The sequence below is a fragment of the Homarus americanus genome, unplaced genomic scaffold (assembly GCF_018991925.1).
Source record: "Homarus americanus isolate GMGI-L3 unplaced genomic scaffold, GMGI_Hamer_2.0 scaffold49310, whole genome shotgun sequence".
Lineage (NCBI taxonomy): Eukaryota > Metazoa > Arthropoda > Malacostraca > Decapoda > Nephropidae > Homarus > Homarus americanus.
The window spans coordinates 560697-782750 of NW_024735038.1; the positions used below are offsets into that span (position 1 = coordinate 560697).

General features: G+C 39.4%; 5 protein-coding genes across 7 annotated transcripts; 3 read left to right on the forward strand and 2 right to left on the reverse strand.

The window, feature by feature from the left end:
- Positions 1 to 8386: 8386 nt before the first annotated feature.
- On the reverse strand, positions 8387 to 13336 carry LOC121870765 (cytochrome c oxidase subunit 6A, mitochondrial-like). The gene is made up of 3 exons (XM_042372712.1): positions 13188 to 13336; positions 10350 to 10489; positions 8387 to 8635 (listed from the first exon to the last, which is right to left on the reverse strand). The coding sequence occupies exons 1-3, from the start codon at positions 13279 to 13281 to the stop codon at positions 8546 to 8548; spliced, it is 324 nt and encodes a 107-aa protein (XP_042228646.1). The 5' UTR covers positions 13282 to 13336; the 3' UTR covers positions 8387 to 8545.
- Positions 13337 to 16721: 3385 nt separating this feature from the next.
- On the forward strand, positions 16722 to 28457 carry LOC121870766 (ADP-ribosylation factor-like protein 8B-A). Its single transcript, XM_042372713.1, has 4 exons — positions 16722 to 16943; positions 25508 to 25662; positions 26692 to 26853; positions 27124 to 28457. Exons 1-4 carry the CDS (start codon positions 16821 to 16823, stop codon positions 27242 to 27244), a joined length of 561 nt encoding a protein of 186 aa, XP_042228647.1. The 5' UTR covers positions 16722 to 16820; the 3' UTR covers positions 27245 to 28457.
- Positions 28458 to 38389: 9932 nt separating this feature from the next.
- On the reverse strand, positions 38390 to 56273 carry LOC121870767 (Bardet-Biedl syndrome 1 protein-like). 2 transcript variants are annotated; one of them, XM_042372714.1, is made up of 12 exons: positions 56109 to 56273; positions 54383 to 54530; positions 53989 to 54088; positions 53458 to 53573; positions 52807 to 52980; positions 51673 to 51804; positions 50927 to 51154; positions 49793 to 50021; positions 48669 to 48824; positions 47864 to 47997; positions 46162 to 46296; positions 38390 to 45314 (listed from the first exon to the last, which is right to left on the reverse strand). In XM_042372714.1, exons 1-12 carry the CDS (start codon positions 56117 to 56119, stop codon positions 45141 to 45143), a joined length of 1737 nt encoding a protein of 578 aa, XP_042228648.1. In that variant the 5' UTR covers positions 56120 to 56273; the 3' UTR covers positions 38390 to 45140. The 2 variants fall into 2 exon arrangements, with proteins under 2 accessions (XP_042228648.1, XP_042228649.1); XM_042372715.1 differs by lacking the exon at positions 56109 to 56273 and having other exon boundaries at positions 53989 to 54102; positions 54383 to 54497.
- Positions 56274 to 57676: 1403 nt separating this feature from the next.
- LOC121870768 (nucleoplasmin-like protein ANO39) lies at positions 57677 to 68194 on the forward strand. Its single transcript, XM_042372716.1, has 5 exons — positions 57677 to 57830; positions 61232 to 61335; positions 63402 to 63533; positions 63885 to 64058; positions 68052 to 68194. Exons 1-5 carry the CDS (start codon positions 57797 to 57799, stop codon positions 68073 to 68075), a joined length of 468 nt encoding a protein of 155 aa, XP_042228650.1. The 5' UTR covers positions 57677 to 57796; the 3' UTR covers positions 68076 to 68194.
- Positions 68195 to 73651: 5457 nt separating this feature from the next.
- LOC121870770 (rhophilin-2-like) lies at positions 73652 to 203028 on the forward strand. 2 transcript variants are annotated; one of them, XM_042372717.1, is made up of 13 exons: positions 73652 to 73926; positions 158272 to 158387; positions 182987 to 183115; positions 183734 to 183809; positions 184520 to 184597; positions 186021 to 186145; positions 190252 to 190510; positions 191806 to 191919; positions 193467 to 193734; positions 196800 to 196994; positions 198915 to 199141; positions 199706 to 199867; positions 201957 to 203028. In XM_042372717.1, exons 1-13 carry the CDS (start codon positions 73768 to 73770, stop codon positions 202185 to 202187), a joined length of 2139 nt encoding a protein of 712 aa, XP_042228651.1. In that variant the 5' UTR covers positions 73652 to 73767; the 3' UTR covers positions 202188 to 203028. The 2 variants fall into 2 exon arrangements, with proteins under 2 accessions (XP_042228651.1, XP_042228652.1); XM_042372718.1 differs by lacking the exon at positions 73652 to 73926 and adding an exon at positions 126587 to 127852.
- The last annotated feature ends 19026 nt before the right edge of the window (positions 203029 to 222054 follow it).

Genomic DNA, 222054 nt, shown 5'->3' on the forward strand with positions numbered 1-222054 from the left:
ACTCCCCTTCCCTCCAGGCGGTGTAGGAGACTTGTTGTCTGCAGGGTTGCATAGCACATGTGAGGCAGAACGGGCGGTGCATGCCTCATGTGAGACAACGGCGATGGAGTGGATGAGCCGGTCGCTGGAGACAACTGTCTAGATACACAATACCTGTGGGAGTAGAGAGGGAGAAAAAGGGTGTGTGGAGGCGATGAATGTTGTGCTTCCCTCACGGCAGGTACAGAGTCGTCAGATGCGCCTGCTGGGGTGTGTGGGCCTGGGTCAGGAGCAGGGGCTGTGTCAGCAGAAGTGGATGAGGGCTCGTGACAGCAGCTGGGTCCACGACAGCAGCAGGGTGCAGGACAGCAGCAGGGTGCAGGACATTAGCAGGGAGTACCTGAGGGAGAAAAGAGGGGTGTGTGGGTCCGCACTCAGGAACAGGGGCCGCGGCAGGGGGTACTGCTGGGCCGGGGTCGGCGTCTGAAGCAGGACGGGTGTGTTGGTCCGCGGCAGGAGCGGCAGGGGTTACTGCTGGGCCGGGGGCGGCATCTGAGGCAGGACGGGTGTGCTGGGGTCGGTAGGGCGTGGTGCTTGGGGCAGGAAGAGGAACTGGTGTCTGCTTAGAGAAGCAGTGCTGCTCAAGGGTGTCTAACCTGCAGTGTAGAGACAGTAGTTGTAGAGCCGATGAGAGCTGCTTCTGTGTGGATAAGCCAGTCTTCCATTTTGCTTGAAGACTGGGAGCGTGATCAGTTTTTCCTCCATCCTGTGTGAGTGCGAATCTCCGGGAGTCACCATTTGTGGGGTATGGGATGTTTGGTTCACACTCAGGATGGGATGGAGAAAGGAAACTCACAATGTGCTCTCTATAAACATGTTGTATTGGATGTACAATGCAGCTTGGTGCTGGGAAGGCAGCATGGTTACAAGCGTGATGTAGAGAGAGCTGGTAGGTGAGGATGCTCAGAGGAGGACCAGCTTGTGGGTCGCCATGCTCGCCGGCGGGAGCGAGGACCGCCAGGCAGGCGGAGGAGGAGGAGGTGTTGCTGGCTGGTTGGTGGAGGTAGAAAGAGACAGGTCACCACGAGGTCAGGTCTTAAATAGCGGGGGGTAGGCGTGGCTTAGTAGTTGACCCCCGCTCCGTGATGTATGGCGGCGCTGGTTGACCTAGACCACGAGGCACACACTGTGGAATTCGTGGGGTCGGCTATGCAGCGACAAACAGCATTTGTAGGGGAGAAATTCACTACAGTCCAATTAATAATCTCGAAACATTTTAAAATCTCAATACAGTATAGAAACAGTGCTCCTTAACATGTCGAGTGATCTAAGGTTTAATAACTTAAATTTGGCTAATTACTGATACTGTACTTTAGGAAAAAGTTAATTCATTTCACTACCATAATTACTCACCTCCTGTGATATTCTGTCACCAATTTTTGGTGATCTTCAATTTTTCTAGATGTACAGTACTAAGGTACCGGTAGTTTGTTGTCATTATTTAACGATCATTTTCCACTCATGGATTAGCTGTGATTACCTAGTGGCAGGTATCATAACCTCTCTCATGAATTTTGTTCAGTACTTAGGTCATTTCTTACCTCTCCCCACATCATTCTTGGCCTACCTCTGGCTCTCCTCCCCTCCACATTCATACACCTCTTAACCCAACTGGTCTCCTCCATTCTCACTACAAAAGGATTAAATTCCAATTTAAAGGGTGTTTTCACCATAATAATGAAAAATTTTATTTTTTCAGAATGTGATTACTGTATTGTATTGTACACATACAGGTATAGGCACACCTCAAAATCTTAATTAAGGATCTGGGATCAAAAAGTTGGTTTTGGCAATTAATTGTCCTAATGATCTTAACTACTCACCTGATTTTTGTTATACAGTATTTATTTTTTTATCATAGATGTATTGAAGTAGTTAAACACATTAATTTCCAATTCAATGACATTTTTTTTATTATTAAAAAATTCACCATTGTGACCAAAAAAATTACAATTATTACAGTACAGTACTCCCAAAATCACTTCCACACCCTAAGTAAGGATTTGCAGCCAAAAAGTTGTGATATTCAGTTATTTGTCCTCATGATATGGAGACAATTCTTCTTTTTGCAACCCTTATTGCTAGCATCCTCTTTTTTTAAACTTTAGCCACATTGACAAAGGATTACCCCTAAAAGTGGAAATTAATAATTATGGTGAACCACTGCAGTATATCCAGAATAAGTGAAAAACACAAAATTCATTATAAAACATATAGGAAGCAAGTAATTAGGGTTGCAAATAAAAATTTCCAAGTACTGTATGTAATTAGGACAAGTATTTACCAAAAATACAATCCTTCAACCCCAGATCAGCCCATATACTGTACTATCCTACCCTCTTTTCCTTCTCATTCCTCCTATAACAGCCAATGTCAGTTATGTAACCACAATGAATCCGGTTCGTCAAAGGTAACCTTTTAAATTATCCTAAACTCCCTTGCCACTTGTAGACACTGTCTGCTCTTTTGTACAAATTCTTACCTGATATGGCAATCAACAAGGTTGGGCATACTCAATGCTAAGACCTGACTATTGTACTCAGGTTAGGCATACTGTACTTGCACAGTATTCTAGTTTTATGAATATAGTTAGCACACTACAGGTATACCTTGCTATACATTGGACATTCATTCTTGAAAAGTGCAACATTCAGTAAAACAAATATACAGTACTGTAGTACAGTATATACAAGTTTACCATAGACCTAATGGAATGAATAGGGGTCAAGTTCCTGGGGGACAATTCTTGTAAAAAATTTCTCACCCAAATATTAGTTAAATACTTAAATCAGACTACAGGTATTACAGAATAAATTAAAATAAATACCGATACAGTATTGATATAAAATAGATCAATAAGAACAGTAACGAAGTTCATAAAAAAAAACGCATATAGTAGCCAATTAGGGTGAGAAGTGTATGGTAGGCATTATTGGTACAGTATTGAGACTGAGCTGCTGGTTTGTCTGCCTCTTCATCTAAGGATGGATTTTTAAAATGTTGGTCCAAAGACAGGTGTACAGCTCCATGTAGCAGTTAATGTCATTGATTAACTGTAGACCTGTCAACAGCTCATTTGCCAGCTTCAAAATGCCTTATTACATCAAATTTAGCCTCTACATCAAGGAGTAGGGAAACTTTTGAGGTCAGGGGAGCCATATCAATAACAGAAAGGTTCTTTTGGGCCACCTGTTATTTCAATAATCTTTGCAAAGTTAATGGGTATGAGCACTACCCTGGAACATCCTCCTAATGCAATTCCACAACTACTGAATTAAAACTTTAATGGGAGTTAATAGTATAATAGTACAGTAATCCTTCCGTATAGCATAATAAAGCATGCAAGCAGATTCCAAAAAAGGGAGGAGGAGGAGGATTCTGCTAAATCTAATATTGTTATACCTCTGGACATGCAGTGGACATATGTACAGTCGACCCTCGTTAATTCGGACTAATAGGGGGGGGAGGGTGTCCGTTTTAGCCGATTGTCCGAATTAACCGATTTAGGGGTTAATATCGCATTATATTTCAAAGTCATTGTTTTCGTCACGATTTTATCCCACTTTCCACTGTCATACGTAAGTAATTAAAGCAAAAATATTACATGTCCGTGAATGTATTATATCAAGCACAGATGAATAGAATATCATTGTAATATAACAGTATTTTAACCGAAAACTAGTAAAAAAACGAATAACATCTCAAGAACATCGAAAGCTTAGGTAAAATCTTTTGTTTTCGTCATGTATTTTATCCTATTTTACATTAAAATACATCACGTTTCAGCAGAACTACTATTTATTTCCGAGAATATATTCATTCAGGCGCAGTTTAGGTAAAATATACAAGTGATGTAACAGTTTTTTAACTGAAAACAATTCGAAAAACACGTACCCTCTAGCCCTGTTCAAGGAGAGGACTGGGAGAAGCTGTTTGGTGCTGCAGACGATGACAAGGAAAATGATTTGGATGAATTTTAATAAAAATATTCAGAAATATGGTATTGTAGTATTTATTCAAGTCAATTAGGATAGAATATTATTGTAATACAATGGTTTTTTTAACTGAAAACCAATCGAAAAGCGATTACGGTAACATCTTTTGAACGAACGAAAGCGAAAGTCATTGTTTTCGTCACGATTTTATCCCACTTTCCACTGTAATACGTATGTAATTTCAGCAAAAATATTACATTCCGTGAATGCATTATATCAAGCGCAGTATGAATAGAATACCATTGTAATACAACAGTATTTTAACCAAAAACTATTAAAAAAATGTGTAACTTCTCTTGAACATCGGAAAGTTAGGTAAAATCTTTTGTTTTCGTCATGTATTTTATCCTATTTTACATTAAAATACATCACGTTTCAGCAAAACTACTATTTATTTCCGAGAATATATTCATTCAGGCGCAGTTTAGGTAAAATATACGTGTGATGTAACAGTTTTTAACTGAAAACGATTCGAAAAACACGTGTACCGTCTAGCTGATTGATACTTCAACAGCTGGTGGTGCGTCATGCGTCGTTGTAAACAATAGGAGGTTGAAGTAGATTACCAGGTATTATATTACGTGTGAAATATCGAAAAGGTTTTTATTACCGGTATTTTTGTAGATCAATGAGAACTGTGATACCGTATATGATATGATAAGTTAGCCTATGCTAAGAACTTCAACATAGACTACTGAAAACACGTTGTAAGGTAATTTAGCTTATTGTAAGTTGGTGAGCTTCATTTGCTGAAGGAACTGCACAACTTTTCATTACTAATTGGTACATATTTTACGTTTCCATTGTTTACTGGCAGTAAATGGTAAATATTTTTCATGTCTGAAGCTAAAAGTTGCATCCCCCCCACACTAGTGGTGGAGTTGTTACATTTAACCAAAAAGATGCTGGTGTTTTATCCCACCAGTGGGTGGACCAGCATTTTAGCTTAAGGTCCGCGTAGGTAATATTCCTAAAAAAAAAAAAAAAAAAAAAATTCGTTCAGATTTTGTCCGAATTATCCGAAATCCGGATTAAAGGGGTCCGAATTAACGAGGGTCGACTGTATTATGAAATTCACTTTGTCCTCGGTAACTTCGTTTTTATTGGTAGATATAATGGGAATAGATTTCAGTCCTTTGTTATTCTGTATTTTGTATATGCCGAAAATGAAGAAAAGCTCCTATAATAAACAATAAAAATGAGATATGGCATATCATAAAATACAATAGCACATACAATTTTGTATACAAAAAATATCTCTGGGTGATGCTAACTAGCTGACTCAGTCATGTGTGGCTGATATGCTGCGCTGTGTGTATGCCGTGACGTCACATCACGCTCCAGGGGAGGGAGCGCGGTATCAACTGGGCTGGCGACGTAGTTACAAGAGCTCCATGCTGCTATGCAAATGTTCACTTCCCTCACATGGTTTTATATTATACTATACAGTATTTTCTTTATTTCTAAGTCACATTACAGTACTGAAATGATTTTAACAAAATTTTTATAGTTTCAATACATGTAACAATGGCAACGTGCATAGCCATCTCACAGTTGACTGAAGATGTGTAATGGGGAGGTCTATTATTACCCATAATGGTTATTTTTCATGGTTAGAAAGTAAGTAGACTGTCACAAACCACTCATAAAAATAATGAGAATAAGAGTGGGTTGCCAGTTACCTAAGCTGACATCCGTCAGACTTGGCAAAAATGCCCGACGAGGTCACAAATCCAACATTAACATTTTCAATCATCCAAGTGTACACACCTTATAATTTTGCACATACATAACTGTATGTACAGGATATCACCAAAATAACTAATAACAATTTCTAGTTTTCTAGTTTCTATAAAACTGAGACACACACTCAAACCCTTCTCTTCACTAAATTTAGTACTCACTTTAGGCATCGTGACAAAGATATACATGCACACCCACACACACATTAGGAGAATACATAAAACCGGGACCACAACTATTTGTGAAAAGGCACAGAGGGAAACTAGCAAAAGGCGTCACTATTATAGAGAAGCAAAATCTGGCACAAATTTGTTCTGCTAAATCAAACTTCCACTAATAGGAATTTGATATAATGAATGTTTACTGTATGTATATCCTGTAAATTATAGCAAAATCTTTTATGTTTTGTATCCCGAGTCTCCCCTTGAAAGAGAAAAAAAGCATGTTATTGAAATGTAGTCATGGGCCAACCAAGACAATCAGAAGACCTAAAATAGGCCAAGGGCCACAGTTTCCCCATCCCTCCTCTAGACTGATACTTTTTTTCATGCCTCTTACCAGAGGCACAAATATCACTTGCTGGGCATTTACCCCAAATTTTACAGGGTTTTTATAAGATTTTACTCACTGTAAAATGATGAAATCAAGTACCTGTGGCAGCAATACATATGCTGATCCTGGGGAAGGTTATTCACTGTTTTAAGGCTACCCAAAGTAATACAAGTAACACACCATTGTTATATATATATTTCAATTTTCATAATGTTTGGTATTTCGGATTATGGGACATTTACGACTACTGTATATGACGCACATTTCGAGCGACATCTCGTTTCAGTGTAAACAAGTACTATACGAGTGTCGGTCAGTTCAAGTTAACCTGTCGTGGAGTGCACATCTAGTCTACTGTGCAAACTTTTTCCACCATTACCGAATTTTTTGATCCAATATGTCTGATAACCCTAAATTTTTGTACTGTACAGGTATTTAGAAATGTTTAAATTGTGATTGGGGCAGATAAAGAAAAAGTGCTGTACTGTTGTTTGGTTTGGTTTTTTCCCTCAGGAGGTGTCCCTCATATTCCGTAAAACCTCATAATTCACAAGGGTTGGAGCCCCCTATTAATTTGAATTATGGGATTTTTACTGTATGTAGATTGACCCTATACTTTTTGCATAAAAATTTGATCATAAATACTCAGTGTACTCAAATATATGCGGTATCCTGAACACATCCACATCATTCACTTTATCTGACACTGCACAAGGGCACTTGTACTTTCTAGAAACTTGCCTATATTATTGACACTAAGTAAATAACAACTGAATTTCTTGAAAGAATATCATAAGTATGAATTTTTTATTTGATCTACTAATTTATTATGAACTTAAATAAGCTAATCTTTGTTAGTGTAATATGCTGGCTGTTGTTTTGAACAGTTGTGCCTCACTGCTGAAATGGACTTCTGAATAACGGATTCCATGCGAGTACGTATTGACATTGCTGCGGCTTAATTAGTCCATTATTCGAGGCCTTTACTGTATATAGGTATTCCTCGACTTACGACAACCCGAACATACGACCGCCGTAGTCGTATAAAATATTTTTAAAATTACGTATTTTCTAGTACCGAAACGTTTCCGTCCCGTACAGCAGCGTGGGCTGGGCCGCCTCGTGGTGTACAGCATCCACGCCGCAGCCCGCTCAGTTGGTGTTTGGCCGTCGTTATTGTTAGTGATCACGCTGTGTACCAACAAAATTGTTTCTAATTCCCTTTAAAATGGCTGGCAAGCGTAAAAGTGAGAGTTCTCATGGTGCTGATAAGAAAAGGAGACAGTCAATTACTTTTGAGATGAAAATGAAAATAATAATGCAATATGAAAACGGAAAAACGGTAGCAACCATTTCACACGACCTTGGCTTCTCTCACTCGACGGTATCAACAATTTTGAAGGACAAGGCAGAGGCATTTGCTTCTATTAATAAGGGGATGCAAATGTTTGAAGAAATGGATCAAAATGTTGAGCATTTTGCAAAAGTTGACAAACTGATCCAAGATGCACTTGCTTGCTACAGGGAGATTTACAATGAAAAGAAAAGGCATATATTTTACGAAGTCCCCCACTGCTGTCTCCTCATGCCCCACCACTGCTACCTCTTCACTGCCTAAAGATGATCCAATACTTTCAACAAGCAAGTATGTTAGCCTGTCTGAAGAAAGCAAAATTGATGACCCACCCAGCCCTGTCTCCTCTGCTTCATCCAATTAATGTACTCTCCATTTTTAATTAAAAAATTATTGAGGCCCCATGTGCATTCAGCTGACTACATTAAAGGTGTAACACTTTACAAGTAACACTTTATTCATTTTTCATTATTGATTACTTTTCCTGTACCATATTTCATTTTAGAATTTCTATGTATTATTTTCGCGTTTTTGACTTACGACCAATTACATTAGACTTACGACCTGGTTGTCGGGACAGAACCCCATCGTAAGTCGAGGGGAGGCTATAAATAATTACCTACATGTTAATACAGTAGTTACAAACTTTCTTATTCTTAAAATAAGGTATACCATGTAGATTTAAGTTTAAGAAAAAAAAAGATCAATATATTACATTTTATTTCATGTCATCATAAAAAAAATCAAAGGCCCACATATTACGAATTCGTAAATGTATTTCATGTTATGTACAAGAGTGTTGTCATTACACAGACATGAGATAATTTAAATTACTTCTATGGAATACTTTACTGGGAAGTTCTTAATGTTCCTCATCTTCATAGCCTTCAGGGAGAGCATTGGAATGGGTATTGTGGAAAAGTGACTTCTTGCCATCACCCCAAGGGAAGCGCTGGAAAAAAATAATAAAATACAAAATATGCAGTATATTATTATATGAAAGGGATGCGTTCTGTAGAAGTGGTGTGTAATGCAAAAATTTATTGTGAAAATTAATTTCTCCTAGAAATACTGTAGTGTTAAAAATGGAGGATGTGTTCCTAGGGGCTAATTTTCAGACACTAACAGAAACAAACCAAATTAAATACACAGGACATGACACAACTCCTAAATCAATACAAATATAATAAATACCCATCATAAATTCATTATAACAGAGCAAAGAACCCTGGCACAGAAGCCAGCTGCATTTCCTCTCTCTGAAAAGATGAAGGGTTGAATATTGGTGTATATTCCATGTGAACTTCCTTTATAAACTATGCATACCCAGACCACCAACTGACTGACATAGGGACCTCCTAGATACCTGTTATCACATACCACAGGATAAATATTACCAACAAAAGTCACTCAATATGAAGGAAGAGTTGCTGACCTGACATTCTAGGTTGGCAAAAGGAAGAAATTATCTGTGCAAAGAACCCGTCAGTGGAGTGGTGTGGTCTAAAGTAACTCTGGCATGACTTTTGAAATTTTGCCTGATAGAAAAAATGTGTTTAAGCGAATATATGAAACACAGTTAAAAGTGGTAACTAGTGTACTTACCTACATAGGTTAAGAACAGGCTATGAAGATTAGCAGTGCCCGGACTAAGAGCTGGGCAAGTGAATTTTCATGTTTATGTGCCCATAACTTGCCGAGTGGACAAAAAAAATCACTAAACGTGAAATTGGCAGGTGCTACACAACCCCACCTCACCATACATGTGTAACCAGGATACGTAACCTATGTCAGATGTAGGTAATTTACCTCTACAGTACATTAAGCTGCCAACTTGCCTCTTGTCAGTCTGTCAACTTGTCAAAGGAACCACCAAATTGAGAGGCTGTAGATGTGAGGTGACAGGAGTTATGACCCTACATGACAATTGTTACTGCCACTAACACCACATTAAAGGGGGGGTAGTTAGGGTAGGTGATCACAGATGCTGCCTCCACTCCCCACACACCCTGCAGGTGTGAAGTGAGGTAACATAAATTTTTTTATCACATGACAAGGTTTACCGCCACTGTTTATATGACTTTAACCATAAAAAATTCAGGAGCAAATTTCCTCAAAAAAACTGCCAGAGCAAGTAAATATCACAAGTCACTTGCTTGGGACAAGTAAATCTTCCATAATCTGCACTGCCTGTTTAAGAACTGACTACAGCAACACATGGAAATAGAATGTACAATACTTTTATTGTACAATAATTCCAAACTTGTTCTTCTGCTGCCTGATCCTTCTCCTATACAGCACCCAGATTGTACAATCGGTTGCCTGCATCCATGAAGCAGCTGACTTTTGTGGAGGTCGTTAAGAAACAACTTAAGACCTCTCTTTTTTGAAAGTTTAAGATCCTGAACAAGGCATGGTGATGGAGAATTAGAGGGTTTAGGAAGTATTAAAACTCACTTTTGATGATCTCTTATTGTAGTACAGCATTTCATTTTATTCTCAAGTCTTCGACTTTGCAGTGTTTTGAGCATTAGTGAATTCTTTAGAAGAACTGGCTCTTTTGAGAAACAAAAGACCAGCTGTTATTATTATTATATATCTGAACAAAATATCCAAGTATAAATATAATGAGACATGGCTTGATTGATTCTCAACATATTCCTTACCTTATTGCGGAGGCGTAGGTGTTCATATGCAACAAAATCTGGCCTGTGTTCATGTTCTGAAAGGATAGCATTTGCCATGCACAGTGCAATTGCAGGCATTGCAACTAGAATGGAAACCATCTTCCACTGCTTATATCCACCTGTAAAATAAAATAAGTTTAAGGCGAATATTTTATTTTGTCATTCTCATTTTTGATATAATACTGTTCTACATGTTGGAGAACTGATGGAAAATAGTATCCATCTACTGTAATTTTACTACCCAACACATTAATAAAATACTCGTATAAAGATGATAATATGCAACTGAAACCATCAAGGTAAAGCTAAATGAAAGTTTAACACAACCGCCAATTGCATAAGATGTAGCCACATGGCTTCAAAGCTCGCCATAGCAACTCCACCCCACTGGGGCGCTGCCCCCACTCCCTCCTTCCAGCTCAGCACGCTCACACACACACAAAGATTTATTCCCTTTATGTTTTTGACTGTAGGATAGTTATTTCTTTTACTTTTTTTTTGCATGTTATATATGAAGGATTGTGTATACATATAAATCAGTAACAAAAATAGTGAAAAAATCTTAGTTTACCTTCTCGAAATTACGAGTTGAAAAATAACCATAATATAGCTCTCCCGTTCAACCTGCTCATGCTTGCTGGCACACAAGGAAATGTTTAGTCTTCCGAACTCAATTTGTTTGCCTGGGGTCCCCTCAAAAGTCCTCCTCAATTATAAGCACAAACTCCTTCTCACACTTGATAATTCCCCAAATTTCACCCTGCAATACATCACTCAGTAGTAAGTTCCTAATACAATCAGACATACTTCACCAATGTGTTTGGTCAATTCATCAGAGTAACTTGCCATTTTCTAAGTACAATACTACTGTATTGTATACAGTATCCCAAGCTGTTTTCCTTCCTCATTCCCCCACTGGAATCAGATTTTATGAATTAAAACAAAAAGTTTGTCTACAGATAAAATTAAAAAAGTGCACAAGGAATGCATTTTTGCGTAATACCACATTTTAAGTCCAAAATCGATGGAGGAAGACAGCAAATAATGACCTTGCCATGTTTCGACTGAAGGAATGATTCTTTAAGCAAAAGGGAAGTTCAGGTTCTTAAGAATAAAATATAAAATAACTGTAGTATTTAGGCTACCTATGTTAGATTAGGTTTGGTAGGTTAGTTTTCATTTTATGAATGATAAATTATACAATGTAGCAATATTTATTAAAAAAAAAATTAAGTTTAGAATATACTGTACAGTATACCAAATAACTGCAGTAGTTTAGAATAGGTTAGGTTTTGTAGGTTAGTTTTTATGTACAATTAATAATAATATGTAGCTGTATCGAAAAAAATCTAGGAAATGAACCAACACTCGATCACAGAAAGTAAACATGGTGAAAAGAGGCAGCTCCTCCTTAGACGAAAAATAAAAAAAAAATATGAGAAATTTCTCGCATATTCCTTGTGCATTTTGGGTAATTTTCTAGGGCTAATATGGAGGACTTCACAGCCGACAAGTTAATTGTTCTGATGTTTATATTCTTACAATATTTTCATCATTGAGTTCTGATATAATAGTCATTGTTATGGAAATTGCTTTGTTTGGTAATTAGGTGACTAGGCGTGCACTACTCTGTCTTTCTCAGCATGATGTGGCGGTATATAGCCAATCATCTCCGATCGATGCTAGTTGCCAGTGTATGTTCATAAACCAGGGGTGATCGGATCGTTGCTCTCACATCCACAAAAAAGTCAAATTACACCATATAATAGTAAGTTCTTTGTTTAATATGACGGGGGGTCCGGGATTAGGAAGTTAGTTAAGGTTAGGTAAGTTTGTTTGGTTAGGTTAGTGTGGTCTTCTAGTAATGCTTCTGCCACTTGTTTTTCTTATCAGCTAAGGTTATGTTAGGTTTAATCTAGAAATAACCATATTTTAACACATTTGCCATAACTATGACAGTGTCCACTATAAAACAGTGATATTGGGACGGCTTTGAACTCGCTTTCTATGAAAAATCAACGGCTGTGAAGTGGTAAATAATTACATTTTCCATAAGTAATAAACCTTTTTTTTTTCTTTGGAGATATGTTCTCAATTTCGTGCTTAAGCCAGATCGCTCGTCAAGTATTACCCTCCCCACTAACAGGCTGGATTAAATAAAATTACTAAATAATGGCTGTTGTACTAGTATATTAATGCAACAACTGCTGCACTTGTCTATAGAAATTGACAAATTATCACTTTAAAGTAATGCACGAATATAAAAAAAATTATCGTTTCAGTCATACACCTACAGCATTTGGAAGGTCAGAATCGTTCAAAACACATCAAAAACCTTCAGAAAAATAGTTTCCACCTAACCTAACCTAACCTAAGCCAACCCAACTGAACCTATACTTAGTTATAAAATTCGCTGCAATGACCGAAATGATAATACCCCAAACTATCAAGTGGTAAAAAAGTCTTAATCCCAATGATAAAGATAAACTACAGTAATTTCAAAACAAAAACAGTCCTCAAACCTAAAGTTAAATCAATGTATAGTATCCATTACCTCCTGTAAATATAACCTTGATCCGGCTTATTTACCTTCATCACCACCTATGAGTAACTAACTGATTTCTAAATATAAATAATACAGTAATATAAGGAATTGGCTTTATTAAAAGTTCATTAAAAAACATCATCCACGGGTGAGAGGTAAATATTCACTCCCAGGTAATGACTCAACCACCTCCACCGGTCGACAACTTTAACCATGTCTTACACTCCTCCACGTGTTTATTATCTTCCACTATATCAACCTGTTATAGTTACCATCGTGAGCGTGGGCCCCTCCCCCACTTGAAGAAGCATTTCGTACGGCTGTGGTAATAGTCCTGCGAACGAGAGAAGAGAGCGAGGCGGCCATCGTTGATCAGCTGTGCAGGGGTGCTGTGACTCCGGGGGCAATTGAGAGCTTTTTGTATTTTAGCATGAAATAATAATTAAACTCAAAATTAATTAGAGTCTTATATATTATACTTTTTTATACCAATAATCAAGGAAATGTTATTCTATTTTATATTAGTATTAATTCATTTTGATGTTTAAGTTTTAATTGATATCGTCCCCAAGCAGTAATCAATGATACTTTTATATAGACACTATATCAATTTAATTGATCCGTACGAAATAAAAACATTGTTATTTTAATACTAGAAACATCATAATCACATTCATTTGGTCGCTTAATTAAGACATTGCTCAAGAGCAGTGGTGCTCATGCATCATGGTTTGATTTATTCTTCTTCCCAGTATACTTGTATTTTGCGCTTATTTTGGACAAAGGCGTCAGGACTGCATCTAAATCATCAAACAATTGTGTAACAACAATTGGTACTAAATGGAGTGAGCTAAGTGGCGATAAAACATCTTTATTCCTTTACATTTAGATATGACCATTGCTTTCTAGTCGTCTAAGCCTAAGATCAAAATGTAAAAACCTGACCACCTGGTTAGGTAAGCTGTTACTTGTGTCCACCTTACACAACGAGAAGTAGTTTTATCTCAACTTGGTGTGTGCCTGTGTGTCTTAAACTGCTGTATAACTGTATAACCCAAAGAGGCCGCCCCCCTATAAGTTCATTTCAGTCCTCAAACTTCTTAGATACCATCAAGGTATGAAGCTGTAGAACGATATTTCCCCTTGAACCCGACGAGACCACACTCCATTCCCATAAATCATTTCTTAAATCATGTCCGTTGCCCCCGTATTGAAAAGTTAGTTACAACATCCCCTACTGATGAGTATGCCAACTATTTTACCATTATATCATACAGTAAGTGATCGTTTTTGTACTAGTCTGTCAATTAAAGATGAGTCTCGTGATTTTTTTACTCCTGATTGGTGAAGAATTATTTCGCATATGAAAATGTCTTAGCTCTCAAATATGTACAGTATTCGGTAAACATCAAGTACTTGCTGTGAAATGTATTGTTCACTTTATATATGTAGCATTCTGGCTAAATAAACTGTTTCAATTCTTTATCTCTTCACTAAATACCTACATATTCTGCAGTACACCATCAACTGTATCTTCTCGGGCAATCTTCATAACTCTTTTATGTGGGTACCAATTTTGTTACCACTTCGAACACTTGAAATAGCGTAGACGTCTCATCTTGTGGGGATGCCATAACTGCATTAGTGATCTCTAAATATGAGCCGACTAATTTTCTATATGTACGAGTCAATGATTGTCAGTTAAGCCCATCATTGTTTACCTAATTGACTTTGTCTCTTATATTATCCTGAAAGGTTAATTTGTTATCAACCACCATACTCGGTTTCTTTTTTCTTTGATTTCTTCCCTTGATATTATATATATATATATATATATATATATATATATATATATATATATATATATATATATATATATATATATATATATATATATGATAAGGTTCTCACAAGACTAGTCTGTGTAAAAGCTAAGTTACCACATCTAATAGGAGCTGTCTAGATCCGCCTAAAGATGAGATTCGTCTTCCCATCGTCAAAAAGAGGTGCAGGTTAGATGACATAATCCCAAAAGTAGTAATATATTTTAAGAGTAGAATAAAACCTAAATGACAATGCATATAGACTTACGTCAACTAGCAGGTACAGATAGTGTGGTAAAAATATAATGCAAAACGTTATGAGAATTCAGGGAACTAATATAGTTAAGAATCGTGATGGAAGAATAATTAATGTAAGGGGTCCAAACGTCTCTGGAGTCGAATGGACGAAAGTAGCCAATGGTGATACTGACATATGGAGTGCGTGGCGGAACTAATAAATAGTGCTAACAATATAGCTAAAGGCAAGAGTGTGAGAGGAAGAAGTGATAGGCTATAAGGATGAATTAGTGAGGTTTAGAACTGTCAAGTTAGATAATGCTAGTAAAATATAAGTGTGAATCACGTACAGTGCCAAATCGACCCTCTCACCTGGGAGACCATCACCTTAACCAAGACGTTCGGAGAAGTACTACACGTCAGGTTGTAAAAAAAAAAAAAAAATCGAGGCTGATCGACTACACGCCAAGGCACGCAAACTCCAGCGTCGGAAAGACGCTCCCTTCACCCCTCCCGCGCTGGATGTAGCCCTCCACACTTATAACCTCTGCAGACGACCTTACCAATCCCACGTCGGTCTGTCGAGCCATCTTGACTTCACCAATGAAAATAATACCATTAAAAATTCCATTATTTTGTTACCCCTGGGTGATCGTCATACTAACTCCGAATACCAGTTTTGTACGTCTAAAATCCAGCCAGTCAACGCTTGGGCGATAATGACGTCAAAGACTGGATCAATCCAAGACAGCTGACGTTCTGTCCGCAACTGAAAGTTATCGAATTCACTCTATGGAAAATTACCGGCTACAGGGCTTTTAGCCGACCACTCCCCAATAGAACCGCTTATAAGTTTGACAGATTAGTTAATAACATAGTGACAAAATGGCAAATCGGAAGATGAGATTGGCAAATGAGTGGCAAATCGGGAGATGAGATTGGCAAATGAGTGGCAAATTGGGAGATGAGATTGGCAAATGAGTAGATGTTATAGGAAGTCAGTCAGAGATACGCAAACAAATTTATCATCACGCAACATGAGTCATTCACACAAGGTCGGTGAATCACATGATCCCGTATATTCGCGAGTACAAATACTGCGGATGCTTGTGTAGAATAATTAAATATTGTAATACCTTGAGTACTGGGAAATTTTTAGTATTCTAACTGTAATTTGTATAGTTTTCCATTTGTATGTCAATTTAACTTAATCGATAGTTATGAAGTCCGCAAAGTCAAAATATTAACTGTCAGCTATATTGATTAGCCTACATAATGGAACATGGTGACCATTGTATAGACACGTGCATATATATTGATGCTTTTCATTAAATTCTTCTTATAACATTTGTTTTCTAACTAAAAAAATAAATATATATACATATATTATGTAAGTGCGTTTTCCATTTTCAGGCAATATAAAATAAAAGAAATAGACTAATTTGTCAATCAATAAGAGGTGACTACACGTCTACCAATTTATATTGAACGATACAAATCAAAAGTTACCGTTATAAATATTTGTTCTATAATAAAAATAAACTTTATTATGATATATTCTGTCAAGAGGCCCATTTTCACATCTATCTGTTGGACACAAAGTGTTATCAAATAATTTATTGGAAGAAAGATAAAAGATTCAAAAACGTTATAAATCAGATGACCAATAATTCACCGACTACAAATGCCTTGGTGTGCGATGCTCATTTTACAAGAAGGTTCGTGATCCTATAAACCAGAGACAGTGTTCATTCCATCTATAGGTGTTTGGGTGCTGCTGTTTAGTCATAGACTGACAGAAATCGGGAGATTTTCGTTATAAGTGGTTGTTGAGGGTAAAACAAAATGCTGGCGCTGATCAACAGAATATTAGACTGGTTCAAGAGTCTCTTCTGGAAGGAGGAAATGGAGCTGACGTTGGTTGGGCTCCAGTACTCTGGCAAAACGACCTTCGTCAATGTTATTGCTGTAAGTTAAAGGCGTTGCCATTGAGTAGTATTTCTTGTCTCATTCATTGCTTTAAGTATAAGTGATATAGATTATGAGCCTCACCCCTCATTAAATGTATCATAGCAATCCGAGGAAAAAATATTTGTTTTTATATATATGTATATAATGAAGTTTATCGAAGGAATCAGTCATGGGAAACAGTAAGTCTATTGTGTTTGACTAAAGGCCAAAATTAGGCCTAAGACAAGGGTATGGCATACGGCTTAGTAACAACAGCAGAGAGATCTGTGTAGAGACTCCCTGTCTGGAACATGCTGTATACCTTATTACTAGTGTGAAATATGTTCTCGCGGGTACCAAAAAACACTAATATGAGGATACCGTGTTAATAATTTTGCTTGCTTGAATTGATGATCTCTGTTTATTTGTTTCAAACCATGTTAGGTTATTATGTCAGCTTCATCATTTTCTTTCACTTAATATTGTTTTCGTTTTTTTATTATTTTATGGTGAGTGATGTATTGTTTGTCATTTTAAAATATTTCTTTGTCTGTTAATTTCATTCTCCGTATGATAAACAGTGGAAGAGCATATATATGGGAAGGAAATTGACTATGACTCCAAGAAAAACAAAATGGTTGACTTGAGAAGGGAAAATAGAGGTATGGTATACTGTATTATGAGTTAGGTAAGTGGATGAGATTCTGTACTGCTACATAGTTTATAATTTTTTAATTTGAAAAATAGCATGTGAACTTTCAGAACGAGTTTCAGAAGATACTTACATAACAGGTAACAAAGAAGAGTTGACTATGAACAGGAACAAAGTCAGAGCAATTGAGTACAAAATAGGGTAAAGGTGTAGAAGAGGGTGACCACCAGAAGGAATTGTCCGAATTGGTTGAAATTTTTTCTACACACTAATATGATATTAAACACAAAAATGGAAACAACAATGCATAGAACCTAATAGACCCTGACCTAACATACCCATAGGTTGGGTATGTTAGGTCAGGTTTTATAAGGTTCTATGCATTATTTTGTATTAATTTTTTTAAATAATGTTAGTAACATGATTTTAAACACGGAAACGGGAATGACAATGCAGAGAATCTTTTAATTTATTCTATCCCACTTCACAATTCTCCTCCCAGCGCCATTTTTGTTGTTTACCCCGCGGAATCCCTGTTCAAGAGACGTTTCCTAAATAATGGTGAATGCTTCCACGTATTCCTCCTTGCCATTGCTGATATACAGTATATCAACCTCAATATTAAGGTAAGTTGTTTAACACATAAATTAACACTATAATGCATAGAACCTGACCTAACAAACCCATAGGTTAGGTATGTTAGGTCAGGTTCTATTAGGTTCTATGCATTGTCGTTTCCATTTTTGTGTTTAATATCATATTAGTGTGTATAAAAAATTTCAACCAATTTGGACAATTCCTTGTGGTGGTCACCCTCTTCTACACCTTTACCCAAAATAGCTTTTCTTAAAAGAGGGGCAACTAGCTTTATCAGGTACTGTACTTATAAGTTAGGTTGTAGAGTGGCTACAAGTGAGACAAATTTTGGGTAAAGATTACATTTAGGGATGCTACTATATTATTCAAGATTATTTTTAAAGGAATCACCATTGGATTCTTAATTTATTGTCCACTGTTGAAGGTTGATGTCCTTTTTCCAAGCAAGCGTCATAAATGGCAGTAAACTGTCCAAAGTGGTTATTTGACCTGGATTTCCAAGTCGAATAACCATCGGCTATTTGACTGGGATCTGCGGTGATTGTATATGATTTTACAATGATCTTAAATTGATTCTGGTTAGGATGGCAGTAGATATTACACTAGACATTACATTATTAAGTTCCTTGGAGTTGTTACTTGGTCTGAATTTTGTTTCATGAGAATGTACAGTTATATTCTTGTGACCCTCTCTGAATGTTGTGGGTTATATCTAACTGTGTTAGGTTAGGATAGTACAATACAGTATTCCAGTTTTATTTTAAAGCCCTTCAAAATATATATATATATATATATATATATATATATATATATATATATATATATATATATATATATATATATAAAATCAACGACCTCACCAGCAAGGAATCGAACCCTCGATCTACTGGGTGTGACTAGGGAACGCATACCGGCTAGGCCACAAGGACACTAGAAGCAGTTCTAGACTCTGTTATATTTCACACAAAGCCTGTTCATCGAGCTGCTTTTAGTGTCCTTGTGGCCTAGCCGGTAAGCGTTCCCTAGTCACACCCAGTAGGTCGAGGGTTCGATTCCTTGCTGGTGAGGTCGTTGATTATCTGTTCAAAGTCCGCGTGTTATATGGACTAAAAATGAAGTATATATATGTACCTCGCGTTTCATACCAGCTGGATTCGGTAAAATGCTACTGACACCACATAAGAGGCACGGGCAGTTTCCCATTGAGGTTCACGGCACCATCAGCTCGATGAACAGGCTTTGTGTGAAATATAACAGAGTCTAGAACTGCTTTTAGTGTCCTTGTGGCCTAGCCGGTAAGCGTTCCCTAGTCACACCCAGTAGGTCGAGGGTTCGATTCCTTGCTGGTGAGGTCGTTGATTATATATATATATATATATATATATATATATATATATATATATATATATATATATATATATATATATATATATATATATATATATATATATATATATATATATATATATATATATATATATATATATATATATATATACAGTATTACCCCGCTTAACGCGCTTTCACTTAACGCGTTTTCGCATATACGCGGTGCCTTGCCAAAGCTGAACTTTCACTTAACGCGGATTTTTCCACAGCAACGCGGTGAGTGTCCGGCTCGAGAGCTATTTTTAGATTCGCACCACCCCCCACCCGCCACCCTGCCTGACTGCCTGTTTTAGCTCATAAAATTCATACAAATTACCCAGCCAGAATATAGTTTACATTGCTGGAATTCTTATAATTTGGTGATCATTTTGAATATAAACAACATATTTTTTGCATTAAACATACAATTTTTAGATAAAATGTTTAATCTGAGTAAGTATGTTATCTTTTGTCCAAAATATATGACATTTATATTCAAAATATTCCTGGTCTTACAAGGAATCCAGCAATGTCAATTATATTATCCTAACTTTAGTTTGAGGTATTATTTATTAAAATTTAGTGGTTATCCCACACATCTCCTTGGGACGGTTGGTGGGGGGTGGGGGGGAGGGAGGGACCAACCGACCGACCATCTGTTACCCAGTGAAGAATTATTTTTTTTTAACTGAAGATATTTGTTTTAGCTCATAAAATTCATACAAATTACCCGGTCAGAATATAATTTACATTGCTGGAATTCTTATAATTTGGTGATCATTTTGAATATAAACAACATATTTTTTGCATTAAACATACAATTTTTAGATAAAATGTTTAATCTGAGTAAGTATGTTATCTTTTGTCCAAAATATATGACATTTATATTCAAAATATTCCTGGTCTTACAAGGAATCCAGCAATGTCAATTATATTTTCCTAACTTTAGTTTGAGGTTATCCCACACATCTCCTTGGGACGGTTGGTGGGGGGTGGGGGGGGGGAGGGAGGGACCGACCGACCATCTGTTAGCTGGCTGTGTACTGTAGTGTGAGAGGGGGAGGGAGTTGAGTCCATTATTTGAATGGACATTAACTTGGCGACTGTATTTCTCTTAAGTATTAATTGTGTGCATGTACCATCATAAAATTAAGATGTTATTTTTACTACAACATAGTTATTTGTCGTCAAAAAGTGGAGTTTGGGGGTCGGGCTGGGTTCTATTGGAATTAATCCCATATGTTCTGTTATTCACTTAACGCGGTTTTCACTTAACGCGGGACCCTCTGGGTTCAATTGACCGTTAAGTGGGGTACCATATATATATATATATATATATATATATATATATATATATATATATATATATATATATATAAGATGTAGGTTATTAAAAGTTATATTGGTAATAATAATAAGTAAATTCAGACATACCTGTATTTACATGGTAAATTCATACACAAATATACAGTGGAGTCTGGATTTATGCGGTTTTGGTTAACGCATTTGGTAATTTACGCGGTGCCTTGCCAGAATCGAAATGCTTTAATTACACAGTAAATTTGGTCATTTACGCGGCGAGTCGCTGGAGGATCCACATGCGCCGCGGCATTTTGGATTCATGCGGCCCGCCATCCCATCAAGCGGCGCGAGTAAGGTTGCGCAGTATGTCGCTGTTGCTTTATCGGTGACGTCATATGAAATATCGGACTGTGATTGGGCCACGCATCCTTACCTCCCACCCCCGCTAGCTGTGATTGGTTTAATGTAATATGACGTGCCCTGCCACTGGAGGGAAGAAGTCGCTAACCTAGCAGGGCTTGTCTCATTGTTCTCAGTCCGCATATACAGTTTTCTCTTGTGCCCGCTATTCTCCTCACAATGGCTTCCTTGGGACCCCCACCACCAGAGAAAAACATTGAATTACCTGGACCAAACAATGATTGTGTGAAGGAAATCATCAAGTTGGGGGAGAAAATTAAGCTCATCCTTAACAACGACCCAGACAAGCATCAGTATGAAGCGTCTAGTAACCATCTGACGAAATTTATGGAGCCGTATATCCAGATCTATCTCGACAACATCAATGCTAGTCGTCAACGTAGTATTGAGGACTTCCTCGCCCGCAACCCACCACAACTACAGCCAGCCCAAGTCAGTGATAGTGACGATGTGGACTTTGAAGGGTTTGTCTGGGAGGCCCTGCAAACCTCTGCGAGTAGTGAAAGTGATTCACCGGAGGGCAACTAATCTGCCCTCTGCCTCGGAACCAGCCGCCATCCACGTGTGCCGACCCATCTTTTCTACTAACGTAAGTGTTAAAAAACCTAATATTATTGATATTTCTCTTAATTATTAATTATGTGTGCATACCATCATAAAATTAAGATGTTATTTTTACTACAATGTACGTATTGTGTCGGAAAAAGTGGAGTTTGGGGGTCGGCCCAGTCTCTATTTCAATTAATCCCATATGTTCTGTTATTTCATTTACGCGTTTCTCGTTTTACGCTGGCCTCCACGGGTTCAATTGACCGCGTAAATGCAGACCTCACTGTAGTAAAATATTAATTATTATAGTCAAATAACCAGTGGTTATGCTTTACAGGTATCACTCTTTTTTTTTAATGGTTTTCTGATGCTCCAAGATGTTTCACTTCTCTCATGGACATAGGTTAGGTTAAGTTACAAATGTAGTAAAATAATAATTTTTCTCAGGCTATAAAAATGCATATACTTTATAGTATGTACAGTCTCGTTCCAAGATTTTTCGAACACTGCTGGAGACAGCTGGCAACTCGAGGCCTTTTGTTTACTACAGTACGTAGTATAATATAATACGAAACAACAAAGCCCAACCATTAATTAAGCAACAGGGAACTAAGTAACCAATCACCGATTACCTTTTACATTCATTCATAATTTTTACTACGTACTATAGTAAACAAATGGCCTTGAGTTATAGGTGTCTCCAGCAGTTTTCGAAGAATCTTGAACGAGACTGTACAATAATGTACACATTAAAATTATACATAATCCATGGTCAAATAACCAGTGGTTATTCGGCTGGATACCTATAAAATAATCCTTGCCTGAAAGTCAAGTTATAGTAGGCTGGTAAGATTAAGGATGTTATATGGTCTCAGTGAAGTCAAGAAATGAAAGATTGTTTGAACTTGATCAACGTAGGGCTATGTACAGAATCTCAAAAAAAAAATGTCTGTCCACACAGTGTGAAATATTATGAGACCATGGATGATAGATATTGGGACATGCATTTACTTTGGTATACAGTTTAACATAAGAATGCAGTGTGTATTAATTTCAGCGTAATTAATATGGTGTCGCCAAATGTAGTAGGATCAGTATGCCATAGAGCCATGCATACCAACCCTCCTTGGACATCACGAGTTGCATGTAGCGTTTCGGAAGTCATCGGACCCATCCTGGCTGATACTTTTTTGAGATAGTACTACAGTACTGTATACATTAATTAATGAATCCCCCTTGTGTATGAGGATGGCTGGCCCAAGTGCGACCTAGACGTGAATTTGTTTAAGGTGTAGAAGCTGTCACCAACACAACAACCACACTGTAAGTTAACAAATTACATGACCCATTGTCACAAAAAAATTGGACAACTCGCCAACTGCACTGGCTAACCATTACCCCGGAACACGATCCACAAATTGATTAATATCCAGGTTCGCAATTACTGCTGGGTAGACAGAGGCAAATGGCGTAAATTTGGCCATAGTTTCACCCTACCCAGGAATCAAACCCGGGACCACTTGCTTGCGAGGCGAGCTTGCTGACCATTACACATACAGCACACATTACAGCATGGCTTACCACTCAATTTTCCCAATGTTTACTCTCGTTAACTTTTTTTTTCATACATGACTGAATGGAGTGGTCTCTCCCACTCCACAGAAGTCCAGTACGACTTTATTCTCATCAGGCCTGACGTGGCCAAGCATTAGTTTATGTTATCTTGATTAGGTCAGTTTTTAAATTTTGCTAAAAATCAGACAAAGTTAGTCAATGCTTCTGTCACTTTGCCAAATGCACAGAAGACAGGGCTTGCTTGCTTTTTCCTTAGTGACGTCTTGCTTGCGAGTCCTTAGTAAATTTTAAGTTTTTAGAATTTGTGCATCAACGAAACAAAGGAAAATTTTTAAGGGTAATAAACCATTATTAAGGACGTGGAGTCATTTTATGGATATACAGTACTGTACTGTACAGTATTATTAGATATATTTCTTGAAGGTTACACTCTTGCTCAAAAAATAAAGCTTTACCAAGTCTGTCCTCTTGCTCCCCCCGGCTATGACCCTGTTTATTCCCAGTTTTTAAAAGCCTCATCAATTAGTTGGGGCTCTAAAACCAGAGTGTAGACAAGAAATGGACAGAGCAAATCAATACCCCTTATCATGTAATATAGTAGAATACAGTATGAATACTGTACCGTACAAATTTAAATACTGTAAAGCAATTATTTTAGCTCAAGTGTTTCAGTAATAGAATGGTGTTCTCTAGGGTCAGTTTAAGGCAAAAAATGGAAATTAAAAGTTATTGTATGATATGTGAGGCTGTGCACGGCAGAGATGTATAAGCACCACCGCAGTTTAGAATAAGTTGTTGCCATCACACACTTGTTCCAGCTCTCCTCTAGGCATCCCAATTAGAGATAACTCCTTATGCAGCAAAAGGGTCTAAAATCCTAAGACTTAACCCCCCAAAATAGCTGTAACATGCGCTTGGCTGAAGGCATCCCTGCAGAAAAAGCTATGTCCAACGTTCACTTGCTGGTGCTGCAGCCAATCAGTGACAGCATAATGTGCTGCCATGGCAAAATTACCCGACAGAAGTCTTGCGGTCCAATCTGCACCCAGTACTGTATTTCCATCCTGCCCAGTTCCACATGTTACTCTATAGCAGGTGCCAAAATTAACTTTACTTACACACTTAACTAGATTACCGTTATAGTGGTTATGTTTATATTACTATAATCTCTTAAACACTATACAGTATTATTGTTTATTAATATTAAACTTATTTTTGGTAATCATTAGTGGTAAGTATTGGATTATAATCCCATTAGGATCTCTGTTCACATTCCCAAAAATATTCCAGGACAAACCCATAATTTCCACTACACTGTACTGTACCTCCATTTTCCAGAGTTTGAAAGCTAAGTGGAAAAAATTAATGACAACATTATCTTTATTCGTTCAAGAGTTATGGTAATATGAACTGCATTTTCTGACAATTGTTGGTTTGAGTGTTTATTCACTTCTGCCATGCATGGTCTGATTTTGATGAGAGTATGATACACAGCAGGACATTAAACTTGCTGGGATTGATTATAATGTTCAGGCTCAAAGAAAAGCTGATTATAATTTTTCTTTTCACTTGGTGAGTCTTCAGGCAGAAACCATTAATAATGGCACATTTCACAGACCAGTCAAACCTAACTGAGCTCTACTCAAAATGTTATCATACAATTAGATTAGGTTGGTTTATATTGTTTTAATCATTAATAGTTTAAATAAAGTTTTGCTTGGCAGTTGAACAAACTACTGTACAGTAGTTCCTCACCTGCCGTGTTATTCATTTGCTCATAAAAATGTTAGTCACCTGTAACCATAAACTACAGTGATATGGTTGGTGTAATAATAGGAATCGATCTGACTTAAAGCTAGGCTCAGGTATTAAACGTACGGTACAAGAAAAGTTGCTGCAAAGATCATCTTTTGACATTCTTTGGCAGACTTCCTCAGCTACTCGAAAGGTAATTGCTATTTTTTTATTTAAATTTGCCATTCCATAACTTTGGGCCATTCATAGTTTTGATTAATAATTATTTGTAAATTTAAGAATTATTTCAGTTTGTTTATGCAGTATATATGCTGTAACTGTGTATTTGCAAGCTGGTTGTAATATATTTCTTTTGGTCTAACAGTCAGGGCAGTTTAGTGAAGACATGATCCCTACAGTGGGCTTTAACATGCGAAAGATCACAAAGGGTAACGTCACCATCAAGGTCTGGGACATTGGAGGACAACCACGATTCAGGTCTATGTGGGAGCGATACTGTCGAGGTGTAAATGCCATAGTGTGAGTATCATATATACTGTAGTTTATTTTAATTGATCTTTTGTGTAATTTATTAAGGTTTTTTTTTAGTGTTTGTGCCTGTTAATCATTAAGAGAATTAACAGTATGCTAGATATTATGTGCACAATTCTGTAGTTATTCACATTTTCATCTGTTGGCTTCTGGCATACCTTTTCTAACTTTACAGGTGCAGCACTGTACTGTACTACAGAATATTCACTGAACTGAACTATACTTTGCACCTCCATAGATGTATTTGTTAACTCCGTAGCAGTTGCTCACATGGACTACCTTTTTTTTTAATAAATTTCTTATCCCAACCTTCATGCTTGCACAACATGCTCCTTGTGCTAGTTTCATCTGTGTAGACTATATAGTCAACTTCCATTATATGGAAAGAAAAAAAAATTGTGTGGTGCCACTTCTCAGAGTTCTTCTCTCACAACCAGGGCATACATCTTAATGCACTACTGTACAATTTTTTTCAATAGTTCTTTGTTTTGGATTGATTTCTACATACAGCAATTGAAACTTGCACCAATTGTCTTTACAGTAATGTACACTGTAAAATGAATACTGTACTTTGTACGAATTCATCCCATTGACTTCTTCCAAAACATTTATTCACATAAAGTTACATTACTATAATTGATTCATTGTGTAATAAGAATCATCATTTTGTCACACAATTATTTTTCAATGTTAAACAAAGGGTCTTAATAACAGTTACTTTATGGTAGATGAATTTAAAATCTCAGGTTATGGATAAAGGCAGTTCGTGTAACAACTAAACATAGGGAATTCGTTGCAATATTCTTATTAAAAAAAAAAGGAAATATCCCATGATAATGCCAAAACAAACCATACAAATGCGTGAATGGCAATCTTTAAGGTAAGAATTTTTATACAGTACTTTGAATGATGATTTGTTTGAAAAATATTTGCAATATTTCAGCAGTAGGTGTAATCTTTACACAAGAATTCCAAAGGGTCAAACCTTTCTGATTGATAAGTAAAAATTTTTTACAGATATATGGTAGATGCTGCCGACCCAGAAAAGATAGAGGCATCACGAAATGAGTTGCACAACCTTCTAGACAAGCCCCAGTTAGCAGGTATCCCAGTCCTGGTGCTAGGGAATAAAAGGGACCTACCAAATGCTCTTGACGAAAAAGGCCTTATTGAGAGAATGTAAGTTCTACACACTTTAAATATGACTGCAGCATTATACAGAAAGTGGAATATTTCCCTGATGTAGTAATTAGTACTTTCACGGTGCAAGCATTCTTGGGTTTGATAATTAGGTAGAGTTGAATTTTAAGCAAGGTTCAATACTCTGATATCTTTATATATTTCTGAGTAAGATGCATCTAAGGCCATGTGATATCCAGTGAAATAGTGACTTATCATGGTCCAACTTGAGACTAAAGTTGACTCCATCTGCCTTTATATATATTACAGGAACCTATCAGCCATCCAGGACAGGGAAATCTGCTGTTACTCCATATCTTGCAAAGAGAAAGACAACATTGACATCACACTTCAGTGGCTCATCTCCCACTCCAAGTCTGGTGGGCGCTAAGCCATGGCCCTCATACCGTCTGTGGTCATCCCTTTCCAACAATGGTGGAGTAAGTGAAGCGTCCAGAGATTCTAAGGAGTTGTTGGAGAAAGTATTTGCTACTACTGTACTGTATAAGAATGGGTGGGGGGGGCAGAAATTTTAATGGACTAGTGAACTGTAGAAGGGAGTGTAGACTGGGGGAAATTTGTTTAACTTGAGAGATTTAATTGTAGAAATTGTTAATTGATGATGAATATGGGTTTTAATTATGCATATAACAAATAAAAGAGTGGGAATAAAAGTGTAGTCATGACAAACTATTGAGCTTCATTTTGTGATGCATAATTTTGTTCATATGATTTGTATGGCTATCTGAATTAATTTGAGTAAATTTGAAATGTTAAAATAATTTTCATCACTGGAAACAAAAATATCCATTGGTGGAATTGAAGTCTAGGTGAAGCATAAGTTTCAAAAATATAATTTTACTGTATGAACAAGTTTCTGCTTATATATATATATATATATATATATATATATATATATATATATATATATATATATATATATATATATATATATATATATATATATATATATATATATATATATATATATATATATATATAAGGCATATGCTCATGTAATTTTGTATAGATGATATACAATATAGATATTGATTCCCCATACCTTACATGAGCTAAAGGTTAAGACCGAGAGTTATAATGGTGGCAATCTTTTCTCATTTACGCTTAATGTTCCATGAAGTGAAGCCAAAATGTTTTTCCTTGTGATTGTAAATGTAACTCTAAAATCCTTCTTACTGGATTTTCTGACCAGAATGATAGTAAGAAGGATAATTGTAGATACTTGCTAGTTTGATTTGCATTGTGAATGTTTATCCCAGATTTGTAAAATTGTTTCTGTTGAATTAGGTGTTTGTCTTCCTGGGTTTTTATATTCCTACGGTATATATTTTAGGTTAATCTATATTTTTTTTTTACCCGAATTTGTCATTGTAGTGGGAAATTACAAACTCTGTCGTATTAACCAATTTTTATATGCAGTATCCTGTAATTGTGTTGTGGTTCAAAACAATTATAAAAACTGAATTGGGTTTGGGATATTATCAGCTTAATGCTATTTCTTGTAGATCTTTCTGTTAAGTAAATATTAATAAATACCGTAAAAAGTATTTGAATTACTTTTTTACCAATTACAGTAGTTGGTATTTCTCTAAATGTCGGACCAATCCCCCATCAGTTTAATACACGAAGGCCCTCGTGGGTACATTAGTACTGATTGCCGTCATTTGTGTGGTGCGTGTGTGTATGTTAAGTCACTTGTGGGTGTAATTGACATGTATGTGTGTACCCAGTGGTAGGACTGTGACTGGTATAGTCTGTCATGGTGTTACATACATAGAGGAGCAGATCACACACTTTTTAGGCATTACCCATCTTAAGAGCACTAAAAGGCAAAATTTGCCATCATGCAATATACTAATGTCTGGTAACTGATTCAATGTTTTGCACACTGGCTTTTAATGCAAACTAGAAAAGATGGGAATGAAGGGGTGGGGTGGCTTTCTGGTTATTAGCTTAGGTAGTGGCTTTGCACTTTTTGAAATGGTTGGAATTTTTACATCCAGTTTTCACTTCATATTTTATATCATTGAAAGTATATTGATCTTAATTTTGACCATTTCACAAAGTAATTGTTAAAAACAAACTGGCTAATGTAGTGTCAATCGGAACCCCACTCATAAGATTATCAATATTTCTTAGTATCTTTGGTCAGTCATATCTTGAGTTTCTGTGTGGTGCATTTTTTCATGGCTAATATTGTCCACGTCTCTGCTCCAGTATTTTTTGTTATGAAATATAATAAGCTATAGCAAAACCTTCAACCACACATATCTCAAAAACCCATGGATCTTGTAGAACCATTGTTTGTACACTTGCAACATAAATATTTCCTGTTTAGGAAGCTCTAACCATTATACAAATTAACTTATATTTTTAAGAAACCAACTCTATTATAGTTCTTCAACAAACTGTGGAAGTATGGAGATTACTGTAAGTAGATCTGATGAAGTGTGTGTGCGTGTGTGTGTGTGTGGGGGGGTATGTGCTATAAGTCTGTATGTGCACATTTGTGTCTGTGAGTGTGTGTATTGTGTATGTATGTATGTATGTATGTATGTATGTATGTATGTATATATATGTATGTATATATATATGTATATATATATATGTATATATATATGTATATATATATATATATATATATATATATATATATATATATATATATATATATATATATATATATATATATATATATATATATATATATATATATATATATATATATATATATATATATATCAACAGACACTTAAATCATTCACCCACTCACACACACAAACATATGTATGTACACACACAAGTACCGTAGCTGGACCTAGAATCGATGCCTTTACTACCAGCTAACTTTGAATCAGGAAGGTTATACTTGTACTGTATAGTTTAAGAAGGCAGAGAACTCTTTACTTGTTTACAATAGTACATTTTATTGGATGATCTGTTCTTGTTGAAGTTTCCTGTCAGAAATAAGAATATTATTAATGGTTGGTTGTGAAATTAAGGCCATGGACTATTTTCAACAGAACTTATTTTTTACTAACAACTTCATTCACACGTTCAAACACTTGATGCTTTGTTTGTTAAAGTCAAATGGTTTTATATTACTGGTCAAGTTGCTCCGCATATTACATAATGATATGCTGTGTGATCTCAAAATGTGCAAAAACAAAATAGAATTCTGGAACATGTCAATGCAAGCTAGCAAAGCATGGTCAATTCCTAGTTAAGGGAAATGGTAGAAACCTTATTTGTTTCTCTTTATTTTTGTGAATGGCCTTGTAACAACATTTCCAACAAACTTTATTTGCAGCTGTATGATTTGCTTTTTTTTTTATTCAGAATTTATATTTTGTAGATACATATTATTAAACTGATTTAAATACATTTTCTGTGATGATTTATTGTAACATTAATTTCTAAGCATATTTTTTCTCAGTACATGTACTGTACTGTATATTTATTATGTGAACTTGGTAGTTGATGTAAGTTGCACAGTAAACTGAAGGTGCATTTTTGTACATAGCACTTACATTGACAGAAAGAAAACCCTATTTGCTCTGCAAAGTGTAATTAGTTAATATTAATGAACACACATGAGATTAGAGTGAACAGTAAAATCATAATATTGAAAGACACGTTTAGTCAGAATCTCTGGAGTGGTGTTTTGCCGACTTCTGTATTTTGTTAATCATGTATTAAAAATTGGACAGTGCACAGTAAATATTTGTTCATGCTTGGTTTATGACCACATGTTGAATAGCAGAACAGGATCTTTACCCTAAGATAAGAAACTTTACAGATGTTCTTCACACTCCCAGAATATGAACATCATAGCTGCAAATTCCTTTGTGAATGAAGTCAGACATTGGGTTTTGTGGCTATAATGTGTGCCCTGTGTTGCTTAACAGTTTTGTTGCCCAGATAAATTCATTGTAATATTTGATGCTTTGTACACAGTTAGGGTCAGGATGAGTGAATCAATAAATTCATGATGTATACTACAGGACTTTTTTTTATTATTTATAGGTCATATTGCAAAGTTGTGATTATGGTTTGGATTCATACCACAGTGATTTCTTCTTGAGTGGAAAATTAAAACATTCTTGTTAGTGTGGGGCCTGAGTTGGTACCTTTCCTTCTGTAAAAGTATGCAGTAGGTAAAGTGTTTGGGAGGATATTCTGCTAAACCCATTCTCCTTTAACAGTGACAATGGCTTCTTAGATATACTTCACACACCTCTTGATATCATTAGGACAAAGGTAAATGGCCTCTTGATGTAGACCTGCTGAATGGCTTTCATTCACGACTTTGTAATGTGGCAAATAAATAATTTATATACCATTATTTTGTGTTATTTTTTATATAATTAATTGATGATCAGATATGAAGTCCCATAAAGCACATCCAGATATAGATACTAGTACTGCTATATAGACATAGAATGAGCTGAGGATCAATTTGTATATGTGTTCAGAGTCTTTCATACAGGGAACTTTAAGAGTAACCATTAAGGATGAGGATCTGATACAGATTAAATTTTTGAGTCGATTGATATACCATGTAACCATAACTTGTTTGATTTGATGGTAACATGTGAGAATAATTTTAAACCTTAATAAAAGCTTATTTACTGGTCAGATTAATGGCTTAGGGGTTTTAAGGATAGACATTAATATATATGGGATTCTTGAATAGATAATTCATGGGTGTGTGGTTGTAACAATTTCCTGTAGTGACCTTTGATATCAATTGGAAATTATTATATACTATACAGTAGATCCTCGCCAACCGCATTTTCCGGATGTCCATGGTTTTTACTTTATACGTTTCACCAACTGCAGCATTGGATTTCGAGAATCTGCGTATTAGTGTGGCATCTTTATCCCTCAGCGGTCTAATGTATTACTCCATAAATGAGGAAAAAATATTACTAATAAATAAAATAAGGAAAACTGCATTGCCATATGACAATCTTTTCACACTGACACGGGAGAGCACTTCCTTTCCTTCCCCCCACCTCATGATCGTGGGCTAAATCCTGCGAACGTAAGAAATGTTTATTCTCTAAAAAAATTCCTTGTGATAATTTTTTCTAACATTATGTTTGAACGACTGTGCATGCATTTAAATTTTTTTTTCTATATAGTTAGGTATATCTACCTGAAAATAGAAGTTGAAAAATAACAATAATGCAGCTCACAGCTTGGCTTGGTAGTGGGAGGCTGAGATCCCTGACTCTGCCCCGCCTTCCCTTTGCACTAACTCCTGCAGACTTAAGATATGTTTATTCTCTTTCTTGTTCTTGACCTAATGAAAATCATTTTTTTTTTCACATTCTGTATGAATGATTGTGTGCATGTAACGAGTAAAAAAAATAATTAAAATTACGTACTGTATATCTAACCAAAAATACATGCGAGTTAAGAAATTGCAAAAATACTGTACAGCTTGGCCTGTTGGTAAGTGAAGAGCTAGGGAGATGTAGCTACAGGGACAGTCTAACTTGGCTGGCTGCCAAGTCCACACACACACACACACACCCATGCTCTTCATTTTTCTTATTTTATAGTAACATGTTATCTCTGTGGAGATGTACTGTAAGATTTATACTACTGTACTTTACTATTTACGTACTTTGTATTAAGCAGTTTTATATGTATTTGACTAAAATTTAATTAATGTACATTACAGGTATTACAGTATTTAGTAAAGGAACAGGCAACTTAGTTAGGCTTTGACGGGTTAAAGCAGCCATGGAACCTAACTCCCTATTTCCCATAAGCCACAGGGTTTTTCAGGAACCTAATTCCCACAGTTGGCGAGGGACTACTTTATTTAGAATATCTTAGATTTCTCTTGGTATTTCTTTCACCAAAATTTTCAAAAAGTATTTAATTACCCACCAATAGTACTAACATAAAAGATCCTTGCAAAGTAGAGTGTTCTGTGCCTTCCAGCTAGTGCAGGTAAAAGTTTGAAATAATTGGTTGAAATGTATTTGTAAATGTCAGTCACAAAATTCATCTACACTAAAGTATTTACTTAACTGAAATTATCTATTTCTGATACAGTACTACAGTATGTAATATATACTTCCACTATCCAGCAATATCCCTTGTTGCTAAAAATAAGAGTTTAGTTTGCTTATTTACAAGGTCTTTTACTGCAGAGCCCAGGATATCTGTACTTCATGAAATGCATTTCAAAATGGTTAAGCAGCGATAACATATACCTGTACTTGTTGCTTATTTTTTTTAAATTAATCTGCAATTATACTGTCCTTAACATTAGATAGCACTTTGTCAACAAGAAGTAAACATACTTCTGTGGCTCTCTATGTATATAATGATATACAGTACCGTATATGAATAATTAATCATGATGTTTTTTAACCACCCTGTGCAAAGTTGTTGCACTGAGTGTTATTTTAATTATTGCATGAGGATTATATGCAGTACTGTTAGATTGCTTATTATGGCTCTGTACCTAAGGCAAGTGATACATAGATTTAATTCACTGCCGTATTTATTGCATAAGAGCTAATTTAATAATCATTGAACTAATGTTAACACTTTAAAGTAAAACCTCTGGCCACTCAAGAGTTATTCTTTTAAAAGATGGATGTAAATTTGTATGACATTACTGTTACTATAACTAGTGTAAATTTTGTAGTGCTAAATATTTTGTGTAGCTACAGCATACTGTATGCACAAAGCCTACAGGTGTGTAGTTCTGTCAGAGGAACTTCCCACACTTTTAGTGATCCTTGAGCCATAGACCTCCAATGGGATTCCTCATTAAATCAAGTGCTACAATGAGGAGCCTACCTGGAATTCTTCTTGGGGTTCTGATTTATTATTCTGTAACATTTGTAGATGCTCCTTTCATGCTGCAGAATGTATATGAGTAATATTAATAAATTCTCAATGGTATATACCTCTGTTAATGGAAATGTGAAAATTGTTGGTGTATTAGGGATTGAATGTGTCAGTCTTAGCTAAGGTAACCCAGGTTTAGTGAATAGGGTGTATTAAGAACACCTCAAAGGGTTTAGCACTTTTTTTTTTAAGCTACCCTATAAACATCACTAAAAGTGATTGTTTCTTTAACCATCAAAATACACGGTAATAACTAGACATGTAAATTACAAGTTTTTATTTATTTTTTTATCAGCAAGGAGTTACACACCAAAACTCATAGCAGTGGTGCTGACACTAACCCAATATTAACTGGATCTTGCTTTAAACCATGTAAAGAGAGGAATATCTCTTAATGATGTTCCTGTACACAATACATTTGAAAAGTATGTAGCAAGGGATAGGCATAAAAGGCAAGAGATTCAGAGTCTCAAGTGAAACTATGTGGAAGGATGATTATGGTTTGTCTGAGGATTGACTCCTCATCCATCATAGCTGATCCAAATAGAATAGCAAGGTGAAGCTGAAGCGACATCACATGCTCATTCAAGACTCCTCCCTCCAAGTAAATTGCGAGAGAAAACCTTTGCTTTTATTCTCCCTTTCAGGGCAACAGACCCAAAATTAGGACGAGTGCTGGTATGCCCAAAAACATATGATGTATTTCACTAGTTTCAATTAAATCTGCACTCACAATGCTACGATCTGCCACTTGAATCATGTTTATATCTTCACTAGTTTCAAAGTTATGGTAATTTGAAGGTTTGCAAACTTTATCTACATTTTCATTCGTTTTCATTTACTGTGCTTGTCCTACTTCAGTTCGGTGTGCCTCATATGGTCTCCCGTGTCAAGATCAAAGGCTTAATATTGTGCTTGTTAGAAAGTTTGGGGTGCATGGAACTAATTTGAAAAGTGGGGAATGCATACTGTAATTCAAAAAGAAATTCATGAGCCAGGATAATAAAGATGTGGTTTGTTAGACTGATTTTAGTTAGAAGAATGAAATACTGTACAGAAAGGGTAAACTGATGTGAAGCCAATATAAGGCTTATGGTAGAAAAAAAAAGAGTACAGTAATAGCAAATGGAAGGTTTAGGATAAAAGCAGATCCTAAATAGTGAGAGGAGGGATGTAAATCCAGAAAACAACCGTAAACCCTCGCAATATTGGATTTCTCAATACTGGGTAATCCATATAAGGAATATCCCTTGTCTATATTGAAGTCCTCCAATTAGCAGACCAAGCCAGCAAAATCCTTTAGTCCCACATGGTCAGTTGGTGTGTCACAGCTTGCCAGATGCAGTGCAGCTGTGCTTCCCAGCTGTTCATATCTTCAGGAGGGTAGCTGCTGCATGTTATTAGTGGACTGAAAGATATGCTGTCATTGGTCAAGGGCCACACATTGGTTTCTGTTTAGCTTTTCAGTCTTCTCCCAAGTCTCGTGCTGTTATGTACTTACCGTATGTACTGAATACCCGTTTGTGAGGCATCATTGTGGAGTGCTGTTCCTGTGTTTTATGCATGATAATGCTGAAACTAGGTGACCATGCTAAAGTTATTTCACAGTGGGAAAGAAGCTTTCAAATTGTTGAAAAGTTACCTCTGTGTCTGCCGTTACAGCAGAGTACTGTACTGTACCAGTATGCAGTATGCTATCAACAGGATTCAGGACTACGATATTAGTGCTGGAAAGAAAGATTTGGGAATACAGCCTAAAAACTGAGATATGTGTACTGTAACAAGAAATGAAAACAATATTGCCCTTTCAAAAGGAACTAAGTCAGTCAAAAAGGCATCAGCATGGAGGATGTGAAGGCGCTGTCACTTATTGACCACCTACATCTGTCCCCAGCCCACTTCTCTGGACTTGTTATCCTCCAGCGATGGGAGGATAAAGTGCAAGTTCCTGCCCCTCAAATATGACCTAATTTTTCCAGCCTATGGACCATCTCATCTTCTTGGCCTGTAAAAAAAAAAACTATACTGTATATGTCTCATGCTTGATGATTGCCTTATTGTTGAGCTGGCACCTGAAACAGTAGAGGACACTCATGGCAGGAGTGTGAAGACCTTCAGAAATTTCATCTCTAATGTCCTGCTCAACCTGAAGCATACAGTTAGTTGGGAAACCATTAGTACCAGGACTCGTTGATGACTGGGATATTATTCATTGACCAGTAGAAACAACACGAGCTGGAGAATGTGACTCAAGAGAAAGATATCAAGGACTGGCTGTATGTGGATGCAGGGTTTCCATTATACCAAATTGAAATAGACAAAATGATTGGTGCCAATGTTTTATATACATCAAGCTGTGCCCTGGACACCATACTGGAAGAGGAGGATAAAAATGTGCTTGCAGTTCCGGCACTAAAGCTGTCTGACGTCAGGGACACTAGACTTTGCTGAACTACCTCATCTTCATCAAGTCTGAAGAGCTGTAGCCCTTCTATGGCCACCTGAGGGAGATGAGGACCAGAGTTGTTAAAAATCAGTAGGAAATGTGTCCCTTCCAGAAGAAGATTGGGGACTATGTAATTCAAAGCTGTGGCCCTTCCTCCTCATACAGGATTAGAGAGTGAATCTTCATTTGATGTTGTTCTTCCATCCACTTCATCCTCAGTAGCCGTTTCTAGTTGCTGTTCCACACCCTCACCTACACCATCCTTCTGCTCAACCCCAGAAATACCTAATGTACTTCTTGAGGATTACAGCAGTGACTAATTCACTGTCTCTGTATACCTGGTACAGGATGGGGGGGGGGCATCACTTGTGCCAAGCCAGCATAAGAAAGTACAGGTACTATAGCTCCCTATTTAAGGTAAGTTAAACTTTTATATACATTACAGTATTCATTACAATGTAAGATTTGCACTTTGAGAGCTGGGAATGATGAGTGAAATTTTTATTGTTTCTGTATTATTTTGTAGTCACTAAAGAAAAAAGAAGAGAAGAAGGAAACCCTCTCATTATCGGACAGGGCAAGCACAAATTAATCGGATATTGGGATGGTTTATTGTTTCTCTCTCCAGAGATGTTGGTTGTCAGTTAAACCGAAAGCTAAGAGTCCTTGCCCAATGCACTCATATACTGTATATGCACTCCACCACCCATAGCCATTGGCTAAAAACTGGGCAACAGAAATAATCACTCATTTCCAACTCGGATTCAGGTAGGGACTTGAGTCACTTAACGTAATCTATTGTGGATTCTAAAATGGAATTTCAGGATTTTTATTTAATTTTTTAATTTTTAGTTTTTTAGCTTACTAGCTAGTTGCATAGTCTGTTTGTTCTCTGTTATGAATTTTATTGTCCAGTGTTAATACTGTACAGGAGGAAACCATAGTACCCAGAGAAAACTTTGTTTGGTAGGGTCACACTGGATAACACCCTTATCACATCTGACCTGGGCATCAAATTTGAGATGCAGTACTGTAGTGAGAGACAAACGTGCTACCACTGTACCACTAACACTCCTCACTGGTAACATATGCAATGGATCAGGCAAATTGTGAAGTACAGATTCTCTCTGTCAGCTGAAATCTTTGATCCCTGGAATTCTGTTACAGTACCCAGAAAAAAATTTTGAGCACCCGGAGAAAATCGTGGGAAAATCTCCCCATTCCAGGTGTTCGAACAAATTTCCGAGACACTGCATCAGCGCATTTCCAGAAAATTATTTCTGAGAAAGTGTCTCCGTTCCATGCATTCAAAAAAATATCCAAGAGACTGCATCATGTTTCCGTCGCTGGAAGGTATGGGTGAGTAGGCTCAGAGTGCTTGTGAGCTACAGCTGATTGGCTGATGTATCTCACAGCCTATTTCTTAAAATTCTAGCATCATGACACTCTTAGTTCATTGTCTGCTGCCATTGAACAAGCTTACTCATTTGTTCACTGCTGTTTTCACATACAATCTGTGTTGTGCAGTACTGTATTGTATCGGCATGTAATTAGCCAAGAATAATGTTAAAGCATTGTTAAGATGTAAAAAGTGATTACATTTACATATATTGTATACTGTATTGTACATTCAGTAAGTGTGAAAGTACCAATATGTACAGTATAGTACTGTACATAGAGTGGACAGTGTATACTGTACCTACTGTAGAGGATGTATGTACAACATACTGTACAATCCATGTACAATTCCTCCTTCATGGAGGGAGAAGAGAGTGACAGCAACACCTGCTACAGGAGATGGTGGCAGGCCATCCTGTATCATCATATTAACATTTGGCCTGCCGTATCACAAGCTCAAAACGACATCATCTGCTGTGAGTACAGTATAATATAGTGTATACTGTGCTATACAGTACAGTAGTGTTTGCATAAATAAATACAGCTCTGAGTATGTCTGACTACAGTCTGACATGGAAACATTCACCAGTGCCAGGAAAAATTTCGGGGATGAGAAAATTTCTCTCTCAAACCCGTAACATCTCTACACTAATTATTCCGGATAACGGGGAGATTACTGTATTTAAATCCAATTACAGGTTGAACCTCGCTAATCTGGGAAGTTTGGGACCAGACCTGTTCCGGACTGCGAAAATTCCGAACCATCGAAGCCGAGGTTAATAAAAGGCAAAATAATGCATAAAATGTACTATTACTCGTACCAATACAACTTACATTATCATAAATCTAGCCCAGGCTTACTGGACCTCTTTATGACAAAGTGTTAGTGCTATGGCACACGTTTACTGTCCACTGGACCCTCGCTTTATGCCATTCACTATATGGGAATTCACATACAGCATATGTATAGAACTAAACAAAGAATTTTTTTTAAATACTCTGTAACATTCAATGCCATAATATCCTGACCACTGGGGTTAGCTACACATAATTTTCCCAGTGTAAAAGCCACAATTTTGAACAACATATTACTGTACTGTACTCACTTTGTACTTAAATGTACTAAGCTAGAGAACTACAATTTTAATCTCTTTTGCAAACTATGAGATGTTTATACTAAAGTAATCACTATCTTACAAGGATTCCAGCAATGCAAGTTATATTCTGCTAAGTCAAGTCAGTGCCATTTTATAAGAGAAAAAACTTTAAACCTAAAACCACCTTCACCCTCTAAGATCCTTATTGTCTTCTGGCTGAGGGCAAGAGGGAGGGGGATGGTGAGGTGTTGACAGCCAGGAGGGGGAGATTACCGGGTGAGAAGTTTTCAGTGGGGGGAGGGGTCAGGGACTCAGGATTGTACAATACCCTGTAGAGGGATTTTAATTTTTTCGCTTATAAAAATGTCAAGCATGTGTTTTTTTTTTTTTTGAGAGAACAAACCGTATCTCCAATTCTATAGACTGGGAATCATTGTATTACAACAGTAGTAACATAGATGTTAACTTAAGAATTTCAAACTGTTCACTCAGGATTATACATTATTCATTGCTGGAATTCTTGCAAGAGGGCAATTAATTTGAGTATAAACATCCTATAGTTTGCACTAGACAAAAATTTTAGTAATTACCTGAGTACATTTGAGTACAGGTTGTGATACCTGTAATTGTAATGATTTTTCCACAACTTTTATAGCATTACTGTTGTCTTTTAGTAGTTGTGGAACATATCCTAATTTTCCCCTTAAGATTAATTAAGTATTCACTCTATGCGTCCCGAACCATCAAAGCTGCTGGACTATCGGGTCCCGGATTAGCGGGGTCCAACCTGTGGTACAGAGGCAGTAATCTCAACAAAATAGCACAATTCATACCCTTAACCCGGGAACCAAGTTAAAAGAATAACTAACCTTTCCAGCTCCTAAATACTGCAGTCTAGCAGTGCAGTAGTCCTGTCGTAATATCTGGATAAAGGGAATGATGAAACCCACCATCTTGCTTCCAAGCTTGGAAATGAATCTCTCTCCTCAAACGTGGTTTTCCATTATAAACTTCAGACTCCGAGGCTGACTTATGAAAGAATTAAACTTTTCATTTTTCAATGTATGAAGCTCTGACACTACTGAAACAGATGCTAAAACCAGGGAGAACATTGCCTTCATGGCAGCCAATTCCAATTCCTCTACAAAGGTCCCCTACCCTGTCCAAAAATGTTAAGGCTGATTCAAGAGAAACAAGGATGCTTAAGAAAATCAGGAAGAAATGGGTCCTTAATAACTAAATAAAAAAAAATTTTCTTGGCAGAAAAGCAATTTAAAAACAGCACAACACAGGGCATTAAACCACAGTCCTGAAGTCCTATTTCTCATCTACAACCTATTTCAATTACAGTACAGTACTTATGAGTATTCTGGGTGAAGGCTTCTAACCCACACTTCCAAGTTTTCATCTACTGTACTGTACAGTACAGGTACTTGAGAAAATAATCAGTACTGAATCTGATAGGCTAATGATGCCAGCATGTATGTTCAGGGTTCTACAACTGTACATGACATCTTGATCTGTCCAGTGCTTGTCAAGTCATCTCTTAAAAGTCAAAACATTTGGAGATACATCCACCTGTTTTGGTAAACTTTCATACACTTACAATATGCAATATCCTGAAAAGTTGTGTTGCCTTTTCTAGGTCTGCAAATCTTGTACAATTGAAACTTGTAAACTCTGGTAATTCTGTTGTGGTCACAATCTTTGGGGTTTCTGGATGATACAATCTTTGTGTAACTTAATACTTGAACTGTATTTTTGGTCTTCTCACACATATGTCCTTCCAATGCCCCTCCCACTTATCTCTGTTCCCTCCTTACACATACTGATGCTTTATGAAAAGATACTTTTTTCAACTGCATCAACAGCTCTATGAATACAAATCCTTACTGATTTACTGAAAAATATTTTGATCAACTTCTACTGGTGTACATTTTGACAAAGTCTTGGTCACTTTTCTTTTTGATAATTATCCTTTCCATTTCCCCAATTTCACACAACCTTCACACATCAAATTGAATTGGTAAGATTCCCAACCTTTTATCTTATATCTCCATTTTACAAGCAAATAATAAAGTAAAATTCAACTGCTCTTGTCATGCAGATATTGTAGCAAAAGGGTGTTGCAGCTAAAGCTGGCATCAATCTCCCTCTTACTCCATCACCTAGAAAGCTTTTGTAATGGTTACTGAGCAACACAATCACTTCAGTAACTGGCAATTCTGTTGAATGTCTCTTTTGCAGAACCATAACAAAATTCATATTGTAAGGTCCTCAAGTCATAATTAAGCCATTTCATATATAATTAAATACCTGTATATCTGAGTTTGGCTAACATTCAATTTGGTCATACCTGTATTTGCTTCAAATAAATATCCAATTAATGTGGAACCTGTATATTCATTTGAATGTACTAATCATACTCAACTTAGCTATCAACCAATTTTCTTTAATTAGAGACCCAGAAATAGTCCACATATGGCAAATTTTCAAAGCAAATCCAAAAAAATTTAAGTCAAGAATGTGAAATTTCTCAGAGATTTAACTCCTGAACTAAATTTGAGTTATCTTGCATACTCCTGTATCAAACACATTTAATTTATTTACACATTTTACAGTGAAAATCACCCCGTGTAGTATACTTGTGGCACAACCTGATGCAAAATATAAGATACTGGTATGCCACAAACCTTATAGAAAATATAGCAAATAAATTTAGTTACTTCTTTAATATACTCTTATCAATTTTAAAACATAATTACTATCTGTTCTCCAAATTAATCTTTGCATCTACTGTTATATTATTCCAATTTTACGTTCCAATTCCTTTTTTTTTAAACATGTGAAACATTACATTTTTATTGAATGCCCTTACAAATATTTTAAAGTTTTGTGCAATGTTTGTGTTGATACAGATCTTAGTTTCCATATAAAAAAAAAATCCTATATCACCAACAATCTCTAACATCTAACGTAACAGATTTATTTCCTGTAGTATCTGTAAAATTTCTTTCACTGTAGTAGTGTACAGCACATTATACTGTACCTTTTCTTTAATGAAATGCTACACTTTTTATCCTTGTAGTAATTCATCAAGAGCTAGAATTTCCTGCACATCTCTTGACTTGTTCTTCACAGCAATATATTCAGCAACATGCACAGTGTACAGTACAGTACTATGTATAAATGTGACTGTACAGGTAGTTTATTATGCTCTGAGCAAATGTGGAATACTTGCCAAATGCCTTTTATTGAACATTTGTGGGGATATATGTATACTGTACTGCATATATACAGACATTCCCCAATTTATGAATGGGTTCCATTCCTGGAAAATCTTTTGCAAATTGATTTTTCATAAATTGGACCACATTTTCCCATTGACTCTCATAATAAAAGCTAAGCTATGTTCCTAAAAAAAATCCCTTAAGTCTCATCACTCTTGGGGTTTTCATATGCAAAATTGTATAAGATATAAATTATCACTTTTGGGTTTTCATAAGCAAATTTGCATGTGTAGACTGCCCTCCAAGGTTAGGTTACTACACCAGTCTCCCTTTGTGTTTCAATAACACATGACATAACCTTGACTTACATTTCCCACTCATTTTCTCGTGGCTTGTGCTAATTTCATTTATTCATAACAGTGTTGAGAGAGTTTTGAACCATGCCTCATGTTGCTGGTGAGGGTGGAGGGGTAGGAAAACTTCAAAATGCAAGGAGATTGCACCATGTGGTGATAGTGCGGTGCCTCCTGATGCCTTCTACTTGCACTTATGTATAGAAATAATTATTTTATCGTGATTACTTATATAAAACTGATTGTAGATAATTTATTTACAATGCACATGCAACAAATCCCACTTTTTTTATCTCAAATAGCAAGCTTGCTATAACTCGTTATGTATAATTATCTCTCGTGTGGTGCAATCAAGTGCGGCGAGGTGAGTAACGGGGCAAACCCCGAGCGTCTTACGGGAAAGTGCCTACCTTAACCCAAGAGTATTAAAATAACACAAAAAAAATTTTTAATGAAAAGTTTTGGTGTACTGTACACAAAAATATATATAAATGAAATACATGCAATACAATGCTGTACTGTTGTAATAATCTTATACAGGGATATCTTGCCATACGAACATTCGAGATACTGTACAAAAATTTGCTTGTATGAATTAACTAAATTAACAACTCTTTTTGTGTTAACAAAGCTTCCCCTGTTCATATGACTTTGGGTCCCAGCAAAATTTTAAAACGTGCATCCCAGGAGTCAGCTGGGGAGGCCATCATGGGAGAGATGCGCAAAGACGTATTCTCGCTCACTGATCATAACAAACCTCCCTCCCTCTCGCATCTCCCACAAGCCGGTGTCTTTTCTTCAACCATTCGTTATGTGTGTGATGTATCTCTCTTTATCTATGTGTATTCAAGACAATCTTTCGCTATTGCTTTGTAATGGCAGTGATGAGGTGGACAGCCCTCCTCATCATGTTGAACAAAGCCCTTACTCAACCCACACCTCATCCCCTTGTGGTGAGCCCTGACAACCCTCCCATAAGGTAATGTACTAAAGTTATACTGTATAGTATTTTATTAATATCTTTAATGTGTTAGGTAGTAAATTACAGTAGTTGTATAATATTTATCATTAGTTAGGTAGGATTTTTGTTGTTGTGAACTGATTTTCTGTTTTGGGGTTTGATATTGGGGTTTTCTTGTCATTGGGGAACTAAACCCAATTTTTCCCTTATTTTGTATTCAATATATGAAAATTCATTTAACGAATGGGTTTTCAGGAACCAAACCCATTTGTATAGCGAGGGATTCTTGTATACCTGTACTTAAGATAAACTGTGTGAGATTTAAAACAAAGTTAACAGTTTGAAACTCTTAAGCTAACATCTATGTTACTGTTGTAATACATTGATTCCCATTCTATAATTAGAGATACTTTATGTTCTCTCTCTAAATAAAAAACCATGCTTGACCCCTAAAGAGTTATTGAATCGTCCTAAATACCCACTGCTTTGATTACATGGCGCAAAAGTTGCTGCCAGTCATCTGACACTACACTCACACTCAATCATGCGTTGCCAGCAATATTCACATCTCCAAACTTTAGTTCATTTCCAAATTCCACACTTTCTCTTCTAACTATGATTTTATTGTACATATGACACAATTAGAATATGAAATTTAAGAAGAGAATAATTTTTTGTAGAGTATTTAATATGTAAGAATAAATGAGAAGAAATTGTACAGGTATCCCCTGATCTACAATATTCCTCTTTAACGATGGTAATGTATTAAGACCTTCCCCATTTATGATGTAAACAATTCACATGATCGATGGTCATTGTCCGGCCAATGCGGACGCATCTCTTGGTTCACTTGTCAGCCGCGGTCTACCCAAGTGCCGCCATGCAGCCACCTGGTGCACTATGATACCAAGCTTTGTTCCATGGTGATTGCACATGGCTGTGTTCGTGATGCTTTGACTCTGCTGTTGTGAACATGATGTGAGCAGTGTCAGCCACAATAATGTTATCAACCTTCACTCTGTTTCTGTGACAAGTGCTTTCGCTCTGTTTTTGTGACTGTGAAGTAAGCTGAATAGCTTTGAAAATGTCTGAGAAGGCCAAGGCACCCAGGAAAACCATGTTTCTGAAGTGAAGCTTGACATTGTGAAGCAGCATGAGATTCCCCAGAGGCTGTGTGAGAATCACAGTGATGTCTCCACTCCACCTTCAAGAGTTCCCTTAGCCTCGAAGGGGACATGTAATGATGACCAGGGTTGTTTGCAATGATGTCGTGAGTGTTGTTTAACTGTGTTGCAGATTTTTTTTTTCGTTGATACATGTGGGTGGCCGAGTGGCTGGGAACGTCCTGTATACCATTAAACCCCATGTTATAATGATCCCAATTTCCAATAATTGAACCTGCAATGGGTTTTTCGTGACCTAACCCAATCATAAATAGGGGGATACCTGTACAATCAAGCTGAGTGACTGTGCTGGTGGAGACGAGTCTGTGTGTCTCGAGTGAGTTTTGAGGGTAAGTTATATGGTGACTATAGAAAAATAATGACACATTGAAAGCTTATTTGCAGACTTATTAACGTTGTAAGTGTTAGAGAATAACGAAATAAGTAAGCAAACTGGTAATAAAAATATGCATTATTTTCAGCATATTTTCAAACGTGCTCAGGAATAAAAAAAAAATGCATGAAAAACAATTTGTTTTAACTCCTTGTGTTTTGTTCGTAAATCAAATCATGGGACAAATTTTTTTCTTCATAATTCTGAATTTTTGTAAACTGAACCTTCATAAATTGGGGACTGCCTGTACAGTATATCTTAAAATAGTTAACTTATTCGGTCTCTGCTTACTAGATATTTTTGTTCACATTTGCAGATAATATCCTAAATAGTTTAGTACAGTACTTAGGAACCCATGAAAACTTCTGCAACTGGCATGTTTATGACAGCAGTGAGCAAAGGTCGGGAGGCTTTTCCTTTCACCACAAACACACGTACAGTATCTGATATCCCAAGCTCTGATATGCATGTAATAAGTGTTTCTGCCACATGGATAATGCCTGGTATAAGCATTGGAATCTGAAAAGATAATAGCAATATAGATATCATGCCTTCATTAGATATTTTTATTTATAGTTCATATATTAAAGTGCTAAATGATATCTATAATACAGTACAATAAAATATATGCAACTTTTAAATGATTTAATGCTGTTTTGAAAATTTGTATCAACATAACTGAAAACAAGGTAAACTGTTGCAATCAAATTATTAGTACTACAGTTCAGTATTTCCCTGCTACAAATATAGCCCTTAAAGAGATGTAGCAAGGAGATATTTAATTTTTGCTCATTACAGCTGAAAAATAATTGGAGAGATGCTTGGGAATTCTAGAATGGGTGACAAAGCTGATAGGCAAAGTGTACACACTCTTGCATGATATCAGACTTGTAATGCCTCCAACCAAAAGCAGGGACTGTTGCTCTTGATAACCTTGTTTTAAGTGCTATGGTTGAATTGGGAAGTTATTCCTGATCTTTTGATTAGTCCCAGCTACTGTCAGTTATTATGTACTGGCAGTAAAGATGATGAGCACTGTTTCAGTTTGCAGTATATGATATTCACTTACTGGATACACATGAGGGAGCCGAGATCATGACCAAAATATGTACGGACTACAGGTAGCCTTAACAAAAATCCATGATACAGCAAGTATTTTTGGGGTCTTACAAGCCTGTCACAGCCCATGATAATTTAAGAATCCTGCCACAATGCAAAATTGCATTCCTTAATTAGTTAGCGGCAAACCAGCTTACGTACTGTGGTACTCACGATAATTATATAGTGAGGGTTTACTGCATTTAGATAAACTGCCTGTGGATGTGAGCTTAATAAACAAAGTAATCATTAAAAGAAAGGTTATTACCTGAATATATGATTTATTGACATTGTAGATATGGTCATCACAATGAAATATAACCGCCAGCTGTAAGGATGGTGATGCTGAGGAGGTATTCTGTAACTCGACTCTAAGCTTAAATGTTGGTCCCAGTCCCAAAACCTGGAAGTAAAAACACTAATTTCAGCATCGTTATATTCCATTCACCCATTTGACTTAATATAGCACTCAGAATTTATTTTCTTTTTTTAGCTACAAGCTCCTTAAATACAGTGACTAAAATCTCTACAACTTAATAATTATGTGTATCCTTCCCCACCTCATATTTATGTCTCTTTTTAAACCAGCAAATAATTACTGGAGATGCCACTTCCCAGAAAACAAAGCAGGACTCCATGTTGAGGTTGCATTTAAGTTTCACAGATTAATCAAAGGCATTAACAAAATTTGGGGTATGCACTATGACAACTCTTCAAGAAAAGCCTCAGTGTTCAAGGTCACAAGTACCTTGGACAGAGTTGTGAACTCTTGGAATAACCTGCCGGAGAATATTGTGATGGCACTGAGTGTGAGCTTATGTAAGTCAAAACTTAACCACCGCTGACACATGTTCAGGTACATTCAAAAGCCTTTACATGCCCAGTACATGCCAACAATGCATAACAGAGATATTACCAACCTTTCGACAGGCTAGCAAGCAAAACAGTGGCAAAAAGTCTAAAGTAAAATAAAGTAATGCTTAAGATCATTTTGTAGTGAGGATAAATTTTTCAAGAAAGGAAATCTCACACATGTCAAACAGCAAAGTAGGAAGAGATTTTGCAACAGAGGAAAGGGAAGACAAAGAAATCAATCAAGAAGACAAAAAAATTCATGTCAGTGACGGAAGGAGGATATATGATACAACAGAGAAGAAAGGGCAAATGTTAAAGATGAAAAGTGAAATGTCATACACAAATAATGAAAAGGAGGAGTACATAATACAATCTAGAAACAAGAGTACTGCCTGACTAAGAGCACCATACATAAATAAACTCCATCAGAAAAATATATGAAGATACAAGGAAGTACATAAAACAGTATTGACAAATGAGCCGAGTATGACTAAAGGAAAAGAAGGGAAAGTTGTAAAAATTAACAAAGGAGAGGTAAGACATACAACAAAGAAGAGAGAAAATGAAGAAACCAAAGAGAGGAAAGTGGTACAAATCTTTATACAACATGAATACCATTACAGTAATACCGTACAGTACAGTACTGTATATGAGTGAGACAGCAAAATAAAAGAGAGAGCTACATAAGATAGGAGAAGAAAAGGGAATTTGCACAAGCAATAGCAGAGTAAGTTGGAAAACTATCCAGTGAACAAAACCTGACAGAGAGAATAAAGAAAACAGATGGTGTTAAATATAGCAGAGGAGCTAAAACTTACACAAGACAGTAGATGAGACAAATGTTGACCAAGAAAATATATAGGTCAAAAGATATTATGACAGTAGAAAAAACAGAAGCAAGGAAAATTAGCAGATTTAATGAAAAAGTACGAGACAAATATTAACTATGACAGCAACAAAAACTTTCTCAAGACAACAAAAGATGAAGAGACAAAACACTTGAATTATAAAATATCACAGGTAACATAGACGAGACAAAACTGTTACATACGACAGATAGCATAAGAAACAATAGCAGTAGGAGGCTGGGGTGGGGAGAGAAGATCCTAACTCACCTGTGCAGATAATTTTAGAGGTTCTGTCTCGGAGAGAGAGACAGGATTGCTACTGGTCTCCAGAGCCTGGACATAAGCACGAGCTGTGTTAAGTCGTAGACGGTACAAGTCATGTTGGAACACTCGGTGCATCACTGAATGGATACAAGATAAAACTATTAAAGGACAAAATGAAAGAGCATGTTGACAGGAGATTATATTGAAGAATTGTGATATGCAGATATAAAACCATCCCACAATGTTTAAAACATTATAAAACTACTGTACCTGTATAAACAATAATGTAAGATATTTTTGGGTATATCTACTTATACAGTGCATTAAATATGGAGTTTATGTTCCGCAAGAAACAGACACAAACCAGAATGGCTGAAGTTGAACTTTCGCAAATTATATTTCTATATTTCTGATCATACAGTATACAGTAGGTATGATGATTGGACATCAATTATGTTTGCTAAGGTTCACAACATTCATAAAAAAATCAACACTAAATTATACACAGTGCAGCATATCATTTGATGAAAGAGTTGCTATCTTGTTCTTCACCTGAGGCTATGTAAAATAACCACTACTGTATTTATATCACAAATTACCTGTAACTCTCAGTGTTATTATATTTTCACAAGAATCCACTTTTCAATACAGTACAGTCTGTACAAAAAATAGCCAACTTGATGTAAACAGGATAGACAAAAGTTTAAAGGACTTACTGGTAATTAAATTTTTGCAGTACAGTACAATCAAGAAGATAAAAAAAATCAGTGAATCACAAACAACAGAGAATTATATCAATGTAACTTACACACACAGTTTTCTCTCTCACGCATCGTTTGATCAACAAACAGTTTTGTTTTCTTGGGTATGTTGAGTTTGACAGCATGTGCATGGCCAGGTCCCTGAGTTTCTTCAATTTCAAAGCGTGCAGTTCGCTTCAAAATCTTTACAACAAGACCCCCACCTAGAACGTAGAAGCAGATATTATACTGTTTTATCATAAAATAAATATGAAAATTAATGACTATTATGTCACTAAAATTTTTTGCATCAATTGATACAATAATTTGGTGAAGAGTGCAGGACAGGAGAGAATAAAATAGGAAGGTCTTTAATAGTACATTATACCATGGGTTTAGGATAGGATAGAAAAGATTGGATGTGTAAATTAAGAATTTGGATAACAGGTACAGCAGGCCCTGACAATTCACGGATTTTTAATTCGCGGTCCCCGCTTATTCGCAGATGACACCCAGGATGTATTCAAGAATGTCTGCGGGTAGTTTTAAAGTTGCCGGCATTTTCACGGCCAGGACAGGGAGCCATTCGTTCTAGAGACAGCAATTTTTTATGAGGAAAAAATTGCCGTATGGCAACCCAACCAACTCGACTTTAATAACAAAGCACGGAGTTGACTTGAGGGTAGACTCACACACTTTTTCTACGTTTCGATACATTTTGTTGTCTTGTTTTTTACTATTTTTGAGAGGATTTTCCCATTATTATTTATTTGTACGTGTTTGTGTGTCTACACACATATACACTGTACTGTACAATACAGGTAAAAAAAATATTTGTCTTAAGGGCAAACACATAAAAAGGAATATACATTTCTTTGCAGATGAGTAAAAATGTAACCCCCCCCCCCCCCGGACAGCAAATTATATTCGCAGATTTGGCTATTCGCGGCCATTTTGAGACCCAAACCACCGTGAATTTTAAGGGCATGCTGTACAGTACAGTACTTTGACACAATTCAATGACTCTTACAAATTTCACAAACTCTTATCCACTCAAAATATTCTGAATTAATATCCTAACTTCTTGTGTACGGGGTTGCTTCTGGCATTAGCCGAATAAAATATCAAACGTGGTGCCCCCGTACTGATGGGGTTAACTTTCTATATCATATTCAAGAAGCAGTCTCCTCACCTTTCATGACCAGGACCAAAGTATTATCTTCTCGCCCAAAACGACCAAACTTCATGGCTGATATCTGGTCCTCAGTGTATATGGTGTCCACTAAGTGTTTATCACGATAAATCATAACACGGTGGTCGGCCATTCCAAGAGCTGTCAGTGTGAGGCCCAGGGTGCGGATCTCGAGAGTTTCCATACATATTATGGCAGCAGGGAGCTTAAGTGACCACAACCGTTTTCCCTTGAATGGCAAATGAAATCAGTTATGATGTTAGTTATTTGACACTTGAATATGTACAGTACTTGTTACCCTTCATGCCCAATACTGTACAGGTACAGTATATTAAAAGAAGAATAATGAGCAAATAAATACTGTCCAGTACTGTAAAAGGAAAACAACAATAAGTGCTTCTGACAGGATAAATAAATGAAGAAATGAAGATGAAGGAAAAGAGAGAATGGAAGAGGCAGGGAAAAGTGAGAGATGCATAAAGAAAATAATTACTGTACTGTACTTGGTAATAGTATCGATTTTTTAGGTTACCCTATGTAAAGGATCATCAATTACAAGAGAAACACTTGTGTAGTCAAAGAAAAGAGCCACTTGTGTTAAGAGGAGTTCACTCATGGTAATGCATCATGTTCAGTCTCAATTACCTTTGGTCTAGGACTCTAAGGAGACAAAAGCAGTCTACCACCAACTCATTAATTCTAGCCTTTAGTTGGCCACATTCTAAACAATTCAGTGTATGTACAGATATTTTATCACATATTAAAAATAATCTGTACAGTACTGTACTGTATCTTGGATTAGTTGTTTTTGGCTGTACAGTACCATTCATTTTCATCCCCCATCCTTCTTCTTTCAAATAAGAAATTATCAGTTGCGTAAAAATTATGGATAATGTTAAAATACTGTAATCTTTTCATATCACCCAGTTTTTATATTATGTACAGCACTACATTAAAATTAAATACAAATACAATTCAGACATTTCACATTTCATCTCTTCTACCTGATAATGAAATATGGTTATACCACACCTAAATCTGTACTGTACTTGTACAGTAGAGTAGAGTACTATGCTGCTATTTCTGACAAGATTTTCTGAACCTGAATCTCAATTTCTAGATAATGAGGCTCACCTTGTTGTTAAAGGAATGAAGGTTTTGATCCATGGTGGCAACAATGATGCTCTTATCTCGTCTTAGTAAACCCACCGGTTGAGACGTCAGCTCTACGGTAGGGCGACCAATTTTTGTTCCGCGCTTCAACGTGTAAATCTGACCATTGCGACAGGCCACGATAATGCGATACTCGACATCGTATAAGCCAGATACTGACAGGAACACTGGTACACTCGACAAGCTCATCTACAATATTAAAAGAAGTTTTAGGGTATTTAGTATAGATTTAATTTTGGGAGCATCTGCAACAGTCTACAAAACTTAACATGAACAGATTTTGGAAATTTAAAATAGGATGGGATGTGCATACACATAAAAGATCATTCACTACAGCAATGTAGACCTGAAAGAGTACCTCAGTATATGTGCACATCAAGTTAGCAACACCAATGTTATAAGTTTCCACTGCCCAGCAAAAAACAGTATGAACAATATTTGTCCTTCTTTTTTAATGATTTAGGTGAATATTGTCAACACAGTGTTGGTAGACACTGAAGATATATACAGTAATAACTATACAGTCTAAGGTGTGGTTGAGCCCTGTTCTCCCTGTATAAGAGGCCAATGTGAAAGCCACTATGTTATGCTCAACCCTAAAATGGAATAGTTCAAGCACCAAAATAAGTTACCCTGTATTTATTTAACAGACACACAAGAACAAAAAAAAATAAATCATTCTCATCTCAAGTCTTGATCATACTTACACTGTTCAGAATTGTAAAAGCTTCTGGGTCCAAGATAAATATATTTGCACTCTCTGTACCCAAAACCAGACAGGATATGGCATCATCCTCAGCATGACTCTTCTTGAGAGTAGCAAAACATGTCACTACTGTCTGCAAGAAATACATCACTAAAAATAAAGTCCAGTACCATTTGATTTTTTATACACATAAACAAGTATATATATATATATATATATATATATATATATATATATATATATATATATATATATATATATATATATATATATATATATATATATATATATATATATATATATATATATATAGTGTGTGTGATGAGAAGGAAAATTTGTATTTGATACAAATATAGTAACACATAATTTTATAATGATACTTAATTGTAAAACATGAGCAAACTGTTTCTCATCAAGCAATGTTACTACGTATGTTTATCTTATCATTAGTTTTGAGATCATTGTTTCTCATTGTTGTATACTGTACAAGCATGCAGACTCTACTCATATATGCAGTCCCTTGTATATCCTGTTTTCTCTCCAATACACTAGTTAGAGTTATGCCACCACCATGTCTATTATCCCTTCAATCCCCTACTTCTAGCCAAGGCACTTTGCCCTTACAACTACCACTGCATGCACCCATAGCTACTTACACACTGTTGCCGAGTCAGTACTGTGCTCCACACTCACCAAATAATGTTATCCTATTCAAGAAGAGCCTATCTTGCCATCAGTCAATCAAAACCATTTCATGATAAGACCAGTTGTGAACATTTTGCCACTCATACAAAATCCTTAGTTTGCAGATCGATGTTCTGGAAATCAAGTATGGATGCATACTGTACAATGCAGCAACATCCTGCAGCATTTGTACTCTGGCTGCAAACATTGGGCTTCCTGTAATACATCTACCTAAAGACACTTTTAAGCAAACTAATTACATTTGTGGTCATCTCCCTTAATCTTTTACAGTCAATGTTGTTCGTTTTACAATCAACATCAATTTTCTGGAAACTGGGCCATTACCTAATTAGGAACTGAGCCATATGTCAACAGGGTGAAATGGTACCTCAAGAATATCTTATCACAATTACTTCATAAATTAAGACAAAAGGAAGAATTTCTCCCTTACTTGACGTTTGAGAATAAATCCTTTGTGCTGGTTGAGGAAACTTGCTTGACTGTTATGGTCAGGACACATTAGGAACCGCTGAGATCGTGTTGTGAGGCCACACTCTCCCACTTCTTGTCTCAGTGAGTCAAGGATTTCATATAGCATGCCCACATCTAGGAGCTCATCTCGAGCCTGAAAATAATCGTTAATATTAATGCTTTCTAAAAACTAGCTATGCAATGATAAAAAACTTTTCAACTATCATAGAGTACAGTACAGTACTTTATTGCCTAATATCATATGCTAACCGATGTTAAACAAAAATTACAGAAAATGCAAGTCATACAGAGAACTCAAGGGGTTTTCAATTTAACAAGTGCAGTACCTGTATACTTTCATCGACCTGTTTAACAATCATAAAACTGGCACTCTTTATGTCCCAGGTCGGTAGAGGATCACAGTGAGTCTATTCTATAGCTTCAGAATGATAAAAATCAACCAGGTATATGTTTATACCATACAGTATTAGGTATTCACTTGAACTCAGGCCCACCTCCTCATGTAGTAAAGACAGCAAGTATCCTAAGACTGAAGAATAATCCGTCACAAATTAAAATACATTACAGTTCTAAATTAACTTCATTACAAATGCATAGCTACAATATTTACCTGACTCCAAGCATCAAATTCAGTTGAATTAACTTCCAGAGTGGGCAATGTAAACTTGAAATATGGGCGAAGATTTTTATAGATGTAGATATAACTTCCAGATGCAACAGCAACAGCTAAGTCAGAAAAAATAACATCAATGCAGTATACAATTACAGTACAGTACATGGTAGGGTAATTTAAATTTTATTATGGCCACAAATCATTCACAAAGCTACCGGAATATTATAACAAAGTCCATGAGTTGGAAACCTAAGTACAGTACCTGTACGTACTTCCTTTAATATTAGTGGTTAGGACTTATTCAGTTAAGAATGATACAGTACTTCAAAACAAAAGTCACTGTTTATGGTAGAAAGCAATGAGTCATATCACTCTATGACAGGTACAGTTTTCCACGAATATTATCACAATTTTCATTCACTTAATCTGAAGTGTAATATCAGCTCAGAAAAGAAACATAAGTAATAGGCTTTCCCTGAATAGTTTTCTGAGAAAACCACCAAGTCATGCCAACTGTACTGCACTCACCTGGCACTCGAGGTTCTGTAGTGTCCATGTGGAAGGTTATAACCCCAGTTGGGAGGTCAATCAGTGTGTTTTCTGACATCAGGCTGGTGCCTCGGTAGACCTAGAAGACAGTGCCTGTTGTACAATATGTTTATCAATATTTTTTATTAGGTTAAAATTATAGCTAAGATCCTTTACATCAAGTTTGTTGGACAGCAACACTGTCTTCTGGACAGTGTAAAGCAAATGCTCCAGATACTAAAATGTACAGATTTAGTAGAATCACTGTGTTACTAGTCCTGTGAACCTCTCCTTGCAACCAAAAAACAAAACAAGGTAATAATAATAATCGTAACTAAATATCTAAGGGCAAATTAAACCAACTGGTCTGTAATCTACAACAATGAAATATTACCTTTAGCTTCATGTTATATGCTCCAGTGCCCAGGTCAGCAATAATGAGTTTTGATTCTCCATCCCCATGAAGGTCAGCCAAAGCCATACATGAACTGAAGGTGTACAGGGATGCCAGTGGGTCGTGATGTGCTGTAAGCCATCGCTCACTGAAATATAAATGGGAAATTATTCCTTAGGTATTCTTTTGCAGCTCCAGTTTGATAAATGTGACTGGTGATAAATTACAACTACTGTACAGTACTGCAGTCTAAAAAAAAACAAATAAATTATTAATAAGATTGTTATAGCACTGTATATTTGGTTGGCTGGATTCAGTTACATTTTAACTCAAAATACTTACCCTACCCTAATCTATTTTAATTAAATTACCTGTACGGTACTCGGTAAATCTTATTTTAGGATTGGTTATCCATTTCTGTTTTTTCTGACAATTTATGAAATATTACTTTGTGGAAAAGACAAAATCTAATGGAGGAATCTTTATGGAAAACATTTACAGGACAGTACATGTATAATAAAAACTTACCTTTGGCCACACAACCAGTAAGCCACTGCCTACACATGCTTAAATGGATTAAAGCATACCATTATTGAAGTACAGTACAGTATGTCTCATCTTAACAAGATAAAATAAAATTTTGGCATTCCTCTATGATCTATTTCCGTTGAAATCAGTCAAAGTTCACAGTTGGTTTACTTGAATTTTCCAGAGCAAGTTTGCCTATACCCTGTACCTGTACTCTTACTTTTTACTTTTACTGTATTCTCTTCACTACTGATCAGCTCGTTAACCGCTCGGGCAATCAGTCACGTCTCTTACACACTTTTGGTAAGTAGTACTGTACTGTACTGGGTATGTACTGGCTCCAGAATTTATCTGTACCTGCACCAGTGAAAGAGATGGCAAAGAAAGATAAAGATGCTATTATTATCTAGCAAAATGGCAGGGTAAATATTTTGAGCATTCAGTGATCAATCTATCAGAGGTTTGACAACCACAGTCCTCCACTCTAATCGTTCCCAGGCTGTTTTTACCAATCATTCAAGGTTTTGCATCTCTCTGGGGACTCAGTTTTAATTGCATTCCTTCGTCCCAGTCTCTGCCTCCCCCCGACCCTCCTACCCTCAACTTTGCCCATTAATATTTCTGTTGATATCTCCACATCCCTAATTATATGACCAAAGTATCTAATTTTTATTTTTCGCTAAATTTAAAGTATTTTTACTTAAGTTTTTGCTGTCAGTGTATAAGATACAGTACGGTAAATCTAAAACTAGTTTTCGCGAGCCAAGTTAGGTATTAAAATTATTATTTTTTTTTTATGACAAATTTATATATTCTCTCTTCAAATTACTGGTCAGGTTTATTCAAGGATTTCCTGCAAAACAAATTAAAGCAGGTATTGACCACACTCTAAATAGTTAAACACAATTATAGAACAAAATGCTCATAAGGAAACTGTTGCTTCTCTGATACAGTTTACACCCTAACTCTTTGCTGATAGTATAAATTCACCTGCAAGAAGGAGAATAAATAACTGTGATGAGGTTTACCTACACATACCTATACAGTATGTAAAATTCTTGTAGTTGGAATGCTATGTTAGATGACAATAGCAGTATATTATTTTTAAACAATTTAACTTAAGTATAAATTTGAATATACGTATGATAAATTAAGATATTTCGTTTGTTTTATCAGATAACGTTAATGCCGCACTTACTTTTCCCCCATTTTAATGCACAGTCAGTCCTGCAGACAACGGCTCAGAGACAGTTTATAGCTACCATAGAAGGCTAGGTACACCATCCCTTTAATGTATCATAACCAAATTTGACCTAGTCTAATGTCACCTTATTGTAAATATAATACTAAAATACAGTTTACGTAGCGTATTTCAAGTTAATATGGTTTAAATGTGTAAATAAAATGAACAGTGTACTGTACGTATCCTCATAAGAAACTAGACGTCTATTTCGTTACCTAGCAACGACTCCTTACACTACAACAAAGTTCGCGCCATAAATAATAATACAATTAATTTTCTGTGTACATTTATACATTTTTAAAAGTATTTGGTAATTTAAAATAATTAAGTATTTCTTATTTTTACTTAGATATCGACTAGTCGCCCAAGCGGCTTAAAGATCTGTGGCGAAGAAGATAAAGGTAAAAGTAACACCCGGGAGTCTGGTTATGTTGGGAAAGGTTAGGTAAGATTTTCGAAATTATGATGTATAACTCAAGAGATATTGATAATCTGTAGGAATCAATTCACAGAGGCTAACCTAATCTAACTTAACCTAACCGAACTTAACCTATTTTGTTACTTTATTGGTTGTTAATGGTGTTTATATAAAATGACTTTTTTCCTATCCCAAATTGACATTTTCTGTGACTTCTTTCCTGTGACATTATTTCTGTTCACCGTTACGAATGGGGTCTTTTATTTGAAGTTGCTGATCCAATATGAATTATAGGAGCCTTCAGCCAGCCTTTAGCCCAATTGTATTACTTTAGTCTGTTGTGTGTATGAAATTGTGTGATGGTTTTTAACTGAGTATCATCCATCCATCTGTTAATACTGTTACCGCATGGACCAGTCAGTTGCCCTTGCCAAAGGCCCAGTTCCCGGGACCCACAAGGCTGGCACCACTTCCTTACCACGTTTTACCAACGGCTAATTTTTCAAATAAGGAATTCAGAATTTTATAAATTCAATGATATTTTCATAAATTTTTGTGTCAGCTTTGCTTCAGTGGTTTACCTTATAATAAACATATTTTTTTGTTAATAAAGACCAATTTTAATTAAATTTTTCTCCGATATTTTATTAGTATGCAAACCGTCCTAATTTAATAAAAAAATCCTATATACGTTCAACATACTCAAATAATATATATATAATTTTGTTATATAATTTGACATACATACATGCGTATACTATAATAGCGTTTTAAATCATGCCAGGTGTTCGACAATTATATACAACATACGGTTTAACATACAGTATTTTAATGTGTGTCAAGACTGGCTATTTAACATGCGTTCTATAAAATTTTCTTAGTTCCTTTAGTTTGAATACTCAATTGACTATTTTTTTTTATATAACTAAGCAAAAAGATTTTACATTGTCTACCTCTAATATGAATAATAAACTAATATTATTTCCTGTAACAAAATAGGCCACAGCTATTATATCTTACATTTAGATATATATTTTGATTAAATCAAATGTGTTTACATTAATTTAGATTTTCTAGGCGGTTTCGTTAAAAATATCTCCTTGTGAATTTTAGTACAACAATAATTTTAAACGAATGCGTATGGCGCGTTGTTGATAGTCTTCACCGAGTGGCTGCACGTGTTGTCCAGCCACCACACTCCTTCACTAACAACGTGGGCCAGACGATGCGAGGAGGGATGGAAAAGTCGTATTTTTGGGGTAAGATGATAACTTTTGTTTTGTATTATAATCGAAGAATGGAGCCAAAGCTTTGTTGTGTGTGATTAGGGGTTAAAAGCAGTAGAATGTTAGCCGGCATGAGAGTCTTGGGAGAAGCGTGACGCCGTCGGTTAGTCTTAAATTTGAAAATAATGGCTGTAACTGTCTTAACTTTATCCTGATTTATGTTTATTTGTTATTATTTAGCCCAAAGTGCAGCACAACGCCGTACTGTAGGGTGAATATCACAAGGATTGGAGCAGTAGTGTTTTAATGATGGCTTCACTGGAAATAAGATCATAAGAATGGAGGAAACTGCAGCAGGCCTATTGGCTCATACTGGGCAGTCCCATTTACACCCAACCCCTATCGCTCATATATCCATCCAACCTATGTTTGAAGCTATCCAGCGTATTCGAGTTAATGATGAGGTTTGGTAACTTGTTCCACTCATCCACTACTCTATTTCCAAACCAATGTTTGCCCATCTCACTCCTAACTCTATATTTGTCCGAGTTAAAACTATTGTTACAAGCTCGCTCCTGGTTGGATACTTTTGAGTACCTTTGTTATCTCACCTTTGGTTTACTCTGACTTCCATTTATACACCTCGATCATATTGCCCTTCACTCTATGTCTCTCGAGGGAGTGCAGATTACGGGGTTAGGGTCATCTCGTACCCAAGGTAACTCGTAACCAACTCTCGAGATAAGTCGTACCCAAGATTACTTACACCCAATTCAAGAGATAATCCATACCTATTAGTATATATACCATGCATCTTTGCTTTATCTATGATTACAAAAAAAGATTGTCTAAATCTTGTAGGAAAGTGTAGTGAAATAGGGAAATCTAATGCAGGCTTTAAAATGATTGCATCTCATTACATAAGTATGTTACTCCGTCACACAAACATTGCTCTACAAGGACATATTTCACACCACGTATGTGGTTTAGAGTAACTTTATTGCAATTTGCAGATTTCAGGCTAATAGACTTGGCAGTTTCAATTTATAAACTTGGCGATGCAAATGTTTAAAATGGTTATAAGTCAACAAAATATAGATATGCATAAAACAGATTAATTTTCCAGCTCCAGCCTTTTGTAAACATCAGTTAGTATTCAGTATATAATTCGGGGCTCCTCCCTGGTACTTCCTCCGGTATAACAAACTTGTTCTACGGAGTGGCTGCCATTGTCAGGAATTTCTTCTTCTGACATGTCGACGTCAAGAATGAAATACAGTAGTAATAGGGATATAAAAGAACGAAGAATGGGAATATTGGCCAACACATATACAATTAGTTATTTTATTGTATGTTAATGATACTCTGGTTAGATTTGTTTAAAAGGTCACCACCACACGGAAATGAGACCAGTATGAGTAACGTAAAGACATGATTATGTGTCGCCCAATATTCATGCTCTTCCTATTTAGAGAGAGAGCAGACGTATTTACTCTTAATTTGTTAAAGTTAAGGTCAAATAAACACTTTTTTTAAAATACACATTGCTATTCATATATTAAAATCAACCTTGTCCATGTTTCTATTGTGGATCTACATGATATATATATATGCTGTATATCCTAAATAAGGATAACGGGGATATTTGGAGATGGCATGTAATTGTGTATCCGACTCAACACCCAGTAGAATTCAGAGCAGGTGAGGCCGAGTTGTGGGTCAATTTATAGTACAGGGCATAATTGGATATTTTTTTTTCTTCACACACAAAAACAAGACTGTTTTCTTCTATATCTATATTGCAAGTTGAAAATCAGAAAACTACTAGAAAAATTCTAAGTGGTGGCAGGAAATAGCAAGATTTTGTTACGATAATTTCAGGGAAACATGGGTCAAATTTCTACTGTGACACTTTTCTCGTGAGGTGAAAATCAGGGGGGGGGGAATGTATTATTGCATTTGTTGCCACCAACTGAATCTCGGGAATTTTATCTTTGCAATGAATGACATACAATTCAAAGGAAGTTAAGTAAGGTAAGGGTAACTTAAATAGTATATGTGATTGATAATACAATAATTAGTATTTTACCATTACTTGTACAGTACTTCTATCATATACATAAACATTTGACCAACAAAATTACCCAAAATCCTGTCAGGCTATTTTGCTGTGAGCTGTAATTTAGGCACTGCCTTTACTTAAATCTTTCAAGGATTATTGAATGTAACCATAATCAAGTGACAGACATGAAAGTTGAACTGAGAGAGTTACCTGGAATCAGTAAATATATATGTGAATAAGACCTTTGGATCATTCACTAAACTCGCTGGTGTGAAACTGGCATCAAATCATTTTTAGAAGATATTTTGTTCATGTCATCATTTGTAAATTATTTAATGCCATCGTTTCAAATAGGTAAATAGTGACAATCAGACGCTCTTATTCTCTGGCATTTTTAACATGATTTCAAGTACAGTACGGGTAACTTATAAGAAAAGAATATCTTCACCTGATCATGAGTAAAAACATGAAAATGAATATACTGTAGTAAAAACCCCGTAACTTGGCACATGTGGGGCTGTGGCTATACCGAGTGCAGTAATTTAATTAATCAACATCGGTTATGAGCATAGACAGTATACTGTACAGCATAACAAGGGCCCCTGTACTGTAAGTTGTTCTGACGAACTTAACACTTTTTATGTAACGAGAACATTTCACAGGAACTTAACCACTGTTCATTAGAGGCGCATGTAAACTTATGCTCACGGGCTGCCAAGCAGAGGGCAACTGCTGAGTTCTCGCACATGACTTGGCTACCCCGGAAAATTTCATGTCAAAATATACAGGTATATAATAAAAATAGCAAGCTCCCATTCTTTTGCATTCACCACATAGAATTCAAACTGGTTTAGGGGGAGAGGAAAATATTACTTTGAAATTAATTAAGAGGCAGGAAGTATGCTTGATGTCATGACCTTGGCACCTTTGGTGCTTCTTTAAACTGTCAAAAATAATTATTGATCCTACAAGAATCATAGTTCATTGGTGGATTTAGTATTTATGAAGGTAAGCTTCACAATCTGTGTTCATCAAAATGTCTTTTAAAACATGTAAAGCAAATCTTCTGAAGATTGTTTGGTAGTTAGAATATGTATGTTTGGTTTTTATTACTGTTTTAAAAAATTATTTTGAAAATTCAAAGTTGTTGCTATACAGTACCAATATTTTTAGTAGACTGCACTCATCTGTGGATAAGTACCTTACTGTTCAGGACATGGAGCTATTCTCTGCATGTATGTATTATGGTCAGATGTTTAGTTTACAGTATACTGTACATGTATTTGTACACCTTTCTGGGATGAAATAACTCCTTATCAAAATGTGGAAAGTCTATTTTTTCAGGTTTAATAACTGTCTCCCTCCTACCCAGGTATCACACTTGATGCTGCTCATAGGGAACAAAAATGGGAGGGCACAGCTACTGAGAACACTGTTGACTGCACTGTCACAACCCACACGTTATCAGTAAGACAGGTATGGTGTCCAAATTCTGTCCTGGAGACATTCATTTCTATAGTATAATACAGTATATTATTTCAATGCTGGAAAAGTCCTGGAAAATCTGAAGAACTTTATCATGAAAAACTGAGAAATTCAATATCAGCTTCAGTCTTCCACATACAGTGGTCCCTCGGTTAACAAACACAATTTGTTCCAGAGGGTCGTTCGTTAACTGAATCCATTGTTTCAATGGGATATTGGGTAATTGGTTCCAGCTCACCGAAAAGTACATACAAGTAAAAAAAAATGCAATGAAGTATACTTACTTTGAAGTGTGTATGTAGAAGGTTCCTGGTTGATAATGGTGATGGGAATTAGAAGTAGGGTTGGAGAAGGGAGAAGAGAAGGAAGTGGGGATGAAGGAGAAATCACCTTTCAGGGGACCCATGCTTGATGCAGTCATTTCATCAATAAAATTATAAGGTCATTTGGTGTAATTCAAGATTATTGTATTTAAATTAACACTGCACTGTGCTATACTATATATTATCAATATGTTAACTAACTTTCAGAATGACCAATAATTTCAATGTAAAAATGCAAAAATATTCAACACACCAACAAAATAGATGTTCACTCCAGGGCTGTCGGAATTTCCGAATCTTGTTTACCGAACACGCTGATTGGTTCAACTGCTCGCGTTGTGATTGGTTGCGAGTCCATGACGTAATTACTATTTTATATAATATAATGTCTGGTGAGGGGTAACGAAGATCCCAGATAAAGTAACTATATTAGAGTAGTCCTCATACTCGGTGAATTTCATTGTTCCTGTCATTAGTCTTATAAATTTCTGAATAATAAACACTGCATTATACACCATTCAGAGTGTAATATGAGATCACATTGGAACAGACCGTTGGCTTCCTTGTCTCGACTCTCGATATCGCTTCGTGTGTGACTCAGCAGAATATAATTCTGCTAGAATATCGCTCGTAAAATGTAGGTAAGGTAATTAAATACTTCTAAAATTTATTTGTGTATTCTATATGGTATTTTAGCCATGAAAAAGCATATTTCCTAAAGTCGGTAATTTACCGACTGTCGGAGCAGTGACGTCACGGCTTACCGACTACGTCATCAATTTACCGATTAGCAGACGAAGTAACAGATACGAACCAATCAGCGTGTTCGATAAACAAGAGTCGGAAATTCCGACAGCCCTGGTTCACTCCACTGTCAACAAAGCCCAACTGACACCTGGTGGCTGAGTCAAGCGTCAGATGGGTGCACAAAAAAACTAGTTCCCTGTACTGCATATATTATCAATATGTTAAATTAATGTTCAAATGACTAATAATTTTAATATAACAAATGCAAAAATATTAAAGAGCACAACTTTCTTGATATTTACTCCACTGTAATTTGTGGATAGAGGTCAGTGGTATTATGGCTATGACAGTTTTCAATGTTCTTTATTGAATGCAGTATAGAGTTTTGGGTGTAAAATCATTTCTTTAGAGCTAGTACAGTTATTTGCTTGTATTCCCCCTCCAAGGCTCAATACTTTCATGTTATGTGTATGAGAACCAAGGAGGACATTAGCTGTTTAGGAACTTTAGGTGATGAAATTTGATAACAAAGTTCAGTACATGAGGAACAGATGAAGCGCTCCGGGTGAAAACAAGACAAGTGGCTTAAAATGCATTTATTATATCTATTATATCTACTTCAAAGTTGCTTAACTTTAACTACTGCACAGTGTTTACTATTGTTGCTTGTCAACTCACCAGCTGTGCCTCATATGTACAATAATCTTCCCGTTAGCCGGAACTCTTTGATGGCTGTATTACCGTATAAACCAGGTTGGAAAATTTCTGGGAAAACTCTGTTGTGGGCCTGTGAACAAGTTTCTGTGGATGACAATTAGGTACATTTCCCAGAAAAATTCTGAGAAATCTCTTCAAACCTCTCCATTCTGAGCCAGGGAATATATATTCTGGGAGTTCTAAGAGATTGCATCCTGCTCCAACATGTACCCAACTTTAACAGGATAATTAGATGTGTACAATGACACTAACTTAGATTTTGGATTATAGGTTGTGTTGGGCCCTGATGCTGACAATGTCCCTAATGTGGTAGAACTCGAGGTACTTGGTCATAATGACAAGAAACTCAAGATCCCAATCTGTGTTTCAAAGGCTGGCAGCTCCTATGTAACAAATGTTGAAGTGAGTATTGATGTGCTGTGTCGATTTTTTTCTTTTCTAATCTGAGTTACAAATTGGATCCCAAGAAGAAGCAGCAGCAAGTTAAGTGCCAAAGATGATTTGTATGAGATTAAAATGTTGGCTGAACAGGAACAGAGTGAGAAATGCAGATCTGTAAGTGAAAATGGTCAGACAAAGTGATTTGGGTTTTTAAGTTGGTAAGATATGAATATAATTGTAGAAGGGAAATAATGAAGGAAACAGTGGTGTGAGTATGATGGGAGAGCGAAAAGTTGAGTGGTTTTTAGAGAAGAAATATATCTGTAGGTGAGCTTCATTGTTTTCAGGCAACTCATTATCAGATTGTTACAGGTACTCATAGAAGACCAGGTAGCCACTTTTCACCTGACCAAAGGCTCAGGCCCAGTGTATATCAGTGGTACGCACCAAACAGAAACCAGTGTGATTGGGGAGGATGACATGGATGATTTGGCCGAGGAAGAAGGCGAAGATGATGAGGAGGAGGATGAAGTAGAGGACTCCCCAGTAAGTTCAGAACTTTTTCATATTTATTTTTAAATATTTAAATTTCCCATCGGCAATGTATTTACTTAAGTAGCAATAAGGATTGTATTCTTATCTTGCCAAAAATAAAGAACTTGGGGTCCCTATGGGTCTGTTTTGTACAATTGAATAGATTGAAAAATCAGAAGTTATATGAAACCATAATAAAGTACTAAAAGTGAGAGGGTTGAATATTCATGAATGAATGGAGAGCACAGTATAATAATTTTTGAGGAACTTGCTGCTAATGGGTGAATATGATCAGTGCTCTTTTTCTGGAAGAGGTTTATATTATGGAATAAAATACGTTCAGGCTAAACATCAGAGTGATCTCGTGCAATATGTTCAGAGTAATTTCCTATGATTTCTTGCTATATCAGCCTTCCTTATGAATGCCAGTTCTATTTTACCAAAGAAGTTACTGTTATGGGGCAGGGCATTGCATATGACCTTTGTGGATGCGTTATTGTTGGGTAATTACTACTTTTGATACATTTTACTCGTTTTCATTAAAGGGTAATCTCTTTAACACTTTGGCGGGCCAATGACAAATAAGTCGTCATTGGCATTCTGATAACGAGAATACATCATTGCTGGCAAAAACTCGCATAAAATCGATATATTGCCTGATTTTCATGGTTCATTTCTCCAAAATGCACGTGCCATTGTTTTCCCGTTCTCATCGCACAACTGTGTTGGACATGAGGTATCAGGATAACCGTCCTCGGGTATTATCCACTTGCAGGCAAGGATATCATACATGTCACTATTTATTGCCTGGTTCTCTGCAAATACATATAAAGCAGTGTGGTACTTAATATTTTTCATGGTATACATATATATTTTATTTATATGAATGTATTCCCACTAAACACACACACATATATATATATATATATATATATATATATATATATATATATATATATATATATATATATATATATATATATATATATATATATATATATATATATATATATATATATATATATATATATCCACTCTCACCCACAATTACACACCCACCATGCACTGAGTCAGGCTCATATAAAAGAGCAAGCTCAGCACCCTCTTCAGGAGACAGGAAAGGTCGCCTACATGACATGTTGCATGCTTGCGTCAGATGGTAATTGAAGCACAATCCTGTGATGTGTGGCAGCATTGCTGGGTTGGTAGTTTTGTCAAAACAGTTCTAGAGCTGCTTGAAGCTCTTCTTAAAAATCAAGCTACTTATACAGTATGTACAGTAAAGCTTCAAATAACGACGGTAGTGTGTCTTCCAATATTGCAGTATAAGGTAATCATTGTATCATGAATCACCATTAAATTAAAGCATTCCCAAGTGTGACCTTTTCGAATCTTTTGTGTGGCTTTTTACCCACTATTCCCCAAAAACAATACTGTACAGGGTAAAAGTATTGAAAAATGCAAACTACATTCATTAATTGATGTTTATAAATGCACCTTATTCAATATAAATGAATAATAATATGGTCACACAAGAGGAGATGGGACGCCATTGTTGTTGTCAGTGTTTACAGCCGGGAGTCCGGGACAATGGTTTTACATAAGAAAATAAGACCCTGGTTGTAGCTGTAGTAAAATTAATGAAAAAAAAATACTATTTGTTTTAAGTAATGTTAATAAATGGAACAATAGAAGTAGCTAACCACTAATGACAAAGAAAAAAAAGTGAGATGGGTTGGGAACGCCAAAATATACGTGCGCATTTAAGGAAACGGCTCATTTATCTTATTAAGAATATGTACAAAAGATTCATTATTGTTTATTGCTGTTTATTACATATTTGATTGAATTACACTTTATACAGTGTATATGCGAATTGAACAATACAATTCATTAATAATGCGAATAATATTAAAACACACAAGAGGATAAGAGATGGCATTATTGTCAGTGTTTACACCTGAAACTGAAGAAAATTTGACCCCTGGTTGTTGCTGTAGTAAAATTAATGTAAAAAATTTGTATGTTTCAATTAATATTAATTAATTTACAGTAGAAGTAACCACTGATTTTAAAGAAAAAAGTGAGACTGATAGTGGAACGCTAATGTATACGTGCACACTCAAGGAAACATAGTCATTTATCTTAAGAATATGTACTAAAGATTCATTATTGTTTATTATTGAATTAATGTTTATATAGGGAAATGAACAGTGCAATTAATTAATAATACAGTACATAGAATATTAAAACACAAGAGGAGACAAGACGGCATTGTTTTCGTGAGTGACGATGGTTCTACAAAAGAAACTGAAGAAAATAGACCTTGGTTGTAGCTGTAGTGAACTTAATGTAAAAAACAATTAATACCTGTATGTATGTTTTAAGTAATGTTGTTTAATGTTAATGAATGGAACAATAGAAGTGGCTAACCACTAATAGTAAAGAAATAAAGTGAGACGATTGGGAACGCCAGCGTGTGTACCCGGTAAGTGCGTACATATGAAAACATAGTCATTTTTCTACATATAAGAATATGAAAGCAACACTTATTTACTGTTCATATATGTTTTAAATGATACTTACGAATGTAAAAAAAAATTTATTCTCCAATGGTGGTAAAGTCTAAAACATAAGGACAGCCAATATTGTGTGAGTTTTTACTCAGAACAGGTTCAACTCTGGCTGAAGCTGTAGAATTCCATAAAACTGTAGCTGAAACTGTTACTGAACCTGAAGTTGTTGTTGAAGCTGCTTATGATGCTGAATTTGGTGGTGTAGCTGAGGTTGGTGGTTTAGGCCTTCGAATAATAAAGCTGTCAAAAGAACCTTGCACAGCTGCTTTCTTTTCTCATTGTACATCTTTATGTAGAGGTCATTTGAGTTATTCATGTCCCTGTTAATTTTAATGCACTGTTTATGTGCTTTTGAACCAGTACTACCACCACTTACTCTCTTGCTCATATTGAATAGGGATGCAAAATTGCCATAAGAAACCTGAGAAAGTTTTTCTCCTTTTCCTGTTCAGTTGCGTGAAAACAAAGGGCCCGCCAGCTGCGACTGTTTATACTTGTGATGCTGGCGTCACCACTAACAAGCCTGGTAGTCTCCGTGTGCAAGGCGTGCTTTTTATATATATATATATATATATATATATATATATATATATATATATATATATATATGTGTGTGTGTGTGTGTGTATATATATATATATATATATATATATATATATATATATATATATATATATATATATATATATATATATATATATATATATATAATACCTGTTGGGGTTTAGTTATTATTTATATGAATTTTTTTTCCTTATTTTGTCGTAAATACGAAGAAAATAATGGCATAAATTGACCAGGGTCTTAAATATGAATCGTCGTTAGTAGAAACATCATTATCGGAGGATTTACTGTACTGGTAACATTTCATTGGCACCATCCGACACCTACTGTACTGGTTATCATGGATATATCTTCTTTTTGGGGGGGGGGGATTAGCCCACCCGGACACAGGTCACTGACCCACAATGGGACCTGGGGAGCGAAAATGTAATAATAATTAGTTCAAAGTAAATATAATTTATAATAAATACAAAATTAAAAATAAATAGTAATAATAATAACACTGATAATAATAATATAATAATAATTATACTGTAATAATAATAATAATAAAGAACCATAAAGAAATACAAAATGAAAAAAAGATAGTGAGGAATGATTTATGTATTTTGTGTTGTAAATGGTAAGAGAAACAATTGAGACACTGCAATTGTGTGTAAATGAGGCAGAAAGTCAGATCAACATTTGATTCTTGCATGTACCTGTACAGTGCTGTAGTACTGTGGAAGACCATAAAAGGCAAAGAATTTGTGCTAATGTAGAGGCCACCTTTGATTTTGATAATCAGGAACCTAAATGCATTGTTTATTTATTTTTAGTGTCAAAGTATTTCCCCGGTTAAATATATATATTTTTATCTTTACAGCCAAAGAAGAAGACAAAGAAGTAAAGGAGTATTGAACCATCACAGCTTCACAACATTGCCATGTTTTCTATTACAATATAACTAAAATATAATGAGTCAAGATGTGTGTGTGTGCATGATTGATTAAATAAAAAAAAAGTAAATTGCTTTCCTTATCCCTTCATTACTGATATTAACTATAAAGTGTTAGTTAATGGAAATTTCATGTAATTAATTTAATCTTCATAGTTGTTAACCACAAGTAAGTGCAGTAGTTGTATTCTGTCAAATGGATCTACAAGTTGGGAGAATGGAAGATGGTTGAGTGCAGTGCCTCCTTGTGTACTGAGAGTACTGTACAATGTGTTAGATCCACACTATAATGGATTATCCTAAGTAGTACTGTACAGTATGGATGTGTGGGTGTCTGACGGGTCATCACACTGACTGCACAACCTATAAATGATGTGGTCAGTTGAACTAAGATTAACAAACTATAATCAGGGTGTATGAACAAGTACTCTAATATAATTTTATGCAAGTTAAGTAATTTGTCGGTGCAAGTGTAATGTTCATAGTGGACTTTGCACTTCAATAGGTATGTGGATTTTGCAAGATTGGTATTGTTGGTTGTACTTAGATTTGGCAGAATCAAGAACATTTTGAAAAAGTTCTGGAAGAACATTCCTATTACAAAATGCAGCCATTCTCCCATAATGCTCTCAAAAGTTAGTTTTAGTGGGATTATTGTCATTAAATAAGTAAATACAGTATGAATAAATTGCAGGTCCAAAAATTTTCATTTGTCCTGCAGCAAGGAGTGCTGATGAAATAATAAGACATTATGAAGTGGCTATAAGATAGAAATATGATCAAGGGCCTTCAAGTAAGAACTGTGTCTCAAACTCACTGTGGGATGTGTGCAGTACTCTGTAGCTTCATCACTCCACACAGCTCATCAACACTACAGACAGCTCTAATTATGCTACAGTACAACGAAAGTTGAATATACAGTCAGTTCTGCTATAACGCGATAGTTGTGTTTTGTAAAACATCGTGTTATAGAAATTTGCTTAATAGAAATAACGGCTTATGGAGAAAATAGGGTTAGGTGCGGATTACTACTCGAAATCGAAAAAATTTTAGTAGTTAGCCTAACACAAAGGATAGCACAGTCTAAATAAATGTTACATTCATATCTAATAATGAAATCATACAGTAAATGTAACACTTTACCTTGAAAAAATATGAATATAACTTGATGGGGGAGAAGGGTGATTTTGAGGTTGATAACATCGAGCTTCTCTTCAAGGGTTATAGCCTTTCTTTTACGATCACCAGAACGCTTCTTGGAGATATTCTTCTTTACCATATTCACAGTTAATACCACAAAATTGGAGAAATAGTAAGCAAATATCGCGTTACAGCAAACAAGCGTTCGCGTTATACAAATATCGTTCCTCTATTCATAAATCGCATTAGAGCCAATTCGCGTTGTCAAAACACACGTTATAGCAGAACTCACTGTAAGTACTGTACATTCTTCTGGTATTTTTCTTATATTGATTAACCCATTTATAAGGTGACAATGGATTTAAAAATTTTTTTTTTTTAAATATGCTCATGGGGGGTTCGGTGGGTCTTGTGACGCCCAGGGTCTAAGGGTTAAGGAATATTGTTAAAAAGCCAGTGTCAATGTCTCTCCAAAACAATTCTTGATGACCCCTAACAGTGCCAACATCAGCTTTTATATCATCATAAATCTACAACTGACCCCTAGCCTGTACTCACATCAACAATACCTGTACGTATAGAAAAAAAATCAATCGTAAGTACATGTAAATGCAACGCAGGCATTGAGTTGACAATTACAAAAAACCCTCCTATGTGATCTAACCCAGATCTGGTAACAACACTCGTCATCCCCAAGCCCCTCTTCAAATTTGGTCACCTCCATAGACAATACAGTTTTAATGTCAACACATACACTGTTAGAAAAGTCCCTGTGCATTTGTAATAGTAATAAACAAGTTAGTTACAAGTTGCATTAGTTGTTCCTTGTTATATACCTTATTCTACTTGCAGTAAATATTGGGAATGGTGTCCACTTCCAACATTTACTGTGATCATTTCAAATATTTACTAAGAAGAAGGTAAATATTTTTTATTATTATAGCAGGTGCATAGGGACTTTTAACACCCTGTTCATTTACAATGACCATCACACCAACTAAGTGACGACAAAGAGAGAACCTCATGGTGGTTACTCAACCATAATCAAGACCATTAGTGGCATCATTGAGACCTGCAACCCTTTGGCCCCCAAAGCGTGTGTGCACACACCATGGCAGCACGTCAGTGAAGTTGTCAAATCCTCCAGTTTCCTTCTCCACCTCCTCTGCCGACTCAAATCCCTTGAAGTTCCTGCACCTGAGCTCCTCAGTGTTTACTCAACATTCATACTTCCCAAGCTCACCTATGCCTCCCCTACCTGGTCTTCCTCCCTAAATGCCACACAACGTAAACACCTAGAAAAAGTGCAAAAGAGGGCTTGCAAGATTATTCTCCCCTTCCTACTCCACATATCAAGAAGCGCTCAACACACTGACTATCACCACGACCTCATCTGCAAATTTGGTAAGAAGCTTTTGCACCATCTTCGACACCGGCTCCTACTACCACCTGAGATCCCTAGCCCAAGAATTGCTGTTCGACACCACAACCGCATCCAGCCCATACGTGCACGAACTGATCGCTATAAGAACAGTCCAGTCCCAACTGTTGTAAAAATTATCAATAACTTGTAATAAACCAGTGTATTCACTCCCAGTAAATCCTACTTCTTGCACTGTCACTATGTTGAAATGCCCTGTAGTTTGAGCTTTTCCCCATCTAGTTACTATACAAGTATATCTTATTTGTATCACTTATGTTACTTGTATATTATTTGTAAATCGAAACCCATTCCCCAATTATGTAACTGTATATTTTCAGCCTTCTGGCTGCTATGCTCCTTCAATAAACCGTTAATTCTAATTATTATATATGTGTATGGATGACCACCACCTGCCATCCACTCCTCAACGGGGATAAAAATGTTAGATAAGACCTTTGACACAGTGGATCATGAAATACTGTGAAAAACTACATGTTCTTACCACTAGATTGATGATGGTGCCCATTTAGTGCCAGGTCAAAGATCCAAATGATAGAGCTAACAAGTTATGTAAATAATGGTTCCCCAACAACAAATTATCCCTTCAATTTGAAGCAATATTACAGTGTATGGACTAATGTGAAATTCAAGAGTGAATTTATTGTATTGTTTGATAATGATTCCATCTTAATTGCAACCTTCGTGAAATACCTTAGTTTAACTTTATTGTAGATCATTTAGTACAGTACTGTAATGCTATATTTTTTATTAAAGTGCAGTTTAAACCTAAAATGAAAAAGTACAGTGCATACTCAAGGAAACCACAGTGAGTGATTTTTCTGTATGTATATATATATATATATATATATATATATATATATATATATATATATATGCAAAACCACCTGTAAACTTGTAGTGATATCAATTAATAAATATATACCTAGTTGCTCATTTAAGTACCTACAAGTGATATACATACAGTACTGTATTTATATTTACTCTACATATACAGACACCGAGCGAATTAGTCAGGCATTTAAACTTTGAGGACCAGAATATAAATACATCTGAATGTGTTATCTATCTTTGTGACACTATTATAATATATACTGCAGATTGAACTTTTACTTGTACAGTAAAGTATTTGTAATTCATACCCATAATTTATTTTTATTGTATATATGATGAATTCCTAATAAAAATAAATAAATTATATGAAATGTTGTCTCTCTAACTTGTAATATACTTCCAGAACCGTGAGGCAATGTTCGTGGCTCCGTTCAAATTCGGCGGGCTAGAGAGCATGGCCGTGTTACCTCGGAAATGAAGCGACCAAATCCTGTCTTGCCATTGGATAATCGAGTTCATCAGCATGAGTAGGTAGCCAATCAAAATCAAGTATGTATGTAATAAAATAACCAGCGACCGCTGTTTCGCGCCGATAGGGAAGAGTTATGGTAGGTGATAATTTCGTTGTCTTTATAGATTTTTATGCGGAATAACTATAATTTCTCTATATCCACAGGGAAGTGAATGATTCAGGTAAAAGATAAAGTACATACATATAGCTGACAGTATTGTTTTGTGGGATAAAAGTATACTGATAAATTACGTCTGTGTCTCACCCATATTCTATAGCCCAAGGACTATATTTAAACTTCTTGTTTATTTGCCACAAATTAAACAAAACTATAACTATATTTCACACAAAGATTACAACTAAATTTAATAGAAAATATATTTACAGTTCACAATAAAACCTTCTTAAACTCTACGAAACGATTCAAGAAACTATTGCATATTTTATAATAAAAATTATTATGAAAAGTATAAATAATAGCAATTGGGTGCTAGTCGATACAGGCTAGCTATAACCCTTTCGTTCTCCACCCTAAAAAAGGTGTCTAATTCCTTACACAGCTTCAAAATTTCACATTGAGGAAATAATTATGTAGAACCTCTGCAACTGTACATCGATCAACTCCATCTTGCCTGCTAAAACATAAACAAACACCGACTGATTAGATTTTATCTTTTAATATTTTTCATTGAAATATCATATGAAACTTATTTCCTGGACTATTCTCTGATAAAACAGCTGTAATGAGGATTATCATAGCTTGGAAGGAATACTGTATGCTGTTTATGGAATCAAGAAATATATTCGCTTTGTCGGGGTTTATTCTATTACAGGCCCTCCGACACAAGATGAAGGGTTATTGTTTTTGAGTATCACTACAGACAGGACTTACAACCTCTATGAACGATTTACAGAGTTAACTGGGAGATATAATATAACAAATACTTCTGAGTATCCTGCCCTGGATAACGACGCAAATTGCCATTATAATTGCCAACGACTTGCCTATAATAATTACCAGATACTTAACGGAAAAAAAGATAAAGGATACCCGTACAAATGAGAAAAAAAATAATATAATATAACCTCCAGCTTGCAGTCTAGCGATGCTAAAGTCTTGCATTTATTGATCAACAGTTATTTATAAACACTTTCTTAGGAGTGACGCGCAAGATGTCTTCGTACTTTAGCCTGGTTGAATTATGCTCTACCTAAGCATACTAATGCGGTACTCATAAGTGGTTATGTATTGATGCAAAGAGCTGCAACTGAAAAAAAAAATAACAACGGTTGCAGTTAATATTTGGTGGTGTGTTGTCAACTCCTCGTCATGATCGTTGCAGGTGTACCTGGGATTACCTGAAGGTGCGGTGGTGCCACATCTACAACCGGTACCCATAGTTATTCGTTTTCCAACAGTGTACACTTATATCTGTTTTGTAAACGAATATCAGCATTCAATTTGGTAATGCATAGATCTTTTATATAGGCATAACATAAATATTTGCTGAGTTATAACGATTAATTATGTACAACCGTGACAAGGGTTTATAAAGGTTCCTGCGAGCAACGCGAACCAACACCCGCCAGTTTGGGTTAGTCTCTGGAAGTGGTAGGGTGTCGATCTTTTCTCCGCCGTGTTTCTTCAGTGAAACTACATACTTATTTGAACATAACCAAAATTATATTACTTTTTCCGACTTTGAGTGTTATTCAAAATGTCTTCCACAGTGAGTGATTTACAAGATAAGATCAAATCGAATTTGTTTGTGAGTATAAGGAGAAAGAAAGAGAAGTTGGAGACATGTAGCCTGGAAAGAAAGACGGAGAAGAAAAAGGCAGACGAGAACTACTTCACCTTGAGGCGACAGCGATGGGTAAGTTATTGTTTCTTGTTTTTGTGAAAACAATTTTGAGCTGTCACGTGAGTGTAAAGTATGGGCACAATGCAAGTTATATAACGTGTATGTCTCTTAATAAATTTAATTGAGTTCTATTATTTTACATGTTTGCTAAGGAGTTCTATTATTTCATGCTTTATTGTAAGTTAATAATATATGTAATGCTCAGTTTCCTGCATTTTTATTAGAATAAATATGAGTCGGAATCACGAAGGTTCATAGAAGTTATGCATATTCCTCGCTACGAAATGTAAGATTGGTGCAAAAAAATCAAAATGACGTCCAAAATTAGCAGCAGTGTAACATTTAGACTCTACAGCCATATACAATCACTAAGTAGCTATTGAAAGGTTGAATTTAAGTCAAGAATAATTTGTAAAGGTTTCTACACTGAATTCTACCTTATAAATAAATAGTTTGGATGGATACTTCACTTCTTCATTTATGGCGTGGGAACCTTTGTGTATCGGTTAATGGGCTCCAGGTTTATTAGGATTAGCATGTTTATATTCGCACTATAATCAAAATAACGCATTTCCACTTCATTTTATTGGTACTTCTTAACTTAGCCAAAAAAAAAATGCGTTGGACCACCTTAGGAATACCACCCCCTTCCCCCCTCCGTGTTCTCCGAAGATTCCCCACCCAATCCGCTCAGGTCAGGTCATCTAATTGCTGTGTCAGGTCAGGTTAAGGTCACACAGCACACGCCCACTTGTCCTGACCTCCCCTGAAGATTCTCCACCTCTGCCCGCTCCACCTGAAGAAGCTTTCCCAGACAGCTAGGGAGGGGGAATCAGGTGATCAAACACCTTTATTGACTCACGATTAGGAATTAAAGTACGAACCTTTCAAACTCTAGATACGTGAAGTGGGGTGAGAACATTTCCAGACTTGGAGCCTCGTGCACTGAACTTTCCGCGTAACGAGTTGTGGGAAAGCATTTATTTTGGTACATCCTAATCTGAAGCGCAGTTTTTATTTTACCAGATTTGCTGGAAAGACACTTTTTTCGAGCTAAATTTCTTCATCTGTATTACTGTATAGGCATGGAAACCTAAATTGCCCCCGGAAGACCTAACATCCGAGAAAAGGTGCATATTTAGTCTGGAGAATAGTGTCCTTCGAGCATATTCAGTTAGTGTTCATTATATTCAGTCAACAGTATGTCTTTCGTGTCTATTCAGGTAGATAATTGTCCTTCGGGTAACTCCTTCAGGCATACGGCAGTTGGGGAATTGCGGTTTTCGGGCATAATCAGTTAACAGGTGCAAAAACTTAACTGAGACTACTGGGCAAACTTCCTCAACTTTACAGAATATTGAAACGAAAAGAAACTTCAGTTGGTGGGATTTTGCTCTCTTTTATTGTTTTGGTTGTTGGACTGTGGGAAGTTTTTTGGTAGGATTATGTCACTGGCTCACCCAAACCACCAAAATCTATTTTGCATACTGGGAAAATAATACAAAGAATATTATTTACTGTTCAGTGTCTTACGTGTCCCTGGTGGTAGCAGCTTTACAACATGTGTATATTCAGAAGTGATCGAGAATGACACCTTCGCCTTCCCGGTACTTGTCCAATCTTTTCTCAATTGTTAAAATTTTTGCAGACGTCACCACCTGCTTAGGAAAGTTGTTCGGTGTGTCCACAGTGCGGTATGATAAATTGTTTTGTATGGTTTACTGTTGCCTGAATGGTGATTATTGGATAATAGTGTTGATGATTGCTTAAGTGTGTGGTGTTTTTTTCTAGTGAGAATAGACGTTTACTTGGGTGGGTGGGTAGTAGTGGAGTTTGGTTGTGTGTGAGTAGTGGTTTCTGGATGGCTGGTACTAATTTTTGGTTGAGTGGATGGTGGTATATGCTTGAGTTGGGTAGTAGTGATCTGATGGGCTGTAATGCATGGATGAGACTAGAGAGAGGAAGAGGTATGTAGATAATCCTCTTATCAGGGTTTGTAGGTATTCTCCAGAAGACTAAATGCCAAAGGCCCAATTTCTTGTTTATCTTCGAGTACCTTATAAGTTTACGAGCAGTGAGTAGTGATAACGCCAGCCAGCCTTCCACCTTATCAGATGATTGCCTCCTCTGGTATGCAATCAGCTCCTTAGATTACCTTCTTACCATCGATAATATAAGTTGTTATTTGTGTGTGTGCGTGTGGTTAATAGGCTGTTAGTAACGTGTAATTGTCGAAATCTAGTTATTATGTATACTGATATAGTAGGCCTATAATTGTGTTTGTAATCACTAGGCTGTTGGTTACATGTACAGTATACGTCGAAATCTAGTTATTAGATATAGGCCTACAAGTGGCCTTGGTGACTAGGCTCTTAAGTGTATCGTCTCTGTTGTCTTGGTCATTAAGTAGGTTTACTTGTTAATCTGATAGTTTGGCTTGTGGGTACTTAAATTTTTCTCATTATCTAAGTTATTAATGAGCTACTAGAGTATTAGTTTCTTGTAGTTTCTTGATAATTACGTTATTAAGTTCCTGGCTTCTTATTACGTTCAGGTTAAATAATAAAATCTCACACTGCAGAACCTTACATAACCACAAGGTGTTCGGATGTGGAGAATCTCGAGGTGGTGGGATTTCTTTTGTTTTATGACTCAAGCCAACAGGGTCGCGTGTATTGGTCGGTCACAGCTGCCTATAAGTGTAGTCGGCAACATTATACGAGAACGGAAAAAGGGTCTATTGTACTTTTGATTTTTGTCGCATATATTTACAGTGACCATCCCTAGAGCTGCTTTATTTTGGTGGTTGAGAGGGGTCAGGGTCACAACTTTGGAAAATGTATACCACCGCGCTCTGTAAGTTGGTGCCTCGCTGAAGTGCATTCTAGTTATGGTTGGATTTTTTTCCGTGAGAAATTGTCGAGTGGAATTATGTCTGTGGACCAGGTTAGTGCGCACTTGTCTTTTGGGTGAGTGCTATTTATCATGACACCAATACCTTATCATGTTGGCTACTTCCAGTTCAGATGACTAGGCGAGTGTTTATATTTTATTTTAGATTTTTAGAAGTTTTCAAGTGTTAACTGTGTCAGTCCGTAATGCCTAGATACCAGATAATAGGTATTTGTGACTCTATTACTCTAGGTAAACTTGTATTAGGCTCGTATTTTCGTTATATTTTTTCAGGATACTGTACTAGGCAGTTAGGTATTTGTAAATATGTTGCACTCATAGTGGAAGTACAGTCACCCACTAAAGTCCTGTCTCCACTCTTCCTGAACCACGATCCCCGAGATTTAGACTCGTGAACCCGAAGCAGTAGACACATGCATTATTCTGTCCGTAAATGCTTCGGTTTCACGAGTCTGAATCTCGGGGTTCGTGGTTCAGGAGGAGAAGCAACAGGACTTTTGTGGGTGACTGTACATGGCTACTGAGAAACCCCACTCGGATTGCTTGGTATAAATAAATCATTGTTGGTAAGGAGACTCTGCCGTAAAGGTTATCAGATTTTGACTCTAAATTGGTAATGTTTAAGATTTTTTCAGTGAGTATCATGTTGATATAAGACTCGTGCACGCGCTCACGCCTAACGGGTAACAACAGCAGCTGGCACTGAGGGATGCGCGGAAAACGGGGCCTCTCGCCATACTTCACACTCTACCGTTACCTCATAGCCAATACCTCCGTCACATCTTTGTCTGGGCCACCGCTGGGCATATCAAGTGTCATTTTCATTTCCTCGTACGTTTTAAGATTCTGGCCATGAATTTAAAAGATCCACAAGTCACTGTTTTCATCATAGCTGTAGATGAGAGAACACACATAACTACGGTAGAATTTCGGTGTGATTCCTCTTGAGACTTTTGTAATTAATCTAGAGGGGTTCTTTTATTTCCTCTTTCGAGGAAATATAAGGTCGAAATATGCATTGCTAATACTCTTAATTACTCTTCACACACACCCCTAAATGGCTCGGCTACAGTTTTCGTAGACGATTCATTTTAGCTGTAAAACTTTCTGGGTGACATGGGCCAGGATTCGTAGATGTAAACAAATAGTTTTTATTGTAACTGGGGTTAATAGAACTCGCCAAGATACGGTAGTGTGTCTGGATTTCCAACGCTATATTATCAACCATAAATCATAGCTAGAGTGAGCCAGGTATGAATACGTTCTCACATGATCTCGAGAGGTGCAAAAATAACTCACGAATCTCAGGAATTTCTATTCGTCATCATCTACCATCGTTGAGTTATTTACATGTTATGTTTTCGTTAATTATACTACTTTCCACGTGGAGTGAGAGTTGGTTCCTGTTACGCCAGACTAAGTCCTCCGTGCGGGGAGTTATCACGCGGTCTTACTTGGGTGGGCGAGATCTTGCTCCTACTGTGACGTTCTTTATACCTGGTGATGGACGCCAGGTGTATAACGAGATGGTGTGTGATTTCTTTGTGTGTGGGTGTTTTGATTTGTGTTGTTGTGTGTATTTTGATTGTAATGTTCGTGTTTGTTTTGACAATGTTTGTATTTGTTTTTATTATATTTGTGCGCCTTTCCGAATGTGTATGTGTTGGGGAGGAGCCACAACGTCAAGTGGCAACTTAACCTAACAGTCGAGAAAAATACCCAGTGAGTGTTATTAGCTTATGAATGTCAGAAGAGAATGGGTGGTGAAATGGCGTCAGGTGAGTGTAGACGTGAGAGGTCAATGAATGTCAGCTCCTCTGACTCGGATGAGGATGAGTGAGTGTAACTGGTGAAAAAGTGTCAGATGCGTGAATGTACGTCCAGGAGAAATTAGTGTCTCGGTGAGAGTGCTTGAGGGGTAAGTGTAAGACGGTAGCAGAAAACGGAGATGTGAACTACGGCGTGGGTTAAGTAATGAGAGTAAACACGAAAACCCTAATTTTGGTGGAGCGGACTGCCAAAGGAATCTCTTTGTAATTAAAACACAAATTGGGCACACAGACACTTTTTGGGGGTCTATCGATTGTTATAAGTTTGTTCTCGGAAATTCCACTGATGGCGTAGCTGCTCTAATGGCGGCTTTGCGCGACGTACTGTGCCTTCATAAGAGCTTCTGTCATGACTTGTTGGGTATAGTGCAGGTTCAGATGTAACAGTGTTTAATGGAATGTACAGAAAAATTAGATACTTCGGTCTTATAATTAGGGATGCAGGGATAATAACACACATTAATGAGCAAGGTTAGGGGTAGAAGTTACAAGGGAAGGCAGAAATTGGGATGGATGAATGAAATAAAAAATTGGGTCCCCATAGAATTATAAAACCTTGGAGGTTTGGTAAAAACAGCCTGAGAACGTTTAGGGTGGAGGACTGTGGTCGCCAACCCTCAGAATGAATGAAATATATTATAAATATACTGTATGGGACCCAGTAAATGACATACTTAATGGACAACAATATAAAAAACAACTCCAAATTTATTTAAATGTTTAGTAACTAAGTCAAAACTTACTGAGAGGATTTCAAGGACCTGTTCAGTTTAGTAAGTTTGGTTTAGGTCTTATGACTATGGTAAGAAAAGTAGGTGCGATTTTTAACTAAACTAAGTATGTTAATTCGTTTCTAGGCTGTAATTGTTTTGGTGTTAATATATCCTAGTCAGTCACCCACCCAGGATGTAACCCAGATACTGATGTACCAGTCAGTTACTCGATTACTAGGCCACTCATGTCTTGATGTCTTAGCAGTCCATAGGAGTAATTCCTGGTGAAGTAATTTTTCCTTTTTCCTGAATGATCATTGTACTGTAATTTAGGATTTTTTACTTTGAACCTTGGTGAGTTGTTTTGTAAATGAAAACCTGCGAATATACTGATAATTGTTGTAGTAAGATATTATACACTGTTGTAAGTAGGTTGATGATGATGACGACTTGAAGACAAAAGTCTGGAAGGACATCTGAGGTAAGCGTTGTGTTGTTTAAAGAGAAGCTGCCGCCAACACAATAACCACACCCATGGTTAACGAGCTGTATAATGCGTTGCCAAAGTAGAGCCCAGGAAGACCGAACACTTCACTAACCGCACTGGCCAACGATTTCTCCCGATCCACCGCTCGATTAACATCCAGGCGCCTAATTACTAACGCTGACGGACTCGCGTGAGTAGAGTGGTTAATGCCGGCTGTATATAGGCAGCACTATGCACGCACCAAGACAGACACAGCTCTGCCTCTTGTCCGCGAAAAAATTGTGATTTATATACTGTACATTTGTCAGTGTCCTAAGAATAGTGCGGCGAACCATCACTAGCAGGGCGACCTACCAGTCTGAAACAATGTCTTGGTAAACCTTTGGTTACCATCGCATAGTGACTGAGCTGGTCCAGTATGATACCAATGCCTGGCACATCATTGTGTACTGCTAACAGACGCCTTAACAAGATTCACTGTCTACAGGGTTGTAATAGACGCTGCTAGAGCATGAAGGCCGTCTTACGATGCACCGCATAATGAAAATGCATTTTACAGGAAGTGACATTACTAAGCTGGATAGACCCAAAACTTTCACGGCTATCACCTTACAGGTAACCAATACACTACATATATAATTATCCAATTGGTTAATAGATTTTCAACCGCAATATGTGAAAGAACGAGGGTCGCCAGTGAGGAGTTTCACACCGGTAGATGCTACTAGCTTCTGGGCACTGCTTCAGTGTCGCTATGTACAAGATTGTTAAACAGACAATAGTTTCTGTTAGGTTTTATGCTTTATCATCTTAAATAGTCGTGTGAAAAAGCTGCTTTAGTGCTATAGTGTATTTACATACAGATACCGAGAACAAGCAGTACAGTTTAACAACAATACAGGTATCAGGATATACTCGTAAAACGCCAAAATAACTTGGTGTTTCACGTAAAGATATTGACTTTACCTAACCTCAAGGTTGAATGTGCAGGGTCCTGCCTCTTAAAGCTTCGTACGTAGTGATCTTCACCCAACTGAGAATAAAACACGACATGGGCCTACTGTAGGCTCTCGGGGTAATTTCAGTGCAATTTTGTCCTGCAGATTTGTATTGTTACTTAAGTGTGCAATTCAGATAAATTTGTAAATGTCCAGTTAAGGGAGAAAAGGTTCATATTTATTTTAAAGAATCCGCGTCCTGTACTTCCGAGCAATAACATCCGGCTGGCGCATGCTCAGTGTATACAATGTATTCAGGACTTGGCGGGTGTAAACTTTGGCTGGGAAGAGGGCCGCTTTAGGTACATTTTCAACCGTGTTTGGGTCAATTAAGGCGTCACTTTTGGGATAGTGCCGCCATGTTGGAATTACCGTACCTACATTTTATTTATTAATTTACACTTGTACTGATACTTTTAGATTAGTTTATTGAATGTTAACCCGTTAGCTCGCACCAGCCCAGATGGTGAATGTGACGTCACGACTGCTGCCACCGCCTGCCAGTCGCGAGCGGGAAAGCGGCTCACAGCTCCACTTAATGGCCAATTACTGACGGAAGTTTGTGGTGATTATGACACTCAGATTCACTGACTTATGGTGCTTTACTAGTAGGGATCATCTGAAGATCTGCTCCAGCTTATTTTACCTGATGATTAAACACCTTAACGTTACCTACGGCTGTTAGGTTAGGTTAGTTTAGTGGATTGTTACTCTTAAGGTGAAATAAACTGGTGACTATTCATCAGGTGATCCACATAACCCAGCCGAGTGTGCATGTCCTCTCTCTCTAGATAGACTTTGAGATTAGTAGAGACAACAAAGGTGAATAATATATTTGTTTACCACTGACGGGAGAAGGAAGCCCCGGGTTGTTCGCGTAGATAATGGTTCATTGTAGTTACACAGGAAGAAACCGGAGTACTCATGAGAAAACTTGCCATGTTCGGTAGGTCACTCGAGACAACTCCCTTACATCCGACCTGGTACGCAGTGAGAGTGTGTAATGGTGAGAAAGACAGTGAGATAGATAAAAGATGGATGGATGTATACAGCTGCCATTGTTGATTTCGCCATTCTGAAGTGTACACAATTATCGTTGGTTCTAGGTATGTTTGGTTTACATAATGTCAAAAAATTTTAAGGGAATATTTAAAGGGGAAATTTACTTCAAGAGTGCCTAAAACTGTACTCGTATTTCTTAAACTAGATTTTTCATAAGGGGGGGGGGGGGAAGCTCTCCACTAGTACTCTCATCAATCTTCAGCCTTCGGGGTCATGTGTCTGCAGCTGCGGCACAACTTGGCGCCTTCCTACTTTTACAGGGAGTCCTCCACTTAGAACTTCTCGAGAGCCCCGAGAGGAAGAGAGAGCATCGCTTCATCATTATGCTGAACTGGCATTGCGTTAGGGCTAAGTTGTTTTGAGTCGTGTTGCAAAAATTAGAGATAGAAAATGATTGGGAGAAACAATAAGAGCAGATTGAGAAAAGCAAAGGCAGAACAAAACTATGTTTATCAGACAGTGAGGCACGTTTGACTAGACTCGAAGGTTACGTTAGTGCTAGTGTTGTTTACATTATCCCACAGCCAAGCCTTCACCCTGGCTGGAATTAGTAATTGTTTGTACACCTGCTCTCTGAAATATCAACAGTGAATCAGTTACTTCTTGCATAGCTAATTGTTGTTAACTGCTGTTAGAATTAATGTTATTTGTCGAGCGCTTTCTAGCATAGTTAATATCGTCTAGTTGTTTCCATTGCATTAGTTGAAGCCCTTTGGATGTCTCTTGGTAATTTGCTGTACTGAAGGTTGACTCTTTGATTTCCCCCATTGCCGCTAGAAATTTTATTACTGTATTTCATTCGTTGCGACACTTGTTGGCTTCCTTTAGTCATCCCAGTTTATGTTTCCTGGCCTGCTCGGTGTATCCTTGTCACGCGCGGTGGATTTTGTTTTTGGTCAAGTGTTGCTATTGACCAGTTCTAGGTCATGCATGTTAATATCTACCTGCTGATGATGCCATAAATGTTATAGTTTTGTTTTATAAACTTAAGTTGCCAGGGTTCATTTAGTCTACGTGTCTAGTTTCTATAGCACACAACTTTAAGAATTATGAAGGAAGACTTAAGTTCTCACATTATTCTAGGATTCTTGATAGTGTGATCTAGGAGTTCTATAGACTTGTTCTTAAATGCTAAAATACGGTAGAGTTCTTTCTGGCATTATACAGTACGTCAAGTGTCACTGTTGTTAAGAACTGGCCCCTCTGTTGTTAATAGCACAATTTGGTCAAGTCTTAAGATCTACATTTACGTTTCTATTCTAAATTATGGTCACTTATTAGCTTTAACTTGTCAGCATGGTCGCGTATAGAGTTGAAACTTGTAAGCATGGCCACATATAGAGTTGAAACTTGTAAGCATGGCCACATATAGAGTTGAAACTTGTAAGCATGGCCGCACATTTTAAGATCTAACTTTTACACATGGCCACAACTTTTAAACAAGGACACACGATATATCTAAAAAAAAGTCCCCTATATATTTATTTGACGTTTAACCACCAATTTAATATAAAAATTATAAATGTGATTATTTTATTTATACACGAATCTGTCCCGGGTGTTTATGAATGAACAAAAGACGATCGTAAGAGCTGTAAACCCCGACATATTACTGAAGAAGGAAGGAAATTGTGGAGATTCATATCGTAATCTGTTCCGGTGGGAGTGGTAGCTTGGTGGTGGGTGTCAGGTCGTGATGTTAGCGGTACTGTAGCGTGAGTCACCCCTGGGAAGTAAAGTAATAGATATGATAATGATAAAAGTAGTTGCAATGATAAGACCGTAATAGAAATAATGGTAAATAATAGTAATAGATAAATAGCCTTAAGAGTTAAAAATAAGTAAATAGTAAAGACAGTATTAGTGAAAAAATTACAACTAAATGAATGGTAATTAATATTGCTGGAATATGCTAATACTATTTCACTATTTGGTCTTGGCACTTATGAAGCAAGTTAAGGAAATGGGGATTATTGAACTGAAAAATCGAGAAATATTATATTTTGTTTTGTGAAATTGGGTCAACCTCTTACTCCCCCATTTGTCGAGAACTAAATGAAGTTGAAAAATAGATTGATTGATTGATAAGTAGATAGCATTGATTGAAACTAAATTATTGAGGAGCCATTAATTAGAAGCTCCTGGAATGATCGACAAAGTGGTGGTTTTAATTTATTATGTTGGCGGGCATACCAACCCACCTTGCCCACCCACTGATGACGTCACCGTTAGGAATGTCCCTGGGCGGTTGGGTTGCCTTTGAAGGTTGCTTGATGACGTCACCGTTAGGAATGTCCCTGGGCGGTTGGGTTGCCTTTGAAGGTTGCTTGATGACGTCACCACCAGACGTATCTCCTGACTGGTTGGTTTAGTACTCTTGTCTTCGTATTGCCTTGAAGTTTTATAATGGGACCTCGTATTAGGAACCCCCCGATTTATTTCACCTAATGATTAACCTTCCTAACGCTAAATGACGAGGAAGGTCAGGTTAGGTTAGGTGATTATTAGGATGTCTTCAGGTGAAATAGTCGGGGTGCCTAATCGTCATGGGATCCTTGTCTTGTCTTGGGCCAGTACCAGAGGCCACAGCTTATTCTAGAACAGAGCCACCAAGAGCTGAGGCCGGCAAGGTGTTCGCGCGTCGGCCAGAATCCGTCTTCACTAATCAGGTATTACGTGACGATGTAAAAACGCATCGGATTACAAGACGAGTTTGTTTCTCATCCAGGAGTCAAGTTTTGTAAACAGTTGGCACTCGAAAGGAAATTGTTGATATATTATTGTATTGTAAATATGAGTTACTATTATTATTATTATTATTATTATTATAATTACGATATTATAATGTTTAACGAACCTGTTAACTTATTTGTTGTTCTCTGTCTTCCTTGAACAGTCAATAAACTTTGAATACTGTTCCTGTAATATTTGGTTAGGTTACTGTTTGAAATATATTGTTATGACCAGGTAAGTTTTATATTTTGTGAGCCTGGAGATTGACCTTTGAACCTGAACAGTGTTGTGTTGTGAACCAAGATTTATTATATTTGAACCTATTGATGTATGTTTTAATCTAGGCATAAAATACATGTCAAGACTCGAGAACACCTTCGGGCATAAGTGTAGTTAATTGACTTGGGAGAATAGCTGAAGGCATAAAAACAGGTCATGACTAGAACACCCGAAGGCATAAATGCAAGTAATTCACTTGAGAGAACAGCTGGAGGCATTAAACAAACGGGTACTATTTAAAAATGCCGTAAGACCGATTAATGATAAAATAACTCGAGAATTGTTAAAATGGTACAATAACATGCAATGCTCCAATGACCCAATAGCGTGCAATGCTTCAGTGAGCCGACGAGTGTAATGGGGGGGGGGGTTGCAACGTAATGGACAGGTTGATGCGTGAAGATGACTGCCTGGTCCACGGTGTCAACATGATGGTGCAAGGGAGGGAGGGGGTGGGAGTGTGTAATGATGGGAGGAGGAAAGGTAGGTGGGTGGGGGGAGGGAGGGTAGGTGGGTGGGTGGGAGGAGGGTGCAGTGGAATGAGGGAGGGAGGGAGGGTAGGTGGATGGGAGGAGGGTGTAGTGGAAGGAGGGAGGGAGGGTAGGTGGGTGTGAGGTGAGTGTCAAGGAGGGTGGATGGGAGGACAGGTGACGTAAACGGACAGGAATCCATGAATGTGGTGGCGTCCGGGTGGGGATACTTGTGGCTCCTGGGGCAGATGATAAGATAACGGGAGGTCGATAAGGCGTCAGAGGCCCCCAGGAGGTGTGGGAGTACTGCCACCTGTGTTACCTGTTCACTGAGTCATACAGCAAACAATTAAGGGCACACAGACAGCATCGATAACATTAAATAACAATAACGTGAGTGTTTACAGTGACGATAGTGGTGTAGAAATAGTGATGGAGTGTTAGTGGTGGTGAAAATGATGTTATTGGACTTAATGGTAGAGGTCACGGTGGTTGATTGTTGGAAGCAGTGAAGGTCTTGGAGTTGAATGTCATTGTCTTGGAGGTGAGGTAATGATCATCTTGCTTGGAGTCACTGTTCTTGGAGATGATGGATGGCTAGTGTCTTGAAGGCCACGGTGTGACTTGAGGATGAAGACCAGTAGTGTTTTGGAGATGGTGGTCACTGTCTTGGAAGTTGGAAATGGTGGTTAGTGTCTTGGAGATGAAGAAAAATATTTTTTAGGTGTATGTCAATTTTTGGAGGTGACGAAAGTAGAGGTACGTAATGGTTGAGGTGGAGGTAGTGGCGGAAGTAGAGGTAGGGATGGAGATAGTGGTGGAGGAGGTAGTGGCGGAAGTAGAGGTAGTGTTGGAGGTGTAGATAGTGGAGGGGATAGAGGTAGAGTTAGCCAGCCAGGAGACGGGGCACAACCCTTACTACAGACTGATGAAGCCCTCAAAGTTACCCCCACCCCTGCTTCCCCCTCACCCCTGCTTCCCCCCTCACCCCTCACCCAGCAGCTGCCCCTACTGTACACGGGAGTAGGAATAAGAGGGGAGAGTGTGAGGGAGGTGAGTGAAGATGGGGGTGAGGGGGAGTGAGAGTGTGAGGGGAGTGGAGTAAGGAGGGAAGGGAGGTAAGGCATCCTTGCTACTAATAAGACAATTTACTGTGATGACATAAAGCAATTTAATGATGATTAGGATTATTATGAAAAATTCCTTAATGTGTGTTTCCTCTTGTGTTTTAATTTATGTGTTTACCTAATCTATATAGGTATGTAAAATTAATGACACTTTCTTCTTCCAGGTAAGTCAACCATTCACTCTCGCCTTGTCTCTTCGACATCCTGTGAGAAAAACTGAGAACTTGTACCACCCAAAAAGTTCACCATTGTGGAAAAGCACACCAATGGACGTATCGTGAGTAACCATGAGTGTGTGGTGAGTGACCGTGGGTGTGTAGTGAGTATCCGTGTGTGTGTGTGTGTAGTGAGTAAATATGAAGGTGTAGTGTATAATTAATGTGTATAGTGTGTAACCATGAGTAACTGAATACACAATGAATAACAATGGTCAAACAGTGTGTAACCCCTTCAGTAATGCAATGAATACCATGCATATGCAACGAACTATACACGCACAATGAGTAACCCCGAAAAAATAATAATTGCATTGAGTAACCCGAACAATACATTAAGGGTTACCAGTTACCGCAAGAACATCCAATGAACATCTATGTACGCACTGGTTATAAATGGACAATGAGTTAACCAGCAGTAACCACACGCACTTACTGGACTCTAGGTTAAGTGTTATTACCGCAGTGTTGTTGGTAAATGCCGGTAAATTGCTCCTCGGTCAGTATAGGAGGTCATAACCCCCCTCTCACCCACTGCCCCCCCTTGATGTAATGATCGCTGGCTGAAAATGACGTAAAAGTTAAATTCAAGGTGATACTCTGGAATTTAATCCGTAAGTAAATATTAGGTTAACTACAGGTTATATTCGAGGTAAACTTCGTGTCAAAATTCAGGGTCGAGTAATTGGTGAAGTTGAGGTTGAATGAAATGGGTAAAAATCAGAAAACGTAGATTAATGGGTAAAGTGACAGACGAGAAAATTTCAGGTAGATTAATGGGTAAACTCGGGTAGATTAAGAGACACATTTTATATTAATGGATAAATTCAAGGCATCCAGATGTTTACACCGTGTGGTTACTTGCTAGGGTAGGCACGTGTGTAGGAGGTGATTGGTGTTTATTAAGTGAGGTGGTCATCTGCTGGAATGTTAACTGTGTGTGTGTGTTTTAGAGAGAGAGAGAGGAAGGGAGGCTTTAACCCTTTAGGCACGAAGGGTCTGTCTTTGCTGAATAAAATCGTCTGACGTCAACCAAAATGAAATATTAAAATGGTTAACCCGGTTTATGTAGTCTCTCGACCTTGGTCTCGCGACACCTCTGTCTTGGTCTCGTAGAATACAGATGTGTGTGTGTGGCAGGAGTACTGTAGGTCACAGAAGTCACACTGTCTTAAAGTCTCAATTCATATAAACTCATTTAAATTGATTTCTTTCTTCTTTTTTCCTTTTTTTTACGCAATGTTATTCTTTTGTTTGTGTGTTTTCATGGGTCTTTTATTGGGCTTCTCTGTTGTATTTGTTTATTTTTTTCACGCAAGGGCTCGCAAATGTGACAAGTACAACACACACACACACACACACGGGCGCGTCTTTTTCTGCGTTGTTGCGCGAAAAGTGACGTCACGTTCTTTTCAGGTGAATTCGTGGTGGGCGAAGTATTGGCTGGTGGGGGGGAGGGAGGGCAAAAGACACAAGAATGGAGGAGGAAGGGAGGGTGGGGGAGATGCTTTGAGACAAGATGATTGAGGATGGAGGGGGTTTCGGTGGGGAGGGGAGATGGGGAGTGAAGCAACGAAGGAGGGGGTGAGCAAAGGGTATGGAAAATGGTGGCCTGGGTAGGGAAGATGGGATGATAGGTAGGGGAGGGAGACTTAACATAGAGAAGGGAGGGGTGATCGGTAGGGGAAGGAAGGGGTGAGGTGATGGTTAGGATGAAGTGGTTTGATATGGGGAAAGGAGGAACAGGGGGTTTTGATATAGGGGAAGGGGGGGGGGCAGGGGACTCCATTTAGGGGAAGGGGGGAGGGGACTCCATATATGGGAAGGGGGGGCAGGGGACTCCATATAGGGTGAGGGGTTTTATATAGGGGAAGGGGTGGGGGGTGTCTCTTGCAAAATGCTTCGTTGAGTTTTTTTATCACCAGGTGTGGCACGTTAGTACAGGTAAGGTCCTTACTGCTTATTATTTTCTCAAAGCCCTTCTACAGGTGTCTGGTGCTAGGAGACGGGGTGGACAGGGATATTGAGATGTGGAGAGGCATGGAAACAAATGAGAGTCGATGGGGGGAGGGGTAAAAAGAGATGGTAAGGACCCACACAGAGATAACAGTGATAGACGGAGAGACAGAAAGGTCAGAGTGGAGATAAAGGGAGAGACAGAGATAGTAGGGAAGTGCTGGAGAGACCTTGTGTATATGAGGAGACAGAGAGATACTGTATCGGTATAAAATGACCGAAATGGTAAGAAGGTTGAGAATGAGAGAGGGGCGAGGGGGGGGTCATGTGGGTACTGGGTGAGAGAGGGAGATGGGCAGTGAGAGGGGAGAGGGGGCACGGGTCAAGGTTATCTGAGGACGGTTGGGTACGAGTAAGACCTTGACGAGAGAAGGGGAGGGAGGGTCAGCAGAGGAGGTAGAGAGATGGTTGTCTGCTGGGGGGGAAGGGGGGTTGGTCATCAGAAGAGGGATGGGGAGGGGAAGGAGTACTCATCAGAAAGGGAAGGAGGATGGTTGTCAAGGAGGTGGTAGTTGTCTGGGAGAGAGGAAAGGGATAGTTGTCAGGGGAGGGATATTCATTAGAGGAGGAAGGGGGATGGTTGTCAAGGGGGGAAGGAGGATAATTATCAGAGGGGGTGGGGAGAGGGATCTTTACTTAGAATTCCAGCATTGTGTATCGGAGGGAGGGGGGGGGCGTGTCCAGAGTGATAACCAGTCATGAGACCCCCAAGGAAAGTGGTGACGTCATGAGGATTTTTCGCGTAGAATAAGAAATATTTTAGTTTTTTCGCCGACTTGGCCAGCTGGCGAAGACACCTTGTGATACTCGCATTAATTACTGGGTGATATCTGAAGGACAGGCTCATACTGACGTTTAATTCAGATCTTTCTTGGTGTTATCGTTATTCTTCTTTGTATGCGGATGGAGGAAGAGGTGAATAATAATAACAGTGGATGACGAGGGTAGAGTGAGTCATAAGGTTAAGACATTGTGTAGATTTATCCACACCTGGTTGTTTGTCTCCTTGAACTTATATCCGTGTTATACAAAGGTAATCTGTGTGTTAATCATTGGACACTGAGGGCGAGGTGAACCAGATTTTAGATAATAGAACAGAAAGATTAGCCACGAGGAGGAGACAGACAGAGGGAGAGAGAGGCAGACAGAGGGAGAGAGGGGCAGACACACAGACAGATAGGAAACCTTTTCGTTATTTTGTTTTTGTTTTTATTTTCACAGGAATTTTGACACCTTCAAAAATTATTATTGGCGATACTCATAGGTCAGGGTGTTACTAGACAACTGCTGGTGATACTCATAGGTCAGGGTGTTACTAGACAACTGCTGGTGATACTCATAGGTCAGGGTGTTACTAGACAACTGCTGGTGATAGAGGAAGCGGGATCCTAGTGCTGTCACTAGGTACCCCTGTACAATGACACCAGAAGCATCTGGCAAGTGTGACAAGTATATACACTATAAATATTATAAAGGGGCTTACTAAAGCCTAAGGAAGGAAGGATATTCCTTTAACACATAATCAATATTATTTACAATATCTGGCCAGTATGGGGAGGATCATCGTGTCTCCGTCAGGGGGTCGTGGAGTGGTGGTCCAGCAGGCGTCACCGAAGCGTTGTGTGTGGGGACATCTTAGGAGGTAGTGGATAAGGGTGCTGCTGTCGGGTCTTCTGCATAATGCACGAGAGCGTTGCTCAGGGGATGCGGGGATACCAATCTCCCAAGCAAAGTCATACCCAATGATGATACGGGCAGTGATACTCATAGGTCAGGGTGTTACTAGACAACTGCTGGTGATATATCAGTTTGATAGTAAAGAAACAATACATTTGGCAACACATGAAAAAAATATCCAAAGATTATCCCCCAGCTTATCTCACCTTAAGATTAACCTAACCTAACCTAACCTAACCTAATCACCCCAACACTAACCTAACTAAAGCACCCGAACACTAACCTAACCACTCAAACACTAACTTAACCACCCGAACACTAACCCAACCCAACCCAACCCAATACCTAACCTGTATAACACTCCCAGGTATAACAGAATTAGGGTGTATAATCATCAGGTAAAATAAGTTACGTGAGAGAGGAGGGGGTGATGGAGGGTTTAAAGTAATCTTCAGGTAATCCCAGAAAACATGTATACCCACCCACCCACCCACCCACCTACCCACCCACCCACCTACCTACCTAGTGTCGTACAGGTAACGTGGGTCTCCCGGTATTCTCGGTACCCTGTTACGCTGTTGCTACCCGCGTTGTCTTAAGTAGGAAGGAAGCTGGAATGTTGTGTGGTCGTTTTTGTGTGATATTTCCTTGTTGTTTTTGTTTTACGCGCTTTGTTGTGTGCGATTTTTATGGTTATTGGGTGCGTTTCTACGGCTGCTGTGTGTAGTGTACCTTTCCTTTGGTGCTACGGTATGTTTCCTATGGTTTCTGTGTGTGTGTATGTGTGTGTGTGTGTGTGTAAAAGAAAAAAGTCACGTTGTTTATATGTGTACTTGCCTGTAAACATGTTTGATATCGATGTATTAAGTCGTGAATAATTAATATTTTCTTCATTGTTGTTATTATTATTATTATTATTATTATCATTCCTTCGTATTTAGTAGCTTTGAGGTCCAGAGGTTTACAAGACCCAGGGGTTTACAAGACCCAGGGGTTTACAACATCCATGGGTTTACAAGGCCCAGAGGTTTACAAGACCCATGGGTTTACCAGACCCAGGGGTTTACAAGTACCTTTTCACTATTCAAATATATTTTCTACATTAGCCAACTATTTAAAAGCCCCAAGAGAAGGACGTTCGTTGTATCAGTGTTGTGTAAGCTGTTGCCTCTATTGGTCTATGGATGGGCGAGTTTTACGGCTCCTATACCTACAGCTCCTTGACGCCAGCCAGCAGAAGTGGTTGGGTGGTTTCATGTCGTGGTGGTGGTGAGAGGAGGGGGAGGGGGGGAATTTGCTTTAGTTCTCAGTGTGTGTTGAGTGTGAAGTTTTTTTTTTCTGAGAATTTTATCGTTTTTATATTTTAAATTTCTATTGTTTTTTGGGTTACGACACCACACCTTCTTTTCCTGTCTTTGTTTATTGTTTGTAAGACTGTTTTCCTCTTGTTTACTCGCTTCTTGATTAGGTATTGTTTTCTTCCTGTTTTCGTTTTCCTCCTCTTGATTACCGTTTTCGTCTTTGTTTACTGTTTCCCGCCTCTGTTTATTATTTTCCTCATCTACTCTTTTTCTCTTGTTTACTGTTGTCCTCCTCTGTGTACTCTTTTTTTTCATCTTAAATTCTACTGATCTTCATTTCTTGTCCTTCCTCTCAGTATTTTGTATTGTTTATTTGTTTACATTGTTTATTTTTTTTTACCCATGGTGTGAATGTGAGTTTTAGGGCGGGGAGAAATTATATACAGGGTATGGGTGGGAACGAAATTTGTGTGTGTGGGCGGCTGATGAAAGTGGGTGGGGACTCGGGTGCTTGAGTAATGGCGCGGGCGTGAGTGGGTGGGGACTAGGGTTTGTGGACGGCGTATGTGAGTGAAGGTGGCGGCGTATGTGAAGGATGGTGGCGGTGTAGGTGGGGGCAGCGTATGTGAGTGAGGGTGTAGGTGGGGGCGGCGTGTGATGGTGGGGGTGTAGGTAGGTGTATGTGGTGAGGGTGTAGGTAGGGGTGGTGTATGGGAGTGATGGTGGGGCGGCGTATGTGGTGATGGTAGGTGCAGGTGGGGCGGCGTATGTGAGTAATGAGGTGTGTAGGTATGTATGTGATGATGGTGTAGGTGCAGGTGGTGGCGTATGTGGTGATGGTGGGTGTGGGTGGGGCAGCGTATGTGAGTGATGGTGTGGGTGCAGGTAGTGGTGGCGGTGAGTGATGGTGGGGGTGTAGGTGAGGGCGGCGTATGTGAGTGATGGTGTAGGTGCAGGTAGTGGTGGCGTATGTGAGTGATGGTGCAGGTGGGGGCGGCGTATGTGAGCGATAGTGAGTGGGCGTGGGTGGGTACGGACTGGGGTCAAGGATGAGGGGTAAGTGGGGGGCGTGTGTGGGTGGTGGGGGTGATGTGTAGGCGGCAGCGGCGTGCATAGGTGGGGGTGAGGTGAAGGCTATGAACAAGCGTGATGTCATAACCTTGAGGTGTCCTACACACTTCGGATGTCCGTCTTGGTCAAGGTACTCACACTACTACTGTCCCTGTCCTCACACTGCTGCCCCTGCCCTCACACTGCTGCCCCTGCCCTCACACTGCTGCTCCTGTCCTCACACTACTGCCCCTGCCCTCACACTATTGTTCCTGTCCTCACACTGCCCTTGTCCTGACACTACTGCTACCTGTCCTCACGTTACTGCCCCTGTCCTCACGCTGCTCCCCCCTCCTCTCCTCACACTGCCCCTATTACTCACGCACCCCCTGCCCTCACGCCTCATATTATATCTTATCCTCACGTTTCAGCTCATTAGCACTGATCCGAAAGTGTAATTTTAACTATCTGGGTGGGTGTGTGTGTGTGTGTGTGTGTGTTTAAATACAAAATATAGGCCCCTGCAAGTCTAAACCAGCTGACGCTTCCCTTGTGTAATACCATAACTGAATACCATGATGCAATACTGTAACCGTGTAATGGTTCGGTAATGTAATGGTGTAATAGTTGTAATTATCATCGGAGAGAATCTGAGGTCTTCCTAGGTTGACAATTAGTGTGGTGGAGGCTGAGTGTGGTCTGTGTGTGTGTGTGTGCTTGTGTGCGCGCGCGCGTGTGTGTTTGTGTGTGTGTGTGTGTGTGCGTGTGCGTGTTTTGGTGGTTACTCTTACTGCTGTGGTCATTACTCCCACCAGCTCTCCTCTACCACCACCAATACTCCCACCAGCTTCCACCACCAATACTCCCACCAGCTCTCCCCTTCCACCACCACCAGCCTCCCCTTCCACCACCAATACTCCCACCAGCTCTCCCTTCCACCACCACCAGCTCTCCCTTCCACCACCAATACTCCCACCAGCTCCTCCCCTTCCCACCACCACCAGCTCTCCCTTCCACCACCACACTCCCACCAGCTCTCCTCTACCACCACCAATACTCCCACCAGCTCTCCTTCCACCACCAATACTCCCACCAGCTCTCCCCTTCCACCACCAATTCTCCCACCAGCCTCCCCTTCCACCACCAATACTCCCACCAGCTCTCCCCTTCCACCACCACCAGCCTCCCTTCCACCACCCACCAGCTCTCCCTTCCACCACCAATACTCCCACCAGCTCTCCCCTTCCACCAATTCTCCCCACCAGTTCTCCCTTCCACCACCAATACTCCCACCAGCTCTCCCCTTCCACCACCACTCAGCCTCCCCTTCCACCACCACCAGCTCTCCCTTCCACCACCACCACCAGCTCTCCCCTTCCACCACCACCAGCTCTTCCCACCTACTCCACCACCACCAGCTCTCCCCTTCCACCACCAATACTCCCACCAGCTCTCCCCTTCCACAACCAATACTCCGACCAGCTCTCCCCTTCCACCACCAATACTCCCACCAGCTCTCCCCTTCCACAACCAATACTCCGACCAGCTCTCCCCTTCCACCACCAATACTCCCACCAGCTCTCCCCTTCCACCACCACCAGCTCTCCCCTTCCACCACCACCAGCTCTCCCCTTCCACCACCAACCAGTTAATCCCCCACCGAGCAGGGCGCTGTGTTTGTCTACATCTGAGCCCATTACCTCAAAACAACAGCTGGACTGATCAATGCCGAAACCTAGCAAAAGCCTTAAGTAATGACTAAAAATGGAGAGTTTTATTTCATTTAGGAAAACAAATATTGGGGTCACAGGTCAAGGTCACGGGAAATACGTATATGTCCCGGGGAATTTGTTGATTTTTATATTTTTTTTTTGCTTCAGCTACCAAGGTTACTAAGCATCGTCCACTTACAGATATGAGACTGGTGTACAAAAATTAAAAAGAATGTATATTTTTTTTTCTCGTGATTTTGTTGGTTATTTTCTATCCACCGTAATATATTATCTACGGGGACAAAAAGTGAGATGTAACAACGAAAAAATAACAATGTTAATAGTTAGGGTAGTGGAGATAGAAAATGTGAAACCTACGCTACAAAAAATGAATCTATAAAACATGAGCAATTTGTTCACGTGGACAGCTGTTACGTCAATAAGACTTAGCTTCCCTAAACCAGGTATATAATCACCTCATCTCCAGCCTTGGTGACGTCATTGGGTGCAGGTTTGGACGTGATCCCGTTCTGTGACCTGACCTCCCAGTTTGGTGACCTCTAAGCAAGGAGGGGTGGGTAGTGAGGTCAACAGTGGCCATCAACACCCAAACCTTCCACTTGGATTAGTTTCTGAAGTGTTAGGTGAGATGGTTCATATTAACGAGGTGGGTCAGTGATGAGGGTAATGCGTCACAGGGACATGCAACCACACTTGTATAATCTAGACTCACCTGTTCACAACCCACACCCCCACACACCTGCACCCGACACACACACACACCTGCACACGACACACACACACATGTACACACTCCATGAATGTCACACGTTTTGCCAGATAAACAGACGGCATTCCTGTGCTGTAAAATATTGCTTCGTGCGAGTTTAACTTTTATGTAGAGGAAGAACTGGTGAATTTTGTTATCCCTCTTTTTTTATGTAGACATTGGGGTATTTTTTAGATTGTAAAATTACTGTTTGTTAATATAAAATTCTCTTTTGTTTTCGCGATTAATTTTCAGTAAATATTTGCACGTGCAGAAAGTTGACCTTCAAAACAATTACTTACGAGTTCCAATGTTTTTCTTTATATTTGGATCGTATCTTATAGGTCTTCATAAATATTTTCTTTCTAGCATTTTTTTTTTTTTAATTTGTATCCCAAATTTGATTACATAGTTTATTACGCTACATTAGACAGAACTTAATGATGGCTGTATGAAATTAATTTATGGATTCTGTTTCAATATTTGTGTAATAAAATATGACTAAATTATTATATTATGCAGTAGGTTATATGATAAAGATATGTTGATGCTATAATAGGAATTTAGCGTATAGGCCTTAGCTGTTGTTTATTATTGTATTATTAGTATTGTTTTTATTATTTTTATTATTATTAGAAGTAGTAGTAGTTTATTTAGCACATTATATTATCAATATGTTCAAGAGAATTGTACAAGTCTACGGCATATGATTATACTCGTGAGATGATTGAATAAGATTATACAGGATTATGAATGATTATACCAGAAAATTATACAAGTGTCTTAGATTTATATAAACCATGAAGCGTGTTTAATGTTTATCGTTGTTCACTTGTTTTGTTGGTGTCCGGGTTCTTTCATCTTCGTCTTCTTTCTTCTGTTCTTATTTTTTTTTCATTTTCTTCTTTATTTGCTCATTTTTTTCTTCTTCTTTCTTTCATCTTAGTCTTGTGAGATAAGATGGAAATTGTGGTCAATTATCTCAGGGAAAAAACTGACTTTACATATTCCTTCGTTTCTTTCATTCATTCTTGTTCATCCTCCTCTTTCTTGTTCTTCTTTCTTTCCATATATTTCTTTCCTCTTTCTTCCTTACTCTTTCTTGTTTTTCCTTCTCCCTTATTCCCTCCTCTTTCTTCTTCCTGCTTTCATCAGAGGTACTTATGAAGACATATCCATAAATATCCATAAGTGCTTTAAGTGGTAGGTTGGGTCAGTGGTGGGAGCCTGGAGGAGTGGGTGAGTGAGTCGGGTGTGGTGGGTCAGTGGGGTGCGGTGGGTCAGTGGGGTGCGGTGGGTGCGGTGGGTCAGTGGGTGTGGTGGGTCAGTGGGTGTGGTGGGTCAGTGGGTGCGGTGGGTCAGTGGGTGTGGTGGTGGGATGGGTTAATGGGGTGGGGTTGTGGGATAAATATTTGTACTTGTTGTGTTTAGTCAGTCTAAAGCTCGACTTCCTGACTTAACTGTATTTTTTTAATTGACATAATGAAATCGGTGATAAATCATTGTCACCTTTGTATTTACTGTATGTGTTGTTGTAGTAGTAGTAGAAGTAATGTGTTTGTTGTAGTAGTAGTAGTAGTAGTAGTAGAAGTAACGTGTTTGTAGTAGTCGTAGTGTGTCCGTCCGTCTGTCCGAACACACAAATATCTCTGCCATCTCATCCCAGATAACAATAACAACAGCCTCACGCCCCCCACAAACCCCACCTGACCTATATAGTTGTGGCCAGGCGAGCGTTTCCCCGCCACTAACCTTAACAAGGGACGGTGGCGACTGTCCGCGGATAATGGCGTATTGCTAAGGAAAATGGGAGAGAGATGTGATGTTTTGTGAGAAAATTTTGAGTAATTTTGAGGACGTGAGGTGGGTTGTGGGGGGGGGGCATGATTCTTAAATCCTTGTAATTTGTCCTTCCTTTCTTTCATCCCTTCCTTAATTCTTCTCTTCCTTTCCTCCTCTCCGTTCCATCGACCCTCATCCCCTTCCTTCCTTCCTTCCTTCCTTCCTTCCTTCCTTCCGAAAACAAAATAACACAAAGACGTAAATTCCCAGAGAGTCTTAGTGTAATTTCAGCGCCAATTTATACGTTATTTTTTTATTACGAACTTCGACAATAATGAGTGTCAGATTCTCGTAAGTCCCAACGTTAATTATACTGCTAAATGGGGACGTGGGTATGATGTGGTGTTAAATATGGCTTCTGAATCGTACTGATACTATAATGTCGCTATTTTTTTCTCGATATACGTTCAGGGGGACAATCAGGTACAGTGCTAATGTTTATGGGGATATGTGTGAGTAAAACGTCATAATCTTTGAAGAAAAATAAACATGCTGATAATTTTTTTTTTAATTCTGTGGTTGATTTAAGAGTACCAGAGAGAGAGAGAGAGAGAGACCCTCATACCCTGTCTTGACTATCTTCCACTCACTCATTACAGCACATCTAGTTAAGGTGTATGTTTGAGAGAGAGAGAGAGAGAGAAAGAAAGAAAGAGAGAGAGATCCAGGTAGAGAATCTAGGCTCAGTGCTCATCAAGGTGGCCCCAGGTGGCGGTGAGTCACTCGTGTCAGGTGTTCCCTGCCACACCTGAGGTCATCTGCACCCCACCACCCCCTCATCCCTCCTCCTCCTACCCAGCACCCCGCCACTCCCTCCTCCTCCCCCTACCTAGCAACCCACTCCACCAATCCACCATTCCTTCTTCCTCTTCCTCCCATCCCCTCTTCTCCTCCTCCCGCCCTGAACCCCACCACTCCCTTCCTACTCCTGTTCTGCACCCCCTCCCTCCCTCCTCCTCCTGACCCCTACCACCTCCACCCCTCATCCATTCCATCACCTCTGTGTACAAGTATGTTTGAGAGAGAGAGAGAGAGAGAGAGAGAGAGAGAGAGAGAGAGAGAGCTCTTCCTACATTTCATCATCTGTGTATATAATGTTGAGTGAGAAAGAATGTGTGTGTGTGTGTGCGTGCAGGCAGAGAAAGTGGTGAAAGGTATTCTAGTCACTAATTCTTTTTAAGGCAAGGAAAACAACAGATTAAATGTTAGTGTGTAAATGTTATAGACAGATAAACATCATAAATATATAGACAGAGAGACGGGGTGAGAGAGCCAGTTTATCAAGAGAAAAGAGACGGTTAAAGCACAGGAACAGAGTGATAGATAGATAGATTTATTATATAGATAGATAGATAGATTTATGATATAGATAGATAGATAGATTTATTATATAGATAGATAGATAGATTTATTATATAGATAGATAGATAGATTTATTATATAGATAGATAGATAGATTTATTATATAGATAGATAGATAGATAGATAGACCGATAAATAAATAAAATTGACAGATACATAAAAGAGTGATAAAGCGAGACTGACAAACACACAGATAAACACGAGAGAGAAAACGAGAGAGAGGGGGAGCGAGGGAGAAAGAGAACAAAGGAATATAGGTACAGTTCCATCATAAACTAGATTAAGGTAACAACATGACGCCACACACCTGACGATCATCACACCTGTACTCAATGATCCAGATATATATATATGTGGTCCTTGGCCAGATGTGTGTATATAAACCCCCTCTATATTGATGGAAATTCGGCATTGGGATTGCTTAAAGATTCGGCTCACTCCCTCCTACTCTCACTCCTCCCCTCTTCCTTTCCTATTCCTCTCCCTCCTCCCCTCTTCCTTTCCTATTCCTCTCCCTCCTCCTCCTTCCCTCCCCTTCACTTCTCTACCTCCTCTTCCTCTACTCTTCCCCTCTCCTCCTCTTCTCCTCTCCTCTTCTCCTCCTCTCCTCTTCTATTCTTCCCATCCTCCTCCCCCTCTTCCCCTCCCCCTCTTCCCCTCCTCCTCACCTCCCCTGAACTTATTTCTCGTCCTACAGTTTAATCACCCTAATGCTAATCCAACATACTATGCTAACCTAATTTAATGTAATCTAACTAATCTAACGGTGACCTAACCTAATTAAATGCAATCTAATGGTAACCTAACATGACTCAATCTAATCTAACCTAACCAAATCTAACCTAATCTAACAAAATGCTAAGCTAACACAATCTAACCTGATCTAACCACCTCAGGTAGCGTCAGGATTTAGTTAGTTAGTACATAGGTGAAAGAATCTTGGGGGGGGGTAATCCTCAGGTAATTCACAACAAGGAAAATACAGTTACCCGCAAAAACATTCATACGGACATGATAAAAGACGAGATTAAATATTTAAATTTTTATGGAGATTAAATCAAGGTGGGGAGGACAATGTGTCTTTTGTATTCTTATGACGTATGCGGTACAGTAACCCTGGGTAGGATTATTTGTACAGTGTATAAATAATTCTGTAGTCTGTAACCAACTGCTGTATCCGAGAGTTACTTGTTTATCAAATGGTAAAACAAATATGGAAATGGATAACGTGAATATTAGACACCCCCCTAATTTATTTCATCTGATTAAACATCCCAACGCTAATATAACATAATATAACTTAACTATTATCTATCTAAACCCACTCTAATCTAACCGAATTTAATCAAGGAAGAAACTGGTTCACAAATAGGGTGGTGGACGAGTGGAACAAGCTTACCAACTTTGTAGTAAGTGCGGGAACTCTGGAAAGTTTCAAAAGGAGGCTAGATAGATTCATGGATGATAGAGAGTGGTAGTAACTCTCGACAGGAGCTGCCATGCGCAGGCCAACCGGCCTATTGCAGACTCCTTATTTTCTTATGTTCTTATGTTCTAATATATCTAACTTAACCTAACATAATATAGCTAATCTAACCTAGGAATGGAGGAAACTGCAGCAGGCCTATTGGCCCATATTGGGCAGTCCCATTTACACCCAACCCCTATCGCTCATATATCCATCCAACCTATGTTTGAAGCTATCCAGCGTATTCGAGTTAATGATGAAGTTTGGTAACTTGTTCCACTCATCCACTACTCTATTTCCAAACCAATGTTAACCTAACATAACAATATAGCTAATCTAACCTATCCTATTACAGTATAAACTAACCTAACCTAATATTAGCTAACCTAACCTAACAGCCTAAAGCCCCATACAGGTGCAGCGTTAGGGTATTTAAGCTTCGGGGAGGGGGACTGGCACTAATCCCCAGGTGAATCACAAAAAAAACTGAATACGGAATTACACACACCAACCCCATGACACACACACACACACACACACTCTCTCTCTCTCTCTCTCTCTCTCTCTCTCTCTCTCTCTCTCTCAGATGGCGGAAAAGGAGAAAGAGGACTCCGTGAACTGAATCCAGGGGAACTCCGGAGGCTCATCCAATGACACCATAGAACTTCGTCTGTGCCTTTAAACTAACACTATACTATTACATGTGTCTGGCTCATAGCGTGTCTTACTTAACCTCAGGAGGCCATAATGGTGCTGAGACTGACCTGAATACTGTTATTATTGGGTGTTTTTGTGGAAGGGAGATGGAGGGAGGGAAAGGAATTGAGGAAAGGGGGAGGAGGGGGGTAAGGAATTAGGGAAGGGAGGAATTGGGGAAGGGAGGAAAAGGGAAAGAGAAGATGAGAGGAAGGGGGAGACGGAAAATGAGCGAGAGGGAAGTGAAGAATGGAAGGGATGACTGTCAACATTTATAGGGAAGCAGACAAATACCCAGACAAAGAAACATAAAATGGATTTGTACTGGAGTCACAACACACACACACACACGGGAGAGAAAGAGTGAGTGTGTGTGGTATCTTTTCCTCGACCATTTTTTAATAAATAGTTGAAATCCAGTTTGTCTTGGAAGAAAATAAAACATTATATGATTCGTAGATATTTCCGCAGTTTACTATATAAGGCATTACAATAACAATACTGCCCATCACTGGGTGGTGTGTGAGGTCTACCTTGAGATTATCCCGGGAGACCTCAAACAACAACAAGTGAGGACAATGTGGCTGTTGTAATACAAACATTCACACAATATCCTTGAAAATATGTATACTGTACATCAGTGTGTATACGTATACGTCAGTGTGTGTATATATACCTCAGATAACATGTATATATGGAATCTCTGCCGTATTTAGAAGACAAGTTATGCTCCCTTTAAGTCGATTATTCTAACTGGGTAAACTTTAAGTAGTTTCTCATGTATGGGTTTAATAGGATAAGAGAGACGGCCAATCCTTGTTAGATTCCAGTTAGATTTTCAGGGCAGACGTAAGGAAAATTCCACTAAAGTACCAGATTTCAGAAGGGCAAACTTTGACAGTTTAAAGAGGCAGCTGAGAGAGGGGGTGTCGCGCTTGGCCGTGAACCTGACAGATGACACGGACCTGATAACGAGATCTGAGATTGCCGAGTTCCACGACAATTTAAATAATGAGTTACTTAATGCACAAAGGCACAACATACCATACAAAAAACTCAGATCAGACTACAATGACCCTAAATGGATAAATAATTATTTAAAGAACATCATTGGCCAAAGGAAGGCTGTAGGTAGAAGGATAAATCGTGGCGAAATTTACCTCTGGGATTATTATAGGGTATTGGCGAGTAGGGTTAAAACCGAGATAAGGAAAGCCAAGAGGAATAATGAGGTAAGGATAGCAAGGGAGGCGAAGACAAACCCCAAAGGATTCTACCAAATGTATCAAACTAAAACATGAGAAAAGATTGGACCAATACGGTCAGACACCGGCGAGCTCACTGATAACGACAGAGAAATGAGCAATAATTTGAATAAATATTTTTCAACAGTTTTCACCACCGAAAATTTAAACATGATACCCGGGACACCGACTCTATTCAGAGATAGTGAAGAAAACAAATTAAGCGAGATAGTAGTGACTAGTAACGATGTCAGTAAGCAAATAGACAAACTAAAGCCTAATAAGTCACCTGGTCCCAATGAGATATTTGCCAGTGTATTAAAGGAATGTAAGGAAGAGCTTAGTATGCCCTTAGCAAAGCTGTTTAACATGTCCTTAAAAACAGGTGTAGTACCAGAATCCTGGAGGATAGCGAATGTAATACCGATTTTCAAGAAGGGGGATAGATCACTATCCTCTAACTACCGCCCAATCAGGCAAATTACTGGAAGCAATCATTTCAAACTCTATTCGAAATCACCTGGAGAAGCACCGATTGATCAATGATTCCCAGCATGGCTTCACAAGCGGACGTTCATGTCTAACTAATCTATTAACATTCTTTTCATCAGTTTTCGAATCGGTGGACGAGGGGCACAATTATGATGTGGTATATCTCGACTTTAGCAAAGCCTTCGACAGAAACCCCACGAAAGACTAATTAGAAAGGTAGAAGCACATGGCATCAAAGGTAATATCCTTAAATGGATTAGGGCGTGGTTACAGGACAGGAAACAGCGAGTGAGCATTAATGGCACTAAGTCCCATTGGAGCAACGTCACAAGTGGAGTTCCCCAAGGCTCAGTACTTGGACCATTATTATTTATTATATACATAAACGACATAGATATCGGCATAGACAGCAACATAAGCAAATTTGCTGATGACACTAAAATAGGACGTGTTATTAAATCTGACGAGGACTCCGCAAAACTACAGGAAGATCTAAACAAATTTTTCGAATGGTCTGAAAAATGGCAGATGAAATTCAACGTGGACAAATGTAAAGTACTCAGTATAGGAGATGTAAACAGGGAAACCAGATACCAGATGAACAACGATGCCATAGAGAAATCCGACTGCGAGAGAGATTTAGGAGTAATGATAAGTAGGAACCTTAAGCCAAGTAAACAATGTGTTTTTGCTCGTAACAAGGCTAATAAAGTACTTGGGTTCATACAAAGGAGTGTTAGTTACAAGACTAGCGAGGTCATCCTAAAACTGTATCTTGCTCTTGTGAGACCACACCTGGATTACGCAGTTCAGTTCTGGTCACCGTATTACAGAATGGATATAGAATCCTTGGAAAGAATTCAGAGGAGAATGACAAGACTAATCCCGGGCATTAGGAACCTTGAGTATAGAGACAGGTTAAAGCATCTTAATTTGCACTCCCTCGAGAGACGTAGAGCGAGGGGCGACCTGATAGAGGTGTATAAGTGGAAGGCAGGGCTAAACAAAGGGGACATTACAAAGGTACTCAAACTATCCAACCAGGAACGAACTCGTAACAATGGTTTTAAATTAGACAAATTTAGATTTAGGCGAAATAGGTAAACACTGGTTTGGAAACAGAGTAGTGGATATCATCATTAACTCGAATACGCTGAATAGCTTCAAACATAGGTTGGATGCTTATATGAGCAATAGGGGTTGGGTGTAAACGGGACTGCCCAGTATGGGCCAATAGGCCCGCTGCAGTTTCCTCCATTCTTATGTTCTTAAGTACGTACGGTCAGGCGGGGTTTATTTTGTGTGTGTGTGTGTGTAAAACTTTGTTAGTTATTATGCTAGGTAAGTTTTGTTAGTGATATTGGTGACTATTGTTTGTGTCAGTTATAATGCTGTAGTTTTGTTAGTTTTGGCAAATGAGCTTGTTAGTTGTATGATACTGGGTTAGTGTTATTGTTAGTTATGATGCTTTGAATATTTATCTTTTTAATTGGAATGCGTCTGGTATTAGGGTTTGTGGGACGTCAATGGGATATCTCTTAGTGGATGCTTGAGCTGTCAATACGAGAGAGAGACAGAGAGATAAATGGTAGGTAGAAATATGGAAAGACACACGGATGTATAGACAGACAAGCAGAGTAACAGATATAAACAGATGAAAACGAGAGATAAACAAACACACAGAGAGACGAAAGCGGTGTAAAAGGATTGTGTGTGTGTGTGTGTGTGTGTGTCCTCACTTCGGGTTCAGGTGTTTACACAAGGGCCAAATGTGTTCATGGTTCATAAGTGCCTAGAAGTGGCTATAAGAGGCCGCCTGTTGACCCTCCGGTGTGTGTGTGTGTGCGTGATTGTGCGTGTACGTGTGTGCGTGTGTGTGGGGGTGGACGGACAGACGGACGGACAGATAAACATACCCGGATATGTGTGGCCGGTCTGTCATTCTCACCTGCATATAAGGAAAAGGGTGTCCATCTGGGCTATGTCGGCTTCACCTCTCTCTCTCTCTCTCTCTCTCTCTCTCTCTCTCTCTCTCTCAAATATCCTGGCCTTACCTAACATGACACAATTCCTCTACTGATCTCCGTAATAGGTAAATCTTTCCATTGATCTTACCCATGACAAAAATTTACTCGACTTAGTTTGGCATCCGGGTCTCCTCGTTAGACTTCTTTCCTGTGGTCTTCCTATTTTGTCTACGTATAAAAAAGTGTTGCCTTTATTAGCATTTAAATTATGGGTCGTTGGGTCGGGTTTTTGTCATGGTTAAATGTTGTATAATAATTTGAGCGAAGCATTATTAAATGGTTAAGAAGATTTTTTTTTTTTTTTTAAGTTTATTTTTGTGTAATTTGTACCAGGTACATTTTTATATATTTTGTTATTTGCTGTATTATTTTTTTTTTTACTTAAGTTATGCTATTTTGACCCATTAAGCGATTTACTGTAAATGAATTTCAAAGAGGGTTGCATTTACATTTTTTATTCAATTTACAACCTGTGCATTCCATTCTTAGATTAACTTATTTTCTTTACTTAAAATTTATGGTTGGTGGCAGAAAAAAATCAGGGAAGTAGGAAAAATTCTGCTAAGCTTCATTTGGGGAATCGCTTGGTGTCCGTGTCGTGTGTGACGGCCCTCAGTGTTTCCCGGCTAATGGTGGGGTGCCGCAGGGTCTGTGTTGTGCACCTCACACCACCTCTGTTTCTTCGCTACAGTCCTTTTTTCTTTGCTTCTTCTTCCTTAGATTGGTCTAGATTAGATTATTTTAACTTTAGGAAATTTTCGTGTGTAATATTTTTTTTCTTCAATAAATAGTTAATTTTTCGTCTAAAAAGTTTTAATATATGGCTGGGTTTTTTCTTGTCAGTTACAATGCAATATTTTTTATTCAGTCACAGGTTGTTTGTTCATCAAGGTTTCTTTTCCCAGATTAATGTTTTTTACAGGCCAACACGACTTACAATATCCCTTTGACTGTGTTGAAATGACTTGTAATAACACATCATCTTTTATTAAGTACGGCAGGCGGCTCTCTACCCTGGCCTTGGTCACTGACTCTCTCTCTTCACTGACATGTTCATTGGCTGTCTGATGGACTCACCCTCTGACTGTCATACTCACTGACTCTGATTGACTCACCCTCTGACTGACATAATCACTGACCGAGAAATAAAAAAAAAGAAGAATGTCACTGATGGATTAAAATGCAATATTTACGTTGATGCAGCGTTGTGTGAATCTGCTCTCTCTCTCTCTCTCTCTCTCTCTCTCTCTCTCTCTCTCACACACACACACTCACACTCACACTCACACTCACTCTCTCTCTCTCTCTCGATGAAATTGGTGGCTGTCTCCACTAGGAAAATATTTAGTGAGGTATAACCCAGCCATCCTTGAGCTTTCAGTCAACGACCCTCCCCCTCCCTCTTTCTCCATCCCTCCCTCCAGCCCTCCCTCAATCACTCCCTGCTTCACTCTCTCACTCACTTTCATTCCTCGCTGCTCCTCTTATCGGAATTAACTCTGTGCCCCCCCCACACAACCTCGTCGTTTGAACGTTTCTCCCAGATTTCAACATATAAAGAATCTCTCCAGTTTCCTGTATGTTATAAGTATATACCTGCCTTGTGTTCCCTTATTACAGGTGTTTGTATTAGGTGAAATAATATTGACGTTTGTAATAATAATAGTAAGGTGCTGTAGGTGTTGACTGATGATGATGATGATGATGATGATGATGGTTAATGTGGGTGAGGAGGGGAGAAGAAAGAGGGGCGGGGGGGAGGAGGAGAGGAGTGAAAAGGGAGATAGATACATAGATAAAGATGGATGAATAGATAGAATAGACCTTTCGAGAAATAAATGAATTGATAGGACCGATAACTAGAGAAAACGAGTGAGCAGAGAGAGATAGAGGAGGGGGTGGAGAAAGAGTGCTAAACATTCCTTAGCAGGGAATATAGAGGCGCCTTGTGCTATCCTCCCTCTCCCTATGGCACTTGACCCTTAGGGAGGGGGGGGTACTGAGCTGTGGCCTGTGGGTAGGTGAGTGAGGGAGAGGGAAGCGAGAGGTGATGGAGAGGGAAGTGAAGTGAGGAAGTAAGCCAATATAACCATAGAATACTGCCATCTCTCTCTCGCTCACACACACACACACACACACACTCTCTCTCTCTCTCTCTTAGCGTCTTTCATCTTGATTATAGTACATTATGTCAAAGGGGGGGGGGTGCATGGAAGGGAGCTTTATCAGGGAGGGAGTGTGCTAGGAAAGGGAAGAGGGAGGGATTATGCTTAGGTAGGGTATAGTGCGTTTGAATGTGAGGGATGGGGGGTGTGTGTTAGGGAGGGGATGAAGGGAATGAATGAGGGAAGGAGGGAGTGAATGACGGGGGTGAGAGTGAATGAAGGAGGGAGGGAGGCAAGTAATCAACCAGACCTTGAGTCGTGGTCCAGCAGACCTTGGTTGTACTCGTGCTCTTACGGCGGCTTGTGGCGGCTAACGTGATATGTGATCGCTGGCGGCTAGCATGACGTGTGACCGCTGGCTGCTGATGCCAACTAACGTGATTTGTGGCTGTTGACGGCCGCTAACACTCTCGGCGGCAGCTGAGGGCGCCTCGAGGTTGTTACTGGTGGTTGTGGAGGCGGCTGAAGGTAGCGGTGGTTGTGGAGGCGGCTGAAGGTAGCGGTGGTTGTAGAGGCGGCTGAAGGTATCGGTGGTTGTGGAGGCGGCTGAAGTTAACGGCGGCTGAAGGTAGCGGTGGTTGTGGAGGCGGCTGAAGTTAACGGCGGCTGAAGGTAGCGGTGGTTGTGGAGGCGGCTGAAGGTAGCGGCGGCTGCTACTTGTGGTGACTACCACAAGGATACCGACGCTGTTAATAGGACAGACACTTACCTTAGTGTGGTGGGCGATATTTATACGATAGCCTCTTATCTAAGTGATGAACGATATTTATAAGGAAGGCACCTAGCTTAATGATGGGTGATATTTATAGGGCAGACACTTTAGTGATGGGCGATAATTATAGGGCAGTCACTTACAAAACATAACCCTCAATATCCTCACTGGGTCTATTTCCAAGAAGATCTTTTATACTGCGTAGTGCTGGCGGTATTTAGAATGTGTGTGTTAGGAAGGGGTGGTGAGGGGGGTGATGGTTAAGGTACGTTACAGAGGTGAGAAGAGACAAGGTCGACTCTAATGGCCTGGTAAACCACTTCTTCCTCGCTGCTGATTGGCTGCTTGTTTCTTCCGTCTAATTGTTGCTTGCTCTTGATTGGTTCGTGTATCATCCGTCTGATTGGTGCTTGTTTCATCCAGATAAACATCCATAATCATACCCTCACGTGACATCTCTTTGAGTATGTGCGGAAGCCTTCAGGTTGGATCTCGAGTACGGACGACACTTCTTGTTTTAACGTTCAGTTTTGAGTCTGTACACGCCTAATTTGGAGTCAAGTTGCAGGTGTGTTGTAATCATCCGTCAAACACGTCTAAAACAAGTCTTTCTGATGTTGAATCCGAACACGTCCATTATTGAGTCCGAACACGTCCGAACACCTTTAATATTAAGTCCGAATACGTCAACACCGAGTTCGATTTAATACGTACAAACCCAATCATCGAATTTCGGGGCACAAAAAATTTCTTCCGTGTCAGTAAATGTCCGAACCTCCTAGGAATGTCCTCCGGGGTATCCTTGAGGATCCTATCGCGGGGTACAGGATACCTGGGCGATCCCGTGTGTGTGTGTGTGTGTATGTTTTAACAATCACAGCTGGAGTTATGCATGACGAACATGTTAATTTACCTGTTGACCTTGACGGTGTCTTCTCTCTCTCTCTCTCTCTCTCTCTCTCTCTCTCAGCTTATCCGGTCAACAGGGTCAAACGAGGTCATCTTGGCGCGTGTGCATCAGGTCAATGTTTGGAGAATGTTGTTGAGTGACCTTTGTTTCCAATACTCCCGATGTCCGGTTTGGCGTTATTTCCTTGTGTGGGGGGAGGAGGGGGGGGTGATGAGGAGGGGTGTGTAGGTGGGAGGGAGGAGTGTGGAGGTTGTGTGGGAGGGATGTTTGGTACAGGTTGTTTGTAAATTTTGTATCGAGGACTCCTTTGTTGCACTCAAGACATCCTGCTAGAGAGAGACTGTGTTTGTTTGTTTATGTTTGTATGCACGTTTGGTTTTGGGTGCGCGCGTGTGTGTGTTTGTTGGAATATTTAAAATAAAAAGTGTCAAGGATTTTGGTACTTTCATCCAACAGTATTTGTGTATTGGTGGAGGTGTGGTGAAGTGCTCGACGCGAAGTGTGTCATAGTTACCGCATGTCATTGTTTACTAAATAGAAGTGTGTGTGTGTTTCTATAGATAAGTTTTAACCCTTGGCTCTTGGATATTTCCCTATAAGCTGAGTTAAATCGTCTGACGGTGGCCAAAGTGCAACAATCAGCGTGAAAGGGTCAAGGAGTAAAATTTATTAACTCATCTTCCCATGCAGATTCGACTTAAGACGTGTCGTGTTAGTGATGGGTGTGAAGGGCACATTCATTCACCTGTTGATAACGTTAGTCTTTTGTTTTCTCGTGTTTTAAAAGAGCGCTTGTACACACACACACACACACACCAGAAGAACGGGCAAACGTTCGTCTAGCGGAGCATCAATAACCGCATCTTCACGGTTTGGAAGATAACTTTAGGCGCTGCTGATTGCCTGTGCTGTCATTAGTCTGCGGGATTGCTCTCGTGATCATGTCATTGAGGAGGAGGAGAGAGCGCCAGGCAGTGCTCAGTATTAGTTATGAGAGAGACCGGGTGGTGGTGATTTCTGAGTGGGTCATCAGAGAACTCCATTAAGGAATAGATGTTCTTAGCAACACCAAACACCCGCTTAATAAACAGTGGATTGCAGTTTGTTGACGTTGCTGTGGGAGATATACACAAGGCTCGCTCGCTGCGTCAACGGAGCTCACACACCACTAGCCCGGAGTACAAGGGGCGTCTTTCACTAGGTGTATGGAGGTGGAGGCCAGGGTCTTGAGCACTGCTGAACCCCTAACTCCCCGATGTAGTAAAAAAACAGAGTCATATTTCCAAATAATGAAATCTGATTCTTCTTCTCTAGTGATATTAACATTAGTATATCATTATCTAAATTGCCTGAGAAATATTGTACAACCCTCGTGAATTTAAGAGAAAGATTTTAAGAGGATAAGAATACTCGTAATAGCTGTGGTCACATAGTTATCCTCATTACCGAGACTCCACACCATACTCCGTAATATCCTGTCCACTTATTAGAGTCTTGTTAATATTTATGTCTGGATACTTACTCCTTCCTCACCTGAGATTTGTACTCAGTTGACCAGATGTGTTCAGTACACTATTAATCTTATTACGAGGTTAAACTATATTTTGTACTTTAGAGAAAACAGATTGGGAATTTATATTGATTTTTCTTGTGTTTCGTCTCTTTTCTTCTTGTAAATAATTAATAATCACTGTGTCAAGGTCCAGTGCGCCATGACCCCAACTTTTATTCTGAACTTTTTAATAATTTCACGATGTTGTAATAATTATGTAAAACCACCACAAAAACTCATTCAGGTAATGTTTGGTTATATTATGAAAGTTGTCACAGGTGTACCTTAGTATAGACCACAAACAAGGATTTAAGGGGTTACGTGGATACGTTCACGTGCATCAAGACCAAATTAGTGTAGATACGTATTGGGAAGATTCTGTACTGTAATTTTATTTCCTAATTGGGAGTAAGTTCAATTACGTAGTTGAGGTAGAATCTTTGTGTATTGTAGATGTTATATTAGGAGATTAGTTTTGTGATTTAACTCAAATGAAGAAGTTTGATTCATTCGGCTATTTTCACTTACGAGGGTTTGTGAATCTCAGTCCTGGTCAAGGAGAGTGTCTGGGATGACAACACAGACGCAGCCTCCAGTTTTGGTAGAAATTTCTCGCATGGGACACAGAGCAGGAAACGGCGATGAAGATGAGGCAGAAATTACACGTTGCAGGCAGGTGGTGGGAGCCGTCGAGGCGTGCAGTCTTATATACTGTGTATATATATATATATATATATATATATATATATATATATATATATATATATATATATATATATATATACACGTATACCGTTGTTGGTTAGAACGCGTGGCTCCAGCGGTGGCGATTTTCTGCGTCGTAGCCATGCAGGCGGTGTTTACTCTCTTGGGGGGCGGTAGGGAGGGAAGGTGGTATGCGAGGGAGTGTGATGATAAAATAAAATAGTTGCGGTGAAAGCCAGAGATGAAGAGGAAGGAGAAGATAAGATATATAAAAGGGGACGAGATAGTTTATGTACGAGAGATGTAATCATAAAAGTACCGTACAGTCGTAATAATAAACAAGGGTGACGAGGAGTTGATGGCTGGCTGCGTTTGTGGTGAGTGATAAAGTGGTTTTAAACGCTCACTGGCTCGGGGCGCGGGAAAGTCTCTTTTAAGATTTCGGGTACATCAATGACAGCTGGTGAAGATCAAGGCAGGGCCGGCACGGGGTGGGAAAACTTCTCTGTCAGTATGTCAGTCAGTCATTATGGAAGGGTGTTCATAAAACTGACAGATGCAGTTAAAATGTATAATTCAATATATATATACTGTAGAGACGAGACAAATGTAAATAGATGAATAGAGACAGGAAGTGACTGTAAGATGTATATAGAGACAGAAGAAGTGACTGTAAGATGTATATAGAGACAGAAGAAGTGAATGTAAGATGTATATAGAGACAGAAGAAGTGACTAAGATGTATATAGAGACAGAGAAGAAGTGACTAAGATGTATATAGAGACAGATAAGAAGTGACTGTAAGATGTATATAGAGACACAGAAGAAATGACTGTAAGATGTATATAGAGACAGGGAAGAAGTGACTAAGATGTATATAGAGACAGAAGAAGTGACTTAGATGTATATAGAGACAGAAGAAGTGACTAAGATGTATATAGAGACAGAAGAAGTGACTGTAAGATGTATATAGAGACAGATAAGAAATGACTGTAAACCGATGTGTAGAGACATAGAGAAATAATAAGTGTAAATAGACATAGAGAGAGACGAGTAATAACCCAGGAACCACGTTAGGCTTGGGTCTCACGTGAGGTATTTGGGTGATTGAGTCATTATGGCGACCACTCCTGTTGGTGCATTTCCTGGCCTCCCCAATCATGTATCTTGGTGCTTGAATGAGAGAGAGACGGAATCATATGAACAAACAAACAAACACACACACACACACACACACACACACACACACACACACACACACACACACTCACTCACTCACTCACTCAAGAAAATCACGACACGTAAATCTCCTTTGGCCCGGCTGACTGAATTCCGTACCTGGGATGATTATACATTAGGCACACAGGGGAAAAGCTAATTGTGACGTGCTACTTGGCAACTGTGACAAGTGTGTTTGTGTGTGTGTGTGTGTGTGGACCAAGAGTGAGCGTGACGTCATGGTGGACACACGTTTGTTATGGGCGACGGATTAAGCAAAACTCTCCCCGATGGTTTAATAACACAGTGGGCGGTTTTTTCGTCCTTGGAGGAGTCGACCCACGTGGGCTTTTGATATTTCCTGTTGTTTAAATATCAGAATTTAAAATATTTAGAGGTCTGGGAATTTTTGTTCGGTATTTCAGTGTTAATAAAAACACTTAAGATAGCCAAGAGATGTTTAAATAACTGTATATAAACAATTACGAACGTATAAAAAAAAAAAACAGGAAAAACACATAATCAATTCTCCACCACTTTGATAGCTCCATCTTTCTTCAAGTATGACATTGAGGTTAAACTCGAGCCTAGAATTATGAGAATCGGTCTGAGTAGAGGTCACCGAGGGTCAGGAATCATTTACTAAGGCGGCGGTCTGTTTGGATCGTTTAAACTCCGCCACCACCCAGCAGCAGCGCCAGTCAGAGCCTCCTACCAGCGTGTCAATAACTGGTGACCTTGTGTGTTTATTTTATTCTTTGAAACTTGATTCTTAATTTGGTTAGTGTTATCATTATAGTCTCTCTCTCTCTCTCTCTCTCTCTCTCTCTCTCTCTCTCAATAAACTCATTATGAGGCTAATAAGACCAAGAGATCTCAGAAGTACTAAGTGAGAGATTGATAGAGACAAGAGGCACTCAGATGGATATAGAGTGAGAGTGAGTTCACGAGGGGGAGGAGAGGGGGAGAAAGCGGTAAGACAAGCACTGTTGTTTTGGGGTGGGGGTGAACCAACATGCACTGGGGTGAACGAGAGGGGTGGTGGAGTGCAAAAAATGAGAGGGAGTGAGAGGAATGGAGGGGAGAGAGAGAGAGAGAGAGAGAGAGAGAGAGAGAGAGAGAGAGAGAGAGAGAGAGAGAGAGAGAGAGAGAGAGTGTTCACCACCTGAGTGCATGCGTGAGAATACATACATATATTTGTGGGTAAGGAAGGCCTCCACACTCCCACTGCATGAGAGAGCTTGTGCGTGAGAGAGAGAGAGCGAGCGAGCCAGCCACTCAGTCCTCCTCCACTATATTATTTAGCCAAATCTTCACGACATTGTCACACTTCCTCCTCAGGGTGACGAGTAAACCACAGTCTTGATACCTCCTCGCCGCACACCTTTATCTGAGCTTATATTGTCATCATGGGTCCAGGTGAATATATCTCGTTAGTGAAGATTGGCAAATATACCTAAAGGATTGATTTTAAGGTTCCTCATTTTTAATCATCTGTAAGTGGGGTTAAAGAACTGTATTATGTATTTTAGTGTGCGGGGTTAAATGTCCGTTTTGGCGGCCATCTTTAATTCGCCGTTAGATCACCTTGTGTACGCTATACAGTCCGGCTTAATAGACAGGAGCGTCATTTGGTTTATTTTGAATCATGATTAGGTGAAGCTTTTGATGGTGTTGGTGGTGATGTTAGTGATGGAGGTGATGGTGTTGGTGGTGATGTTAGCGATGATGTTGGTGGTGATGTTAGTGATGATGTTGGTGTTGTTGATGCTGGAATTAAAACTTTGGCGGCCATTTTGAATTTTATATATCGTGAAATTTCTGCAACTTTCTGATACCTATTTGTATAATTTCAATTTTATCATAGTTCTAAAATAGTATAGAATTCTCTTAAAAAAAATCTCAAACTATTTTATCAACTTAAAAAAAAAGACTTCCTTGTCATTTTCCTTTTAAAGAATTTCCCTAAAACAGACTCAAATTAACGACTCTCTAGATTTCATTATATATATCATGATAATATAGTACGTGCATGGTTATAGAGACGTAGATAAAGCACAGGAGTTAATGATATATAATGACTTGTGGCGCAGGTGATGAGAGAGACTCGTGGCCAAGACCTAGTTTACTGTGTGAAGGTTCTGACTCATTACCCCGTGCCATACTAATGCTCGGGAATATTATTAAACCAAGGTAGAAATATAATTACGTCTATGTGTTTCTTTCTATTCGTTAAACCAATATATTTTATGATCATTGTATTTTGATTGATTACGTAACTTGAGCTGACTTCATTATATATATCCAGTTAGAGTATTTTTTTAAGTGTGTTTCTTATCTAACATAAATTATTTCGTGGGATTTATCATTATATTTACTGGTATAAAACACGTTCGATTACAGACTGTGCTTGTGTGTATATACAGTGGTTGATGACCGTGTAATGGCGTGTATTTCAGTGTGTGTAAGGTTATTGTAAGTGTATCGTGTAGACCAGGAAGTTACGCCGCGCGTGCGTGTGTGTGTGTGTGTGGCAGAAAAGCGTTTATGTTTACCTTTTGAGGGAATGTCTCTTATATTCATCAGATTACAGTCAGGAGGTTATGAATAACCATCCCAAGATGATGACTAGCCTCTGTTGTGTGAGAGAGAGAGAGAGAGAGGAGAGAGAGAGAGAGAGAGAGAGAGAGAGAGAGAGAGAGAGAGAGAGAGAGAGAGAGAGAGAGAGAGTCACACGGCTTGATAGTTAGAACATTACTATACAGATGAAAGGTTAATGAAAAGACGGATGATAATACATAACATAACGATGATAAAGACGACAGAGAATAGAAATAAACATGATCAGACGTATAAGAGAAGGAGAGATGACTTGTCCTGAGAATACCAACAGGTAGACATGACCAGGAATGACAATGGATAGTTAGACATGACTAGAAATGACAATAGATAGATGGTAACGAATAAAGGATGAAATTGCTGTAGAAATGAGTAAATATTTTATTATTGTTAAGAATAGAATGAAAGGAGCTGATCTATTTAAGTTAGAATTCTATGTGTGAACACGGAAGCAAAGAGGGGGAGGAGGGGGTGTGGGGCGACCACTTGGTAATGGTAATGGTTTAGGTAGGGACGGCCTCGACTAGGGGGGTTAGGTGGTTATGTGAGGCAAGAATGAGGGGGTTGCTAGTTGCTACCCCCTTCCTCTTCCTCTTTTCTTCTTCCTCTTCTTTTTCGTCTCCCTTTCTCCTCCCCCCTTTCATCTCTCCTGACTCCTCCCATTCTCCCCCTCTTCTCTTTTCCTTATCTCCTTCTCTTCTCCCCCTTTTCCTCTCTCCTCCTCGAATCGCTCCTGTTGGTCATGATGATGGTGGTGGTGGTAATGGTGTTGGTGGTAATGGTGTTGGTGGTGGTGATGACGGTGGTAATGGTGTTAGGGGTGGGGATGGTGGTGGTGATGGTGTTAGAGGTGGGAATGATGATGGTGGTGATGGTTTTAGTGGTGGTGATAATAATGGTGTTAGTGTTGGTGATGGCGGTGTTATTGGTGGTGGTGGTGATGATGCTGGGAAGGGTAGTGGTGGTGGTGGTGATGATGCTGGGAAGGGTAGTGGTGGTGGTGGTGATGATGCTGGGAAGGGTAGTGGTGGTGGTGGTGGTGATGCTGGAAGGGTAGTGGTAGTGGGGTGGTGGTGGTGATGAGCTGCTGGGTAGTGGTGGTGGTGGTGGTGATGCTGGAAGGTAGTGGTGGTGGTGGTGGTGATGAGTTGGGAAGGGCAGTGGTGGTGGTGATGCTGGAAGGGTAGTGGTAGTGGTGGTGGATGAGCTGGGAAGGGTAGTGGTGTGGTGGTGATGATGCTGGGAAGGTAGTGGTGGTGGTGGTGGTGATAGTGAATATGATAATGAGACGTGGTGTCGTTGTCCCCTGTCCAATAAACTAACTCCTGCACTGTGGGGTCAAATCTGAATCCTCCTCCTCCTCTATATCTCTCCTCTTCCCTCTATCTCCCTTCCTCTTCCTCCCCCATCTGCTCTCCCTTTCCCCTCCTCTTCCTCCCTTTCTCTCCTCTTCCCCCCCTCTTATCTCTCTCTCCCCTCCCTTTTTGTCTCCTTTTCCTCCTTTTCTATCCTCTTCTTCCCTCCCTCTTCTTTCCCGTTTCCTCCCTTCCCCTCTCTCCCTCCTCCTTCCCTCTCCCTTTTTTTGTAGAGAAAGGAGGGTGAAAGGAGATTAGAGGTGGGGGAAGGAAGTTATAGTTCGGAAATTGAAGAAATTTAGGAGGAGGTAAGAGAGGGCTGGCTGACCTCCTAGCTAAGCTAATAGTGTGTTAGGCTTGTGTCATGGGTTAGTTATTGTCTGTCGGTAAAGGTACTAGACATCCTACCCTGTCCCATATATAGATGTTTTAAGGGCCCTATTTCATATTCCGCCGACCCTACTGGCGGATGCTGGTCTAGGGAGGGTGTCTATTGCCTGGCAGTATAGATTGGGGGTGGTATTGGACCTTTTGAGATTTTGTAACTTTTTGGGAACCATGTATGGTTGTTGTCGTTATCTGATGAGAGTCTTTGAAGGAGTTCTTGCTCTGATGGTTCTATCTTTTGCCAGATTCTGCTGGCCAGGGTGTGCAGCTGCTGGTAATATCTGCGTCAATCTGGTTGCATTAGCTGGACAAACTGAATTTATTAGTTCTCCAGTGAAGGACGTTATGTTGCATTATTTTCATTGCCTTACGTAGCGAGTCCATTGTATCTTGTTTTTGGTTTTGGGGGATCCCTCGGGTTCGTGGTTTGGTCACTGTGCGTCCATTCCTCAATTTTTTTATCGTCCCAACGGATGACTTTTGGATGCAGTTTGTTAAATCGACCCTCTCCCTCCCTCCCTCCCTCCCTTCCTTCCCTCTACTTCCCTCCCTCCCTCCCTCCCTCCCTTCCTCCTCCCCTTCCCCACCTCCTCCCTTCCCCACTCCTCCTCCTCCCTCCCTCTCTCTCACTCCCTCCTCCCTCCCTCTACTCTCCCACCCTCCCTTCCTCCCTCCTCCCTCCTCCCTTCCTCCCTCCCCCACCTCCCTTCCTCCCTTCCCTCCTCCCTCCCTCCCTCCTCTCTCACTCCTCCCTTCCCCACTTCCCTCCCTCCCTCCCCCTCACTTCCTCCCTTCCTCTCCTCCTTCCTCCTCCCTCTACTTCCCTCCCTTCCTCCCTTCCCTCCCTCCCTCCCTCCCTAGAGTAATATATACCAGACGGGGTTGCCGGGTAAGGCAGCAGTGGCCCCCCGTGCAGCATACTCTGGAGGTGAAGGGGTTGGTGTTCGTCAGCTGAATAGGTCGGTTATTGTCCAAGATATTATGATGCCGACATTAACATTACCAGAATAACGTTTCTCGCTCTTATTAGGCCCTCTCGACTATTTTGCGTGTATGCTGGTCTGCAATGGGTGTCATGTGAAGATTAGGCACCCCAGATTATTTTTTCCCGAAGATAGAGCACCATAAGGTTAACCTAACCTAACACAAACCTAACCAAACGTTACCCTAACCTAATCTAACATCAATCTAACCAAACGCTAACCTATAACTAAACCCCCCCAGGTAACATTAGGGTGTTTCATCATCAGGTGAAATATCCTTGGGTGTCTAATCTTCACGTGGTTCCTTGACTATTGATAACCATCTAAGAAACCTTGGAAATATGTAGATGAAAACCTAGGGGGGGGGGATTATCCTACGGTGTCCCAGAGCAACTGAAACTTCCAACGCGACCTGGGGGGGTGGTTAGGTTAGTTAGAGTTTGGTTAGGTTGATATTAGATTAGGTTAGGGTAGGTTATTTTTTTAGCATTAGGTTTGTTTAACTTTATGGTGGTCAATTTTCAAGTAAAATAGTTTCTAAGACCGAGTAAATAAAATTAAGCTCAAGATGTGTTGATGAAAGTGTTGAAATATGACCCCCTACCACTCCAGATGTCGTAACTTATGCTTCCTGGTGAAACTGTGTGTCGGGAGAGAACTCAGCTTACAGTAGGAGTATGAAAATTGTTAGGGATGGAGGTGAGGAGGAGAGCTGTGAGTGGTGTTGTGTTTACCTCCCGATGTCGAGAGAGAGAGAGAGAGAGAGAGAGAGGCAAATATAGACTCGAGAAACAGATATATAGTGAGTTAGATAGTCATAGAAAGAGACAGAAACAGAGAGAGGGAAGGATAGATACTGAGAGACGGATAAGGAAAGAGTGACATAGAGAGGCCGACGAGGAGAGACAGACAGACGGTGAAAGAGAGACGGGGGGGGGGGTTACTCACCGGGGTATAGGCATGTTGGCTCCCATTGTATGTTAAGGCGTTTGTGCTTGAGCATAGTATAAGCACCATTAACCAGAGGGAACGGTTATGGTGCTAGGAGGGATGTGCTTAGGGTTTATAGTGTTAGATTAGGTGTATTCGTGGGTGTTGTGGTGCTAGAGAGCGTATATACGTGGGTGTTGTGGTGCTAGAGTAGGTGTATACGTGGATGTTATGGTGCTAGAGGTGTATACGTCGCTGTGACTAGATTTAGTTATTCATTCTATATACAAGTAGGGTCGTTCCTCTATAGCTATATAAACAATTATATCATAATATAATAATGGTAATAATAATAATAATTAATAAGGCAAAAACAGTTCTTATTTAAGATAGTCTGCGTTAACATTAAGAAAGAAAACGTACACAGTTCACATCCCGTTTTCTCATATAGCTTAATGGGGGGAGACTACGAGATGTTGATTTATAGCCCTTAAATTTATTGTATTTTAATATGAGATGGATCAAGCAAACTAATAAAGAAGGAGATTCTCTATACTGAAGAATGTATAAATGAAACAACAATAAATCAATACATCCAGGTAATATCTTCTCATTATGTGATACAGCTGTGATATTGATTTTAGAAATATGTAATTTGTATATAATGGCGGCCTTAGTTCCGCTCTACTGCCCTCCAATTGACCATTAGCCGTGTGTCAGTCAATATTATCGACCTAAATTAAATCACCTCACGTAACGTCGGCCATAATTACGAGTCGTATATTGTAGTGATGGTTATATTTTGATTGTGTTGGAGGAGTTTGTTTTGGTATATTGTAGAAAGTAAGAAAAAATCGTTGTTGTATTTTAAGGAATGTAATTAAAAAAATCCTCGGATACATTGTTGCTAGGAGAGGATTATAAAACCCTTCCCCCCCCCTATTGACAGATCCCTCTAGAATAGCCGACGAGAGAGAGAGAGAGAGAGAGAGAGAGAGAGAGAGAGAGAGAGATTGTGCAGGTATACAAACAACGTATACATTACATAGAGAGTTCAGGCATATAATATACGTAGGTAGTGTACTCAAGATAGCAAGTGTAATACGGTAAATAATCTTAACATATTTGGACCAATCTGAGCGTCTGTGAGCCATAGTACAGGACACTACCTTGGCGATAACCCTTTAAGCTATCAACGAAAACCAGCAAAGGCATGAAGTACCATAGTTGGTTAGGTGCTTATTAACTTGGGCGGCTGAGTGGGTGTTGGCGTCCGTTAGTCTGTCTGGTTGGGTAGGTGGATGGGTGGTTGCCTATCCTTGGTCCTAATTGCCTTGCTGTTTACCATTGTTTGTGTACCCCCTTCACTGTCTATGTATACCGCATGCATGTCAAGCTAACAGTAAACGTGTATGATAATTTTACTCAATTTCTATCTATCTATCTAAGTTTTGTTGAGGTAGTGCAGGTTAGATATTTAATTTTTTGTTGCTGGGTCATTTAGGTTGGGTTATGTCTAAGTTAATCCCTCCTACATGGCTGAATTAACCCTCTTAAATGGCTTGAGTTAACCCTCCTACATATGGCTTGATCCCCTCCTCCCCCCCCCCCCCCCCCTTCGCCTCTGCACCTGCCTAATCTCCCCCCCTCCCTCTCCCCTGTATGACTTCAGTGCCCCTTTCACACGGCTACGTTACCACCTTTCCCTAAGCTGCCCCCTCTTCCCTCCTCCTCCTGCCTCCCCCTTCCTTCCCCCACCTTCCTCCTCCTTCCCCACCTTCCTCCTTCCTTCCACCTTCCTCTTCTTTCCCCACCTCCTCCTCCTCCCACCTCCTCCTCCTCCTCCCCCTTCCTCCTCCCCCCACCTCCCTCCTCCTTCACTTCTCCTACTCATTCACCTTCCAGCTCCTCCTCCCCCATCACCCTCTTCCTCTCTCTCACTCTCTCCTCCTCCCCCCCCTCACCTTCCTCCCTTATCCACCTTCCTGCTTCCTCCCCCTCACCTCTTCTTTCCCTCCTCCCTCTTCCTCTTCTTCCTCCTCCCCGTCCTCCTCTCCCTTCTTCCCCCTCCCTCCCCCTTCTCCCCCTTCCTCCCTTTTCCTCCTCACCCCACATCTCCTGGCAACATAGGACGCGGCTTGTTGGACACCTGAACCAGATAATAACAAAAAACTGATCTATCCTGTCCGTAATCCGAAGCTACAAAACACTCCCCGTGTATATTCTACCGTCATTTGTTTTTTTTAGCTGTGAAATTAAAACCACCTTTGTGTTTATAGGTTCAGGGTGTTTGGTTGAAGTTTGTTGATGTACTTATAACTTTAGGGATGTCAGTAGTGCGTTTTGTAACAGATGAAATGCGTAACAGTGGATAGGCTGACTTATGTAAGTGTCTTATGTAATATCAGCATCTTCCTTTCTCCCGGGGTTGACTTACTGGGTAAACTTTTTATTTTCGGATGTCGGGGATATTATATTTATTTATTTATTTATTTGTTTATTTATTTGTTTTATTTTTTTATTATCATTTGTAGTTGTTGTAATAGTAGTAGTAGTAGTAGTTGTTGTAGTTTTTAGTTGGTATGATTTTACGACTGAACTTAACTTCTTTGTCGTGATAAAATTCGAATGCTTAAAATTTTATTCTTTGTTGAAAGGATATTACTCTTATATGCTGACCGTAAGAAATCTCTCTTAAGATCTCAGTGGTACGTGGTGTAATAGGTTCTGAAAATACCCACACCAATTTTATACCAGGGAATATTCTAGCCTGGACTATTATTAACCCAGGATCTTCGGGTAGGGTAGGTCAAGTCAGATGAGGTAAGGGTAGGTTGGGGTGGGTTAGGGTTAGGGTAACATCTGGTCTGGAACTGGTATAGGCCGGAAAGTTTCGTGTACGTATAATTTAACCTGATTTACCAGTATAATTAGGCCTGCTACTCATTCATTATCCAGTTGACACTCCAAGCTCTTCAGTATCTCCCGGTATGAACCAGTTTGGCACGTCATTTTTTTTTCTACTCGTGCCCAGTAGCGTCCTTATTGGGGTGTGTCGAATACATTATGGTGGCTGGTCTTCGTAATACTGGAAGATAAGATTCACTCGTTAGTCGGAGTGTGTCCCAGGGCTGGTGTGTCGCATCTTGAGAGTCCAGGTCAGGTGTAAAGTGTTGGCATCATACTGTTGTTGAACCGTGCGTGTGTGTGTGTGTGTGTGTGTGTGTGTGTGTGTGTGTGTGTGTGTGTGTGTGTGTGTGTGTGGGGGGGTACAGGCTTTAATCCTGTTACTCCACTTTTAATAATTTACTTGACTAACGCCTGACGATTACTTAAAGCCCTCCTAACATGGTCTCTCTCTCTCTCTCTCTCTCTCTCTCTCTCTCTCTCTCATATATCAAATCTTTAAGCCAAAATGCTAATATGAAAGATAACAGAAGAGGGTGAGGATGCGCATATCAATTTCTCCGTTATAAATTATACTGTACTAACTGATAAAGTACTCCATATACACGAAATAGGAATAACTTTTGCTGGTTTTTAAGAATGTCCTGCACTACAAAATAAGGATATGGCTAGACGCTGAGTATGAGTTGTGTCTGGCAGCCTTTAAAGTGCTACGCAGTTAGGTTGTGAAGACTGTCTGTCACATGTTCAGGCAGTGCTTATTTGTTTACATCAGCCGCTTCCTAGTTTTAGACGAAAACTCGACCTAGATCGTTAGGTCCTTGATTATATTTTGTCGCTTTCTTGCGGGAAACTCCGACTTCTAAAGTAGGTAATGTTTATTTTGTCAGATAACGTCCTTGTCTTTGGCGGGAAACTCAGGCCTTTAATCTCGGTTATTATTTTTTTATTGTTATACGCGTCCTTGTTTTGGCGGTAAATTCAGGACTTTTATCTTGGTAAATGTTTGTTTACATCCAGACTTGTCCTACTTTTGGTGAGGAAGACGAGCCTTAGAACTCGGAAAGTCTATATACCTGTATATACTGTTAGCCGTGTCGTGGTCTTGGTGGAAAGAAAAACATACCACTGCAGTGGAAAGCGGTGTAATGCATGGGTAGTTAGTAATGTGCATAATTGTATAGATAGTGAAAGCCAGGAAAGTTGTAGCCGCCGACGATGATGCAGTTTTAGCATCGTGCACGGGAGCAATATATAACTGTACATTACTGACGATATTTTACACATAGTGCCGTACTTCACTCTGAGGTGTTCCCTTTCAAAGTCACTAGATGTATCGTCGCTGTCGTCTGCATCTCCTCTTCCTGTCTTTTAAGTACCGGCAATAACAAAAACAACACAGATTAGTAATAACACGTCTAGCGTCATGGACGAGGAGTGGCGGGGTGGTAGCGGAAGTGAAAATGAAGTATGACTTTATGTACCACGTTCAGTTTCCAGACGGTGTTAATTTTGTCAGATAATTTCCTTTCTTTTATGATCAACGTGGGTTTTTTTTATAGCTTAGTGTCTCTCTTGGTTTTGTAGTATATTTAACGTTTCGTTGTAAGATGCAAAATTACCTGATGGAAAATGTGTCCACCTTTATTGAGTTATGTTTTGGTGAGACAGAGGCAGCGTGAGACAGACGTGTGGTGACCATCTGGGTGGTGGTGATGCGGTGGTGGGAGGTGAAAGTTGGCAGGTGGTGGTGGTGAGAGGGTGGGGTGGTGGTAGAGGGAGGGTGGTGAGTAGGGGGTAAGTGAGAAGGGGTGGAGGGGGGAGCTGACGCTGGTAATTCATTAATAATAGAATAGTGAAAGGGGTTGTAGATAGAGAGAAGGGGAGAGAGTGATATGGAGAAGAGGTACATCAGGCGGGGCGGAGGGGAAACAGAGAACCATACACTGTTACTAAAGAAATTATCAATATTCGGCGTCTCCTTATGGCCACGCAAAAAGTGCACTGACTCGACCTGCTTGGAAAATTATATCCCGACCATAAACTTTTAAAGGAGCTTTTGATGTTTATTCATTATTTATAATAAACATTGAAAAAAAATATATATACCATATAATGTTTTGAAATGTAATCATAGTACGTTATTTTATCCACATAGATTAAGAACTAATTTGAATGTTTTGATAAAATAGTTTGACTGTAAAGTATTAAAAGATTTTGAATTATAAAAGAAAATCTAACCAAACAGGAGTATTTTCAAACCTTACCGTATTTTCCATTTTTTTTAATCCATCTGCTTGATCGAAAAGTCCCTGTGCACCTGCTATAATTACTAATACAAATCTACCTGGTTTTGCTTTATTCCTACTTAGGTATAACAAGAAATAGGTATATTGATAATTATTACAGGTGCTCATCAAGAATTTTTCGATTATCCTGTAGATTAGTACTGGTTATGTAAGGTTGGGTTAGGCTAGGTTAGACTAGGTTAGGTTAGGCTAGACTAGGTTAGGTTAGGCTAGACTAGGTTAGGCTAGATTAGGCTAGGTTAGGCTAGGGTAGAATAGGTTAGGTTATGTTAGTGTAAAATCATGTACTCCCGGCCCTTAACATGGTAAGAACATTATGAGTTGCATCGCCTGTTATGGTGAGTGATATCCTGAGGTCTCTATAAACAGTGTATATTTTGTGGCATTTATAGTATACACTGCTCTTAATGGTGACTCATGGTGACCTTACTTGTGTTGACTTTATCGCCAGATGTTTGTGTGTTAGTTATGACTTAGAATACGTGTTAGTTAGGATTACACGTGTTAGTTAGGAAGGAGATACGTGTTAGTTAGGAAGTAGATACGTGTTAGTTAGGAAGTAGATACGTGTTCGTTAGGAAGTAGATACGTGTTAGTTAGGAAGTAGATACGTGTTCGTTAGGAAGTAGATACGTGTTAGTTAGGAAGTAGATACGAGTTAGTTAGGAAAGAGATACGTGTTCGTTAGGAAGTAGATACGAGTTAGTTAGGAAGGAGATACGTGTTAGTTTGGAAGTAGATACGTGTTAGTTAGGAAGGAGATACGTGTTAGTTAGGAAGTAGATACGTGTTGGCAGGGAAGTAGATACGTGTTAGTTAGGAAGGAGATACGGGTTAGCTTAAAGCAGATACGAGTTAGTTAGGAAGTAGATACGTGTTCGTTAGGAAGGAGATACGTGTTAGTTAGGAAGGAGATACGAGTTAGTTAGGAAGGATAAGTTAGATACGTGTTAGTTTGGAAGTAGATACGTGTTAGTTAGGAAGTAGATACGAGTTAGTTAGGAAGTAGATACGTGTTAGTTTGGAAGTAGATACGTGTTAGTTAGGAAGGAGATACGTGTTAGTTTGGAAGTAGATACGTGTTAGTTAGGAAGGAGATACGTGTTAGTTAGGAAGGAGATACGTGTTAGTTAGGAAGGAGATACGTGTTAGTTAGGAAGGAGATACGTGTTAGTTAGGAAGGAGATACGTGTTAGTTAGGAAGGAGATACGTGTTAGTTTGGAAGTAGATACGTGTTAGTTAGGAAGGAGATACGTGTTAGTTAGGAAGTAGATACGTGTTGTTAGTAAGCAGATAGATACATAACTTTAATTATTATAATGACACTGGTCCGTGGGCTCTTATTAAATGCTGATATGATTGCCTCAGCCTTTAAGTTAACTGGCTCGCCATGAACTGGAAAAATGTCTCAGGAACAAATTTCACTTTCAATAAAAACAATGTAGGAACTGACAATTTGGATACCGAGAAGATAAGAGTGTGTGTGTGTGTGTGTGTGTGTATTTTTTGCTTTTGTGAACACAAGTGAGTGGATGAGTTTTTATAGTCTGCTCTGATACCCTCAGAAAATGACGATCGTTGAAAAACTTGTTATTGGAAGCATCATTTGTATGCAACGAAGTCTCGGGTACTTGAGCTGTAGTAAAAAAAAAATAAAAAATATATATATACTGTATATATGTATATATATATAATTATGAAGAAAATAGGACTCAATATAATAGACATCAATTGAGGAAATAAAATACCTGAAAAATCATCTTGGTAAATTCAAGAAAAGGCAAAAATGAAAGACAAAGAAATAAAATCAGTGACAATTAGTGTTTTGTTCAATTAGGAAAAGTGGCATTTACGTGGGGTTTTTTTCGTATCCAGTAAAAAAAATGAATATGGAAATGAGAAAGTTGTAGAGTCACATGGAATATAACACAGTAGACAGCCCTCATTTACAATCACATGAGAAATCTCTCCCTCCCACCCCCCACCCCCCCCCCACCCCCGCCCCTACAACAAGCGTCACGACAGATTCTGCTTCAAGTCACGAGGAAAAAGTATGAACTCAATTTTCCCCATCTACAAGTAATGGAAAAGTAGTGTCTGTATGTTTGTGTTGACATATGGTGTGGGTATGTGTCTTCAAGTTGTGCCAAAGTGAAGTCTAATTTATAATGTTTATTGACCTACAGAATATATCTCTGGTCCTTGAGATTCTTTGGTCCTTACGATTGACTGTTGTAAGGATGTGGCTGGGCTGGGCTGGACGACTGGGCTGGGCTGGGCGACTGGACTGGGCTGGACTGGACTTGTGGGTTGCAAATGTTGTGAAACTTTTGGGTTACAGTTGAGGCAATAAAATCTTACCTAACCTCACCTAGCGGTATTTAACGTTTCCTTTTCTTAATTTCCTTCGGCAAACCCCCAAGGAAAAATCTTACCTAACTTTAACTTGCTGTACCTTATGTTTCCTTAATAAACCACAAGGAAAATTTTATCCAACATATTATTATCTTTTTTTCCTTAAATAAATCCGCCAGGAAAATTTTACCTCATCTTACTACAGTCTTATAAAAGTAATTCTTTTTCATTTTCCTGACGTCAACCCTAAAGAAAATCATCTTTCAGCTCTGCCTATCCTGTTATAACTTGTCTGTGTTTATTTCATTACGTTAACTGCACATTTTCCTGCTCTCTAAACATTGGTCTATGTCTGTCAGACCTGAAAGCGGCGGCCTGAGTGAATTTGATTCAAAGGTTAGTTAGGAAATACTGTATTAGAACGATTTCAGTAACAGTAAGAATAAAAAACTTCAACAACGGTAGAAGTATCAACAGTACCAGTAAACGGCATTAATTTCAACAGAGGTAGAACTCTGAACAGGAGCAGCAACAACTGGAGCAGTGAGTAACAGGTCCTGGGGTAATGACGTCAGCAGTTAATGAACAATAATAGCAGCAGCTGTACTAATATCTGCTGTTTCGCCCTCTACTCTCCGCCCTCTTCTTTGTCCTATTAGTATTATTATCTAGTTCATTTCCTCCCTACCCCCCACCTCCTCCTCTTCATCATAGATTCGACCTTCTCCTACCTTCGCCTGCGGCCTCACGCAAGCTACCTACTTACTGTGGCGTGCAAGTCACTGGCGGCATCAGCGTGCACGTGTTCGGACGCGAGGTGGGCTGCACTGTTGCTGGATAGTATTTATTCTCTGGCCTTAATATAAATTTTTTAAGTTATTTATAGATTAATGTTTCCTTCGAATTGCCCTCAAAATGTACAGATTTGGTTATTAATAAATGTGATTGACTTTATTGGTATATACTGTACATATAGGATGGAGAAAGAGTTTAGTATTTTGCGATTTGGTAACGTGCTTACTACATTGGCGCAGGTAACTTGTTGGCAGGTGGGACGCGTAGGGTTCAGTGTGTGTTTGGGTGCGAGGGGGTATAGCGGTGTGTCGTGAGCGGACTATATGAGTTTTCCTTTGAAAAGGCAATTTGTTGTTGGTGTGCCGGATAATATTACTTGTGGCGGTGCTGAGAAAAGCTATGGTAAATATTGCTAAAACTGGTTTCATCTACGAGTGGTTTGGTCACTGACATTTAGAGCTGTTTGATTCATACGTAGTCAGTACTTTTGTTGAAACTTTTATAACAAAGTGTTGATATTGTGTGAAAACAAAAGACAGGCTTACGAAAATCCTAACTAATCATTTGCTAACTAATATTGTATCGAGGTGTGAGGAGGAGGTAAGGACGGTGGCAGGTACCAAGGGAAGGTAATAACTGGCACAGCGACACCCAGGTGTGGGGGTAAGGAGCTTTCTCCTCCCGACATACACCACGTATGCCTCCTTTCTTACCACGGCATCCAAAATCTCCAACACTTCACCTCGTCAGCTGTACATAGAGCGAACTGGTTGTCGCTTCCCTCAAGCGATATATTTTAACGCGTGTTGGGCGGTAAAAGATGAGTAAAACGCCTAGTTGAGAGCGGCTGAAGCGGCGTACTTCAAGGCAGCAAAGCTTTCTCTCCCTTGGTGAAGTTTTCGCCACAGATGTTGGACTTAGGGGACCGCAACACACCCTCGTCCTCCGATACCACTAGGCTGGGAACGCTGAAGGGGTGAGCACTCGAGGCTGTCGTCGCAGAGTTCACCACCCGTGGAAACATCTTTCTCTCTCTCTCTCTCCGGAAACGCCCTTCTTGCACGAGCAACTACCTCGACTGGCAGACAGTTGTTCCTGAGGCGCGGTAGGGAAGAGGCGCTGAGGAACACAAGAGAAAAACTTTGACTCTTGGCAGTGTAAACAATGGGATGAAGTGACTGAAACAATATAAAAACAGATTATTTAACCAGTTTTAGACAGTGAAGACAGTCTCATCAGATACTTGGTTGTTTAGACATCAACATCAAGTGTCGACAGTGTAGAGCCGGGTCAACAATCACCAGGATTTTTTTTTATTTAAGTGGCGCCTGGCCTTTAGGGAGCAGCAGACCTTCCAAAGTGTGTCGCTCGGTGTGTGTGTGAGTTTGTGTACAAGTCCTGACACTACGACGCTGAAGAATGTTGTGTACCGCGAGAGAAGGTAGAGTGGGGTGAGCCTCGTGTTGTAGGGGACATCTTGGTGAGAAAGGGACTGGCATCACAACATCAACATGACGTCCATTATGAAGATCTACAGTAAAGCCACCAGAAGGGTGAGTAGCCACAGTAGTCGGCGCCAGGTTCTCTTAGCTGTGAGGGTTAAGTGCCCTGTGCATCCACCCACTAAGAATTAAAGGTTAAATGTCCAGTGCTTCCATTTTGAGAGTAATTGACAGGCTGTTGCTATCTCACGCCTATGTTGGGCTACATGAACCAATCTGGCGTGATTTTAAGTAATTTTGGCGTAATTATGAACCATCTTGACTATATTTTAAGCCATTTTTGGGAGCCTTTAAGCGATACTTAAATCATATTGGAGTTATTTTATTAGGGATTCATTGTGTTTCAGTTATGTAAGGGTCATTGAAGACAGTGTAGGTAGGCTAATACAGTACAGTGTATAGAAGCAAGATGAACAATGTGCCGGAGCAGAACAAAGGACATTGTTTCTTATTAGTTGTCGTCAAGTTGTCGAACCTTTCCGTCTGTGGCGAAGAGGATGGTTACTTGTTCCTGGATATTAGTACCTTGTCTCACCTCATCCCTCTCTACCCTCTAGCCACCCAAGCGTCCTGACCATCTTTCCGTCAACTGTACCCGAGCCCTCGCCTAATCCTAGCCCTCCACTTGATCCAACCCCCCTGACCTTCAACTTGATCCTAGCCCCCCTGGCCCTCAACTTTATCCTAGCCACACCCCACCCCTAGACCCCCGCCACAAGCCCCCGTTCCCTCCACTAGTCCTCCACCCACCTAGCCCCCATTTCTTCCACTACATCTCCTCCCTTCCCCCTTGTTTCCCTAGGTAGATCCGCCGCTGCTGGAGTTATTAAAAGAATCTGATCCTGTGTCGATTATTTAACTCTCCGTCCCACATGGTATCCGGTCGTTCTCTCTCTCCCCACGCGTAGGGGGAGTTGATCGATTGAATTTAAAGGGATTCCACTCCTCCGTATTGATTACATGACGTTGATAGACTGACATTTTAAGCCTTGTTACCGTATGTTAAAAGCTTGGACTCCTGAATATCGCCAGCACTCAACGCCAACACATCTAGGCTAGTGAGATAATGTCACTCGTCCTGATAATGTGTCCACTATGTTTTTTGAAAATATGTAGAGAGCGTAAAGTGTTGGAGTTACGTAAATAACGGTAATTCGTAGAAGCAAAATATGCGTGTGGAATGGAATCGTGATTAGCGACATAAATACTGCACACCGAAATAGATGGGGAGTGGATTTTCTCGATCCATTATTTACATACCATGAATATATACGATCTCGTCTTTTTTTTGTTGTTGTGGGAGTTTGTGTAGCCGGTATGGTAAACTAAACTAAGCTTGTGTCTTATACCCGTGAACATAACGCCTTCCCAAGCCCCCGAAACATTACTTACAGGTTATAAAGGACACGTTGACGTACCAGTAAGCCTTTCAGAGAGTATCTAGGAGGCTGCCCATGACATCACCATCAAGGCCTGGGTACATCTTATCACGCTGGGTACGGTAGGATAGATAACATAGGTACATCTTCCTTTATTTTGCTTGGATATACATACAGGGTGTCTCAAAAAATGTATACAAAGTGCTTAACAGATTTTCGTAGAGATCACCTGAATGTTCTTATCACAAGAGCATCATCGTCCTGACTTGTTGTTGGAGATCTCACACATCAACAAGTGAGGACAATGTTGCTGTTATAATACGAACATCCAGGCCATCCCCACCAAAACCTGTTAGACACTTTGTATAGATTTTTTGAGACACCCTGTATGTTTATCCAAGCAAAATAGGAGGAAAATATACCTATTTTATCCCTCCTATTGTGTCCAGTTATAGGTGCTAGTTAGTCATTGGGCAGCCTCCTAAAGATGTATTCAGTAGAAGTTTTAGAAGTCTGGATGATACATGTTATTTACACCACAGAAACAACGCTCCTTTTACTGCCTCCTCAGGGGTAATTTTAAGAGAGTGTAACGCTGCTCTAACAACCAAGCCATTAGACCTTATTACCCCACTGAACTATAGTTTGTGTGGGGGGGGGGGATGGAGAAGTGTGAAATAATGCGAAATTTGGTGTAACTTGTGCTGAAACGAGAACACCGCTGGAATAGAATTGCTTGAGGGAAAATATTCAAAAATTTGCTCGAAATGGATTGGTGTAGTTTGTGAATAGGGGAGAAGATCGCCAAGTCATTTGTAAATGTAATTTGAGGGAAGGTAGGGCAAGTTTGGTTCACCTGAAGATTAGTCCCCCCCAGCTTATCTCACCTGTAGTCCCCCAGCTTATTTCACCTGTAGTCCCCAGCTTATCCCACCTGTAGTCCCTATGCTTATCTCACATGTAGTCCCCAGCTTATCTGTGTAGTTCCCCAGCTTATCTCAGCTGTAGTCCCCAGCTTATCTCAATGTAGTCCCCACTTATCTCACCTGTAGTCCGCAGCTTATTCCATCTGTAGTTCCCAGCTTATCCCACCTGTAGTCCCCCAGCTTATCTCACCTGTAGTTCCCCAGCTTATCTCACCTGTAGTCCCCCAGCTTATCTCACCTGTAGTCCGCAGCTTATTCCATCTGTAGTTCCCAGCTTATCCCACCTGTAGTCCCCCAGCTTATCTCACCTGTAGTCCCCCAGCTTATCTCACCTGTAGTCCGCAGCTTATTCCATCTGTAGTTCCCAGCTTATCTCACCTGTAGTCCCCTTTTGTATCTCACCTGTAGTCCCCATGCTTATCTCATCTGTAGCCCCTAGCTTACCTCACCTGAAGATTAGCCCAATCATATTTCACCGACAGATTAACCAGTCTAACCTGATCCCCACCTGTTAATTTTCAGGTGCAATAAGCTGGGGTGGAAAGGAGGCGGAGTCTTTAGGTAACCAGCTAGTTTTTATATCAAGAAATGTCACTTTACACGAAATTATTATATAAAGGTCTCGGAAATTATAATAGTTTACATCATAATATAAAATACTTTGCGAAAACCATCACCTCTAACGCAAAAATACGAGTTAAAACACGTCAGGACTGCATTCACACACACACACACACACTGATGCTGGGAGGAACTGGTTGTGTGAATGTTCTTTAAGGAGTTTGGTGAGAGGATGAACCGGAGGGTGGAGAGAAAAAAGCAGTATAACAAACAGTGGAGAAAGTAGACTGCCGCCATGGGTGATTGTACAATGACTAAATGTAGAAGCACTGTAGTATAGGTAATAAAAAAAACCCCACTAAATTTAACTTAGATGGATTTAGAATGTCTTAATGGGAGTGTGGGAAAAAGAAGAAGAAAAGTGAGTAAACATTGATAGAAGGACTAAATGTTGACGTAGGTGAATAAACATCAATGGAGGAGAAAATTAGTAAATATGGGTAATGGCATAAACACTAATAATAAACATTGATGATTAATTAAAGACTAAATAGGGGACAAGAATAAACAATAGACACAGTATAAAGGGAAATAAACATAGGTGAAAGCAAAATGGAGATAAATAGGTAAAAATAGGTGCTGTTTAATGAACGTGGGAATAGCAATAATAACAAAGGTGAGAGTAAAAGGACAGTAGACTTAAAACAGAATAAAAGTATGACATAAAACAGAAGAGAAAGCAGGTGGATAATGCATAAAGAGAAAGTGGGATAGTAAAAGCATCATAAGGAAATAATAAAATAAAGTGAATATTGAAGAGTTTGAAGAGAATAGATAAGGCAACAGGATAATAAACTTGAGTAGAAAGGTAAGGTTAAAAAAAAAAAGAGAAAATATCATGATAAACAGAACATAATGTGAAAGGTGAAGAAGAAGATCGAAGGTTAGCACAGTATAGAGAAAGGAGGAAATCAAAGGACAGAAAAGTAAAATAGAAAGTTTGAGCTAAGAGAGAGAGAAGAGAGAAAGTAGATCACTGAAGAGGAGAGAATTGAAGGATGGTGAATAAAGCAGGTCATAGGATAATAAGAATAATGAAAGGATAAAGGTTGGATACAATTTTGGGTTCATTAATATATACTAAGGATTATATTTAATGTTCCTGGAATAAGAGGAGGGATTACCGATGTACACCAATCATAATAACCAATGGTGAGGAAGAAATGGACATGAGGTGCATATATACAAACGTGGTTCATCCCTCACGCCGCGGCTCCTCCTGCATACTGATACTGACGGTGTGGGTGAATGAGGGTTGGTGAGTCATGGCTGCGCGGCGGGTTGTTGTACTCGTTCGTTCACCACACACATCGCACGTACCGGTCCATCATGGGTAAATTTGTTGTATTATCTATAGCAGGAATGTAAATTGAAGGTATTATTGTGTTGTATCTTATAATAATTCTCACTTAATCTATACTAGGAATATCGTTGCTGTTGAGAAGTTTTTTTTTTAAGCGTCGCTCTGTATCGGGTCTTCGTCACTAGACCAGGTGTACAGTGCCAAATTTAAAGTGGTTTTTTTTTCTGTCCAGTTCAAGGTCATGTTTTTGTCCCGTTCAAGGTCACATGTTAAGGTTATATATGAACCATTATCAGACGGCGTTAAAAACAAAACAAAAACTATCGCCTCTACTCAAAGGTCAAGGTCACAGCGGAAGATTATAGGTCAACCTTGTGATGGTGGAGTTAGTGTGGAGCTCAAGGCTATACTCGTTGACTTGGTGAGCCAGAAGAGTTTTTTATACAGCAAAACGGTACCTTGGCTGTAATCTAGGCTGAACTTTATGTATTGTCAAAGCTTTAATTTTTACTTAACCTGAGGGAGGGGGGGGATTGCCGTTACCCTTATCATGTAGGTTTCTGTCTACGTTTAAAATGTGTCCAGGGAATTAGTCTTACGTTTTAAAATAGATCTTTTGGATAATTCATAGACATCACCGTTATCTGAGACCCCGTGTTAATGAAAGACATACAGGTGGTTTATAGGGGTCACCGTCTTAGAGGTCAAGGGCATGTGCTAAAATTGGTGTTGTGGTCTTCGCATTACGTTGCTATTTTCTTTTCAATGTGATATCAAATTGTGCATTATCTAGTGTCCCAATTATATTTTTTTGTATTGTGTTGAAGTCTCGGTCACATAATAACAACAACACGTGTCAGTATCGTTCTTTATGGTGTTATGTGAGAAGACTTATCTGTAGCTGTGGTTGAGGTGTGGTCAGGTAAATTACACCTGTCATGGTTTATTTTAAAAATGCCACGTCACTGAAGATTTGACCGTCTGAAGACATAAATGCGCTGAACACACGCACACATGCGCGGATTCCGGACAAGTTAAATATTTGAAATAGGTGTAAAATTTTGCCGATCAATTTGAGAATACAGGTAGGAGAAATTTTTACATAACTTTCAGCCTACAAATTGTACATTAGGAGAGAGAGAGAGAGAGAGAGAGAGAGAGAGAGAGAGAGAGAGAGAGAGATTACAAACGAGTACATCTGTTGGCCCATAATGCAGTACAGAATTGAAGACAGACTTAATATTTTAATTCTCTTTTTATAAGTGTCCAATAAAATCAACTTATGGGATAAGATAATTGTTTACGTCATGTGTGTGTGTGTTCCATGTTAAGAAATTTATCGATTCATTCTCTTGTTTGGAATATTATGTATATCTCCACACACACACACACACACACACACTTTCTACACTCAGCAGGCGGCAGGAAAGTTGCGGGGGCGAGTTGGTTGTGGCAAGATTGGGGAGGGAGAGGGAGTCTTTGTGTTAAGTGCCGACAGTGTCTATCCGTGGCTGACACTGCTGACACTATATCCTCGTGGCTGACACTGTTGATACATAATGTTGATAGTGTCTTTTTGTGACTGACACTGTTCATACATAGTGCTGACCGTTTCTCCCTGTTGCTGACACTTGATTCGCAGGCTAATGCTGACAATTTCTCCCTGTGACTGACACTTGATATATATAGGTTAATGCCGATAGTCTCTCCCTGAGGCTGACACCATTGACGCCTCTGACACCTCTGCCAGTGTCTGCCCGTATCTGACATCCATGAGTCACTGATGATCTATTTACCTGTGAGGTGATTCATAGACAGAGTTCCAGTCAGGAGAGTTTTAAGGGTTCAGAGCTTAGTGTTTAAACGTTCAGGTCGCCTTTAAGGGATTCGAAACCAAATTCAAAGATTCAGACGTAATTTGAAGTGTTTAGAACTGAATTTAAAGATCCAGAACTGATTGTAAGAGTTGTGGATTGATATTAAGTGTTTAGAGGATCAGAAACTGTTTTAAGCATTTGGAATATCTATTTATAAGGGTTTAGATTTTTTTGTGAGGATCCAGAACTAGTTTAAACCTAAAACCACATCTCTCCCTCACCCTCCTATAAACTTCCCCTGCCTCTAGACCCCCTACATCACCCTGTTACCCTTCCTATAGGACTCAACAGGAAAGCGAGAGAGATGCATTACTGGGACAAGAGGCAGATGGCCAGTAAATGACGACGGCTGGGAGTGTGCGAGAGGGAGGGACAGTTATTGTGCGAGAGGTGCGATGGTCGGTGTGTCCGGTTCCGGTGACCTTGACGGACCATCACCACGTACGGCATCAACAATGATTTGACCGCCTATTTCCGGGTCCTCTGCCGCTGGTATCTGCCTCATGCCCGAATGCAAAAAATACGTTCTTCGTTTGTGAATGAAATATCGCTACACTATCTAGTAAAAAAAATCGCTAACCTTGCTGTAATTATCGCTAGTTTCCTCCTTAATATTATCAAGTAAATATCGTTATTATCCTTACCTGTAAATACAAACACGAGCGTAAATATCGCCACTTGTTAATGTCGTTCCCTATGTAAGTATCGTCACAGGTGTAAATGCAAGATATTATCACCTTAGCAAGAATAGGAAATACTTTTGGCTCCGTGATTATATTTTAGTTATTGTAGGAAAAAAGAATCATTGTATCTTGCAGTGCAGCTTACCGACATTTTGTGGTGGCAGTTTCTAAGGTGCCGAATTCCACACATCACCCCACGTAGCCTATAATGGCATCCTGCACTTGGCATTTTATTCAACATTTTTGGCTTCTTGTAATCAGCTCAATGTACAAATTTTTCCTGACTTGTTTTCGTGTGCGGGAGGGAAGTTGTGACTTGGAGTAACCAATGACTAATACCTGTACTCTTGTTTTCTCACATACCAATCTTTTGAAGTAAGAATCATTTATGAGTGTGTACGGGATTTGAAGTCTCTTACGTTATGGGTAGATTAGGTGACAGGTAGATTATGTGATGGGTAGATTAGGTGATGGGTAGATTAGGTGACAGGTAGATTATGTGATGGGTAGATTAGGTGACAGGTAGATTATGTGATGGGTAGATTAGGTGACAGGTTGATTAGGTGACAGGTAGATTAGGTGACTGTGACTGGTAGATTAAGTGACAGGTAGATTATGTTACGCGTAGGTTAAATTACAGGTTAATTAATATGTTAAACTCAGGGCAAATGAGTGAAATTTTTCCCCCTGTTCCCACCTTACACAGTCCAGCATTACATATCCATCATCACTAAGTGTCTTTTAAATTCTCTCTACACTATATACACAATTAATCTTTTGTTATTATAAGCCCCAGTGTGTGTCAGGTCCCATGATTTCCCGGGAAAAACGCGATTTTCACCTGTTACCGTAAGATTACAGTATGTGAAGGGGGGGAATACCTACCTCAAGATACCTGTAGAAGATTGGATTGTTTACAGTCACCACACGCTGCTGATAGTGATACTTGCTAGGGCTGATTTTCTTTGTATTTCTCCTTATTTTTTTATGTTTTATTGTCGTATTTTTTGTCGTATTGCGTTTTTTTCTGTGGTGTTTCATTGTTTTTAGTTTTTTTGTGATAATATGAAATGCCTCATTCATATCAAGATTGAATTGTTATCTCAATTTATACGAGTTTATTCAGTAATTATGATTTTCACTTAATGGTCTTAATTGTCAGATTGTTAAATTTCTCTTTGTTACGTTATTATACATTTATCTGTCATATTTATTAGTTGACATTTTTTATTCATTATCTTTATTGCTTTATTGTTGTCATTTGTGTATTTCCCAATTATATTTGATGTATCTACTTAACAGATACGTGTATTAATGAAAAATGTTTTTAATGCATGAGTGATTTTTTTCCTTCTTATATTTCTGTACTAAATACCTGATCCAACCTTACATTATAGGAAAAACATTTACTGTCCTGTTTACTGATCTGGACACACAGGGAATGAAATGGGAAGTTAATGTTTTTTGGAATTTGAGCAAGAGAGTCCCAGTGTTTGTCCTTCGTTTAACACATACGGCCTGTCATAGAGTCTTGCCATTTTTGTTGTTTTTCATTGAACGACTCGTGATGTGGATGTAGGAAATATATAACACACCTCCGCAGGCACGTTAGGTCGAGGTCTTCTGCCTTACCACTTTTTAGCCGTCGTGGAAATAATTTTGTTTATATGCCTTAAGGACGACCATTATTATATACTGAATGAGAAGAAATTGTCGATTTGATTCAAATAATTACTTTATTATGTATGTTTATTTTGTCATTATCTTATTTTTGATGTTTCTTCAGTAAATTCTTATCATTAACCTTCATTTATCAGTCGGTACACATTTACTGTGTTTCTACACGTGTGTGTGTGTGTGTGTGTGTAAAAAATAATAATTTATATTTGATCAGGTGGATACTTGACTCGCATTGTTGTTCAGTGATGCCTAGAATTTGTCAAATAAATAAAATTAAGAAGAATATTTTGCTTGGGGCGCAAATTTTCTTTTGAAGTTACGATATGAATTCAAGTCTGATTCAGATTATTTTTATTGCTGCTCAGATTTTTATTTTTGCTGTCGATACATTTTTTGTAAGTTTCAGATTAATTCAAGATTCATTGTGTTAGCTATTTAAATTAAAAGTTTGGTTAAGAATGATATATTGACAGAATAAAGTTTTATTGACTTAAAGTACATTGATATCATGATTCGTGTTTAGATTGAGATTTTAATGTACTGTCAAATGTGGCAAATTAAAATTTTAGCTACAATTAAATTATGACTTAGTAATTGTTTTTCATATTGGAAGAAAGACTCGCTTATTCTCTTGTTCACCTTAACGCGTTCAGCAGCTGTCATGCATAGACTGTCGGTTGCCCTAAAATTCTCTCTGTAAGTCATTCACTCGATCTTTACTCTGTGTGCGTGTGTAAACATACTCAATGTGTTTTCTTTCTTTACAGGTAAGGGCTGTTGGTTACGTTACTCTCACACGTCATGGAAGAAAGGTGGCGAGGCTCTACCAGGAGTGAGGAAGGATGGATGGAAGGGAGGTAGGAGGGGGAGACAGGGGGAAGGGAGGGGAGAGAGACAGGGTGGAAGGTAGGGGGGAATTACAGGGTTGGAAGGAGGGAGTGATAAGGTGGGAGGGAAGGGAGTGGGAGACAATGTGGGAGGGACGGGAGGGAGAGACGGAAGGGAGGAAATTGATCTTTTCGTTTTCGTCATTATTAATCCCTTTTCCTTTGTTAGTTTTCCGTGCTGGTGGAGCGACAGGTATAGCCTCCTTAGAGGGTCAACTAGCAGGTGTGTTAGGCCTATGAGGGTGAACTAGGAGGTGTGTAAGGCCTATGAGGGTGAACTAACATGTGTGTAAGGCCTATGAGGTGAACTAGGAGGTGTGTAAGGCCTATGAGGGTGAAGTAGCCGGTGTGTAAGGCTTATGAGGGTGAACTAACGTGTGTAAGGCCTATGAGGGTGAACTAGGAGGTGTGTAAGGCCTATGAGGGTGAACTAACATGTGTGTAAGGCCTATGAGGTGAACTAGGAGGTGTGTAAGGCCTATGAGGGTGAAGTAGCCGGTGTGTAAGGCTTATGAGGGTGAACTAACGTGTGTAAGGCCTATGAGGGTGAACTAGGAGGTGTGTGGGGCCTATGAGGGTGAACTAGGAGGTGTGTAGGCCTATGAGGTGAACTACATGTGTGTAAGGCATATGAGGTGAACTAGGAGGTGTGTAAGGCCTATGAGGGTGAACTAGGGTGTGTAAGGCCTATGGAAGATGAACTACATGTGTGTAAGGCCTGAGGGTGAACTAGGAGGTGTGTAAGGCCTATGAGGGTGAACTAGGAGGTGTGTAAGGCCTATGAGGGTGAACTAGGAGGTGTGTAAGGCCTATGAAGATTAACTAGCAGGTGTGTAAGGCCTATGAGGGTGAACTAGGAGGTGTGTAAGGCCTATGAGGGTGAACTAGGAGGTGTGTAAGGCCTATGAAGATTAACTAGCAGGTGTATAAAACCCTGGAGAATGAACTAGCAGGTGTGTGAAGCCCCGTGAGGGTGAACTAACAAGTATGTGTGGGTCCAGCAGGTGTGTGTGGGAGTACCAGTCATTGCCATCATGATTGTGAAACGCCTCCAGGTTCCAACAATACACTTTAATGGGGGTTTGTCTTGCCTCCCTCCCCTTCCCCCTCCCTCCTCACCTGTGACCGCCAGTATTAGGTTACTTTACCAATCACCACTAATCACCGCTAATCATCGCCAATCGCCTTCACAAATGAGTCACTAATCTACCCACTGCCAGCCCCTGTCACTATTTACCTGGGGCTTGGTGATTGGGTCTCTTCGGGATTTTTCCTACCGTCAGAAACCAATCACTGCCATCGTCAGAAACCAATCACCATTATTAGAAATCAATCACCATCGTTAGAAACCAATCATCATCATTAGAAATCAATCACCATCGTTAGAAACCAATCATCATCATTAGAAACCAATCACCATCGTTAGAAACCAATCACCATTATTAGAAATCCATCACTATCATCAAAAATCATTCACCATTAGACACTAATCACCATCATTAGAAACCAATCACTACCACTATCACTACAACCATCACTACTACCACCACTATCACTACTGCTATTGTCACTACTACCACCACTATCACTACTACCACTATCACTACTATTATGGTGCGCCTCGCTACCACTACAACTTGCTGTCGCCGCCACCAGCTACCACCATTACCAATAATGCCATACCACCGCTCGCTTCTTCCCTTCACTATCTATCACTATCAGTAACTACCATCGTCACATATTACAAGTATTACCTCTCTCTCTCTCTCTCTCTCTCTCTCTCTCTCTCTCTCTCTCATGCGTGCTCGCTTGATGGAATTCATATAACAAAGCATTACTCTCACGCTTATGATTTATACTGTAGCTCTGTGAGAGACTTTCACTGAATAATTGTTCCTCTTACATAAAGTTGCCTCTGGCTCTGTGATTGTCTAAAGCACAGTTCAATTTTTTTTTATTTATAAAGTCTCGTTGTTGGTTTTCGTCTTGTTATCATTACGTTCATAATAGTTGTCTGAAAGATGTGATCGATAAGGCTGATTTAATTTTTTTAGAGATGTATTTATTATTATTTTTTACTATTATAATATATCAAGTCTGGTGTTGGAATTGACGAAAATCATGGAGGATATTATGAGAAGTAAATTTTATCATTATCTTATATTGGACGGATTTCTCTCTATTGTGTTGGAATAGACGATTATCATGTTTTTATAGATGGCTTCAGCTTTTAACAGATTGTTCTCAAACTTCTTTAAAATCCGCTCCATATTTTATATCACTAAGGAAACTCCTTAGTGATGGAGCGCAGCACAGGAAGAGAATGTAGGCTCCTACAATACACCCGAGGCGTCGTAAAATACAACGTACGTAACAGTATTTTATCACCACTATTTGCTTTTTAAATTCTAATCAAATACGGGGGCGCTGCATCAAGGGAGCAGAATGTAGGTTCCAGTAATAAATCCACAGCGACTTGAAATACTTCATAGATGAATCACTAACCTTTTTTCATATTCAGTTTTTGCCTTTGACGGATTATTCCCAAACATGTCGAACATTTGCTCCATATTTTGTTTCATGGACGGGTTTGTTTACATGTGATGGAGGAGCGCGGCGCTGGGAGAGAATGTAGGTTCTAATAATAAACCTGCAGCGCCTCCAAACACTTTTAATGATCGGGCAGAGAATTGGAGCCATGAGTCAGCCGTTCTTGTTATGGCGAGTCGCACCGAGTGTGTTCTGTTCGTATTCGTTCTCTCATGCATGGCACTTAGGGTTAGTTTTACTCTATTGTTGAAGAGAAATATTTACTCATTTTTAGTATGTTATTAGAAAAGCAATTTGTTGGTATTGACGTAAGTTTTGGTCTGCTTGCTGTGACCTACTTTACTATTTGCATGTTTGGTCGTGCGTTGAGCATAATGATATGGAATTATTGTCGGTTCTAAAATTGGTACTGATGCAAACCTGTTTTTTTGTTGGGTGCATTTGGTGAGTCAGTACAGTGTGCGTCTTACTCGATCTGACTGATGGATCGTTTCGTTCGTGAGGGATATTCATTTTGTTCAGGTGTGACTTTAACCCAGGCAGTGTCCATTTCTTGGCTGCCAATATATTCAGTAAACCTAAATAAACTTGAATTTTTTTTTTACTATGAAAATATTTTTAAGATAATTTTTTTACCATTAGACAACACTTTCACAAGATTTTTAAAGTTATTTTTTAATTTCACAAAGGAGGTGATAAGATATTTTTATTTTTATTACTATTATTATTATTATTATTATTATTATTATTATTATTATATACAGTACAGTACTTGTTCTTTAACTCCAAACTGGTATTTTAAGTGTTACATCCTTCCAGTAACTCCATAATTTTTCCAGCATATATTAACGCTACTGACAATCCTTTAGCGATAGGATTGTTATATTTATTGTTAACGTTTTGAATTAAATGAACACATATATCAGACTAACACGGTGGAGTAATGTTTAAAATTAACCCAGGAAAAATACGATTAGGGACCGGTTTTTCAGAGGGTTAGTTTACAGTCCATTCTAATTGAAGTGTGAGAATTTTAACAGGATTCTTGTCATAATTTGATTTGATTTAAACAAGGAATTGTGTGTGTGTGTGTAACATGTATTTCTGTGCATGTGTCTAAACATGTATGTGTGGATGTTTACGCCTGTGTAACATTGCGTAAGGTGTCTCTGTACGTGCATCGGTATTGTGCTCGTGCAGCTGTTTAGGTGTACATGAGGGTGTCCGTGGCTCTTGGGTACGTAGTAGTCTCCCTCCTCTGCGTGTACGTGTCTTACTTCAGGCGTCACGAGCATAACAGTCGCGGTACCAGTCACGTAGTGTGTGTGTGTGTGTGTGTGTGTGTGTGTGTGTGTGTGTGTGTGTGTGTGTGTGTGTGTGTGTGTGTGTGTGTGTGTGTGTGTGTGTGTGTGTGTGTGTGTGTGTGTGTGTGTGTGTGTGTGTGAGCTCCTGACTGAGGCACATAACAGTGTCGGCTTCATTCAGCTGGGACGGAGGAGGAACAACCCCGTGGAAGCATCAGGAAGCTGAGAGAGAGAGAGAGAGAGAGAGAGAGAGAGAGAGAGAGAGAGAGAGAGAGAGAGAGAGAGAGAGAGAGAGACCACATTTAACACAAGAAAGTCTCGCGTGGCAAGTGAATGACCGATAATGATGTTCCTGGCCACATTAATGCATGAGAAAGTCCCCTTCCTTCCCTCCCTCCCTACACTACCTCACCTTCCCGCCCTTACCGTAACGCTTTTTGTTCAGTTCATTCCAAGTCCGCATTGTTATTATGCATCCCTTATCCACTGTTATCGTATACCGCTTCCTGTCTATAAGATACCAAGAATGTCTGTAATCCCATCCTACATCATGCAGTTTAGTTTCGTCTCGGATTCACCATTGTTGTCGTACACTAGTCATCTCCTTTATTTAGTTATCGTAATTTCACAAGTGTCGTATAGGCCTAGCCGTCATTAACTATAATTTCGTAAATATATCAGAGGTTAGTCTTAACTTACGGGAGATGAGTCATAAACGAAGTGAGTGTTGTTGAATGTAATCTTTGTATTTACATCCTTGTTTCGGTAATTTCCATAAGTATGTAAAATTTGTCAACCCGTATACCTGGCATTTCCGGCAGGGGTAATTTTGTTTGTTATCGTACCTTAATTTCCTTTGTATGGCTGTGTATAGTATATCATTACATGTACACATAGTTATTGTACCCAGCCATCCCTTTCAATATAATATGTCATTGTATGTAAATCTCACGTGTAATTGTGCGACAACCTCCCCTGGCGGCTGGCGGGGCAAACATTTTTCAGAAAACTTTGACCTTTTTTTTAAGAAAGTTACACGTATTGTTATCGTACATCAGTCATGTCTGACCTAGTAGAACGTGGTATAGAATATATTCAACTGTGTTTTACCGCAGTGTGAGCTGAGAAGCGAATATTTTATGTGACCTTTGACTGTTATTTCACAGTTTCCTTAAGAAAGTTTAACGCCGCACGTAAGCTATAGTTACCTAGGTTACGGTAATATCGTAAATGGATTTGTTATCATATCTTCATCTGACCGTCACGATGTAAGAGTAGGACGGAAGTCAGTGTATCATACCTTGTCATACCTTGGCCCGGTTTCTCTTAAGATGTGTTGGTTAATTTTTTCCTCGTCGCTGGGGCAGTCTGTCTGTCTGTCGGTCGGTCGGTCTCGCCACACATACAGTCCCGGTGTTATGTTGACGCCCCGTCACCTTGTGTCTTAAGTCAGCTAGTTCTTATACCGCCACCCCCGGGAGAAAGATTACCATCTGTATCACTGAGAGGTCTGGCCGTGTCATGGTTATGTATGACGTGACAACATGTAAGCCTGTGGTGGTATTGCGTCAGGAAGCTTGACACTGTAGGGTTCAGCCACCTGTTCCGTCGCGCTTGGAACACTGGGGTGAGGAAGGGGGGTAAAGCTCGATGATAGGAAAAATTATGAGCGTCACCTTTATCATAAATTAATTTCTAGTATTCTAATCACTTGCTAAACACCTGAGATATTAGAACAAATGACTGATTACTGCTCGGTGCCTGGATCCCCTTCAGAGTGTACTCAAAAGAGATTGTGTGAAATTGTCCCCCTCCCATCACGCCCCCTCACCCCTCACCCCCCCCTTCACGCCTCCCCCTGCCCCCTTCACGCCCCACCTCACTTCACCCCTTCATGGCCCCACCTCACACCCCCACCTCCTCACACCCCACCTCCTCACCCACATCCTCCTCACACCCACATCCTCCTCACACCTCCACCCTCCTCACCCCCACCCTCCACACCCTCATCCTCCTCACACCCACACCCTCCTCACACCCACACCCTCTTTAAGAAATCCTGTCTGAGTCTCTGGTAGCATGTGTCGGCCTCTGCCATTACTGCTGTCTGAGATATGAGCACAAGGGCGGCCTCCACCTCCCACACCACCATCATCCACCTTTTTGAACAAGACGCGTGATTTTGGCTGCGTTTAGTCAACCTAGTGCCCTCCTTCTCTTACCTCAGTGGTGGATGCTTTACGCGCGAGAGGGATGTTTCTTTGTATACAACTTAACGTAGTTGTCCAAGTATTGTGTTCAGGTTTTTTTTTTCCGTCTTGCTATAGTTGTTGTCGTTGAATTCTGTTTTGTTTGTACGGCTTTTTGATATTAATATAGAGGAATTGTTAAAAAAAATTATGTGTGTGTGTGTGTGTGTGTGTGTGTGTGTGTGCGCGCGCGCGTGCGTGAGAGGGCTGTGTGTGTGTTGTGTTGTGTTTCTGCACCTACACTCTCTACAAGATAGCCGTAAGTCATGTAGCGACTCGAGCCAACATATTATAACCATTAAGCTTCTCCCTCTGGCCCACCACTAAACCAGCTCCACAACACCAAATTCAGGGCTCAAGCTCCAAAGGTCATGGTTACAACTGAAGGTCAAGAGGTCAAACAGGAGTATTTATACCCCGTTGTTCGTTTGTTTTATAATTATTTTTCCCGTGTAATTGGAGATAATTTATGTTTCTCCCTTTTACCTTTCTCTCCCTTTCTCCTTTCCCTTACTGCCTTCCTTTCCTCCCACATTGCCTCTGCTTGTAACCCCTTTGCCTACACCCCTTCCACCTACCTTTACCCTGTTCCTTAACTAACTCCCCTTCCCCAACACTATCCTCTTCCCTACCACTCCCCTACCCTTCCCTACTCTACTCCCCTTCCCATACCTCATCCCTTCCCCTGCCTCTACCTCTTCCCTTCCATACCCAATTACTTCCCGACCCCACTAGCATCAAGGCTAATTGGCTGCCCCCCTGACATTACGACCAATCACGTCAACAGTGTTAGATGACTGACTGAAGAAGAAGTACAAGAGAAGAAAAATCAAGTAATGAGACACGGAAGTCGAATTCGTTTTCCTTGACGAGAAGTTTTTATTTTATTTTTATTTATTTTTATTGTAGGAAAAACTGGCCAGTATTGCATCCATATTTAGTACTGTTTTTACTCGAGTCTAAGCAGAACCCAACCCAATCCAATCCAATTTAACCTAACCTAACCTAACCTAATCTAACCTAACCTAATCTAACCTAACCTAAGAAATATAGATGGAACGGTGAAAATAAATTTGACGATGAGAACTGGGGTAAGACCTAAGACAGACATGCATCATTGTGTTAAACTCACTAACATACTTTAGAGTGTTACATTCACTCTAACATACTTTAGTGTGTGTTAAACTCACTCTAACATACATCGTAAGCGTAATAAATTCTCAACAACAAACAACAGTGTGTGGTCAGCTCACAACACAACATACCTGTGTGTGACCTTATGACACAGGAAGATGTAAAAAAGAAATACATACCTGAGGAAGACGACTGAGGAAGCCTTGGTGGTGTTGGCTGACGGTCTGTGCTGAGCCATCACCTGTTGACTCAGCTGCAACCACACACACTTGTTTCCTCTCTACCTTGTGTGTGTGTGTGTGTGTGGTAGTGCCAGTGTGTGTGTGTGTAGTGCCAGTGTGTGTGTAGTGGTAGTGCCGGTGTGTGTGTGTGTGGTAGTGCCAGGGGTGTGTGTGTGTGTGTGTGTAGTGTTGTAGTGCTAGTGTGTGTGTGTGTAGTAGATGCAGTGTGTGTGTGTAGTAGAAACAGTGTGTGTGTGTGTGTGTGTGTGTGTAGTGTAGAAAAGCAGTGTGTGTGTGTGTGGTAGTGTGTGGTGTGTGTGTGTGTGGTAGTGCAGTGTGTGTGTGTAGTGGTAGTGCCAGTGTGTGTGTGTGTGTGTGTAGTAGAATAGTGTGTGTGTGTGTAGGCAGTGTGTGTGTGTGTGTAGAAGCCAGTGTGTGTGTGTGTGTGTGTAGTGAGCAGTGTGTGTGTGTGTGTGTAGAAAAGCAGTGTGTGTGTGTGTGTGTAGTGCCAGTGTGTGTGTGTGTGTGTGTGTGTGTAGTGGTAGCAGGTGTGTGTGTGTGTAGTAGTGCCAGTGTGTGTGTGTGTGTGTGTAGTGGTAGTGCCAGTGTGTGTGTGTGTGGTAGTGCCAGTGTGTGTGTGTGTGTGTGTTGTAGAAGCAGGGTGTGTGTGTGTGTGTGTGTGTGTGTGTGTAGAAGTGTGTGTGTGTGTGTGTGGTAGTGCCAGGTGTGTGTGTGTGTAGTAGAAACAGTGTGTGTGTGTGTAGTGGTGAAAGCCAGTGTGTGTGTGTGTGTGTGTGTAGTGAAGTGTGTGTGTGTGGTAGTGCCAGGGTGTGTGTGTGTGTGTAGTGGTAGTGCCAGTGTGTGTGTGTGGTAGTACAGTGTGTGTGTGTGTGTGTGTAGTGGAAAGCAGTGTGTGTGTGTGTGTGTGTAGTGTGGTGTGCTGTGTGTGTGTGTGTAGTAGATGCTAGTGTGTGTGTGTGTGTAGTGGTGAGTGCTGTGTGTGTGTGTGTGTGTAGTGGTAGTGCCAGGGTGTGTGTGTGTGTGTAGTGGAGTGCCAGTGTGTGTGTGAGGGTAGTGCCAGTGTGTGTGTGTGGGTGTAGAAAGCAGTGTGTGTGTGTGTGTGTGTAGTGCTAGTGTGTGTGTGTGTGTGTGTGTGGTGTAGAAAACAGTGTGTGGTGTGTGTGTGTGTGTGTAGTAGTGCCAGGTGTGTGTGTGTGTGTTGAAAATAGGGGTGTGTGTGTGTTGTAGAAAGCAGGTGTGTGAGGGAAAGCAGGGTGTGTGTGTGTGTGTGTGTGTGTGTGTGTGTAGTGCAGGTGTGTGTGTGTGTGTGTTGTAGAAAGCTTGTGTGTGTGTATGTTGTAGAAAGCAGTGTGTGTGTGTAGTGTAGTGCCAGTGTGTGTGTGTGTGTGTGTGTTGTGCCAGTGTGTGTGTTGTGGTAGTGCCAGTGTGTGTGTGTGTGTAGTGGTAGCCAGGGTGTGTGTGTGTGTGTGTGTGTTGTAATGCCAGTGTGTGTGTAGTGCCAGTGTGTGTGTGTGTGTGTGTGTGTAGAAAAGCAGGGTGTGTGTGTGTGTTGTGGTAGTGTGTGTGTGTGTGTGTGTGTGTGTAGTGCCAGGTGTGTGTGTGTGTGGTAGTGCCAGTGTGTGTGTGTGGTAGTGCTAGTGTGTGTGTGTGTAGTAGAAAATAGGGTGTGTGTGTGTATGTTGTGTGCCAGTGTGTGTGTGTGTGTAGTGGTGTGCCAGTGTGTGTGTGGTAGTGCCAGTGTGTGTGTGTGTGTAGTGGTAGTGCCAGGGGTGTGTGTGTGTGTAGTGGTAGTGCCAGGGTGTGTGTGTGTGTGTAGTGTAGTGCTGTGTGTGTGTGTGTGTGTGTGTGTAGTGTGTGTGTGTGTGTGTAGTGGTAGTGTGCAGTGTGTATGTGTGTTGTGTTGTTGGTCTGGTGATGGTGTGTGTGTGTGTGTGTGTGTGTGTGTGTGTGTGTGTGTGTGTGTGTGTTAGCGTGTGTGTGGGACTGTTGTGAGTGTGTGCGTGCCCAGAAGTCAGAGCTCATGCCACCTGTGAACCCTGAAAGTTAACATGTATTATTCAGTTGTGACGGGGGAATAAACCTACGATTAAGTTCACGGATTGAAAGTTGGCACGACACACACACACACACACACAGACACACACACACACACACACACACACACACACACACCATAACATTCTAACATTCTTGACCAATCAATTGTGGGAGGCGACTAATTACTTCACATGACAAGCATATATTTTTTTTTACACAAGACTGTCTCCTTCTGTCTGCCTCTGCCTCTAACTCACCCCTCCCCCACGCATGTGCTTGGCAGCTTGTGTGCTTTCATGTGCGTTCTTTTCCGTAAATCTGTTAAGTGTACAAGTCTATATTGTTATTACTTTCATTTTATTTTGTGTGTACGTATTTTTCATGTGTATGTGAGTGTGTACGTATGCATTGTTTTTCTTGTTTGAGTTGCATATGCACAGTAAGTCCATGTTGTTGTTATATCTTGTGTTTACGTCTTGCTTGGCTTTATGTGTGTGCACCTGTGTTTCCAATGTGTGTACACAACGGTATCTAGTGGTGTACACAGGCGTACATAAGGGGGAGGGGGTGATTGAACCAGTGTGGGGGTTTACATAGCGTGCATCTGTTTATTTGTCTGTCGTTAACAAACATATGAATCACCTAACTACCGCTATGCACACTCCGGTGGACTCATTCTCGGGCTACTACACTCCTGCAGGGCTACTAGGCTAATACACAGGCCGGAGACTACTACACTACTCCAAGGCGACTGAAATCCACCAGTGTTACTCTCCATGGGGCTACATAATATCGTTTGGGCTCTAGGGACTATGTGACTTAAAAACTTTGAAGGTCGGGGCTACAGAGATACGAGGATATGACCAAAATTGGCCGGGGCTACGTAGTTAGTGTTTAGGCGCACATTACTGTAAAAAGTGGGCTAAAGAAGTCTAGAGATTGCACAACTCTGAGATCGAGGCAGCAGTCATTATTTTAAGAACTAGACAAGCAAGGAACCCCGGGGTTTCATCACCTCAAAACCAGGGCTACATAATTACAGGGATTACAGGAAGTTAAGTAAAAGCTACAGTCATTTGAGGACGTCATAACCAGGAATTCTTCTGAGGCTGAAGTCTTTGACATTTGATATATCACTACTTAAATTGTCAGTGAAATTCTTGTTTAATTTGACTTAACGTGACAAACATCTTACGACCACGAGAAAGAAAAAAAATTATACATTCACTTCTCACATTTATCTCATTTAACCTTATTTTTTTCAGTATCATTAAATATACATAAAATTTCCTACTGGTTACTCGTCAGATATTCTCTCCCACGTGTATTCTAGGATCCTTAAGTCATAGGAAGTTATCGATCTTATATCAAGGGTGTAAAAGTGAAATTAAGCTCATGGCTCTTGGCACACCACAGGGGGGAGGTCTGAGCCCCACCCTGTTTTAATGTTTTGATTGATGCCTTCCTGTCGGTGTAAGCTGTTTCAAATGTTCCAAGACTGTGTGACCGTCAGCTATATGCCGATGAGACAATCCATACACAGCTACTTAAGAATTGTCCGATTATTATTGTTGGTGTTGTCCAGTTAATCAGTGGACACGGGGCAGCTTCTTAACTCTCACGTGTTGGGGAGGCTGGTGGAGATATACTGATTATAACTGACTCTGTTATCGCTCACGCCTCTCAGATCCTTCCAACCTTAATGCAGTGTACTGGTAACTGCAGCCAGACAAAGGAATATCTGCATTAAGCTCTACAGAATCCAGATAAATGTCCATGTCTTGTAGATTGTAGATAACGTGAACACATCATTATTATTATCTATATATCTGAGGTACAGGTCCAAGGTTCTGTTTACACTTTTTTGTTTTTGCGCTACTGTTGATAAGATAAACAGAGGTGGTCGATACACTAGCCGGTCCGTGGTAAAGGTTAGAGTTAGCCTATCTGAAGTAACTTATTTATCTTGGGAAGAAAATAGCGCTTAAATTCTTTTCTTTCTTTTGCATTAGAAAAAAAGTATTCTATGATTAAATTAATATAATAAGCAACAACAATGTATATGAGTTAACTTTAATTTTTTATTATCACAAAAAGTTACATAAGTCACCTCACTCAGTTAAGTGGTTAATGGGTAGAACATACCCCCTCCCTCTGCATCAGCTTCCTGACCTCGAAACATTTCATGCTCTGTGAACCGGATTTAGTATAAAAACAGGTTGTGAGGCGAGCCGTAATGTGGTGGTCTGGAGGCGGGTGTGAAGCGGCCCCAAACACTATATTTTTCTTACTTTTAATCGCAATTTTATATGTATCCCCGGCCGTCGTGATCGTATTTTATTATTTTTATCATTGTTTTTTTATCATGATTTATCTTCACTGTAGTTATAGTCAAGTTAGGATAATAATTTGTTTATTTAATTTATTTGAGTCGTATAAGTTGACGCACACTCCTGCCTGACCTTCATGGATATAATAAAGCTTTACTCTTCTGTTATTTCTTTGTTTGTATTGTAAGATGACTTTTATTAGTGTTTTACCTTTGTTTACCCCCTTTTTTGATGGGTTAAACTCTTTAACCTTAGTCATTGTGTAGTTAAACTCTATTGTTTTAAGAGTTTTAATCGTGGGTTAATTTGTTATTTCCTCACCCTTTTTATCTCTTTACCTTCCCCTCCTTAACTCTTTTCACTTCTTCCTCAACCCATCTTCATCGCCGCTCTTACCTCCGTACCCTCATCCTCCCCGAACCTTTTCCTCAACCTTCCTCACCCTTTTCCTCACCTTACTTACTGCCTTCCTCATCCTCCTCACCCTCTCCTCACCCTCATCCTCACCTTACTTACTGCCTTCTTCATCCTCCTCTGACAACAGCGGAACTATTTTATATACGTTTGGTGAAAAAAAAAATCCCGGAGTATTGTTGTGTGTGTGTGTGTGTGTGTGTGACTTCCTAACATAACCAATGGCCCCTCAGGCACTCTCACCCACCCATTATCTAAGTCTTAATCAAGCAAGCATAAACTCCGCAGTTCTTTCCTATTGGGCGCTGTAATGTTCCTATACACTTCGCCTTACTCAAATTATAAAGGGTGCTCAGTAAACTAGCTCCCCCCCCCCACCTCTCTCTTGTGTAATGTGGGGGCGAATCTGAACTAATCTGAGGTTCGGGTTTGGGTATTTTCCTGGGTCGAGGTCACAGCTGAAGGTCAAGAGGAGGTCAAAATTTGGACTAGGGGTGTGTTTTGTGCCGCTGTTGCATGCCCCTCTCTTTTTCCATACATCCGTCTGTACGTCAGGAGGTTAGGTTAGGTTGGATTGGGTCAGGTTTGGCTGGATTGGTTTAGGTTAGGTTAGGTTGGATGGGGTAGGCCGGATTGGTTTAGGTTAAGTTAGGTTAGGTTGGATGGGGTAGGCCGGATTGGTTTAGGTTAAGTTAGGTTAGGTTGGATGGGGTAGGCCGGATTGGTTTAGGTTAAGTTAGGTTAGGTTGGATGGGGTAGGCCGGATTGGTTTAGGTTACGTTAGGTTACATTAGGTTAGGTTAGATGAGAATTAAGGCTTCGTGGGTCGATATGATATTTGATAGGTTTATTATTATCAGTGTGTAGGAGGAGTTTGATACTAGACCTTCTGACAGTAACCCATGACCCCCTGACGGTAACCTATGACCCATGACCCTTTAAATGTGACCCATGACCCTTTAAATGTGACCCATGACCCTTTAAATGTGACCCATGACCCTTTAAATGTGACCCATGACCCCTTGACTGTGACCCATGACCTATACTGACCAGACAGGAGGCTTATAAGGATATTATCTTAGGGGAAACGAGTGCTGTGTTGGAGGTCGGAAGGCGATCTGACAAGTTTCACACCGGTACATCAAACTGTTCCATAGGTTGACAGACAAATAGACAGAGGCAGACAGACAGACAGACAGATATAACAGACAGATAAGACATATTATAGGGTATTTCTGCTGAGTAAAAACGAGTATATGTGTGTGTGTGTAGGGGGGGTGGGGCTGTATGTGTAGGCGGCTGTGCAATGTGTATGTGCATATAGGGGTGTGTGTGTGTGAGAAGTCATTAAAATACTGTGTGTGTGTGTGTGTGTGTATGTTGAAAGTTCAAATATCTGTGAATTGATAATGTGTGTGTGTGTGTGTGTGTGTGTGTGTGTGTGTGTGTGTGTGTGTGTGTGTGTGTGTGTGTGTGTGTGTGTGTGTGTGTGTGTTAACGGTGGTTGAAGGCGGTCAGGTTGTCTCCGTCACCTACCAGTATTTTTGTTCCTGTTGGCCACTTCTCTCTTGTATCCTGCATCATGTATCCTGCCTTCTCCTGTATCATGTATCCTGCCTGCCTCCTGTATCATGTGTCCTGCCTCCTCTATTTTGTATCAAGTGTCCTGTATTTTGAATCCTATATCCACGGAAAAAAAAAATCCCACCACAAAAATTTCACCTGCGCTACTACCCTGTTAAGTTAGGTTAAGTTAAGCTAGGTTGGTTTACGTTAGGTTAGGTTAGGTTAGTTCAGGTTAGGTAAGGTTAAATTAGGTTAGTTTAGGTAAGGTTAGTTTAGGTTAGGTTAGTTTAGGTTACTGTAGTTCAGGTGGGATCTTGTCCCTACAACCGCTATTACCGGCTCCTTTCATCCGGTTCAAGGTGACCCATGCCGGTGTTGGAGGACATTCATTTTAATCAGATGTAACCAGAGGTGACCCAAACCGGAGGTGACCCTAACCAGAGGTGACCCTAACCGGAGGTGACCCTAACCGGAGGTGATCCTAACCGGAGGTGATCCTAACCGGAGGTGATCCTAACCTAGCTTAACTTAATCTTAATCTAACCTAGTCTAACCTAACTTAACTTAATCTAACCTAACAACCATATAGTTAATCTAATATAACAACCTTACCTTCCAAAGTTATTTCACTTCGTCTAAAAGCATTAAGTCGTACACCTTATGCATATTTAGGTCATTCTACTCTTACACAACACGAAACACTTACAGTGACCTGTCTCACACATACACACACACACTCTCTCTCTCTCTCTCTCTCTCTCTCTCATGCATACTTTCTCTTATTCCACTCTCCTTTCCTTTCTCTCACTTCACTCCACTTTCCCTCCTCTCACACACTTTCTTTAGCTTAACTTTTAACTTCTTCCTCTCTTCTCCTCACCTCTCAAAGTCTCTCATTCGCTCTCTCACTCCATTCTCCTTCCCTTTCTCTCTCTTGCACTTGCCTCCCTCTCACTGTCTCTCAAAACTTTCACCTACTACTCATTTCTTCCTTTCTTTCCCCCCTCTCTCCCCTCTCTCCCTACCTCCTCTTTCCCATCCTTTTATTCCTCCGTTCTCTCTCCCTTCCCTCTTTCTCTACTGCTACGTAAGGCTATGCTGGGTTAGGCTATGTTAGGTTACGTTAGGCTAGGTTACGGTAGGCTAGGTTACGGTAGGCTAGGTTGCGTTAGGCTAGGTTACGTTAGGCTAGGTTACGGTAGGCTAGATTACGGTAGGCTAAGGATACGTTAAACTGGGTTACGTTGAGCTAGGTTACGGTAGGCTAGGTTACGTTAGGCTGGGTTACGTTAGGCTGGGTTACGTTAGGCTGGGATTGCAGTGAGGCTGGAATACGTTAGGCTGAGATTTACGGTAGGCTAAGACGTTAAGAGCTGGGTTACGGTAGGCTGGGTGCGTTGGAAGCTGGGTTACGTTAGGCTGGGTTACGCTGGAAGCTGGTGCGTTGAGCTAGATTACGTTAGGCTGAAGTTACGTTAGGCTAGGTTACGGTAGGCTGGGTTGCGTTAGGCTGGGTTGCGTTAGGCTGGGTTACGGTAGGCTAGATTACGGTAGGCTGGGTTACGTTAGGCTAGGTTGCGTTATCAGGTTACGGTAAGGCTGGGTTACGTTGAGCTGGAGTTACGTTAGGCTACGGAGTTACGGTAGGCTAGGTTACGTTAGGCTAGGTGCAGTGAGTAGATTACGTTGAAATGGGTTACATTGGGCTGGGTTGAAATTGGGCTACAGGGCACGTTAGGCTGGAGTTACGTTGAAGCTAGATTACGTTGGGCTGAATTACGTTAGGCTAGATACGTTGGGTGCATTAGGCTAGGTTACGTTAGGCTGGGTTACGGTGATGAAGCTAGATTACGTTAGGCTAGGTTACGTTAGGCTAGGTTACGTTAGGCTAGGTTACGTTAGGCTAGGTTACGTTAGGCTAGATACGTTAGGCTAGATTACGTTAGGCTAGGTTACGGTAGGCTAGGTTACGTTAGGCTAGGTTACGTTAGGCTAGGTGACGTTAGGCTAGGTTACGGTAGGCTAGATTACGTTAGGCTAGGTGACGTTAGGCTTGGTTATGCTAGGTTAGGTTAGGTTAAGTTGTTTGCTAATCAGGTGAAATAAGGTTGGGGTGGCTAATCTTCACGTGATCTAACCCGACCTCCAGTACAATCTAAACCTGTTTTTGTTTATTTCATCACTTGGGTTCATTGCCATTTATCCCACCTGGTTTAATAGTTCATAATTACCCACCTGTCTCAACCCACCTGTCTTAATCCACCTGACTTAACCCACTTATTTCAACCTATCTGACTCACTCAACCCAGCACCTGACTCACTCAACCCAGCACCTGACTCACTCAACCCACCTGACTCACTCAACCCACCTGACTCACTCAACCCACCTGACTCACTCAACCCACCCGACTCACTCAACCCACCTGACTCGACCCAATCTCTTCGAATCTACCTAATCACTTGTGGTCAAGGTCCTGTTTACCTCACTTGGTAGGTGAGAGGCAGGATTAGTTATTGATTGGTAGGTGAGAGGCAGGATTAGTTATTGATTGGTAGGTGAGAGGTAGGATTAGTTATTTATTGGTAGGTGAGAGGTAGGATTAGTTATTGATTGGTAGGTGAGAGGTAGGATTAGTTATTGATTGGTAGGTGAGAGGCAGGATTAGTTGTTGATTGGTAGGTGAGAGGCAGGATTAGTTATTGATTGGTAGGTGAGAGGTAGGATTAGTTATTGATTAGTACGTGAGAGGCAGGATTAGTTATTGATTGGTAGGTGAGAGGTAGGATTAGTTATTGATTGGTAGGTGATTGCAATTGTTTAGTAGGTGAGAGGCAGGATTGTCTATTGGTAGGGTGAGGTAGGATTTAGTTATTTATTGGTAGGTGAGAGGCAGGATTAGTTATTGATTGGTAGGTGAGAGGTAGGATTAGTTATTGATTGGTAGGTTAGAGGCAGGATTAGTTATTTATTGGTAGATGAGAGGTAGGATTAGTTATTGATTGGTAGGTGAGAGGCAGGATTAGTTACTGATTGGTAGGTGAGAGGCAGGATTAGTTATTGATTGGTAGGTGAGGCCTGAATAGACTGTTGGCTGTTCAAGTAGAGAGTTATACTAAATTATGACTTAAGTGACAGGTAAGTGGTAGATGAATCATGTTAGACAGGTAAATGAGACGTATTAGACAGGTGTGCTGACAGAGGAGATAATATATTAGACAACACAGCAGGTAGATAGGCATAATTAAAGCGTTATACAGGTAGGTGAAGCATTATAGAGGTGTCATACAGGTATATAAAGACATTGAGTGTTATGAGAGGATAAAACACATCAGGTAACCAGTTAAAAGGTAAATAAGTAGATTGAGTGATTAGTCAACCAGTTATTTAGGTAGGGTGAGTAGACAACCAGTTAGATGGGTTGAGTGGAAGGACTTTTCTATTTCTCCTGTCACCACTTAGTCACAGTTAGTCTTGTGACTGGGTCAGTTTTGGTCTAGTTGCTTTGGTTTCGTGTGATTATTTGGAGTTCAGAAATAGATGACTTTCTTTTTTTTTTTTTTACTCTCTCTCTCTCTCTCTCGTGTAGGGTTTAGGGTTCAGACTGAGGGTCAGGTCAGGTGGTGGTGTAGGCCTAAGAAAACAGGTTCCTCGGGGTAGGAGGAGGGCGTCGGCGGGGTCCACGACAGGTGTGTTAGGCCTCACCTCCTCACACCTGGTGGCCGAGGAATGTATTGAATAGTGAAGTAGGGTTATTTTTTTGCTGTTTGTTATCATTATTATTTAATTATTATTTTTATTATTATTGCTCCTGTTAGTGTTATTACTGTTGTTATGATTGTTATTAATATTGTTTTGGGTATTATTTTTGTTTGTTATTATTATTATTTTTTCTTAATATTGCTTTTTTTCTATTATCATCATCGTCTTATTATTTATATTTATATTCATTAAGATAATCTAACCTAACCCTCACTACACCTCCCAAGAGTTATCACCATAATGAGCTGGGAGCCAAGTCACGTCCCAGCGATAACCATATGTCTTCAACACGTCACAGGAGGTTTATAGCTCTCTAGGGACTCATAATGATGCCCTACATATATTAACAACGCCGTGACGTCAGCCGAGTTATCCCCCCTGATAAAGATATGGTCGAGTCTGGGCGCGTTTTTTAGGCCATGTCAGTGACCATATTTGTGTTTGTAGGGTAGTTAAGTGAGACAGTTCGTACGTCATCACTTATGGGGGAAAAATAGAGATGACCTGTAAATATTAATGGAATTGAATGTTTTTTTTTTAATGTGGCATTTTGACGTGAAGAAGTGGGCGATTTTTCTGTAGTATTGGTCCTTATTCATAAAGTTTCGTACGGTAAATAATCCTCGGAAATGAAGATATAAGAAATAATACCACTAGTTGATTTTTTATTTATTTTTTTTTAAGTTTCAACGCAAAAAATAACATGTTAAAATATACCAGCAAAATTATACAAAGACACCAACCATGACGTTCACTCACTCACCACCTGTTGGGAGACAAGATGATGATGACGATGATTATACTACAGTCTTTGACATAAAACAAATCTGTACCTTAATTATATACCTCATGATAATTCAACGTATTTAGTTAAGGTAAGAGTCTTTAGGGTAATTAGGATGCTAATTCCGATGGTTGATTTTGTGTTTTATATTAATGTGAAGCAGTTAAGTATAGAGTTTTACAGGACGACTCTCTGTGTGTGTGAACCTTGGTAATGAATGGGTTGGTTGTGAGGGCTGTATATGGCCACCCTGGGAGCATTACACCTGAGCCCGGATGCTGAAAGAGATGCGAGTTTTTGTGAGATTTCTTGAATTGTAAATGGTAGATAATAATTGTTTAACTTTAGAGGTCATGTCAGGGGTCAGAGTTGGCGGGATGTTATGAGTTTTAGGCCCATACATGCATACTTCATACATACATACATACATACACAGGATAAGATAGTGTCACAGAGATAGTGTGTGTAGTATGACCTAAAGTACACAAACATGACCTTTTTAACTATCTCACCCGTAGTGAAGGGTGTGTGACCTTGAATTATCTCCACCATGGCCAGGATTCTCATACATTCCCTTCCCCCTCCCCCCTCCCGTTAAATATGACCTCTGACCTGACTCACTTGAAATCCGTACAGGTGAGAGATAGTTCATAATGGCGACTAAATTACCCCGAGACTTTTGTCGTAAGGAGATGATTTTTTTTTTTCATCTCCCAGTTAAGAGAATGAGAAATAGTTTTAAGTTTTTCTTGAGAATCGAGTTTTCAAGTTATTTATCACATTTACCTTACAGAAAAAAAAATCAACTTGACCGTTTTTGAGAATCCTGATCTAAAAGTCTTAATCCCACTGCATTAGAGAGAAAACAAAACACACAAATTTAAGACTTTTTAAAAACAAGATCTAGAAGTCTTTATCCAATTAACGAAAGAGAAAAATTAATTAAGGCACTTTTTTTTTTTTTAGAATTCAGTGTCTAGAATCCCTTATCCGTAGTGTTGGAAAGACCGGTTTTTCTCGACTGTTTCATCCAGGTGTTCCTTAACGATGTCGTCTGGCGGTGGGGCATAGGTCCGGTTTATAGGTCCTCTCTTGTGCCACCCGACAACACGCACGCTTATGGTGAGTCCCCCAGGTGAATAGCTGAGGTTGGCCTGCCTTTGAATGGGTTTGGTCTGGTTGTGGTAGGTTAGGTTAGGTATAGGTAGGTTAGGTAAGCTTAAGACATGTTAAGGTAGGATAGGTTAGGTTAAGGCAGGATATCTTAAAGTAGGTTAGCTTAGGGCAGGTGAGCTAACAGTATACGTTTGATTAGCCTAATTTAGGTTGGTTATCGTAGATTTGCTTAGCTTAGTGTAGGTTAGCTTAGACCTGGTGAGATAGAATCGGGAATTTAAATTAGGTTAAAATAGATAGTTAAGTTAGGTTAAAGAAGGTAGTTAAGGTTATTGTTAAAATCGACTCGTAATGGTAGTAAGTTTGTGTTGAGGGTCGAAGCCAACATGTTGTGTACAAGCGCATGGCAACGGGAAATAGTCTGCCAGAGGTTGAGAAGTCATACTGATAACTTATCTACAGTATATGAAGCCCTAACAAAAGATCTGTCTGTCTGCCTTTCCTTGTCTAGCTACCTAGGTGATGAATAAAAATTGGATGATCTTTTTTATAGTCTTTTTAATAATATTTTTAATTTTTTTTGGTTGGTGTGTGTAGCCGTGTTCGTCTATCATGTTAACGCTGTGTTATGATGCACTGTATAGGGATATCAGTAGGATTTGTATAAGGGATAAGTTGTGAATAGCCTCGTAACGGGACACACGCCGGGGTTATGAATAGGTCCGGGATCTGGTGCTCGCCTGACACGCTGAAGATATTTTCCTGGAAGATTAAATTTCCTGGTAATTTTTAATTGCGTTTGTCAGTTTTCTTCCTTTTCTGACATAGCTGATAATGTCTTCTCAATATCCATTTCAGGGATTTTTGTTTGTTCATCTCCCTAAGTGTTTGTTAACGTAGTGTGTGTTAGAGAGAACTTATAAAATACAAATGGAAAGGATTTTGTCATCGGCCGAATAGTAACAATATAAAAAAAAACCCAATTAACAGTTGAATATATGATCATTATTAGTAGTGGTAGTGGTGGTAGTTATTGTTATTACTATTATTATTTTGTAGTAGCAATTATTATTATTATTATTATTATTATTATTATTATTATATTAGTAAGATCCCAACCAGGTGAGTTCACGAGCTACCACCTGCGACTGTATCCTTGTTCCAGCTTCTAATGAGGAGGATAATGTTATCTATAGGTTATAATCACACGCGAGGAGGGATAACCTGTTGTTGTTATCTTGATGTTATTTTATGTTAGCCTTGTGGGGGGCGGTGGGTTGGGTTATTAATTTTCTGTTAATGGCGTGTTAACTTGGTGGTGTTATCCCTTTTTTTTATCTATTTGTTTGCCTGGTGTTATGGTACGTGTGATATCTGTGTTATGATAGGTTTGTTATCTTGTGTTATTTTCTATTGTTATTTTGTGTCATGTAAGTTATCATTTCCCTTACCTGTTATCTTTATAGTTATCATCCTTACGTCTTGTTATCTTTATAGTTACATTCCTTACGTGTTATCTTTATTATATACATACGTGCTTTATTGTTATCTTTCTTCCTTCCATGTTATCTTTACTGTTATATGTGTGTTATTACGGTACATTATAAAGAACGTGTTTTTTTTCCCAGGGTTCAGATCCGCGACTACAGACATGCCGCGGGAAGCTTCAGAACCGCCGCTCGAAGCTCAACCAAGAAATCAACAAAGAGCTCATGCTAAGGACGGGAGCTGAGAATCTTTACAAGTAAGTCCTGTAGTAGATTGGGCCTAACACTTAGAACCTTTTATAAGTGGGTGTGTGGTGAGTGTGTTTATAAGTCTGTCATTATTGTACCTTGTTCCGGCACTTAGATTTTTTTATTTATTTTTTGTTGTAAGTGTGATGATTTTATACTGTAGGTGTGTTATAGTTTGACGTCAAGAACGTTTATAAGTAATTACTGTAGTATCTTTTCGTTATGGCACTTAGAACGTTTATAAGTGTGTCGTTTTGTGGTTTAACGCCAAGAACCTTTACAGTATAAGTAAGCCCTGTAGTATCTTATAAGTATGTGATGAGAATATTTTAAGTAGTTCCAGTATTATCTTGTCCTATTACTTAAATGATTTGTAAGTGTGTGCTCTTGTGTTTGACGGTGAGAGCCACTAGACGTATCATTGGCGTGTGAGCGTGTCGTGTTTGAGCGGGTGAGTGTGTCGTGTTTGAGCAGGCGAGTGTGTCGTGTTTGAGCGGGTGAGTGTGTCGTGTTTGAGCGGGTGAGTGTGTCGTGTTTGAGCGGGTGAGTGTGTCGTGTTTGAGCGGGTGAGTGTGTCGTGTTTGAGCGGGTGAGTGTGTCGTGTTTGAGCGGGTGAGTGTGTCGTGTTTGAGCGGGTGAGTGTGTCGTGTTTGTGCGAGGGAGTGTGTCGTGTTTGAGCAGGCGAGTGTGTCGTGTTTGTGCGAGGGAGTGTGTCGTGTTTGAGCAGGCGATTGTGTCGCGTTTGTGCGAGGGAGTGTGTCGTGCTTGAGCAGGCGAGTGTGTCGTGTTTGTGGTTTTCCCGCTGACATTCTTTTGTGAACTTCTAGAACAGTTTTGTGAGTGAGAGCGGTCATGTGAGGTGAGATACAACTATATGTCTTACTCTCCCTTCATCCCTTCCTGCCCCACCTCTCCACCTTCCCTCCTCACCCCCTCCTCCTCCCCACCTTCCCTCCTCCCACCTTCCCCTCCCTCCCCACCTTCCCCTTTTCCCCACCTTTCCTCTTCCCCACCTTTCCCTCACCTTCCTTCCCTCCTCCCCACCTTCCCTCCTCCCACCCTTCCCTCCTCCCCACCTTCCCTCCTCCCCACCTTCCCTCCTCCCCATCCCCCACCTTCCCTCCCTCCCCACCTCCCTCCTCCCCACCTTCCCCTCCTCCCCACCTTCCCCCTCCTCCCCACCTTCCCTCCTCCCCACCTTCTCCCTCCTCCCCACCTTTCCTCCTCCCCACTCTTCCTTTCCCTCCCCACCTCCTCACCCTCCTCCCCACCTTTCCCTTCTCACACCTCTCCCTTCTCTCCCTCCTCCCCTCCTTTCTCTTCTCAATCCTCTCCCCCCTCTCTGCTGTCACCCATAGGTTTTGTAAGGACGTTGACACTTGAGAAGCATTTAAATAAGTGCGAATGTATTGCGTATTTGTAGTGATGGTGTGTGTGTGTGTGTGTGTGTGTGTGTGTGGTGGTGTTGTAGTGATGGTGGTGTTGTTGGTTTCGGTGTTGGTGGTATCGGTGTTGTTGGTGTTATGTTAAGTAGTTGTACTAATGGTGGTAAACATATTTGTCAACATAGACCTCGTTGTAGGGGATAGGGGGTGGGGGGGTCAGGGTGGGTCGATGGGACAGATGGTGCGACAGGTGGGTTAAGGTGAACCAGTTCCTTTCCTTGGGTGGTTGACACTGTTGCTAAGTCGTCGGCTGGCTGGCTAGCTAGCATGGGCCGCTATCACCATGAGCCTGAGAGAGTGGGTCCGAATCCTCCCCGAAACCTTGAGCTCTGTTTGTATGAGTTGGTTATTGGCTGGATGGTAACTGGTCTGTTCGGTGTGAAAGTTAGGACCTGACTTTACTGACCAGGTAGTTCAAGGGAGTGTAAGTGCTCGAGACCATAGACCTTCGAGACCAAGGTGTTGAAGGGAGAGTTTACGGGAGCCCATCGACCCAGACCAGGCACCTGAGCACATCATGTGTAGTACACGTGTTCCTTCCCCTCACCACAGTCACTTGTGTTCTATGTCTACTTCATACCCCAGACACAAACACAGTCGGGGACAAAAGTTCGCCCCCCGTGCTGAAACTGAGCCACGGAAATGAGTCTCCGGACTGACTTACCCTGACTGTTTCATCTTACTTGGGGTCGATGCTGCTTCATTTTGGGCAGGTGCGAAATTTGGACCCCGACTGTACAGTATTCCGGCATAAGACAAAGTGTATTGTTTTTAAGGTCTTGCCAGCCTTCTGCTACAGTATGTTGCAGTGTGGCCGGCGGGCATGTGTTGATCCGCTGGTTTTTAACATTCAGTAGCTATAGTGGATTTCCCCAACCCTTTGGCATGATGCTGGCCCACCAAGAGGTTGTTCCTCTATTGACAGGTATACCCGATAGTGTACTTGTTTACTGCTGTGTGTGAAACTATTATACAAGAGGAAACCAAACTCTAATTCCGGATGGGATCAGAATAAAGTTTTCCAGAACGAAAGATGCAAATGGGAACGGACGTGTAGATCTTAGTCTACACTTCATGAGGCAATTGTGACACCTGACGCAAGTTTCTTATAAAACTGGGTCATCTGTAAAGTCTTGCAGTTATTCGTTTATGCTCTCTTGTGTCATAAAAGCTTCTGAACATAAAGTATATCAGGTTTAAGTTAACTTTGTAATTATCCAAGATGAAACATGTAATTACCAGGAAAGTTGTTTTATTAGTTCATTGACACATGAAGAAAGTGAATATTCAACTGTTGCGGGTCAATTGTATCTTCATTCTAACAATATATTAATTATTTAAATGAAACACTGATATATTATAAACTGTGCTCCAGTAAAACAACAACACACACAGAGCTGTTTAGGACGAGTCTTTTGATATATTTGGTGACGGTGATAAACGACGGTGAATCAGTTTAACGGGGAAGTTGACGAATGTTGATGACGATATACCAGTTTAACCTCAGAGTCTTGCTTGGACTGTCACCGGTATAAAAGCAACGTCGTGTCCCCTGAAGTAAACATGATGTGGGCGGTTTTTTTTTTTTTTTTTGTAGAGATACAACCTTGTGAATCATAGATTTCAAGTTCATCTTTCATCTGGTTCAGTTTGGAGCGAAGACTATTTCTCAGATATGTTCGTCATGTCATCTTTGATATAGAGATGTGCTAAAATGAGAGCCCAGAGACGGCCAACAGGTGAACAAGTAGCATGAGAAGTGGAACATGTTGACATTTGGCTCTTGAGTGTGATGGTCCCGTCTTCCAGAGGCTACACCTAGCATCAACTTTCCCTGGCCGAGGCGGGACTGAACAGTTAGGTTAAACTGACCCAAGATATGTAGGTTTACCTGCGCGTCCCTCTCTGCTACGTTGCCACATCTCCCCCCTCCATTGCCACCACTGGTGCCGCCTCTACATCTCACATTCCATCAATATTTGCCCGGTGAATAGTAATGTATTGATTAAAACGCTTTCTGTTTACCTGCACTGAATATCTTTCCTTTTTTACCTAACTGTACATTCAAGAAACGTTTCTTATGGTTGATTTAAGTATTTACATTGAATTTCAGTATGTACTGTATTTAGCGGGTATCAGTATTCGCATCACTACTGGAAAACGACCGATGTTTAGCTCATGTTTAGGCTGGACGGAGGGGCGTGGCGTGTCGTGTTACCTGGAATGATCGGGTCTAGATGAACCATGGCTGCCAGGTAGGTGAAGTCCCCGGGGGCAGATACCGTATTGTGCACACATTACTGCCGAGGGCGGGGTCTTGTGAGGAGGGGTAGGGATGATGGTGCTTGGTTGTGGTGGGGCGGGGTGCTTCAAGGCCAGACACTGCGGCCTCACCACACCTACCTGCCCCGAGACCTACACCACTGCCCCCTCCTCCCGCCCCGCCCGGCTTCATTGGTTAGACACCACCTTTTTTGTGGGTTTTGTTTGTTTACCACCAAATTAGGTATATTTCTCTATTAATCATGTTATCATAACTATCCGTACACAAGGTGGTGCCATCATCACCCCTATACACTAGGTGGTGGCATCATTACCCCTTTACACTAGGTGGTGGCATCATCACTACTGTACACTAAGTGGTGGTACCATGACCTCCCGTAAACTAGGTGGTGGCATCATCACTCCCATGGAGGTATTTATATCTGCATGATCACCCCTATACACCAGGTGGTAGCATCATCACCCCCATACTCCAGGTGGTGGCATCACACGGTGGTCTTGACACAGTTCCCCAGTGAGGCTGTGTGCGCTGTGTATGAGGGTGGCTGGGGGCGTCCGGGTTTCGTCATTGTATACATAATAATACTGAAAATGCGGAGTGACTCTGCCCTCATCCCTTCTGTGTTGTGGCCCGCAGACACAGTAGGTACATGGTGTCGTGATCTCAAGACATGTACAGTAGATCAGCTTTTTTCTGTATTGTAATCTTAAGACACAACACATAACACGAAGAGTACTTTACTTTGACCTTGTTTCGTATCGATGTATGTTGTGTGTGTTTGTTATTTGTTTTTGTGTGAATATGAAAATGCTTACGAGCGCAACAACACAACACAACAGCGCAACACACACACACACACACACACACACACACACACACACATACATACATACAAACAAGTTTTTACCAATCTGAAGGTCTGCCGGTTGCTACGTGATATTGGACCGAGTTTATCTAGAAGTCAGCCTTCTGGTCACCTGGGGGAAGTTAGTGCCAAGCCACACTAAATTGGCGATTCATTTGTTTACGTGTCGTGTTGTTTATTGGAATGTTGTTTTGTTTGTTTGTTGTTTGAGTAAGTTTAAATTCATGTGTTTATCCATAAATACATAGACGTTTAGTAAGGAATATACTATGTATTTTAGAAAGTATAGAAATTAATGTATATACCAAGAATAACATAGATATATAATATAGAGTATAACTACGGTACATTAACGAGGATATATGTACAGGAAGATAATAAATTTTTAAGATTATATAACAAATGAAAGAACTTTTATGAACTGATATACTTTGTGACCTTTGACATATCCTGGCGGAGTATGAGAAAGTATATATACCTTAAGCTGAGAGTGATAGACAGTTAGTTAAGTTGTATATAATTTAGATCAGTTATTTAAGTTATATGTAATTTGGATTTTTGTATTGAAAGTACGAAAAGGGTGAGTTAAGTGTACGTACTGGCTGTGAACACGTGTACAACTGGGGGTGATTTGTGTGTGTGTGTGTGTGTGTGTGTGTTACGTGTACAACTGGGGGTGATTTATTAGATTCCAGAGTACAGTAAGATTATATAAACCTTTACAGTACAAATAACGTTGGTAGAGAGAGAGAGAGAGAGAGAGAGAGATTACACAGTTCACATTGCTTACATGTACTGTACACCATCCATATATAACCATTGTGTTCACTTCCCACTTCCTGTGCACACAATAATGTCCTGTCAATATACAGGACAACGTTAGATAAACACACACACACACACACAAATACAAGTTTACGTACAGGAATGCGCATGGGAGGAACTGGTTTGGTTTACATGTGCATGCATTTTTACATTCAGAGCTGCACATGTGAAGGACAGGCTTGTTGAATGTTTACACACCAGGGACAATCATGTGCTGGTTGTGGGGGGAGGGGGGTAGGCAGGAGGGGTGTAATACATAAAGGAGCGTGGGAAAAACTGGTGAGGTTGGCTAGGAGGGGGGGTGGGAGGAGTACGTGGGGGGAGGGTGGGAAGAGGGGGAGATAGGTGGGAGTAGAGAGAGACATGTGTGGAAGAGGTGCGGGTAGGTAGAAGGAGGGAGATGTAGGTGAAAGGAGAGGGAACAGGTGGGAGGATGGAAAGGTGAGGAGGGAGACGGAATCAGCTGAGAGGAGGGAAAGGTACCGTAAGTAGGAGGAGGGAGAGGTGGGTGGGGGGAGAGGGAGATAGACGGTAGGAGGGAGAGGTAGGTGGGAGGGAAAACAGAGGCAGGTGGAGGGGAGGGGAGGGGAGGGGAGGAGAGGAGAGGGAGGGAGAGGATAGGAGAGGAGAGAGTTATAAACCGGAGTTCTTTTTTTTTCCACAGTATAACCAAGGACACTTCCAAGCTCAACTGGACCATAATTTCAATACTCTGGTACTTAACCTTTTACCTGAAGATAGATAAGGTTAGGTACACGAATTTTACCTAACTAATACAGGCGACAAGAGAGGTTGAGCTGGATGTTGATATGGGTTTAGTGAGGTTGAATGTGGTTAGTGTATAGGAAACATTTCAAATCAACCTGCAGTGTTTATCCCCCGGTATATACTGTATGTATATATCTCGTTCAATCTTGGAAGAAGGAAAAAAAAGACACCTGGCCACATTCCTCGCCTTAAATGGTCATAATTATTCCAATCTTTCATAACAGGTCATTCAAAGGCCTAAAGAAATATAACAGCTCAGTAATAACCAGAATAATAATAATAATATTAATAGTAATAATCTCAGAACAAAACAGGACTCAGATCCGTTGTCTCAGAACAGGAAATGCCCAGCTCAGAGGTTCCAAAGATGTGTTAGTAGTTATCAAATGCACGGTGTTTGGCTTACAGGTTTATATAGCTTTAAAGAACACTAAATATTGCCGAGTTATTCACGTGACCTGGAGAGTTTTCGGTTTGAATTTTTACCTCTAAAGGGAATTTCGTCTGGGAGCAGTTTGTAAGGTGGAAGTATGGATTGTATTCACTTTAACATACTGTAAGCCTTGAGAGATCACGTGAAGATTAGTCAACCCAGCCTATTTCAATAATTTAACATTCTAACCTAACCTGACCCAACCTAATCTAACCTGACACAACCTAACCTGACATAGCCTAACCTAACCTGACATAACCTAATCTAACCGGGGGTAACATCAGGGTGTTTTAATCAGCTGGTGAAATAAGCTGAGGTGCCAAACTTTCACGTGATCTGCCTAGAATGTGGCCAATACCCTGTCATTCGCTTATAATAATGTCTCGGTATAAATAACGTATGTGCCTTCATTACTTATATTTTTACAGGTGTATGGTGTGTAGTATGTATGGTTGTCTAGTATGTATGGTTGTCTAGTATGTATGGTTGTATGGTATGTATGGTTGTATGGTGTGTAGTATGTATGATGTATGTTGTGTATGAGACAGGCTTGCTTATGGTGAGAGGTTTACGTTGTTGTTAACACTTAATGGGTGAAATTAAAGTGCTTCAGCTGTCACGGGTTATTAAGCAACATTTACCGAGGTTTGTGGTTCTTACGTCTAATGACTTACTTGATAATTACGTCCCCATCTACGCTCTTGTTTATGGTTGTAGTTGTTGTTATTGGTAATGATGTTGTTGTTGATGTTTTTATGCACTTAGGTACTTAAACTATCAGGGTCTTTGAGCACCGTTTTCTGACTTTCTGCTCTTGTTAATTACGTGTGTGTGTGTGTTCCCAGATCATTGAGGCTATGTGACTATAAGATACACCATTCTTTCTTAAATCTAGGTGAAATAATATTCCCCTTCCCCCATCACAAACAGGTATCATTTCTAACACATAATATGATTTTGTCTTTTGTTTGAATATAAGGTCTTGAGTACATTATTTAACACCTTAAGTAGTCATTATACTCGAGGGGAAAGGTTATCGTATGCAAAGGGTTAAGTCATAGTACTCAAAGGGTTAAGTCATCGTACTCAAAGGGTTAACTCTTCGTACGTGTTAAAATATCGTACTCAAGAAATTAAATCATCTTAGTTAAGTGGTTAAATCGTTTTACTCAAGGGGTTAATCGTACTCAATGGACTGTTTCATTATAGTCAGGGGAGTTCGGGTCGTACTCAAGGGGTTAACATCATATTCAATGGGCTAATTCATAATATTTAAGGGGGTAAAGGGGGGGTTGGGGTTGTAGTCAAGGGGTTAACGGTGTAGTAAACATTATTCAAGTTTTTCTTTATATATTTTCCTCGCTGCTAGTTCTTCAGCGTTTGAGGAAAAAAATGGTAATTTCCAAAGACTCTACTAAGACCTACTCGTTGGCCTTCGGGAATAAACAAGGTCTTCTATTTACACACACACACACACACACACACACACACACCGTGGTTGAATACAGATACCTATAATTCCGTTACAAGGCAAAAAAGAAGAAATTTCACGATTGCCAAGACTCAGAACAAGTTAAACCAAAGACATTTACTTCTCCCTCCTCTCCTCCCAAGATCAGGTGTACAGTACAGTACCTTTGTAGATGAGATTGATTAAATTCATAAATAGGTTGGTTGGGTTTTCTCAGGTGCAGAAATAAGAGTTCAGTTATGTTTTGGTCGGTTACACGCCGTTACGTACGTCGACTTATACTGTATTCTTAATTACTGTAAGTCTGTCTGACTCACTCACTCCCTTTCACACACACACACTCCCTCTCTCTCACACACACACACACACAGAGTTCGTACGACCACAACAGCCCCCTACACGCAAACTTCCCAACACACACACACACACACACACACAGAGTTCGTACGTCCACAACAGCCCCCTACACACACACACACCCTCATCCAGCTCCCTCCCACACGCAAACTTCCCAACGCAGACCACCCCCCACCACACCACACACACACCATAAAACAAATGTAGGACAAGAGATCTCCGTGCTGGTGGTGGAGGAGAGGCTGACCACTATACCACACCAGGAAGCAGTCCCGTTAACACAGCCGTTCTCCCCGTTTCTCAACCAACAGATATTTCCCGTTGTGGGTCTTCCGGGGGGGTGAGGGAGATAGTGCGTGTCGATAACGTGTGGGGTGAGGGAGAGAGATGTTGATGTATGATGGGGTGAGGGAGGAGGAGAAAACAAAGAACGATAGGAAGAAGAGACGAAGTAGGTTGAAGCAGCGGAGAGAGGGAGAGAGAAAGGGTGAGAGGCGAGTTCATTCATTGGGGAAACTAGGTGTTCTAAGAAATGACGTCACCACCCATGTTTTCCCGCCAGTTGTCAGCTGTTGTGTGTGTGTGTTTATTTTTGTGTGTGCATTTTTTCTGGTGTTTGTGTAAACTCTTTAGAAAATATACTAATATCTAAGTAAGTATAATTAATGACCAAAGGAAATATTAAATCATTGTGTTTTCCTTCTTTCTCAACAAATTGTATAATACATATAGTCTTGTTTGTTTTTTTCAATCTCGTCATCCATCATGTGGTTAAATCAACAACAGATCTCATTGTTGGAACCTGCACTTCCGTCTCTCACTATTAAGTTAAACAATTGAGGTTTGTGTTTCATAACCTCTCACCCTTTAAGTGTCTAAGCCTATTACGGAAATAATTTGGAGCTGAGATTGTATTTCAAATGAATCGTTGCGAATATAATAGTCTTGTCTAAACACGGAACAGAGTGACTGGCGGGAAAGTGAGTGAAGGGATGTATTTTGCGGTTTGTCTCATGGGATGGCTAGCCGATGTGTGTTTTGGAATGTGATTTGTGGAATGGTTAACAAATGTGTGTCGAAGAATGTGATTGGTGAAATGGCTAGCCGGTGTGTGTGTTCTACAGTGTGATTGGTTGATTCATGTTTACGGTTGGTTAGCTGTGTATTATTGAATGAATGAGCAGTGTTCGTTGTGGAATGTGTTTGTTTGGTGTTCATTGTCGTAGGATGTCGGTGTCGGTGATACAATGGTGGTAATCTCACCTCTAACCAATGTGATCTGGGTTCGATTTCCACTGGGGTCAAATTTGAGAAGGTTGTTTATCCAGGGACATTAACCCAACCTAGCACGGCAGGTTTTCTCCAATATCTTCATATACCAAGACTGTCCCTCACTGGACCTTAGAGAGAATCAGTCAATTGGTTAGTATTGGTAGTGTGCTTGTATTGCGGGCTGTGATTGGCTGTTTGTGTCGCGGGCTGTGATTAGCTGTTTATAGTGTGAGTTGTGATTAACTGTTGGTGTTGTGGTCTGAGATTAGGTGTTTAGATTTTGCAGTCTGTAATTAGCTCTGTGTCGTGTGCTGTGATTGGCTGGTGAGTTGTAAAATCTCCTGTGTGTCGTGTGGAGAACTTAATGACTGGTTACATAACTAAACATTGTTGATTTATACGAGCAGAATGTAGTCTTGTGATTTTAATGGAGTTTGTTATATTCTGTGTCATGATTCTCGTTCCTGTTCGCTTTAATGATCTTAATAGAGATTTATTTACGAATTTACACATTAATTGAGTTAATTCGGTTTGACAGGTATAGGTGTGTCGTGTTAGGCAATATACCGGCGTTTAATGGAACAAACGGAGACACAAACTTAATGGATGGGTCGATGGTGATAATGGTGTCTTTGTTCTCTCAGGAAAAACGTCCCGCGCGTTAAGAGAATTTGGCGGGAATTAGGTTAAGCCTCTCGGGGGCAGTGAACCAACTCTCCTGTTGTCGCCTCTCAATTGTTTGTTACAATATGGAAGAAAGTGTTAGTTTAGGCGGGCTGGTGTTTACCTTTTATAGTTTCACCTTCAAGTACCAGAACACCGGTGACGAATCCATTTGGTTTTGATCTTGCTTATTAGGTCATTGTTTCCATGTGTTAGTTATAGCCCATTTTGATTCGTTCAGATGCTCTTTTATCTATTTAAATATATTCTGAGATCTTGTATCGTCTGTAAGCAACCACACGTTATGACAGCTTAGTTATAATGATGATCTCTGGTGTAATTGTCAGTGTACTCGCCTCGCATGCAAGTGGACTCAGGTTCGATTCCCATGCAGGGTGATACAAAGGCAAGTTTCTGTTACGTCATATGCCTGTCTACCCCATAGTGGATACTAAGCGATTTGCGGGTCGTGTTCCGGGTAAATGGTTAGCCAGTACAGTTGGCGAGTTGTCCGGTCTTTTGGTTGGGTCATGCAGCTCGTTGAATAAGGGTGTGGTTGGGGGTATTTGCGACAGCTTCTTTACCTTGAAAATAATCACAAGGTGGCCCTAGGGCTGGCCAGCCTCGAACACGAGGGGCAACCATTATTGTGATAGTGGTGGCTAGTAATGGGCTCAATATATATTTTTTAACGTTACTACAAGCTGTTGTATTGAAAAAATGAGTTACCGATACGTAATTAAACGTACCCTCCCCCACACTGATGGAGGAGGCTGCTTCCTTGTGTGTTAAAGTTTGCACTTCCTTGTGTAGCAAGTTATATCCTGGTTATAATATTAATGTTTCCTGGTTTTACGAAAGTATTTATTACACGTTTTTGTATCCGTGATCTTGAGTTTTATTGATTATTCATTGTCATTGCTTTTTTTTATATAAGTTTACTCAGGATAACTCGTGCACCAGCATATTGACTCAGTGCACACGAGCTCACGCAACCATCCCTCGGGTAAATTGGCCGTCTACGTGTATGCGGGCATGAAGGACAAGTGATTGGTTCTTGCCGCCACCACCATTGTCCCTCACCTCTTAACACCTGAGAATCATCTTACATAACCTCACCTTATCTCACCTCGGAACCTAAGCAATAAGTAACTTTGTCTTACCCAAAAAAGAAATTCGGCCAAGCATTTTTGTGAACCTGAACCTTACACAACCGACGTGACCCAGACATACACGACCTCGTTTTAGGGGCGGGGGTGGACGTCCTGCGAGCCACGCACCAGTAAGCGCACGTCTTGCCCGAATACGTGTGAAATTTGCATTTTACCTTCCCTGGTGTGGTAGGATGTTATCTTAGATTTCTGAGCAAGACAGTTGTGACTCACTTAACACTTCCGTTGAGTAATTAATAATCTGGGGTTATCTATCAAAAATGTCACTTGGTTGTGTAGAGGAACAAAATAGAATATGTAATGTACCTTTTGTTCTTGACTAAACTAACTTAATTTTGGCTCCGTTAATCATTTTTTCCTCGCACATATCTGAAGATCAGCAGACACATTAGCCTTTACTGTCGTGTTTCGCCTCGTGACAGAACAAAAACTGCTGTGTTGCAAGCTCACACCACAGGATGTGTGTGTGTGTAATAATTTGACCAGTCACGTTGGTTCCTGCTTGAGGAAGGGGGAGGTAAAGAGAGGAGGTGGAGAGAACGGAGATATGAGGTAACTTCCGCGCCCAGCTTTCCTTCACCCTGTGACGTCATCAATCACGTGACCGTTGACGTCATGGCTCAGCTGACTGACTGGGTTGGACGAGAAGCAGTTCGTGTCAGACCCAAACCAGTTGTGGTGGTCGGGCGAGCCTGAACACTTACCTCAGGCTGTGATAGGTTCAATTTACGTACTTTCCAAAGGGAAATTCTACTGACGGATGAAGTTACTATATCGTACCCTGATTGAAAAACTTTGCTTATTGAACTTTTGATATATTGGGGTGTCTGAAGACTTGCCAGACGCCTGCCAAAAGAGGAGAATGTGAACGTTAAACTGTTGACAGTTGTACAGCCGTTGCATGGCATCTCAACTGTTCCTTATTTGAACAGTATTGAATATTAGGAAGTTTGGTGTATGACTGTGTGAGCAGGGTGTTAGTAAGTGGGACTGTTGGTGTGTGAATCCTTCCGTATTTGGTCAACACTGAAGCATCAACAATTCTCATTCGTGAATTGTTGTTCCTCTGATCAGTTCCTTCTTCATTACTTCCGTGTGTTGAGCTCTTTAGTGTCCGAACACCTCCATGACCAAACAGTTATATAAATAAGCTGGTCCTCACTATAACACTTCCTGTATGAATAGCATCATCACCGAAAACTTAATTATCCGGAATATTGTACCCGAACACGGAGATTTATGGCTCGATATATTTTATGGTCCCACTCGGGTTGAGACAAGTTCCTCTTTTGCGTATTGGGCTCAGGAAAGGCTGGTCACTTGGTCAGGTCTGTAGGGGTTGTTGTCGTGGGTACAGTGTAGGTTAGGTCACTATGGGTCGTTGTCGTGGGTATAGTGTAGGTTAGGTCACCATTGGTCGTTGTTGTGGGTATAGATAGTGTAGGTTTGGTCAATCACTGGGTCGTTGTTGTCTTGGGTATAGTGTAGGTTGGGTCACCATGGGTCGTTGCTATCATGAGGCGTCTCCCTTCGTTGATCGTAAGACCAGATAAAACATATAAATAGGTAGAAGGAAAATATCATACTTATATATTCAGCGTCTCGCCATGATAGTGATAACAGATAACTTATTCATCCGTGGCCAGACTACCGTGTGTGTGTGTGTCTGTTTGTGTGCTCCAATGAAAGCCCACATAAGAACATAAGAAGTCTGCAATAGGCCGGTTGGCCTGTGCATGGCAGCTCCTGTCGAGAGTTACTACCACTCTCTACCACCCATGAATCTATGTAGCCTCCTTTTAAATCTTTTCAGCGTTCCAGCACTTACTACAAAGTTGCTAAGCTTGTTCCACTCGTCCACCACCCCATTTGTGAACCATTTCCTTCCTATCTCCCTCCTAAACCTAAACTTACCCAACTTAAATCCGTTGCTTCGAGTCCTATCCTGATACAGGAAACTGAATTGGTGAATAAATTATCATAAAATACCCGGTAGTTTTTCTCTCCATGTTTGTCTGTTAATGTTAATCCCGACTCCCTTAACATTTCCGCCGCAACACACATGGCTGGTGTCCTCACTCTGGTTGCATTTTTGTCGCTGCTGACCTTTACATAATGAGGGTTGTCAGGTTAGGGGTTAATAGCGACAAAATGCTTTAATAACAGTACACTGGTGTGGAGTCGTGGGAAGGCTGACCTGTGTATAATGCTGTGTGTGTGTGAGAGAGAGAGAGACCCAACAATACATTCTGTGATCTCCCAGCATATTCTGGCTTCATGTGACTAACTTAACCTAATCTAATCTAACATTAACCCAACTTATACATGAATTATGCTAAACTCAACCTAATCTACAACCTCTTAACCTTAACGTAACCTAGTCTCATAAGTCTGTCCCATCCTAAGCTTGACGTAAACACTACCTTTGGTTAATGTCTGGAGAGGTGAGGAATGGCTGACCACACAGGGGGTGAGCCAGCCAGGTTGGGTGACTCCTCACTCACCGTCACGGTTTGTAAATTAACAGGAATTTTAATGTCATGTGTTGGGCCCCTCCACACACACACACACTCTCTCTCTCTCTCTCTCTATCACACTTCGTTTGGTCAGGGTTACATATATCTCAAAGGTCAGGAATCTCGCTCGTTACCGATCTGCCAGTAACCACCTTCCCTCAGCCAACACCTGTACGTGCTTGTTGGTGATTACAAGGAAGTTCGTTTCGGCTCAATCTGTGGTTTAATATATACAGTATTACCCCGCCTAATGCGGTTTCACTTAGCGCGTTTTACCATATAAGCCGTGCCTCGCCAGAGCTGAACTTTCACTTAACGCGGGTTTTTTCCACATATACGCGGTGAGTGTCCGGCTCGAGACGCTATTTTTAGATTTGCCCCACCCGCCCGCCTGTGCTCCTCGCCTCTCCCTCCTCCTCCCTCCGCTTGGGCAAGCCGTGCGGTAAGTTGCGCAGTGTGTGTCTTTGTTGCGTTATCACTGACGTCATATGACGTATAGGACTGTGATTGGCCATGCATCCCTACCCCCCTCTGCTGCTAGCTGTAATTGGCTTAAAGTATTATGACGTGACCACCCGGGGAGGGAAGGAGGGAGGGAGGAAAGACGACGCTTGACCTAGCCGCGGCAGTTTCATCCCTCAAGGCCACACCGTGTAAACGCGCATCCATTGTTCCGTAAAATGGCTTCCGCCGGGCTTCCGCCGGACCACCACCGCCACCAGAGAGAGACCTTTCCTTACCTGGACCCAGCGGCACTAAGCCAAAGAAGACACGACGTTCCTTAAGCTACGAGGTGAAGTACCAGATTATTCAAGATTTGGAGAAAGAAACACGGCAAGTTGATCTCGTGCGCCAGCATGGCGTCAACGAATCTACGATTCGCACGATCAAGAAGGATGCAGCCAAGATCAAAGAGCACATGAAAATCACAAAGTCTGCAGGTGCTTCATCTATCAGGTATTGCCAGAACAGGGTGCTGGCAAAAGTGGAAAATTTGCTGGTGAGTTATTTGATTCATCAGGCGCGACGCAACATGGCGGTGGACACGCGCTCAGTGCAGGAGTACGCACGTGAGCTATACGCAGCAGTGTCACGTAAGCTGGGAATTGCAGAGCCCAAACCCTTCAATGCTTCCTCTGGTTGGCTGCATAGGTTTAAGAAGAGGAACAAGATCACCAACATCAACATTGGTGGTGAGGAAGCGAGTGCTGACCGTGTGGCGGCTAGAGATTTTCCTCCGTTCTTACGTGAGATTATGGAGGAAGGACAGTACACTGACGACCAGGTGTTTAACATGGACGAATCTGGTCTTTTCTGGAAAAAGCTACCTTCCAAGACCTTCGTTGTCCAGTCTGCCAGCAAGGTAAGGGGTCGGAAGTTGCAGAAGGAACGCATCACCGTTCTGTTTACCACCAATGCCTCCGGTACCTGTAAACCAAAGTTATCGGTGATTCACACAGCCCGCAAGCCGCACGCCTACAAGAATATGGACATGAACAAGCTTAATGTCCACTGGCTAACCGCACGTAAGGCGTGGATGTCCTCTTCTCTGTCCCTCTTCTGGTTTGACAACTGTTTTGTTCCTGACGTGAAGAAATTCTGCGAGCAACAGAATGTTCCATTCAATATTTTGTTGCTCCTTGACAACGCACCTGGACACTCGCCCCTACTTATGGATCGTCACCCCAACGTAAAAGTGGTCTTCCTTCCTCCCAACACTACGTCATTAATCCAGCCCATGGACCAGGAGTTGATTTGCAATGTGAAAGCTGCGTACTCTGCAAAGAAGTTCAAGCTCCTGAACGACTCTACCAACACCAAGGATGAGTTGCGTATGCTGGGTGACACTGACAGCGAGAGCAAAAGCGACGAGGACAAGGAACAAGAGGTGGCGACTCAAGAACTTCTCGTCAAACAATTTTGGAAGAAGTTTAACGTCAAACAAGCTGTAGACTTCTTGGTGGAGGCATGGGATCTGCTGACTATTGCTACGATTCGTCACGCATGGAGACATGTGTTGCATGGCATACCAGCTGAGAAGAGGAGTGAACCTGTGACTGGTGAGGTTCAGACTGTTGCAGTAGCAGTGGACCTTGCCAGAGAAGCTGCGCTCAATATTACAGCTGAAGGCTTCTCCGAGACCACCAACGAAGACATCCTGGAGGTGATCAGAGATCCTGAAGTGACTGCCGACGAGATGTTGGAAGAAGATCACGTCAGTGAAGAGGAGGAAGAAGGTGCGTCATTCTCCGAAGAACACAGTTTAAGTCATAGTGATATTAAGTGTGCCATAGAGTGTGCAGAGAAAATGAAGTCCGTCCTTTCCCGTGACAATGACGATGACCGCTATGAAGTCTTCCATACCCGGCTGGAGCAGGCTATGGAGCCGTACATCACGGTGTACCAAGACAACATAAACACCAGCCGTCAAAAAAGCATAACCGAGTTCTTTGCCGCAACCCACCACAGCCAGCCCAAGCCAGTGATAGTGACAGAGGTAGAGACAGTGAAGATGACTTTGAGGGATTTGTCAGGGAGGCCATAACAACTGTGGGTGGCAGTGATAGTGACTCACCTGAGGGCCAGTAGCCTGCCCTCTGCCTCGGAACCAGCCTCCATCCCCGTACGCCGACCCATCTCTTCTACTACCGTAAGTGTTCCACCTAACTTTTAGTTTCTCTAACCTAACCTTTATTTTTCCTATGTTAACCTTTATTTTTCCTAACCTAACCTCTTCTATATTACTTGTTTTTTCGTACCATCATAAAGTTAAGATAAAATTTTTACTGCAACATAGTTATGTGTCGTCAAAAAGTGGAGTTTGGGGGTCGGGCCGGTTTCTATTGGAATTAATCCCATATGTTCTGTTGTTCACTTAACGTGGTTTTCACTTAACACGGTACCCTCTGGGTTTTATTGACCGCGTTAAGTGGGGTACAACTGATATATTCCTTCTACGAGAATTGACAGGATAAAACTTTATTTACTTACTCATTTAATCAGTGATCGTCAGGTGATGTTTACTACTCAAACCGCGAGAGAAGGAAGACATACTTTCTTGTCTGTCTACAAGCACGATAACACGACAATGCAAGAATGTAAATAAAGTATAGTCTTGACCTTCCCCCTTGTGTGTGTGCGTATAAGAGGTCAGTGGGTCAAGTGTCAGATCCAGGGTGAGGTAGTTACTGACTGGTGGAGGTTGGTCGGCTGTCACTAGGGGATAGTGCAGTCTGCTGGAAACACTGTGTCCACTCCCACGACCTATAGGGTTTACTAAGCCGGAGTATTGGGATCACGTAAAGAATTAGGCACTCCAGCTTATTTCACTTTAAGATTAGTCACTCTAACACTAACCTAACCTAACCCAACACTACCAGGTGGAGTTTTGGTGATTATTAACCTTTAGGTGAAATAAACTTGGGTGATTGACCTCCAGGTGAAATAAGCTGGGGTGATTAATCCTCAAGTGAAATAAGCTGGGGTGCCTAATCTACAGATGGTTCTTGTGTACATCCAATTTAAGACAATTGTTTATTTCATCAGTTTTATTAATGTTTCTGTTCCTTTACTATATATGTTCATGTTTTAATTTACGTACCTATTTATTGTTAACACTCGTCTAGCTGTTGTCTGACTTCATCCAAGCGCCTTCACCTCACAAGAGACCCACATGTTGATATTTTCCCACCCAGTTGCTGATGTAAGGTTACGTCCCATCACCACAACCCAATTAAGCTACGACACTAATATGCCACTTCAATATAACATAACAATTACACTCGAATTCTTAATGATAAAGTGCGTTCACACCCCTCCCCCGAGTTTAATTTAGAAGAGGGGGGAGAGGGGTGTGAGGTTCGTGTCTTGGAGAATCGGTATCTCAGAATGTGTATAGTGCAGGTATACAATGTACTTAGACCGTTCAGATAAACAATGTAGATAAGACATTGCGACAGTACAGTTATACAAACCTCTTGATATATATATTATCATGAGGTGACGTCTGATATCTGGAGATGATTACCATAATTATGTGACAGGTTCATATATAAGTCAAGGACTATTGTCACTTAACTCTCTCTTGTCCGGGATTTGATTAGATTAAAGATCAAACATTCCTGCGGATGTTTTAAGGGAGCCTCAAGTCATTTTAGTTCTTGAGCACGTACGTATTTTCCCCTTGTGTTGTTTCATTCATTCTTGAGCACGTATTATCATCTCGTGTTCCGTATCATTAGGTATAATGCTATATTAGACTAATATATATTGTCGTCTTGTGTTTTTATTGTGCTTGTTCTGTTCAATTACCTTGTGCTCTGTTTTCCTGTTTTTGTTGTCTTGCTCATACATAAACATCCTTCTAGGAAAAACACTCATCACTGGGCTTGCAATTTCACTGGCAAAACCTCACTAGATTTAAAAACCAAACGAATATATTATAACTGGTAGATAAGCTTTCACCAAGTGTTCCGACTCCACTGTTTCAAATAGAATTGGAGGAAAATAAGATTTACGTTTGAACATTTCGGGTTATAGTCTAGACTGTAAACAAAGATATTGTTTTTAAGATATGGAAGTTTAAATGGATGAATTAGAACTATATTAATAATAAATGAAATCGTTTTTTTTGTGTAGTTGTTGAGAATCCAAGCTATGGCTCATTAAATATCCTCAGTGGGGAGTACAGTATATAAATCGCACGCGCAGTTAAAGTCACAACCAACGCACGTAATTGAATGAGACCTTGGGACAGGCATATAAATTCTCACTCATTTATTTATTTATTTATTTGTATTAATTTAAGCCATAATTGAAACTGAGATCCTAAACATTCAAGACTTTTTTTAATATTAATTACGTTGGCAAAAAAATAAATAAATAAATAAATCTGCCAGTAGGGCCTGAAACTAACGACTGCCCCTGGTGCCCCCAATGCCCCGAGCAAGAAAATGTGTTGCCCCGTGGGTTAAGTGAATTGTAGTCCATTATAAATTGTTATAACATTTGAAATTGACGAACTGTTTGATTAACAATGGGTTATGGAAGAAGAGAAAGTCTAATTATGTAATGAAAGAAGAGAAATTGCTATCAATCCCTTTGAAAATATAGACAGCAATAACATTATCTCAAATACTTAAATTGTATAATTAAGTATGTAGTATAATATGAAGAGAAAAATAACATAACATGGGATAAGGAATTGTAATATTTTGTTGAGATTTACAACCAGGATGTCCAGGTGAAGCACAAAGGCAGAGTGGAAGCTAGAGTTGCGGCGACGGTTGGGAGGCAAGAGGTGTGTGACGGCGGCTTCCGGTGTGTCTGTGGCTCCCGGGCTACTGGCTTTCTTTGTTGCTTAGCTCTTGGCTTTGTCTTACCCTGTGGCTTATACTCTTTGTAGTCTCATGTTTTTTTTTTTCATATGTTCCTTGTTGTCATCTCCGGTTTGTTGTTTTCTTGTGTCGTGTGTGTTTATTTGTCACTCCATGACGTGGATTCATGGGTGTGCGCACTGTACGGACAGAAGTTCCCTAGGACAAAATCCCCTGAAAACCCCCTCATTCAAATTGCAAAGTAGGACAATTTCCCCCATTTTAATATTGATGTTTCTCAGAGTTAGGTTAGATCATGTTAGATTTGTTTTGTTTTTGTCTTGGGGGATATTGTTCTTGGGAGTTTTTGTCCATGGGGGATTTTTGGCCAAAAGGGATTTTGCCCTACCCTCGTATTCCTGTCTTCTGCTGTAATACTTGTTTTCTTCGTTTTTCTAACATAACTGTTGTACTATCGTCCTTTTATTGTTTTCGGGCGTGATCACGCGGTTTTATATTTGGCGTTCTCTCGAATTTTTAGTTTATTGTTTTCCTCCTATGTTTTTTTATTAAGTGTTGGACATAACTGGACAGTGAATCCTCCATGATCACACACAAAAATATTGTATTCCTTCCCTTGTACTCGTGTTTATTGACGACCCTCCCAAGTCTTTATCTATAGTATTTTCTTGTAATATAGTGTCCTCTAATTCATATATTATATTTAATGTACAATGGTAAGGAGTATGTCAGTTCAATCAGGGATAGCCAAAGAAAGCTATAACTCCTTATAATACGATGCAAAGTCATCTTACTCGAGGGAATTAGTCACCGTAGTCAAAGGTTTAAGATATCCTATGCAAGGGATTACGATCATTATGTTCTTCAGTAATTGTATTCAAGGGTTAAGTTACTGTACTCTAAGAGTTAATTAACTCGAGGCCCCTTGAATCGAGGGGTATACCTTACTCATTGAACTAACTATTGTATTCAGGGGACAAAGGTTCTTCGGGATTCATCTGTGTGAGGACAGGATGGGGACGGGTGGGGGTTCAGGGTTGAGTACAAGGCGTGTTTGTGAATCAAAGACACTGCGTTGTTTGGTGAGGTACACAGGCGTCGTGAGACCAGCCCGCAGTAATCTCTCACATTTGCTTTGTGAGAAGCGTAGAGCAGCTCCTATGAAGAACTGTACTGTATGTGTACACTCAGCGAATGGAGGCCTGTCACCTGCGGCGCGCGCAGGGGCTCGCTGCCTGATACAAGTACCCTGTATCAGTGCACTGCGTTTTTTTTTCTCTCATTGAACCCAAGTGAACCCCAGCGATATATTCAAGGACATTGTTTATTTTGATATGCATTAATTTATAATCCGAAGAATCTAACTTAATGTAAATATTCATTAAATATATTTCAACCGGAATAATTAAAATCTTGAGTATCATTGCTGAACAAGTGTGATTCAACGGGTATGTTTATCATGGAGTTCAGAGAGTGCATCATGGGGTTCATTGGAGTAAAAAAATGACACCGCCGGCGTCGTATTCATGTACAGTACTGTATATTATGCAACGATCATTTAACAACACGTAAATCCTTGTTGTTGTTTTTAGTTCACGTTCTGCTAAAGGATAAAACTTTCATTTCATGGGAAGAAAAGCAGAGAAGCTTTCTCATACCGGATGTAAATACCAAAATTCGTGTCACATTGGTAAGATATGGTTACTTTAGTCCCACAATTCAAAGAAATACAGCAATTTTGGGGCAATCGGACGAAAATTATTTCACATTCTTTTTCATACCTGCCAAAGGGGAAACTACTACTGCCATTTTCTTTATACTAGGAAAGAATGTATAACTTCGAGCCATATTAGACCTTATTTCCTCTGGTAATGAAGCGAAAAAGGCCAACCCTGACTTGTGGCCGATTCTTGGTGACTACTGTTTTTTTTTTCGAAATTTGTAAGATAAATACATCCTTCCCGGGAGCTGTAAACTGCCGTTGCAAAGTTTTAAGTCAACCCAATTAGCTTTTTTTTCTGAAGAAACCTTACCCTATTCTGACTGGCACCTCACGCGCCACTACCATTTAATAGCTAATTCTTGCCTTAGTCGCCCTTATGTTTCTTGTCACTAACGCTACTTCGTTTGTTCTTGCTTTGGCCGTGAACTGACACAGTGTATTGTGTTGTAGACTGGTAAACTGACATTGTTTGATTGTAGACTGGTAAAACTGAAGTTTTGTTTAATGCGTACTAATAGTCTCTGGCCAGATTCTGAGGGACATAGCCCGGCAACTCTCCCACAGCATCCGGGTCAGACGTTATTACACGACAATTATCGTAGTGTTATCACCAGCAATCATCGCATGCTCAATTATCGTGCCACAAGTATCGTTGCTGTCGTATCTACTGGGAAGCGTTGTATGGTTGAACTCTCACAAGACACACATACACAAACAGTCAAACACTCCCCCACACATACACATAACAAACACGCATACAACTTAACAAGTAATAAATGGGTTTTAGAATGTTGGTACATGAGGATAGCTGTGACTGACCCACAGGTGATCATCCGAGCAGCCATTAGAGTACTATGTGGGTCACCATGGCCCCGGAAGCCATGATTGGGCCAGATTGTAGCAGGATCAATGTATGTATGTACTAAATATGCATATATGACATGTATGTGTAAATAACGTACTGTGATTATAATGTACGAGTATGTATGTATGTATGTATGGTTGTATGGTTATTTTACCCATTGTGTGGATATTAGGGAATGGTGTTTAATTGTGTGTACGTAAAACACACACACACACACACAGTCGTAGTGTCATTGGGTAGTAATAACTTCCGGATTGAGGGTGTAATGGGTATTTTTTTTTTTTTTTTGAGGGGTGGGGGTATTGGTTATAGGAGGGGGTACCAGGGCTTGGGGATGCTGGCTAAATGGCTCTATACATTCTTCCAACGTAATTGTTCCCACGCCCACGCCTCAGTCATTTTTAATTGCCCCCACGCCCTCTCAGCCTCGATGCCGCCGCGGAATTTCACCAGTGGGCGAAATCCCACCATCAAGAATACAGTACTCTAAAGTTTCCTCTGGCCTAAGATTCAGCTGGAAGGTTTCCAGTGGACAAAATTCGACCACCGAAAGTGATAGAAATATCTCGCCACGAAAATAATGAATGAAGTTTCACCACCAAAATAATAAACTGGACAAAATTTCTCCACTAGAATAATGAATTAGAAAAAAATCCAAAGTTAGGTTATACACCCAGATAAGCAAGGTTAGAAAAAAATGTCTGGTCTCATTTTTCTACTGTTCCTTATTGTCCGACTGTGATATAAGACACGGTATTCTTCATTTTTTCTAACGATTGCCATGTGCCATATCACTTTTGTCGTGATATGAGACATTACTGTAGTTTTCATTTTCTAACGCCACTGTACAGTATACTGCCGTGTATCGTAAGTCCACACTATTGTTAAGTGTACTCGCGAGCTTAACCCGAGGGTGTTAGATTGTTGTGATTTCATACCTATCGAAAATTAGCCCATGAGTTTACTTGATACTGGCCTGGGCGAGAAGCAAAGTAAACTCGACCGTATTACTATCGTGAAGAGGGTCTACCTTAACTGTAAACATCTCGTGGTACTGGATTGAAGGAAATGACAAACTCAGCCTTATTGTCATCTTATCAGTAAGGTCCTGCGTATTAGTGTTAACTTTTGGCATGTACCGGGTGCGGAGTAACAAGGTAAACTCGTACTTATACCCCCGCAAAATAAGGTCCAGAGTTTGAGTGTGGTCACCTAGGACTTCGTGTTGGTAGTTCACCAGACTTGACTTACCTACCCTTGGGCCATACTCTTATCAACAAAAAATTTTATTACAGGTTTTCACCAAATTCCAATGAAGGTCGGGTTTTTTAATATCACTCATTAGATGTTAGTAAAGTGCTTATCGGTGTTCGAGTATTAATTACACTTTATCACTGTTGACGTTCGTAAATACTGTGCCCAATTATTCATTTAGGAAAAGCTAAACTAATGTAATTTAAAGAAAAATTACATGCATTTATGGAATCTATGATTGATAGACACAACTTCATTTGTGTAAGAATTTCAGTTTTAAGTATTTTTCTCCTGTAAGTCAGACTCAATTTATGTAGCTGTACCCATAACTACTTTTGTATTCGAATTACAGGGGTACTTACTTGAACTGAAGGTTTTGTATTTATGATGTTTGTTTGTCGTGTTATCTATTGGCTGGTTGGCTCTGTTGCTACTGTTTGTACTACTCGTTGTTCAGTGTTCCACTTTAGCTTATCGTATGTGTAAAATTTTGATTTTTTGTATGTATACAGTATGTGTTTGTAATTTTTGGTGTATGTTTGGGTGTTTTATAAAAGTGTGTACACATTAGAAGTGATGCACCCATGCATACTCTTATGTGTAGGTGGTGATGAGGGGAAAAGGGGGGAGGCTGGAAAGGTACTCAAAGAAAAGATAGTAGAAGTAGAGGGGTTTGTTATAATGTTATTACTGCGCTTCAGCAAGGTTAGTAATGTACTAGTTAAACAACAAGAAAAAATTGAAACAATTCTGTAGCAGGGGGCAATTAATTAACTTAATGAGTTAATTTTTAAAATCCTAATTAACTTAATTGCAATGTTATCAAATTAATTGATGAATTCTGATTAATTATCGATTAACTCATAAGAAAAAATAACAAGTATATATATAATACACACGAACCCTTGCGCCCAGTGAGTGAGCATCCATACCGTTGGCTTTCCTGTACAGTACTGCTGTACACGCATAGCTCACAGGCATGGGTCAATTAATTAACATAGTCATTAACTTGTACAAGTTATCGATTAAGTTAACTTAACAAGTTAACTTTTAAAATTCTTAGTCAGAAAAAATTAAAATTAACTTAACTAGTTAAATTTGAAAGTTAATTCCCCCATGCCCGTTCTGTAGAGGGGGAGAGTGACGGGGACCCTTTGAAGGAAGGCCTTCCTGGGCTGGGTTTATGTAAGATGGTAATGTTATGTACACACCCCTGAAGGGAGATAAAACATGTCTATTAGTTTGTGTCATTAATTACTTATTGTTACAGTTGGTAATTTTATTTTTTGTTGCATTAAACTTCATTTGTGCTAGTGTCTGCTGACAGTTAAGTGTAATGCTACTGTGTTTACCTGCAGTGCCACTCACAACAAGAGGATGAAGGAGCAGGTGTCATTGGAGCTGCAGTTTGTCAACAGCAACTTGCAGCTGCTCAAGGAACAGCTGACAGAACTCAACAGCTCTGTCGAGATCTACCAGGGCTCAGGGTACGTATTTCACCTTTACTATACCTTCTGTGCTTCAATGTTTCCACACAGAGGTTGTCACAGTATTTTTTTTTTAATCTTTACCCTTGTACAGTAGTGTTGACCCTTTTGAAGGTTGAACGTGCTTTCGGTGTAATGAGTCAGAAATTCAGCTAACCTCTCACATTATATTCTGGTAACCTCCCAAGATTTTGTAACCTGGTAAATGTCGTTGAACCTTATTTAGTAATGGCGCATAGTGGAGTCTGGTATTTTCACCATTTGTGTTCAGCGATGTTTCCAGGATCATATTATTGTATTACAGTACTACACAAAGGCATTTCCAATATTTTTTGTTTTAGTAAAATAAAATCTAATAATGACTGTCCAGCACTTTGAGGACATACTACATCTTATTGTCAGCATATCTGCCATTAAACTGTACTGTATCGTACGGAATATGCTTTTTACCCAAGTCACACTATATCTGCATGGCTCAAAATAAGACTTTTGTAAGTAATATTTGCCTTTTTCTTACATATTAATGTCTAGAAAAATAATTAACATAGGAACAAACTCATTTACAGAGCACAGACTGTGAGGACTGTCAGTAAAAAAAATTTTTCTATGTATTTAAAGGTCAAAACGCAGCATCCCGATGATCCCTCTGGGGCTCAAGGAGACTAAAGAGATCAACTTCAGAGAACCATTTAAGGTAATGTTGCTACTGTCGTATGTTTTATTCGTTACACCTTTATGTTCAGTCAGTAAAATAAGTATCGACCACCCCCAACCCCAAGGTTGGTGGAATAGAAAATTAGCAATGTGAACCAAGTGACGCCGGTAACCACAGGTACAATACACAATTAGTTTCAGCACAATGTTTCATAATTGTTACATACGGCAGGGTGATCGTTATTTTTATTTTCAACAAAAGTACATACTAACGGACCTGAAGGGATGAAGAGAATAAACAATTTAGGAACTACTATATTGTGAAGCCCCAGACCATTATGACCCCAGACAAAATGAGCATCAATATTGGAATGCTTTCTTGGCAAACTATGACCTTCACTTTTGGTTTTATTTGATGGGAGAGTGTTTATTGCTGACGCTCTGAACTGACAATCTAGTGGTCCTTGGTTTGGCTCAAATGTAAGGAGAGAATCTTTTGGATATACACATATCCTTATAGATATGGGGTAGGTATGTGTATTCCATCACATTTGGTCTGAGAGATCCACTCATAAATAATCTCCAATTTTTTAGTAGTCTGTAAACCAAGATTTACAAATTACTACAGGACACGTTCAGGTGTGGTGTACAATCTCACTGTGTTCTACATTATCATTCATATTCACAATATTTTTTCTATCCCTACTGTACTGTTATTGAGTTTTCAGTGCTGGTGTTCTTCATTTGCAGGACTTCATCTTGGAACATTACAGTGAGGAACCAGACAAGTATGATGAAGCCATCACAGAATTTATGGACCTAAGAGGGGTAAGTTCTTTTTTCTTTTCTTTTTTTTCATCATTACAGTATACTGTATTAGCTTCATTAATGAAAAAATACCAATACCAACAGTAGTTGGTTAATGTGTGTGGAGAATCAGCAAATGGATTGTTGGTGTTGTATTGTCAAGAGTTACAACACAAATGGGCAGTATCAGAAGTCCAAACAGTGCAAGAGATACAAAATTTGAGAATAGGCAATCTCTTTTTGATGAACATAATAGTGTATATAACTGAGGGGGATAATCAAGGATAGTCTTTTCTCATAGAACTTCCCTTTAAGATACCTCTCCTTTCCACCCCTACTTACATATCCTCCCCATCTAGTATGGGATTGAGTCTTGCCAGGGCCGGGGGCAAAGAATATTTTTCGGCCATTCTCAACCTGAGTGCCACCCCAGAGAACAGGTTGTTTGAGGTTGAGTCTTTGGCTAATATGTAATGCAAGTGAGCTTTGTAGTCTTTCAACAACACTTGTTTTATTTATACAGTAAATACTGTATTGTGCCTGTGTAAAGGCCAAATAGGATCTTTGATGGGAGACCAATCTATTCTGAGGTGCTAAAGGAAAAATTTTCCATAAAAAATGTAAATTTATTTACAATAATATACACACAAAATAGAAAACACTAATATTATATTCAAGTTACTAGGGGAGTATAATGATCTGCCGACACCTGAACATCAGGTGCAATATAATAGCTCTGCCGACAAGTCTGTCAGTAGTGGTGTATGGAGACGTGAGGTCGACTTGAGTACAGAGGAGTTCCAGCTCCCCCGAACAGCATACTCAAGGGATGGGGTTAGTCTTAAGTCGCCCCTGAAGTGGGATCCAGGTTGACTCTGGTCTGCTGGCCTCGGCGAGTCCCTACAACTAGACAAGTCAGGTGATATACCTGTAGGTCTCCTAGACCTAGAGGACAAGGACTGTCAAACACTGACGATGCCGTCTCTCACGCCCGACCCTTGACGTGGGTAGAGTCCTCCTAAATAACACATCAACAAAATCTTTCGCTCAAATTCCTACAGCAATAATAACACCTGGCATATTAACATAATACCTCAACAATCACCATAGACATATACCATAAACCAACAAAACATAAGCAAATAACAACAGAATATAATATAGACAAATCGGTAATAAAAATGAAGGGTTCTCTTACCGATGTGCTCTGTCGGAGGGAAGGAAGTCCTGTGACCACTCCACTCACCTTCCCAGTGCTCATCACCTCTGTTCCGGGCTGAGTAACCCAACACTATTATGATTACCATTTTCTCACAGCCTGGTTGTTTTATTGTTGAATGTATTGTAAAATAAAACTTACTTCAGTATTCAAGTAATTTGTGGATAGGATTAATCTTTTTTTTTTTTTTTAGGTAATATCATTAACTATTGTGTAACTTTCCAGGCCATGCGGACACCAGAGCGAGATGACTCCGGGGTTGCTCTCTTGTTTGAGTACTTCAACCAACTCTATTTTATTGACAGACGCTTCTTCCCTCCAGATCGGTCGCTTGGTATATACTTTGAATGGTAATTGTACGCTTATTTGTTTTACCATTGACAAATGACCTACTACAGGTAATAATTAAACTTTAAGAAAACAACTGGAAAAGTAGATACCTACAGGTTTAAACCCTTTATTTTGAGGATTTTCCGGTTTCCTGGGTTCTCAATTAGGTTAAATTCTCTTCCCTGGGACAGGCTACTTCAAGATTTACTTCCACACACTCACCCAAACTTACAGTACTTACTAAAGCACTACTAATGGTACATTTTAAGCTATACAGTGACCCCTCGTTTAATGAACGCCTCGGTTAACGAAATTTCGGTTAACGAACTGCCTTCCATAAGGATCTTCAATTCGGTTAACAAACAAAAATTCAGTTAATGAATTTCTTACGAACCGACCTCAACATGTTTTCGCTTGCACTGACCGGGCAACCAGCTTTAATATCAGTCCGCCAATACATTAATCGGTTCTAGGGCTTAAATTCCTTACTATTTTAGTAAATATCAAGAAGTTTATACTATTCAATAATTTTAAAAGTTTAATATTAACTTTTTTAGTCATTTTAACAATTATTGAACATAATTGAAGGTAAAGAAACTAGTTTCTGGCGTGCCATCCAGCCTGTTAACACACCAGACAGGCGTTAGTCTCTCTCTGTTTTCACTGGAGGTAACATCTTGCTTGAGACTCTCTTCAACTAAACGCTTTTTTTCTGTGTTTCCAAGCAAATTATTGGTCATTTTGAAATATATTTTACATATTGACAATATATTATGCAGTGCAGTGTTGATTTAAAGAAAATAATCTTGAAATACACCAAGAGAACTAAAATTTTATGGATGAAATGGTGCCATGGGGTGACTTCTCTTCCACCCCAATGCCTTTTCTTCTTCCTTCTCCTCCACCCCCATTCTAATTCCCATCATCATCATCATCCAGGAGCCTTCTACATACACACCTCAAAGCAAGTGAACTTTTCTACCATTTTTGTTGAATTTAGGAAATTTTCGGTGAGCTGGAACCAATTACCCAAAAACCCATTGAAACAATGGTTTCGGTTAACGAACGACCTTCTGGAACGGATTGAGTTCGTTAACCGAGGGGTCACTGTACACAGTGCAGTTCACAAAACCTCAGCCATAGTAAGCTAAACCTATAAGTTTTAGCCTTCACCGGTATCTGGTACACTATTAGTCAAAACAATTCCCTACCACTTCTAAAAAGAGTTTAGTTACATCCCAGAAGCTTTTCATGAGACGCGAGACTGTACAAGAAGAGTTCATAAATAATTATTGTATCATTGAATACAGCAAATGCACCACCTCGCAAAGTGATGTAAAGAAAATACTATAATAATATTTTATTAACATAAATAATATATGCTGTACTGTACAGTATAAAGAAAATAAATGTAAGTGTATTGGGCTATTTATTCAATGACAATAATTATTTGTGAACTCAATACAGTACTTCTTGCAAAGTTTCGTGACTGGCAAGAAGTTGCTGGGATAATATACTGTATATATATATATATGTATGTATATATATATATATATGTATATATATATATATATGTATATATATATATATATATATATATATATATATATATATATATATATATATATATATATATACATATATGTATGTATGTATGTATGTATATGTATATGTATATATGTATATATATATATATATATATATATATATATATATATATATATATATATATATATATATATATATATATATATATATATATATATATATACAGTCAACCCTCACATTACGCGGTCCCGCATTCCGCGGTTCACCGTTAACGCGGTGCCCTGCCGGAACCTAACATGCTCACATTCCGCGGTCGTGAACCCCATTACGCGGAGAGCGGCTGGCAAGCCGCGCCATTTTTGGATCCAAACCTCCCGCCATCTGCCATGTTGTGTAAGAGGCGCGAAAATGGTGCGCACAAGGTCGCCCAGTCATCAAAACATTACCAGTTCTTCACCCGCCACCCACTACAGCCGGCCCAAGTCAGTGATAGTGATAATTATAGTGAGGATATGGACTTATATGAACTTTGGGGGGTTTGACAAAGAGGCCCTGCAAGCCTCTGTGGTGGATAGTGATACAATTGATACAAGTGATACAGGTGAGGGCCAATAATCTGCCCTCTGCCTCGGAACCAACCGCCCATCCCCGTGTGCCCAGCCATCTTTTCTACTAATGTAAGTGTTAAAAAACCTAATATTATTGATATTTCTCTTAATTATTAATTGTGTGTGCATGCCATCATAAAGTTAAGATAATATTTTTACTACAACATAGTTGTGTGTCGTCAAAAAGTGGAGTTTGGGGGTCGGCCCGGACTCCATTTCAATTAATCCCATATTCATATATATATATATATATATATATATATATATATATATATATATATATATATATATATATATATATATATATATATATAATCTTGGTATATTCCCAAAGATGTCTGTAACAGCATCGCTGCTGCACACTGCTGTTTCATTTCCCGTGATTTTATATATATATATATATATATATTATATATATATATATATATATATATATATATATATATATATATATATATATATATATATATATATATATATATATATATATATATATATATATATATATATATATATATATATATATATATATATATATATATATATATATATACATACATACATATATATACACATATACATACATACATTATTATTATTATTATTATTATATATATTATTTTATTATTATTTTTTTTTTTGGTAAAACTATCATTAAACTGGGCTTGTGCGAGTGTGTGGAAGCAAAGCCTCACATGGTCTACAGTTAGTCAAGAGGAAACAGTTGGATGGCCCAGGGAAGAAATTTTAACCTAAACCAGTACATGTAGAAGATGTCTAGTTTTTGAGAATCGCCTGGTTTTTTTTTTTTAATGTTAGAATTCATCTGAATTTACAGTTGCCATCGAAAATAAAAATTCTGAAAAGTGCAAAAAAAATCAGGTTTCATTACAGTACTGTAGTTGGTTTCACACTTGACATGCTATCTGGACATGAACAGCAGAGCAACTACCCATTGTGATTTTTGTTTGCTACTCTGATTGGCAGTGTTTAGTACAGTACAGTATACAGTACTCTAGATTTAACGGAATCCGTTATAACAAATTCTTGATTTAGCAGCAGGAATTTTTTTTTATTTTTTATTCGATTTAGTGAACTAAATCAAGATTAATTCTGTTCATACGCTCACACCTACGGAGACACCTGAGACGCATGATATGTACAGTGCATAGAAACATTGGAAACATTATTCATGGCTTACCTTAAACTAGGGGGTTTGGTGTTTGTTTTCAATTTTTCTGTAATTTCCAAACTTTTTTCCAATTGATAGCCACACTCTTTTGACTTTCTCCTCCACACCACTTTCTTTCTGAGACTTCTGGCATGATGTCTAAGCACAGTAGTAGTTGACCAAAAGGTAGACCAAGAGGTAGCAGTGAACAACACACGCAGTGGCGACAGGACACAGACTGAGCGGATGTAAACAAACCCCACACGCCAAGCTGCACATTTGGCGCAGAATTTAACGGAATCAGGCTCGATTTAATGAACAACTGTAGTTCGCTAAATCAAGCGAAAATAACGGAAATTCGGTTTAGTGGAAATTTTGATTAGTTCGTTAAATCGAGAAAATACTATACTGTATTTGTGTACAGTATTTACTGATTATGATGCGTTTACTAAATGTTTAACTTCATCTGGACCATTTTTAATTTTAATTCTGTCTTTTCTTATTTTTTGGCTGTGATTTGGCAGCACCAAGGTGTTTAAAATAATTCTTCGAAGTCTGGATTTCTGACACTTTCATTTTTTTTATTATAGAATCCTTAGGTTGTACTGTAGTTTAAAATTCTTTCTATGTTACCATAAAGTATGTCATATGTAAGGAAGAATTAAAAATCACAGTTTCAGTACCCTTGTTTATTGTTCTTTTCAGAGGTGACAGTTTAAAGTGTTAATATATAATGTACAACTTTTTCTCATATGTTGATATGCGTGATATACAGTCTTTACCATTTTTTTTGCTGCAGGTACGACTCTCTCACGGGAACACCAAGCTGTCAGAGAACGGTTGCATTTGAGAAGGCATGTGTGCTGTTCAACCTTGGGGCATTGTACACACAGCTTGGGGCACGCCATGACAGAACCTCCTCTGCAGGACTTGATGCAGCAGTTAACAACTTTTTGCGGGCAGCGGGGATGTTCCGTTATCTCCATGACACATTTACCAATGCCCCATCCAAAGACCTGAGCCCAGAAGTTCTTGATATGCTCATTCACCTCATGCTGGTGAGTACTGTACAACATATGGCTTATTTATAGAGTACTGTACATACCCAATCTAATTTAGGGGTTTTCCCATATCCTTGCAAATTGGTCTGCAACCAAGATTACTAGGTGGTGACCTGTTGTTGCAGTCTACAAACCTACTTGAATCAAGAGCTTTAATTGCTCCTCTCGTGTGGCAGTGAAAGTTATTTTTCATCTTTCTCATTTTCAGTTCTGAAATGAACATGAGAAAAACATAGAATAAGAATCTGGCCTTAAGTGCAATAATTTATTTAGGTACAGTATTCCCTTAAAGCTTGTGGTTTTAAAGCTTGCGTCCCACGGCTGTGTGCCAGGACAGTACAGAGCACCATTTTTCCCAGGTCATAAGATATACCCTATAATTAGCAAGGTATATTTTGGAGAACAAAAATTTGCTGATTTAATAGCCCACTGTACTGGCAAAGCCAAATCACTGGCTATATGCTATCATGTTTCTCAATACCACAGCTCACTCTCACTGTATGGACCTATTATCATACATTTGTTGGTATTATAAATAAAATTTGCCTAATTTAATACAAAAGGATATAATTATACTTATAGGTACCTACGGTATACACATTACAAATACTTATCAGTACCAGGCATGGTCACTAGGAACTGTCCACTGCAGGGATTATTTACATCCTGTGCACCAGATCAGCTGACGATAGTTATTAATAAATTTATTTTGCACACTCCTGGGACTAGCATGAAAAACTCGCAGATTTTGCTTTCTCATGGGGTCCATTTTACCTAACCTCAGTGAGCTTTAAGGGAATACTGTATAGGCACAGTAGCAGTAATGGATCAGTATTACAGTATTGTGTCTTCGCAGATTTTAAGACTTCACTTATACAGTACTGGATAAAGTTTTACTTAAATTTTTATACTTGGAGAGTGATTTTATTATCTGATGTGAGAAGAGATTGAAAGAGGAATGTAAACAGTGTAGTGGCTGTTGGAATATTACATGCATTTACTTTGTTAAGGAAAAATTAAATACAGAAATGTACTGTTGACCAATAATTCTGGATTTTATACAGTATTTGTATTTGGGCTTTTTGATCTTTAAGGTCAAGTTTGTAATGATAATACAGTAATTTGTAAAAGAGGAGGAGGATATTGCTTATTCTTCACACAGCGTTACCTTCTTGAATAGGAGACCTACCTGGTAGTTAGAAAGTATTATTAAGTTATTTAATATTTTAGCAAAATGTAACCTTCATATGTTTGTTGTATTTGTTGTTAATGTCTTGTACCTCATGGATTAGGCTCAGGCTCGGGAGTGTCTACATGAGAAGGCACTACTGGGCCACGCTGAATACTTGGAAACTGTTGTAGAACTGTCTCAAGAGGCGGCACAGGTTGCTCAAGAGTACTCACAGGTAATGTCTGAACATTATATTATTTTATGGTAATTTTGTTTTGATCTTTATTATATTATTTATCTATTGTATAAGTTCCCATCTAAAAAGAATACCTTTTTAGAAGTAACAATAACATGTTTCGTAATGCCAACACAATATGTTGGGTATTTAACTGTAATTTTTGGTTGCATATTTTGTGATAATGATGAATTTGTTAGTGTATTTACTAACTGGGATACTTATCCTTTCTGACACTTATCAGTTTATTTGTTGGTCAGGCAGTCCATTTTTCTCTGTTACAAACTGCTGGTAAGCACTGGTCATGTATGGGTTCTTGAAAATCTTATTTTAAATGGATTCACACTTAATGCTGTCACAGTATTTTCTTACAGGTTATTCCAAGTCTTCACAAACTCTTATTCCAAAGAGGTTAGCTTTAATAAATTTCTGTACTGATCACTTCTTCAACTTGAAGATGTGACCTCTAGTGGGGGCAATCATCCACCAACATTGACTGAATAATGCTGTTCGTTGCCTAGCTTGTACTTTAGATGGGCTAAAGGTGAATTAAAAGAAATTTATAAGCACCTCAGAGGACATTACTCTGTTTAGTGTTCATACCAATTACTAGTGGATGTCCGCCCCACTAGAGATCACAGCCTCAGGTTATAGGAGGCACAAATTCAAAGAATTATCAGGGTAAACATTTAAGAGTGAGAGTTGTGAACTCTGGAAATAACCTGCCAGAATGTTGTGACTGCACCGATTGTTAACTCATTTAAGACGACTTCACCAACTCTGGCACAGGCTCAGATACATTCTGGAGCCAACACATGCTCAGTACTTGCCAATACGTATTGTGTAACAGAGACATGACCAACTACCTAAGTGGCAAAGAAGATAAAGTATAGATGCCTTTAAACTTATATAGCATTGCCCCATATGTGTCTATAATATAAACTACTGTCGTCTATTAAAGAAATTCTAATCTCTCTCTGAGTGTGGTGGTTGAGTGTTGGTACCAGAGTCGTGGCTGCCTTCTGGACATTGTCAATCAATTAAGTCTATGGTATATCTCAAAGACCAGACAGAATCACAGTACTCCAAGTGAGGACCTTCATATTATAAGTCCTACCAGTTTATTAGGAAGATTCACCTCCTTCAAACAATGATTCAAAATTGTTTTTTTTTTCATTTTCAGTATTAACACCCATAATTGGATATACAAAAGCAAATGCATGTTGACAAGCATTTCCTTGGAAAAAAAAGGGAAAATCAAATATGAACAGCAGATATGAAATGAGGTTGAGGTGGAGGCATGTTGATATACATCTTTGGCATTTATTAGCAGGAATGAAGTTTTTCTACCAAATGCAAGACATTTTTAGAAAGTGCCAGAGGTAATATAAATTGAATGCCATGACAATATTTCATAAAGTTGGATACTGTGCTGTACTTTGAGAACCACTAACTGAAAGGAAAAAATCAGGGAAATCGTCAAATACAGGGGTAATGCAGAGGAATATTTTATGTACTGGATTTTCTAACACGATATGTCCTTGCAGGTGTTGAAAACAATTTCTGGCGCATCAGTGAAGGACTATGTGCCCGCCTCGTGGATCAGTATGGTGCATATCAAAGTGGAATATTACCGAGCTCGTGCCCACTATCACATGGCAGAGTCCTTGCTAACCCTTCCTGTTGGTGTGAAAGATGAGGAGCAACTTAGCCTTAGGGTCCAGGATGCTCTACAGTTTGTTCATCTGCCTCCTGTTAACACCACCACTCTAGAAATTTCAGTCCCTACAACTCCTCAAGAACGTACCCTTCTCGGTAAGTGTAATACTGTATTTAATAGCAGTTGTTATTAATTAAAATTTGATTGCCTGATTTATCTAGACATAACATAAAAATTCAGTAATGCTAATTCCATTTATTTGAACTTTTAAAATTTTTTACCTCCTCCATCACTTGCATTTTTCATTTATTGAACTCTTTGCTCTTTTCAAATGTAGGACATATATTCTTTTACCTTTATCCTCTTCACCACTGATCGGGTCATTAGCCACTTGGGAGATCAGTCACGTCTCTGTTACACACTGTTGGCAAATACTGGCACCAGAATATATCTGTACCTGTGCCAATGTAGGTCAAGTCTGGCAGATTGTTCCAAGAGTTTACAATTCTCACCCAAAAAAGGTTTGCCCTGACAATTTTCCGAAATTGTGGCTTCTTCAACCTTGAGCTGTGACCCCTAGTGGGGTGGGCATACACCAGCTTCAGGTATGAACACTCTACTGAGATGTTTATAAACTTCAATTAAGTCACCCCTTGCCAGCCTATACAGTAGTACAGTATAAGCTAGGCAATTGCAGGTGTTCTCGTCTCATTGGGTAATTGATCGCCATAGAGCAGGCACCAGAGTGGTGGCCCTCCTTTGGACATTTTCAATCAACTGACAGTTTCTTGCATACAGTATCTCAGGGACCAGATGGGGTGCCAGTACTCCAAATGGAAAAACAAAACATTCTTGAAGATTTGTTTGATTCACCTTCTCACAATGGCCCAAGAACTTTAGTTCGTTTTCAACATACACACCTAGGTCCTTTTCAAATTTGATCTCTGTTAATGCTGTTTCCTCATCCCGTTGGAACATGTGATACGCCTCCTTACTGTTAGCATGACCCAGGTGCATCCTCTTGCACTTTGTGACATTGAATCTTAACAGCTATTTCTTTGACCACTCTTGAAGCAGATGAGATCTTTCTGTGGCTCTTCACAGTCCATTTGGTTCTTAATTTCCTGAATAACTTGGCATCATCTGTAAACATTTATATGGAGGAGTGTATAACTTCTGGCATATCATTTATGAAACAAACAAACACCAGCAAGCCCACTTCACTGCCCTGTGGTACCCTGCTTGTCACGGGTATGCATGACAATTTTGTGCCATTAATCACCACACACTGCTTGCAGTCATGAAGAAAGTCCCTGATCTACGCTAGGACGCTTCCCTGAATCCTGTACCGTTCGAGTTTAATTCTCAGCCTTGTCCTGATCCAAGTCCTTTCCACCCATGGTGTATCTGTATAGGAAAGCCTAGCTGGAATATGGGTTGCCTGTTCATCCTATTGCCATTCAGAGGACACACCCACATGTACTTCCCAAAGTCTATCACGTTTAAAGAAAAATCTCTTCCTCTTTTCTTCCTTTGTTACACAATTTAAGACAATATACAACTCATGAATTCACTGGCTTTAAACTTGTAATATGTTCATATTTTATACCACAAATTACCCTAATTTGTTTCATTTTTGGCTAATGAATTATGAAGTGTTATGGGTAGGTAACTGCCAGCAATAAAGAGAAGTTTATAGTGGAAGGAAAGATTGCTAGAAGGTGCATTTGTGTACAGTATATACAGTATAGTGTAGTTAGACATGAATGGTAGTATGAAGTTGGTGTGAGGTGTGGCACAGCATAAATTTAGGAGTACTGTACTGTACATTTAAAATGTGGAAACGATATTGTTGAAACGGCATATGATTCTTTCTTTTTATTTATGCAGGATACAAGATTGAATATTTAATCAGATTTTTTTCTGGATTTAGCACAAGCTGCTGCACAAAATTGTATTATATAATACAGATGTGTCCATTACACAATGGTGTAAAAGAATGAGGTTGCTGTAAGGTGCAATACAACCTACACAAAAGTTTACAAACATGATGAGGATTTAGAAAGCTAGGATCATGAGAGAGAAATGAAGCTCAAAGAAGCCAAGGTGGAAGGTGGAATAGGGTGAGGTGAGGTTAAGGTCTTATAAGAAGATCGTTCAGATATCTAGATGGTCCATGCCTCATAACGATCTTCAAGAGTGAGGTTCTTCCTTGCCTGGAGTACTGTCACCCCGTCTGGTCCCCGAGATATGCTCGGGACTGTCAGTTGATTGAAAATGTCCAAAGGAAGGTCACCAGACTGGTGCCTGCACTTTGGCACCTCAGCTACCCAGAGAGATTAGAGCGCCTGCAATTGCCTAGCTTATACTACAGACGGGCAAGGGGGGGACCTAATTGAGGTGTATAAACATCTCAAAGGGCACTACTGAGTCGAGCGTCCATACCTGGAACTGGTGGATGCCCACCCCGCAAGGGGTCACAGCTCTAGCTTGAAGAAGCTGCAAGTCCAGAAAACTGTGAGGGTGGACTTTTTTGGAGTGAGAGTTGTGAACTCTTGGAACAACCTGCTAGAGAGTGTTATGATGGCACCAAGTGTGAGCTGTTTTAAGATCAGACTTGACCAGCACTGGAGCAAGTTCAGATACATTCAGGAGCCAGTGCATGCCCAATACTTGCCAACAGTTCGTAACAGAGATGTGACCGACCACCCAAGTGGCTAACGAGCTTATCAGTGGCGAAGAGGATAAAAGTAAAGTAAAAGTAAGAAAAAAAATTGAGTGTTTGGTCTGAACTTGGGAATGGCTGCAGATCTGATTTAAAGCTCCTTACCTCCCTTAGATCCTTTGTGTGTTGCAAGGAATATGGGTGGAGAACTGAGCTTGTGACTTATTTGCTATTGCTGAGGCGAGTTCTCAGAACAGAATTTGCTTTGGTGTACAGTAGTCGATTTGGTCCATGATTCATTCAGCCAAAAATGCTGATCATGTGGGATACATTTACGTTCTTCTCCAAACAGAAAATAGGACTGCACAAAAGCTCAAACCATTTTTTTCTTGTACAGCATATGTTTTCTCTTGAGTTATGGATATGGGGATTTATGCAAATTAAATACTAAATAATTATATGTAGTGAGAATTAGTCTTAACTATTGTGATTTATTTCAATCAAACAGCTGTTTCAGTCATACTAGAAGCTCATTCTACTAATTGTCTTTTCAAGGTCTGGCTCATTGTCGTGAGTCGGTGTTAGTTCACGAGGAGGCAATGCGACAGCAACGAATGTGTCGGGAGCTCAAGAAAAAGTCTGCTCTGACAGAAGTGTTGAGCTTTGGTCATGAGGCTGCCGTTCATCTTCTTGATCTTTATGAAGAAGAAGAAGACTTACTAAATGTTTTGGACCCGCCTCCCATCGCACGTAAGTTTGAGTGACAGAAGATACTCCAGGTGTTTAGAAATACTGTAATTGTTAATGGGTTACCTTTTGAGAGGCCGGAGGATTTCATCACCTTTGTACCTTTAATTCACCCCTTATAGCATAAAAAATATGAAAGATCTATTTTACACATTCCAACCCAAAAGCCTAAATACTGTAGAATTCACACAAATTATGAAGGTTATTAATAACACCAATTCAGGCTCCAAGAGCATAGTAGACATTTAAGCTGGTACTTACAATACGGTACGTAATAAAATTTAAATAAGAATGAGGAGTATGTTTCAGACATGGTCTGCCTAAGACTAGTAGAATCAGTATAGGGACCATGGCCAAGGATTGAAAGAGAATGGGTGAAGAAAGTGATTGACAAAATGAAGAATGGAAAGGTGGCTGAAAGCTCTCAAATAGTTGCAGAAGGCTTCAGATGATGTAGGTGTGTCATTGATAACCAAATTGAGTTATACAATCATGATGGAATGTATTTTTCTAGGTGACTGGCAAAAGAGTGTGATTGTGAATACTTATAGGTGATGCACATGAATGTGGGAACTAAAGGGACCTAAAGCTGTGTCAGGTTATAAAATTTGTGCAGAGTGACTGAGAAATTGATAAGAGAAAGAGTGGACATTAGTGAAATACAATTTGGGTTCATGTCAAGTAGGGGAATTACAGAGGCAATATTTATGGTCAGGCAACTACTTATTTGTAAATTTATCGAAGGCATTTACCTGCAGTAAGATACCAAGTGAAGCAGTCAGGTGGCCAATGAGAAAGCTAGGGGTCAAGGAGTCTTGTTTGAGTGGTATGGTGTATGTGGGCTCAAAAACTGTTGTGAAATAAATGGTGAGGTATTTGAGGTGAAAATAAGTGTTCATTGGGGGTCTGTCTTGAGGCAGTATAATGGGACTTCAGAACTAGTCTGCCCTAGGAACTGTTGTATACTGATGACTTGGTGCTGATAGCCAGGCAGAATTGAAGAGGCAATGATGAAATTTAAGAAATGGAAAGATTAAATAGAGTCAAAGGGTCTGAGAGTGAAGTGGCAAAAACAAAGTATTGATTTGTGGGTAAGGGACCTGTGGTGGAAAGTGAAAAATAGCCATGTGCTGTCTGTAAGAAAGGTGTTGGAAGCAAATCAATAGTGTGCAAAGTGGGTACACAAGAGGTGCAGTGAGGTAATTAGCTGATTTTAAATGTCCTGTTTGTGCAGGTAACCATGTGACTCAACAGTAAGGATATATTTCTGGACTGTGCCAATGGATTCTGTTACCCGAGTGACCTTGATCACTGCTGGAGTGGGTCCTGAAGCAAGAGTCAGAAGTGGCTGGAGGAAGTATAAGGAGTATCTGCCTTTAATGACAACAAGGGGACATTCCCTTTGTGTGAAAGAAAAGAAGTATGCAACCAGTGTGAAAAGTGTGATGTATGGCAGTGAAGCATAGGCAGTCAAAGAGGATGACATATGTAGGCTTGATTGAGCTTAAATGAGAATGGTGAGGTGGATGTGTAATATGACACTGAAAGATAGAAAACCCTGCTCAGAACTAAACGTGCAGCTTGGTATTGAGAGTACAGGGTATTGGCAAAATTTTGCATAGAGGTAAACTGAGATGATTTGAGCAAGTGGAAAAAATGGATGAAACCATGAGTCTTAATTGTGGAGGGGAGGAGAGCCAAGAATGACATAGGGAGAGATTTTAAGAGAAGACATTAGAGTTAAGAACCTGACGTGACCATGCAGCAAGTAAATATTTGTAACCCTTGCAAATGTGGAAAATGACCTTAAAAAATTGCTTCATTGTTAGTTGCACTGTTTCTTATAGAGCAGTGCATTTTAGGTAATGAACAAATTTCATGAAGAAATGTGCAATTAGGGTAAATTTTCATAAAATGTTTCAGCGGCAACAAAGGTTCAGCTTTCCCTAACTGCTCCGGACTTCTCACAACATCGTGTAGAGGACGTGTTTAAGCTGTTGGGGCCAGTTGCTGTGTTCTCTGCCAAGCACCAATGGTCAGCACCACGGCCCTTATCAATAACACGAACGCCGACTCAAGGTTTTGGCTTCTCAGTGAGAGGAGATGCACCTGTGGTCATAGCTGGTGTGGACAGAGGCAGCCTAGCAGAGGTATGTTTTTCAGTTAAATAATTTTGGTGTCTTAGAAAGTGGTTGTCAGTGTGCCAGATTTCATTTTTCATTATGAATTCCATAATGTGCATTGTAAGGGGGCAAGGAGCTTTTCTTTGTACATAAAATAATATATACTGTACCAGTAAATGAGGAATAGATAAAAATAATAATAAATAAAATATTAAAAAAAACTCCTGCGTTGCCATTTGTTTCACGAGACAGCGATCCGAAATCCCCATGCCGTTCCCCTGTTCTCTATGCTAACTCCTGCGCACGTAAGAAATTTTTATTTCCTTTATGTTTTTGACCTTAAAGTATATTTTTTTCACGTTATGTATGAACAATTGTGTGTGCATGTAACAAAGTGAGAAAAAATTATGTCTATCCCCTTTCTGTGATAACTCCCATATATATAGGTATATATAATTTTTTTTTAATTCATAAAAAATGTATAAATGAAATGTATAGCAAGGCATACCAGTACAGTACTGTTATATACTGTATATATATATTTTTCACAAGTATGATTTCATGTAAAGAAATCTTTCATTGACATTTCAGAGAGCTGGCATGAATGAGGGTGACTTGGTGGTGTGTATTGGGACACGAGATGTGAAGTGGATGCCACATGATGAGGTAGTGTGCCTCATACGAGATGCTGGCAACACGCTCAACCTGACACTAGTCACACCTTGTGACAAAACCTATTATAAATTACCAAAAGTAAGTACTTTTTCAATTTATCACTAACCTGTGTACTTGATAATTTTGTCAAGGGCTATTTTGAAGCCCAATACTGTTTGTGATTCCACAGCTTGGGGTGGTAGACCATTAGTGAATTTTTTTTAATCAACCAGATCTGAGTAGAAAATGTAGGAAGTGATGCTGAGGTGTACTGTACAGTACAGTACAGTACAGTACTTGTATACTATGTGGAGGTAGATAGATATTTATTTATAAAATCATCATACACATTTACAATTGGATGAATAGGCAGTGCAGGTACAGTATACAATTTCCAATATACGTACTGTACCTCGACAGTACAAACAGTAATACAATTTGACGAAGGCTGATCACCAAAGCCATCAAATGTTATCTCCAGGAGGTTCCTTTGAAGTATTCAAGTGTAGAGAAGCAAAATTAATGGTGTCTATAGAATAGTAGCATGTAGACAATCGGTTATCTTTTTTAATGACCAAAGAATTTGCTTCACAAGCACCTGCACAAAATGCAATGATCCTTTATTGTGGTGTTACTAGATATTCTGGGCCAGTGGAGAAAAATATAGTGCAGTACTGTATGAAGTATATCAGAACAACAATAACAAAATATTTTCTTTTCTTCCCTGAAGGTCAGGCTCATCCCTAAGAATTGGGTAAAAATTCATGTAAATAATATGATTTCCCCTCCTAAGAGTAACATATGGTACCGCATGCCCTAAAAATTCGCGAATAGCCAAATCCGCAAAGATAATTTGCTGACTGGGTACATTTTTACTCGTGTGCAAAGAAATGTACAGGTATATTCCCTTTGTGTTTGTCCTTAGGACAATTATTTCTTTTACCTGTATTGTATATATGTGTGTGTAGACACACAAAACACATTCAAATAAATAATAATGGGAAAATCCTTTCACAAATAATCTGAAACAAGACAACAAAATGTATCAAAATGTAGAAAAAATTGTGAGTCTACCCTCAGGTCAACTCTGTGCTTTTTTATTAAAGTTGAGTTGGTTGGATTGTCATACAGCAATTTTTTCCTCGTAAAAATTAGTCTCTAGAACGAATGACATCTGAGTGCCAGCTGGGTTGATAAGTACCCGGGTAGATCAAACTTACAGAATTTCTTTCGTAGCTATCTAGCCAACCCAACATGAAGGATGTCAGTAATTGTGGTGTAATAATGTGTACTTTTTTCACAATATATATGTAGGATGGTGTGTGCATGTAACTGAGTAAAAATAAATGAAGAAGGTTACATATACAGGTGCTCCTCTACTTACGAACGAGTTACGTTCCTGAGGCTTGATTGTAAGTCCAATTGTTTGTAATTCCAACTTTACTCTTGTAGATACCAAACCTATTGTAAAAAATGAAAAGCTTATAGATATTTAGTACAGCTATACCCTTTAATACAACCTTAAAACCTGGCTCACTCTTCTCCTCTTAGGTAATGTTTGTTCTATCTGGAATTTTCTTCAAAATAATCCAGTCTCATCCACAGTAAACACCTGTTCTGGCAGGTAATCCCCCTCCCCAAGTGATGATGTTTGTATCTCTGAAAGTTTGTAAGTTGAACGTTTTTAAGTAGAGGAGCACCTACTGTATCTACCTGAAAATACAAGTTGAAAAAACCTAGCTACAATGCCATGATTAATCACTGTTAAGCACTATTCTATCAGTAAACTCTATTAATAACAGTAAATCCAGTGAAATATGGCTGCAAAAATGACGGCAACTTTAAAACTACCCGCAGACAATCTTGGGTACATCTAGGGTGTCATCCGCGAATAATCAAGAGCCGTGAATTGTAAGGGCATGCTGTACAGAAATCCTCTTTGGTACTGTAATTTGCCTGTTGTCTGTTCCCACTTTTTCTTTTTTCAAATCACTTACACACACTGTACTGTATTACAGTAAACTTACTTTGCCTATTTTCAATATCAGTGGAATCTGGGACATGAGAAGAAGGTAGTTAGTTAACAATAGAATATGCTGTACATATTAACTTAAATACCTGTACAGTACTGTATATAAATAGAAGATTTCAAAAATATTTCATGACTAATTTTACGTATATTTTATAGAGCAAGAGTCTAAAGGACATATCACCACACTCCACCACAAGCAGTAGTAGTGGAGTTAGCAGCAATAGCAGCACCAGTAGCAACAGCAGCCATTTTGGTTCAGTTAATAGTTCCACACTATCAACCAAAGACAAGGATAAACGGAATAGCTGGAATCCCTTCAAGCGATCAACATCAAGAGACAAACTGAAGTCTGACACACTTATTGACTGTAATGTTATTTTACGGTAGTTAGATTCACTGTAAAGTTCCCTATATTGTTTGATTACTGTATTAACACTCTGGATTACCAGCCATCAACCACCCACACACTGCTGGACTCTACCCCTGACAGCATGGGTTTGAGTATGGGTTCTGTGACCCATAGAAAATATTTATACCTATGACCAGTCATAGCCAGACACTTTTGTGCCCTGGGCAAGTTTCACAACTGGCTCCAGGAATCTCCATTGCTCAAATAGAAACATGAAGTAAACTAGCATACTCTGTTTTGGAAAATAACATCAGCTTTTTCTCGACTTATCGGGTGGAGAGGAAAAACTCAATGAGCGAAAAACAACAGATTTGGGAGGAAATGGAAAGAGTTGCTCCATGGGAGGATCATTTGAGGGTGAAGAGATGGGAAGAGGGCTGGGGGAGGGGATAGGTGGCAGGAAGTAAAGAAATGGGAAAATGAAAGAAGACGGGAGGAATAAAAAAAAAAATAGAATTAGTGCAGCTTAACTTATTCCATTATTTTTTTGGTATCTTACCATTTTTTCAAACAATGATCATTTTTGATAAGATATGAATAATAAACACAACTCATTTTACTTAAACACACATGTTCTTTGTGTTCACTTTCAGTTAAATTTTCAAATGCAAGTTGTCAAAACAAATGTGGCAATGTTTAGCCGAAGCGGTTTTATTCTTATTAAATTTATATTTTTATGATTATTGATCACTTCACTGGCAGTAGTTTGTTATACAGTGGTCCCTCGGTTAATGAACACAATTCGTTCCACAGAGTCGTTCGTTAACCGAATCCATTGTTTCAATGGGATATTGGGTAATTGGCTCCAGCTCACAAAAGTACATACAAAGTAAAAAACAAAATGCAGTAAAGTACACTTACTTAATGGTGTATATGTAGAAGGTTCCTGGTTGATGATGATGATGGGAATGAGAAGTGGAGGTGGAGGAGAAGGGAGAAGAGATGGAAGTGAGGATGGAGGAGAATTCACCTTTCAGGGTACCCATGCTTGATGCAGTAATTTCACCAATAAAATTTTAAGTTCACTAGGTGTAATTCCAGATTATTTTATTTAAATCAACACTGCACTGCGCTATATATTATCAATATGTTCACTAAATTTCAGAATGACCAATAATTTTAATGTAAAAATGCCAAAATATTCAAGACGCCAACAAAATCGATGTTCACGCCACTGTAAACAAAGCCAAACTGACGCCTGGTGGGTGAGTCAAGCAGTTGATGGGCGCACAAAAAATTAGTTCCCTGTACTGCATATATTATCAATATGTTAACTAAATTTTAAAATGACAAATATTTTTAATATAAAAAATGCAAAAATATTAAAGACCACAACTTTCTTGATATTTACTCCACTGGAAACGAATGTAAACATAGAACAGATTACTGAATTGGCAGACTAGCCCATCAGCTGATGCTCACAACAAAACGTGTTTGTCGTAAGGATTTCGTTAATCGAAGTTTTGTTCATTAACCGAATTGAAGATCCTTATGGGAGGTACAGAGGGTAATTCATTAACCGAAATTTTGTTAATCGAACCGTTCATTAACCATGGGACCACTGTACAAAATAAAAGATCTGTTTAAAACAACATGGCCCACGTCTGGCAAAAAGCAAGCCTCACACACCAACGTTCAAGGCACACTGAGCCACTGGATGTCTGCGAGTCTGATTTTGTTCAAAGAAGTCGACGTCATGGATCGACAGCCAGTTTGTATTAAATATATTAATAATTGTAAAAAATAAATAAAATAAAAATGTATACAGTAACAATAAAGATAAAATATGTCAATAAATTTTGTTACAGTATTTGAAAATGGCATAGCTATCCTAAAAATTTGACTATCATAAGATTGAAAAAAAAATTCCCAAGCAGCTTGCCAAAATTTCAGTCACATGTTGAGACATGAAGAAGACCCGTGCTTAGCGCCCAAATTATGCCCTCTTACCCTGGCTACGGTACTGCTTTTGACTATAGGAAAAGTTCTAAATGAAGTAGGACTGCCATTTTGTTACCCCATAAATATTGAAATATTTATCTAAATGTTATTTCCAATACAGTAAATACCCTGTATGCTGTAAATGAAAACTCATTTCTTAACTAAATCATGAGTTAAATACAAAATGTAGCTTTTGTATGGATATGTAAAAGGTAATTTTTATTTTTTACATTATTTTTTCGAAAGTACAGTATTGTGTATGTAGACAAAGCTTATGATCAATGGAATATATAACTTAAATTTTGTGGAATTTTCTTGGTACATTTCATATAAGAAGTGGCCCAAACAGTAAAGTAGTCCAGAGTGTTAACATTTAAATTACTCTTGCATAACTGTAATATATACCAGCAAATTCAGTATTATTTTTGTTTATTGGAATACATACTGAACCTCTGCAGTGGTAAAGATTTATTTACTTGTTAAGGTTCTAAAATAACCAGCCTGTGGAATTTGTTTTTAAAAATTCACTTTCTTCAGCAGAATGCTGATAATAAGGATTTAGAGGCTTTTATCTTTCAACATCTTTGATATAGGGTACTTAAAAGAGTAAATATACAGGTTGCTTAGTAAGTATTCACATGGAAGTAATTGGAGGAGGCAGAAAAAAGTAAAGGGAACACTGGTAGAAAAACAGATTTGATGTGTAGCAGATCATGAAGGCATGTGCAGAGTAATTGTAGAAAAATAAATTACAGTCCACAAGAAAAACTAATCGGCATATTAATATAATGAAGGTAAATCTATGCTTTATGTTGCAATTTTATTTTCTTGGAAGATCATTGGTTAATGCTATTTACCTATGACTAGCTATGAAAACACAATTACAGTATGTAACCTTTTAACATTTTCTTATACTGAAGTTGTGGTTTAGCTTACTGGTGTACAGTAATGAAGACATGTTAGGGAGAGGTCTCATTCAAACATATAGGTGATTTGATATTCAAATCATAGTGAAAATGATTTTAAAAAACTGGCTTGATTGAATTAGTGTATAATCTTTCTTGTTTGTATGCATTTAAAGTGACTATATAATTGTCCCTTTAATGCTGTGGGATGTTCTGCATTTTATAGCATAATATCAGCTTTCAGTCTTAAATTCATAAACCGTATCTTTATAAAGTATGAACATTAATAAAAATTTTAAGATATTACAGTACAGTATTATAAAAGTTGCACAATTTTGTCTTCTCTAGTATGTGTTGGGAAGTTGATTGTTATATATACAGTATATAGACAGCTAAATTTTACAGAGAAGTGACAGCTTCTTAACAAGATGAGAGAGAATCATCATTAAGTTTGTAGGGTTCTATGAATTCCTGCTTTGAAAGTAAGTGTTTCTAGTGTATTTTTGTTAGGTTTATATGGAGTACTTATTTGAAAATATTTGATGTCTGTAGGTGGGGAAATGGTAAACTTAAAGCTAATGTGCTGCTTAAATTTTGTTTTTAGTAGCAACTTGTGAAGTAACTTAGTTTGTTAATTGTCTGACTGCTTAAGTGTATTGTATACTGGATTGTAGTCCATGGTACTCACAATAATATATGTGAATATATAATCATATATAATCAATCTTGAAGTATGAACCAGTTGTAAGCTGAAGTGGTGTTTGTTGTTTGTGCATAGGAGAGTGGCATTAGAACATAAAATTATTTTAATCTCGTGTATAGGTATTTTATCAGCAGCAGAATTTTTTTCTCATGACTTTCTTACAAGAAAAATTTTACATTGGCAGGTAAATTCACAGTGTTATATTAATTAATATATTATGTATATAAATATATATATATATACAGTATATGTAGTTGGGTGTGTGTATCTATAAATGTGTATACCTGTGCATACATCACCTATGTATGTATTTATATGTACAGTATATACCCATGCATGTCTATACATAAGTCTGTATGTATATACTGTACAGTACACATATATGCATACACACACTATTATTATTGTCTTCCTCTGTATATATTTACCAATTGCTTTCCTATACTGAACATGTAGAGTCCTGCCCAATAATCTTAGTACTGTACTCTCGTGTGCAGATAGTGACACCTGGCATTTATTGTTGTCTACTACAAATATTGTAGTTGTAAATTCTGTGAGTGAATCTAGGGTTTAGTGACTGAGCAGTTCCTGCAATACAGGAATTGCTGTAACTAAACCGTATCTGCACACAAGATAGAGTATGAAGATTATTGTGTGGGACTGTACTTGTATACCTGTCTATCTGTTGGTAGGCACTTGTCTGTAATTGTGTGTATATATCTGTAAATTGCTGTAAATGCAAGAAAACTTCTATTGAATATGTATGACTAAAGAAAGAAGTAAAACACAAGTATATTTTTTAATTTTTGCCATTAAAATATAAGGTATTAAATTATTTTCAAGCTCACTGAATTATTCTTACATGTAACTAATACAAAAATAACCTTGTATGTAATTGTGATTTGTACATAAAAATAAAAGTAATGAAATTCACTAGTTTTCTTTGTTCCTCTAGCCAATATAGCAAAAACTTCTCGATTATTTTTTTCTTTTTAATTGGGAAATTTTATTATGATGAACTTACTAATTGGTTCACAGTTAGACATTGAGTAAAGACAAGGTTGTGCTCTACAACAATGCCCACTATATTATGCAGTACAGTACCTGTACAGTGTTGTCTGGATTTACGTGGTTTTTGTTTACGCGTTTGGTCATTTACGCGGTGCCTTGCCAGAATGAAATGTTTTAATTACACGGTATATTTCATCATTAACGCGGTGAGCGGCAGACGCACCGCGCCATTTTTTTCTCACGCGGTCCATTCTTGACCATAAGCGGTGGGGGGTGCGCATTAGATTGCTCTTACGTTATCGCTGATGTCATATGACGTATCGGACTGTGATTGGGCCATGCATTCTTACCATCCACGCATTCCCTCCGCCGCTAGCTGTGATTGGTCTATTGTAACATGACATGCCCTGCCACTAGAAGTCGCTGACCTAGCTGGGCCAGTCTCATTGTTCTCAGTCCGTGTATACAGTTCTCTCTTGCGCCCGCTATTCCCCTCACAGTGGCTTCCGCTGGACCCCCACCACCCGAAAAAAACCTTGAATTACCTGGACCAGGCCATGATTATGTGAAGGAAATCATTGAGTTGGGGAAGAAAATTAAACTCATCCTTGACAACGACCCAGACGAGCATCAGTATGAAGTGTCTAATAACCATCTGACGAAATTTATAGAGGTGTATATCCAGATCTATCTCGACAACATCAATGCTAGTCGTCAACGTAGTATTAAGGACTTCTTCGTCTGCAACCCACCACAACCACAGCCAGCCCAAGTCGGTGACAGTGACTGAGGATATGGACTGTGAGGGGTTTGTCTGGGAGGCCCTGCATACCTCTGCAAGTAGTGAAAGTGATTCAACGGAGGGCAACTATCTGCCCTCTGCCCTGGAACCAGCCGCCATCCATGTGTGCCGACCCATCTTTTCTACTAACGTAAGTGTTAAAAAACCTAATAATATTGATATTTCTCTTAAATATTAATTGTGTGTGCATACCATCATAAAATTAAGATGTTATTTTTGCTACAACGTACGTATTGTGTCGGAAAAAGTGGAGTTTGGGGGTCGGCCCAATCTTTATTTCAATTAATCCCATATGTTCTGTTATTTCGTTTACGCGTTTCTCGTTTTACGCAGACCTCTGCGGGTTCAATTGACCGCGTAAATGCAGATTATACTTTACTTTGATTTCACCAGTGTACTGATTTTGTGGTATCGTTATTGAGAAATTTTAATGCTTGTGTTGAGAATACGTATTCTAAAACACAAATAGCCTACTAAAATTATTTTTGGTTCCTTTTGTGCTGAATTCATTTTCTAACAAATTTTTCTAGCTAAACATAAATTTAGAAGAACACTTGAATAACTCATCATTAAATCAATACCGAATGAATGCTGAATTCCACCCAATACTTTAATATCCTACATATAACTTACTAGTCAAGGTCTAGAGAATACTGTACAGCTTCTCCCCAACTTACGACCACCCACACTTACGACCTGTCTCGGTCCGTAACGACCACCCGCACATATGACCGCCGCAGTCGGTACCAAAATTTCTTTTAAATGACACGTGCATTTATTATACTGAAACGTTTCCGTCCTGTCCAAGAGTGTGGCGTGGCTTGGGTCGCCACGTGGTTACAGCACCCAACCTGTAGAGCGCTTAGTTGGTGTTTGGCTGTCGTTGTATCCGCAACTGATCGCGCTGTGTACTGACATTATTTTTGTATTTAATTGACTTTAGAATGACTGGAAAGCGTACAAGTGAGAGTGCTGGTAGTGCTCAGAAGAAAAGGAGACAGTCAATTACTTTTGAGACGAAAATGAAGATAATAATGCAGTATGAAAATGGAAAAACTGTAGCAACAATTTCATGCGACCTAGGCTTCTCGTACTCGACCATATCTACTATTTGAAGGACAAGGAACGTATTCGTGAGGTAGTGAAAGGATTAGCACCTTATAAAGGGAACTATAATAACGAAGAAACGACAAGGTCCCATTCATGAGATGGAAAAATTACTTGTGATATGGATGGAAGACCAGATACAAAAGTGTGTACCCTTAAGTCTTCTAACCCTACAGGCTAAGAAGACAAGAAGCCTTTTCGAAAGCTTGAAGGAGCAGGCAGGAGAAGAGTGCGAGTAAATCTTCACAGCAAGTCATGGGTGGTTTAACAGATTTAAGAACTGCTACAGTTTACATAATGTTAAGGTGAGTGGAGAGGCAGCTAGTGCTGATGTTGTTGCTGCCGAAGCTTTTAAGGAGGAGCTAGATCGTGTCATAGTGGAAGGAAATTATTTGCCTGAGCAAATATTCAATGTGGATGAAACTGGATTATTATGGAAGCGCATGCCTGAACGGACATATATCCACAAAGAGGCGAAAACAATGCCAAGATTCAAGGCATTCAAGGACCGAATTACACTTCTGTTGGGGGGAAATGTAGCTGGTTTCAAGATAAAGCCCTTCATGATCTATCATTCAGAGAACCCCAGGGCTTTTAAACATGTCAGCAAGCACATACTGCCAGTGTTTTATCGAAGTAACAAGAAAGCCTGGCGACCCTAGTACTGTTTGAGGTTTGGTTCATGACTTGCTTCATTCCTCGAGCCAAGGAGTATTGTCTGCAACAAGGGATTGCATTCAAGATTTTGTTTAATTTTGGTTAATGTTCCAGGACACACACCACACCTGGACGAAATGCACCCTGATGTTAAGGTAGACTACATTCCACCTAACACTACCTCTGTCATCCAGCCCATGGATCAAGGTGATATTGCAGCTTTTAAAGCTAATTATTTATGTACGACCTTTGCTCAGGCTGTTGCTACTACTGAAGGTGAGAAAACGCTCAGAGAGTTTTGGAAGGACTACAACATTTTGACATGTATAACGAACATTATTGCAGCATGGGATGAGGTTACAGAACAGTGCATGAATGGAATATGGAAGAAAGTCCTGAAAAGATATGTGAACAGTTTCAGAGGATTTATTGAAGATGAAGTAATTTCTTAGATTAGTAACAAGAGAGTGGAGTTGGGTAAACAGCTGGAGTTAGAAATTGATAATGAAGTTGTTGAACAGTTGGTTGAAAGTGTAGCATAAGAGCTAAGTAACGAGGATCTTATCGAACTGGAAGCACAGAAAAATGCAAAGGAAGAAGAGAGTCTAAATATAGAAGAAGAACCTGCACCCCCGCCCCCCCAAAATTTTTTCAGTGAAGCAAATGGCAGAGGCATTTGCTACAATTAATAACGGGATGCAAGTATTTGACGGAATGAATCAAAATGTTGAGCGTTTTGCCAAAGTTGACAGAATGGTCCAAAATGTACTTGCTTGCAACAGGGAGATTTATGATGAAAAGAAAACGCAAACTGTGCAGTCTAAAGTGAACATCTATTTTAAGAAGTCCCCCATTGCTGTCTCCTCATACACCACCAGTGCAGCCTCTTCTCTCCCTAAAGATGGTCCAATACCTTCAACCAGCAAGTTTCCCTTGTACATAAACCTGTCCGAAGAAAGCGACAATTATGACCCACCCAGCCCTGTCTCCTCCTCTGCTTCATCCAATTAATATAGTCTCCATGTATACCTGTAAATAGAAAATTATGGGGGCCCCGTGTGCATTCAGCTGACTACATTAACAGTAAGTGCACAGTAACACAATATCCATTCTTCATTATTAATTACTTTTACTGTACTGTATTTCATTTTAGATTTTATATGTATTGTTTTTTTGCATTTCCGACTAACGACCTGGATTTGGGTCCCTAACCCCGTCGTAAGTCGGGGTGGAGCTGTACGTATTTGTATTATCTAGACCCTTGTATTAGCATTGTCTAATTAATTATAAAATTTATTGTTTATAGTCTGCAAGAGGGTTATGAGGGCAAACAACCACAATGTGAAAGCTTAAATTAGAGGAGGAGAGGTTTTGCTATCTCCACGCCTACTGATAACCAATTGATGTGAAAATAAGCACATGAAAATTATGACTGCAAACATGATATTTATTGTTTAAACCTCCATTCAACAACAAAAAACTTGTGTGAAGACAGTTAAACTGACACTCCAGTAAATTTTTACTTTCAGACAACACGGGAATTTTAGGAAATTTATCTTTGCTATTAATAGTTTAGATAATTCAAAGACACTTCTTCTATGACATTTCCCTCGCAAATGGTCTAACCTAACCCCCTAAACAGGGAGCTCCGCCCCCCTGGAACCCCTGGCATATATACAAGTCGTTTGCGAGGGAAACGTCATAGAAGAGGTGTCTTAGGAATGTCTAAACTATTGAAGAAGCTGTATATAGTATTTTGCTGCTTTGAAATATATAAAAGCTATTCTAAATTGTTTTGGGGTACGTTTAATTTGACATGCAGGCTACAGTGTGTTATAACACTCCTATTTTTACATTGTAGCTGAAATAATATAGGCTTACATTTTGAACACGGCAGTTGTAATGTTGGTATTGTTTCATTCTTAATCCTTACATGTCGTCTTGGTACAGGGAATCCAAGCAGTTTATATCTCAAATTCTCCCCAAACGTACTGGGTTCAAAAGGCAAGCAGTGTTAGGGCATTTTCAGCATTTATAAAGTCTTTCCTCTTGCTCAAGTAAATCAATCTTCTTCTCAGTTCTTTATCCTTCGGAAAGTCATGTAAAGTTATATCATCCCTGTTTTCAATATTGACAAACACCCAAAAACTGAGCAACTGCTTGGCCTGCTAGTCGTTGACACGTGTGGGTACTAGTGACGTCACAGGCAGGAGAGGTTCAGCTGTGTATACGTTAACAAGCAGATGAAAAGTTAAAACGTAGGCATACGAAAATAAACAATGGTACATATGTCATGGCGGTTAGTTGATCCTAAATATGAAACTACGTTAAACATAACAAAAACTAATAATTGAACCGTCCACCTTGGCTGATGCATTATGGGAGCGATTGTTTACAAACGCTGGCGATAAGTTCAAGAGGAGTCACCGAGACAGTGGGCACGGACCACCTGCAGCCTAAACTACACCTATTCCTCTCAACTACTGAGGACAAGCCCTATAACGCCCAGAGAACAGGAGTTTTTAGTACCGTTATAAACTCGTGGAACAATCTAACAGAGAATGTTGTGATGACACGAAGTGTGAGCTCTTTCAAGAACCTACTTGACCAACACTGGCGTAGATACAAACACATCCAGGAACTAGTACCTGCCCAAGAATTTGTTACGTGACTGATCGCCCAAGCGGCTAACAAGCTGATCAGTGGCGAAGAGGATAAAATTAAAAGTAAGGAAGAAGTTAATTGGCTAGGAAAAATATTACAATGCATGTTTTAAGGTAGTGCCATTAAAGAAGAAAACTTGGATGCCGTAATATCTAAATTCAACGCCGAGGAATATGGACCTTGGCGATTTGAACTACAAAGACAGAAGATCTGGGAGCATCTTAAAGTAGAGTAAGTTAAACAATTTGTTGTTCAGTAAGTTATGTTAAATAGGGTGCAAATGACTGCACTCTAAGTCCCAGGTTGCTGATCTGACTTTCTGTCTCATTTACACACAATTGCAGGTTCTCAATTGTTTCTCTTACTGTTGACAACACAACATACATATATTGTTTCTCACTTTTGATCTTGTTTAATTTTTGTATTTCTTTATGGTTCTTTATTTTTATTATTATTATTATTATTATTATTATTATTATTATTATTATTATTATTATTATTGTTACATTTTCGCCCCCAGGCTCCGATGTGGGTCAATGACCTATGCCCGGATGGGCTAATCCCCGTAAAAAAAAATAAAAAAAAATCGGATAAGCGTACCCCCATTCTCATGCTAGTCATCTGTATCCCACAGACGTGAAGTTAGCTTTGTTTTTTTTTCTGGTTGCTATGTTCAAAGTTGATCACACAGGTAGCCCAAACATTAAATAAAAAAGTAAATGGGGTTCGCCAGCTTCGCCTTCATTTCCTGCCGCATGCAGGGTGTGGTTGTTGTGTTGGCGACAACTTCTACACCTTCAACAAACTCACGCCTAGGTGACTCTTGGGCCAGCCATCCTCCTTACACGAGGGGGCAACCATTGTTATATGGTATGATTATTGTATTGCTTGCCTAGCAGAGTTTGTAAGATGAGATGACTCCAGCAGCTGAACAAGCTTGCACTTGACAGTAAAACAAAACGCGTCTTGAAAATTTCATCATTTAAAAAAGTATATAATTGTTTTTGTGTTCAATAATCATATTTACTATAAATATCCAATAAAACAAACAAAGCAATTATGGAGAGGGCAACGAAGATCAACTCTTTATCTTCTGTACTGTCAATATATTCTTGCATGAAAACTTGGGTAGCCGGAGTCGTTTAATTGGGAAGAAGAAACGTGTTGCATTGCAACACAATGTAACATTAATTTGATAAATAATATGTTCTCATAAAAGACGATGCTCTTTTCCTCCGCGAAAGTTATATTTTACAGAGGTGGTGTGGGAGTGCGGGTAAGTGGGTGGGGGCTGGGTCGAGGCTAGCTAGTTATAGTCGTTGACTCGTCTTGATTCAACACAAAAGAACGTCAAATGCTGATCAATAAATCAATTTAAAATTTCACCACTTATCAACTTACTAGCCGTACGGGAAGTTGATCTGTATATTGTTAGTATAATATGAACGTAAAATGCAGTGGGCATATTAGTTCATTTATCTTCATAATCACTTATTTCTTATCATAATTTTCTTAACAATATTCCAATTTATAGACATTTCCGACTTCCAAACCCACTGATTAAATAGACCCTATACTGTACCGACTGAGACAGCAGTAGAAACATCGTCATTCCTCAATTTGACAAAAATCATTTACCAATCAAGTCAGTTAATATCATAAGGCATAAATAGTAACAACGACGATGATAAGCCAAATAGCAAGAATAACACACAGATGACTATGACATCTTGATAACCATTCGAGGTATTTTTTGCCTAAACCATCAGGTGTGTGACGTTGAGGGCATGGAACCGCTCTGTCTTGTCACGCTTATCATACACGACCCACGAAACGAAGAGACACAGAGCTACAATGTCCGTGAGACTGATTACGGTGATCCCGGCATTGTTGATGATCTCTGGCACGTTGAATCTCCATTTCTTGTTGGGATTCTTAGCTTCTTGGTCCCACGCCGCCTTCTTGCCGAGTTTTGATAACGGGGCCTCCTTAGGAGCCTGTCTTGCTCTAATCCTCTTGCCTATGATGCTGTGTAGGAAGAAAATGAAGCTCACCCTCAGGATGCAGTAGAAGAAGAACCAGTCGACGAACTTGGGTGCTGGGGAGCTGGGGAGGGAGGACGTGACCTGGGAGAAGAGGGAGGCGATGACGATGAGGAGGGAGAGCGTCACGGTGATCCTGTCGGTGAAGTCGTCGAGACGGAAGTGAGTGAGGGTAAGCTCAGACAGTAGGTACAGGATAATGCAGGGCACGAACGTCGTCAGTAGATAAGCCTCGTACCTTCTGAAGAAGAGTAGCCTGAGATTCATAACGTCCTTGTACTTGGAGGATTTGTTGTAAAAGAAGCGGATGTGAGACACACCATACATGGAAATCGTCGAGTCTTCTCCAACGGCAAAAATTTTTTGGTTGTCGACGTTCCAGTGCGGTATACAGCCAGGATAACTGACCAGTTTGAGTTCTATGTTGCACTCCTGTGTGTCGAAGGGGAATTCGAATAGGTTGTAGTTGCATGAGAAGGTGAACATATACTGCATGGTCTGACTGATAGACACATCTGTGCCGCTGTATAAGCGAACTGCGAAAAAAAAAAAAATTAAATGTTAACATCGAATCTGCGAATCCTGATCTAGTTACTCGGGATAGACTTCCGGTCATCGATCTAAAAATATTAATTAAATTTTTGCTAAAATGCCATTATATGTCCATGGACTTAGTACAGGTATTGATAAAATATAAACAGCATGAAAATTAATAAAGGAAGAAGAGTTATAAGGATACGATATAAGACAATTCAAGATAAGTTCTCTTTGTTAAGTTGGTGTGCTATCCATTCACGTACCTTCGTAACTGTCAATCACCTGCGACCAGCCCTTACCCACTGCATACACCATGTACTTCTCCAGAACCCCGGTCTTGGTCATGATATGCAGGTTATCCTCGTACCTGGCGTTGACAAACTCCAACTCAGGGACCCAGATCTTACTGACTTCACTGGCATTGATGCTTCTTATGTTGTTGTTGAGGTCAGCGAATCTAAGTCTGTGATCTTTCCACGAGATCATGATCGACAAGGTGGCAGTGAATTCATTCTTATCCAGAGTGATCTCTTTGACGCCGTCCAGCTTGACGTACAGGTCTATCTCAGGCCTGAACACTGGGCACGTCAGCTGCCAGTAGGAGGAGAGACGCCCTTCTATAGCACTACAAATATTGCCCTCGTCGGACTTGTCCGTACATTGCGGCTGACCATCACACCTCATAGATAGGTCGATACACTGACTGTCGTCGCAGGTAAAGCTTTCATTTCCGCATGTAGTAAGAGTAGCTGTGTACTGTGTGTTTGTGCTGTGCTTTCTCCACTGTTTTCTGCCCAGAAATGAGTGGTCGTCTTTGAGAAGAGAATATGCCACAGGGTCTCCCATACGTTTCTGAATCAGACAGTTTTCTTCGATGTGGCACTTCGACTTGGAAATTACATCACCAGAGGCTGACTGTAGAATTACTTGATTTCTTTGAGGGTAAAAGAAGAATTCTTGCACCTCATTTACTTTCCTATAAATTTTTTTGCCGATAGGAAGCATACAAGCTGTAATGGAGAACACGGTGGAAGCTCTGCGTAAGACTTTCCTGTGGTAATCACCTGTAGTCCTCTTGATCAGGTAGATTGCCTCGCCGTGCACACCGTCCGTCGTGTCCTCCGTCCATACCAGCCTCGCGTCATCATTCACATCTCTACTTTTTGAAATCTCTCGACTTATTATGGATATATTGTCATTCCTATTAATCAGCCTACCATCCAGTGACTTACAGAACTCCCTGGAACTGTTCTGGTTGACGCGAAGGGAAAATAATGCAAGAAATTCGCTGGAACGCGGCCTACACAAGTCCTCCAGAGCTTGAGACGTGTTGTGCACCTCACCCAGTACAGACACACTGTAGCCAGTGAGATAGTCGATGGGGCCCAGACCACACCCACCCATCACCGCCATCTCCTCAAGACTGAGGATCCTCTTATAGAACCTGACATCTGCTAATTGACCAGTGAAGTCATTAATGTCATCCCCGAGCTGCACATTGATGTCCTCTGCCTCACCTCTCACCACGGGGTAGGACATACGATCCAGGTCTATCTCGAAGGTAGAGTTATGGAGGAAGAGGTAAGCGGTGGTGTTGGTGATTGAGAAACACATGTGGTGCCAGACACAAGCGTCCAGCTGAGGGTTGTAAAAAGACTTCAGTTGTGTGTGATCGACGGCGATCCACAAGCGACCCTCGATAACTGAAGGAGAAAATGTAAATTCAATCAATAAAATAGTGAAAAAAAGTTTTATCTTTATGTTTAGCTTACAAATACATGTTAGTTATGTGTATTACGTGAGTATTCTCCGAGGCATAATAAGCATATTTGTGGTGATTTATTTCTCCATTTAGCTTGAATGTGGCTTAATCCCTCCAAATAACTTAATTATTTAGTTGATGACTTTGACCATCCAAATTCCAATAGTTTACCGAAAACTCACAACAACGATCAGGATCTTCGTCAATAAAGGTGAAAAGCAACAAGAGATAAACCTTGACTCTAAGGTCTTTTATAATGTTATTCAGGCGATACATTTTTTTATTTAACTTCAGAGAAACTCTCCTCTGACACTCGCTAGGACTTTACTCTAGAGTCCTATTAGTGATTTAAACAGTTAAATTTTAGCGAGTGTTGCCTGCAGTAAGAAGATAATTGGCGACCTCCACAACACCAAACAGTGGCCTGAGACACTCTCCATCTCTCCCGGTACTGCCTGAGAGAGGGACAGAGGTGTCGGTGGAATGGTATATAGTCTTTTGGCTCTATTTCTTTTTGACTGATTGATGGCGAAACGACAGATTGAGAGAAATTTTTTAGCTTTCCTCCGATTTGCTCTCACCACGGCCTCATCACTGCACCTCCGACCCGCTTTGTTTGTATCTCTTCTTCCGGTTATCGTGTTTACTGTAATTAAACGGCAGATACTGGAATCACAAGCTCCCCCACTCTTTTTTTTACGGGGAATAGCCCACCCGGGCACAGGTCATCGATCCACAACGGGGCCTGGGGGACGAAAAAATAATAATAGAAAGAAATTAAAAGTAGAATAGGAAAGGGTTATATTAATTTACACCACGAAGATGCCGGAAAACCAGCTTTTTAAAGTGAGACATTGTATGAGTGTAGAAACACAGAAGAAGGCAGAGCATTCCAAAGTTTGGCTGTGTGAGGAAAGAAGGATGTATTAAAGCGGGTTATTATACTGTGACCGACATCCACTGAGAAACGGTGGGCACCGCGGTCAAGACGACTTACGAACCCATGGCCTCGCCGGCGGTACTCAGGATGCCAAATCCACCGAAAATTGCCCGTTAAAGTATCTGTAAAAGAGAGAGTGAAGCAACATTGCGGCGAAGAGAAAGGGAAGAAAATTTTTCAACTAATGGAGGAGAGTTAATAAGACGAATTGCCTGCCTGAGTAACGAACGAAAAGTATCTTTTTGTTCATTAACCTTAGCCCGCTCACGTCATGGGCACATCGCTGTGTATACCCTCGGTTCACTTAATTTGTGTTTCTACATTGTTTTTCGTGTGTACGTAAGCCGATGTGTGTCTACTGACGTAATCAGCCATCGATTTCTTAGACTAAAATGCTTCCCCTCTGTTTAGACGTATTTTTCCCCCAGGAACACTTTACTTGATTACATACTGACGTTAAAATTTGCGTATAGATACGTTTTTGTAAATATAATCTACACTGATAGATAGAAATTCATCCAGTGTTTAGAATTGTTGACTTTATAGTTTAAAATTTGGGGACCACGTGGAGATTAAACACCCCAGTCTATTTAACCTGATGATTAAACACACTAATATTAACTGGGAGGTTTTCGGTTTTTGGTTAGAGCTAGAGTGCTTAATCACCAGGTTAAATAAACAGGTTTGTGTTTGATCTTCACATGAACCAATAAGAGTTATCAGATTATTTAGGAAGCTACCAGATATGATAACATGACTTTTATAAACCGTTGAGAGCGAAGCAACATGAAATTTTGATTTTCGAATTGTATTTTTTTTATCTTGCACCAAAATTAACAGTATTTGTATGAGAAAGTACATATATTGATACATAACTGGAATTCACGTTTATTGAAGATAAACAACAGATAAGAATTATTGGTATTAATGATTCTTGGTGGGAAACAGAGCCAAAAAATCTTAAAAATATATACGATAATTCTTCCTTTTTTGAGACGACAGTTCATTCGGTCAGTTCTTAAGTACAGTTCAGGAGTAGTTGACTGTGTTGTGTGTCTTACCTTTGATGCCGAGGAAGTTGTGAGTTGTTGAGGCCATGAGAAAGAGAGCAGAGGTGGCCTGGTAGACGGACCTCGCCCACACACACACAGTATAGGGCCACATCAGCGAGCCGCTCCCATACCACATTTTAACCTGTTAAACACCAGTATATGGCCTTAATACAACACGTTAAATCTCGCTGCAGGAAATATCGTTGCAAATAACATTATTATCATTATGCCTTTAACACATCAACAACTTCATAGTAGTTTATAGTGTGATGGAACTTTATATGTTGTTCAGGAACACTTGGTTAAAAAAAGTCATCAATATCACTGCAAAATTGCCTCTCTTTTTTCTTTTTAGGTTGATTTTTGTTAGACTATTATTATAAATTCGCGAAAAAATGCCAAAAGACGAGTCATTTCCGCTCAGTAACCCACCATAGCGTTTGTCGTTTGATTTCATGCTCAAAGTGTTAAATCGTTCTCGATATGTTACCATCTACTCAAGGGGTTAAATCATCGTACTCGAGGAGCTGTCATCATACTCTGGGGATTAGGATATCTGACCTTTGTTCTCGGAAGTCGAAAGTTCAATTGTTGACACCCAATATGCTCCTCGTCCGTCGAGTCCCAAAAGGAAGTTTGTACTTGATTTATGAAGTAAAAAATTTATCTGTTTTCTCATTCTCTCGTGGCTGTTGGAAAGACCTATAATTTAGGAGAGATTTATGAATAGTTGTTGTTGCAAAGGCCAAAGACTGAAAAATCCTATATGAACAAATGTAAGTTAAGACACTGAGAGCTTTGATCTTCGGGTGGTTATTCGCGATCAACCATGAGAGAGACCGAGAGAGAACTTACAGCAGCTGTGTGGTTGACGTCTTCTTCAGGCAGGAAGTCAAACACTGACACCGTGGGGGTTGACGTAACACTGCCTGGCGGGGGGGAATATCAATATTACCATAAAAAATAAGAAATATATATATATATATATATATATATATATATATATATATATATATATATATATATATATATATATATATATATATATATTGTGGTATAAGCAATGAGCGTCAGGGGCTCGCTTTGAGTATAAAAATATATTTACTTTTCCGCCATCATCAATATGTTATAGTTAACAGACAAATATTCCCGTTCTGACTCTTAAAACTATTCAGCCTCATTATAAACGCACAGTACAGTAACGCCTTAATCCTGTGTTCATGTAGCAGCTTCATCACACTAGAATACTCACTCAGCTCTTCCGCGGGGAAGACGACACCTAACATTAGTAGCAGCACCGTCCAACTCCCTCCTTCCGCCACCATCACCTGCCTGGTGGTACACACGTATTACTTAAAGAATAAGACAACTGACCATTCCAAAAATTATCGTGTCTTTTATCGTAATTAATTCAAAAGAAGTCAACATGCCAAGAATCATGTATCTATTGTCTTTATGTAAAAGTACGGTGTTATATTTTTTGAAAAGACCCACAAATGAATAAATAAAACGAAATACAGGTAAAACATAAAATACGATACGTAAAATAGCAAAGACTTGGTTAAAACTATGTTCAGCATCTTGTCCCAGTATGATTAGCCTAACAAGAGTCAATACAAAAGTTTTCTTAGCGTTTTCATACTCAAGAGTAAAGTTTAAAGATGTTTTGACTAAATAGTAATTAAAAAGTGCACCGACTAGTGATACGTACCGAGGAGGATTCATACTTCAGATAATTATCCCCAAAAGCAATGCAATGTACTGTACTTAAAGAAAAATACGAGTAGTAGTAGTTGTAGGAATTGTAGTAGAACAGTATCAGTAGTTTAGTAGTAGTAGCTGTAGTCGTAGCTACGGCTATCGACACTACACTCCCTCCACCTCCACACCCAGCGACGCCTCCACCTTATCTGGCGGCTGGCGCTGATCGGTGTGCGTGTGTGTCATCAACGCCCTTTTGCCCTATAAATGCTACAACCTGTTTTGAAGAATTAGATTTTTTTTAGATTATTTGTCATTTGAAGCCTACAGTCACTCTCAAAACACTGTTTACACTTGTCCCAAATGAGCAGTTAGGCTTATGGAACTCACTCACTCTCATAAGGACAATAATGTTTAATTAGAATAATAACGATTGCTTCCCTGTCTTCCGTGTTCTCCCTGTCCTCCGTGTTATCCCTGTTCTTCGTGGTTCATACATTGTTCTCCTTGTTCTCCCTGTCCCCTTGATTCACACTGTCCTCTCTTTGTCCTCTGTAACCCACACTTTGCCCTCTACACAATTAGTCAGCTTTATAATAAACAGAACTGAGTCAATTATCGTAATCAGATTCAGATTTGCCCCCGAGGAGGCTAGTTTATTGGGCACCCCCTTACAGACATTATCGTAATAAGGACTTATAGTAGGTGATCTTTTATTTGTGTTGGGCGTCGATACGTATCATTATACAGCGTCTAATGAACCTAAAGAAAGGTGGGAAGGGTGTATGTATTGTTTCTGTATGTATTCGTGCATGTGTGTATATGTTCTTGTATGTATTCGTTTGTTTTCGTGTTTATTCGTGTAACTATTATTTTGGAGGGAACAATTGAAGATTAAACAGCCTTTATTATTTTATGTAATTATTAAATACCCTGAACGCTAACCTAACCTAATTTAACCTAACATAATCTAAATTAACATAATTTAACCTTACAAACTATAATGGCATAACCGAACTTAACCTACCCTCCTCCCCCCGACAGTATTTGGGTGTTAAATCGCATGAATTAAACTGGGGTGTCTAATTTTCAGGTGATGCTTTCTTTTGTAAAATTAAGTTGTTTTGTTAATATCTGTATTCTGTTGAGTGCTTTGTAAATATCATGTGTTGTATAACAGGCAACATTGCTAATTAAATTTGTTTCTTTTCAATAACGTGGTATTTTTTGTTTCTAACAGTACTGCGTTCGGGAGCGCTTGGTAAAAGATAGTCCACTTTGAGGATGACGATTTTGTTATGTTTTTTGTGACCTGACTAGAAATAACACTATATGTTTCTAATCTTACTATTTCTTGTTTCATTTTCTGTATTTACTTTAAAAGGAAAAACAAATAACTGATACAAGTTTTACTCTGTCATGTTCATCACGACGTTTATAAACATACAATTTTGAATACATCAAGGAATCCGATCCAGATAAAGGGTGTTTATTGTCTCGTTTCTATGTATTATAATATTTAAGTATTCCCATGTACACGTTACTTATTTTTGCTCTTTACTTGGGGAGTGAATCAATGTCCACCACTCATGTTTATTAACTGCTGGAGTGAAGGAACAAACACTTATTAAGAATACAAACATGCCCTAACACCCGCTCTTACCAACCACCTGAACGGCTAGTAAGCTGATAAATGGTGATTTAAATTCTAATCAATCAATCAATCAATTAAGTACCATCTTCATATCCGAAAGTTGGCGACCTCAGGCCTCCACTTTAAGCTATTTTTTTCAACCCTATAAGATTTTTCATCTCTTTGGGACCCTTTTTTTAATTGAATTTATCCCAGTCTCTGCCTTCCCTTGGCCCTCCTACCCTCAGCTTTACCCGTTGATATTTCTGTGATCCCTCATCTGTTTCTCTAATCATGTTACCGAAGTATTTCATTTTTCTTTTCCTGTACATTTCAAGTATTTCTCTTGAAGTTTTTGCTAAACCTTGGTACTTCTTCATTTGTTTTC

Coding starts and splice junctions, on each gene's coding strand:
- LOC121870765 (XM_042372712.1), bottom strand. CDS start 13,281: ATGGCCGCCTCGCTCTCTTCTCTCGTTCGCAGGACTATTACCACAGCC. Junction 10,490..13,187: donor AGGGGCCCACGCTCACGATG/GTAACTATAACA, acceptor TTTATTTTACAG/GTGGATATAAGCAGTGGAAG. Junction 8,636..10,349: donor ACCTACGCCTCCGCAATAAG/GTAAGGAATATG, acceptor ATTTTTTTCCAG/CGCTTCCCTTGGGGTGATGG.
- LOC121870766 (XM_042372713.1), top strand. CDS start 16,821: ATGCTGGCGCTGATCAACAGAATATTAGACTGGTTCAAGAGTCTCTTC. Junction 16,944..25,507: donor CCTTCGTCAATGTTATTGCT/GTAAGTTAAAGG, acceptor TTGGTCTAACAG/TCAGGGCAGTTTAGTGAAGA. Junction 25,663..26,691: donor CGAGGTGTAAATGCCATAGT/GTGAGTATCATA, acceptor AATTTTTTACAG/ATATATGGTAGATGCTGCCG.
- LOC121870767 (XM_042372714.1), bottom strand. Junction 51,155..51,672: donor CTTTTACAATTCTGAACAGT/GTAAGTATGATC, acceptor TTAATATTGTAG/ATGAGCTTGTCGAGTGTACC. Junction 46,297..47,863: donor CTCTAAAATTATCTGCACAG/GTGAGTTAGGAT, acceptor TTTTACTTCCAG/GTTTTGGGACTGGGACCAAC.
- LOC121870768 (XM_042372716.1), top strand. CDS start 57,797: ATGCGAGGAGGGATGGAAAAGTCGTATTTTTGGG. Junction 61,336..63,401: donor ACACGTTATCAGTAAGACAG/GTATGGTGTCCA, acceptor TTTGGATTATAG/GTTGTGTTGGGCCCTGATGC. Junction 63,534..63,884: donor CCTATGTAACAAATGTTGAA/GTGAGTATTGAT, acceptor AGATTGTTACAG/GTACTCATAGAAGACCAGGT.
- LOC121870770 (XM_042372717.1), top strand. CDS start 73,768: ATGTCTTCCACAGTGAGTGATTTACAAGATAAGATCAAATCGAATTTG. Junction 183,810..184,519: donor ACTTCAGAGAACCATTTAAG/GTAATGTTGCTA, acceptor CTTCATTTGCAG/GACTTCATCTTGGAACATTA. Junction 193,735..196,799: donor TCAAGAACGTACCCTTCTCG/GTAAGTGTAATA, acceptor TGTCTTTTCAAG/GTCTGGCTCATTGTCGTGAG.